Raw genomic sequence first — 288,358 nt, 5'->3', positions numbered from 1 at the left:
GTGCAGGCAACCGTGGCAGTGACTTGCCTGAGGTTATACACAGCAGCAGGGTGTAAACACAGCCTCCTCCCCAGCATTAGGACTGGTGTGCTTTTGGCTGCAGCCTGGTTTCAAGGCAGTTCATGGTGACTGTAGTTTCATGCTATGGAAGGAAGAAATGCTGGCTTTTCTTCCTCCAGGCCTGAGTAAATGTTTCTCCAGCCTCAAGATTTTTCTTGCAAGCAAACACACAACTGCTCTGAGGCTTGTGGGATCTGTGATTTCCTCAGAGAAGGGGGAGCCAAGTTCAGGGGTCTACCTTGTGCCCATTTCCAGGATGGTAACATTGCCAGTCAAATGCACAAAAATAAATGCCTTTTCCCTGGATCTAGTTCTAGGGCAGATCAGTCATCATGGGTGAGATTCCAGCTCAAAAGGGAGTCTTCTCCAAATAGACCTTCTCCAAGGACTTTCCTGGCATTGCATACTCTGCAAACCTTTCTCTGCAGATCGTGACACTGTCATGGAAATAGGCAGTTGAAGTGGCTGGACTGTTGGAGTGGAGCATAGATAACCCGTGTGCTGTAGCTCTCCTGCTGCATGGGGGTGGAGGAAGGCAGGTGGTTCAGGACAGCTGCCAGCAGGGAAGGGCAAAGCAGGTCGCCTGATGGACACATCACGTCCATGAGCTCCACGCTGCATGTGTAGCCCTGGGGAAGGTAGGCACAGCCCAGGCAGTGGCAAAGCAACGTTTCCCAATTGTGTGCTCCTTTGCAGGACAGGACCTATTTGGACCACTCACTCCTTGGCCATTCAACTGAGCCAACCAGAAGAGGGGCCACCAGCTGGCAAAGGTTGCATTTTTTTAGAAGATGTAGACTCCAACGACATTCAGCTTCTGCATAAAGATGGTTTAAGGTGGTGCCATGGGAGACAGGCACCCTCTGTATGGTTTGAGCTTTTGAGCAATGGGCTTGTTGATGCTTCACAAAGATGCTTGGCCCCTCCGAGCAGCCAGAAATTGCTCCCAGCCACACAGATGACAATAGCATTCCTGTTGCCTTCAATTGCTCTCATATTTGAGCCATTGTATCTGTTGACAATACACTGTGGGGAGAGCTGAGGAGCTTCCAAAAATGTCTCTTCAGAGCCAGCCTGTGAGCAATATAATTATTTGGTACCCTGCTGAGGCACCAGTGCAAACATCAGCTCAGAACCCCAAGTAGCAGCAGCAGTGGGATGCTGGAGAAAAAGCAATGAAAGAGAGAAGAGGGGGTGAGTTGAAGGATGGAGACTATTACCCAGTTCTTGTATTCCTCTCTCTAACAGTGCTTCCTGTAGTACTTACGGTGAGATAACCTGTTTCTATTTTGCTTCTGTTCCGTTTCTTTCTTGGGACTTGATAGGAAAAAAAAAAAACCAGTGGATGCAATGGAAAAATGAAGTGAGAACAGCAATGCTCCTAGGTCACCCTCTTTTTCCTTTCCATTGCGCTTGCCAAGCACAACCCATTTTGGTCTCTGCTAATAATGCTCCGTGCTGCACTACAGTGTGCTCCAGTCCCCCAGGGCATGGGCTGAAACAGAATCTTCTGGCAGCCCCCAGGGAAATGCAGCAGTGAGGAACTCACCACCAGGCTTTTACCCTGAGCCCAAAGATGTGGGGAGTCAGCACTGTGAGATATGCGTGGAAGGGTACTCTGTGAGCGTTGCAAATGGCCAAGGAAGACACCACATCCAGCATCTGAGTGTGTGAGAAATGGTGTAGCAATTATGATGAGGTTGTTGATGAGCCCCATGGGGTTGATAGACCAGTCTGTCCCTGTTAATCAAAAAAATATATATTTTTTTTCCCTCACTGCCTATCCACAGCCCTCTTGACTCCGACCTCTTTGCTTTTTGGTCTGCCCTGAAGAAGAGCTTCAAAATACAAACTGCTTCCTGGGAGCATAATCCAAGGCAGAGGCCCAGGCAATATCATGTTCGGATGCTTGATCCCTTCCACTCGGTTTTGAAGAGCTTAAATCTGAACTCTTTTCAACAAAGTGACCTTTGGCCTGTGGCCTGCAGACACCTTATTTCTGAAAGGTCCATGAAAGGTAATTAAGGAGAGCGAGCCTTTTGCTGGCCAGTTTAAATTCACTGTATGGGGCCTGCATCTTCAGAGGGAGGAAATCTTGTGAAGATCTATAGTCAGAAAGGTTGAAAGCCACCAGTCCAAGAAACTGGAGGCAATTATGGAAGAGATGGCTGTGCTGGCTCTGGTGTATCTTTTTGTTCCTGAAGGAGAAGTTTTGCCTGTTTTTAGAAAGCACTGCAGGACCTGGTTCCTCTCACAGTTCTCCCTTAAGCCTTGGCTATGGAGTAAATGGGGGATGTTTTCCTTCCCTGAATACCTATTTCCTTCCTAAATTAACCATGGGTGAGTCTGTTGTGGTTTTTGTTGTTGTTGTTGTTTTATGGAAGAAACACAAACCAGTAGGGATCTTACAAAGCTTTTAACAGCTGCATTTGGTCCCTGGGTACTATGAGGACTGGTGAAATCACTGAACACAGAACAGAAAAGGACCTTGGGATCAGCTAACCCATCCTCCTCTCCAAGGCAGGATTAACTAAACCTAGCCCATGCCTGAGAGATGGGGTTTTTTGGCATGCCTTTAACAGCCCTCCAATCCTCCAACCTACTCAGGAAGTGATTCACTCACCTTATTATTTAGAGATGGTTCATTTTATTGACTTGGATCTTCTCACTCCGTTTTAAGCATGTGAGTTTCACTTTTCCTCAGTGGGAAAAGAGAACAAGTTATTCCCTTCCCTTCTGCAGTGACCTTTCCTTCATTTGAAGCCTATTACTGTGGCTCCTCTCAGTCTCCCATAAATTGGATGAAACCACAAGCCATGCTTTCTAGACCTCTCATCACAGTTCAGGGCAGGGGGCAGGGGGAGCGGGCTGTGATGGGAAAGAAGCTGGGCAACCCTTTGTGCAATTCTTCCACTATCCATGACAGTGATGATACAGAGGGAGTAGATAAAACTAGGATAGGTTGGATACCACCCATTCTCTATACTCACAGAGCTCAGCTGAGAGCAATTCATGTGCACCAGCACCATGAGGGTTTGCCTTTTGGCAAACCATCCAAAGGCCTGAAACCATGATTCTGCAAAACTTCGCTTGCCCTCCTAAGTCACAGGATAAAGGAACTGCTGGATTTGGACTCTGTTTCCTGGTCTGTCGCCTTGACTGGTATGAACCCCGTGATCCCTTCTACTCTTACCTCTTACACCACTGAGCTTCCCGGAAGCTTTGGTCTGAGACTCAAACACCCACTCTGCGTGGGCAAGTTCAGACACAGGTTTTTGCAAGCAGGTCTTTGCTTCACCCATGGACAATTTTTATCAGGATGGTTTGCCTCCAGCCCCATCTGTTGTTGTGGTCTCACACACACAGCTCGTGGCTTGTACTTGCCTCCTACTTCTCGGCGTGCCAAAGTCCCATCCCTGTTGCAAATACCATAGCCCTGAAGCACACAGGTATGGTGTTGTGTATCATGTTACAGGAAAATTGATCTTTTTAATCCACAGAAAACTAAACTTGCATTTAACTGTTTTCTGACTCAGCACCACTCTGGAAGCTAATGAAATGTCAGGATTTCATCCATGGTTTCTGCAAGGCTGTGATACGGTAAACCTCCCTTCTGTGTAGGTGAGGCCAAACTTTGTTTATGACAGAACGTTGCTCCACATCTAACCTATTGCACAGACATGCTTTCTATCTCTAGTGTTATTGTCTAACGCTCCCACACTTGAAACCCGCTGTCATCCCATCAATATTGCAGTTGGGTGCAATATTGTCTCGCTGTATTTGGCAAAACTCAATCTTGTTTACAGGTAACATTTCAACAACTCTCCTTAGCCAGGCTGAAGCATGGGGCATGCTTACGGTGTTTGGCTGACTAAGTGCAGACAGCTTCATTTTGGCATGCTGAGAGGACCTTACACTGTGGCCCTGTCCTACTCCCTTAGCTGCAGTGCAGAATCACCGCATCCTTTCTGCAACCACCAGAGCAATTGCATGCTGCAGGTCAGGGTGTCCTTCATGTTGGTGGTTGGGTGCCCCCTCCCAATGGTGGTTTCTGGTTGGTCACACATGGGGACCACACCTTGTCCTCAGCAACTGGCACAGCAGTGCTTCTGACAGCTCAGCCTCTCTGTGTACTCGGTACTGAACAGCTTTTCCTCTGTCCCCACAGGTGCTGTTTCACTGACCTTGGAGCTTTGGTTGACCTCACAGGTCCGCACTCAGGTTGCATGCAAAAGAAGCATCCCTGAAGCCATAAATGATCACATATTACTTCTATTGAAGGCAAAACTGGGAGTCTCTGCACTGAGACAAGGGTTTTCCAGTGGATATCTGTGCAAACAGACATGTTCTGTGCAAACTCCAGTACCAGTCTGCTTTTCACCCAAGGTCTGAGTGAGTCTCGTCTCCACTGCAGAAATGCAGTTGCAAATACAAACCCTCCTGATGCATAGAGACCAAACACGGCCTGTGTTTTTGGGTTCCCAGCTCCAAATCATGACTTTTAAAGTTCCTGGCAAAATTTATTCTGAGTTCATATTCTAACACGGGAAAAACTGTTCATGCATTTCCTTGTTTCAGAAAAGGCGGAAAAGCTTTGATGACACCGTACCCTTTAGCTTGCCGCTTTTGTTCAAAGGGTTTCTTACACTGAAAGCCAGGTCTGATGCTTGCTTAATTGCTCTGAGCAGTGTGAAAATGTTGTATTATGTGGTTGTGAGAAAACCATGATGAGGCTTGTCCACTTGGGAAATTTTACTGACATAACTTCTTTGACTGTATGAATTATGCTGGCATAGCTAAACAGATGATAGATATGACCATATAATATATGTCATTCCTTAGCTAACAATACTGTGCAAATAACATGTTGTGGGCAATACCCTGTTTTGATGTCTCTGGCCTGCGTAGACAGTGGCTTCCTCAGACTGCAATTAGCTCCCAAGATTGCACAAAGGTGATGGACTGCCTCCAGGCTTCCAGTTGAGGACCACTGTTGTGTGTAGGGGTATAGTAACAGCTAAACTATATAATTACTTCTGATCACATTCACATCAGGGACTTCAGGACCAGGCCTTCCTCACATCTGCTACGAGTTAAGGATGCATGATCTTTTGCTTACTGAGCTGTCTCAGCAAGTCCCTGCTGTCTTGCACATGAAGAAGATAAAGCAAACTATAACTGGTAGTTAGCATAAAGCCCCACATGTTTTGCTGTGCAATAAAGCAGGGAACTACCTTGAGGAGTAACTTAAAACAGACCTTGCAAAAGAATGGCCAGCCAAGAGAGTTTTGCAGCTAGCAGCCTGCAATCAGCCTCACCACGCACCTGCATGAGGAAGGGAAAAGGGTTTTGTGATCTGAAGGGCAGCAGAGGCAGGCCCCAAAGCAACCGAGTCCTGCAAAGTCCAAGCAGGGCTCAGATTTGTGCAGCACGCTGTTTGATAGCAAAGCCTGCACCTAAAAACTCTACGTGTCCTGCCTGGTCTTCTCTGCCTGTGGACCTTTCACCAGCCAATGGGGGAAGCAGACTCCCAGCAAAGAGAAGTGAGATAGCCCTCTTCTGAACCCCTCTGCCCCACCGCTCAGTCCCAGGTCACTTAGCCTGACCAGCTCCGTTCAGACACCACCCAGAGATGGGCAAGACGCAAACACAACTAAAGCAGAAATGCGAGACTTTTTTTTTTTTTTCTTGGCTGCAAAGAACAAATAGCTTCCAGTCTTTTGTGTTTCCTTATGTGAGAGGGCTGATTAGGAAAGGGCAAAGCTGAGAGGCTGAGTGCCCCGGTGTAACCGAGATCCGTGTTATGCTAAACAGGAGCTTTGCTACACACGGCGCCGCTTGTTTTGCCGCTGTTTGTCCAGACTCCTGCTGCTCAGCCCGTCACGCTACAACTTCTCACTCTCATTAATGCTAGATTGGGTTCCCGCCGCCGTTCTCCCGCTGTTTTTAATCATGTGGCCACCAGCCAAGGACTGCTGGGGAAAACCCTACCCCTTTGCTGGGTGTCAGCTGATCCTAACTAAACCATAGAGCTCTTTGGATTGGGGGAAGGGAGGTGGGCATAAAGGAAAATAGCAGAAATGGGGACAATTCATGGGAGAAAAAGGATGAAGGTCAGAGGGCTAAAAGTGCAAGAACAAGGAGCTGGGAGAGGACACAGAGCAGAGCCCCACCATTCATGCCCACCTCTCCCTGGGAGCATCTGGAGTGCAGGGAGAGAAATAGTCACTGTGGTTCCCCCTCTTCATCCTCCTCCTCCTCCTGGGGCTGCAAGTGGTCAGCCTAACCAAGGCCAAGAGGAGGTGGCCAAGGTCTTGTGACATGGTGGGGCTGCAGGTAGAGAGGGTGTGAGTAGAAAGATGGGGAGAAAAACACTTAGGCTCTGGGAGCAGTGGGAGAGGGGTCCGGGCATGCCAAGCGCATGTGTGCCAGGGTCTCTCTCATGTTGCAGAAGGGATTTGTGTCCAGGGACCCCATAAACCATGCCATGACTATGCTTGTGCCTACAGTGTCTGAAAGATGTAGAGTTGGCTCGTGGAACTAGCAGTCCTGCTGGTGTCCTTCAGTATTTTCTGAGGGTAACATGGGTTGACTCCATTTAGGGGCCAGGAAAAGCAAGCAAGTGGAGTTCAATCACTTGTAGTCCAGAAAGGTTCTGATTTTGGTGACACCTGCCAGGATTTTCCTCTGGAGAACTAAGGCCTCTCTACCATCTGCACGCAAGAGGTGGAGGATACATAGTGGGGGCTCAACAAGGACACTCCTCCTCCGCCTGTTGCTGGTTGCAGGACACTTGGTTGCTCTGAGATGTTCACTCCAGGCTGGAGAGGAAACAGTGGCAGAGGCGGGCCTGAGCAGAGCATGGAGCTGGTGTCTCCAGGGATTGCACAGAGCACAGGCAAAGGAACCCATGTGGCCAACACTCTTGGCCCCACTGGTGTGGGCAGGGGAGGCTGCTGGTAGGTGACCAGTCAGTCTCCATGTGCACCAGGGCTGCTGGGTGAGGAGGAATGCTCTTTCAGAACATGCTGCAAGTAGCACCTGCAAGCCCAGCTCTCAGTATAAGTCCCCTTGCATCACTGTGCAGAGAGATAGAGGTCCCTGGTGATTCAGAAGGTCCAGCCTGGCAAGGCCAGCTCAGAGGCACTTGCTGTACTGGGGTACTGCTGTAGCACTGGTACTGCAGTGGTACTCTTAGGAGCAACGACACTTGTGTTCTCATGCGCGTAGACACAAGATCAGTCTGACCCTGGTACTCCTTCCTATTCCCCGGCCCCAGGCAGTTCCCCACACAGGCCCTCTGAGTTGCTCACCAGCCTTCTAAATGGCCCTAATAATTCTCACTGTCTGCACACGAGGGTTTGGGAGGGACACAGACCACCTGAATGAAAGGACAGTGTGATGGGTTGACCATGGCCAGCTGCCAGGCACCCACCCAGCTGCTCTCTTTCTCTTCCCACCTCAACAAGACAAGGGGAGAAAATAAGATGAAAAAAACCCATGGTCAAGACAGTGACAATTTAATAAGAAAAGGCAAAAGCTGCACATGAAACCAAAGCAGAAAAGAGGAATTAATTCTTTTCCCCACCAGCAAGCAGATGTCCAGCCATGTCCTGGGAAGGAGGACCTCAGTACACAGAGTGGATGCTTGTGAAGACAAACGTTATAACCACGAACACTCCTCCTTCCTCCTTTTCTGTATCTTTTATTACTGAGCATAATATATGGTATAGTAATACCGTATAGAATACCCTTTTGGTCAGTTTGGGTCAGCAGTTCCACTGTCCCGTTCCAACCTCTTGTCCACCCCCAGCCCACTTACTTGTGGGGTGCAGGAAGGAGAGAGACAAAGCCTTGACACTGTGCAAGCATTGTTCGGCAGCAGCCAAAACACTGGTGTGATATCGATGCTGTTTTGGCCAAAAATGCAAAGCAGAACACCATATGGGCTGCTGTGAAGAAAGTTAACTCCCAGACAGACCCAGTACAGACAGTAGGCATGTTTTGTCTCTTTTGTACACACTTGCAATGGCTCAGCTTTTTTTTGCATTCTCTTGCCATCTCACTTGGATCTGGGTTTGCCTCTGCAGTGATACCCATTTCTTAAATGCTGTTGTGTCAGCTCCATCACGTATACAATGAATACTCCTTAACAACCTCAGGGGTGCTTCCACTCAGAGATGCCCAGTTCCCTCAAACCATTAACACCTGCAAATAAGGCATACAGATATTTGTGCTCACACACACCCATTTTTGTTCCTACTACAAATACAGCTCAAACACAAATGTGAACTTCTGCACTGGCGAGCTACTTAGCAACATGAACTTTTAACACAGAGTAGACTGACTGCACTGGTGAGCAGCACTTACAATAAAAATCACGTTAGCTTCCCTTCTGGCTTCCCATCCAGACAATGTGGCAGCCTGGGAGTCGAGTTAGGTCAGGAGATGTAGAGGTCTGAACTAGCTGCAGCTGCCTCAAACAGCTCTGCAAGGATCTTCGTCTTTGTTCAGTTTTGATCCTGCTTTAATAGGCAAGAGTAACTGGTTTAAGACAGCAGGCAGAGTCCCTGGGAAAACCACTGCTAGAGCAGACGCTTGGCTTTGTCCAGTGCCTGGGCACCTCATGCAGAATGGGGACTTTGTGTTTCCTTTTAGAAGATAACTAATTCATATAACAGGTTCATGAATATTCAGCTTGTGTTTAGGGTTGGGGAGAACAATTCCTAAAACAAAGAGGCAAATTCTTTTACCCTTCATTTGGGAGAATGCAGTTCTCAGCCTACGGGCTGTGAGTAGCCTGCGGTCCCTGTTTGTCACAGTAGGATCCATTAATGACCTGTGTTTTTCCAAGCCTGAGCGTGCATTGCTTGTGAAAAAAGGGATGCAGCCAGAGAGGGCTTGGAGTTAATGTTTCTGGATGAAGGAGAGTTTAGAGGTGAGTCCAACAGCATGAGGAGCCAACCTGGAGTCAGTCAATCTAGCTGTTGTAGCCTGTCTGGCTTGGTCCCCTTTCTGTGGCTGTACCTGTCCTGCGAGGCTGCAGCAGAGAAGTCTCCCAGCAGTGCAGACATGGCTTTTTCTGCACAGCTACTGTAGCTGTTCATTTGTGCAACGAACAAAAAAATGGTAAAGACACTGTCTTCACCAAAGAAGTTTGTCAGCAGCATGCTATTCCCCAAGCATGCTATTTCCTTCCACAGTACACATTGTAGAGCTTAGACACACTGTCTAGGTATTGATGGTAACAAATTACTATGAAATAATGATTGTACCTTGTTTGTCTATGTTCAGTGACACTGCACGTGCTGTGAACACAGGTATTCCTTCACAGGCAATCTGCAGCTGATGAGCATGAGTTTGCTATGCTACAGTGACCTGGGCACATATCTAGGCTCTCGTATACATCTCCATACAAAGCAGTTGTTGACATTGTTTGCAGGAACTTCCAAGTGAAATAAGCTTTCCTTGTAAGATGAAATAAGCTTTCCTGGTAAAAGTGCTCTTTTGAAGCATGACTATACCTACACTTGGGTTGTTATTGCTCTGACAAAGTGCTGTCTTCTCTCCTCTTCCCAGCCCCCTCCCAAAGTGACTACATCAGTAACACTTTTAAGTACAGCCTTGTTTTCCTTGTCTTCACCCCCACAGGAACTCTCCAGGCTCCTGCAACAGTTCCGTGTTGTCCAACCAAAGCAGTAGAACAAGTTGGGTGACCACTGTGTGAGTGATCACCACCCTGCACTGGAGAAGGTAAACAGTCTGGGCTGGAGCTGAGTGAAGTGGACACTGCTTGCACCAAATGAAGGCGGTATTACTTTTGTGGATCTCTGGTCTGGTCCCAAAACTCTGCCCCAGCAGAGGCAGGTGAAGATGGTTGCAAAATGTGTACATCAGTGGTACCTCCTGGCTGTGCAAGGCACCTGCCCAGAGGTGCGTGTGCTGGGGAGAAGGCTCTGTGTGACCTCTCATCTCTGCTATGTTTTCCCACTTGTCAGGAAATGTATGCAACACCAGCACCCATCGCCAGGCCCTCCTCCATACTTCCATGCATTGCCTTTCTCTTATGAGGGTATCTGTGTGGTCCTTTCTCCCCTTCCCTCTTTTAACCCAAGATCTCCACTTTCTCCTTCTGCTCAGCTCCAGCTCTTCCCCCTGCCCCAAACTGCAACCCTCCTTCCCCCTTCATTGCCATTCCTCTTTTTGTTTTCCTAGGAGACCAGCCATCCAGGCTGTCCATCTGCTTACTAAGAAGGAGGAATGGGGATGAAAGAGAGACATGGTCAGCAGGACCTGGTGCAGCATAACCACATGTTGCTTTTTCCCTGAGCAGTGAAGGAGAGGACTGTCACACTGGTGCGGTTGTGTTGGCATGGCAAAGGTAGGAGGGAGGGCACTGGGGGAAGGGACTTGAAACTTCAGCTACCCCTTTGTGTTTTCACCTCCTCCAGTTTATCTGCTGCCCTGTGGAATTTACAATCCTGCCCCCTGCAAAGGGCTGTTGTTATTTCAAGTCACAGAGTGCCTTCCAGCTGGGTGATAGACCTCACATAGTTTTGCCAGCTAGCCTGACCTTTAACAACCTCGAAGGGCTTAATGAACAATAACAAACTTTCTCCCAGTAACAGATTTGGGAAGACTGATTATCTCTGGTTTACAAGTGGGGAAACAGTGTTGGTCCAGTCCAAGTCTCTGTGGTGGAGCTAAGCAATGGATACAGCCCACGATTCCTCATCTATTATTCTGAGGCTGCTAACAATTCCTTGTCCTTTCTCCCTCTCCATGCTCAGCTGGATATTTGCCTGACTGAGGGAGGATAAGGACATTAAATCTTGCCATTTTAAGAGGCAGAAAACAGGTAAAGCAAAGGAGAACGGGAGCGAGTCCAACAGAAGTGAGCCAGAAAAATCCCATCTCAGCAGCAGGAGCTGTCATCTAGGTATTGCTTTTCAGGTAAACCAGGTGAAGGACCTTAGGAGTGTCAACCTTATCTGTTTCTCATTTCATTGCTATAGTGTGTTGTGAAGGGGACAAGAGGCAGGGTTTGAGAGGCCTGTGACATACAATTGGAAAACCACAGCTTCCAGAGCAGTTCTGCCAATAATGCTTTTTACAGACAGAGTAGCCCCTCAGTGAAGTCCCAGTGCCAGCAAGCATGAGGGGCAGCCCCATGTTAGATCACTGATCAGAATCCACCTTTCCCTCTCCTCCTGGCAGGATCACATGCAGGATGGGTTCCAGCAGTGCCAGGGCAGCCCTGGTAGCAGCCTCTTTCCAAGCACTGTGCCTTTTTCTTATTAATGGGACACAGCTGAGAGCCTTTGGGAATTAGAGATAAGCCCCAGCACTGGGAGCATCTCTTCTGCTAGCCCTGTAGCATGGTGAGAAAGGCAGATGAATGCAGAGATGTGGATTTCACATGTCCTGTACAAGGTTTGAGGAATGCTCAGCTCCTGATGAAGGAGGTGAGCCCTGAGGATGTGCCAGGCTGACTAGAAGCCCTCTGAGGACATGGGTAGGTGCCATTGCAGCCACCTGCATGCTAGGTGAAGCATCAGGTGCCCCAGCTACTGGGACAGGTGCAGGGCTGCAAAGTATCATGTGTTGCTGGTGGCTCTGTGCCTCTTGCCAGTTCAGCTGAAGGGTGGAAGGACACATAGACCTTGGGCAAGCAGGGTGCCTGGCAGGTATGGCTTTCTCTGAGCATTACCAGTCCAGCCTGCTTTGCCTAGGGTCCTGGGGTGGCTGTGCTATGCTGGTACAAAAGCACCCCAAGAACACCTGGGCATCACCACACCCTGCAACCCTTCCCTTCCCTAAGCAGCCTGAGGGCACCATCAATCCTCTGCTCCTTCTCTTTGTCTATGCATGTACAGTGCCTTCAGCCTGTAGTAGGTAGCCAGAAGACTTTTAACTCCTTCCTCCCCATCCCAGGAGGGAAACACACAGATGCAGTCGCACCAGGCAGAGCTCCTGTGCAGCTGAGACTCAGACCTTCGGCTACATATCACCTGATGTTCCAGATGTGTCAGTGTTCCTCCTGGGTGCTAAGTTTCAGAGGTCAAGCTAATACCTGTAAAGATTCAGCTCTCTTGCCATTGCTTTCCTACATGTGGTCTCTCAGATTCTCAGAAACAGGGACACATAAGCTGCAAACCTGTTGGGTTTGCATTTATTTTGCTTTTTATATTCATAAAACAGAACAGGCCTGTTCTTCAGTAGTCTCCATTACTGCTTTACTGACATCCTCTCAGTGGGATTTGCAACAGGATAGCTGACGGACTGCATGTTTCTTGGATTGATTTCAGCTTGCCTTCCTTCTGGCTCTGCTACAGCTTCTCTGGTTACCACACGTAGATGTGCTGAAACCCAGATCAGTAACTCACACCGTGCCTTCTGCCATCTGCACTTGCAGGAGAGCAAGAAGGAAAATCACCTGCAAAGGCTCCTCCACCTCAGCTGCCACACAGGGGTTGTGCAGGCCTCGGTGCTCAGGCCTGCAACTCAATCCCTGGGCACAGCCCTTTTGGTAAATCAAGCTGAGTGTCCCAAGTTTCTAATTCTCCTGCATTATTAATGTTTTGCTCAGGAATTAATGTGGGCCAGGCTCTGCTTATGGGCCTATGTGCTCATTTCAAGTGTAAGCTTATCTGGAGTTCGGAGATAGATAACGGGAGGATTTTGGCTCAGTCTTTCTTTTTTAAAAAATACCCTATGAATTTGTGACCCAGGGACAAGTATCCTTATAGATGGGACCCATGTTTCAGTTTTGTTTCTATTCCCTCACCAGGGAAATTGGTCACTTAAGGCCAGAGGTAATTTTATGTTGTGGCCAGAATTCAGACTAAGTTTGCATTATATTGGGTTAAAGACTTGGAGAGGCGAGCAAAAACTTTAAGAGAAAGCAGCAAGCTGGGCAGAGGGCTCAGAAAACATGACCTCTGAGGAATGTATAATCTGGTGTGTTTTCCTCTGGACACAACAACTGGAGAGAGACCAGAAAACCTGCCCTTTTGTAAATGTTGCAATGCATTATTCTACATGTCCACAGAGGCAAGGCAGGCCTGGCTTGATTTAAAACAAGGATGGCTTATGCTAGGCACTGGGGAAATATTTTTCAAGTTTTTAAGGGTTGCTACTCCTCCAATAAGTACCCACAGCCTCTGCTGCTGGGCTAACACCCCTCAGTTCTTAAAAGTCTCTGCAGTTTCAGCAGGGTGGGGTAGGTATCCTTGGTGCGGTCTCAGCGCAATGGGTGGGTTAGATCAGCATGAGCTAATTGGTGAGGCAATCGGGTACGGCCCATGGCCTTTTTCCTTGGAAGAAGGTGGCTTTTGAGGCATGCATTCAGTCAGCATCCCCTTCATTCAGCTGTGTAGGGCTGGGTGATGAGAGACAGAGATCTCCCTGCTGTACCACTGTAGGAGAAAGCATGGGGGCACCTTGTATACAAGCGCATGGCGCAATGGGGAACTACAGTTTTCTACTAAGGATGTAGCTGGAGTTTCCTAGGCTCCATGGTGAATCCTCACCAATTAGTATACAGTGTTTTAGACGTAAATATGGCTAGAAATGGGACAATGCCTGTGCAGTGAAACTTACAGCTTGATCTTCTTCATGGTTTAACTCTAAACCCTACCCTTTGGATCAAACTTTTCTTTCTCTTAGAGGTTTAGGGTAGAAATCTAGTGTCACGGTCAGATTGGTGTAAAGGTCTAGTAAGAGTGAGTAACGTTTCAGCTACACAGTGCTAAGCACAGAATTAGGTGCAGTAGTTGAATTACCTTTTTTATGACGCTACAATCTTCCTTCAAGGCATTCTTTTTTATAGTGGCAATGACCCAGTTCAGACTCATTAACTTGGGTGGACTGACAGCAAAGAGCTTGGCTTTCCTGCCCCAACCACATCAAACAAACAAACAAAAAATCCTACATCAACAGAGGCACAAGTGCTACTTGCCAGCAGGAACCAGAGGTGTAACCTGCATCCACTTGCAGGGTTGTTTTGCACCTCAGCCTTCTCTGACCCTTACATTTGCTAATGCTGTTGCATCTATGAGAGACCTTTTGCAATTTACTGCACTGTTCTCAGGCACAACAGGAGAGTCAGATTTAAGAAGTTAACAGCATGAAGCGGAGTACCAGTTATGCCCAGGTCCCTCTGCAGTCCTGAAGACCTTTAGGTGAAGAAGAGGAACTGACTTGTCCCATTCTGCCCTCAGTTGCCACAGCTGCCTCAGGACACCCTCCCTGGAGTCCTCATCTCCGATCACACACTGGTCCTTGTTGTGCTGTGATTTTTTTTTTCCCACAATCTTCTAAGCTGATTTCAGAATTGCCAGAGGGCCACAGATCATGAAGGCACCTGTGTTTTGCTGTCAAGGACTCTGGAAGTGCTGCTAGAATCTACTGGACTCCTGAGACACTGCTGCCTGTGTTGGCAACATGGACAAAATGTATTTCCAAAACTCAAATGCAGAGCAGACTCCCTATTTGGAAGATCAATAAAGAAATCTCCCTCCTCTTTTACTCAATCAATTTTTCCCCCTCCTACTTCTCAGGGGGGTTATGACCTTTTATCACCCTGTCGTCTGTCGTGTGGGAGAGGCAGAAAACCCAACATGACAGATCCATCTTTCTTAGGATGAAAGCTTTCCCAAAAGCCTCAGCATGATCATGAATTCTAGTACCTCAGAGAACCACCCACCTCACTCATGCTAAAACCATTTCTTGAAAGATCATATGAAGCAGTTTGTTGCGCAACTCCCAGAACATGAAATAACCCCCTTATTTATAGTATATACACCTACAACAATAAACCTCTCTCTTTTACAGCATTGACCAATATAGATTTAAAAGGCTTTTTTCCTTTCAATCAACATCTCAATTTGTTGTTTAAGCATTCAGTGCTTTGGCTTGAGAGGAGCTGGTCTTGTGACTTCCCGCAGGACTAGCTGATTAGGTTTGCAAAACCTTCTGTTTCCTCTGCCATGGGAGAAGATGGTAGCGCTCCAATTTAGTAATGCCAGCTTCTTGTAAGAAGCTAAGCTTGTATCAGGAAGCCTGTGTTTTGAGTTTGGAAGTATACCTGAGAAATGTAGCCCCAAAAATGAATGAAAAGGAATAAAGGACATTTCTTCAAGCTGTTAAGCAAGATTAAAAAAATATCTGTAACATTCAAGAGGCCTTTTCTGCAATAGCTCCAGCCTGTAAAGGTCAGCAGCAGAGCATCAACCATTTGCAAGCAATCCCCTCCATGCCCACGGCAGCTCCTTTGGTCAGTCAGCTGAAATAACATGTTTCTGCCAGTGCCCTGGGCACCATGTCGGGTCCTAGAAGTCACATAGCTCCATGCTGGTGGCCTTGTCCAAGGGCAGCTGTCCCTTGACCAGATGAAGTCCCTCCATCATGACCAGGAGATCCACGCTGGCTCAGGCCGGGTGGCAGGTCCTGGACAGGTGCAGCACCTGAGCCACCCTGGTCCTGCTGGGTCAGCAGCACCTGGAGCCCACCCAAGGGCCACCGCAGCTGATCTGCTCAGGCTGCGCTGAGCCAGGAGGAGACCTCTCTGCCCCACTCCTCAGTCCTGTTGGCCAGCATGGTGGTTTTGGTCTCTCCATCACCCAGCTTGTTCGATCCCCCTGTCATTTCAGCTAGAGAAGCGCTGACACCCTCCAGTTCTTCCCCAGTGTTTTCCATCTCTTCATTGCCAGTGACTTCCTTAGGGCAAGGAAATATCTTCTTTTACCCGTTGGTACAATACTTAGGGAATGATTTGCATGCTTTTATGGGCAGAGCGTGCCCTTGCCTGGAGATGCAGGAAAAGAGGATTGCTTGGGCGTGACGTGCATTAGCTCTTCAGAACATACCTCGGGGAGGCTGTCTGGTGAGTTTGGCAATGCTCTTGGAGAGGCTTGCATGCACATTGTGAGGGTAATAAGCCACTAAGAATGAAGACAAGGCTGGTGGTGCTTGTTACTGGTGTCTTCCTACTCATCGGGGCATAAATAACAGAGAGAAGGCTCCCACTGTTTATGTAGGAACTGGAAGCAAGGCAAAGTTTTCTCATCTGTCCATTGGGATAGACTAGAGATGACTCAGGCTATTTTCCTCACTACCTCTTTGCAATATATATATATATATATATATATATATACACACATATATTTACTTCAGCAAGGTCTTGTTCTTAAAATTTCCAGGTGTAAGTATTCTAGAGGAGCTATCCCAGCAAACCTTCCTTGTGGGAGCACTGCTTTCACTATCATAAGAGAGCCCTGTTATTTAGCTGATTTTGATAAGGGAAACAAAAATTACTGTATACTGGCAAAAAGACTTATAAGTGGATTAAATAGCATTTGCACTAAGGTTTTTGCCATTATGGAAATGCCAACTTCTCTGCCAAAAAAAGAAAAAAAAAAAGCAGGGGAGGGGAAATATGTTCCTGAACAATATTGCTATTCCGGCACAAAAAAAAAGACTTTTACAGGCTTGCCTTAAAATGAATTTTCCCAGGTATTCACTCAACTCATGATTAGCCTCTCCCCACTAAATGCTTTGAATGTAACTAGAGACCAGTCTTGAAACAAGCTGGTGCATCCAGCAGTCCTCCCGAATGCACATATCTAGGAAAAGATCTGAACTCTGACACTGAGCCCTCAAACCAAAATAAAATCTTCAGGCTCTTTAAAACTAGGAAAATTCAAGTTGGGAAATGCTGGGTCTGGTGGTTTTTTGCCTTTACCTGCAACAGAGGAATCTGCTGGATTTAAGGATTAGATCAGAACATCTTGAGGCTTAAGGGTGGATCTCAGTTATGCAGCTCAGGTATATCACTAACCATAATGGGCTTTCTGCATTGTTCCCTGAGGACATGCCCGTGCAGACAATAGCTATGTGCTGGCAAGCCAAAGTCTAAACGTATCTAAACACTATATAGTCATTAAAAAACCACACTGGGGGATAAGGAGCTGGGCTGCTGTACAGCATGTACTTGGCAGACACCTGTGTACTCTACAGAGCAATGTCATTGCAGGAGCACAGCACATTCTCCTGGGATATGCCATTCTTCCAAGCTGCTCTCGGGTCTACAGTCTCCACTGTAATTATCTCTTAGAGTGCTAGATGTTAACACTATGGCCCCAGGGAACGCTGATTTTTCAGTAGCTTCTGGGAAAGAACTAAGAGGGTGACAGGAGAGCACGGGGAGCAAAACAGAGGTAGGCACCTTGCTCTCTGGGGAAGAACCCAAGCTGCACATCAGCAGACTTACCACAATCTCAAGCACTGCTAAAATTGTATTGCAGTCCTGGTACAATTACGTGTTGCATGAAAGTAGAGCTGCACTTGCCCAGAAGCAGGTGGTGCCAGAAAGACACTGAAAACAACCGTTAGTGTCCCAGTGAAGAGCTGGTATCCACCTAAGCAGAGGCTGGGCTTTTAGGTTACCCTGGAACTGGGATTCCAAGCAGAATATGGACAGATCTTAGCTCTGCTATGAACTTTCCAAGAAGCTCAGGGAAGACAAGTTTTGGTACAATTCACTGCCCCTAACTTTAGCTTATTCAAAAGTTTAGGTCTTAACCAGGGCCAAAGTTAATGGAGAAACGTGGGGACTACCAGAGTGACATACCTCACTCTAGGTTGGGTGGCAGATGTTGGCAGAACAAATTGCTCTCTGGAGACGTGCTCTCTAGTGAGTGTGGAAACAACATGAATCTTACCGGTGCCCCTCTGTGCTGTGTTTCTGTCTGCCTCTTGCACAATGCAGATAATGGCACGATGAGGCTTTTAGTGGGACTACACTTGGAGATTCAGTTTGCCAGCTCAGTAAATCCACAAGGGGCTGATGCAGTGCATCAAAGCAGCTATGAGCGAACAAGTGAGCTCTCAGAAGGGCATACCACACACACCTCTTGTTTCCCATGGCAAATGGAGAGCATTGTTCCCACAGCAGGGACAGCCTTGGGCAGCCAGGGGAACTGATGTGTTATAAATCCACATGATCTTCCCCAGTAACAGTGTTTTCCCATATGCATGGTCTGCACTGCTGTCGGCTGCCAGCTCATACTTCAGACTTGTTCTAATGTGATTAAACCCAGGACCACTTTTTCTTAATCTAGGTGTAATCCTTCAGACAGAGCCTATCACAGCCTCTGGCCGACGTGCAACTCTCTTATCTAGTGCAGCCAGAAGTGCTGCCGAAGAATATGAGGGCTGCATGATAGTTCATCTGGTACAATAGGGTGGAGATGGGCAGCCCCCATCAGGACCTGCCACCCTGTTCCTCTCAGCAGCACGGAGGTACCACTGAGGTGCCTTGCTCGTACAGATGAGTGCGTGGGCCAGCCCGAAAGCTATAACTCAGAGGCACATCTGGACAGGTAACTCAGAGCAGCCTTTTGGCCATCTTGAAGCAGGGCTGTAAATCCCCTCAGGCTGCAGAGCCCCAAGGTCAGAGAGGGTGGAGGAAGAAACGGAGTGGCATCCTCCCCAGAGCTTCTCCTCGGTGGCTGGCTCTGCCCTGCCAACAAGGACCGTGTGACTTGCATGCCCAGAGGAGACAACGCAGGTCCTCCCCTGGTTTGAGTGTAAGTCACCACTGCTCTGCATTAACTTTCAGAAAGATGATGAGCTCCCTGTTGCTCTGGTCTGCAGTCAGACCATGACTACACTCAGCATATGGTCACAGAGGGGTGCCAGGCTGATGCTGCTGTGGGTATATCATATGGCCATGCTCACGCAAACCCTTTCTTTGCAATGCATGCTGAAGCTGAAGCTGATTAAAGTACAAGAGCCTCCATGTCTTTACCCAGAGTAAGCAGCATTACAGACACCACTTGCTACAACTTCGCCCTGATTTTCCTGGGTCTAAAGAAATTCTTCCACAGTAAAGGTGAAACTGCAGGTTGTTGCAGGTTCTTTCTGAAACTGTAGGGGAACTACATCTTGTCCTTTCTGTTGCAGTGAGCAGGCACCCCTGGCTTATTTAACAGATGAAGCAAAGATATCTGCATGCATTTGTGTGAAACTGCTGGAAAAAATATCTGGGCTAGCACTTGACCTTGTGGACACCAACAATCCCAAGTAAGGCTGTTGAAGGGGAAGGGATTAGGCTGAGCTCTTGTGACAAAGGACAGAATGGATTTCTGAGTATTTGCTCTTTAAGAGATGCTATACCTCTCCACCATGCAGAGGAACCCACCTCAAGAGCTCAATTACTGCTAGTCAAGGCTGCTTTTTAGGCTCTCTTGTTTGGGTTCTGAACACATGCACACAACATTTTTAAAATTCCATTTTTGTAAAAGCCAGCAACCTTGTCAACTACACCTGTCATCTGAGTTCTCTCTCTCATCAGTTCTCTTCTTGTAGTTCATTTCCTTTTTCCATGGGGTAATATTACAGAGTGTTGATAAGCAACTCTTTTGCACCAGAAGAGTGATCGGTACAAACAGGTAGGTTTTAAAATCCTTGAAGAGAAAGATGTTCTGCAAACAGAAACTTGTTACAGATTTAAAATCATGTTGCAGATAAGGAGGACTCATAAACTTGAAGCAAAAATCTATAGTTGGTCAGCATTTTGCTTGCTCATGCCTATTTGAGTTGATCTGGGCAGTAAACATCCTGGGAATACAATATATTCTTGGGCTATAGCCCATCTGCATAGAACTATTTTGCTGCTGAATGCACATTTCCTACTAAGGCTAACTGCTCATCTCAAGGCTATAATGATACTGATGCACTCACGCCATGAACTGCAACCCACTGTTTTGGCAGTTCTCTTGTTTTATTTCCCCGCCGCAAGAGCTGGAATGAATTGTATTTGTTGGTGAAGCTTTTTTTTGCTGGCTTTCCATCTCAGATGGTGGAGGATTTTATGAAGCTATCTTGTCTGTTTCAAACCCATTTTTTTTTAATCATCCTTTTTCCCAGCAGTTTCATTGTCCTGAAATAGCCCCATATATAAACACCAATCATGCGTGTGTGCTTCATGTTTCCCAGGGTACAAAACTTGCTCTGCAAACACAGTTTAGAACTACTGCGAGCCTGCACCTTCTGGCCACCAGGCTGGCTGGCTGCACCTGGTATAGCTAGCATCCTTGCTCTTTCCTAGACTTCTTGTGCATCCCAGCTAAGGAAACAAGCAATTTTTCTGCCTGTAAATTGCAGAAATCAGGAGTACTTTCAAGCATCAGGGATTTGAACCATAATTTGAACCATAATTTGGCTGTCCCAAATCCAGACTGGGGTGTTCCACATCTCCTTCTTTGTCATTTCTGCAGGACACCAAGGGTGTCTTACTTGAGGCCCTACCTCTGTGGCTCAGGGAGAGAAGAGCATTTTCCTACTATTTCCAGGTGTGGAGAATGCTTTTCCAGCTGTGAAGTGCTTGGCCATTATAAGCTATGGGAACCATACAGGAACTATACTCCATTACAAGCAAATCTGGAGGCTCCTGGTACCTGCGCAGAGGTGGCAAAGCCAGTTCATGGCAATGCTGCCTTGTCCTGGCACTGCTGTTTGTGCAGACCTGATGTGAGAGCAGATCCCCAAATAAAAGGCTCCAAGGAAAAAAAGATGGAGGATGCTCTCTGCCTCTTTGTTTCAAGTGGGATGGGTTCTCCAACCTATTTGACGGAGTTTATCCACAGCACCTCGGCCCACACAGCTGCTAGGAGAGATGCGAAGTGCCAGGAGATTATGGGGTTGAGGCAAAGCTTTTGCCCTGCTAGTAGTGACAGATGTTTTGGGCCATCCAGGCACAGCCCCAGACTCCTGAATCATGAGATTAACCTCCCTCTTTCTTAGTGAGACATCTTTGATTGTACCTGGGGGATATGTCTTTTTTCATTTTGGTTTCCTCCTTCTGTGCTGCTTTTTAGACAATTATATGTCTGCTTTGTAGAACTTGCCTTACCACAATACCTGGTTTTGTAGCTTTTTGCAAAAATCTTCATGGGAGCCGCATTATCTTAAAAGTCAACCTGGACAATGACTGACTCCATTTCAGAGCCCAATACTTTCAACCTTTTCTCTATAAACCTGTGGCTGTGTAGAAGAATTTCCCTGGCTCAGGGAAAAACAAACCAAACCAAAACCAAAACCAAAACAACCAACAGTGCCACTTCCAACAAAAAACTAGCTCTTCCCCAAAGCTGAAGCACTCCCATGCCATTTTGGTAGCTACCAACTGAAAACTGCATCTGGTGGAAGACACAGAGGGAGTCTGGGCCTTGAGAACAGGGTCCTAATCCATAACCTATTACTGTGCGCAGCACTTGCCAAGAGCGCCCACACAGTGAGGTAAGGCTGCACCATGCTCTCTCCTTCCTTCAATAAAAAGTGCCTGCTCTAATGAGAAGCAAGTCCCTGATTCAGCAAAGCACTAAGTGTTTTGATGAACCAGGGCCAGACTGAACATCTTGTGCAGAACTCAGTTGTCTAGCGAACAATATCAAATATTTTATTGATGGATGCAGACTTAAATGAAAATTAAAGATGTGGCTATTTAAGACTGTAGGTGCCCAAACTCATATTGTTCATTTTTTATTTGTATGGGAACAGAAGCAGCCACCTCCTGAAAATCCATTCCTGTCATGCTGAGAAGAATATTCTCAGTCCTCCCTCAGCACACTGTCAACTCGATGGCTTATATAGCTTGCCTAGAAACTCAGAAGCACATTCGGACTATTTCAGACCAAAAGTTTCAGCCATATCCTCTCTTTTCCTACCAGGAACACCCAGCTTTAGTACCTTTATTGGCTGTGTAAGGTTTGGGGAAGCGAGGCATGGTCACCCTGTAGGCCAGATCAGATAGAAGGTATGACTGACATGGTGGAGAACCACTAGACAGGTCATCATCTTTACTTGGCCATCAGTCAACAGGCAGGATGCTGAGTTCCATGCTGACCTCGGTCTCTGAAGCTGCAGCTGTTGAGGGTCCCCATCAGCCTGCTCTCTTCTCTCTCATTACCTCCAGCTGTCCTGCTGAAAAGGGCTCTCCAACTCAGAGAACATTAATCTTGGAAAATAAAGCATTATGGCAGGTGAAGATGAACTCGGTCTATTAAAGCTGGCTCAACCTCATTTGTTGTGCAGAGTTTCACCTGAAATGCTGGACGCAGCAGTGTGTTGCAGCTGAAGGCTGTACCACTGTGCATGCAAGCAGGTGGACAGAGCAGAGGTTGGACTTCGGCACATCCTGACTTCAGGGTGTTTCTCTTTGCAAATGTATTTTTCTAACACACACATTTTTAATGGAGAGTTATCAATACCTTTTTTATGTTTCAAACCATATCTGTAGCATTGTAAAATGTCAAAAGAGCTGCTTTTAATATAGCAACATGTTATTTTCTCTCCTTCTCCAACCTAGAGCAACAATCTTCAATTCCCTTTTACTTACTAATAATACATCCATTTGCCCTCTCAGCTAGGTAAAAAACAGTGGAAATATGGATTAAAAAAAAGAAATCTCTCATTTTTCACTAGCTTGTATACACACTTAGATGCAATTGCCCCGTTGCCACGGAATACAACAGGTGAAAATGCAAGGAAAAAAAAAAGAGTACATACAGACATTTTTGGCTCAACCTTGTGCTCTTTTAAATATATTTCCATACAGCCACTAGCGCTAAAACAATTTGCAGAGAAGGCGTAAGTTACACAGCACTCAGTTTATCTGCTCAGGAATGGCAAAGTGCACACACAGATACACACTGTGGTTCCAGGGAGTCTAGAGATTTCAAAGCTGCTTTATCTCCCAGATAACTCACTGGCAAAGAGGGGCGAATTAAAAACAGCTTCAGTAACTAAAAATGGAACTATAGATTATGATTCTGGCCTTTAGAAAAGAAGTGTCACTCAAGTGTGTGTTACAGTTTTGTCCAGAGCAAGAGTTTAACTTTTTTCCTGAAGAAGTGCAAATCCTTGAATAGTGTATTTCAATGCATTGGCAATGGCTTTGTTTTTTGTGGTCTCACAGCATCCCCCCTCTAAGTAATCTTTGAGGATTTTTGAACCAGCTGTAAAAACCCGTCTCCTAGCAGTCAGACAGGAACCACACTTTCCTGAATCCCACACATTGATCTGATTCACTGCATGACTCTAGTAAGCCTCCACCTCCTCTCTGGTAAAACACAAAAAATCCATAGTTTTTAAGTTCTTGGGGCACTTTGAGCTTACTATTGAGAAAGGCTGAGGAGCCAAAGTTCCCACCTACGGAAGTGCCGAGCGCCCAGGAATTTTGTACAGGCATAGCACTGAGGCACTCGAAATGACGGGAATGCTACGTATTTCTGCCCTTCGCCTCTGCAGCCTGCAACGCCATTGCTCTGAAGAAAGGTAATGCCATTTATGTGTGGTGGTAAAGGCTGGAGCCTTAATTTTCACAGGGCCTTTGAGATGTCTGTTATGTTTTTGCAACAGTATTTGAATGACTGACTTTAAAGCTTCAGAAAAATGCAAAATACTGTCAAAAATGCAAAACGTTTGTATCCCTTAGCTAGGGGGAGGAAAAAAGTGCAGGAAGAAGCTTAGCCAAGCCTGACTGGGTGTAGTGGATCTTGATCTTTGCTCACCCCATAGTTAGATATTGTTCCCCCCCCCCCCATTTAATAGAGTCACAGCCTTATCTCTTAAAGTCATATCATTAAAGGCAGGGGACAAGCCAGGAGGGGGTGTGAGACGTGTAATTACAGCTGGAAGGTCAACAGAAATACAGTTACATACAATCATCGTCTTCTCTGTATCCCTTTTTAGGGGAATTACCCCTCAAAAAGCATGAATCCCTTTTGGCTGCTTTTCTGAACCACAATGATAGAGACCTCATGGCGGAGCATATCTCGCTTTACCTGCGCTGCTGCTGCTTTTGTTGCCTGCTTTATTCTGCCAGAGGTAACCCCAGCCTCTGGCGACTCTTGAGATAAGGTACAAACAAGTGCATGGGAGAAAATAGCTTATTTGGACCCAGCTCCATTCTTTTTTTTTTTTTTTTTTTCTGAATAAGTGGGAGCCCCTGCTGTGAAGGGCGCTGTACTGTCCACAGGCAAACTGCCCAATGTATACATATTAATTGCCACTGAAAAAGCGGCTGTGGTTTTCAAGGTGAAGGCCAAAGCATGGCTCTTGTTGCAACACATGCAAAACACTGGTGAACTCAGGACATGTCATGGAAAAGAAAAATGGGTGGGAGAAGACATTCTTTCCTACTCCGGGGAGTATCCACTGCTGGGATCCTATTTTTCCCAGCATATGCTGCCCTAGGCTGTGGCAGTTGCAAAGGGATGAAGATTTGCTTCTCTGTGTCAAGCTACACACAGTCTGCTACTGGAAACAGGAATATGCCCTAACAGAAGCTGTCATATCTAGCAGCAAGAGCAAAGGGCTTTCAGACCCTTGGACTCTTAACTAGAACCTGCTAAAGCTTTTCTGGATGCCTGCCTTCCTCTTGCTGTGACTCCGTATTCCCATCCCTAAAATTGCCATAAATATACTCCCTGCTGTAAAACAATCTCAGTTTCTCGAAGTAAAAAACACTGCAGAAGGGCTGTGTGATGTCCACAGCAGCTGGCTGTGGACATCACATAACGTCCCGCAATATAATGTTACCTACCCCTGGAATTCGACTGCTGTTCTGCAGCCCACAACCTCACAAAAACAGTGAGGAGTCCGAAGGGAAAATGATGTATTGCTGCAAATCTGCAAAATTCACGATTTCTCCTGGAATGGGGACATGCAAGCCAAAGAACAGGAATTTTCAGGTATTAAAACCTGATTTGGATCTGACCCACTGGCAGGCATGAAGTTCCCTGTATGTTATCTCTGCGTCTCTCAGTTGTCCTGCCAAGGTATCAAAAAGGGTTTGTAATTGCTTGTAGATACTGAAAACAGAGCTCTCCTGATTTTTCTTAAGCTAATCTCTCTGATACCTATTATGGGAGAACACAAGTACCCTACCCTCCCTGCCTGTTTTGAGATAATAAAATTTCCTTTGACCCATATGGATTTTCTCTCTGTTTTAAATCAGTGCCAGTAACAGAACTGAGACGCATTTTTCTTCTGAAAGAGACACTAGGTCTGAGTTTAAAGCACCACAGCTGCACACTACAGTTTCATGTCATGAAGAAATGGCAAGGTGTCCACTGTCCCAAGGCAAAAGATGGATCACATTGACAGTGTGCCAGATCAGCTACACTGATAGGTGGCACTTCAAGGGGAAATATGGCTCAGAAGTTGTCGGAAGATCTCTGTGTCCTATTGATAGTGCTTCACTGACACTTGGAACAAACCTAGGTTTGGTGCTGTGGATTGCTCTTAAGGAGTGAAATGCTGTTAAGGAGTCAACATGAAATGAATAGATGACTTCAGGCTCTGAAATTTCTACCCAGCTCCTAATGCCTACCCCCTTCTCCCTGCCCACTGGCAAAAGCCAGGCCTTTCATGGGAAGTCTTAAAAGAAAACCTCAAAGATGAGTAATGAGAGCTAAATGAGAGTGCTGCCTCAGGGTCAAGACAGTACAGCTTGGAAGGGAGACAGCTGCCCAGGTGCTGTGAATTTTCCAGGTAAACCGAAAGCTTCAGCCTCCAAGTCTGTCAATACAGTGCCAGATCAAATAAAGACCATCAAAGGCATAAAATGGAGCTTATACAGAAGACTTTAAAAGTGTCTCTGAAACGCTGACCTGCCATCTAAAATTGCATCTGATGGCTTTTACTTTAAAGTTCATTACATTCAGACCCAGTAGCACTTCAAGCCATTTTTAAGTCCAGCTGGAATCCCAAAGATGAAACATCCTGAATGTCCACAGGAGACAGATACATCCAAAGGTCTAAAAGCAGGTCTAGGGCACAGTGACAGGGCCATGGTCCACCAATGGTGTGGTGCCTTCACCCCCTTTTAAAAGACTGTGATGGTGGTTGTGGTATCCCTTCCCCTTACACAGGTCTGTGACAGTTTGATGAGCAAGCTCTTGTGCAGGATGTTTAAGGCCTGAATTCAGTTCTCTTCTCCAGCTGAGGGGAGTTTCAATCCCTGCTTATCAGGGGGTTCTTGCTCTTCTGGAGCAAGAACGTTCCTAGCACCCCTACTGCTAATTTTTAGGGCCCTCAGCAAGAGAAACGTGGTGGGGAAGAGGCTACAGAAACACTTCCTTATTTCCAAGCTCATACAGGTTCCAGGAGGTTCTTCTAAGGTGTCAAGTGGTAAAAGAGCAGGAGTTGATTTTCTTTGCCAGAGCATCTAGACAGAAATGAAAAGCAAAGTGATCAAACACAGAGTCACAACTTCTGCGTTTGACTTTCCCAGACTTTGATGTGTAAGGGAAGGACAATGGTCCCGACAACAAGACTCCCTGAGCAGCAGAGGGCACAGAAAGATCGCCCGTATGTTTTCATTGTGTCCTTGACCACCAAGTGCTGGGACTGCCATGCTTCCAGGCAGTTTCTGGCAAGTACATCCACATCTATCTCCCGGAGCACATAGTGAGCTTTAGACACGGAAGGTCTGAAGCATCGTGGGCACCATGCCACCCCCATCTGCCCCTCACAGCTCACCGATGCGGCCCACCACTCAGCGGCATGGGCTCAGGTTTGGGTGGAAGGGACACCCCGGAAGTCTTGTCCCCCTCGGTGAGGCTGGCAGTGCCGGCAAGACCGGCGGGAAACCCACAGGCCAACCCGTGAAACTTCAGGCGGCCGTGACGGCCGGCCGAGCTGCCGCCGTGACCGTCGGTCACGACTGATAAAACTACCAAACTCTCAGAGGGGCACCGTGGGGGGTGCGCGGTGCCCGGCGCGGCCCGTCCCGGCATGGCGGCGGTGCTACAGCCCCGCGTGGCGCCCTCCGGCGGCCTCGCCTCAGGGCGGGCGGGCGGAGCCTTCCCCGTCGCGGAAGGAGCCCCCGCGCCCCGACCCGCCTCCCCCCACCGCGGAGAGGCGCGGCTGGGGCAGCCGAGGTGAGCCCCAAGGTGCACCGGCGGCCGGGCTGGTCCCGTTGAGCACCGCTCCCGCTCCCGCCCCCCAGCCTCCCCCCGCCCCACCCCGCTGCGGCCCCGACCCCTCCCCGCCTGCCCGCCGCCTCGGAGGGGCGGGGCGGCGGGCCGAGCCGGGGCGGGGCGGTGTGGCGAGGGTTCTTTATGCGGCGGGAAGGCAGTGGCTCCCGGAGCTGCGGGCGGCTGCGGCGAGAGACAGGAGCGACTCGAGCCGGGGCAGAGGGGGGCGAGGCGAAGGAGAGGAGCCGCGGAGGAAGAAGGAGGAGGAAGGCGAGCGGCGGCCGGGGCGCTGCTATTGTTCCGCACCTGCCGCCGGCCGGGACACGTGGCGCCGCTGAGCCTCGCTCCTCGCTCCCAGCCGCCTGACCCGCACCGCAGCCGCCCGCCACCATGGGCAAGGGGGTGAGCGGCGGGACCCGGGCGGGCTGGGCCGGGCGGGGCGGAGCTCATGGCCGGGAGTGGGAAATTTCAAGGAGCCCCACCGTGGCCGGTGCCCCTTCCCCTCCGGGCTGGGGCGGGCGGGGGCGGCCACGTCGTGTGAGAGGGCGGCAGGGCCCGGGCGGGCGGTAACGGCCGTTGGAGGGCGGCGCCGCTGCCGCCTGCCCCCGAGCAACGTGCGCCGGCGGCCGCCGGCAGCAGAGGAAGTAACGGGCTGTCGGCAGGGCGGGTAGCGGCAGACGCGCCGGAGAGAGGCGGCGGCTTCTCCCGGCCTCAGACATGGCCGCGGAGGGGGCCCTGTGCCGGTGAGCCCCGGGCGGGGGTGTTGGACCCTGCCGCCTTCCCTTTGCCTTCGAGCCCTCCCGAAAAGGGGCCTCCAGGCCCCGGGGCGTGTGGGGCCCGCAGCCCCCGGGGCTGGTGTTATCTGATGCCCTTTTGGAGCTGAGCTGCGGAGCGTGGCTGCTCCCCTGTCTCACTCGCGAGAGTACTTTAGACTTCTTGAGGCACGAGGGGCCGAGGGAGGAAGGGGGGTTGTTAGGATTATTAGGGCTTATTAGGGTTAATTTGCCCGTTGGTAGCAGCGAGGGCGTGATGGCGGTGGCAGGAGGGAGATGGTCGCCCCGAGTTCATCTTTTGTATCCTGTTAATTGCGGTGATAAAAGGCTTACAGAAGGCTGTGCTGCGGTTTCTGCCCTGTTACCAGTGTTGTTTATACCTTGTAGTCCACAAGGAGAAGTCCTTAATTCAGATCGTATATTTTTAACTAAAGAAAAGTGAGTGAAGCCTCTTGAAAACGGGAGCAAAGGCTCTTTGAAGTTGGATTTTGTGGTCACGCGCCCGTCTGTGGAGCAGAAACACCTCTTGGGTTGCTCTGATTTTATTTTGTGCTGAAAAAGTAAAGACCAGTTTCTGAGTTTCATTGTTTGAATGTTTGTTTTTTATCCCCTTCAAATACTTCCCTGTATATCTTGCGTAGTTGGAGGTGTGTAGGCTTTTATTTACTTTTGCTTTAGACTCATTCCTGGAAAATTCCCAAATTTCTCCTCAAGAAGAGGGTGCCTGTGCAGGGCCTTGAGAGGCAGAGTTGTCCCAGCCTCCAAGTGTTCTGTGCTTCCCAAGCGCTGTTCAAACATGGACTTGACTTTGCATTGTCCTCATCAGTGTGGTACAACGGCAGCAGTGTTGACATAACTGCATAAATAGTAGGAGACCTGCAAGAACATGGCTCAATGGACAGTTACTTGGAAAAAGGGGGTTGAGGAGTGTGTGGAGTGCTTTTTTGGATTTTTTTTTTTGTGTGTGTGGGTTTTTTTCGTCAGTGAAGTCCTTTGGATGTTTGGCAGCCCAGTGTGATGTTTTCCAGTCTGGTGGGTAACAGGCAGCATGCACAATAAGAGGTCATCTAGGAGGTAAAACATCCAGGGGAGACTTGATCTTGTTGCAGTCATCTGGATGCTTTAAATCTTTAAAGAAGCCTTAGAGCTGTGTGTGTATGACTGCAGTGCAAAAGACTTTGGGGGGCTTAGGCTGCCTGGGCTGGACTAATGGGAGTTGCAAATGCTTTCTTATACAGAAAGCTATTAGTGGTCTTGCTGCTATTTCAGATTTCACAGGTTGCATAGGTAATAAAGCAATTGTCCTGAAACTGAGGTGCCCATGTGAGGGATAATTCAACAGTGTGTGGCTGCCTTAGGCTTTCTGATAACAGGTCACAAGATTTGTTTAGCGGTGAGAAGGCATGCGAGTAATTGGGTACCCCTGAGAATTGGGGGACTGTGAAAAAGGCAGTGTGTTGTTGCTTGCAACACTGAACAGTATGTGCCTGCCCTGTGTTAAGGTGCCCAAAAAGGAAACGTCTTTCCCCATGGGAGTGTGGAGTGGAAGAGAAAGTAAGAGCGTATGTGTGAGAGAACAAATTCCTTGTCCCTGTGGCTGTGGGGAGAAGCCAAGAGGCATGTCTGTTTTACTTTAAATGGTAACAGGACAAGGGGAGGGCTGTGAGCTGCCTGGGTATGTCGTTCAGTCCGAAAAGCAAATTATCCGAGGGGGTGTGCGTAGTGGAAGAAAGCAGACAGGATTTCATTTCTGTTCAGAGCTGCCTGGAAGCTGTCTGCAGATAGCAGTATGTTTTGCTCCATCTGCCTAGCTGCACAGACGTAGCACACAGTTGCTAGTGGGTACTCTGAGTTGTTTCTGGAGGTCAGTGCTAATGCCTGAACCTTAGTTAAGGGGTTTTCTCCTATCAGAAACTAGGAAGGCTTATTGTGTAATGGAACAACTGAGGGGAAATCATGCAAATCAAAACAGTCCTTATCTGGGACAATTAAGAAATATTAATATATTACTCTTCCTCATTATTCATCTTTTTCATTCCCACTTATTATTATGGCTAGGGGATACTACTTTTGCCGAAAGCACTAGGCATAGTCAAGGCACTCTTTTGCAAAAGTGATGTAACAGGTTGAAGGGTCTCTAGCAAGTGGTCTATGCCTGTGGATTGCAATCCCACAATGCAGTAGGATCCTGACCTGCTGAAAACTGTGTAAGGTCATGCTTTACCCAGGCCTTTTCAAGGGGTAGCTGACATCACCAGCTTCTCTAGGGGAGAACTGTGTCCAGTCCACTCTTCTTCATGTGCTGGATAACTACTAGAGAATTCTGGATTGATGGTAAAGGTGCACTTGATTGATGGTGCACTAATATTCCAGGCAAAGAAGTGTGGGAGATGACACTCAGTGATTGTCACAGCACTGGAAAAAACAGGAAGCTGCTCAGCTGTGCAGTGGTGGCATTTGGAAAGCCAGCTTTCTTCAAGCATCTCCTTGAGTAGTAGAGGTGTTTGTCCTATTATCCAGAGAAGACTCATGGTATGTGGGTGGCCCTGTTTTTACCCTCATGATGAAAACCCTTCCAAGGTCTAGATCCCCTGTTACGGGAGGAGGGCAGCTTGTCCTTCCATAATTTGGGAAGCAGTAGTCTTCTCACAATAAGCAATTACAAGCTGTTGAGTGAAAACTGCTTTGTACTGTCCTAAATGCTGCAAGTCTGTTCAATTGATGCAGTCAATTAGACTTTTCATTAAAGACAGGAGATTGAACACAGCTCTTGGAAGGGAGTAAGAAGGATCCAGAGAAGGCATTCGCGTCTCTTGCTGAGATTGCGTAGGGTCATGGAGCGGTGTTTCCAGCCCAATAGGCACAGTCCATATCATGACTCATCTGGTTAATATATTTACTGAAGACTGTCTCATGAGGCAGCAGGACAGTAACTTTTCTGTTTTCTCTGCGCAGTTGATTATAATGACATAAGTACTAGAACAGACCAGGCCTCCAGGGACTGTGTAATTTATTTTGGCTCTTACTTGACATTTCTTCTTGGATTAGGTGATGCTAGAATAAGATACTTCTGAACTTGTCTGCTGATTTGCACCCCTCCCGTTTCCTGGTCAATCATGGCTTGTGTTGAGAAAATCAGCTATGAATGGCTCAATTAGTCCAGAGCGGAAAAACATAAGCTGTATGTGAAAGACAATAGGATTTTCTGGGGGCTGTATAAAACTTCTTACACTGGTGTATACAAATATTTTGCTTAAGCCAATGGAAAAAAAAAGTTACATGGAAAAAAAGCTGTGTTGTTTTTTCTGTTGCAGTTTTGATGAGTCAGAGTTCCTAGGCTAAGTCAAGGAACAGGGGTGACATTTCTGATGAGACAGACCTTCCTTTGTGCTCAGGCCATGTGATAATTCTCATTAAGATGTGGATCTGGAATACCATAGGCCGCCTTCTTGTTGTACAGCAGGAAAAGGAGGGGAGAGCAGGGAAATCCTACAGTGCTGAGGGGTAGGATGAACCCCCAGTCCCCTTGCAGCCCAGCCAACACAATCATTTGTTGGCCAGAAGAGAGGCAATGGCCCTGAAGACAGGGAACCAGGGCAGGACTTAGATCTATGGGTCAAGTTCAAATTTGAATGATGGAGTGGGAAGTTCAAATTCTGTATGAACTGATCCTATAGCAAGAGCTGAAACTGTTGCTACCGACTTACCCTTTCTGTATGGATAGGATGTGGTACTAAAGCAACAGAAGGGAAGATATTGTGTTGTTTTGTTTTTTTTTTTAACTGAGAAACTCTGAACTCCTTGGTAAGATGGATTCAGTTAAGACCCAAATACTTAGCTGCTTAAAGAAGTGACTCTAGCTGCTTTTTGTACTGACTGCAACCAATGGCTGGGTTTTTTTTGTTCAGTTGTGGTTTTGTTTTTATTTTTTTAAGTAGATCATACTTGAACAAGGGCAGTGATCCTTCTCATGTTTGCCCACTTGTAGGTCATCTCTGCAGCTGAAAGAGCTAAGCACTTTTACAGTCACCACTGCCTCTGATAAGCAAATAACAGCACTTCTTGTGGAAGTTTGACAGAACCAGGAGGTTTTTTTGATCACCTGCAAGAGCTTGCTAGGCTTTTCTAGGTGGAAGGGGCGAAGGTGATAGATTGCTAGTCAAGGTACCAGCTCCTTCACCTTCATTAGAAAACATTTCACACTTCTTGACTACAGGTTAAGATGAGTGTTTTGTGCAGGACTGTGTTTGGACTTGTCTGCTAGAGTTCTAGCAGAAATCAAAGTTGTTCCGTTCAGAGACTGAAGGAGAAGACCCTTCATGCTGACTTTTTGTGAATTGCCCCGTGGCAAATTCTTGTGAGGCTGGAATGCAAGGCCTATGCTGGTTTAAGTTCTGCAACTTTTACTTTTTTAAGAAGTGAAATGGGAGTTCAGGTGCAGGGAAGAGAATGTCAGGAATGCTGACAGTCTGTAGTTGTGTGCCTTTTTCCTGGATGAGAGGAGGCAAAGAGCTCAAACAGCTTGGCTTTGCTCCACCTACAAAAAACCATTTCTACTGCACAGTTCTGTAGCTTCATGCAAGGATTTGGGGGATGCAAAGCCTGCATTTAGTAAATGGGGTAAGAGGGCTTCTGTGTATGTGCAATGTATGACTATGGCTGCAGAGTGGTGTGCATAGAGCTTTCTCAGAACAATAAAAATCCTTGTCTAGATGTTACTGATGGGTTCATTTCTAAAAATAGTGAATTTTCCCCCACCCCTTTTTTTTCTTTTTAATGTAGATTCACTTTTGGTTTTGGTTTCTACTTGAGGTAATCATAAAAATTTCCTGTGCTTGCTGCTCAACAGGGTGATTCTTGGTTCCTAATAATAGTTTCTGTATCCAGATTGCTCTCAGCTTGTCATTTGAGGTGTCCATGAAAAGATCAAACAAGGAGATGCCTTTGAAACTTTTTCTTAGTTTTGATAACGGTTCGACTCTGTCACTAACTGATGTTTCATCTCAAAATACTTCTCAGGGATCTTAGTGGGTGAAAATGTCATTGCATAAAGCTTGGCAGAGCTGTAATAGGTCTCACACAGAAGAGAAGGGAGAGAAAAGCTGCTATTGGAGGCTTGTGAGAGTCTGGAAGTATATTGAGTATTTAATGGAGGAACTGCACTGTGAGGCTGTACTGTTGCCTGATTTTGGTACCCTACAGGGTGCCCAAACATCTTGCAGTTTGGGATTATTTCTGCCTGTAATTTTTCTGTACTTTTTTTCTTTTGACTTTCAAGTGATGTTTACATGTGCTACATCATTATTTCTTTGTCTTTAGATGCTTGTTTTACCCCATCATGACAAGATTGAAGTCTCTGCGTGATTTTATGTAGCATTAAGCATAATGAAAGTGAATGAAAATCCATCTGAATAAAGAGGCTTTAAGCAAATCATCTGCTCTGTGAAGTGTAAAAAGGACTGAGCACAGATCAAATTTGCAGAAGTGTATTACTGCTTTGTATACCATTCTTGCTGGTCAGACTGCCATAAATTGAAAGCAGATTTCTGTTGCGTAACCAGCCAGCTAGAGTGCCAAATGGAGAATGAAAGTGTTGGAGCTTAGCCCCTAGATTTGAACAGTTAGAGATACCACCTCTTATTTATCTTCAGTTGATGGACTGCTCCTTGCCAGAGGATGTGAGAGACTAAAACGGGGGAGGAGGAGGAGGAGGAGTTAATGCCTTGAAGGGAACATACGTAGGCACTCAGGAATTGGTTTCTTCTGCTCTTCATCACTTTTTAGCTTGAGCTGGGTTTCATACATCAAGACTCACTGAATAGCATGTAGCTTACTTTCCTCGTAGCTAGACTTGCACAATGTCTGGCTGTAATCTTTGTATCAGGGATGCTGTTGAACAGACTTGTCTGCTTGCTAGCTCATTTTTTAATTTATTGAAGTAGTATAACTTTAATAAACCGTAATAATTTTGTCTGTCTGGCAGTCTTGTGTGTGTAGTTCATGTCTACTGCTGTAGGAGTTAACTGTAAGGTGTTTCTTATGGTAGTGTCTTCTCTTGCAGGCTGGAAGAGATAAATATGAGCCTACTGCTACATCAGAGCATGGCACCAACAAGAAAAAGGGGAAGAAGAAGAAGGAGAGGGACATGGATGAACTTAAAAAGGAAGTCTCAATGGTGAGAGCGTAGGGCATGGAAAGAGCAGCTTTAAGAATATTCACTGCCACAAAGCCTTGTGCTTCATGGAAAAGAGCTGGTGTGCTGACAGCATGGTGGGACTGAAGGCACTGATCTCCCTTTTGGTCCTCTCTGTCTCTAAGCCAGACATGCTGGAAGTGTTTCAGCATCAAGATGATCACACAGCAGCCCTGAAAACATCACTTCTCGAAAGGCACTTGAAACAGAACCCAAGTCTCTGCTTGCCTGTGTTACCTATAGCACAGTGTAGCTGCATTTCCTCACCCAGGCAAGCACTGTCTGGATAGCAGTGTTGCAGGCTTTATTGTACTGTAATGTGAGTGAGACTGCTGTTTTCATTCCAGCTGAGGAGTTGAGTCTGTACAGCTCCATTTACTGCTGGCCTCTGCTCAGACTGACCTCAGTATTATTATTCCTTATAATCATGCTTGAGGCTGTGGGGAGTGTCTCCCATTCCTTTCTGTGAATGCTGGATGATGCTGTATGTCTGTGTATGCACATCATCCAGCTTGGGTCTGCTCTCCTAGATGCTGATACAGGTTTTCTTTCTGTGCTGTGAATTTGAGGGTGGGCTCTCATGCTTTTGGCCCCCTCTGTTAGGGGTAAAGGGATATTAAAGCTTGGTCCAGGAAGATATTTTGTATTCAGTAGCAATGCTCACTCAAAACATCTGCTCCCTCCCCTGTTTGGGGGAAGGAACACTGCTTAAGCTGGCACCATTACTTAAAAATTAGTGAAATTACAGGGTTAATCTTCTGTACATTCTTGCCTTCCTTCCCAACTCATTTCCTTTCTCCTCCTTCCTCACCATACCTCCCCACAAAAAAACAAACAAACCCTACTGAAGCTTCACAAGATCTGTTGGGAGTATAGACACTGCATTGAGATACACTCAGAGTTTGTTTAAAAAGCTGTCATGTCATAACCAAGTAGTCACAAGAATGCTAAAGATGAGACTGCTTTGAGTTGAAGAATGAGATTGAGATTCTCTTTGCTGAACTGTTACAGATAGGAAACCTGGGGTGGGGGGTGGAATTGCCGAGTTGTTGCTGATCAGCCTGGAGGGACTGTGATCTCTTTCCCCCACCATCAACCATTTATTGTCTTTCAGGATGACCACAAGCTGAGCCTTGATGAACTTCATCGTAAATATGGAACAGACTTGAATCGGGTAGGTAAACTTTGTTTTCCCTCGCTCCTTGCCATGATCTGTAAAGAAACAGTCTCGGCTCAGAGCACTTCACAAAGGGAGATCTGGGTGGTTGGGATTTTTTTTTTCCCTTTTTTGTTTAATCTCCCCTCCTTCAGTCGAGTTTCCCAGGCTTTGGGAGAATTGTTGAGCTCATAAATACTTCTCTTTATCCTCCCACAGTACAGCCTCACTGCAATACTTCGGTGACTTTGTTTCTAACAAAGTCATTGTTATCTGCCTCTGAATTGTTCCAAGGTCAAGTTGATTCTTGGATTTATTTTTTTTCCCAAGGAGCTTGTAGTATTGCAGAACTAACACATGCCCAGAGACTTAATGATAACTAGCAGCAGTTAAAATTTTACCCTTTTATAGTAAGAGGTGTGCAAATGTCCCAGCTAACCTCAAAGTCCAGGGCAGAAGCACTGCAGTGGTTTTGCACCTTTGCTCTTCTTTGCTTTGCTTAATGCATTTTTTTGCATGATTGCGTATAACAAGTCTGCTCATACTCTATAACAGCACAGAGATTTGCATATTTCTGTCAAAGACCTTGGCTTCTGAAAGCTGAACTTCCTGGAAGGCCAGTCCAAAGTGTCATCATCTTTATGGCCTCCAACTTTCACTTGTTCCATAACTTGATAGGATGGATTGTACTGGGCTGTTCCTCAGAGCTCAAAGTCTGCTGTTGTAGCCTTCTTGTCATGCCCTTCTTGAGTGTTTGTAGCCCAATGACTTGCAGGCTCCTCAAGTACCATCCAGCATCCTGCAGTTCCTCTTTTGGTGTTCAGCTTTTGTGTCTTGCACTTTTGTTGCAGAGTCCTGGCAGCTGTGGAGATCTGTTACCTGTTGCCATCTCCTTATTTCTATGACAGGACTCTGTCTGCCTTTTTGAGTAGAACATGAACAAATTCAGAGCCACCTTCCACAGCTGGCCTTGCAACAATGCCTGTAATGTGAACCTCTCTTCTAGGGTTTGACTGCTGCACGTGCAGCTGAGATTCTGGCTCGTGATGGCCCAAATTCTCTCACGCCCCCACCCACAACTCCTGAATGGGTCAAATTCTGTCGGCAGCTCTTTGGAGGATTCTCACTTCTGTTGTGGATTGGTGCTATTCTATGTTTTCTGGCTTATGGGATACAAAGTGTGATGGATGAGGAGCCAAACAACGATAATGTAAGTAAAAATATCTGCTCTACCTCAAAGGCAGGCTGAGTGAGCAGCCTGTTTGACTTAAAGCAGATTAACTTCCTCTAAGCATTCAGTCCAGAAGCTTTTCTCATAAGCACGGGAAATTTGGTGGGTGAATGTAACACTTCTTGGAGTGTTTCCACACAATGAACAGCTGACTTCCTTCATGTTATGTTAACAATGCTAGCTTGTGGATGGCCTTTGTGTACAAAATCTACAGAGGCTGCAAGTACCTCCATGATTTGTAATGGGCACTTAAATACCAAGCAATTTATCTGGACAAACCAGAGACCTTTCAGGCAAATCGTCCTCTGACTCACTTCCTCTGCTCCTTGTAGCTGTACCTGGGTGTTGTGTTGGCAGCTGTGGTTATCATTACTGGCTGTTTCTCTTATTACCAAGAAGCAAAAAGTTCCAAGATCATGGAGTCCTTCAAGAACATGGTGCCTCAGGTATGGAATGCCTCATTTCCTTGATCTGCCAAGCTGCAGCGTGCTCAGGGTTATTAACTGTTTTAAACACTGGCTTCAATTGCAAAAGGCCTGTCTGTGAGTGGTATGTATTGGCCTTTAGCAGACAAGATGTCTCTTGTGCCAAGCTGTTTGTGTGGGTTACTGGCTCTTAATGTCGAGGGGTCTATGAGACTCCTTCCTCTTTATGTTCCAAGTAACTGTGCTAATAGTCCAGGGCAGTTCCTGGCAGCCTGTGAGTTCCACCAGCTTAACATTCATAGGATACTTTCTTGATAGTCTAGGAAGTTCAGTAACTGGTGTGATAAGCACTGAAACTCAGATTCCTACACAGACAGGGTTTGTATCATACCTAACCATCTTACTATCACCTTGGTAACAAAGAACTACAATACAAAGAAAACAGAAATAGCTATTTTTCTTAAATGTATGTATTAGAGATAAACATCTTGGTACAAGTAGAAATCTTGTAGAACCATAGCACAACTATTTGAAGATACTCAGGTGTCTTAAACGCCTTCTTAAGAGTTGCTTTTGATACAGATTGTTTTACTGTTTTTCAGCAAGCTCTTGTAGTCAGAAATGGTGAGAAGATCAGCATAAATGCTGAAGGTGTTGTAGTTGGAGATCTAGTGGAGGTGAAAGGAGGAGACAGAATTCCAGCTGACCTTCGGATCATATCTGCGCATGGTTGCAAGGTACAGCAGTGACAGTCTGTCTGAAAACTTCATTATGTAGGATGATGAATTAGTCGGGTTTCAAAGAATGTCTTCTATGGTGTGAATGGGTGGTGGAGTGGAAGAGAGGGGTGGGGGGCAGTGCCTAGTGCTTTTTCTGCTTTCCATGCTGAAGGCACCTGGTTGCTTGTGTATGACAAAATACTGTCTTCCATGTAGGTGGATAACTCCTCACTTACTGGTGAATCAGAGCCTCAGACCAGGTCTCCAGACTTCTCCCACGAGAACCCTCTGGAGACTAGGAACATTGCCTTCTTTTCCACCAACTGTGTGGAAGGTATGTGATTCTCCTACTTCCTTAAAACTTTAACAATGCTCAGGGTTGAACTGCAGAGGTAAACAATGCAAACACTGTGAGTTTAGTGTATTAGTTGGTAGCCTACTCCTACTGTGCAAGAGCAGGCTAGAAGTTCCCAGCAAAGGCTTTACCTGTTCCAACTGCAGTATTGTACAATAGGCAGCACTGGTTGAATTTTTTAATTTTTTTTTTTCTTGCTCCTCAGCAGCTCAGAGTATGGTGGTAGGTACTCTTTCTGCTGAAGCCCAGAGCATATTTTCCATACCCATAGGGTTTGTAGCTCTTCAGTGATGGTAGAGGATCCTGCCTGACTCCTGTTGTGTTCATTGCTGACAGATTCTGAGCAGCAAACTGCCCCCTGCTCTTTTGTGCCCCTTGCCTCCCCCCGCCAAAAAAACCAACCAAACAAACAAAAAAGCCAACGCTGCAGTACTGAGGGACATTCTTGATCTTTCTCGAGAACACTGGGGAGAGAAAATGGGCTTCCCCTTAAAGGAGTGAAGAGGACACTGTCTGCTTCTTGAAGATGGCTTCCTCTAATTCCCTATGCAATTGGCACTTGATTTCGTGAGGTAAAAGAAGAGGCCATACAGCTTGGCTAGTCACATGGGAGTCCGGTGCAGCATATATCTCCATTTATTTTGCATGCTGCTAGAGAGTAAAAAAAAAAAAGCTGCAGTGGGAGATGTTAGCCATTAGAATGCCTACCTGCGTTATCTTGGGCAAAGCTTGCCAAACTCTAGGACAGGCTGAAAAAACTCACTGTGTTCTAGGAGGAGTTTTTGTTTTCTAAAACCTGTCTCTCTCCTAGGCACTGCCCGTGGCATTGTCATTAGCACTGGGGATCGCACTGTGATGGGCCGTATTGCCAGTCTGGCTTCTGGACTGGAAGGGGGGAAAACTCCAATTGCCATGGAGATTGAGCACTTTATTCACCTCATCACTGGTGTGGCTGTCTTCCTGGGTGTCACCTTCTTCATCCTTTCACTCATCCTTGAGTACACGTGGCTGGAGGCTGTAATATTCCTTATTGGGATCATTGTTGCTAATGTCCCTGAGGGGCTGCTTGCAACGGTCACGGTGAGTGATGTTGGAAAAAAAGCTTGAGTTAAATATATGGTTCTTAAGGAAGTGGAGTGCTTCATGCTCAATGTACGTTCACAGAGGTTAACATTAAAGTAATGGAAGATACTCTGTGTAATGGAAGGTACTCTATGTGGTGAGCATGTAGTGCTAGATGTAATCAGTGTAATCAGACTAGTTTCCCATATCAGTGTCAAGTTCTGCAGCTGTTTTTCTGATGAAGATGGGTCCCTAAGCTAGACCTGCACAGAGGCTTGGCATTGTAGAAATGAAGTGAGCAAGACTAGGAATTCCAGACTTATTTTGCCTTTCCAATGGCAAGAAGGGGCCTTCCTGTTACAACTGTTTGGGTTTTCTACACCCACATGCACACCAGCCCTTCCAGGCCTGAAGGGCTGGCAGAACATCCAGCAAGCTTCACTGTAGTCCCAGCTTTTGATCTGGGACCTGGTAGAGATTCTTGTAAGTTTGGTTGCCTGAAGAGATGGTGGGAGCATCTAGTGTGCTCAGCTGTGTAAAGGGTGGTGGTGGACAGGGCTGGAGGTGTCCATGCAGCCTTAGGAAGGAACTGAACCCCAGGGAATGAATAGTTGGGACCTAGAACCAGATAAAAACCTCTGGCAAGAAAGGGTAGCTAGAGCTACTTGCTTCCTACACCAGTATGTTGCAGCCCTATCACCAGAGCTATTTTGAGCCTTCTCATATGTGCCCTGCCTCTGTCTATTTTGAGAGTTCCTATGATTAGGGAACTGCAACTTTAACTAAAATGTTAGTCTGGGGCATGTTATTTCCTTTCTAATGCACTGAGAAGCAGGATACTGCTTGCCAGTGCTTTTCTGGAGGTTTTGTGTTGATGAAAATGTGTTATTTAAACCTAGCAGCTGGGCCTAAATGCTGCTGTTTATTTTGCAGTGGTACGGTGAACATGAACTTAGGGAATTCCTGCACAGCATGTAAACTGCTTGTCATTCCATGTCCACAGTAAGTTGGGTAGCAATGTATTAGTGTACAAGCTCATCTAACCTGTCATCTTCCTTGTCTCCAGGTATGTCTGACACTAACAGCCAAGCGCATGGCTCGTAAGAACTGCTTGGTGAAGAACCTGGAAGCTGTGGAAACCCTGGGTTCCACATCTACTATTTGTTCTGACAAAACAGGCACTCTGACACAGAACCGCATGACAGTTGCACACATGTGGTTTGACAATCAGATTCATGAGGCTGATACTACAGAGAATCAGAGTGGTAAGACTATCTCTTTGTGCTTGAGGCATCTCATTAAAAAATGGCTTTTTCTGGGGCTTTCTGTACACCTGTGCTTCTAAGAACTTATGTTTCTAGCTCTCCAGTCCAAGTGAAGTTCACAGTGTAAGGACTTCTAACGTATGATCTACAGTGAGCATTGAAAGACTTGAGGTGGTGACACATAGAAAGCTTAGCACTGTACCACAGCTCTGTTTAATCCTTAAGCTCTGTATAGGCTGCTTTTGCTTGAAATTACTCCATAGGAATTTGAGCCTCTTGAATGTTGAGCCCATTGTGCTTGTCCTGTATGTAGAAATATTTGCTGTTATGTACTTCAGAGTACCTGGTTAGTTTTGGCAAAATTAATCTCATGAAATTACCCCATTATAAGTTGGCTGAAAGCATGGACACGAGAGTTGTTGACCTTGGTAATAAACTAAGACTGTACTTAGATGTGAATTTCCCAAGTTGAACTAGATGGGTGCCCTTGAACAACAGGGGTTTTCCCAGAACATCCCGGTTATGTTTGCAGAGTGGTAGTGATGAATGAAGTGACTGTAAGACTTCAGCAGGAAGTTTCTTCTAGATATTGATAAGAGTCTGAAATCTCAGTGTGTTTTGCAATTGAGAGAGGTCTTTATCTCTCCAGAACTGTTTAGTACAACCAAATTCAGGAGTTTACTAGCTGTCGTCTACCTTGTGAAATGTGCTTGCAACACATTATTAGTGTAAACTTTTTGCAGTGGTGCTGCTGTACCCTGCTACCAACTGCCACCAGCTGCTCCAAAACACTATGCTTGTCTGAATCACTTAAAGCTGCTTTGCTGTTCTCTCTCTTTAACAGTAGTGCAAAGTAGCAAGCTGTAAATAAGATTATATTTGAAAGCGTTTGGTTTTTACCTGACAACAGTTAGTGTGGCTGGAGTAGAAATAAATGTAGAACATTTCACTTCATGGAAAATACGTTAGCTTATCAGTTAACTGTTCAATTAATCTACCTTGAAGGCAACTTAAAAGCCATTGTGGTAGAAGCAGTATCTTTTCTTAAGCATTGTTCCTTTGGGAGCTATTTCATCCAGTTCCTGGGTGATGGATAAAGTGAGACCACCTGGAGGTGGAACCCAGCATCCCTTACTCAAGCATTTCTAAAAGAATGTTGTCTGTCCAGAATTCCTTGGCTTTGTCAGTGTGGCCTCTGCTGGCTGCTGGATGCAGCCATTACTGGAATCTTGAAAGCTGAGGTGTTCTCTTGCACTGTTGCTATTTCACCCTCTGGTCTTAAAATAATCAAGGGCTCGTCAGGTACCTGTGAAGGGAGGAGGATTGAAAGAGATGCAGTGTGTTAACAGGCTCTGGGTGCTTCCTGTTTTTGAGCTGAAGGCTTCTTGCTTCTCAACCTGTGGGATTAGGGGCTTATGTGATTATTTTTGGGGGGGCTTTTTGTCATTCGTCCTGTACTTTCAGGTGCTTCCTTCGACAAGACCTCAGCTACTTGGACTGCTTTGTCCAGGGTTGCAGGTCTCTGTAACCGTGCTGTGTTTCAGGCCAACCAGGAAAATGTACCAATTCTTAAGGTGAGTTCCTAAAAGAAACATGTCCTGTTCCCCACCACCACCCTTCTGTAATGGTAGTGAAATTGTGTCCTGTGGGTTACAGGAACTGTGGAGTAGTGAATTCACTACTGCTGTGAATTCAAAACTGAGCCAAACTGGGATGAAGGGTCATCATAGGGTTAAATGTTTGGAAAAGTCAAAACTCATTGTGATGATGATTGTGGAGTGGTTGAGGGGAGGCCTCAGGCAGGCAAGGATCTGGTGACATCCAGTTAATTCCCAAATAAGCCCCCACATTTCAGAGGGTTTTAAACTTCTGGGGCATAATGGCATGCTTAAGGGTGGAGCACAAAGTGAATATTTGACATAAATAAGCCTATGTTCCTCTGTGAGAGAGGGCAAGAGGGAGCCTGTGCATTAATGATCAGCTTTTAATTTGTCCTTTCATTGGAATCAATGAAAATGCCAGAATGATTGAGGTTTATGTGCTCATGGGAAAGATGTGAGCCCAAGAGAAAAGACTAGGCCTGTTTTTTTTAAATATTTTTTGGCTGAAGAAGATGCTTCCCTTCATCTCTAACACCAGAAAATGGACGTGAGAAAGTGAAAGGGAAGCCTGAGATTTACCCATTTATGAGAGCTGGTTTGACAGTGGTGATCTCTGAGAGAGATTTCAGTGACCTGGAGTCAAGTTATCCATCCTGGCAGATCCAGTTTGCTGTGACTGAATTTCTCAGGGAGCCTAGACAAGGCTCAGGTCCCAGCAGAGACCTCAAGCCCACTGTCCTCATGATGGTGGCTGTCTTTGGCACAGGATTCAGCCAGGCCACTGCCATTCTCAGTCTCTTCTGCAGTCTGATACTCTTATGAGAGATGTGCTATGCGACTGGGAAGACACATTTCCCACAGCAGGCTCCCTACCATCCACTAGCATCTACAGTCTGAGAGGTCACATACTTCAGACAGGGCTAGGAAAGACCAGAAAGCTTTCCTATACGTTTACCAATGTCTTGCTGTTCCAAGAATCACTATCTTTGGCATTTGTACACTTAAAAGCTACAAACATGTGGTTCTGGGGCTGGGAGAAGTAGACAGCAGAGCTGGGGGAGTAGCAGTTGTGGGAGACTGTCCAATCTGTTCTCACTGGCCAGTCTTGGCTTTTTAAGCTTTTGTTGGTTCAGTGCTAGTACAAATGCCAGGATAACATCAATTCAGATTCCTGCTTCTGAACTGTGACCCAGCCAGGGCTGCCATTAACTGTACAGTGCTTATAATCTGTCAAATATTAGTCATGTTGCTTAGTAAACTACCTCCCAAGGGTGTTCTGATCCTGTGGTAATAGAAATGATGGAACAAACTATTTTTCCCTAGCATTCCTCTGACTATAACTTCAGGCCATGTTTTTTAGATGTAAGATAAAGAGCTGGAATTCTTCCCATCTAAGGAAGACTTGGGAAGGGGGAGTTTATAAAAGTCTTTAGATACCAAAAAGCAGTATAAAAAAAAAAAAAATCTAACAGACAAAGAGATTAGAAGGACAAGAAATATTTGGTTTAAATTGCAGCAAAGGAAACTCAAGCAGGACATTGCATACACGCAGATCTCCAGGGCTGAGAAGACATGTCTACAGTCTCTACCAGTGCTAACCTTACAGTGGATGAGGCTTGGACAGATTAAATCTTCTCTGCCTCAGGCTTGATGAGCTAATCTTAAACTGTGGGAGGGAGACCACATGTGTGTGCTTATGTATGCATGTCATTGGTCTCAATCTCTTATTTGCTGTTCTTCATGGCAAGCAGCTTAGGGCAGTTCTTACCAAATTTGGCCCTCCAGCCTCTCTTTCTCTGCCTGTACCTGGTTATCTGGCTTTCTCTGCCTTCTTTTAAAAGGTCTTCTTGATTTTTGACAACAGAAGACTGCTACGCTCTCAGGCTGGGAGGCTGTGGCATTCTGAAATGCAATATTTGTCAGGACTAGATAATAGAATTATTTATTCTTTGCTCTCATATCATGTTATGTAGAAGCTGTGACTAGGCTGAAATGAATACATCTTTTTTTTGTTGTTCAAATATCTGAACTTCTGTGGTGAGTCCACTGGGATATATGCTTTGATCATTGTCTCTTTCCACAGAGAGCAGTAGCAGGAGATGCCTCTGAGTCTGCACTTCTGAAATGCATTGAATTGTGCTGTGGTTCTGTCAAGGAGATGAGAGAAAGGTATCCCAAAGTGGTGGAAATACCATTTAACTCTACCAACAAGTACCAGGTATGCATGTGTCCTCTTGAGGGAGAGACACTGTGTGAAGTAATTATGTAAATTTGCACACAGTGTGCCTCAGAACTTGTTTTGGCAGCAAAATCTGACCTAGTGCTAGTTGCTTGTAGAATGATCAAGACTACAAATTTAAGTTAATGGACCATACTTAGTTACACTGTAAGAGCTTCTGGAGTTGCCTTGGCACTAAGGTGTCAGCTGCTGAGAAGAGACGGGATGTGCTTCCTGCCCATGCATGAAAAGTGCATGGAGAATGGAAGAACTCAAATCTGGGAACAGGAATGCACAGCTGCGAAATTACCTTAACAGGTGGAACTTGGATATAAAAAAGGCCATTGCCACACTTGTGGTTATGTTTATGTTAAAGAATACATAGTAACTCCTTAGTTTGTGAACTACTTAAATTACAGATAGGTAAATGAAAAATAGAGCAAAATATCACAAACAGTCCTGAGCTACTGTAGTGTCACAAAACACTGAGTGATGTGATTACTTGTGACCTTCACAGTACATGTCTATAAAGTGGTTTCATTTCTTCCACCCTAGCTGTCTATCCACAAAAATGCAAATCCATCAGAATCTCGTTACTTGCTGGTGATGAAGGGAGCTCCAGAGAGGATCTTGGATCGCTGCAGCACCATTCTTATCCATGGCAAAGAGCAACCGCTGGATGAGGAAATGAAAGATGCTTTTCAAAATGCCTACCTTGAGTTGGGAGGCCTTGGGGAGAGAGTGTTAGGTAAGGAAAAGCAGCCATAATAAACTGGAAAAGATTTGTCCCTTGTGCTCCTGTTCAGAGTCCCCACAGATTAAGTGTTCCTCCAGTGTAACCATAGTGTTGAGTCAAGGTCACTTCAGCAATTCCATACAGGAACAGTCCTGCCTTTAGCCTTTAATCTAAAAGACAGCCTGCAGGGTCTTGTCTTGCCCAGCAGCTGGTCATCTAGATCAGAATAAAGCAAAGCATTTGGAACCTCAGTCTCTGTGGGGCCATGTGGTGTTAGATTTGCTCCACTGCATGTGAACCAAGCTGTGTCTGGGCACTTAGCAACAGCTGTTAGTTATCCAAATATGAGTGTGACTCCTGCCTCAATAGCCCTGGCTAAACCTCTGATGCTGCCCTGTTATTCTTGCATAGCTGTTTGCAGAAGCAAGCTGTTCCTGATATGTAGGAACAGAGTAAAGATGGGTTTGATGTGTTACAGGATTCTGTCACTTGGCTCTGCCTGATGATCAGTTCCCTGAAGGCTTCCAGTTTGATACAGACGAAGTGAACTTTCCTGTAGACAAACTCTGCTTTGTGGGACTGATGTCTATGATTGACCCTCCTCGTGCTGCTGTGCCAGATGCTGTTGGCAAATGCAGAAGTGCTGGGATCAAGGTAGTTTATTCCTGGCTTGAAAATGACCTTGCTGTATACCTGTGGATATAAAGGGCTTGCCATACTCTGTGTGTTTGCTATAATGTGAGTGAAGTACTGATCAGGATGTAACTAGTACTCATTCAGGCTTCATTTCTGAGTTAAATACAAATGATTGTATGTTAACGGACTGAAAAATGGTTTAGACTCCAAACTGCTAGGGCCCTGGCAGGTACTGATGGCATGGTGTCCCAGATTTGGCTCGCATGTGTTTGGCATGTCCCGTACCATTGACTGAGATGAGAGAGTGAATCACAGGCTGGAAGTGGAACTGGATTTGTTGATTTGGGATTAACAATTTTCTTAGTCTTCCATCCACCTCAGTCTCTTGTATACTGCTAACAAGTTCCTGCCTGTATCTCAGGCTTGTGCTGTGCCAGGGCTTGCTATTAAAACAAAAGACTCTCCAGTCTCAAGGGACCCTGCTTCTTGGGCAGTGTTGATCTGCAGTACCAGCAAGGCTTTCACAGTGGTTTGTTTGCATTTCAGGTTATCATGGTTACTGGAGATCATCCGATCACAGCCAAAGCCATTGCCAAGGGTGTTGGCATAATCTCGGAGGGTAATGAAACCGTAGAAGATATTGCTGCTCGACTCAACATTCCTGTCAGCCAGGTCAACCCTAGGTACTGACTGGTGGGGAAGGCTGGAACTGTTCAAAGAATTAAGCATTTACTTCTCTCCTTGCCTTGGATGATATCTCAGCATCTCTCCCTGGATGTGAAAAGCTTGCATTTGCTTAGCTCAGCATCTTGTAGCTTTTCAATGCATATCATGAGATACGTGAGGAATGCACAAGGCTGTCTTGAATGTGCATGTCTCTTATGCATGGGAAGCAGTTAGGAGTAAGCCCTATAGAGAAAACTCAGGCAGTTTCTTCCATCGTTTTTCTGCCCTGTAGCTGCCTGACCTGATGGTTTGCCCCTAAGTTGGGGAGAAAGAAACAGCTGGCTGGGCAGAGTCTTTAGGGGGCAACTTTTTCCCCCTGAGCTGAGCATTGACCTCTCCTGGCTCATGTCACTGCACAAGCACCATGTTCTGGGCAACATGGGGAGCAAGAAAAGGTATCTGAAGAGGCATGGAGGAGATGGGGATGGCTGTTTGGAGACTGTTTGAGCAATGCTGTTGCAGAGCTTGAAACCATGTACTCCATGTTTGCAGATCTTGAAATAAAGGCTAGATGTACTTTTGCCCCTGAACATATACTTAGCCACGCTTAGTTTGTAGCATAACTTACAGGTTCATGGGAAAACTCTGATAAAAAGAAAATGTCTAATTTGTTAGTCACAATCCAGGATGAATGGGCTACCAAAAGTAAATGCTGTGTAACTGTTTTATACTGTTTAGAGAGGAGCTGAAATGCCACCCTATAAACATGATCACTCAAAGCCCGGTTCTGCCCCTCTTAAACTCTCTTCTGGACCTGGTTGCAGGTGGGCAAAGGGAGCAGGACTTGGGCTGGGTAGGGCAATTGATGCTAGTCAGTAGCTACAAGCAGAATAAATGTGAAAATGTAATTCCTTCCTCTTAGGGGTTAATATTTGCATTCATAGCCTAGGGCAGAACTGAGGCATCCTCAGAAAATGTGCTTTGGCATAAGCAGGCTGTTTGCAGAATGGTGAGGCTGTCTGCATTGCTTAGCTTGACCCAGCCTGTGTTTGGGCTGGAGAATAGCCATGTAGCTTATCAGCTGTGAACAGAGACACCCTGTGGGATGAACTGCCTGGGGAAGGCAAGTATTGTGACTGAGTTATTTGCCTTTTGGGTTTTTTGCCCCCTTTCTTTTTGAGGGTAACTTCACAACCTAGCAATGCAGGCTCAGGATTGCTGGGCTGTGTGACCGAGCAGGTCAGCAGCTGGCTGCAAGGGTGGGGAAGGAATTTCACTGTCTAAAGTGGGTGATGTCATGAGCTGTGTGGATAGTCTCCTAGATCTATAAGGGATGGTATGCTGGGTTAGAGAGTGGTATTTTGCTGTAGTAGGCAGGGTACCAAACCAATCTAAATATAACATTGCATGCTTTTGTTGCTGAAGGGTGAAATAATTTGAAGTGGCATAGCGTGAGCTCTGTCTGTGAAGGGCTGTGTGTAGATCATAACTCTGTTGCAAAAAGGATTGCTTGCAGAAGACCACAGAATCTCTTCTGATGTTGGAAGCTAACCAACTCAGCCAGAAGTTCTTGTCTTTTAGAAGCTAAGAGCTGTGGAAACAACTAAGTCTTTGCCTTGATGCATTTTTAAAAAGCTGTAGAAAGAATTAGTCTGTGCATAGGGCTTTTTGTCTGTTGCTTGGTGCTGTCTTCTTGTCTTTTTCTTTGTGTTCCCCGTCTACCTTTAAACTTGGAGCATCAAACTTCTGTGCAGAGGCTGCCTAGATTAGTATTTAGTCGCAGCAGGAGTTGGTCTTTTCCTAGAGCATTGAAGAGCCATAGCTTTATGAGGCAAATAGAGCTAATGAGAAACTTAGTTTAACTTGTGAAGTAAAACATTACATTCTCTTGCAGGGATGCCAAAGCTTGTGTTGTTCATGGCACAGATTTGAAGGACATGACTAGTGAGCAGCTGGATGACATTCTGACTCATCATACAGAAATTGTCTTTGCCAGGACATCTCCTCAGCAGAAGCTTATAATTGTGGAAGGCTGTCAGCGACAGGTAAAGAGAGAGTCCAAGGATTTTATATCAGAGAAATCCCCAAACATATGAACTACCAACCAGTGCTGTCTTCTGAAGTAGCAGGGCTTAGTTTTCTCAGTGCCCTGAGGTAAAGGGCTCAGTCTGTCAGCAGCCCACAGCCACTGATGTCAGGCTGCTCTACACTACATAACTATAAGGGTCTTGCAGGAAAACATATTCAGTTTTCAGCTTTCTTCTGATCCCGGGATGGTTGTTAACACACTTAATTCCTAAATGCTCTGGATGTACTTGGGAGAGGAGGATTCAATTTATTTATATATTGTCCAACATCTTCTGAGAAAGCATCATGGTTCACTGATAAGCTTGATCATAACAGTGAAAGGGATGAGGGGGGTGATTTCAGTCTTTCTATCCTTCTCTTTGTGACTAGGGTGCCATCGTAGCAGTCACAGGTGACGGTGTGAATGATTCCCCAGCCCTGAAGAAGGCTGACATTGGTGTTGCTATGGGTATTGCTGGCTCAGATGTGTCCAAGCAGGCAGCTGACATGATTCTGCTGGATGATAACTTTGCCTCCATTGTCACTGGGGTTGAAGAAGGTGAGTTTATAACTTGTGTGCAGTGGTGGTGAAACGGCATGCTTCAGCAATGTTATTTACAGATTCCATCTGAAATAGAGGTATCTGGAGGGCTTCTCTTTATTCAAGTTTGTCTCCATGACAAGTGTTTTCAAGGAGAGCAGCACTTTCTTCCTCCCTTCAAAATCTTTTGGTTTTCCATGATGGGTAACAGTAGGAAGCAGCCAAGTAACAAAAGCTACTTTTTCTGTTTGCCTAACGCTGACCCTACAGTCATCTTTGCCAGCTGAGTCTGACACATTTTCCTCCCTGATGGAGCAATAGCTCTCAAACAGGAGCAGAAGTGAGGGTACCTCCAGGGGCTCTTGATGATCTTCAGAAACCAGGGCTTAGTATCCTACTGCAGTATGTGGAGAATCCTGATTGCTGTGACCAAAAATATTAATCTGTATAGGTGATGCTGTGGATGGAGCATGCAGTCTCACCCTTACTTAAAAGAGAACTCTTCGCTAGTGTTTTGCCTTTCGGTGTTAGCACCGAAGCTGCCTTTGAGCTACTTGGCTGCCTTCTGCTGATAACAGAGGGTGACTGTTCTCTCTCCCTTGCCCCAGGGCGTCTGATCTTTGATAACCTGAAGAAGTCTATTGCTTACACCTTGACCAGTAACATTCCTGAAATCACGCCGTTCCTGATCTTCATCATTGCGAACATACCCCTTCCACTGGGAACAGTCACCATCCTCTGCATTGACTTGGGCACTGACATGGTGAATGCCTTTTTATTTTTTTCTCTCCAGACAAAATGTGTGTGTTCTTAGGTACCCCAAAGAAAGGACAGGTGAAAGGAAAATGCTTAAATACTGTTTCCTCTAGTGTTCTTATTTAAAATAAGTGACCATTTGATACTCCCTTAATCCAAAATTCCTTGTCTCATGACTCTCTGAGTCTGAGGGTCCTTCTGTTCCATATAGGGACAGACTGGGGCTGGGGAGGGTGCAAGTCCTTCCCAAATACTGCAGCTAGGGTTTTTTGGCAGTGCTGTTTTTCAGGCTGAAAACATGGGGCAGGGAAGGCTATATACAGTGGAAAGCTGAAATGATTCTAACAGTAGTCTTACCACCTCAAAAGGTCCCTGCTATCTCCCTGGCATATGAGCAAGCGGAGAGTGACATCATGAAGAGGCAGCCCAGAAATCCCAAGACAGACAAGCTGGTGAATGAGCGGCTGATCAGCATGGCCTATGGGCAGATTGGTAAGCTGGTCTGTTTTTGCTGGCACTGATTTGAACTGGGTGGTAGTGGGGGTTATACACCATCCTGAGTCAGTGACTGTTCTGCTTATTTTGGTAGGGTTGAGGTTTGAGATGTGTAAACCAGAACCTCGGGCTGTGAAGAACTTACCGTTATTCAGCCCCCATGGCACATAGCGGTCGCTTGTGCTGCTTGATGCATTGAATCGCTTTCACAGTAATTTTGTTTAATTGCGTAGCACTGTAAAGGAACTGGCTGGCAACCAGCACTCCTCTGGTTCGAACTTGTTCAGCAAGAACATAGATCCCATTGTTAGTTTAATTAGAAGTAGAGGATTCTCTCCAGTGTATCCCTAAACGCACAGTATTAGGAGCCTTGATTAAAGGCAGCTATGGAGATGTGCGCAGTTCACAGGATGGGAGCTCATGCTTCATTGCAGCAGACTTTGGGAACCTTCTTGACTGCATTTTGCAAGGGTTAGGGGTGGGCAAGGCTTAATGAGAATACAAAGGGAGGTTTATCTTGTGTCCTTGAGTACCATGCCATCACAGCACAGGGCAGAACAGAAGTGACTCTGTACAAAGTTGGGAGCAGAAGCTGCTTAGCAAAAGGGTTGCAGCTGAGTGTGATGTTAGTGTGAACTATTTCTGTAGCTGTTGCATGGGAGACAAAGCCCCACAAGGAGTAATTTTTTAGGTGGTTGGGGTCTCCTGGAAACTTCTTTCTGTTACAATTGCACTGCACAGTGGCTTCTTTTATCATCCTTTTTATCTGTTCAGGTATGATCCAGGCCCTTGGAGGTTTCTTCACTTATTTTGTAATCATGGCAGAGAATGGGTTCTGGCCTTCTGGCTTGCTGGGGATCAGAGTTCAGTGGGATGACCGATGGGTTAATGATGTGGAAGACAGCTATGGACAGCAATGGGTGAGTTTTGAGGCACAGCTTACAGGCTGCCAGCCAGAACACTAATGTCTGTTGAACTTGGTGTGAGCACCAGAGACTAAAGGCAAGCGTGTCTCAACAAATGCTCTCTGCTTTCTTTACTTCCTAGACCTATGAACAGAGGAAAATAGTGGAGTTCACTTGCCATACAGCCTTCTTTGTCAGCATTGTGGTGGTGCAGTGGGCAGACTTGATCATTTGTAAGACCAGAAGAAACTCTGTCTTCCAGCAAGGGATGAAGTAAGTTGGGGTGTCCACGGAGGATTTAGAATTGGACTCTATATTCTCCAGCACACTGCATTCTAGTTCTTCATCCCAGCAGTGACTGGGCCTCTTGGCATAAGTCATGAACAGTGTGGTGCCTTGGTAATGGATAAAAAAGGGACTGGTTCTCTCTCGTAGTACCTGTTACAGTTGTCAGGCCGAGACAAAGTGAAATACTGACTTCTGCTGGCATTGTTTGTGGGAGCTAGCCCACCTCAGAGGACAGTGACATACTCCAGCACACTGCCTTCTGCAGCAGGGCAGCTGATATCTTAAGAGATTGGGTGGCATGAACCCCAGTCTCCTTCTGAATTTGTGATGAAAGCAATTGCTCATTGGCTTAGTTGTGAACTAGAATATGTCTAGAGACATAAAAGACCCTTTTGACAGTTGTGCCATCAGGTTGGATGGCCTGATAGTCCCCACCTGATGGACTGCTGGGCTAGATTGGAATGTCTTTTACCATTCACTACCATTTGGGAACTAAGTGGTTTTTCAGGTTGTCATCTGTGAAAGCACTTTGTCCCTGATTGCTTTCCTGTTTCTACTAGGAACAAGATCTTAATATTTGGTCTCTTTGAGGAGACTGCTTTGGCTGCCTTCCTCTCCTACTGCCCTGGAATGGATGTTGCTCTAAGAATGTACCCTCTCAAGTAAGTTATCATGCTTTTTGTGCAGCAGGCTCTACCATAGAACAATAGTGCTCAAGTGGGGACATAGATACAGTAGTGAGCTTGTGGAGCATGGTTTTAACCCAGAAGACCTCAGGCTAGTGGGGGCAAGTGATCCTTTGCTGTAGTGCAGCACACCAGGGGTTTGCTTTGCTTTACTGCATTGTGAGCATGGTTATAGGGAGACTGCAGTTCAGTGCACCACTAATAATTTGCAACACACCTTTAGTTGTGCTGATGTGTTGTGGTGCAGCTGCTCTTGTGTTTACGTGCATGGTGTATTTTTATGGGTAGGGTGCTGCACCTCCAAAGAAAGCCAGTTGAATTGTTCTAAAACACAGGCCAAATTACTCTTCTTTACTAGAGAACTGGTGATGACTTCTTGTGCCTTTTTCTGCCTTGCAAAGAAATAGCACAAGTAGTAGTCTTTTGAAAGCTCCTGCATGGGTGCAGATGACAAGTTGGTGCATAGTCATTTTCCTAATGGTTGGGAGGGTGCCAACATCTTAAGCATTGCCCAATAGCATTCCAACACTTCATGGCAGGATTTAATCTCAAACTTCACACAGTCTTCTGGCACAAGTGCCATGAAACTTTCATGGAGAAAAAAATCCTGATATATCTTGTATTCCATTCAGAAATGTTGTCTGTAGTTTGGTGCTGGAGTGTGAGTGTTTCCTAACAAGAAAGCTAGCATCTGCCTAATGCCTGCAGCAGCTAAATATTAGCACGTGTAAATCATAAGGGTAGTCGCTGCAGTTCAAGTGAGCAAGGCTATAGGCACAAAGGTCATGTGTGCATATCACTAGATTGATAGATGGGGAGGTGCTGGTACAGAGGTGAGCAAAGGTGCTATGACACACCTTGTGTTGGAATTAATATCCAAAAGTTGGATTAACCCATTGCAGCAGAAAACTTGGTGGTAATTCTTGGCTTGGAGGATTCTCGGCTGAACCACAGCCTTGTGGGAGCTGGCACACTGGCAAGCTGGGACGTGCCAGCCTTCCTGTGCTCTTCTGTGCTATCAAGTCAGAGCTCTGCTATGCAAAGAGCATCTCTGCTGCTTGTGTTCTCACTGTCTCCTCTCCCAACAGGCCAACCTGGTGGTTCTGTGCTTTCCCGTACTCCCTCCTCATATTCCTGTATGATGAAATCAGAAAGCTCATTATCAGACGCAACCCTGGTGGTAAGAATATGCTGCTAATTTGTCTGTTTCCTTCCTCGCCTCCTCAAGCTGCTGAGCTCTGTAGAAGCTCTGATAGTGCTTTGGGGCCTCCAGTGCTAAGCACTATGCAGGGGTGTATTTTGCTGTATTTTCCCTTCCTCAACATCATTAGTGCAGTTAGTTCAAATTAAGGACTTGTTCTGTCCCTCTCCCTGCATTCTCCCATAGTATATGGAAGTACCAATGCACTGAAGTAGATTGCAAAGGCTGATTAATGCTTGGGTTGTTCTAGAAAGCTGGAACAGGGCCTGAAAGCTGCAGCACATTAACAGTTTGGCAAGACTTTTCCATTGTGATGGATCACTTATTAGCTCAAGTGCTACAGTGCAAGTTTTTGGAGCCTAAAATGAGGTCTCACGAACCTCATACTTGGTCTGCCTTAAGGCTAACACTGCTTTTTCCCTCCTTTTCCTTTAGGTTGGGTGGAAAAAGAGACCTACTACTAAAAAGCACCTGTAAAACATTCCACGCACGGCCCATGCCACCTCTCCACCGTCTCCCCTGTGTGCGTACTTCATCTTTGCAAGCGCAAAAGTGTGCCTGGGCAAGAGTGAGCTGAAACTGAAGGAAACATGAAGAAACATGGACTGGAGGAGAAAGCAAGGGGGAGGTTGGGGAGGGAGTGTCCAACCATCAGTCCATGGGGATGAGAGTTTGAGTAGTTTTATGTGCCTTTTTGTTTTTGTAAAAGGAAACTAAAGATTTTATATGTGGATTTTTACAAATAAAGATGGATTATAAGAGGATGCCCCCACATGGTCTTAGGTGGATGTTTTTCTCAAGGCAAAAACTGGTCAGAGCAGCTTTACCTCCCTGTTTAGGGTGTGGTGGTGACAACATGGGTTAGCCCCTGGCTTCCCATTTTTGTAGCAGGGAAGGAGACCTTGTGCTTAACCCAGAGACAACAGCATATGCAGTTCTTAAAAGCCCTAATGCATCCCACTCTGTAGCTCAGTGCCTAATATGACAAACTGCTTGCAAGCACTTGCATTTCAAAGCCTAAAGCTCAGAGAGCTTGCTGATCTCTAACTATGCATCTTGGCTACTTTCTCCGAATGTAGCATTGAGTGGAGAGAAGGGCTGGTGGCTGGATGTCTACTCCGGCCTGCCTTAAGAGGCTGTGACTTGGGGGGTTCTAAATGAGATCAGGCTTCCACTGAATGTCACTTGGATCTAAGCATCCTTGTTCTCAAAGTTCTGATACTGATTTTTCCTGCGTGCTTTGCCAAGCAAGGGATAGTGTTTCCTGGTGTCCCCTGTGCATGCACTATACTTGTTCCACTGTGATATTTGCCCCATCCCGATACTGATTTGTGCATGCTGTGGAGTGAGGGCAGAGGCTGATCATGCGTACAGGATCCTTATACATCTTCTGCTTTTGAGAAGGGCATTGCTGTTGTCTGGGCTCCAAGTTGTTTCTGTGGGCTGAATATCTAGCCATTCACTGTATGTTTTCATTTACTGTTTGATGCTTGTATGGTTCACTTCTGAGAACTTGGTGAGAGAGCTGGAATTCTGCATGTGAACAGTTACCATGAAGTCCTAACGTCATGCTCCTAGTGCTGTTGTGCTAAAGCCATCTGGGGATGCTTCAGGCCCTTGGTCCTGTGCCTGAACTGGTGGTCTGTATCACTCTTAGATGTGTCTGCCTCTACAAAGTTTCACTCTAAACTACAGCACTGAAAGGATCTATCGTTAGAACTCCATGTTGTCATCCCTTCTTCCTTGTTACTATTTTTTTGAAGGTGTTATTTTACAGCCAAGTCACTTCTCTCATGTACTGAACAATATGAACTCAAATAGCAAAGAGAGCACTAGGGAGAGGAAAAAATGAGAGACTGAGAGTGGCAGCTGTTTTAACTTGTCTTGGACACTTTAATGTGGAACCCCCAGTTGGAGATCATTAAAAAAAATAATAAAAAAGTCTTCCAATTCTTGGAGTCTGCCCATGCTAACAGTTGAATTGTTCCAACTGGACTTGAGGTGATTCTGGCTGGGAAGGGGAGAAAAGGAGTTGCGTTAAGGGAGGAAGGAAGAAGGTGGGTTAAATTTTATGGAATCTGATGATGGAACAGTGATGCAGAAATGAAACTTGTTCCGCCTTAGATGTGACACTTGAACTTTCTGACTAGTGCCATGAAGTTACAAAATCACCCTTGCTTTGTCTGGTGCATGGAAAAAAAATAAAAGGAAGCTGTTCTTCCCCCTGGCATTTCAGCTTTAAGCAGCCTTAGCAGTGGGATGCTCACTAGAAGAAAAGATGTAGAAAGACCCCTGAAGGTCCAACTGCCTGCTCAAGGCACAGCCATTTTCAAAGCATGGTCAGGTTGCTGATGGCCTTGCTGAGCTGAGATCTGAATATCTGCAGGAAGGATGAGGGGGTCCCACAGCTCTGAGCATCTATGCCAGGGCTGAACCTGCACCCAGCAAGCCCACATGGTTCCTTGCTGGGTTGTCCTTGTGCTGTAGTGTAGCTGAGGCTTCTCTGCAGCTGGTTCCAAGCCATGTCCTGCAGGAACGCTTCTTGGCTATACTTGCTACCCTGGAGTGTCTCAGGATGTCCTCACCTGGATACACCAGTCCAGGAACATCTCTTGCATCTCATGCTGTCACTTGCCAATCTGGTTGCCATCTCCTGAAAGAAACCTGTTCTGAAGCCAAGCTTGGAGCAAGGAAAGCTTCACCATGCTATGGCTGCTTTAACATCCTTATCCAGATAAGGGACTGAGGGAGCTGTGACTGAGGCAAACTGGGCTCTGATGCTTGGGGAAGAGAGCGGATAGCCAGGGCTAGGGTGGTGGTGAAGGCAACATGGGATGTTTTATATTGGCTCTAGATGTTGGTTAATATTTACAAACTAAGCAGTACCCAGTAAAGACTGAAGTTATTAAGTGGTGCCAAAGGTGGAGTAGAAGATTTGGACTAAAAAGGTGCAGATTTTTGTAGTAAGTGACCTGTACACATTCTTCATACCACTTCAGAGAGCAGGTCCTGGGAGGTCATGAAACTGTGTGAACAAGGCCAGGCAAAACTAACTTCCCTCTTTCTTCCTGTCATGGTGCCGAAGTGGAACAACCATCTAAATGCAAGTTCATTTCAGCAGTTTTTCCAGTGCTGACACAGCCATAGTAACAGTGTTCGCTCTGTTCTTCTCGTGTCTATAGAGCCAGCATCACTTGCATGGGACTGTGTAGCTGCTGCCAAGCCACAGGCAGAGGTACAGCATGGCTCTGTGCTGAGCAGAGCAGCATTGGGGCTGCAACACTTGCACTCACCTGTCAGTCTACTCCAAGGGTTTCACGCCACCAGGATGTTCAAACTCCCAGTGCCAGCTTCTTCAAGCCTTTAGAAAGACTTCCTGACCAGCATCACTTTAGACAAAGAATGAATGAAGGGCATGACAGTGATTTCTTGTCATGGATGGTGGATCTTTGGGCTTTTGGCCATCTGATGCCTAAATGGTGGTTCTCCTGAAGAAGAGTGCTAACTTTGCTCACATGCTGAATCCATGCTGGTTCCCTTCAGCCTGGCTGTGGAGGAACAGAGGCTCAGACTTCCCTTTGTGGTGACCTTTGATTCCTGATGTTGAAGCTACTGTGGATGTGACAGGTTTGGCTAGAGCCCGGTGCCACCCAGAGTGGCAGGCACAGATCAGCTAGACGTATTGGTTATGAAGGTGACAAGCCCAGGCTGCACCACTGGGGACTGACCACAGCTTGGAGAGCACCTAGATACTGTGCTTGCAATTCAGATGCAGCGAGCAAGTGCAGCGAGTCAGCAAAGGTGTCCGGGACTCTTTGGCTCTTCAGGCTTGTAAAGATGGGAGCATGGTGCTGTAGCTGCACTGTGCCCATGCCCACCACTTGGCTCATGGTCATGGCTGAACCAAGCTGCTTTCCACCTCCATCACTGCTGCTGGACTTGGGAGGACACAATGTCATCTGGCCCCTGCCAGAGCACAGCACGGTCTCCCAGCTGGGGTATAGTTCCACTTGTTCTGTCACCCCACTCAGAGGTGGGTAGGTGGTGAAATGGGGCTTTGATTCAGCAGCCCATGATGGAAGGGCTCAGCACCCACCTCTGGACGTCTTCAACGGTGACAGTGGCAGCCAGTCACCACCCTCCCGTTTGCTCTAACAAAGCTGCTGCGTGACCATCACACTTGAAGGCTGAGGCACCACCTGCAAAGACCCAGCTCAAGCCTCACAGCCCTGCTGCTTTCTTTGGGAAGCCAGCTTAGCCACAGCAGGCAGAGGCAGGGGGCCAGCCGCATCTGTGGCGGCAGCACACTCCACCTTTGCCAGCAGACGGGAGGTGAAAAAAACCAACTGGTAACCACCTGAATTTGCTGCACTCGTGCCAGGCGTGGAAGTTTAATCACTGCCCCAGGGGCTTGGCAGCCAGGCCAAGCATGAGCAGCAGGCATCTTGTGCAAACAGTACAGGGGAAAAGCTAGAGCTGCTTCACTCCCCTGACCTTGGCTTTCGGAAGAGTAACTGACCCCTGGTAACATTCAAGGCCAGGCTGGACAGAGCTCTGAGCAACCTGATCTAGTTGAAGATGTCCCTGCTCATGGCAGGGGAGTTGGACTAGATGAGCTTTGAAGCTCCCTTTTAACCCAAACTATTCTGTGATTCTATGATTCTATAAGAGGTTCCTTCCCTAGCCTGGATGAGTTTGGCTTTGAGGGCAGCCCTTTTTGCAAGAGCTTATGTGTGACCTCCCTGGTGCACGGGCAGGTTGGAAAACCCATGAAGCATCCCTCCGGGTCCCTTGGCAGCCCCTGGCAAGGAGGGGAGGCAGAGCTGAGTCGTGGGCTGTGGGACAGCCGGAGTGACTGGGGTGGTTTTGAGTAACAGGAAGGTCACGTCTGCCGTGATTAAACAACACCAGACCTTGAGTGTCTGTCGCCAGTCAGCTGGGCTGTGGTTTTGTTGCCTTGTCGGGGTGAGAACATGAAGGCAGCCCAGGTTTTGAGCTGCCCCTTTTTGTGCAACTTATTGGCTCAGAATAAGGCTCTGGGCTCCCTTTTGTTTCCCACCCAGGACTTAACAGCTTTCTGAGACCCTCTATGTGCTGTCTGCTCAGAGAGACTTGTGGGATGAATGTTGTAGGGGTTTTCTAGAGGAATGAAGGCTTTTTTTATGGACCAGTTTGGAAATCGCCTCATGTAACATGCTGAAGAGGTCAGACCCATCCTCAATGTTGCCAGCAGAAAAGCATTAGAGCAAACATCTGCTTGCCAAGTTTTGAGCTCAGGAGGTCCAAAGTGGTAGAACAGCCACCGCTGACACATCCCATGGCTACGACACAGCCCCCATGAAAAGCATTTTATGCGCAGGTTTGGCAGGAGGGGCAGCATTTACAGCAGCTTCCCCTTAGCGCAATGGGCTCTTGCCACATGGCTGAACTCATCCTAATGACTCTTTTTCCACCCTCAGAGGTAGGATGTGCTTCTGGTGGCAACAGCCCCTGATTTAATCTAAAGCAGCAAGGAACAGTTTGCACTGAATGCCCCTGACTCACCCTCTCTCCACCAGCAAAGGGACCTGAAATAGCAGCAGCCACTGAGCAGATGGGTGCAGAAGGGCTCCCAGAAGAAAAAGTTCACAGAGGACAGAGGGACAGCACAGATGTGTGTATGACCTATGCATCTCCTTTGCTTGAAGTGGGGCCCTGAGACAGAAGGGTGAGAGCAGGGCATGAGGCCAGCCAGGGATGATGCCCACCAGGATTTAGAAGCCTCAGCAGACCCCTACAGAGCAGTTACCTCACGTAGTGCTAAGCTCTCACCAAGGTGGTTTTCTTCCCCACTAATCCTTTGTTTTCATGAGACCCATTAATTAGCAAGAAGAAAGGCACTAGTCCCTCCTGAGGACCTGCTTCCCAGCACTGTTCCTCAAGGGATAAAGCACTTCTCTGCCAGACCTGACAGCAGGCAGCTCTGAGCTCCTCCACAGCTGTCTCTCTCTCCTGACTCCATGGCCTGAAAACAGGAGGAGGGCAAAACAGCCCCCTCCAACCTACTAGACCTCTGACCAGCAGATTAGCCAAAACATGAAGCAGATTAACCCCAATTAGGTGGAAGTGTATAAACAAACATAATCAGTAAAGCCTCTTGGATAGGGTCCCCAGGAGCCTGGCTTTGAACATACCTCCCAGGGACCTCCGCTAGCTCCTGCTCACAGCTTCATGCTCCATCAGCTCCAAAACAGTACTGATGCTTGGGGCCCCTTCTGTGCACTACCATAGCTCCCTGCTGCAGGCTTGCCCAGAGCCTACCTGCATTTGCTTCAGATGTTGCTGTCTCTCCTCTTCCTCTCCTCTCTTCCTCTCCCTCTCTCCTCTCCTTTCTCTTTCTCATCACCTCAAGCCTCCAGAGCCACTTTCCTTTTCTTTCCCTCTTACTCTATGTGCCACGCCAAGAGCCTCTGGACTCTCGGGTTTTGCCGCTGAAGAGTATGGTGGAAGGTCAGTATCTATGGAAAGTTTTATTTCCCATAGGGAGAGAGGCAAATCCTTCTCATCCTACTTGTCTTTCCTCCCATGAGATCATCTGTCTCCCTGCTTCTTTCATCCGATTTCCGAAACATAGCAACATCTTCATTTGTGTGAACCTTTGAGCCCTCTGATTCTTCAGAAGGCAGGAAAGTCAATTCAGCCAGTGTGCCCAGCTCTGGTAACAGCAGCAATGGGATCTTGCATTTCTCGGCTTCCTTTCACTTTAAAAGGTCCCAAATTTCCTGCACCATACACAAAACATTCCCTCTGCCTCCAGGAGGCTTGTGCTGCTGTCAGGCAAACGGCCAACTCAAACAGCCCAGAGGGGAGATCTGATGAGGCGGGAGATACCAAAAACCTTCCAGTGAAATGCCACAAGATCTTTACTACCACAGCTGGAAAAAAAAAAAAATCAAAAAAAATATCTGTGGTTCCTAAGGAGCCTGGGACTCCAGTCCCCAGGCCTGGGAATGTTGTTATCTCTCCTCAGAGGTTTGCCCAGCCAGCACCTCTATGCCCAGTCCGCTTGCCAAACTGGATCCCCGATGAGCAGAAACAAGCCAGAAAGTGAGGGATGGTTTGAAAACGGTCAGCCATGAGGAATAGGAAACCTCTACACACGCAGAGCTGCTCAGCTCCTCCCCGTATTGCTTCAGCGAGGATGTTGAACAGCCAGCAGAAAAAATTCACAGTAACTTTTTAAATGTTAAAGGAAAAAAAAAAAAAAGGATTCCTGACAGAGTGTCACGTGCATTGACTGGGACCCACAGCTGACCGGAATCAGGGTTAAAAATAGACATCTACGCTAATGGGCTCAGAGCAGCCCTCGGTGAATGAGCCCCAAGGTGAATTGCGAAATCTAATATGCATTCTCTCCCTAACAAGTGTGGTTTCTATTGAGGGTTATTTACCTTGGTCTTCATACCTGCTGAACACAGGATACACTGCTCTCCGGTTTCACAGCTAAGCAGAGCTGGGCCTGATGCGGACATGGCCAAGAAGTTGAAAGAAGTGCTGTTACGGATGATGCAACTCCACACAACTTCTCCTCAGCAGCAGCAGTGGCCAAAGGAGCTTCTGGTTGTGGACCCTTGCCCAGATGAATTGACCCAGCTAAGTTGTGATACCATTCAGTGAACACAGCTTTCAAATAACCCCCTGAAACCCTTCATTCAGACAATGCCTTCCATGCTTGTATTTGGTAATATATATTAGGTGGTGAGGATCTGGTTGTTTATGTCCAATCAATGCCCACCTGCATTATCCATCCCTATAAATCCGATTTGGTTAGGGCTGGGTAGCAGGGCTGCGTTTCTGTCGAAAGAACCAGAGCACTGTATAGAGCTCATGATAGCTTTGTGCCATGTGCAGGAGGACAGACCGCACCTGATCCAGGAAAACAATAGAGCAGCACAGGCATGAAGCCTGGCTGTACAAGAACTACTGTCACAAAAATTCACAAAAGATTTTGAACCAACAAGTTTATACTCATCTGCCCTGTGTATGGCACAGCTAGGGTGTGTTTTATCTGGTGTCAGGAGCCCTACAGTCAGGTTCACCACATTGTCAAGCTACAACTTGGAATGGCTGGGAAGAGTCTCCCCTAAGTGCCCTAAGCTGGCCCCATGGGCAGATGAGAGGGGGAAGAGGCTTAGTAGGCAGTTAGATCTTTTTTTCCCTGGTTAGGCTATTTTCCCCTGTTGTTTTCAGTTGTAACTAGAGCTAATCATCCAGGAACCTCTTTTTCAGTTTCTTTTTTTAAGGTTAAAAAATAGTTGCCAAAAGCAAATCAGTGCGACAGCCAGTTTGAAATGTGGTTGGCCCCAGCCTCCTCTTTATCACACATGCTCACACACATGCTCTTACTTGTCTGCTTTCCCAGTTTTTTTAGGAGGCAATTCATCCCCAGAGAGATTAAAATAGAAACGAAGAGAGATTTTCCTTGGAGAGAAGAATGTATTTGAGTGACCTTCATTCTCCTTCTCAGTGAAAAATTACCACCTTGGATTAATTGCTCCCAAAGCAGCTGATACCACTCACAGCCTTCGAGCAGTGTCTTCTCATTATTGTAGACCAGGGGTCAGGAACGACTCAGCTGCACTCCTGGCATCCAGTGCAAGCTAGTGGAAACTGTGATCACCTGGAAATTTGAAGGCATGATAGGAAAGAAAACTTAATACTGAGATGAGCACCCTCAGGGTCTGCTGGGGAAGATCTATTTTAGTCACAGACAGAGCAGTCAAGGCAAGATCCATACTAACTCCCTGGAAGAAGCCAGACAGCTACAGTTTGTCTGAGCCTTCCTCTTTTTCGTTCTGGATTTTAACATATTTTTGTAATCTGCAGTCTGAATTCATCAGCATCTTTAAACCTCCACGTGTCATTACTGGCACCAAGGAACTTGCACTGGTGTCAGCAGGGTCCCTTTTCATGCCCTCATGACGTAGCTGGTTTCATTTTATCAATGAGGTTCTGTGAAATCCCCAATTTGCTACCAAATTTGGAAGAAGTGCTAAGCATCTCTTCCTCCTCTCTGTGCCTCATCCCTGAGTTAGCTCCTCATGTGAAGCTCTCTACCCACACTGCTGCATGTACCTGGTTGCTGGATTCTCAGCCAACACATATGAACCCACCTCCCCAAAACACACACATGTGGTATGTAACAACTATGCTATAAGAGGACTTCTCTGTTCATATTATACTTGAGGATTTCCCTGTCTTCACTCATGTCAGTGGAATATTAACACCCGAATGTTCAGGCAAGATCTAGTTGTTTAAATACATGACAACAGATGTCTTACAGCTGCAGCTGTATAAATACAGCTACGTAAACAGTCTTTTGCCTGACCACCTTTCAGGCTTGAATAGGCTTGTCCTGATGTCTAGGGAGAATTCAGCAGTTCTGTTGCTTGCAGGGGATCATTGGAACCTCACCTCCCCACCCAGCAGCTCAGCATCCTGACCGTGCCCTAAAGGAGAGCAGAGACCTGGCTGTGGAAACCCTCAACAGCAGTCTGGGGAGGGTGCAGCAGCCCCCAGGGGTGGGGTTTGCACCCTCTGCTCAGTGGGAAGAGGCAAGTATTTTGCCCAAGGTTTCACAGGAATTAACTGATCTGCCAGCAGCCCAGGGGAGCAGCTTAGGCAGCTTAGGATATGTCTTGTGGGGCCATGTGATGGCTCACAAGGGATGGGGGAAGGAAACGCTCTCAACACAGGTTTGAGAAAGGCAGCCTGATAGATGCAAGCTAAAGAAAGGAGTGCAGAAAAGCCTTTTCTTTCACAGTTTCACTCCTACCAAGCCTCAAGCAGGCAAAGGGATGTCAGTCCCTCTCTGAATTTCAGGCTGGATATAAACTGGAACACAGGAGGTTCCATTTAAATCTGAGAAGCTTCTTCACAGTGAGGGTGACAGAACACTGGACCAGGCTGCCCAGGGAGGTTTTGGAGTCTCCTTCCCTGGAGACATTCAAAACCCGCCTGGACACCTCCTTGTGTAACCTCATCTAGTTGTTCCTCCTCTGGCACGGGGATTGGACTAGATGATCTTTTGAGGACCCTTCCAATCCCTAACATTCTGTGATTCTGTGTGATTCTGAGATCTGGGATCCAACCCTAACAAAGCTTGTCCCACGTTGCTGAGGGACAAAAATGTCCCCAGAGGCCATGTGTCGTGTTACTGTTAGACAAACAGCTCCTCAGATGTCCGTGGGATGAGTTTCTGCACTCGCCAAGTATGGCTGGGACACAACACTCAGTCCCTCAGAGGTGAGGTGGGAGTCACATGGTCAGAGGGGTACATTTGATGGAAGGGGATGTGACATGGGCAAGAGAAGAAAAGCTCTTGAGCCCCTCAGCAGCCATGTAAATAAGCACACAGAGTGTCCCACCTCCGCCCTCTGGTTCCCCTTTAAGCTGTTCTTCTTCCTGCTGCCTGCTCCTGACAGCTGGTGGGACACCTCCAGTGTACCCTGGATAGTTGTGGCATAGGCTGAGGCTGTAGAGCATCCCCTTTCTCACAAAAAAAAAAAAAAAAAAAGAGAGGGAGAAAGATGTTTTTTGCTTTTCTTCATTGTAAAGCACTTGGGAGTGGACAGATTTTTCTATAAATGGCAACTTTCTGCCGCTCTGTGGGGAAAACTTTGTCACCCTTGGCCTAGAAGTACAGGGCTAGCCAAATTAGAGGTATTCCTCTGTACTCACATCATTTCCAGCTCCTTAAACTTCCCACCACCAGCCAGGGTTGTGTATTGAGGAACCCAGGACAGGGGGTGAGAGGTAGGAGCAGAACGGGTTCTTAGGAGTAGATCAAATCTCAAAACATCATATTTGCACTCATTAGGAGGCAGTAAAGAAACTAAGCAGGCAAGACAATTAGAGATAAGGGTGAGCAACACATTGTTCCCAGCCCGATGTCCTGCCTGCTGGTAAAAGTAGGGGTGCAGCCCAATGCATTCTTGACATTTTGTTCTCCCAACTGATGCCAGCTCAGTTCTTATCAGATATCTCCACGGCCAATGATTTTTCACAGTGGATAAGATGGCTGAACTGCACAAGAAAAAAACCATAAATTTCTGTCCTAGACAGCTAAGCAGAATGTTCCCTGGCTGGCCTTCATTTGGGGGTATGTATGACTACCTTTTCCACCCTTCTTCACTTAACCTCTTTCCTGCACTGCATATTTATGGCTCTGACCCACCCTGAGTTGCATGAAGATGAGGAACCTCAGACTGGATCCTTCCTCCACTCCCCCTGGTCCAGTCTGATGTCCTCTTCCACAAACAACCCAGACTCACTCCCCCTACTCCTTAAGACTGAACCCACTCCTTGATGGTTCCCTGCTGGTCAAGCCAATTTTAAATTGCAGGGCCAGTGCATCCAGCACACAGGCTCAGAGTTGGGGCAAGAGGCCACAGCCTGAGCAGGGCTGCCACCAGGCACTGCTGTGGCAGTGGGGAGAGGCCCATACTTGCTCCAGGCCCCCCAACCCTCAGTGGCAGGAGGATGCCCCCATCCACTCTCCCCACTGAGGAAAGCCATCTCTATGCTTGAGGGTGCTCCCAGCTCTATAGTTTCTGGACACAGCACCAGGTGCCCCCCACCGTTTCACATTTAGTGTAGGGATTGCCTTGCAGCCAACGGAGCCACCTCTGACAGGAATCTGACCTTGCACTCTCCAGCCTGACCTCCCAGCAGACGTGGCACATGGAGCTTCCTCCCAAGCGGATTTTGGCTGAATCTCAAGGATGCTTTTGGTGCTGTTCTTCCTTTACACTCAACTACGTGAAACTGGGCTTGGTGTCACCATGCCATGCAAGAGAGACACCCTCCTTGTTCTGCTCTGTGTCCAGCTCTCTGTTAAAGCAATATTTGGGAAGCTCGGTTATGTGCACTGAAGCCAGGGGAGCCAGGGATGTAATCCAATAGCTTCCCTTTAGATTCTGTTCTCTGGGATAATAAATCTTTCCAGTACGTGATCACACCCTGGTGATAACAGCGACAAAAGCACACCCTTGCCTTGGGTAACACGTGATGGTACTGTTAACGCAAGCAAAGTGCTGCTTTGCCTTCCACCCATGGCTATGACAGCTTGAGGCTTTTTCAGGACTCCCTGGAGTGGTTCCTCACAGCTTAGGCAAGAAGAAGCACACTGATTTTGGCCAGGTAGCACTGGCTTCAATCTACCCCAGGCTGCTGTGCCCTCAGGAGGGGGAAGAAGGCTGTAGGGGCTGGGCAGAGGAGGACAGTGGGCTACCATCCCCGTGGTGCTGAGCTCTGTGGGGCTATCTTGTAGTCCTGGGATTGCTGGGGGACCCAGGCATTTTGCAAGAAATCTGCAGATCTGCCTTTTTCTGTGCAGCACAACTTGCACTGCAGCCTGCCTGGACAGTCAGGGCTATGTCTGGCAGGTACCATGCCCAGTCCAACATCTTGCTTTCAGATCAATGTGGGAGAAGAACAGCAGAATTCTTTAGTGTCGGGCATCACTATAAACAGCCAGAACAACCCTCCTGGAGAGCAATGCCCGAGAGCTGCTGCAGCACCCACTGCAATTGTTCATATTTGCAATGTTCCTCCAGGACATCAGCAAGTTCCACCAGGAGCAGAAGTTTTCCTCCGCTGGGTATTTCATAGCACCTGCAGGGCTCAGGGATCTTATTCTGCTGTAGCCCTTTCCTGCTCCCTAACCTCAGATTCTGGGGGCTGTTAGTTGCTTTGTCTTCCTTGTCTCTTTGTGCTGCTTCAAAGTCCACGTGTCTTGGCCAGCAGGGTCTTTCTCTTCAGGTTTCTGTTGAAGGTGATGTCAGCAGGCAGAAACCTGCTCTTCATTAAGTGCTCTGTTGTAACATATGCAACATATATAACATATATAGGTGTACTACATGTACATTGCCTTTGAGTGTGTGTATATCCACGCATATACAAACATACACATGCATAAACAGACATACATATATCTGTCACCTGTGTCTATATTTACACATGCAATACTATAGTCTCACATTACTAGTCGCTCCACAGAGCTTTGCAATAGAAGTGTTTGTGAAACAGTGGTAGCAGGGTATGCAGGATACAAACTCCATACCAAGTTTCTGAGCCAGTTTAGGCCCTTCTCTGGGTCTTTTTCAAAATAAGCAGTATTATTTTCCATTTTGTCCATTCTTCCATTATGTTGGTAATGATTGGCATCAACAGCCACCAGTCTGAGTCTCTTCTGTGCAGGCTGCTCTACCACAGACCCACTGAAGTGCAGCCAGTCTCAGCATCAGATATCAGCTACATCCAGCCATGTTCATATTTTTGTGGCTTGTATGGCTTGCCTAGGGCCCTCAGGTCTGTGTGCAGTCATCCTTGACCCACACACCTTGCTCTGCAGGTCCTAACTCCCTTTCTTACGGTGCTGTGAATTCCCAGCTCTGCAAACAGTTTCAGGAACCTATTTTCCCAGCCGTAGCCATGCTTTAGGAGGGGATGCACTGTGTTGCTTGGCATAGCCAGGGTTAGTTCTGGCTCTCCAGCAGTCGTTCTTGGTTTTGGTTCCAGTCACGGGCTGGTCTCCTCTAAGGGAGTTGGCTACGCTCCTCTTTTCCTTTCTCCTCCCCTAAAACTACCAAACCTATCAAGCACATCAGAGCCAGCCAGTGTAAGAACTAGGCATATTTCTCAAGGCCTTTTTATTTCCCCACTCTTTGTACAGGCACAGAGTGAAACAATCTTTGACCTTGCTCTGCTGCTTTACACAGTTCCAGAGTTCCAGTGGAGTTTTAAATGCCCCTTCCTTCTGCTCTGATATATGTGACTCTGTGAGATCCTCAGAGGTTACTCAATAATTCTGATATTTACTTGCAGGACAGGGACCTGCCTGTGATCAATGAAGAAGTGCCTTTCTGTTTATTTCAGAGTGTATAACCGATGGAAACCCTTCAATACAAAAGCCTGGAAGCCACAGGACTGCCAGTTCCCAGCTTCTTGCAATAGCAGGACTAGATCTCCCAGGTGAAATCCCAGGGGAGTAGATCGTATCCCTGCAGTTCTTCCCTATCTGACCACGACAAAGATTTTTTCCTGGCTTAGATTGGATGCTGGGTTACCCTTGAATACATGAATCAGATGCACCAGGGAAGTCCTTAAGAGGTTTCCCAGCTCAACCTGAACACATACCAGCTGGTCTCTCTATCTGTGGCCAATCTCTAGCACTTCAGAGAGTCAGCCAGAACTGTTCTGATTTTACAGGAATATGTAGCAATGGGGAGCAGTTGAGCAAGTGGCTTGCAGACAGAGACCCAATCTAGGCAGACCGCATGCCCTCCTCCTGACCATGTAGACGGTCAGCACAGCTGTGATGGGGAAGGAAACTTTAGAGAGTGGTCTTTGCACCTGCGTCACAGCTCAAGATAAAAGGGAAGCTGTAGCTCAGTACCCTTTTGCTGAGGGCAGATGGATGGCAAGGGCAGGGACATCTCTCCCGGGCCAATTGCTGCACCCGGAACTCCTGGCTGGCTCTAGTTCCAGGGGTTATCTAACGACAACACAAGGTCATCAGCCAGCAGTCAAGCTACGCCACTCGAGACTCATTCAATGTCTGTACGTCCAGCATCCAACGTCACAGTCTTGTTTCCTCAGCGGTGTTTCCTGCCCAGAGCCAGCAGGGACTGGCTGTGGCCTTTCTCCCAGCTCCAGAGGAAACTCACTGGAAGACCCTGGTCCAGTGACTACCCAAGCCCCCAGCAAAGGCAGCCCGAAGGAGTACAACGCACTGTCCCACTCATTTGGGTGGACATGATGCCATCGGTGCACACTGTTGCTAATTTCAGTGGTTAACATTGTTTGCTTCTCTGAGGGCAATGTTGGCAAAAACATTTGATCTCCCCAGCGATATAAACACACAGCTGTTTCCTCCAAAACAGGAGGTAAATGGAAGCGAGAGGAGTGAAAGTGTGTGTGCGTTTGTGATGCTCATGCTACAGAGAAAGAGAGAGGAAATGAGTCTCTGTACAAAATAGAGGAAGTGGGAGAAAAACAACACAAAGTGAATGCTGCATCCATTGAACAGGATGTGAATTGATATCTTGGCTGCTGTTTGGCTAACTTATGGTATCACTAAATCCCATTCTCCTCACAGGGAAAGAAACCCTGCAACTGTGCATTGTCAGTGTGACAGAAGAAACAACGGCAGCTGATGCTGGTTGGGTCAGTATTACTCTCGGTCTCACAAACCGGCCTTTGTTCCTGGAGCGGTGACAAAGAGCTCCCTTCTTTCCTTTACCTCCCTCGAGTTGTTCATAGGCATGTTGCAACAGCGTGTGTTTTAGGACTATATTGGCTATGGGTGGCATGCCTTAGCTGGCTCCCATCAGGCCACCACCACCCCACCCCTTGGGACATGCTTCTCTCTTGCACAAGTGCCCTCCGTGGTGGCCACAGGCAGAGGCTCACCTCCTTATTGCTTGATGGAGCTGTGTGCTCCCTGGAGCCCACTGGTACTAAGCATGACTCCAAGTAGATCATGAACCCTGATCCAGTAGGTCCACAGATGACCAGGAGTCTGCACAGTGCTCGTATCACATTCTGGTTCATCTCTCTGGTTACACTCCACGCCTCCTAAACTTGTTCGCTTGGGCACTCTGCTCTCTCGCCTCTCCTGGTGGATGAATGCAGGGGAAAGGGAGGTGGTGTTGGTGAGTCTCAGCTGGCATTGATCAGGGTGACTTCTTTCTCTCCCCCTCATGGAAGAAAAGACTTCAGAAGCTTTTGCCAGTGCCTCATAAGGGCCAAATTACTGCTGCTGGTGTAATCTCAGCCTGTGGTGCATGCTTGTCCAGGAACAGGCAGCCTGTCAGCTAGTGATCTCTGGCAAGCGACTGTGCCCATCATCTGCCAGAGGGGAAGAGTCTGCAGGACTTTGTGACGGGTGGCAGAAGGGACCTGTTTGGAAGACCTATTTCCCATGTTCAGCTATCCTCTGACTGACAGTGAAGGTCTCCCCTCCTGGCATCATCTGTGTGTTGTACATGGAGAGCGCATGCAGGGGGATAATATCTGAAGACATGAGAGTACACCTGCAAGCCCATTTGATGTGATCTCGCTATTCCCAGTCTGCGCACTCTGCACTGTGGTCTGATCTGTCAGTCTGCCTGGATTATTCCAGCCACGTTTCTAGTGTTTTTTCACTTAACTGGCCAAAGGATTTCGCCTTCATTACTCTTCTCACATTCTTGGTATAGAGGGATGAACCTGTGCAGAGATACGAAGAGACATAAAACAGAACCCCTGTCCCAATGCACACAGGTCCTACCATACAAGAACACACATTTGGAGACAAATACACAGAGACCCACTTGCAAAATAAGGATCTTTCATGGACAAGCAGAACAGTACATGGAGATAATGACAGACAGACAGATGTCTTCTAGTGCTTTGCAAGAAATCCTAAGTTTCATTGTCCCCCAAGACAATCTGAGAAAAGCAGCATAGTATTTTAGAACTGAAGTTGATGTTTCAGTGTCTCCCTTTAGAAAACGGAGAAATAATTTTTTAACCTCTAAAAGCAGCAAACAGCAGTGTATGGATGAGCCAATATAGGGTGCCACAGCGTCCACTATAGTTTTGATGCATGAAAAGTCCTCAGCAGGAACATCACTTGCTGGCCACCATGTCTGCACACAGGTCACACCACTGGGAGATGCCTGCTGTCAGGCGATCCCAAATCTATCTTTGGAAGTTGTGTCTGCAGGTCACCTTTGTACAGGGTAGCACGACTGCAAGGAGTAGCCTTCCTTGAAGAAAAGATGAACATTTCTGAATGGAAGTTGAACAGGTGGAGCTGACCACATCAGTCAAAACAAGGGGCTCATGACTAATGTTCTCCTCCTCTCTCCTTACACTTCCTTGGGAGCTAATTTTGCCCCCTTGGGCTGTGCCTGAGGCCAGGCACATGACTCGCACGAAGCCAAGAAGACACCGGTGCATACATATGAGGACAGACCTGCCTCTGTCCTGAGGCCTCTACCGGCAGCCCAGAAGCACAGCTCAGACTCTCTGGGTTTGGGTCCTGGATCATTGTTTTTTTGGATTAGGATGGACCAGATGACCCCACATATATGTAGGGTAACATCAGGAGAAAAAACAAAAGGGAAGATAAAAGATGCTTTGTGATGCAAAACATCTTGCTTAACCCATGTGTCTTTATTTCTCTTACCTCATGGGCTACTGTCCAGAGCCCCCATGAGGAGCTGTGGTATCTTGTCCCCTTGTATCAGAGTGTGCACAATGGTAAAGGCTGTGCCAAATACATGCATTTTTGGGGCAGTCAGCAAAGAAGTTTCTTCTTTATGCTAACAGCAGCCACCCATGCATCCACTTCCCAGGAGCAATGAGACCAGGGACTGTGCTTCATAGCTCAAGTGAAGCTGGGCAAAACCACGTGCCCTTGAATCTATGACATTTGGGGTGACTGACCTCCTGCAGCAGGAATTACAAGTTACCTACAGCATGGCTTGGCTAATGTTTCCCACAACAGAGCAGGGGGAAAGGCTAAAACTTATTTGAAACTGGTCAAAAGAGAGATAGAATTTGTCTCCAGAGCTATTTCTATGGCACATATCTGTAAACAGTTTACACGTGGCTAGAAGGAAGCCTCTATGTCAGGGACTGTATAAATGTAGAAGTAGTTAAATTACATTAGTAAAATTACGTTAGTCCCTTTGAAGGCAACCACGAGGCTGCTGTGGCCCCCGGTGAAAATGAGTTTGACACCCCTGATCTGTGTTATTGTGGTTAAAATGACCTCTTAGTATCTAGTCTCTATTTTAAGTAGGTGATGCACACATGTTCTCATGCCAGTACTCTTCAATCTTTTAGCTGAAATAGTAGTTCTCTTTCACTGGGATTTTCCCATCTGTTGTATTAATAGGCAGCAATCATATGCCCTCTTAACATTCCTTTTGCTAGGCTAAAAAAAGAAAAGACTCCTACCATCACCTCTGTCTTTTTCCCCAGATCACACCCGTGTCATTCTTTGCACTTGTTACAATTTTCTCTCTCTTTTTCCAGCTCTTCTAGATGGTACTTTTCTCCTCCTTAGTACTGGCAATGCCTCCTTGTTTTGTCTCTTCAGCAAACACTTTTCCCCCAAGGTCAACAGTGAAGATATGAAATTAATTGGTGCCAAAACCAGTCCCTAAGGTATTTTAGCATTTAGCAATTTTAGCAATTTTAGCAATTTAGCAATTGCCTACTACTCTGTGTTTCAGGGTCTCTTCATCAAGCGATTTGTCACTCACTTTTCAGTTCAAGTGTGAATCCCTGTACTCCTCTGCTTTCATACCTTCCCAACCACCTTCTGTGAAACCAAGATACATTTCGTATACCACATAACCAACATTTAAAAAATGATCTATTCTCCCCCAAAGCATAAAAAAATTATATATATACCACCTTTCATACAACCATGTTGAATTTTGTCCCCTTGTCTGTGCACGTCAATATCTTTAATTATTCCTACTTTGTCCTAGGATAAAAAGAGAAGTTGTTCGAAGCCTTTGGGTCTATAAGTAACCACATCTCTTTTTTGTTCCTTAATTAAATTTAGGTGAAATTGTCAATACTATGCAACTGTGTGATCCCCATTCAGCCTTCAGTCGAACAGATTGATTAAACATCGATGCTATTGAATTGACTACTTGATGTGTCTCCAGTAACCTTCTGATCTGAACAAACCTTGCAAGTTTCACCTTGACCTCTGATGGGATTGTTTCTATTTCCAGAAACTTCTAGCCACTGACTTGTAATTCCCTTGTTCTACAGTGTCTTTCCTGCAAAATGAGGCACAACTTCTGGTTTCTGAGGCATACCTTGATCTTAGCTGCATCGTGCAGGAGTCTGATCTCTTGCCTTGTTCTTTTCACCTTTACAAATAAATTCTTTCAGCAACTCTGCCAGGCTTATCTCACCTTGATTTCCGCCAACTGACGTGTCTTTCTCCCTAAACTTTGTGACCTCTGCAACGTAGATTTCTTTGCTGACCACTCCCGTCTTTCACTGAGGAAATTTTTTCGCCAGATGGAGAGACAACTTTTGTATATGCTTTGCCTTCACTCTCTTGTTCAGAAAAGCAAGCTAGCTTTTGCCATGCTGAGTCTGAATGCCTTCCACATGCAGGTACTGGAGACCTTTAACTCAAACTGCTTCATCATTTCAGTCCCATAGCTTCTCTGATCACTTCTGCTTCGAGGCTGAAAAATCTTAGCTGGGGCCCCATGATATTTACTCTTCCATTTAATTTAAACGGAATCAGTCTTTGCCCAGCCAACGTTGAAAGTTATCTTCTGCAACATTGTTCTGTGATGTCTCACTGGTTACCAAGACCAGGTCAAACACAACAGCAGTCTGATTAGTTTTCTGCCTCTTTAGTGAAGAAATACGTCAGACAGTACATCCAGGAATACTTGGGCCCAGCCTACGCTAGTTGCAATTTTTCTCCACTTAAGAAGTTAACACCTGTAGTAATGACAAACCCTGCTATTGCATATCTTCCTAAAAAACATTAGAGACCTTTGTCAATATCCTGATGCAACCTTAGGCAACTGTAGCAGAACTACAGCTGTCTTTCTTCAAGGTGATTTGAACCCAAACAGACTCTGTTTTATCACCTCTGCTGCTTTTTGTTTCTTCACACTCAACAATATAATTCACAGGCAATACTACCACACACCCCACTTTTCTTTGCTCTCCTGAGCAGCGCACATCTTCCAGTCTCAGTGGTCCAGCTTTGACAGCTGTCGGTCCTGCCTCCAAAAGCTGTGGTATACATAGTTTATACCCTAGTGTATGTATGAGCTCCTTGTCTTAGCATTCAGGCACTTCCATTGTTTCTTCCAGTGTCCCACATATACTGGCTATATAATCTTGGATGGAGTGTCAGTTTTCTGCTCAAATTAGCATTACACTCCTGCTCTCATATGTTGCTCTAGTCATCACTGTATCTTAATATCTATGCTCTTCTTTCAACTATTCATCAAAAGTCAGCATGGAAACCACACAAACTCCAACTAAAGAGCCCACACAAAATTCCAAGTCTTCCTCCCTGTGTCTTAGTTTAAAACTTGTCTCAGCTGCCTCACTCCCAGCAGGCTGCCCGCCTCCACATGCACACTCAACCTGCCAAGGAGAGCCCTGTTTCTGTGAATGTCTTTGAAGAGACAACACATTGCTGGCAGCAGTTCCCAAGGTATCTGTAATGTCTGGGCCATGGATTTGCCCTTCTTCTCTTAGGACATGTTTTGTTCAGGTATATAAAGTGCCTTCAGCAGTGTCTGCAGTCATCCTTCCTTCATTTCAATGGGAATCTGGCTCCCTCATTTGTCTCAACGTGAAGGAAATCACTGAATTATTCTCTCTTCCTGTCAGGCTCCTTTTCAGCTGTAGATCCCCTTTTGTAACAGGGTGATGATTTGTCTTAAAGCATCCCCACTCACACAGACCTATCTTTCCTGGTGTTCCAGCTTCATTTTGTCCCTTCCCTTTGCCCTTTGCAGCTCCTCCTGCAGCCTCTCCTCCTCCGCAGGTTCCTGGACTCATGCTTCCCTGGTCCCTGACCTCGAGCCATCCACATCTCCTCTTTCCGTTCTCTGCTGGGTTTAGTTTTTCCTTTCTCCTTGTTGCTTTTCCTCACCATTCCCAGTCCACAAGCTTTTCCTTGAACTTCAAATAATGCAGTAGCAGGGAAGAACACGCTAACATGCCTGAAAAACTTCTGCTCTGATATTTGCTCAGAAGGTACGGTAGGAATGACCTAAGCACATTCCTCTCTATACTGAAAATCTGAACTCCTGAAAAGGGCTGTGAGATTTCATCAGCACAGAAGCTGTAATCCTAATTTAGCCTTATCCAGCCCCCAGCTCTGAAGTGACTTGCTGACTTAAAGCAACTAGGGCGGGCTGCAGCAGCACAAGGCCACAACATACAGCGGCCTTACCTCAAGACAGCAATTCCCATTACAAGTTTGAGTCAGCAACCTCATTTCCGCAGCAGGTAAGCAGCTACTACTACTTGTGTTGTACATCACAGTGACAGACAGAGTTTTAGTAACCAACTTGTTATTGACAGAAGGCAGCTATAAACACCTCTGCTGCCTGCCCCTCAGCACTGGGTGAGAGCTGCCAGGGGGTGGGAGACTCAGGTGGTGTGCCTTTGTTGAAGATTTCTTCACCTGACCATGTTGCCTAGACTCCCTGGTCCTAGACAATTAACTCAGGTGAAGGCAGAAATGATGGACACATCTTCAGCACCTCAGTCCAAGTGTCATACCTCTCAGTCCTCTTTACTAACACCTGAACCACAGTCCTCCCCAGAGCTCTCCTGTTTCCTTTGCTTGAGTATTGCACTGTTCTGCGTAACACTGCTGGGTAGCTTTACTCAGGTAGAGCACATGTGTGTTCTCTGTTAAGTTTCCATCCCAGATAGGGTGGTGTTGTCCTGAACGAGTGACACGACGCTCCCACTTACTGGGCTGAGAAGCAAACTGCCATGGCACAGCAAAGGACGGCATCCGCGTCACGGGACGGTCTCACCTCACCTCACCTCCTGTTGGCCTTGGTCAAGGTCACACTGTGTGGCAGCGACAAGAATAGTGCCCGTGAATGCCACCTCTTTATCCCACTTGTCCCAGGGCCAGGCCCTGCTGGGAAAAAGCAATATCCATCCAAGAGCGGCAGAAATGCCCATGTGCTGTTGCGGAGCTTAAGAACAGGTTAACTCTCGCACTGAAGCTCCTACTGCTGCATGCACAACAGGCAGCACAAAGTGCCAGCTCTGGAGACTCTGGGGACACACTGTGCTGAAAATGCTGGGGCCTCATCCAGCTGCACCAGCACTCCCTTGCCCGTGGGACTTTGAGTTCCTCCCCGGGAAAGCAGCAACGCCCGGTTGACTGCGCTCCAGCCCCGGCAGGAAAACACCGATTATACAGACAATGCCCAGATGGGGTGATTAAGCAGCCGGTCCAGCAATGCACTGGCCAACGCGTGAGCTGTGTGTGCGCCCTGGTGCACACCTACACGCTGGGCTGTATTTTGTGCTTTGTTTTTTGCAAAGGTCTGCACATTCAGGATTCTTTGCCTGAGAGACAAGTAGCAGAAGATTTTCCCCCCACTTGCCAGGCAGCTTCAGCTCTGCCCCAGAGGCATCCTGGAGGAATTTGGGAGGTCATTTACCCTCACTGAGACAGCTTAGCATGGGGCCTCCCAGGAGAGCTTGAGGGATTTGGGCACCTGAGCAAAATGTGGTTCTTTGGCTTCAGTGGAAAAGGTCATGCATCACAGGCTGCTGCCACCTATTGAGAAATGAATTTGGACAATTAATCAATACACAATCTCCTCTGCTAATCATATTGATGGAAGATGAGCTCCATCCCCAGGAAGGGCAAAGGCCATTGAGCTAAACCATTTAGCGGCATTTATTTATATCCTTGGTGGTTCAATAATTTGAGCCTTGACTGATAGCATCAGGCACCCGAGGGCTAGGCAATATTGTCCAGCTGGAAAAAAGAAAGCAAAACAGGTATTATTTAAGAGAAAAATAGCCTTTTAATATAAATGAACACTTTAAAAGGCAAATGCACTCGTTTTCTCTAAATTTTTAACCACACATGTCCACACAAAGAATTTCTGAAATGTTCTATGCAAATGATCCAAAAATGTCAAAAAAAAAATATTGGCAAGGTCTCAGGACATATATTACTCTCAGTTGCACTAGAATGCCCTGCTCTAGAAGTCTATCATGAAGTATTAAAAGATAATTTGTCCCTCACTCATTTCTCCCAAACCAATGCCTTTCCTCCAGCAGACACGAACTGCTTTGTAACCAACCCAGCCCTGTAGGCAAGGTAAGTTCACTCTTGTGTAATTAAAGCCTATGTTGAAACACATACACACCAAGGGACAAAGATGATGTCACGGCACAGCTGTTTCTGCAACACAGCTGGTTTCCTGGCTCCCTGACACAAATCTTGCTCTTGCCAAGCTGCAGAGAAGCGGCTGGTAAAACTGTCATTTGGTATTTGCAGATTGTCCCTGCCTGTTGTGTGTGGTGCTTAGGCCGTCCCTGCAAAATCTTGCAGAACCCTTACATTGCATCCTCTGCCAGACTAAGTAGCCTGCAGAGAAAGGCACTGGTGCTTGCAAAGAAGTTGTTTACTTACACAGTTGTCTGCTGGGTCTTATTTACAGAGCACTACTGGGAGCCACCAAAATCTGCTTGTATAGCTCTGGAGACAATTCAAATCCCCTGTTCCCAGACCAGTGATTAATGCTGTATGGAGAGAAGTTAGGACTGAGGATAAAACTGAGCTTTCAAAACAAGGGCCTCTGATCTCAAACTGAACAAACATTTCCCCTTGCCTGTGTCAGCTGGTTTGATTTCCAATAGAAGGGCAGATTACTTTGGAAACCACAGCCATGCCAGTGAATTACCTTCCTACTAGCCAGAGAGAACTGCCTCAAGTACCCTGTCCTGCTCTCTCAGTCAGGGCACAGGCAGAGCTACCTCTGTGAGCAGCTAGCACAAAACAGGCTCAGAGGTAGGTCTCCCAGCTCAGCTCTTGGCAGGAACAAGGCCACACTCTTTAGAGCCCCATCTCCTCATTAACCTTTACTGATAAACAGCCATAGGGCCAACACGTGCTCAGAAGATGGACCAGATCCTGCCAGCAGCAGATCCAAACACAAAGGCATCAACTCAACAGTTAAACCTGCCCTTTGAAAGGACTATAGAACCTAGAACAGGATTTTCTCACATTTGAAAGCATCTCTGGACAGGGAAGACTTAATTGAATTGGCAAATATGTGCTCCATGCAAACAGGGTCTGTAGCAGCAACACACAGATCACTGTGATAGCAACAGCTCAAAGCACCATGTCTGGACAGTGTGGTACTCCATAAGGAGGACTGGGCCTCCCACACTGCCCTGTCCCCCATACACAGAATATACGAAACGTGGTGGATGATTAACAGCTCTTAAAGTCTGTGGCTTTTAGTCGACATGCACAGAAAACACATGCAAGTATGGACATACACGTGCTTGCACACCCCATGGTTCATATACCGATGCAGTGGAAAGCCCATCCAGCTCACAGACCTCACCTCAGGTACTGCCAATAACTGATGAGACCTTGCTGAAAAGTGCTCTGAGCCTGCCTGTGCTCAAGTTTAACTTTGTGCTAGCCTTTCCCAGCTGAGCCCATAGAGAACGCCGCTATTGTGAGGGACAGAGCCTTCCTGCCATGCCAGCACACGCAAAGGCTGACGTTTCATAAGCTGCCTGCCATCAGGAGGACAAAGTCCCGTTGAGTGGGCATTGGCTCTGCGTTCCCTCACAGATAACGAGGGATCAGCTGAACGCAAGTTTGGCAGCCTCCCAGGGCATGGCACAAGGCTAGCCAAGCATGTGAGGTAGAGTCATTATCAGTGCCCTGTTTCTAACAAAGTGAAGACATTCACTTTCATCTCAAACTAATATTTGTCTCTGCTCTTTCCAAGCAGAGGAAGAAAGAGGCACACTGTGCCAGATCCCCTGCTGTGATACATATCTCCTGATCTGTAGCTTGTACGGTTACAAGGAGGCTGCAGGCACAGGAAAACACTTCAACATCTGAATTCAGGAATAACATCCAGTCCAGGTGTAAAGTAGAAACAATAAATAAAGTATCTTTGGAAAGGAGGGAAGAAAAAAAAATCACTTAGTTCCCTGTGTTTTCCCATCACAACAGCTAAGGAAACAGGTTTGTAAGGGGCAAGTGAAGAAGGTTTGTCCATTGCCCTTCAGGTGAAAGAAGATGCCAGCTACCCAGAGCATATGCCCTGGTGTCTCCTTAAGCACCTTTAACACCCAAGGAAGAAAAGATGAAGCTCTAGGACCTCTCTCAGCATTTTAGTCCTGGTTTAAGGGCACAGACCAGTCAGCCTCACAAGTTAGCCAAGATGCTGAGGCATGCAGAGGGACTTATTTTTGCTGAAAGTAACCGCAATTCTGCATGACGTTTGTGTATTTTATTTGGAACTTTTGTCTGTCTATGAACCAGACTCACTCACATTTCTAAGTAAATCAAATCCACCTGTAAACAGTGATTTATGGCTAAGCTGAGCCTAAGCAATACGACGTATCCTTGGGACACCCTGGTCCTGCTGGGATGCTGTATATTTTATAGAGAGCTGTCCTGAGAAACTGCCTGCATGTCTATTGCCCAGGAAGTAGAGGAGATGCTGAGAGTCCACAAAGCACTGAGTTGCAAGGCTCTGTTGCTCAGCAGATGAGACTGGTTGTCCAGTTATAGAGTGGTGTTTCTTCCTCTGCAAAGGTTAGACTGACACTCTGACAAGCAGGGAGGCAGGAGTAGAGGGGAGAGGCACAGCTCAGGGGGTCACTGTGAACCAGTCCAGAATGACCTGAGAGCAACCAGCTTGCCCCTATATCCTCAGTCAGCCAAACTTTCAAGAAAACCTGGTGGGGAAGGCACTAGAGGGGACTTTTCCATGTGTACTCAAAGCTTTCTGCATCAGCCAATTTTGGAAATAGAGAATCAACATTCATTTAACACATTTTGCAGTTAGCTGCTGTCCAGAGCCAGATCACAAACTGCCTCTGAGTTGCTCAGGGAAAGAAAGAGAGGAAAAAGAGAGGAAAAAGAGAGGAAAAAGAGAGGAAGGCTGCCTTATGGTTTATGTCGGCAGTATACATATGGAATTGGAAAGCATGCAGACTGCAGACACCAAGAGGCAGGGTACAATAACTCAGCCACAGGCCTTGAGCACCTGTATTTCCCCTGAACTGGAGCTATTTCACATCTAGTCAGCTCAGAAGACAGTCAAGGAGATGAGCTTTGTCCCTTCCACCCCATGGAGATGTGCCCTTGCTTGCTTCAGTGAGAAATGAAACAGTGCAGTGCTCCTGAAGCAGGTCAGCTTTTGAGATGTGCCTTTTTTTCACCTCCAGGCTTTCCCAGTCTTTGCAGACAGTGTCCCCTTTGCACCATCTCCCTGCAATGCTATCTAGAGAGGATGGGTGAGCAGAGTGAAGGAGAGTCAGTGATAAAACAGACAACAGAGCCCCGGAGTCCCAGGTGTCAACCCCTTTTCTCAACAGTTTTCTTTAACTTTAGCAGCCTGCTGAATATCCTCTGCAAGTTACTACAGACCTCTCATGCAGCACCTGTGTTCCTGAAGCAGAGGCGGTGCATGGCTGGGTGGCTCTGGTGGCATTGAAGCAGTCAGTGAACAGGTGCCTCATCAAAGGGGCTGCATTGGGCATGCAGTGATACCCAGCACCCTAGGACAGGGGAGAATGCCCAACATCACAGCCAAGAGGCTACAGTGCAGGCTGGCAGCCATGTGAAGACTGTGGCTAGACATGAGGAAAAAATTTTTTACAATGAGGGTGGTAAAACACTGGAACAAGTTGCCCAGATAGGTGGGAGATGCCCCATCCCTGGAGACATTCAAGACCAGGCTGGACTGGGCCCTGAACAACCCCATCTAGTTGCAGATGTCTCTGCTCATGGCAAGGGGGTTGGACTGGATGAGCTTTGAAGGTCCCTTCCAGCCCAAACTATTCTGTGATTCTACGAGTTCCAGGCGAGGAAGGTGGTCACAACACAGCACTGCAGAGGTGTGCAAGGAGTGGGGCAATACCCCTCTGCATGTAATATGTGCAAGGAGTGGGACAGAACCTCACCACATGCCTCATGTTCAGCCACAGCTAGGCATTAGCCAGCCCGCAAGCACAGCTAGCCAGCCTGTAGTCAGCCCTGGAGCATGCACATTTCTTGACTCCTCAGTCTACTCCTGACAGTCCGTCTGCATCCAGGGGGCAACCAGGGTCACTGCAGTCCTTTCACAGGGTGCCAATGAAGCAAGAGGGAAAGGGCCAAGGTAAACTCTTGAAGTAAAGCAAGAGCCACCACAGCCACACCTGAATGAACCCAGCAGGAGCAAGCGTGTGCCTGGTGTTGTCCCTTCAAACATTTGGGGAAGCAATATAGGCCACCAGCTGGCTCCCATGAGCCAGGAGCCCCAGCTCCCATGGCCAGTCTTGCCAGTCACCTTACTTTTTGGCTTTGCCTAGGCCACAGGACCTCTGTGTTACTGTTTCCCTGCTATTACAGCATGTGGCAGAGGTGGAGGATTCCTTCCACAAGAGGTCTGCCCTCTTCAAGAAGAGCAGCAAAGGACCAACTCAGCTTGTCACTGGCCAGCAAAGACAGGGAGAGCATAAAGCCTGTGTCATGTACAGAGGCTGCCTGCCAAAACGCTTGGAGCACAGATCCTCAGGAAGTAAATCCCTGGGGAAACAGACAATGTTGCCCATCTGTTTCCTCCCAGCCACGCTGCAGTGCCCTGGCTCCATGGGGCTGCTCTGCTGGGTGGTGAAAAGCGGAGGCTCAAGCGTCTATCTCTGCACAGTAGTTTAAGCACCTAAACACCACTTTATGGATGCGAACCGAACATCTAAACAATGCCTGAGTCCCTTGACCTGACCCACCCCACTACCACCATCTCAGCTGCCTACCCCTGAGCCAGGGCCCTCCTGCAGCCTAGGGGCATGCCAGAGCTCTGCAGAGGGGTTTCAGCCCATACACCCTTCCTGCCCCAGAACATGGACTTCCCGGACCTCCCACCCCTGCCACGTTTTGTAGCCACAGAGGAGAGAACCTTCCCCCTCTGTGTGAAAGAAGGAGCTTCAGAGAGGCTTCAGAGCAGAGAAACCAGACTGGCTCTGTGCTATCCCCTCCCTGAGCTAAGGTAACCAGCTCTTTCAGTGAAGAATACCTCTTCCTGGGTGGCTGGCATCTTTGGAGCTCACCTGTAAGCCTTTGTTTTCTCCTGTGTGTCTGTCAGGTGAAACTAGTCACACATGGATTTTAATGTACTGGATGCTACCTCACCATCTCTGTCCCAGAGTGTCTCCTCATTTGCACTGCTGCTTGACAGCCTGCTGGGGCCTCGGCATCTCATTCAGGAGTTAATATTTGATCTAGAGGTCCAAGGAAGCCTGGTGGAAATTGTGCTAGCCTTGAAATGCCAAAGGTAACTTTAAAATATTTCCTTTCAGACTCCGAAATGTTACTAGTAGTAATGTATTCTCTCATACGGGAATGGCTCTGTACCCAGGCTAACAGCTGGGGAGATTATTCATGGAAATCAGTGACATGAGTCTCTGTAGTCACTTTCATCTGTCTTTCCCAAACCCCACCTTTATGGAGACCAAGTGCATCACTCTTCTAGCTCCAGAGACGTGAAGTGGGAGCAGCTCTCCAGCACAGGAAAGTCTGCTCATCCCAGAAAGGTTTATTTGTTCTCATTGCACAGGATCCTATTTCTACCAAGCAGCAGATTTATGTGAGGAACAGTGGTGGCACAGGGAATAATGACTCCATTTTGTTTAATAATTAACTCACGCGGTCACCTGGTGCCACATATTCCAGCAGATGCTGCAAGGCAGTCAGGCTGTGCTGGCTGGAGGGCTAAGGGTGGGCAGCAAGGAAAAACTGATTTCTCCTTCTTCGGCTCACCAATGTTGCCCCCTGACCTGCCAGTGCTTGGCTCTTTCCTGCCTGCAGTGCACTGTCCCAACAGGACTTTGAACTCTGTATTGCTCTGAGTATTTTACAGACACAACCAATGCTGTGGTGTATTATTTTTATGGGGATGGAGGGGCGGGGTGTGTGTATATAACAACTATTTCAAAGAGCGAAGCCAAACTATGTAGCCAGAGTAAGAAAGGAAGCCAAGAGACATTCATCTCATCGAGTTCTCCAGCTGCCATCAAGTTCTGTCTTGCAACCCGTCACTACTTGGTTTGCCAAACGCCAGGAGCAGCTTTACAGCTCAAAGATACAGGTTTCAGGAGAATTTGCTGGAAACCTTTCACCAAACTTTTCTCAAATTTTAATGCTGATTTCTCACAACTAAACCATTTCTGGGGAAGAGCTGCTTTCAAAGAACTTGGCTTGAAACTTTGCTGAGGGGATCCCTTTTCCAGGTGTCATAACATTTAGGTATTTTTAAAGAAAGAAAAAAAAATCATCACAGAGTTACAACACTTAGTTGTTAAAAAACATAAGAAAACATTTTAAGGTTGCTGCAATAAAATATTTCAAAAAGAGCTTTTTTTTTTTCCCCTAGCAAAATATAAATTATTTGAAAAGCATTTTTAACTTTTTTCTCTCAATTCAAAGTACATATTTTTCCTCAATTCTTTGAACCTTTGGGAGAGCGGGAATCTATTTCCCCACTCAGCTTGGCTTGTGGAAAAGCAGAAAACAATAAAACAGAGAGGAATTTGGCTGGAAAAAAACATCTGAACCAGAATAATTTACGTGAGTGAAGATGGCCCTAGGGCTACCAGTAACACTTGCAACCAAGGCTGAGGCGGTTTTGGCTTCCGTTGCACTTGCTTTTGTGAACAAACGCCTGAGATGCCAACAAGTCCACGCTGCCTGGGACCTGAACTCTGTTCCTATATCTCTGTCTATTTTAAGGCATATCCCGTACCCGTTCCTTTCAGCTCCTCACGGTCAGGAATGTGGCTCCTCATGGAAACCATCTGCTCAGGGAGACAGCTGGGCTCTTACTGGGAGCTGAATCTGCACCCCACAATGCAGCCCCTTCTGGATGGGTTAGGATGCCCTGAGCAGGGCTGTAAGGGCGAGCACCTCACAGCAGGGTTTCACAGTTCTGGGGAAGACCAGTGAACATGGGAGGGACTTTGGGTTACACAATTCCCACTTATTCCCAGTCTTCAGGCATCAAACAATGCTTCAGATACACCTTGACAGCCACATCCTCCCTACCTGCCCCACACAAGCTCCCTTTCCAGGCCTCCTCTGCCCTCTGGGCTCGCCAGCCCACGAGTCCTGCTGACAGCTTGTGCCAGGTGATGGCTGCTCCACGTCCTGTGGAGGCTGCCAGCCAAGTCTTGCTGCCCTGCTAGTGCAATAGCTCAGAAACGACCTTCAAGAGACTGGCTGCAAGGTGAAAGTACACAAGTAGATTGAAGCTGGTTATTTGACACACAGGGATTAAAGTGAACGAGAGGAAACAAGGCTGGTTTGATTGTCTTCTGCAAGATGTCATTGTCTAAAAGTCAGACCTGCAAGCCTCAAAGCAGAAAATAAGAAGAGTCAAGGACCAAAGTTACCCAGACTTGGGGAAATGGAGGACTCCTGATTGGGCTCTCAGGAGAAAGAACAAGAGACAGTGAGAAATGGGAGAATGTTATTCCAGACCATATCTAACTGGGTACTGAAGTGTGGAACCCAGTCCATGCCCTATCTTCTCTGCTTCCTGCAGTCTGTCCAAGGGAAATGGTGTACGATGGATGTCATCTTCGATTCAAAGTTGGAGAGACAACAGTTCCAAACTAGGAACAACCTTTGGGAATGAGAAAGTTTCATAAGAGATTCTTGAAAATCCTCTCCCAACTAGTGCTAGTAATGTCCTAGTGGTTCCTGAGAGACCTAACACAGGTTTTATCTGCCCTGTGACTGCCGAAGCATACGATGTTCTTTTACTTAATCCAAGTGCTTCCAGAGCAGACTGGCTGAGAGGATGCAAAACAGCACAATTGCACCCCAAAATCATTAGGTTGTTGCTTAAGTTGTTCAGGAGGGGTGAGTGATCTGGGAAGGGGGAGGTGGGGGGGGATCTCAACAGCTCTTAATCCCCTGCATTTGCTTAGCACCACCACATGCCTTCTGCAGTGCCTAGTCTGTAAAGGTGGTGCCCGAGCTCAGAGGGTAATGAGGATTTATGGCTAAAATTCTCTTTTGAGTCCTTGAACAGTCAAAGGGTGGCTCCACATTTCCTCCCAGGCTCATCAAGCTCGGTGATGTGTGACTAACTCTTTCATTGACCAAAGCCCAACCACTTTCCTCACATGACCTTACATAACTGCTCATCTATTTCATTAATGAATGGAACTTGAGAAAATTTCCATTGCCCAAGGCCCTTGGGGGAAAACGCGTGAGTGCCTGTCCCCACCTTTTCTGTGCCGATGTGGGATTTTCCTATGGATTAACTGAGTACAGTGGTTATTGTTTTTTGGTTGCAAGTGAACAGGTGGGTACCACAGAAGGTGGGGTGGGGTGGGGTGAAGGGGGAAAGAAGAGCCCCTGCCCGAGCCAGAGGAAACAGGAGACACACGCTGCCAGGAGGAGCGGCAGGGACGTCACTGCCGCAACCAGGAACTGCACCTATTCCCAGAAAAATGCTGCTGTGTTTGCTCTGCCCTGAGCAGAGCCAAAACACCTCCCAGCCTCTCTTCTCTCCCTGCCACAGACCCAGCAGCTGCTGGTGACCCAGGGGCCAAGAGGCTCCCTGTCTTGCCACAGTCAGGACAGAACAGCCAGGAGGACAGTCCTCATGCATGGCGGGGGTGCTTCGTAAGCTAAATCACTTCCTTCATGAGCTCTTCAGCTTCTTCTCTGCTCACAGGGAAGGAGACAGTACCTCACAGCACCCACAGGAGCCCAGTTTGTTCTTCTTCCTCTGAATGCAGTGTAAATCCCCGACTCCAGGATCTGATGGTGGGCAGCAGCAGAGGGGGGTGCAAGGTGACTGTTGACTATATTGAAATGTCAAAGGCACACACACATTGGCATTTACAGCAGGTAGGAGCTGGAGGGAAGACAGGAATATCCCAGTCTTTCTAAAAGCCTGTACCAGTGCTTCAGATTTTCCCATTGCAACCATTTAGCTGTGGTGTTGCCTAAGACAGAAATTACTTTTGCCATAAAAGTCCTTCTGCTGATGGAAGCCTGAGGAGGGAGGGAAGCTCTGCCTCTGCCAAAGCAATGTCATGCAAATGCGTTTGTCAGTGCTAGAGACACGTGATTTTCAGAAACATGATTTGTGCTGTTCTCTGAGGATGTACTTTGGAACTGAGGTATTTGTTGGGTGTGCAATGTGGGCTCCCCATGGCATGAGCTGCAAATCTTATCAACATAGGATTTAGGAATGTTGCTGAAGCCAACAGGGTAACTAGGTTGAACTGGGCATGACTGAACTTCCATGAAGGATGGAATTGGCAGCACTGAAATACTGGAAAATGCTCTTTTCTTTTTCAGTTCATGGGGAGAAAATGCAAATGCAGCCCCAGCCTCTGTAATGCCTGGTCCACGTGCAATGATGAGTAAATATTTAACTGCAAGAAGAATGTTCCCTTCCAGAGATCAAAGCAGACGTGTTAATCAGTTCCAGACCATATTTAAGTCATGGGTGTCAAGAGGACAACACAAGTTCAAAACCTTGAGGATGTTCAAAGTCTTCTACTACACCTGGGCAGTTGCCATGTCTTCCCTGGGATGCTAAAAAGGAGGATCTTTTCACCTGCTGACAAAGCAGGGTGGTTAAGTCACGCAAGGACACCCTTCACAGTGAGAGGGAAGGGCTGGAGATGTGGCAAGCAGGGAGCTGAGGATCCACCCTATTGCATTTGGATGGTGTTTCAGAAGCTTGAGAGCAGAGGCTGCTGCAGCAGCTGGGCTGGGCTGTGAAAGCCCTCAGGAAGGTCTGGAGAAGTTTCCTGGCTTGGTAACACACTGGATGTTCACCTGGAGGGCTGATGACAGAAGCTGCCATTGGTAGTAGTTCTTAGGCTTTGGAAGGTGCTCAGTTTCTGCCAGACCCTCCTCTTACAAATTTTCAGTTTTTCTTTTACCCCAGTATAGTTAATTTGCCTTCAACTGTCTCTCCCTCACAAAGCCAATCTGTTCCCTTCAGAGATTATGCAGTGAAGAGAGAGTTATCAGTAGTCATGTCTATAATAAAACAAGCTCCTCCAGACGCAACATAGTTTATATTTTCTTATAATGTCTGTGGGGCTTGCACTATGCTCCTGGAGCCTTGGAAAGAAACTTAACTATCAGTGTCTTTTGTCCCACCCACAGCACTGGCTGACCAGCTTATGAGCTGGGGTCTTGGCTGCTCTTGACTGCTCATTCATCTCTGACTTTTGCTGGTGTTTCAGAGTAGAGATGTCTCTCTCTGGAGAAAAAAACTCTCCAAGAATATGTTTAGGCCAATTTCTTCTCTAGCATCTCTCTCACAGAACACCATGAGTCTAAAAGTAAGTGCTTCCAGTCCCCTGCACCAAACACTATTATTTTCCCTGGAGCCCATTTTGCTTGAAAGGACACCATTTAAAGTTGGGAGGAGAAAGGAGGGAAGTGATGTAGTGTCTAAGTCTATTCGGATGACTGAGCATCTCTTATGTGCTTCAGCCAAAGAACTCAACATTTACTGTGTGAGGTATTTTTCTTTTAACAGTCAAGGAGCTGTATATTTTAATATACAATTGAAACCTTTGTGTAATATTCAAAGCTCAAGTCCTCCTAGAGGAAGGAGAAATCGGAAACTGTAATGGTAAACTGAAGTCTGGCTACAAAATAAAAAAGCAAATATCTGCGTTGCTATTTTTCACTTTGGATTTAAATCCTCTGGACTGAACAGGCCTCTCCAGGCACTGTGTAAAGATTTTTTCTAAAATAAGATGACAGGGGCCAGGGGCCCAAGCTAAGATGATTAGCACAGCTAAAGCCGTATCACATTGCCACAGTGCAGTCATATGATTGATCACTGGGGGTAAATATTTAGGAAGCTTCCCAGGGAAGGGGAATAGATGGGGCAAACCACAGCAGCCAGGGACAATTGGCATGTGGGGTGTAGCTAAGGGAGGGTCTGATACCATTTGATGTTCCTGTAGACAGCATGGGACCCTTCATGAAGGGCAGGCAGGCCAGGAAGCTTTGCAGGGGTTGTGAACAGCCCCCAAACCCTGTTGGTATGGAAGCAGTATGGGGGAAAGCTGTACCAGCCATACTGCCTGACCCTTCCCTCCACCGCTGCACCTCCTCCTCCTCCTGGAGGAGTAAAGGTGGAGAGCAAACAAGCTGTGCTAAAGTAAACGCACATTTATATCTACATTGGGAACCTCCTGGTGTAATCTGGGGGAGTTTGCTTCCTCTCCTATCTCCAGTGTAGGTGCCTGAGGAGCTAAACTCCACTCTTGGAGGAGTACCCAGTTTGTCTCAGCCCCCGAGTACTCCTCTGGGACCAGGCTGTGCCCCTGGCTCTGCTGGGGCTCTTTTAAGGGGTGCTGACTAGCCTCAAGGGCTTTACTTCATCCACAGCCACAACATCACTCCCCATAGAGCCTTCCCCCACTGGTGGGGTCTCAATATGGCTGCCTTTCTTCACAAGTGGACCACAGAGCTCGTGGAGACCCTCTTCCCTGCTGGGGCTCAGGAACCATCCCAAGACCAAGGGGAGCACTGCCCAGATGGTGCCTGCCCAGATATGGTGCCCCTTAGCAGTCCCAGGATGAGGAAGCAGCACCTGATCCTCCCCTGCTGCCCCATGGTTTGACAGGGACCAGAGAAGCCTCTGGGCCCAGCTTTCTCCCACAAATGAGGGGCAACATCCTGAGCTTGAACCCAGCCCTTAGTAAGCACAGCCTGGGCCTGGCTCAGACACCAACCTGCACACCATGAGGCACCCAGAGCCGTGACATGAAGAGTTTCCTGAGCTCCCTCCATAATTACAGAATCATAGAATCATTTTGATTGGAAAAGACCCTCAAGAACATTGAGTCCAACCATAACTTAACACTGGCACTAGACCATGCCCCTAAGAACCTCATCTCCATGTCTTTTAAACCCTTCCAGGGATGGTGACTCCACTACTTCCCTGGGCAGCCTGTTCCAATGCCCAACAACCCTTTCTGGGAAGAATTTTTTCCTAATATCCAGTCTAAACCTCCCCTGGCACAACTTGAGGCCATTTCCTCTCGTCCTATCACTTGCTACCTGGCAGAAGAGACCAACACCCTCCATGCCACAACGATCAGGTCTCCTCTCAGTCTCCTTTTCTCCAGGCTAAACAGCTCCAGTTCCCTCAGCTGCTCCTAATCAGACTTGTGCTCCACAAGATTAATGGTGGCCAAACAAGTAGCTGGGAGGATCATGTGCTGAGAGTCAGGCAGGAGGGAGGCCCTGCCCTGGTGGCCACCTTGGCACCCCACTGCAGCACCCAGGGGCCTCCTTCGTCCTGGGGTGTCCTGGGTGCCTGAAAGGCACAGGAACAAAGGCAAGACGTGAGGATTTAAAAGGATAACAATGAAGGCAAGGAGGCTGTGAGTGATGGAAAGTGAGCATGCAGCTGTCCTGGAGAACCTTTATTATTAAACAGGTATAAGTGCCAGCTGACCAGGGAGGGGGCAGCTTTCCACTCATTCAGGGCTTTTACAAACCTTTCCTTGGTCAAACTCTCTTGTTAAAAAAAAAAAGCCAACAGAATTTAACCTTCTCCTTTAACCACAGTTTTACCAGCTCTCATTTCTTGGCTGTTTGTCTTTCCTGCCCTATTGCAGACTGAGGTCGTTTGCCAGAAAAAAAAAAAAAGGCTCGTTGCTGCCAGAATCTGCCTTCCAACAACAAGGAATAGCAGTGGGCAAGTAGGGACACACAGAGCTGCACAGAGAATGGAAGAGAATAGCTCCTATTATTTTGGTAAGTCACTGTTGACTTTGAGGCAGGACTCTCAGGGAAAGGTGACAGCTGGTGTTAGACAAATGATACAGCTAGGAAAAACAGAGGAGCTTTTAGACACACAAATCCTTTTTCCGAGCTGAAGCAAAGGCTGTAAATGTCAGCCTAAGCATGGACTGGAATAGTTTCCTTTGAGTTTCTCTCTTCTTTCTTTGGGGAAAACTGAAGTTCCATGGGGAAAGAATTTGCCCCTCATCATGCAGAGAAACAGAGGCATGACTGGATCCCTGATCCTGGCTCTTCTGTAACGAGATGGTGTTTCCCCACCTGTAGAAGCCATTGCTGTTGCGGGCTCCATCAAACAAAACCTGTTAGGGTACTGCAGTAACACCCTTAGTACTTGTGAAGCACTGGCAGATGCTTTGCCACACTGCATCGCTGCACACAAGTGGTCTGCAAGTGCAACTCAGAACCAGTCTTATGATGCTGAGCTGTGATTTACACTGACTCCAGAGATTTTGCCTCATGCAACTGCTTCAACTCAGTCTTCACTGCAAACATTCATGACATTTCACAAAAAAAGGAGCAGTTTGCAGGTCCTCGGGAGAGGTATCAGGGTTGAGCAGAGCTCAGGAACTGCATCAGCTCTAAAAGAAGCAGGTTAGTTAGAGGAGGCACAGCACAAAGACACTGTTGAGCTGTGACCTGATGATGGCCAGTGAAGCAAACTATGTTCTGCCATATTACAGGGTCGAGCAGCAGTAGTATTTTGATTGATGTATATTGATGTCAATTGATGTCAATTGTCAATTGATGTATATTGATGTCAAAGTCACCAGAGGACGTTTCGCAGATGCAGCAGACAGTTTACATTGCATTCTGGGATCCGTATGTCTGTTTTAGGCCAGCACTCTCAGTTTGAACTGCAGCATCATTTGTCCTTACACAGACGCCTTGGCTTCGATATTGCACAATGGCATTTGCACAGGACACCACCATTCGAGTATAGTCACACTGAGTGTCACAGGAGAAACCCAGCCTACAGGCGGTAAACTCTGTCCCTGTGACTGGTACTCAGCTATGCAATTTCTTATTGCATGGTGTGGACATATTCTGACTTGCTGTTTCAGGCCTGCCTCACCCTCTGCTGTCCCTCTGTTATGCTACCCCAGCAACAATGCTATTTTGCTCAGGAGGGAAAAACCTGGGTCTGATCAACCCTGCTATCAACAAGCAAGTGTCTCAGATGGCAATGAAAGAACCAGCATCAATAATGGAGAGGGTAGAGAGAGACAGAGATGCAGCGAAGTGGAGAGAAGAAGCCAATCAACTTAATGAAATAAGGCGCAAGGTTAGCGAAGGGCTATTTATAGACTCCAGCTGGTTCAGCCCTGTGCATTTAGAGGCTGGTTCAAACTGGCTCCTTAACAGCAGTAATAATCGTTACAGAAAAGAAAGAGAAAAAAAGTGAAAGCTTTGAAAATTCACTGCCGGAGGTAAAGCTTTAGAGCCGGGGCTGGCTGGAGTCAGAAGTAACTGCATTACTGAGAGATTGAAAGGTTAATAGGAAACCAGCTGACACTGAAAGGGAACAATTAGAGAGGTTAAGGGGCTTAATATTAGATTAATGGTTGCCTGGAGGAGCAAAAGCAGAGATTTCAGGACAATGGGAGAATGGTGTGCAGAAGGCTGTTTTTTCATGGACAGATAGCCCCAGGTCTGCTCCTGTGGCTCCCTGGGAAACTGGAAGTTGGCTCTGCCATTCCTTGCCAGTCTTGCTCAGTCTCCTGTTTCCAACTCTCTTCCTTCCCTGCCATCTGTTTGGCTCTTGAACTCCCTTTAGGCTTGTTGTCCCCACTTCAGCACTGTCTGTGTGGTCTTGTCTTAGTGTCTTGCTCCATCCATCCTCCCAATATCTCCTTGAAGGTCATAATAATAAAATGATACTTAGCATTCCCATGGCCCTTTCATTCCTCTTCAGCGTGCTGCTCTCCAGGGGCAGGGGTGGTGGGGATAAATACTTTGACTCTTGATAATGCAGGTAAAAGTTTCAAAGAGGAAAAAAAAATGAGTAAAAAAAAAAAAAGAGTTAACAAAGATCAGATGACAGGTCTGTCCCACAGCAAATTCTCCCTAACTAGATGGACAATAATGACACTGGTGAAGTCCCTGACTACCAGCAGTCATTTTAAAAGGCTTTTTAGCAGAAAGGTATTGGATATACTGTAGAGAGGACTGATTTAGCAAGATAGGAATTTATATCACGGATCGATGGCACCTCCAAACCCAAAAGAGGGGTTGAAGATACTGAGGAAGGGACATTCAGCACAAGGAACACAGTCCTACCAGATGAAGGGCCATACACATGGTGCTGCTGTGTGGTGGGCTGAGCGCTGAATGGACAGAAGGTTAAAATATGCCTCATACGGGAAGACAACAAAGAAAGGAGGATGTTCTGTAGCTTAGAGATGCTGGATATTCTCCTGAAACCTTATGTTGCAGAGGGAAGGACATAAGCTGTCCTCCTATCCCCCACAATATAGGATGAGTAGCAAAGGATTTGGGATGAACTCACTGCGTCCGTACAGCGCACACTCCCCAGCCGTAACCTGACCTGGCCTGTTTCCCCATTGTCACCGCAGTTGCTGACACACTCTGCCCGCTGAGAATCCCTGTACCCCAGTGCCAGGAAAGCCCTGTCACAGAGCACCACCAGCTGCTGCATAGGACGATGTTGGGAGCATTGGGCTGTTCCTGAGACCCAGGGAGAAAACCTCCCCTCCTGCACCACTCACTGCTGCTGCACTCAAGGATCTTTCCAAAGGCACTTGCTCCTGCCGTGGGACAGGGAGAACTTTCCCCGAGTGCCTGGCCCTTGGCAGCTGCTTGTGGACTCAAACAAGCACAAACTGGCTGGATCTATCCATATCTTACAGCACTTCCCAACAGCATGGTCTCTCCTCTGAGAATCTCCCCGGCAAGATTAGAAAGCAATGCACTCAGCACTTCCTTCTAGGGCTGTAAAATCCAGGCTGGGACTCTGACACTCTGCAGACACCTGACGGAAAAGTTTCCTCACTTGTGATAATAACAGTGAATGTCTCAGCCTAGATGAGTTGTGGTGGTTTGCAGCATATTAGCTCCAAAACGCTTGAAATGAAGCCTGTGGAGGTCACCCATGTGTTCCTGAGAGGAAAAAAAATAAGGAGGATCTGGCTAGCATCAGAAGGCAATTCAGGCTCTTTTCTTCTTATATCCTTGGTAGCTGAGCACTAACTTCTTACCAGCTGGGACACTGCTGGTTGATATAAAGATGGCTAGAGAAGCATTCACCTGATACATTGTTCCTCAGGTCTCTCTTCCATGAGACCACATCTGTTTAAAAGCCATGAGTGTGAAGGGACAGGCTCTCCCACCTTTCCACCCTACATAGGAGCATTTCCCAGGTCTAACATAAACCTCCCCTTGCGTCTGGCCAGCCACATCCCTGGAGCTGTGCCTCTGCTTCAAAAGATCTGATATCCTCCCAGTGCTGACCTGGGCCAGAGCCCGAGGACACCCATCACCTCCGGTCCCCAGCGCACCGGAGTTAAAAGCACATTTCAGCTAAGGATCTCCGCGTACTGTACAAAAGCCCATTAATCCTCAAGCCACCCCTAGGAGCCAGGCCTTTAATTATTTGGCTCGCCCTTTTTCTCTGGAACTCACTGTACCATTCCCCCAGCCTGGGGATGAAGGAAGGTAAAACAATACCTACCATTTCGTAACAAATTGCAAATTAAATCGACTGCAGCTCAGCCGTTAAGGGAAATGTTACCTTTTCCGTAATCACCCCCTGCAGGCAAGAGCCTGAGAAAATGTAGCCACAGCTATTCTTTAACAGTTAGGTAAACTTTGACACAAAATTTAAGTGACAAGCTCTGAGGGAAACTGCCAACAAGTGGCAGAAGATTTCCAAGAACAGAAATCAGAAATCTTACCTCTTGGTTTATTGTTTTATCAACTGAATTGGCTTTCCTCCACATGTCCTACCTTCTTAAAAATGACTGTCAAAGGAAAAGAAATGCCACTTATGCCCTTTATGTGCCTTTGTAATAGACTAAGGAGCCTGTAGGATTTCAGTCCAAGGCAAAAAGATTAAGTGTTTTTCCACTTGTTTTCTTACATTAGAAATGCAGGTCTTTGGGAGTCTAAATGTCTCCAGTCTGTCTAGCCTAAATCATTACAAAACCAGGAACAAATGAAAGACAAGAGAACAAGAACCGGGCAGAGGAGAGCAGAGGGGAAATGGAGTCAAACTCACAAAGTGCTGTTTGCAAGCAACAACTGTATAAGCACAGTAACGCAATGACGCACAAAATATCAGTAAGAAATTATGTGCTATGTAAGAGTTGACTCTCCTGCAGCTCCAGCCAGGGTGTGAGAACCCACAGACGTCAAACTCTGAGTACCCCAGGAGATCTACACAGGAAGAAGAAAAGGGAAAAAGCATCCTCATACCTTTTTCTTCTTGTCAAACAGAAGCCCTAAGTGACTTGAGATCTCAAATAAGATAGACCCAGCCTACAGGAACGGGAAGGACTGAGCAACAAAGCAGAGCAACAGCTTGTCCTTTCTATGCCTCCTGTGTTGGCCAGGTTCATGCAGAGGAATCCCTGGAGAGGAGATGCTGAAGGGAAGGAGTGTGGGGATGGGTGGGGTAAACCAGCAATGCAAAAAGTAATTACAAAGCAAAATAGAGGTGAAGAAAGCAGCAGAAAGACAGGGCTGGAGCAAATGTCAGCACACAGAGGAAATTGTCCCACTTCAGTCCAAAGCAGAAAGGTCACTCAATTGGTTTCTAGGTGACAAAGCTGTCCCTTTTACAGTCTTTCTCTGCCCCCTTCCTACAGCTCCCTCCCCTACCTGTTACAGGGAGGCAGCAGGGCACCTGCTCTGGTATAAGCCCAGAAAGCAGTAAAGAAAAATTGCCATCGGTTCCAGCTGTACATGTTTTAACTACTTCTGTGGCTGGGCCATTTAATTACAGTTAGTCTGCAATATGCAGGTTTTGCACTGCCTTAATAGTCTAGGATCAAAATCTGCATGACCAGAGGGTGGAGGGAAGGGCCGGGGGCTGGGGGGGGAAGATGCAGCTGTATTGAAAGAAGCGCATTAGAGCAGGTCATGTCTGGATGAGGCTGAGGGGTACACAAACTGTGTTTGCACAAGGGCATCTGGTTGCAAGTCACTGGACACCCCGAGGCCTAAAATCCAATTCAGTAAGAAAAAGCCTTTCCTCAGGAAATTTGTTTTCCCAGTTCTTTGAAAATCCAGTCAGGTAGCTCCTCCATAAACTTTCAAGTACAGAGTGTTAAATAATTTGTTAAAATTACGTCCCTTCTGACCAGCTACCTGCTGCTAACACTTCATTGCCATTGTACTGAAACCCAGGAAAAGCTCAACAACTGCCCTGCAGTAATCAAGCACAAATCTTGTGGCAACCTCTTCCCTGTTTCAGGAAGCAGCTAAATACACCCACTGCGCAGCTGATAGCCCTCTCGGCCACGCCTGAGCTTTTCAGGCCAAACTGGTACCTTGAGCTGTAGCCACACCACATCATTCCTCTGTCAAAGGCAGCTGGAAGGGACTGCGAGGAGAGCTTCCCAAACAGATGTCACAGCAGCCAAGCAATTGCTGATGCTAGAGCGGTACCTGCTGGCCAGTTATGTCAGAAGCACTTGGAAATATTTCCACAGAGGATGAACTTGCAGTCAGGTTTAGGAAAACATCTGTAGGAAAGGGCTGCATGCCCAGCCTCACCGTGTTCTGGAGGAGAGCTGGCACCCAAGTTCCCAAGCACTGGAAACAAGATGTCCTGCTTTTGTGCATCCGTCAGTTATTTATTTCTACTGGACCCCCAGCTCCACACTGTTTCTCCTATTTCTTTACTCTTTAAGGTTTTAAGATTTTTAAGCTGATCACAAGGTAATAGAAAACTTTACTACTTTGGTATAACTGATGTAGTTTTAATAATGCAACTCTCCGTGCAAGTTCAGATTCTGGGCAGTGCCATTCCAGCAGGCTCCATAACCTGTCTAATGTTTTATGCTAAGGACATAAAGCACTACAAATCACTAAGAGTTTCTGAAAGATCTGGCTTTTTACATACCTTTTACAGACAGAAACATGCTCAAAATGCCAGTAATGCCACTGTTATGCAAACTAGGTGGAAGGGCTGGCAAAACCGCTGTCCCTTTACTGTCCTTATGATGTGCTGGGAGAGAGAAATGATGCTGTAGGTGAAACAGCTCTCATGACAGAGTCAGTGTCTTGGATGCTCACAAAATGCTGAGTATAAAAAAGATTAAATCCCAAAGAAATAATCTTCAGACATATAATGTAGCACCCATGCCACCTCCACAGATGTATAACAATGTATTATACTGGCCTTTGGAGACAACTCACAAATGAACAAAAGAAAAAGGGGGTGTATCATGTAGTTCCTGAATTTATGGTATGAAAGAAAATAGAATTGTCAGAAGATTGGGATTATGTCCCCATGAACATACAGCTCTTCTAGGTAATAACACATACATATCCATACACACACACACACACACACACACACACACACACACGCCCCCTGCTCCTAAGGCAGGAGTTTAAAATGGATATGACTGGTAACAGCAAAGGATGCATCCATCTACATGGGTCTCCCAGGGTCTGGAACTGTACAGCAAACTCTCTCTTGGACACTCACAGACCCATGTTTTCTTGTTGATGGCAGGAGGTGCACCCTCAGCTAGAGACTTCCCATAATTCACATTTGTTTGTTATTTGGCCACACTTGAACTGTGAGGCTGACATTTTAGATCCTCAGCATAAATAGGGAAGATGTAGGTGGGAGGTGGGCAGGCAGACAAAACCAACCTAAGGCTGTTAAATGCCTCGCTGAAGATCTGGATGTTATCTGTACTGCTGTTTGAACTCCTCCATGCTTTACATAAGCCACAATATTCAGTTGAATACATATTTAAGGTACACACTGGCCAAATGTCTGTCTTGGGCCAGCAGCTGCACAGATTTTAAGCATCCTACTCTTTCAGCAGAAGAAATCTTCCCTCTCTCCACATCCACTCCAGCACAATTCAATAGACTGTTACATCTAGGCAAAACAGACACCAAACAGTTCACAGCCCCGCACAATCAAATACTACCAGCAAATATCGTAGTAACTTAAACCATTTTTACTCTAAAAGCTCCAGCATATTAAGACACTAATAATTACCTCTTCAGCATACTTCCCTCCCCTGTACAAACAATGAACAATACACAGATGCACACACATTCATGCACGTACACAGAACATAAACATTTGCATACACATGAAGCACAAGATTTCCAGACATCATAGGTCTTTGCTTAACAAGTCGAAGCACCAGCTTGTACAGCTCATTTATAAACAACTTTTCTCCTGAATGCACTGTTTCTCTTTCTAGCAGAAGCGGAGGACAAGAGCAGAGGGAACTCCGTATTCTCTGCTGCCTAAATACATGGGGTTTCACCCAAACAGAATTCATACATGGATTTCCAAGCTAAAGCTGTTTCAGCATTCCCTGTTTCCCCATGTGTGCAACAAAAGATCTTGCTAGTAGCTTGGAGCTGCACCTGAAGGTGAAAGAAGCTCTGCCTTAGCCATACAAACGCCCCAAGACTACACAAGTGTGCAGAAAAGCCAAGACTTGGTCAGGTGTGTGAACAAGTCATAATCTCACTGTCTGTCAGTTTGCCCATCTGTAGGAAGGGGACCGTACCACCATCTGTCCTAGAGGGCAGAAATTTTTTTTGTGAAATGGTCAGATGCTACGATGTGAACATTATAACTGAAACACATCTGAAAGAAAGTGAATTAATCTGAAGTGTATCTGGGATTATGCTTAAAAGAGAAAGCCAGTGGGCTACAAAAGGTTAATGCAAAACAATTAAACAAAGTGTTCAAGCAGGATCCATTCACTACCAGCCACAGATATCTGCTGAAAATACTAGTCTGTTTTCAGAATCTACTAAGTACAGGGGGAGTAAGGGAAGATCATGCAGAAAATCTTGAATTCAAGATACTCTAATCTTTCAGTGTTTGGTTTTGCCACTACATGAACTTCTGTCGTAATTTATTTAGCTCTGGAAATAGAGTACTGAAAAACAACCAGATAATAAATAATTATTAATATGGAGCACATTACTTATGATTACAAGGTTTCAATTCACCATATACTTGTTACAACTGTGATACCATAATGATTAGAAAAAGCATATTAAATAAGTCCTGGTTGATATACTGCAGAGTTGAACCAGACGACTTTCATATTTAACTGGTGCTGTTGAGCAAAACTCATGATTCAAAGCCATGATGAAGCCAAAGAACAGTAAAAAAGCCTGCCTGCATTCCATGCGCTGATACACTTAGGGATCATAAAACAGTGGTCCTAAATTCGGTATTATCTCCCATGACCTTTTTCCCTGCTGACTGTCCACGGGAACCAACCAGGTCCACATCCACTGGAAGCCAGCAAAATTTTTCTCAGGACACTAGCCGGCTTCAGAGCAGATGTATTTTAGCAACCGCGCAAGAACATTAAGCAATAAAACTCTGCATGGAACCCACTCCACTCTTCAGTGGTAAAACTCTGCTGCTCAGGTAAGATTTTTCTCCTCCTTCTGTTGAAGGGGAAAAGTGGTGGAGATGACAAGTAGAAATGTCCCCAGAGCCCAGCACACAAGCACAGCACACCAGCAGTCTACGTGTAATGGGAAACGTGATTCACAGCATCCCTGGGTCACAACATATTTTTACAAGAAAAACGTCACCCACCCCATGGGTGGCCCTCAGCCATAAAGGCCTTCAACCTCCAAGTCCCACAGCCAGTATCTTATAGTTTTCTTCTTCTCAAATCCAAACTTCGGCCCATCCTGGCTGCTGGCCTTGCAATACCCTAAATCATGAGGATGCTGCTGAGAGCATTCCCCACATGGGCCCAGACTCCTCTTTCCGATGTTCTATAAGATAATAAAAAATGTTGCATGTCTTTGCAATTTCTAATTCCTCTACTTTGCAATTTCTAATTCCTCTAGACAACAAAAAATTGTTGGCCCTTGAAAACATCTGCAACAAACCATCCCACAGGGTAAGCCACCCCTACACTCACTGGATGCCCTTTGCGTAAGTGGGCAGCAACCTGCCTCCTACAGCTTTCAATGCAAAACAGATAATGCGTAGGTGGTTCATCTTCAGGAACCCTTTTCTTTCGCCCTGATCAATGCCCTTCCCTAGGAACCCTTCCTCTCCACACAGCAGAGGAAAGCCAGGAAGAAACGCCGCACACTGCCACATCCTTCCCCAGGGCAAGTCCTGCCTCAGCAGAGTAACACCATGGGGACACAGAGAGCCTCAGGCTGCCACTCTGGCACCTCAAGCTTCTCTCTCTTTTCCAATGTTATCTCCCTGGGACAGCCCTCTGGCTTGAGTGGCAGACACTATCACCACCAAGGACTTTCCTGTATTAGTTTAGTTGAATTAGTTAGTTTGGTTCACTTAAAACTGAGAAGTTGCAAATGGAAGTGAAACCTCTTCAATATGTAATTCTCAACCAGAAGTAGCAGGGAAATGCTGATGTCAATGGCAAGTCATGACTCCTCTATTGCCAGGACTGCAAGACACAGTCTATTGCAGCATAAGGCAAGCATTTCAAGAGATTATGCTGGGATTAATTTACCCTTGGAGCCTTAAAACCCACTCTGTTTTGCAGTACTGTACACAGAATTTCTGGACCTTATATGCACTTACCTCCACTTACCATTCATCACCTAGTTCCCTTCTGTTTCATCTTCCTGGTACAAATCTCCACTCTCTTCCCCACCCCACCCCAGGAACCAAACAACGATCAAATATGCATACTCAAAGAGCACTGAATTTTCCAATGAAGAGTAATAGTAAACAAGCACAATTGGATATGATAGAAAAAGAAAACACAGTCTAAATGGGAAAGAAACCTGAGATCTGTAAGGCTAGGGATCATTTTTTTGAAGTTTGTCTCTCTAACTGCTAGAAAAAATTAACAAGTTCTGGGACTCACAGCCCCATCCTCAGATACCCACCAGGGATGAAGCAGAAGCTGCATTATACCCAAGTTTTATATTTGGGTCACATAAAACTTGACAAAGTAGAAACTTAGATACATCCTTGGGCACAGGATATGCTGATTTCTCCCATGACTGCACTAGTTAAGCCACAGCAGCCCACATGGTGGCCCACGGTAAACTCTATGCACCACCTTTGAAGAAGAAAAGTCCCCCTGAGGTCAATCATAATGCAAAGCTCCTCAGAATCTTGTTCACTTGCTCATTAGGGTCCATGGAGATGTTTCATGTCCTTGTACCTATGTCACAGTTCAAACCGCACCCAGAGACCATGGGAACACGCAAGCTGCTTTGGGTGTTAGTGTATTAACCTGCTACCCTTGTGTTCCAGCAGCAGTGTGCCACACAGGGTGTGCATCACCTCCCTGCAGTCTGCCAGGTGTTATCAGCCCCTGGTTTTAAGGCATAGATTCAAGTCTGCTCAAAGGACAACTGTGCCACCTGCTGGTGTTCCTGCTGTCCCTGGCTTTTGCTGCAATCCCGCTCCTGGAAGCCAGTCCTCACAACTCTCTGCCTGTGGAGTTCTATATGAAGTTAGCTCTTGGGCACCAACAAAGGTTCTTCCAAGTCACACAACGGCTTTCAAACCATAATCTATTAGAGACCGTTCCCAACAGCTGCGCAGCCAACGACAAAGTGAGGATGGTGTAACTTTTCAACCAGCACAGATAGATCCAGGACAGGGTGTTTTGCAAACAACTGAAAGCTAGCCTGTGCACAATGCAAAGCTACTTTGACAACTGTGGTTTGAGTTTGATGCCCCAAATGCATAAAATCAGGTCTATACCAGCACCCAATCTCTGATCTCATTTACTCTTGGATAAACGAGGAGCACTTCCTGCAGGCATTGCTTCTGAAGGTTAAAGAAAAGTAGAACTGGTACCAAGGTATCCATTGGGATGTGTCTTGTGAGCACAAGTACTTAGCAGCAGCTTCTGCTCACTCTGAGTTGCTGTTATTAGCAACACTCAGGTCTCAACATCAGCATGAGCTGGGTCTCTGGGGTGTCGGAGGGCAGTCTCGCTTCCTGGAATACAGTCAGCATTTCCTGGACTCAAGTTCTACACGAGCCAAAAAAACAACTGTTTGCATCTCGAGTGAGCTTCTGCTCTTTGCTCTTGGAAACTGCCTAGTTTTGTATTCACTGTAACATAAGACTGGACACAAATTTTTCACACAAAAATTTATTTAGTTATTGTGCAGGAGACATTGGGAGAGAGGGTCATGGGGACCGGCATGCCAAATGTAGTCACAGAAACTAGCAGGAAGTCAGGTCAACTTATTTTCCCAAGTGTCTGGCTTCTCATTCCTGCGGAAAAAGAAAATCAATCTACCCATCATAATAACCAAAATAAAAACATAACCGATAAAAAACAGCCCTGAGCTTCACTATTGCTTTGAGAACTGCAAAGTCTGTCATTCTGCCAGTGAGTAGAAGTTTCTCATGCACAGCAGACGCTGTGCAAAGTGAGTGGGTGAAAGCAGGCAGTGAGACACTGTAAAGCCTGCAGCTCTCGGCCTTAACATTAACCTGACATAAAAGTGGGGTTTTCTACTTCCAGTGAAGCTCCAAAATTCTGTGAATTATGCTGAAGTCTTCTGGCAACTGTGGTTAATTAACCACAACTGCTTACTATTTTCGAAGGCTGGTGCTTTTTGCTTTGGAAACAAAGTCAATGATATCAGGTGTCAAGGAATTCTCAAAACCACACCCTATGTGAGACTTTTGCATGCTGTTTAGTATTAAATTGTACAGGATGAATACAGTATGTTATATGAACAGGTATAGTTTCTGGGAGCAATTTCAGTCAGCTCCTCCAAACAATAATTTTTTTGATGATTATTTCTCAAATTAATAACAGAAAGCAAGTCTTTGTCCAAGCAGGAAAACAAGCTACAGGTTTACCCTTACCACAATACACATAACAAATGACATCTTTGTGTGGAAATTTATTAAAAAGTTACTAAGAAGTAGAGAGCATCACCCTGACAAACCTGTTGAAGGTACAGTAGAGATGGACACTCGGCTCAGGAGCTGTGACATATATATATGTGTATATATATACATAAAAGTATATCACTTATATCACTTTGGGTTAAAGATTAGTTTGATGATTAGTGACTGACTTTTAAGGTTAAATTAAAAGTGTGGGAATATATAACAAAAAGATATGGCAAAATATATATTTTTTTTAATAAATTATGAACAAGTATTTACAGACAGCAGTAGAGGTAGGATAGTCCCACTCTAACAAAAGGTCCTGTTGAACACTCCTGCAATGCAGCTGCAATTAGCAGAAGAAATTGTGCAAGTAAACATCTAAGTGGTGTGTGCATCAATAAGGAAGGATGTCAAGTTTTCTATAGGGTCTCTGCTTCCTACAACAGGACTGGGCATAGGCATAAGTCACCTGTGATCCTTCTCATATTGTTAGTAACTGTTAGGTTTCACTACCAGAAAAAGCACACAGGACTAGCTTAATTGTCCTAGAGAGCTGTCTAATGCAAAAATCTGTCGACAGGCTGGCCAAGTTCATAAGGTAAGCTCTGAAGTAGGAAAGATGGGGAGATCAGTATCCAGAGCTTAGTAATGGACAGGGGCACTGTCCCTGTAGTAGTAGTAAAGGGCACAGGTGACAGGTATAAAATAGACCTCAGAAGAAAAAAAAAAATGCAGAAGGAGACATGAAGGTACATGCACAAACACATGCAGCATGGAAAGCAAGCAGGAAGAATTATAGTTCTCCATGAGCTTGCAGAATGACAACATTGTTGGAATAGCTGAGACATGGTGAGCAAGCTTGCATGATTGGAGCCCTGCAGTGTATGTGTAGAAGCCCTCCAGGAAAGTCATGGAGGGAGGAGAAGAAAAGAGGCTGCCCCTTTGTGAAAGAGTGACTTGAATGTGTGGAGTCCTGATACAGGTGACAGGGTGGCTGAGAGCTCGTGGGTCATGGTCCCACAAAAGGCCAGTATGGATGACAACATGGTTGGACCATGCTACAGTCCACCAGATGAGGGTAAGGAAGGAGGTAAAGGTTTCTCTAAACAGCTTAAAGAAATCTCTGACTGGCAGACTGGCACACAGGGGAACTTCTGGCATCTCCTGGAAAGGCAATGCAGCAATTCAGGCAGTCAGGAAGATTTTTGGGCAGCATCAGGGACAATTTCTTCACACAGGCTGCCAGATGCTCCAGTAAGAGCTGATGTGCAGCTGCGTCTGCTGCTCGCTAACAGAGAAGGACTAGATGGGGATACGGTCACAAATGGCTGCCTTGGCTGTAGTGACCAAGAAACAGCTCCTGATCCTGAAAGGAGTGAGAAATGTGAACATCAGAGTACAGGCCCTATGCTTTTGGAGAGCAGATTTCCACTTATTCAGGTAGGCAGGATCCCATGGGAGACAGTTCTGAAGAGAAAGGAGCACAAGAGAACCATCAGGTCTTTAGGGAGGACTTTCTCCAAGCATAAGCACACACCATCTCCATAGTCAGGAAAATAGGCAGGCAAAGCAGATCAGCTTGGCGAAGCAGGGAGCTCCTGTCAGGGCTCCAGTGCAAAAATTGCTTATACTGGATATGGAGGCAGGGGCAGCCTGCAGTGGAGGAATTTAGGAACACTGTCCAGGCAGGTAAGGGTGGTGTTAAGAGAGCCAAGGTTCAGCTATATTTAGACTCGCGAAGAACATCAAGTGCAACAAGAGCTACATCTGCTCCTATGTTGACTGTAAAGGAATAAAGGAGGAAAACTTGAGCCTGTTCTTGAGTTGGTGGGGGTTGATTTCAGGATATCACACAAAGCTTAGTTACTTGATGTGTTTCTTGCCTCATTCTTCATTAACAAGGTCTCATGGGCTCCCTGCTTAGTCAAAGGGCTTAAGAGAAACTACCAGGATTACTTGGGAAAACTTGATCCATGCCAGTCTGTGGGACTTCAAAGGTGCTATGAGAGCTGGCTGATGATAATGTGAGTGCTATCACCTTTAAATGACCATAGAGATTGGGGAACTCCCTGACAACTGGGAAAAGGAAAAAGGCACACTCATTTTTTAAGAGTGCCAAAAGGTCAAACTGAGCATCTAGAGGCTGGTCAGCCTCACTTTCATCTCTGGGAGAATCACAGAGCTGGCCCTCTCAGGATGCATTTCTGGGCTCGTGGAAGAGAAAGTTGTTGAGAACAGTCAGCATACACTTAACTAAGGGTAAATCATGCCTAACCAACATAACTGCCTTCTATACTGACAAAATAACTAGATTTATGGATGAGGGGAAATTAGTATTTTTATACCCTGTCTTTAGCAAGTCCTTTGACACCATCTCCCAAAACATTTCTGTGTCCAAGTTAGAACATTATGGGTTGAAGGGGTGAACTAGACAGACTGTTGCATGGATAAGGAACAGGCTGGATGTCTGTGTCTAAAGAATTACAGTCAACAGCTCAGTGTACAAGTGGAAACAATTAATGAGTGGTGTCCTGCAAGGTTCTGCACTGGGACCAATATCTTCAGTCACATAGATAGTGGGGATTGAGTGCACCCTCAGCAAGTTTGCAGATGACAACAAGTGCATCTTGATGTGATCTGTGGTGCAGTTGATACACTCAAGGGAAGGGATGCCATCCAGAAGTACCTTGATAGGCTTGAAAAGTGACCCCATGTGCACCTTGCAAAGTTCAGCAAGGCCAAGTGCAAGGTCCTGCACCTGCAATTCCTAATATCAGTACAATGTGGGACATGAATTGAGAGTAGCCCTATGGAAAAGGACTTGGATATACTAGTGGACAGAAAATTAGATATGACCCAGCCAATTGCACCCTGGGCTGCATCAAAAGAAGCATGACCAGCAGGTCAAAGGGGGTGACTCTCTCCCTTGACTCCACACAATAAAGACAGGGACCTGTTAGACCAGGACCAGAGGTGAGCCATGAAGATGATCAGAGGGCTGAAATACCTCTCCTATGAAGGAAGGCTGAGAGAGTTGGGGCTGTTCAGCCTGGAGAAGACTTCAGGAAGCCCTTATTGTGGTCTTTCAATACATAAAGGGGGCTTATAAGAAAGACAGAGAAAATATTTTTACCAAGGCCTGTAGTGACAGGACAAGGGGCAACAGTTTGAAAGAGGGTAGCTTTAGTTTGGATATAAGGCATTTTTTACTATGCAGGTGGCAAGACAATGGAACAGGTTGCCCAGAGAAGTTGTGGATGCCCCATCACTGGGAGTGTTCAAGGTTAGGCTAGATGGGGCTTTGAGCAACCTGATCTAGTGCAAGATGTCCCTGCCCACATCAGAAGGGTTCGACTAGATGATCTTAAAAGGTCCCTTCCTACCCAAACTAGTCTATGACTGTATAGACAGGCAAAGAATTGATTGGATGATTTGGCTCAGATGGTAGTGGCTACAGGTCATACTCACCTGGGTGGCTAAAACAAGTGGAGCACTACAAGGACCTGTGCTGATACTGGTCCCATTTAACATCTCTATCAGTGGTCGGGAGGAGGGGATAAAGTGCAGTTTTGTCAAGTTTGCAGATGACACCAAATTGGGAAGAATCAGTCAACATGCTAAAGGGCTGGGCTGTCAGAGAGGTCTAGACAGGTTAAAATGCAAAGGAGGAACCACTTGCAATAATACAAGCTAGGGTCTGGCTGGCAAGGGAGCAGTTCTGCTGAAAAGAAGCAGGGGGATCCCAGTAAGCAGCAAGCAGAACATGAGCCAGCTGTATCCCCTGGAAGCAAAGGTGGCCAACAACACCCTGGGCTATATTAACAGGAGCTTAGTCAGTAGATTGAGGGTAGTGATTGTCCCCCTCTACTCAGCACATATTAGACTGCATTCAGAATGGAATGCTGCACTCTATTTTGAACACCTCCAGGAAGACAGATATCAAGTTCAAGCAAGTTCAGTGGAGGGCTAACAAGATGGTCACAGCACTTGTACTGTGAGAAGAAGCTGAAGGCACTGTGTTTGTTCAAGCCTGGAGAGCTTCTGATCTCTGGTTATCCTTGTCAAGCCTTCATGATTCTTTACACATAACAAGTTCAAAATCAACTGAAAGGACTTTCAGCTTTCATTAACAACCAGCACGCAGAAGTCAGGAAACATGTACCATAGCTTGATGCTTTTAAAACATTAATACATTACATTATCTTTGATTCTTTTGAGCTCCAGTGTATTTACAACCTCAGTTTTCAAGTTTTCTTCCCAGTCACAGCAACCTAAAAACATACTATTGGTCTTTAGAAATTGGTAGGTTGACCCTTTCTTAGAATAACGTGAAACAGAATCTAAAAAAAAAAAAAACAAAACAACACTAAAAGTGCAAAAATATCAAAAGTCCAAGGAAAAAAAAAAAAAGCGAAACTGCTGCTAGGAACGTCAGCTTTGTTCCAATGCAACAATAAACTAAACTGTGGCTTTATCACAAAGTCAACCACCATCAGGAGATGATCAATTTGCCAGTCTTCTGCCAACTCCAGGAGATAGTTATCTTGGAGAATATTTGTCTGGAGCATCAAGTTCCTGCTAAATAACTGAGACTAGCAAATGGGAACTTCCATCCACCCGGAACTGCTGAAGTATGAACCATCTTTCTTCTGACTGTAACAAGGTACTGATCCAAAACTGCACAAAAAGCTGATCAGTTATTGATCCACATTCATGCAAATGGATATGATTTTGTTGATCTCCAAATACCAATTATAAAAAAGGCCTTTGCTCTTACATTTTGTGTTAGTAGAAAAATGTTTCTTAAAACCATATACAAAACAATATAAAAGATTTTGTTCATGATTCAGCTTATTTGTCCTCATGCAGTGATGCTAGAAAATGAGGCTGCCCATCCTGGGAAAAGAAAAATAGGGACTGTAAACAGCTCAGTTAGTCTTAAAAGCACTTCTTTGTGGATTACTTCAGTGCTGGTGGAAAACCTCCAAGAGAAAAGATAGCAGCTCCTTCATCGTTGAATTCTATGGCTTCTCTTCCACCGTTGTTTGGTCCACAAAGCAATTATTTGCTTATGATTTAAGATCTGAAGCAAAAGAAAAAGCAAAGCACACAAGTAAATTATTATGTCTTCTCTTCTAGAAATTGAACTAGTCATGCAAGAATACTGCAGGCTTTAAATACTAATAAAGTGTGAAGATTAATTAAGACATTGTCAAGTGATCCAAAACAATCCAATTTCAGCAGCCATGTGACCCGTGGTATCCATTAGCCACTAGTCATTTTACCCAAATTATCTGCTTATGATTAGACATGTTCCTCTGCAACTGGAGCAGGTTAAGAGCATTTATCACTTACTGCCAGCCACCTGCTAAGCAGGTGGTTACTTCTGAGACTGTTCTGACTCCATGACTTTGGATCATATAACGAGGCACTTAAGACACCATTTTTATGCCAAGGTTCAGGTCTAAAAATCTTAGTATCAGCTATGAACCACATAAGCATGTGATGCTCCTGCTATTTCTTCCACACAGTAATGCCAGGTGCTTTTGGAGTTTTCTCTTTTAAAGATTGTGAACTAAGTTCATATTCGAAGGCAAAGGGAAGTTACAGTGCAGGAAGTCTGAATCCAGCAAGTTCAAGACTACATGTCCAACACAACTCACTGCATGCAGCATGCATCAACCTCTAACCAGGTCAGTTTCCAAAAAAAAACCATACCCATACACTTATATTGGTGTTCCTGTTTTGGTACACACAGGGCAACAGTATAAGGGGAACCAACTGGATGTGCAAGGCACCGTGTCATTCAGTCTTTGCTCCTATTTGATAGCACTATCCCATCCAATAGCCTCTAGCTCAGCATCCCTCCAACCTAGGATAAGATGCCAGGAGGCAACCAAGGAGAGCAGGATATGTTGACACATGGCACTCATCTCTGTAGACAATGAGAAAAAGAAAAGTGTCCCTAGTCTGGTTCTTACAAGGTTTCTGGATAGGTCTGAAGTCCTTTTATGATTTGTATCCTTAAAATCCAAGCAGGTTTACTGCTTTACCTATGGCTGACTTAGGCCAGCTTGATGACAGGACTAAAGAATGTGACTGAGAAGCCAAACTGGGGGTGTGGGGGCATGCTGCTATTTGCTTGTGTCTATACAGTGAGAGGGCCTGAATATGAAATTAGTGTTCTCCTTTCATTTTATAGCTGTGGTGATAAGCATCAGGTTTCACAGTCCCCACAGAACATCGAAAATATTCTGTCCCCACACAGCTCACAAACAGCAAAGAAAGCACACCTACATCTGATGTCTTGACATGACGTAACAACATAACTGTTCCAGATGCCAAACCTTTAAGCACGATGTAGAAGCACAGCTTAGCCAAATGAGTAGTAGCCCCTGCAAAGCCACACATCACACAGGCCAAGCGTAAAACACTAAATTACATCATTTGGTCTTTGGTATTGCTCCTTGGCAACTAACAGGATCTGACTCAGTTATTACAAGATACCACAGCTTCCTCTCCAGCTGCCCAGCCCTGTTTCAAGTCTGTTCCTTCTTTCTTGAACATTTCGTTGTCAGTTTCTTCTGCATCACAGAGTCAGGTGTCTTACACTCAGTCCTAACTCCCTCCCACTCATCCATGTTTTCTGACATTCGGAGATTTTTTTTCACATTTTCAACACTGTCTTCAGCAAATATCTGAATGTGATTGCTTGGCTGGCAATTTAACAAAAGAATCAAACCTGGAAGAACAGAAAACCCTGCAGCAGTGAGGTGCCGCTAGCATCCCCCATGCATGTTGAGAATCTTTAAATGGACTATCAGCATTGGACTCCAAAGTAGGGTGTGCGGGAAGCAATCCATCGTGGTGCAGGAAGAAAATATTTTTACACCATTAATAAAATTAAAATGCTGTTTACTTCGTCCTTATCTCATCCTGTTTTAATTTATATTTTTGTGGATGTTTTATAATTTACATAATACTTAAGTACAGTAGCACATGTATATAATTTATAAATAAATATACATAAATTGGGTGTGTATATTCAAAATATTTTACTAATGGAGTGCACAACCAAAATTGTTTGGAGACCGCCGATCCATGACAAAAAGCAGAAACCAGCACGAAACCCCCACAGCTACACAACTTAACTAAGGCCTATATGACGGACAAAACAACATCTTTCCTTTTCTTTTGAGGAAATGAAAATTGTTTTCAGTCAATCTGCAAACTTAATTTCCTGCCAAACAAAAATGCTTTGATACAGACTGCCTTATAGTGCAAGTCTCTCAAACCAAGATAAGTTGGTTGCCCTTATTAGATGGATTCAAAGTTCAGCAACAGTCCTCGGTATCATCTTAATCTATGTAAATTTTGCAGGCACACCAGCAATGAGAAAGTTCTATTACATATTTACCTACAGTTTTCTTTGGAAAAATCTAACACAACTCAGTCAATTTTTTTCTAAGCAGGCCAAACACTTCAACTTTATCCCGTGGGAATCAAGGAATTAATTATTATTGCTGGCAGCTGATTTCACTTCCCCATGCTGCTATTGAACCTGCTAGATTAGGGAAATTACTTCTACCTCCACCACCTTGCTGCCATGAAGACCAAAGACTCTGAGATAGAGCACTATGCTATGGCTTCAAATATTCCGCCTGGAGCCTTCCTGTTTCACAGATAGGACCTTTGGCTTTTCTACAGATAATCTGTGATTCTGTGTGACTTTCTGCAATACTACCAGGTGCTTTGGGAGCCAAACTTAGAGTGCAGTAACTGCTTTCTTGGCAAGGGCTTGACTTTCCTGTGCTCTTTGCCAGATTTAGAAGTCTCAGTAAGACCTTTCACTATAAACTAAAGGTCAATGTTCTCAGCTCCAAACCTATGATCTTTAATACTTCTTGTGAGTCAATGTGTAAAACTGATTAGTAACAAGAGTGAAAACATTCAGCATTCCATAGGCTTTTGCTACTCTAGAAAGAAAAAATCTACAGAAACAAGTATTCTGGTCTGGATGGATGACAGAATAATGTAAGCCCTTGCCTGTGCAGTTTATTGGGGGACAGTGCTTATATCCTTCTGTTATCAGATATGGGACAGGATTAATCTGAGTTTTTATATTCTCCATGCTGATGTACTCCAAGAAGCGGCTGTGTGACCTCACAGATGCTCTGGTCTGCACACACACCATAGAAAACAGATTGAGAGGGCAAAACAGCTTGGGAAATGAATATATGGATGTCTGTTATGCCTCCATGTTAAATGCAGCATACAGAACTGATGACTGAGTAAAGGTTCTATCTAATTCATGGAATATGAAACAACTGCTGTGAAACATTGTGTTCTTGCAGCCTGAATGTCACTAATATCCATAAGATGTAATATTGACCAACCATTCTCCCACACACAGTAATAATCACTTTTCTCATTTCATGTGTCAGCCCTCAGGCTTGCTGGTCTGTTTACTTAGAAGAGCTTTCACACCATGTCCATATGTAGGTTTAAAAAGCAAAAAAACACAAGTAAACTCTGCATTCTTTGCGACCAAAGAAGACTCATCTGCACACCTAAGCAATAAAAGTTCAGTGTTACACAGTATCTCTCTACTTCAATATGATGTTGAACAGCATTCATAATTAACAGGGTAGAACTGCAGTTCAGAAATCTGACACAAAAACATACTGCCTTACTGACACCTCAGCCACTTTATCACTTGTTAAGACACGAAATAAAGTAAAAGTGCAAGCATGAACAAGAGGTGTGTTATTAATGAAAGTTAATGTAGTAATATTTAATCCTACAGTTTTGAACTGGCTAAATTGACCAGTCTTCTGAACACTTCCATCAAAAACACCTGATTCCCTAGTGCACATCACATACACATGTACCCACAACTCATGTCCTCTTCCTTCCTAATAATTCTCACTCTGTTTTCTGCTTGAGCAAAAAAGGAGTCAGGATTATAACCAGCCTGGCCCAGCACTGCCTCTCCCAGCCTCTGTGACATTCTGCACGCTCTCCCACAACACAGGGAGCTTCATCCTCACAAACCTTCGCTGCAGCTGGGAGAGTTGCTCAGGTGCTCCCCATTTCCACCTTCTGCATCCCCGGTCACTTCTGCAAGGACAACAGGTAACACTCAGACAATCCTGAAGCTCACAACGCTCCCCCTCTCCATCCCAGATGGATCATGACTAATCTGTCTGAGAGGTGGGCCATTTGCTCAGCATCAATAATAGCCCTGACCAACACTGCCCACCCCAATGGGGCCACCATACAACACCTCCCCGCTGTCCTCCATACCCAGTTCCGCAGTGTCCTCATGGTCCCTTCCAGACCCCAGAAAGGCCAAGCACAGTTGGCACCCATAATGCCACCCATAACTTCACATCAAGAAGCGCTAGGCAGAAGTCACAACAAACAAAAACCACTCCATAGCACAGGCACTTACCTCCTTCATTTACATCACAGTCATCTGCATGTTTCGTCAGCAAGCTGCTGTTCTCCTTCTTGGAGATGTCTGCAGAGAGATAAAAAGACAACTATAGTTCAGTGCCTTGCTCAGCTTCAAGGTACTGGCATTAAGAGTGAGTTACTAGCTACAACTCAGCATGTTGCAAACATTATCAGCTAACACTAGAAAGTAAACACCTCTTCCCCAGGACAGTTGCCCTCCAAAGCACAGGCACAAGGCTTCCTCAGTCACACCACAGCCAACTGCACACTTGGATGTTTAGGGTGCTGTTCTGCAAGGCAGAGTGTTCTGAAAAGAGATCACGGTAGAGCTACCATCCTCCAGAGTGTACCTCACAGCTTAACTTCACAGTGGTATCAGTCATTGCTTAGACATGAGTCACCAGCTACAATTCATAATCCACACAGAATCACTCAGGTTCACTCAGGGAGGGAGCCCAGGAGGTCTCTAACCCAATACTCTCATCCATGAAAGCTCAATATTCAGTTCTAGACAGGTTGCTCAGGTCTGCCTCCAGTCAGTTCCTATAAACCTCCAACAAGAGAAACTTCATTATGACTTCATGCAGCCTGTCCTCATGATTAGTGATGATTAGAGGCAGAAATCTTTCTCCCTGTACCCACACAGAATCTCCATTGCCTCATTTTAGGACCATCACCTTGATAAAATACATCTCACTAAACAGCCCAGCTCAGCCTTCTTATCAATATCCTCATAGATATTGGCAGCTGCTGTTACGTACCCTGAAAGCCTGCTCTTTGGGATTGAATAAGCCCAGTTTCTTCAGCCTCTCCTCACTGGTGGCACTCTGCTGAACTTGCTCTGATTTATCAGCACTTTTCCAGCACTGAGTTGGCCACAAACTAGATGTAACACTCTACATTATCTAACAAGTGCCAAGTAATGGAAAATAACCACTTCCTTCAATCCACTGGCTTAAGCACTCCTTAAAACAGCCTGGAATGCTATTAGCCACCTTTGTTGCCATGGACTCCTAGTTGACTCCTAGTGTCCTGTCCTGTACCTTTCAGCAAAGTTGCTCTCCTGCCAGTCAGTCCCCAGCCTGCACAAGTGCAGGGTGTTGGTCCATACTGTTGCAGGACTCTGCGTTACCCTTGCAGAACTTCATGAGGTTTGCACAGATCTCTACCCCTCCAACTCCCTCTGAACAACAATCCTGCCCTCATCCTGACTGACTGTACTCCACATTTTGCTATCACCTGTAAACTCAATGACACTGTTTTCTCACCACTGTCCAAGTCACTGAAAAAAAAGAGACCTCTGTAGTACTCCACTTGGCACTACCTGCAGGCTTGACAATCTAGCAAGTTTTCCACCCATGTAGACAGACATTCATCCAGACAGGACATCGCAACTTAGGACTCTATAAAAAGCCTTGCTAAAGTCAAGGTGTATGACACCAATTGTTCTCCCCTCATCCACAGATCTAGTCATTTAATCCATAAAAGGTTGTCAACTTCGTCAACTACGATTTACATGTACTCTTAGTCACCATCTTCTGTAACCAAAAACATATTCCAAGAAGACTTGCCCCATGATTCTCCCACACATGGAAGTGATAACCTAGCAGTGGAAGCTGCTTTCATTGTCCTGGTCACACCATACTGGGCTTAAGCCTCCCTGAGACTCGGCTTTCCTGACACCATCCTGGGCAGTGTTCCTAAATTCCTCCACTGCAGGCTGCCCCTGCCTCCACATCCAGTATAAGCAATTTTTGCACTGGAGCCCTGACAGGAGCTTCCTGCTTAGCCAAGCTGATCTTCTGCTTTGCCTGCCTGTTTTCCTGGCTATGGAGATGGTGTGTGCTCATGGGAGAAAGTCTTTAGGGAGGAAGTCCTCCCTAAAGACCTGATGGTTCTCTTGAGCTTCTTTGCTCTTCAGAACTGTCTCCCATGGGATCCTGCCTACCTGAATAAGTGGAAATCTGCTCTCCAAAAGCATAGGGCCTGTACTCTGATGTTCACATTTCTCACTCCTTTCAGGATCAGGAGCTGTTTCTTGGTCACTACAGACAAAGCAGCCATTTGTGACCCCATGACCATCCAGTTTTCCTCTGTTAGTGAGCAGCAGGTACAGCTGCACACCAGCCCTTGCTGCAGCATCTGGCAGCCTGTGTGAAGAAGTTGTCCCTGATGCTCCCCAGAAATCTTCTTGACTGCTTGTATTGCTGCATTGCCTGTCCATCAGATGTCAGGGAGGTTAAAAGACATACACACACACACACAGTACTGTCTTCCACTAGAGACAAAGAAGTTGAGACTGACTCCATTTCACAGAGGAGCAATCTCTCCAAACCAGGCTTCCTATTGGCAAAGCTTTCTTTTTGTCACATCAACTCTTTCTTCCTACTTAAGTGCTTTGTGCGGACGTACTGGGCACTGGAGGCCCTCTTGCAGAGATCTCCCAACAGGCAGCATTAACCAGAAGATCAGAAGCCAGCACTTCAGCAGGGACTGCCACTTGACCAGTACTCTCACATCACTCTGACTGGAATTATGTATTTTTTTTAAACCCCAGTGATCTCCAAAACACAGATCCGTGTGCTCTGCTGGGGTTATTTCCAAGGGTGGTAAAAAAGCAAGACTCGTTCTGTCCTTAAGTACAGACTGAAACTGGTTAATTATGCTACTGAAACTCCTGCACAGAGGACAGGTAGTCAGCACTCATGGCACAATCCCATACAGCACCTCCGTTGAGAAGCGTTACACACAAGTTGCTCTCAGCCTTGAGCTCCAAGGGATCCCAACCAGTTTGCCCACTGGGTCACTACCACTGACTGCTCCACGGAACAGGCACTTACCTTCCTGATTTATACCATTGCTAACTGGTTCCTTGTCTTCTAGGGCACTGTCCTCCTCGTTCACTTCTTTGCCTGAAGAGAAATCAGAGAAGAGCTACAGTCCCCCGGGAGCATGCTCCGTTGCTTCTTTCCCACACCAGCCCAGGTCATTGTTTGTGCCAGCCAGAGCTCAGCAGCACACCTTCTCCTCTGCAGCTGTTACACACTGCTGTACCACCAGCAGAAGCCCTATTTAGAATTGCTTTGTACAGGCATTATAGAGAACATCATAGCCTTGCATGTGTGCTGCTTAGGTGCTGCAGGGTGTACTGCACAAAGGTGCACTGATTCCCTGATGTTCCCACTCTATACTGCAACAAAATAAAGCATTTTATTTGTTCCTCTAGTCTCCAGATAACCTTCACCTACAGAATTGATCCTCTTTTGCCTGAACTGTACATTTCCGTCCTTTCTTCCATAAGACGGACATAAAATAAACCTCCTTCTCCTATATCCATGTCCATGTATGTGGCAATAGCTTATCCATGTCTATGTATGTGCAAATGCTTACACAAGTCATAAGACAATCCCATAGTACATCACACCTTTGCCATCTGCTACACAACCCCTGTTTCTTCAGATAAGGAAAGCTGTTCTATGCCCATTACAATTCGCGCAGGAAGAATATGTGGCAAAACCCAGGGGTTCCTTGGTTTCCTTTTCCTTACTGTCATCATTAGCAATTTTTTCACCAAGGACCTCATCATGTTTTTGTTGTTTTTGGTTTTTTTTAACCTCCAACCCCATTAAAACATTAAGAAACTTAAGAAATTACATAAAAAGAGTGACTTCAGAATTAAACAAACAGATCAATCCAAGAAACATCATGCTCTGGCCTTGTGCTAACTTCAGCAGCTTGTGTAAGACACCAGACAGAGTATCCCACATGAAGCCACTGTTAGTTCAACAGCAGGACACTTCAACATGGCACTGAGCTTGTATCTGATGGCAGGAGCTTTGGCCATTTGGTCTGGTGACCTCCATAAAGTATTTTTGAGAGTCTTCTCCTGCTCTACCTAATCTGTTTGACTGCCTGATCAAGTTTATTTCATAAGAACAGACAACAGTGGTTCAGGAAGATACGTACATATTATAGCTGGAACACGTTAGCATCATTCACCTCTGTGAAAGGAGCGCAGCCAAAAGGACCTGCCCCCCTTCCCTAGCTGTTCGCCCAGTAGAGTGATTCCCACACCCCAACACATAGATGCACAAGCCAGAGAACTGAGTAAACTTGCTGCAGATTAAAGTGGTAAAAGAAAAAAGTGAGCAGGATTAGAATGAACAGCAGAAGCACAAGTGGAGATCTGGACAGGGAGACAGGAATGCAGACAGCTCTGAGAATCTGTACTGCTTGCAGAAGGGCATCTCGTAAAGAAACCATGGGTAGGCAGCAGACTGGTAACTAATGGAAAGAGGTGGGAAGTTCCTCCGCTGTCTCTTTCCCTCATCTTGACTGTTACAAGGAAAAGACAGGTCTGTAAAATGAAGAATGAATCAAAAGGTGTGGCCAACAGATTTTTTTTCTCAAACAACTGAAATGGGTATGAGAAAGAGAAGGAGACAATTGCACTTTACCCACAGGATGTAAACATGCACCAGAATCATGAAACAGCAAAGTTCAGAGTTCTGCAAGGACCAGACTAGCAACATGCCCATCTTCACCACTCTTATTTTTCAAAATATGACCAAGGTAAACTAACAACAAACTCCTGCCAGTCTGATGCGATAATACCTTCAAAGGTCATCATTAAATCTGTTGCTACATGCACAGCACCAACCCCAACCACTGGAATCACCAAGCTTTCCAAGTCAAATTCAATGCACAGAGGAGGAGGCTAGCTGCCCCATTTCCAACATAGGTCAACAAGAAATTGCCATGAGGCACACTGGGAATGAGCAATGTATTACATTCATGCCCATCCCTAGGCATTTCGTATGAACACTGCGTTTAGACAAATAATCAACCAAATTTATGAATGAAGTTTATATAAGTGGGACAGGCAGGAAAGATTAAAAGAGATGGAAGAAATATTAACCTCATTTCAGCATGCAAACCAGCCCTACCCAAACAAGTAAAGAGTACGTTCTCTAACAGACAGATTGCCCTGTAGTGTGTGCCTTTCCAGCCCTCATCCTGAGGTCAGCTCTCATTCTCCTTTGTCAGAAGCAGAATTCACCTCCAAAGAGAGCTGCTGACCAGGTAAAACTCAGGCCATTCACTGTCAGTAATTCCACCAGTCCCACTAAACATCCACTAAGTGCAGGTCCCTATAATTATCCAATATTGGACCTCAACTGAGGCTTTGAGGCCACATGTGCACAAACTGAAACTCAACTCGAAAAGCTTACATGCTGCAAAAAAGGAAAGAGCAGATCAAATACCTTGTTCCAACCAAAAGCAGTTTAAAAACATCTATACTCCAATACAGATTTCTTACCCCTGTGTGACTTAGGCTGTTCTTGGCTGTCCGCAGGGCAAAGCAGCTGATGTTCTCCTATAATGAAATTTGGTTTAAAAAGTACACATTAGCGACCTAGAAAAAAACCCTTATGCTCTGTAAAACAACTAAGGTCTGAAAGAAAACTTACTACTTTACCTCTCCAATTAAAGACTGTACTGTCATAGAGAAAAAATTTACAATCCTAGACCAACTTAAAGCAATAGTCTGATTTCCATTTGTGACACTGTAGCTCTCTTACCTGAGCCATGCACCGGACTGTTCTTCTGAGCAGCTCTTCCTGTTCCCAGTTTAGTTCTACCTGCACCAAAACAAATAGAATACCTGGAGAAATTACTCAGAAATAAAGTTTTGTGCCTTTGGAAACTAGCTGACAGACTCTGTCCCCCACCCCCCAAATTAAAAAAAATAGTTTAAAAAAATCACTGCGGACATATAACTGAGTACTTGACTTGAGGAAAGAAGAAGCAGTGAAATACTGCTTTGGGGCAAAGACAATTGGTGATCAACAGAATGGGCTTCCCGCAACAACAAGCTGGAACACACCAAAACAAATCTAAAGCAGAGTTTAGCACTTTGTGACTCTGAGTCTTGTTCTTAAATCAGCAAATCACATCTTCTGTTTGATTATACCTGTGAAGTGCTTGTCCTACTGAGATATAACAAGTTTATTTCCTAGCATGGTCAAACCTTTGCTGTTTCAAGGGAAGTAGTTGAATTGTTTCGAGTCTGACTGATGGCTAGTTATGAATGACATTCTTCATGCGTTGATACCAAGCACAGTGTTGTTCGACATCACCAACATAGACAAGGGCACAGAAGGCACCCTCAGAAAGTTTGGAGATGACATCAAACTGAAGCAAGTGGGGGATATGCTGGAGGGCAGGGCTGCCACTCAAAGGAACTTCAACAAGCTGGAAGAATGTGCTGGCAGAAAAGACGTGATGCTCAAAGGCAAATGTAAAGTCCTGCACCTCTTGAAATCACCCCAGGGAAGAGTACAGACTAAGCTCTACCTGGCTATAAAATGGCTCTGCAGAAAAGGACCTGGAAGCCTTGGTGGATGACGTGTTAAACACTGGTCAGAAATGTGACCTTGCAGTAGGAGCCTACTGGGCTGAGTTAGCCGAAGTGCAGTCAGCCCATCAACAGAAACAATTCTCCCTTTCTATTCAGTTTTTGTGACACCACGTGTAGAGTACCATGTCCTGTTTTAGGTTACAAATAAATGAAAAAAACTGACATTCTGAAGCTAGTCTAGCGAATGTCCACCAAGATGTTTAAGGGGCAGAAGCTGTGCAAGGAGGTACTGAGAAAATTTGGTTTGTTGAGGCTAAAGAGGGCTAAGAGGATGGCTGATTACAGTCTACAACTTCCACAGAAAACAAAGGAAACTCCTCTCAGAGGTATAAAGCAAAAAGACAGGAGACAACGGCTACAAGTTGTAAAAGGGAAATCCCTACAGAAATAAGAGAAATACCCTTCCCCACAAGGGTGATTCAGTGCTTGACCAGGTGCTAAAAGAGGTTGGGGGATTTCCATCCTTGAAATTATTCAAATTTTGATTAGACAAGGCCCTCAGCAACCTGATTTAGCTTTGAGGTTGTTCCTGCTTTGAGCAGCAATTTGGATTTGAAACCTCTAGAGATTCCTTCCCACCTAGTTTATTTTATGATTCCATGCCAAGAGAAACTAAATGTGAGAGTGATCAGAAAAGCATAAGGTTCCCATGCAATATACAACAATGTACGCTCTGATCAGAGCCTCCCTCGAGAATACCAATTTGCCCTTCCTAGATCACAGATGCATCCCATGCTTTTTACCCTGCAGCCACCCTTAAGTGGTGACCTCACCCACAAGCCAACAGGAATTCTCCATGCAGAACACTCTAAGGATGAAGACATGTATTCCTGTTTGGGACTCTCTCAAACACAAAGAGAAGAAATGGTGTGCACCTCTTTTTCAGGTCAGAAGAAAATCTGACATATTAACCTAAAAAGGTGGCAGCAAGAAACACACAGTGATATAGTTATCATTTCTGAATAAGCTGTCAGATTTACAAAAAAAATACCCAAATTCAGTGAAGGAATGGATCAAGAAACAAATCTAGTACTCCAAGATAATGGCAATATAGGCTGACAGGAGGCACAGAAGTCCCTATGTATCAGTTGAGCACGCTGAGTCATCAGATTAAACTTGGCATAAGGTTTTCAATGGGCCCTGGTATTGGCTTGTCCCAACAATAAGTCTAATCTTGAGAGCAGCTTTATGATACTCTCAAAACAGGCAGAGAAAGCACACTCAGGTAGGAATGTGAGAGGCCATAAATACTTGATAAGTAGAAACACACAGTAAATTAAACATCCAATTTGAAAGACAAATATACAAACTACAGTGCTTCCCCAGTACACAGATCCCAGTATCTGAGTACAAGGAAGTTCAGTATATTATTTCCTTCAAATCTATTAGCCTTTGTCTAAGTTGTACTTGTTTCTACTACTGTATTTACAGTACATCCCACAGTCAGAAACTTTCATACATTCTACAGAACCTTGGATGAGCATTATCTTGAAGCATGTTAAACTCAATTAGGAAATACTATACGTACCACTTTTGCGTCGGAGGACTAGTATTCCTACAACTGAAATTAAGAGAACAGGAACCAGAAGCCACGCAGTAAGACCAACTCTGCTTCTTTTGTGATAGCTGTATCCTTTAAAAAAATAAATAACAACTGGTTAGTTAAAAAGCAACTGTGTGATACACAACTTAGTAGAAATACCACCCTGAGTATGTTTCACAGAAATTTGCTTTTAAAAACATAACCTCAAGAATTTAATGCAGAGTCAGGTCTTAGCAAACCCTAAGTCAGTTCCTGGAAAGTTACATGGTAAGTACCTTAGTTCAGTGAAGGCACATCACTGCTTAAAAGGTAATGGCTATTGCATTTTTTGGCCTATGAAAGGCCAAGCCAGATCTCAGGTAAATGACATTTCAGTAATTATCTTGTATTGGGTTTGCATGGCAAGGTTTTGGTAGTAGGGAGGCTGCAGGAGTGGCTTCTGGGAGAAGATGCCAGAAGCTTCGCCCAGTCTCTGTCAGACAGAATTGGTGCCAGCCAGCTCCAAGACAGACCCACCACTGCCCAAAGCTGATCCCATCAGCAATGGTGGGAGTACCTCTCCAATAACATATTTAAGAAAGGGTAAAAACTGCTGCACAACAGCAGTAGGGAGTGAGAATATGTGTGAGAAACAACTCTGCAGACACCAAGGACAGTGAAGAGGGAGGACAGGAGCTGTTCCAGGCACCAGAGCAGAGATTCCCCTGCAGCCCATGGAGGACCCCACACCAGGGCACGTGGATGCCCAAAGGAAGCTGTGACCCTGTGAGAAGCCCATGCTGGAGCAGGTTTGCTGGCAGGACCTGTGGCCCCATGGGGGACCCACACTAGAACAGTCAATACCTGAAGGGCTGCACCCTGTGGAAGGTACCCATGCTGGAGCAGTTTGTGAAGAACTGCAGCCCATGGGAAGGACTCACCTTGGAGAAGTTCACGGAGGACTGTCTCCCGTGGGAATGACCCCACGCTGGAGCAGGGGGAGAGTCTAAAGAGGAAGGAGTGGCAGACACAACATGTAAGGAGCTGCCTGCAACCCCCATTCCCCATCCCCCTGTGCTGCTCAGGAGGAACAGGAGGTAGAGAAATCGGGAGTGAAGTTGAGGGTGGAGGAAGGTGTTTCAGATTTGTTCTTTTTTCCCATTATCCTACTCCTGTTTTGACTGCCAATAAATTAAATTAAAGTTTCCCTAAGTTGGGTCTGTTTTTCCCATTACAGTAAATAGCTGAGTCTTCATCTCAACCCACGAGGCTTTTGTTGTATTTTCTGCCCTGTTCCACTGAGGAGAGGGAGGGACAGAGCAGCCTGACAGGCACATGGCACCCAGCCAAGATCAAACCACCACATACATTTCTAACAAGTCTCTAACAAATGTTTCCAGTTAAGTAGGAAGAACACGATACTGATAAACCATGAACATGACATTTGCACAGAAGTGGGAAATTTTGACCATTAGGGACTGCCTTGTACACCCTACAAACCAAATAGTTCCAAACGTGATCTCATCCTACAGGTATTTTTGTTTGCCTGTTTGTTTACTTTTGTTGGTTTGTTTGATTGGTAGAGGGTTTTTTTTGTTTGTTTGTTTTGTTCAGGTTTTGGGTTTTTTTTTTGTTTTGTTTTTGTTTTGTCTTAAAAAAAAAGCAAGCCTCAAGCTGACCTGAAGCTCAACTGAGGCTGTCCGAAAGCAACAAGCAAGAGCAGGAACACTCTTTTCTCCTTTTTATATGTCTGTAAAGGAGGAAGAGAAACATGCTCATTGAGTGATGCTAGATGAGAAATTCTTTTAATCTAATGGCTACTAGATGACTCACTTGAAATGTTGGGCAGGGAAAAATTTAATGAAATATAACAAGGGAAAGTGTAGAGTCTTGCATCTGGGTAGGAACAACCCCAGGTTCCAGTATAAGTTGGGGAACGACCCATTAGAGAGCAGCGTAGGGGAAAGGGACCTGGGGTTCCTGATGGACAGCAGGATGACCATGAGCCAGCACTGTGCCCTTGCGGCCAGGAAGGCCAATGGCATCCTGGGGTGTATTAGAAGGGGGGTGGTTAGCAGGTCGAGAGAGGTTCTCCTCCCCCTCTGCCCTGGTGAGACCACATCTGGAATATTGTGTCCAGTTCTGGGCCCCTCAGTTCAAGGAGGACAGGGAACTGCAGGAGAGAGTCCAGTGCAATGCAACAAATATGATTAAGGGAGTGGAGCATCTCCCTTATGAGGAAAGGCTAAAGGAGTTGGGTCTCTTTAGTTTGGAGAAGAGGAGACTGAGGGTTGACCTCATTCATGTTTATAAATATGTAAAGGGTGAGCGTCACAAGGATGGAGCCAGGCTCTTCTCGGTGACAACCAATGGTAAGACAAGGGGTAATGGGTACAAACTGGAACACAAGAGGTTCCATTAAATATGAGAAGAAACTTCTTCACAGTGAGAGTGCCAGAGCACTGGAACAGGCTGCCCAGAGGGGCTGTGGAATCTCCTTCTCTGGAGACATTCAAAACCCACCTGGACACATTCCTGTGTAACCTCATCTAGGTGTTCCTGCCCCAGCAGGGGGATTGGACTAGATCTTTCGAGTTCTCTTGCAAACCCTAACATTCTGTGACTCAGTAGTTTCATTCCCATTCATGGAAGGCAGTACAAAGAGCACAACAGTCATTAGCATTAATTGCACAAGGCCAGAAGATTCAGAAGAGATCTTCTAAGTGTGCCTCCCTCTTTATCATTGCTCATTTCAAGTTACAGGTGAAAGTTTTATTCTGTTGAGATCCCTGCAAAAATTTTCTTTCCACAGGGGATCAGACTGTCAACCTTATACCTTTCCACCAACCTTAGGCACACTTTCAGCAGACAAACCACTTCTGATGCTTTTTACTCTTTAAAATCTACTTCCTGAGAAAACAGTAGAAATCTTACAGTCCAAGTCCATGCTGCTTCCCAACCTAGCCTCTCTGCCTTGTGTATAAAACCTGACCCATTCATTACCTTTTTCATCTGGATAGCATTGGGCCAAAGAGATTTCAGAGCTCTTTTCCGTTTGAGAGAATTTAATGAAACACGTCACTTTCTCAGAAGCATCAGCTTTCTCCTTAGGGATGAAAACTTCCTGGGTCTGATAAGTGCTTGGTATGCTACTGAACTTCCAAGAATAATTCAAAGGCTTCTGGAAATCTGCTGTACATTGTAACAGAAGGCCATCACCACTGATGTTGCAACTTATTTCAGGTTCTGAAGGGGGATCTAAAAGGAGAGAAAACATTCTGTATTACTTTAGTTATAAACTGTGCTGGCTTTTAGCACTGGACAAAGGCTGGAACAACAAGAGCAGCAGAAAAATACATAGATAAAAGTGTACATGTGAGGTGTGTGTTTGGTGCATGCGCGCAAGAGAGATGCATTTCTAAAAGTGGCCCAGTTTGTGGTTCTTCTGTGTCTAGTTTGAGACTCCTCACGGTTCATTGTCAATAGGACTAATATATAGGCTGGTAAAATATGTTTCCCAAAGACTAGCAGTAAAGCTGCATAGATCTGCACAGGATGATGCCACAGATATTCAAGCACATACAAAAAGCCTGCAGGAGCATCTTTAATAGATATGTATTGCCTGGGATAACTTGGTCAGCTTGCTCAGAGTGTTTGGTTATCTGCCTGAAAGTATACAATGTGCCATATATACACATTCTAGAAGTCATTCTGAGGCTAGTAATGATGGGCACACAAATTAGATGCCACCTTTGAAATTTTGTTTGAAGTGCCTAAGCAACTTGACAACAGAGCCAAAGAACAGTCTGCTCTGTTTTTGTTAGTTTCTATGACAAATTAACAATCCCCTTTCTAGCTTTCTTAAAGCGAATAAAGCAGAGCAAATTCTTTATGCAGTTCTTCCCCTACTTACCCAACACAGAAAGTACGAAGCGGAAGACATCATTTTTTTTCAGTGAATCCATGTAGTCTAACACATATGTGCCAGCATCACTCTTTTCCAAATTAAAAATCGTCAAGGACCCATTCTCCTTGCTAAGGAAGCCTCTATTCTTGAGGGGATCAAAATATGTTGTTTCATTTTGCCCATCCCATTCAGCCACTTTATCCTTGTTTTTTGTCCAAAGAATTTCCAGTATTTTTTGGTTTATTTTTAATGGAAAGGTAAAATTTTCTCCCGCGATGCCAAACACGTCCTCACAGTGAATGTGTGCTACAGGGGGAAAAAAAAAAGTTACTTTAACAATTGTTTTATAAGCTATAGCTTGACTAATGCTGTATGTGCTATCAGATACATTCAAATTTAGGTTAGAAGCATATCACAATGTCACAAAGTAAGACATGAGTCAGCTAAGAATTACCCAAACACATCCTGTCAGCACAATCACGTGACAAGCACTGCAAAGGGATCCAACTTCACATTCTGGTCCCAGGTAGAATCCTTGTCCTCATCTTCCCTAACCTAAGCTCCTCTATCCTCAGTACTTTCCCTCTGTTCACTCCAATTAGGCCTCCTGTGCATGGTCTGGTGAAAAAGATGAAATGAAGAATTGTTATCACAAAAGCAAAATCTATCTCAGCATCTTGTTGCAGAATGCAGAGGCTCCTGGTGAGCAAATGAACTGCAATTTTCCCAGCATGAATATTCACAGAGTTAGTAAAAAGCACACTTTTGACAGAAAATTGCTACTCAGTTCAAAGCACCTGCTCTGAAATCATGGAAATAATAGGGATTTCCTTTGGAAATGTCACTTAAGCAAGTTTATTTCACAGTCAATCTATGTGAATTAGCATCCCAGCCTCAGAGATCTAGCAGAGCTGCAAGCAAGAAATGGGACCTGTCCAGAAACCTTAACTGCTGTCAGTTTTGAATCAATCATATTCTGCTAAAAAAGGCCCAAACATTTAATGTAAATAAACAAAAAACAACAACGAAAAAGAAGATGGAAAACAGATTTTCCCTAGTTTTTATTAAAAAACGCTATATGTAAAAAAAAAAATAAAATCTACCATTCTAACAGATTAAAACAAATTCTGCTGAGGGGAAAGGATACTATAAACCACTAGCATCTCTGTGTTCCTGCTTCAGTCTTCACCAATCACCTCCTGCTTCCAAATAGCTCTGAATTGCTCTCAAAAAAAACAAAAATAAAAATCACAAGTCTACTGCCGTGGCAGACATGTATGTAGACATAGACAAAAACACATTGATACTCAGTTCAAGTTACACTTCCATTAAGGACTCAATTCCGCTTTATGGTACCTGGTAACTTTTTACTACTAAGTTGAAGGAAGAGCGTGATTAAGATATAAATGAGATCTCATGTTAAGGCAAGATTCCCAATATGCACTGCAGAAAACTTCTCTTTAAACAGTAACTGTGCATGCTGAAAGAGAAGTATTTCAGAAGCCTATTCCTCAAGCCAGCTGCTCCCAAGTGACAGGTACTATTTTGGATTTGTTTTGGGTTCAACTTTTTTTTGATTCCTAAATGGCATCAAGTCAAGAACCCACCAATCCATCTATCATTCTGTGCTTCCCTTGCTTCTCATGTCATCATCATATGAAAACTTACTGCTGTTCATAAATCAATGCAGATACTACAGCTTTATCATGTCAAGACAAGAAGTCACTTTGCTGTATACGAGTCCAGAAAACAAAGAGTAGTCCATCTTGCTCCACATTTTATCACCTTTCCACATACATTAAAGCAGTTGGGAGGTCATCCAGGCCAGTCGTTAAGAAGATCAGCTTCCCCATCGGCAAGGAACAAAGCTTACCAGCACACTAAGTGTCCTGCTCTTCTGCCTGGTGCCACCCCATAGAAACAAAGACTTTCTCAGAAGGCAAGCAATTGGAAACACACTTCTGTGTGCTTGGGTACAGAACTGCATGCACAGAAGGTCTTCTCTTTGCCTTACTTCTCATGGACTATCCAATTTGTTAGCAATTTACCCATGAAAGTTCTCATGCCATTACAGTTCGTATTTCCTGCTGTGTGCCCTTTGATCTCTTCCAGAAAAAGCAACTGGAAAAGTAAACAGGGTAAGGAGGGCTCAGTTATCAGTCACCCATTTTTTTTTCAACACAACGTACCTGCCTTTGTCTTCTATCCTGTTCAGACAGATTTAAACATATCATTTTCTCCCACTGCTCTAGTATGAGCGTCTCTTTCCACCCATCTCAGTTAACAATTTCCAGAAAACAGAAGAACCCAGGAGCTCCAACATTTGTGTTTGGAGATCACAAGAATGCAGGATGCTGGGCAAGGTGAAACACTGTTCTGATCTGATGAAGCCTGAAGTCTCTAACAAGACTTTTGTTTCATAAAGACAATTTCTAGGGGTGAGTTTTCTTCAAGAAGTCATCTCTTGCTGCCTAGGGACCTGTAGTATTCCCTGCATGGAGAAAAAAACCTCCCTGCTCTACCCACTGTGAAATTCTACCTCTCAGTAAATTTGGCTCACAGACTTACCAAGTTTTGGTGAGTCTTGTTTGGAGTTTTGGCTCACCAAGCTGTAGTGGCTTAACATAGCGCACATAACCCAAACTACAGTGGCTGTTGACAAGAGCAAGGTAACGCACTGTCGAGAGGTTTAGATTGCAGGGTGACAATAAAACCCTGGCAGATGTATTGTTAACCTCCTCTCTACCCTCTTCCCTCTTTTGTCCCTCCCTCTCCCCCCTAAGGACAGGTGATCGGGAGGAAAAGAAGGACAGAGAGAAGAGAGTTGGAAGAATTAAAAATGTTTTACTAATGCTACTAATAAGAATAGAGAAAATATACAAAATATACAAAACCAATCTTGAAAGTCTCAGCAACTGCAGAGCTGGCACCCAAAGTCCTGGACTGGCCTCCGCAGCCAACCGCAGCTGGATTCAGTCTGTCACTGGGCCTCAGTTTGCAGGGACGACTAGCAAGGTCCTCTCCTAATGTTGGCCATAAGCAGAAGGGATGAAGAAGGGCAAAGAGAACGAGATCCTCATGATCTCCCACTTTTATATGAAGTATTCACGTGAATGGAATGTTATACACAGTCGGTCAGTTTCTTGGTCACCTGTTTCTCATTGCCCCTCTCATGAGATGTGAATCTGTGCTTATCAATAAGTTTGCATTCCATTGCTATGTTTACCAAAACATGTATCTGGTTCTCCAGGAAAATGCAGCTAATATCAAGGCTTTAGCTGACAGGAAAATTCACTAAAAGAGAAACTTGTTTTTTAACAAGACCAGGACACGCACCTTTCTACTGTGATGTGCGGAATGAACTCTACAATTTGAGTTATAAAGCAGGTATGTTTTTTCAGGCAGCAGTATGCACGGGAATCTTTTCCGAAGCATGCATCCCTTTGTTTCAGAAGGTAGCCATTTTTACATTAACGCTTCATACATATTGAGAATAGGGGTTGGATACAATTAGTCCCAAGAATAGGTGTGGCTATTATAACCATTTCTCGGAACTCATTATCGTAGGGCTCCTCCTCTTGGTGCATGTGCATTGCCACCTGGTGGTCATGGGCTGGGGTCTTTTGGATGAGGGCTCGCAATCTCCCTCGCTGTGCACTTTTTACCTTTGGTCTGGTACACTGGGTTGGTCGAAGCCCAAACTGCTGAACTGGTTATAACTGGATTGTCCTCCTCCTGTGTGCTGGAGGTTCTCCTTATCTCATCCACCAAGGATGCAGCTGGGCCCTTATCTTTGTTAGTTAAGTTGTTACATCCTTAACTGTTATCGGGCTACACAATACATTGCTGGCTATACAGTAATTTGCTAACTATACAATATATCAATTCCTCCCTTTTCTTAGGTCATGTGTAAATGCCTTTACTAATTTTCTATAATACGCTGTTACTTTCTGTGCACTTCATAAAATATTTCCCTGATTCAACTTTTTGTTGAAGCTGCTGCTTTTTCCATTGAGTCCGTTTTCCCTTTGGTACAACATAAAAGGCATCTAAGCAAGATAAAGATTAAGAGGCTCAATACAATTAAAATAATTACCAGTACAAATAGTTTCTTGAGCCATCCAAGATCCGGTAGCCATGAAGTGAGCTGTGGGAAACTGCAGTGGGTCTGTGGAATCCTTGACAGAAAATATGGGAGTAGAGATCAGCCTTGAGATATTAAGATTGACCCTTGAGAAGGATGGGAGTAAAGGAGTATCCGGAGAGAGGAGAGATGTACCCGTGAGAGAGAAGGGGATAGAAGAATAACATGGATGATAGAAAAATTAACCAATGAGATGTTAGTGCTGTAACTTGTAACCAATAGTGAAAAGACACATGAACTGGTAGAATTGTATAAAAATGCACTTGTAGCAATAAATGGCACCTATTACTTTCATCTTGAAAGAATTTGGTCCATGTCGTTTGTCCGTCTCAACCGCGACAGTGAGCTTCTCCCAGACGTCTGTGAACCAGGAGGAAACTCTGCAGGGAGACCCTGTGTCCCCTTTTTACTTCTAATACTGTGGATACTGTGTGGGATATTAATACTCATAATTTTCTGGCCTAGAGTGAATTTACGTGCTTCTTGTATGTTTAGTACCAGTGCAGCTACTGCCCTTAGGCAGCCAGGCCATCTTTTATTCACTTCATCTAGTTGTTTAGATAAGTACACCACCACCCATTTGTATAGCCCCAAATTTTGGGCCAGAATTCCTAAAGCTGTCCCTTGCTTCTCATGAGAAGAGAGCCAAAATGGTTTAGTGGTATCTGGTAACCCCAAGGCAGGGTCCTCGATTAAAGTCTTCTTTAGTTGCTGGAATGCTTTCTCCACCTCTCCATTCCAGGTGAGGCCCTTTGGCTTAGCCTTTAATAGTTCATAGAGAGGTTGTACCAAGAGTCTGTAGTTGTATATCCCTAAGTGGCACCATCCTGCCATTCCTAAAAACGTACAGAGCTCTTTAGCCACCTGTGGTTGAGGAGTCTGACAAATGGCTTCTTTCCTTGCTGTTCCTAAGGTCCTTTGTCCAGCTGTTATCTTATATCCGAGGTAGGTCACCTACTGTTGGGCCACCCGGGCTTTCTGTGGAGAGACTCAATAGCCATTCAGTCCAAGAAAATTTAACAGACTGACTGTCCATATTATGCGTAAGTCTTCTGTTCCAGTGGCTATCAACAAGTCGCCTACATATTGTAACATTACTCCAATTCCCTGTGGTCGCTCCTGCTGTTCTATGTCTTTAGCTAGTTGGTTTCCAAAAAGAGTGGGACTATTTTTGAGTCCCTGTGGTAACATGGTCCATGTTAGCTACACCTTCCTTCCAGAGGTAGGATTTTCCCATTCAAATGCAAATAACAGTTGGTTTTCTGGGCTCAAAGGCAGACAAAAGAAGGTGTCTTTTAGGTCCAATACAGTAAACCAGGTCAATTCAGGGGTGATTTAGTTAGAAGGGTGTATGGATTTGCTACTACAGGATGCAAATCATCAACAAGCCGATTAATAGCTCTAAGATCTTGCACTATTCGATAAATTCCATCTGATTTCTTGACCAGTAGAATGGGAGTATTATATTCAGATTCACATTCTGTTAATAACTCATTTTTAATAAACTGGTCAAATTGGTCGAATTTCCCCTCCATCCTCTACTCTAAATGGGTATTGTTTTATTCTTACAGGCCATGCTCCTAGTCTGAAGTGGACTACTATTGGGGAGGTGTTTTTAGCTCTACCTGGTGTTTCTGAGGCCCATATTCCCAGATATACTTGGTTCTGAATCTCCTCTGGTACTTGCGAGGTGACTGGAAGATCTATAAGAGCCAGACTTAATCTTCATCCATAGGTGTCAGTGCTTGGTTTAAAACTGAGAATGTGGCTCCGGTATCAACTAGAAATTCCACCTTTTGTTGTTGTTTCCCTAGCTGCAATATAACCAGTGGATCCACTGGGGTAGATTCCACAGGTCCCCATCAATTACCTTTTACAGGGGCCTGTACCCTCTCTTGCCCTTTCTGCTTCTCCAGGCAATCTCTCTGCCAATGCCCTTTTCACTTACACCACACACATTGATCCCTTTCTAAAGGTTTTCAAGGTCTCCCGAATCCTTCAAGCCTTGGCTCTCTATTATCTTGTAGTGCTGCTACCAGCATGCGGCTATCTTTTCACCGATCTTCTTCTTCTCTATTACTAAATACTCTCCAAGCTTCATCTAGTAGAGTTTCTAAATTCCTACTCTCTGCTGTTATTAGTTTCTGCAACTTCTTCCAGATATCATTTGCTGACTGACCTATAAATAGCGGCACTAATTGTTGTATCCCCACTTCTGATCCCAGGCTAAGAGGTGTATATCTCCTCATGGTATCTCACAGCTTGTATAGAAATTCCAAAGGGGTTTCCTTTGGCTCTTGTCAGATAGCATACAAGCTCGACCAGTTAACTGTTCTCAGGATGGCCCGCTCCATCCCTTTTGTAACCCATCCTCTGTACTGGCTTAATAATTTCATATGGGCTCCTCTGGCTCCCACTGCGGGTCTTGTAACAGGAAGTGATCTTTTATATCTTCCTCAGTGTTACTAAGTGGGTCAGTGGCCAAATCCTGGGCCATTTTCAATACCAACTGCTTTTCAGTTTCTGTCATGTGATCCAATAATAGTTGAATATCATTCCAGTCAGAGTTACGTTGTTTTATCAGAAGCTGAAAGTGTTTAGTAATGCTTAGATAGCTTTTTGCTACCATTTTCCATGTTTCAAGATCAAATGAGGAGAAGGAAACCTTTATTAAAACCGGGCCCCCTTCCAGTCCTACTGCTTCTCTTAGGGAGGTTTACACTATTTCTTTACTTCTTGTACAGGAGGATACCAGGCTGCCCTGAGAAGTATCTGGGTTGGGCTCCTAGCTCTCGCTCTCCTTCCGCACCCCTACTGCGGGTTTGTAATACACTGGTAAGTACCCTGTTTCGGGATTTCTTATCTTTTCTGGATTTACACACCTTTCCCCTATTCTACACCCTGAGCAACATCTTTGGAGTTTATTTGCTTTCTACTTTTTTAAAATTTTCCTTTTCTAGGGCTAGCACCATGGGATCCTGTGAGGGCATTAATTCACAATCCCTCTGGTACTTGTGATGGTTTCAATGAGTGAAAATCATGGCTTCATATGAGAGTTTATACCATTTTATTTCTCTTCTTAAAAATAACATTAATTGTAAGAGGGTGTTATAATTTAAGGTCCCATTGAAAGGCCATTTCTCACCATCGTCCAATTTGTATAAGGGCCACCACTGACTGCAATATTTTATAAGCGTCTTCCTACTTGTACTCCCTCCTAAGGGTCTCCCTATTTCTTTCCAATGAGCTAATATACACCCTAAGGGGCTCTTTTTCACTATGCCGCCACTTTGTTGTCCTCCTATTACTTAGCTTATCTCCGCAATCTGATTATATTGGCAACAATAATACCTTTCCCATGGTAATGAATGTAAGGGAGTGTTTGCCTTGCAACGAATGCAGAAAAACTCAAGGCAATGATCCAGTCCAAATTCCTGCCTTTAACTAAACATAATAATGTATTTAAAACAATTAGCACATTTAGCATGGACAAACAAAAAACATCTATAACAGCAAGGGCAGGCGCTGGTCCGAGCCTTTTCTTGAATATTAATATTTGTATTCCATACCTCACCCCCTCATTCACCATAAAGCCCCTTTTACTGATTTTCTGTGCTCCCCGGTATTACACAAATTGCTTGCTGAAGTTCACCCAACCGTTTGATCTGATCCCAGTCCGACCAGAACCCACATTTACAATGAAAATAGTCTCCAAATCGAACCCAAACTTTTCTGTCACACTGGAAACCTTTGATTATAAATATCAGCTCACGCAAACAATCCCTGTGTATGGGACACTCATATTCCACAATTGTTTCAACAAAAACAGCTTCTATATCTGACATTCACTTTGTTCATCCCCGACCGGTCTCCTCACCGATGACACAGAACTGCAGATCAGGACTTCGCACTCGCTTTGCAGTCAGATTGCGTCTCACTCAGTCACTTTCATACAACAGACGGTACCGGGCACAAAAACTTCTTAATTATACAACTTGTAACTATCACCATAAATACCCCAATTATAGTTACAACAATATAAATCTCAATTCCCATGGGTCAAGGTGCCATAAAGGTTTTAATCGTAGCAGGACTCGAACCTGTGGTAAACACAATCGTAGCGGGACTGGAACCCACAGCAGAACTTGAACGTGCCGGGGGTGCGAGCAAAGCTCATTACCTCATGTAGGACATCTCCTCAAGGCTTACAGGTTCCCCCACTCTATCACATTCCTGATCCGCAGCTGGTCCTTGTCTACTCCCGCAGTGATTGGGTGCGGGAGGGAGTTCTTCTGAGAAGGTCTCAGGGTGGCGCAAAAGACATTCCTCTCTCAAGTGGTCCTATGCTCAAGCAGAGTGTTTCTCTGGCCTGGCTCGCCAAAGCTGATCAATGCTCGATACTTCCAGGGAAAGAAGTTGAGGAATGGGGAAAACAAAGGACCAAAACATCAGCTCTGCAGGATCACAGGTGCCACCAGAGTCAGACACCAGCTGAATTTGACACCAGAACTGAAAGCAAGGTGCAAATCTCTGACACCTTTTGCAAGCTTAGCTCCAAAGATTTTTTTCTTTTTTATAATAGCCAGAATTTTCAGTTCCTCTGCCCTGTTCCCACTTACATCTCTCTTCCATTTGCTGAACCTCACAGTTCTCTAGCTCTCTCTCTAGCTCCCTCCACGTTGCTTCCTGCTCAAGCCTTTTCCACTCCCCCTGTTCTCTGATTACTTGCCCATTCCTATTCTTCCTGCTACTTGCCATGGTCACTGCTACCATGCACTTGTGTACTTGGTCTGCTTGGGATGGAGTTAATTTTCTTCACAGCAGCCCATATGGTGTTGTCTTTTAGATCTGTGACCAAAACTGTGCTGGTAACACACCAATGTTTTAGCTATTACTGAATAGTGCTTGCACAGCATCAAGACCTCTCTCACTCTGCCCAAACCTAGGAGTAGGCTGGGGATGGGTAAGACATTGGGAAGGGACACAACCAAGACAGTTGACCCCAAATGATCCAAGAGATATTCCTTACCATATGTCATGCTCAGAAATAATAAAAAGGGGGAGGAGCATTTTTCCAAAGTAGCCATTGCTCAAATAAATCTGCTGGTGTGAAGGGGTGAGTGATGGCTTTTGCATCACCTGTTTCCCCCTCTCCCTTTGTTTTCCCCGCTTCACTTATTAAATTGTCTTTATCTTGACCCACGAGTCTTTTGTGCTTTTGCCCTCCTGATTCTCTACCCCCTTCCACTGAGGGGAAATGAGTAAGTCACTGGGTTGGACTTCACAACTTGTTTCCAGATCTCTACCCACCTCTAACTCTCCTGTGAACCAGGAGGATCTGGATCATAGCAACAGACTAGAAATCCTGGTGCCTTTGAATTCAAAATTTTGCAGCTCAGGCCTGTCTCTTCAAAGATCTAAAATGGAAGCTCCAAGGCAAGTGCAGTGCATGTCTCTATGTGGATACTGATTGTGCAGCTCTGGAAAATTTTACTAAGCTTTAAAACTTTTTATATAAAAGCAACTCTGAGGACATGCCTCTAAATGAACTTCATACCAGAAGCACTCACTGTGCTATATTTCCAAGTGAGAAAGGATACACCTCTCTCTGAATGCAAAAGTGCAGGCTCTTATTTTGGTGGTACCTTCTTCATTTGGGCGTTTTTGCCAAAGAGTTGCCTTAGGTGAGTTCTACATAAGTCCATTCATTTTGTAATAAACAAACATCAACAAAAATATTCCATCTCTACTAAGTCTGCCTGTCCACACACCAGGATAAAGGTATTTGTACAGTGTCACCAGGACCACAATAAAGGTAGCAGCAAGAGAAAAAGCTTCACAAAGTTAGTGTTATTTTAGCATCTCTGCCACTTAAGTATCATGGTACAGTAGCTAACACATTGGTCAACCTGCATTCTCACCTCTCTCATACTTGGTTATGTTGCACTCCATTAACAGCAAGGGGAAATTTCTGATGTAACTGTCTAGACACACACAACGTTATTAACAAACTTCACCTACTCACAGCTCTCATTATCACCATGGAGTTTTCACTTCTGCTAAGCAAACCACACACAGTTTGCCACTCTGCTTCTTACTCTGTTTCCCCAAAAATAAGACCTACCTCAAAAATAAGCCCTCAAAAATCCTGAAAAATCACGCTAGGGCTTATTTTGGGGATATTATCAGGGAAACGGGGTAAATCCAGTGAATGCCCAGCTCAAACACGGCAGCGTGAGGCAAGGGAGGGAGGGGGACAACTGGGAAGCCCCATTTTAGGCAATAGTGAATTATTAGGGAGGATCACTGTGTCCTGTAAGATACTGATTATTTTTGATCTCTAGGCTTTGCTTAGTGACAGACCTGACTTGCATTTAAGCCTATCCTGAACTGCCAGAAAAAAAAAGCAGTTCAAATCCTCTGGCCACTTGCGGCATGCAGTTTGTTCTTCTCTGCTGTACCAGCACAGTCTTTATGTAGCTATATGACTAATAGGACCACAAAAATAACCTGTCTCAATAACTTTTTTCTTTCAGCTGAGTTCATTTTCAGCCAGATCATCTTTGTAGTTGTTTGTAAAGAACGGCAAAAATGGATAACATAGAGAGGAACCGTTCATGCCCTGCAGCAACACCAGCTTAAATGTGCTCCAGACTACAACCCATGTCTCTTCCAAACCCTCTATCACCCAGGCAGCCTACAGACACACCATGCTGAACATGGCCAGTATAGTCTCACGAGACTGTACACTTGTAGGAGGACCATTAAAAAAAAAGACAAATGCATATACACGATCTTTTTTTTGACAAACACCTTTAACCACACTGTCAGCTCTCAGGATGATGGGAGCCTGTGCATGTAATCCAGAAATGATCCTGGCTTTCTAAGGTCTAACACCATTAACCACACTATCAGTAACATTTTTCATTCCATGTTCATCCTGTAGAGTTAAATACCAATAGCAAACGACGTTATAGCCACATCTCTGAAGGCAAAGACTTATCAATAATTTTTAAGCAAGAAGCAGACAGAGGATTTTTCCTTTATGAGAAATTCAGAACTTCCTCTGTTTATTCAGGAAGATTTGAGAGTAAGGTAACAGGACAACAAAATCAGGTGTTGGCTTCATACAGCTGATGACTAGAAAAGATTTTTCCATTGATACCATTTAAAACTGTGTTTAAATCTTCTATTAGCAACCCACCAAATTAAACACATTCCACAAGTGTTAGAAGTCCAGATTTTCACCCATTCATCCCAGTCCCTTGTAATGTAGCATCCATGACACCACTCATGGAGTGGAAAGACATACGAAAAAACACTGAGCAATCCTGGTATTTTTATGATCAACAATGAAAAAAAGAAAGGAGCACGTATTTGTGTGTGCACAGAAAGAAAGGGAGGAAATTTAAAAACAAAAACAAGCTCAAACCTGTGATTCTGCCTAATTGGAAAGAAACAAAAAGCCACATTTAAGGTAAGTCTGGTTTCTGTGTTTGTCACTTTCAGAAGAAGTCAGAAAGAAAACATGAGAGTAGCTGACAAATACCTTTCTGTCAGCCCATGCTCAATATGGTACACGGTAACTTCTGCTCTTAAGTGAATCAGGTTGCCTCCCTTTAACTCAATTTTTATAAAAGAAGCTGAACTGGGAAATGCAGCATTAAGGCACGCAGCAAAATATGCGAGAACTAGATAGTAGTAATACTGCTTAAAACTTAGTTGATGCCCAGACCACTGAAAGCACCTACAGTGCAGCAGAACATCTCCACCAGTGTGGCTGGCATCGCAATCCTTCTGCTAGTGTCATAGCCAACAGTTTATTCGCCTCATCCCAGAAGGGTGCAAAGTCATTCCTGGTTAAGTCCACAGCACCTGGATTCAGACACTCAGAGTAGCAGTGACACATCAACTTACGTAACATAAGGTAACAAAATGCCTTCACACACACACAAAGGTCCAAGAGGATACGCAATTAATCATGCATTACTAACGCTCATTTAGAACACTCTGCAAAAGCACTGCTGATGAAGAAACTGCTTCTAAGATGGAAGACAGGCAGACTGACCCATGCAGGTACGCAGAGCTTTCCCACCAGTCCTTTGCACACATCTGGTCCCAAAGCTCTCTTACAGTCTTCACTACAGAAGAGGATATCACAATCTTAATTAAACAAAACAAGCTCAAGGCTTCTGGAACAGTACAGGAGGAAATCTCAGGGAGTTGTCCTGAAGACTCTGTAGTGGGAACAGCTGCTTTAAAGCCTTCAGGAAGAACAAGAGGAGACTGCTATTTTTGAAAAGGGGATGGAATGGGTCCTGGTTTAGGTGCATCCAGGAAACTCCCAAAGCAACAAAAAAATGACACTGACAAATCCCTTAGACTAGAGAAATGATAAGAAAGTCTATATTCAGCAAGCCATGCTGCTTGGCCCGTCTAGCAATAGCAGCTACTTCTGATGACAAAGTTTGTACATCTGTGTTCAGTTTCAAAAATGAGCTAGTCTTGTTTGTACATCTTAAGTCCATAGCCCTATGCAAGGGCTATGGACACGAGAGCCATGCTCCTCAGGCACATAGGTGGAATTTAGATTAAGAAGGCCTTTGTTTAATATTGCACCAGAAGTGACTAACTTACTTCCACAAAAAAGCGCCTCACCCATTAAAAAAACCCAAAAAAACAAAACAACAAAAAAACACAACAAAAAATACACAACAAAACACACACACACACAAAACCAAATCATTGAGAACTTTGATGATTTTTTTCCTCTGGGAAAGATGTTAACACAGAATACAAAATAAACAGCATTTTCATATACAGGGATAACAAGAATATTTTACAACAAAAGCCAGTTTCCTGAACTCCTTAACACACCAGGAACGAGTACAAGGCACACCTCACCTGGAGCGCGGTGACTTGAATACAAATGACATCGGGTACCACAAAAATCACCCCCGTTCTCCACTGTAACACACCCCCTCCCCCCCGCCCCGTTTACACAGGTTTGAGACAATCAGGCCACAAGTATTACCCGCAGCAAAAACGGCGGCGGGCGTGATACTATGAAATTCTAGCGCTAAATGCGGGTGGAAAGGCAGCTGTTTGGTTCTGCTGGCTCCCAGTCAGAAGGACAGGACACAAGTGGCCAGGAAGCCCCAGCACCGCCACAGCCGCGGGGCCACGCCGGGCTCCCCTCAGCCAGCCGGGGGCGGCGAGTGGGGACAACTCCCCAGGCCAGGACCCACCGCAGCTGCCAAACCCCAGCGAAGCCACCGCCCTCGCTGCTCCCCCGCTCCGCAGCCCGGGACAGCCCAAGCCCGCCGGGCCGCCTCGGCAGGGCTGGTTAAGGATGCCCCGCTCCCCACTAGCGCCGCCACTAACACCCACTGCCCGCCTCCCCGCTGCAGCGCTCCCTCCGCCCCGGCCAGAGGAGCTGGAGGGCACGGGAAGGGTCGCCGCCGCCCCCCTCACGACTTACCCAGAAGGGACCTAAGGAACAGGAGCCCACCCAGAGAAGTCGGCAGCCGCATCGCTGCCCGCCACGACAGTCCGCGTTACGCGTGCTCAGATACGAAAGGGAAAATGGACGCCGCCCTTCGCCGCTTCCCTTCCAGCCCTTCAACGTCAATTCCTCGCCGTTCACGCCCCAGGAGGATCCGGCTGCTGGCGGGAGGCGCTGGGTAACGGGGGTTCCTCTGGAAACTCCGGCCTTCCGTTAGCAGAGGGGATTTCAGGCTTCGCGGTAGCGTCCAGTGTGTCTTGGTGGGTGGCGTCTGCCAGGGAGGAGCTGCGGTGCGAGGTGATGTGGCAAAGGGGGTTTCTGGTTCATGGGGTGCAACTCTAGCAACTGCTACCGGCAGAAATTGTCGAGTTGCTCTTGCAGTAGGGAAGTTTCAGCTCCACAAACTGAGAAGCTTAAGTTAAATCACAGAATGGTTGGGGTTGGAAAGGACCTCTGGAGATCATCTAGTCTAACCCACCTGCTAAAGCAGGTTCACCCAGAGCAGATTGCACAGGAATGTGTCCAGGTGGGTTTTGAATGTCTCCTGAGAAGGAGACCCCACAACCTCTCTGGGCAGCCTGTTCCAGTGCTCTGGCACCCTCAGAGTAAAGAAGTTTTGTGTCTGGATGGAACCTTCTGTGCCTCAGTCTGTGCCTGTTGCCCCTCATCCTATCATTGGGTAGCACTGAAAGGAGTTTGGTCACATCCTCTTGATACCCACTCTTAAGATATTTACAAGCATTGATGAGATCCCCTCTTAGCCTTCTCCTCTCCAGGCTGAACAGACCCAGCTCTCTCAGTCTCTCCTCATAACAAAAATGCTCTAGGCCCCTTAATCACCTTCATAGCCTGCCACTGGACTCTCTCCTTAATGTGCAGTGGGAGCCCCACAGGTTAGGGGGAGAACAAAGTTCTGCAGGTAACATACAGCTTGCCACCTCAGAAAATTGTGATCATCTGAACCTAGTACTCCCTGGAGCCTGGTGTTTGACACCAATGGGCCCAAAATGCCCACTGTTCTCATCAGGGCATAGCTGGCAATACCTTCGTTTGAGGGGTAGGCTCAAGCCTGGCTGTGCTTACCCTTGTCACACAAGGCTGGGTTGACCTCTGCGGGGGAGAGCCTTCTATCTGACTGAAGATAAAAAGAATGAAATAAAACAGAAACCGGCTCTGACTTCTAGGGGTCTCCTTCAACACCAGCTGCTCAGAAATCCATTCACAAAACTAAAACCTACATTCCCTTTCATGGATGATTGGCCTCTTGACACTACAGAGTGGTTTTGAGGAAGAAAGATAAAATACCACAACAGTTTGGGAAACATAAATACCCAGCACCTACTGGAGTACTGCTATTCTGCCAAATATTCCAGTGGCAGCCATAAGCCTGCCTTCCTCCCATGGCAGTGAACTGCTGCAAGTGGATACTTCAGCCTCTTTTGCCTGCATCCCACTCACAGTGCATTATCCTGGCTGAAAAGAATCCAGCTGCCAGCAGGTCCAGCTGCAGACCATACAGCTTCAAAGCATGTTCAGTTCCCAGGAGCTTGACTGCCTGTCTTGAGGAACACCAGCATAGCATTAGTGCTGTATGGGGAGGCTGTCATCACAGGTTCATCCTTGGTTGGCTCTCAGTGTGCTCAGTCCACACACTCACTGCCAACAAATATGTCAGGCTATTCACCACCACGTGGAGCGACCTCAGCTCCATTCTTCATACAACGATGCCTGTAGCAGTTCAGAAAAAGAATATATTGGCAACCATGGAGTTCTTTAACCAGAGGACTTTCCAAAGTCAACACTGAAGATGTTTCAGTGCTGAATTTTTTTTCCTCCTCCTTCTAGGAGTCTCTGTAAGCTCCCTTACTTCATCACTGCAGGCTGCAGCATGAGCTAGAATTACACTGCACTTTAGGCTAATCAGTGCTGTCTCATTCAGTTCTTACAAAATCAGAATAATACTGATCCATTCTCCATAGCTTTGTTGGAATAACATAGCATGTAACTGGCTTCCAAGTGGAGTCAGGCCCATCTCATCAGTTCCTTTTGCTCAGTGGCAGAAACCCACAACTAGCCTTTCTGTCCCTCTGTTCCCTTTTCCCTTCCATTCTCGATCTCTGTCAAGTGTCAAAGGGAGCTCCCTACCCTGCTGTCATGGTTTTACCTCAGCCAGCAACTAAGCCCCACAAAGCCACTCACTCCACCCTGGTGGGGTGGAGGAGAGAATAGAAGAGTAGAAGTGAGAAAACTCATAGATTGAGACAAAGACAGTTTAATAAGTAACGCAAAATCCGCACATGCTAGCAAAGCAAAATGAAGGATTCATTCAATGCTTCCCATGGGCAGGCAGGTGTTCAGCCATCTCCAGGAAAGCTGGGCTCCAGCACCTGTAATGGTTACTTGGGAAGATAAATGCCATCGCTCTGAATGTCCTCTCTTTCCTTCTTCTTCCCCCAAAATATATACTGAGCATGACGTCGTATGGTATCAAATATCACTTTGGTCAGCTAGCATCAGCTGTCCTGGCTGTGTCTCCTCCCAACCTTTTGTGTACTCCCCACCTTCTTGCTGGCAGGCCAGTATGAGAAGCTGAAGAGTCCCTGACTGCTCAGCAACAACTAAAACATCAGTATGTTATCAACACTTCTGTCATACCAAATCCAAAACCCAGCACTACATTAGCCACTAGGAATAAAATCAACTCCATCCCTGCTGAAACCAAGATACTTGTAAAGGCTCCAAGTCAGAGTGTTTACACCAGAAATGCAACGTGGCTATCTTCCTGCCATATCCTGATGGCAAGACCAGTTGTTTGCTGCTGCTGACTTGCCCTTTTGTCAATAAAATGTCCTCCCAAGATGTCAGAGATTTTGAATTGAACTTTGTTGCTGGGAGGGTGTTACCTCCCGCATTGCACACTACAACTTTCCTGTAGGTTCCTGTAGGTTATAAGCCCCATCCCTGAAACTGTTCAAGGCCAGGCTGGATGGGGCTTTGGTCTAGTGCAAGGTGTTGCTGTCCATGGCAGGGTGGTTGGAACTAGATGATCTTTAAGATCCCTTCAAACCCAAATCATTCTATGCTTGATTCCATGATTCTATGATCTTCAGGGTTAGCACAGAGAAATCTGAAGCAGTGGCTGAGACTTTCACTTAGAAATGGATTATTTTAGGGTGGGAGGAACCACAAGACATCACCCACAACCCATGTTGTAAAGGATGTTGTAAAGGCTTCATGAGACAGAGAAAGTGAGAGAGAAACATGAGCCTTGTGGCTGATGCCCTCATGTAGGCTCCTCTGTTTTGGGGAGAATACACGGATACGTGGAAAGGATGCATTCTCCCTTCTTATGTGTAGTTATACAGCCATACAAGGTAGAAGGGCTGTGAAGTACTCATGAAGTATTCGAGAAAATGATTGGTCTTCCTCCTTTTCTGACTGAGTACTTGCCTGTGTTTTCCCTTTCTAGTTTGCCAAGTCAATCCTTAATGTTTTCTTCCTGCTATCTCATAGTTAGGACACTCCTCTGAAAGTCAGGAGTTAGTTTGAATTGCTTTCTCTTAAGGTGAGAACTAAACCCAGTTCCTCTGTCAATCCTGGGAACAATACACAGGAGCCATATTTTCTGCTCCACAGGCAAAGGACAGAAAATACAGGAGCTGTGATAACAAGTATTCAAGCAATTGGTTTGATCTAGGTCTTAATGTACAGTGAGCTAAACTCTGCATGTATTTCATACCCTCCCTTGAATGCAAAGACCACAGGGAGTGGTTTTAAATAGCTGTCATTTGCTTGTCTCACACTTGGTCTCTCCCAAGGTCCCACACTGCTACCCCGACTGCGTTGTTTTCGGTATCTAGGAACAGTTTTCCAGTTTTGGTGAGTTTTTCTGTGCTCAGATTTCCACTTGACTATGGGCCATTTGCAGCTCTTATATGCCTCTGCCAACTGTTGTGTTGTGGGTGGGGAGATGACATTTTCAGCTGAGATGGGCACTTTCAGCATTTGCTTGAATGTGCAGACAGCACTATCTTTTCAATTTTATGATGTAAAGAATTTGTGCATAAAATCAAGTTTGTTTGCTTTCATTATTCCTGACTCATTCTCAAGGGAATCACACTGTGCTTTGTGATCAGATGCTGTAAGGAACTGTTAAAAGAAATCTAATGTGGTTTGAAAGCCTTTGCAACAGTGTTCGTGTTGTCATTATAATCACTCCTACTGGGGAATAAAATAATGGGCACCAACATGAATTTTCTGAACTAATGTAACTGTAGTTATTGAATAATTATGTTCACAAACAAAAAAAAAAAACACAAAAAACCCCTTTATACCAAAATAGTTTTACTGGTAAAAGCATTTTAAATACAGAGGAACTGTGTGGCTTTCACTGTTAGCATGAATCATCACCACAGTGTGCTGATGTAAGCACTAATTTCCTGGAATTACTAAATCTGAGATTTGAGAAAAAAACTGCTCAGGAAACAGAATATTCAATTTCATGAAGGTGTTCTCTTTTTTTAGCATACCAGGATGTTGTTTAACAACTCTACAAATACACATAGCTGTGCAAAACTAAATCAGATCTGCACTTCTTAGCTGCAAGTTTGTTTTACTCTAAGGCTGTAATACCAATGCCTGCCTTATACTACATGTCATTTCAAAATCTTCATAGAACTTTCTCCCCAGTTTTCAGAAGTAATCCATTGCTTTGCCTTCTTTTGGCAGTTACAGGAATATGACCAAAAGCAGAAATACGGGAAAGAGACAGCAGTGCAATAGGAAAACACACAGATGCAAGGCCAGTATGAATCTTCCTGGCATGGACTTACTGTGAAGCCTTGTGACACACCAGTGTACCTAGTCTGAATTTGGGAGACAGGTCTAGTTGGCAAGGATAAAGCACTGCTGGGACTGGTTAGACTAGCTGATTTCTGGAGTGAGAAGTTTACCTCAAGGAAAGGGAAGGAGGTAGGGAGGAAAGGGAAGGAGGTAGGGAGGAAAGGGGTGTTGGCATCTTTTTTAACCCTGAAGTCAGTGAAGTCCTCTGCTGACACAGACTTTGGCTAATGGTCAAATAAGAGCAGAGGTAATTGCCCCTTTTTTTTTTTTTTCCCCCAAAAGAGCATTGGCTGGTTGATCATTAACAGAGTCAAGCCGATTGAGCAACCCACCATGGCTGTTTTTCTCTCTACAATCCTTGTACTTGTAGTGGACTAACAGGAAGATGGTTGAGGATCTGAAAAGAAAGCTGCTCATTTTTCTTGCTGTCTTCTTGCTGCTCAGCTCAGCACAAGCAGGTAAGAAAAACATGAGCATCTGGCAAGGGGACTGAAGATTTTACATAGAAGGATCTGAATTCCATTCTCCCTAAACAACCTGTGTGTCAAAAGGTCCTTGCTATATTTTAGTTAGGTGCCTGGAGAAAGGTAGTGCAAGAATGGTCCTTTCTTTTCCTGTGCTTTGATTCAATCAGTCTCAGTGATTTAATTCCACTAACCTGATTTAAAAGAATGATCCGGGTTTGCTCTGAAGTGTAAGGAAGCGGAAAAGGGACCACTTGACCTCTGGCACTGGCATCTCAGCAGTAGCCGAGAAGAAGTAAACAGACAGCACATTTCCATTTCTTTCTTTAACTGAACTGTCAATTAAACTGCTTTTGTGACCATCGCTACAGCGCTGCCTCATCTGCAGCTTCACAGCAGTGCACATCCTGCCTTTACTCACAATCCACCTTGTCTTATGGTATTTCTGACATGCACGGTGCTTGCATTCAACCTGCCCTTGCTGGCTAGGCTGGCTTATGAGCTGCATTGTTTTCTGAATTGATCTCAGAGAACATATCTTTCTCCCTTGCCTTCAGCACACAGGAAGACCAAAATAAACAACAGTAAGGGATAATCACATCCAACAAGGGGGAATCTGCATGTTGAATCTCACTCCTTTGTGCTGACCGTTAAGCCATGTTCTGCCTAGCTAGTGTAAAGTATCTTCTATGGGAACGGCCAGCAGTTAGGACGCTGGTGGTTTGATTTTTTATTATTATTTTGAAATTTTAATTTTTTTGTATGTGCAGATTCAAGGCTGTTTTGCTTCCTCTAACCCAGAAAAGGGAAGGTACATGCATTGTCATAGCAGCAGAAAGCAACAATGCCAGTTCATAAAGTAACACTTCTTGGGTCAGAAGAGATCATTTAATCAATTATTTGACTTCCTGTTCATCGCAGGTTAATAGATTTCACTCCATTAGTCCTTCAGTAAATCCAACATCTTACCTTCAGCAAGCCTTCCAAAATAGCAGCCAGTCCTCTGAAATGACAAGAGATGGAGAATCCAGCTCTTCTGTGGGTAACCTACCTATGCATACTACTAGCCATACATAGTGCTAAACTTCTGTGCTTGCTTTCTAGACAAAGGTTGCTCAGTTCTTTTTACTAGCTACAGGTTTGAGATTTTTTTTCCTCTCTAGATCAAAATGCCTTCCGGTAGCTGCTTTTTCCTTCCCATAAAGCATTTTGATCCAGTAAATGAATCAATTAGGAAATTATCACAGACACATTTTGTCATCGGCATTCTTATATTTATTTCTGGAGTTTTGGTACTATTGTCAGTTATACTTGTACCTTCTACTAAGCCTACCAGAATCTGAATCGAAATATCCCCATTCAGTGGTGACTACCTGTTGGCAGCCATTATTTTTAAGATCTAATAGCCAGCTCATAAATGTACTTAGTAGCTGGCATGTGTGACTGATTTGGAAAAAAACCCAACGGAATGTCATTCATGTCTCAGTAAAACAAGTCTCAGAAGTCAAAGCTACCATGACATCCATGACATCCATGGTTATCTTCCTCAGACAGTGCTGGAATTCCATCCAAGGACAGAAACAACTTTATCAGACAAAGCTTCCAGAATAGGCTGATTTTATTTTATGTTCTATCCTTTTAATCTCTATCAGTAGAAGCAAGATTGATACCTTCATTTTCCTGATTAATGATAATGAGCTTTTTTTTTTTTTCTTTTTCCTTCCCCATTGCTCAGGCGCAGTCTAAATATGCCTTTCACTCCCCCTCTTTGCAGGGAACACAGACAGACTCTCAGGGCATCACTGCACAGACTTCCAGACAGCAAATTTCCTACGGGGCAGTAAACTTAAGGCCCAGTTTATCCTGTTCACCTCCGCAAGCCCCAGCTGCGGGGAGCTGATTTTAACTGATGATGGCATCCAGAACTCCACCTTCAACACCAGCCTAGAAACCAAGATCATAATCCATGGCTTCAGGTGAGAGAAAGAAGAGCACTGTGACTAAGTTTTTACTGGTTAACTAAACATACCTGGGGCATTCCCAAGCACTGGGTGGGGCTGGCAAGGAAAACTGTTGCTCGTGTGACCTTCTTAGTCTCCCCAGCAGAGTGGCTGCGTGCAAAACACCTGCTAAGAATAGTCTGGAGTCCTCATCCCCAAACAGGACCTGCAAGTTCTCTGGGAGGCTGTGGACCAGGGCCAGAGGTGTGGAAAATGCTGCTGACCACCCTTATTACAACACGACTTGAAGTCTTTTATATTTTGACCAGCTGCCTCTTCTTTCGTATGTGTTTCACAGGTTTTTTCGAACCTAAAAATAAAAAAAAAAGGTTAAGAAATTTTATCTTCCTTCCTTCCTTCCTTCCTTCCTTCCTTCCTTCCTTCCTTCCTTCCTTCCTTCCTTCCTTCCTTCCTTCCTTCCTTCCTTCCTTCCTTCCTTCCTTCCTTCCTTCCTTCCTTCCTTCCTTCCTTCCTTCCTTCCTTCCTTCCTTCCTTCCTTCCTTCCTTCCTTCCTCATCCTCTTGCTCTTTCCTCCTTTACCCCTTTCACTTTCTTTCCTTCTTTCAAACTTTTTATTTAAGAAGCTCCTTTAACTTATCTCATTGGAGCTCATGTCTGATCTATGAACAGCCTGGATTAGTCAGCCATTTAGAAGCCCTGCCAGATAGATTATACTTCTGTTCTTGAAATCGTAGGTATTTGAGCTGAGATTTTTTAAGCTGTCACCATTCTGCAAGCTTATTTTACTGTGCCATTTTTCAACCAGATGTGACCATATAACTTTATGAATTTTGATGTGCAAAAACCTGAGTGGAAAGTGCATAAAATACCAGGATGAAACCACAGAAGATGTTGCAGGGTCTTTTCAGAAAACCAACTGTTGCCCTCGTCTGGCATAGCACACCTCCCAACAGGAGGTATTAGGGAAAGTGGCTAGGACACAGCCTCCTCAGTTCTCCTTGAATTCTTGGGTATAGAATTTATTTTAAAATTTTTGACAGATGAGGAAATGTAGGAGTGGAAGACTAGGTGATTTGATCAAGGACTTCCCTCCATTTGTTAGCAGAGTGGGATCCAGGTGTTCCTGGTCAGCTCACTCCAGATGAGCTCAGTGGTGGCTAACTGAAGCACCACACCAAGAAGGAGATCTCAGCCTGAGCCCTGCAAATGTTATCTCATTCATTAAAACATCTGTTTCCCTTCTGAATCAGCCCATTCTGGAAAGTGTTATTACACCACTGCAAAGAAACGGCAGGTGTGTGTGTCTGACACCAGAAATAAACTTTTAGCAACTGTCTGGCAGCCTCCTCAGAGACGTGTGAAGTTCCAGAACCAGTGAACAACATATTGGCACATGCCCTACTTTGGAAGACAGCAAACATACTTGTTTCTGATGAATCCACAGGGCTTTGGGTACCAAACCTTCCTGGATTGAAGAGCTTGTCCATGCCATACTGCACACAAGCCAGGTGAATGTGATTGCCGTAGACTGGGTTTATGGGTCTACAGGAGCCTATGCCTCTGCAGTGGAAAACGTCCCAGAGCTGGCCCTCTCCATCTCACAGTTCATCAGCAAGCTACTGGTAAGCTACTGTGCACTTACAGTGAGAGATATGATGGCCAGTGAACTTCATTCATGCAAACAATCCAGAGAATTGCTCCCAACCTGCTGTCTCCAGGAGCTGGACAAGCAGGCTCTTTATTCCAGAATGAGCACGGTGTAGCACTAAAGAGATTTCCCTTTCTCTTAGTCCAGACTTGAGCATGACACTGTTTTTCTTCTTTCTCTTGAGTTTTGACATTTTCTGGAAAAACATTCCTGTTGTCAGCTGCCTCTCCAGCCTAGGATAAACCTGTAGGATGCCTTGGGTTTTCTTAGGTCTATGCTTCACTGGACAGTCTTTTTCTTCTGCCCAGAAATTTTGTCCGGGGAGCTGGAGGGGGTGAGATTTGAGGCTCTTTTATATTTGCTATGGGCTGCAGATATACTTTCCAGTAGCTGGAAATCCCCAGATGTGTCACAGTTCATTCATGCACAGCACAGCACAGCACAGCTGAGCAACACTTACACAATGAGGGTGATACATCTTTGTGTTGACCAGCCATGTGTAAACTCTATGTATAACGTTTGCACTGCAGATGTCAGGTCTAAGTGGCTGTGCTTTACCTGGCATTTCAGTCCATGGATAAATCCTTAATCTCTGAAAACATAAGCTTAAAATATTAATCAGGATATTGGTACAAAGATGGTATAAAGTGAAAAAAAATCCTCTGCTTTACTGAGAAAAATATTATTGACATGGTAATCACAGGTCACTGAGCTGAGAGAAGGAAATTCAGTCTGAAGCAAGCTGTGGAAGGAGAATCACAGAATCACAGAATGTTAGGGATTGGAAGGGACCTCGAAAGATCATCTAGTCCAATCCCCCTGCTGGAGCAGGAACACCTAGATGAAGTCACACAGGAACATGTCCAGGCGGGTTTTGAATGTCTCCAGAGAAGGAGACTCCACAACCTCCCTGGGCAGCCTGTTCCAGTGCTCTGTCACCCTCACTGAGAAGAAGCTTCTTCTCATATTTAAGTGGAACCTCCTGCGTTCCAGTTTGAACCCATTGCCCCTTGTCCTATCATTGGTTGTCACCGAGAAGAGCCTGGCTCCATCCTCCTGACACACCCTATACAGCTACAGACTGTGTAGTTATGAACAGGAGCATCTGACCAAACAACCTGGTTAGGGTTGGGTTTGCATCTGTGGACCTGAAGAATGACTCTGAAAAACAGAAAGGGCAATACCCATCATTCCCACATGTATTTGGTTCTCTACCACACACCTCAAAAGCAATCCCATATTAGAAGCGTTATAGAGCTGCTGCCTGGGCTGGGACAGGGTATTTCACCTTTCTGCTACAGAAACATTTATTTGTATTATAATCAATCTGCAGGCCTTGGGAGTCTCAGGGACATCCATCCACATCATCGGAGTAAGCCTCGGTGCACACGTTGGGGGCCTGGTAGGACACTTCCATGGTGGTCAGCTGGGACGGATAACAGGTATCATAAAACTGAGTCTTGGATCATCAACTGCTCTTCAAAGGAGAGGATGAAAGGGCTAGGAAGGGGAGTCATTCATGGTGGTCTTTTAATTGAATAAGGGCTCTCTAGATCCAAGCTTATGGGCTTCTTCCTAGCTTCAGAAGAGCCTGACGATGGCTTTCGAAACATCAGTCCCCTCCACACCACCTCTAAACAATGCATGTATTTTCAAAAGGGCCCTTCTGCCTCTGCACCACTCATCAAATTGGTGCCAGCTTAAAACATATGAGGCTTCTTGACTAATGAAAACCCACAGCACCCACATGCTTTACTTCACCTTTATACCATGTATATGTCTGTAGTTCTTAGAATTAAAGCCCACAATGAATGTTATTGAGGGAAAGCAGCAAGAGTGAGGTGCTCTGCAGGAAATGGTTAGCTGAGAACCAAGAGAACAGCAAGGCAGGGAGGGGCAGTGGCCTCACTGACAAGAGACACAGTCCTACTGTATCTGGGCAAGAAGAGCAGAGCAGGTTCAGTGACAGGAACCAGGGTCATCCACAGTGCAATGATCACCAGGCACGTCTGTAGTGCTGAGGGAAGTCCAAGACTGAGTCATAAAATCAAGTCAGCAAGATAAAAGCAGGACCAACAAGACACAGGGCTGGGCATGGCATCCCTACAATACAGCTCAGGCAAGGAGCAGAGGTAAGAGCCTGAACCTATGTTGGGAGGGCCCAGATAAGGCTGAAGTGTTTTCACATACCTTAAAAGAGCTGTGGAGCAAAACCAGAGTGAGTTTTGGATACCAGAGCATAGACTTTATTTTTATGAAGTGAATTTCTTTAACCCATGCCTGTTCTTGTGGGTATCTTGTGGGTATCTCCCTGTGCAGGAAAGCAAATGGTACAGGAACTGGACTGAACAGCCCATATTCAAAATTGCTGAAGAGCAATTTGTTTCAGTACTTGCAGAGGAGATGAAAAAGCCTGAAGGAATTCAGTTGCATATAGTACAGCTTCAGTGAACAGTTTTCTTAGCTGCTGAGGATGTACATCTCAAGGAAGTTTATGCAGCTTGTGTTTGGAGGAGGTAGGCATAGAGAACAGAGGAAAGAAATGTGCTTGCCTCAGAGCTGTGCTAGAATTGACTGTTTCTCATGTTGTTCCCTCCTCAGGAAGAACTTTAAGCTACACCAAATAACACTTTTCAATATGTCTTAAAGCCTTCAACTAAAACTTGAACCTCAGTCTGTAGAAGTGGGTGGGGAACCTCTCAGCTTTTTGTATATGTCAAGATTAAAGAACACAGTAGAAAAAATAAAGCAGTAAAATCTTCTGATCAGTTGTACCCCTTTCTTTATGGAAAGAATAGGAAAGATTTTTTCTCCTTTCTTGCCCTTTTCCTCCTTCCCTCACCTCTCACAAACGCAGACACATCAGTTTGTGTATTGTTGATATTTCCTTCCTTGTCCATTGAGAATTAATGGGACAGAGTCCAAGGCAGTCAAACTGGCCAGCTCTGAGTCTAAGTGGCATGTGGAACACAGCTGCTTCTTAAACTATTGTTATTGCCTGGGGAGGGAAAAAATCTTGTGCAATTACTTTTCTATGAAAATTGAACAGAATAAACCTCAGCTACAACAACAACAAAAAAATTATCTTTATCCCACTCCTTAGTATTTCTGAGGATAATTTCTGTATTCCTTTGACTCCCCAGAAGCTTCTGTAGGAGCCAGGTTTAGGCAAAATTGTTAATGGCTGCTTAAGGACTCAATTTAATTTGTGGAGAGGGGGCTCAGAATCCTCTTTGTTTTAAGAATGTTTGATAGTATCGAGCTTTTGTAATCCTTGGACTGTTTAATGCCTAGGATTGTGAATTCATCACCTACCTGATGATCTTCAGTGACATTTCTCAGACTGTAGCATTAATACAGATGACAGTACAATGAGGGAATGTGTTACAAGTTTGATTGTCTTTCACTGAAAATCCAAAAGACACTCTGCACCCACTCTGTCAGAGCTAATTGGGAGATCAATCATGGCTTTGCAGCCTAGAAACCTGAGGTACAAAACTGCTGAAGGGGCTTGGAACAGTGGAAGACAAGGTAAGGAAGCTGTAGTGGAAGTTAGCAGGGACAGAAACCATTCTGGAGCATCATCAGTGTGACCTGGGAATAACTTATCACTTCTGCCTAGCAACATTTTTAATATTTTAGATAAAATAACTGGTCCAGAAACAAGAAAGAGAGGGGCTGAACAGCACTTGTTGTTGTGGCATTTGCTTTTGTTACAGGCCTGGATCCTGCAGGCCCTAAATTCACCAGAGCCAGCCCTGAGGAGCGCCTGGACCCTGGGGATGCCCTCTTTGTGGAGGCCATTCATACCGATGCTGACAGTAAGCTGGCTTCCATCATCTTTGGCCCATGCTTCTGTTCCTCCTGCTATCATTATTACTAAGGAGTCTGTAGGTCATTGTCCATTTTTTGCCAGATTACAATGAATTTAGCTTCACTCAGAGGAAGTGTCTTGATTACATAGGCTTTAATGATGAATTCCCTACCCCAGGGTATTTCAAGCAACAGACAGGTGGAGATTAGACAAAGGCCAACCTTCTAGCGAATGTTTATTCCTTAACCCTGTTGCAGCAAAGTGAGTTTATGCAGAACCAGCTCAGCATGGCTTTTAGCCCCTGGAAGGAATTTACATGTTTAGTCTCACTTTGCTTTTTCCCACCTAAGAAACGTGCTACTGCGAGTGCTGGAAAGTAACAGAGTCAAACCAACAGCAGCAGGCAGCAGCAGAGTAACTTTTCCAAAGCACTTAGCGCCTATGTAAGCAGAACATGTGCTGAATAATAATGTGGTGCCTTTGAGTCACACCTCTTGCCTGAAGATCATGAAAATCTCTACCAACGTAACTCTCAATCATGCCTCATAATACCCCATAAAGTTTGTGGTCAGTTTTGTTCTCCTTTACAAGATGTCACCTAAGTCACGAAGGTGGTGGTTAAATCACGGCACTCAGTCATTTTGATGTCAGGGCCTGGAGCATGCTCTGTTCCATGCAGCAAAGCTACACAATGCAGCTGCAAGAACAAGAGATCTGTCCTCCTTGTCTCCAGTACTGGAGCTGGGTCCAGCACTACTAATGTTCAGCCAGTTATTGGGACCTGTCATACACCACATGGGGTAAAGCCTATAGAAGAGCTAAGTGAAAAACTGAAGTGGCATTTCACCTCCTTTCAGATTTTGGGATCCGGATTCCTGTAGGCCACATTGATTATTTCGTCAATGGAGGCAAAGATCAACCAGGATGTCCCCGATTCATCTCGGCAGGTGAGAACACTGTGGCCAAGCAAGGAGCTTTCATGGCCATTTAGCAGCCTGTGAAAATGCTGTTTGGCAACCAGCTCCTGCTATAGTCAGGGCAGACGTCTATACATGTATTCGTAAACACACATGGCAGATTCACAGCCCACACCTCCTCTCAGCAGTACAACAAGCAGCTGAAATTAAAATTGTGTACAGGTCAAGTGTCTTGGCAGCATCACTGTCAAGAGACATGGTTTTGGTGACACTTCTGTATGAGCCAAAACCCTAGCATCAGTAGAGTTTGCATCAATGAAGAAAACTTTTTTGCTATAAAGGCTCTTAGGTACTACTAGCAAAAGCTGCATTTTGTTTTCATGCTGCAAGCTATGCCTATTCCTAGAGAGACAGCTTGTAAAATTACTGCCCTTTCCTTCTAGAGAATAAGACTTTACACAGTAAATAGCGTGGATAAATATTCAAATATGCTCTGGATGAGCCAGCTGCATTGAAGGTCAGTTTACAGGGGACACTGACAGTACCTCACTTCCCATAGCTGTGAGCACAGTGCAGGTGGGAGTCAAATCTGTTGTACCCCCTTGCAGAGAGCTTGGGGCCTCATCAATGGTATACTGATGGCGTGGCAGCTGTGTGGTCCCACTCTTCCAAAGAACTCTGTTGGTCTGGGAGATACACTTCTAACTTCCTGCATAACTTCTCCTTCAGTGGGGCCTGGATTTGTAGTCACAGAGATGCTCTGCAAAATGTTATTAATGGGAAGGGGATTGCTGCAGGATCAGTAAGAATGTTTCTTGGAAAATGCAAAAAAGCTGAAGCCAACAGAAAGGCTCATGGCTGCTTTTCTACAGGTGATTGTTTTTCTTGCAGGCTATAAGTTTCTGATCTGTGATCACATGAGGGCAGTACATCTCTATGTCAGTGCCTTGAAACATTCCTGTCCAGTCGTGGCATTCCCCTGTGCAAGTCATCAAGATTTTTTAAATGGTCATTGCCTGGATTGTGCTGACCCCTTCCTGTTCTCCTGTCCCAGAATAGGTAAAGTACCAGTATACTTTGGATCTCTTTGGGGATAGTGAGAAGCTGTTTTGTTTTCAGGTTTCTATAGATAAACTCTAAAAGCTCATATATTGCGTGAGGTAGAACACTAAAATTCATGAACATTTCTCATGTTTAATCATTTCACATGGCCCAAAAATGAGTAGAAAGAGAGTCTCCAGAAACACCTGCCTAACAAGGGGGCAATTAGCTTAAAAAGTGTCTGGTTTTAAGAAGCAGCTGGAAATTTTAGCCCAAGCCTGAAATCCCATTCTTCTACAAACTACTCACTGTTGCTGTGTCACCTCCTTCTCGTAAATTCCTGCCATGACCACCTCAAAGATGAATTCCCTGGACTGGGAGAAGGTAATAGTTTCCTCTTTTAGGCTTCCGAAACTGGGTTGTGGCATTAGGAGAGGAAGTGTCCTCTGCTGCTACTTGCAGTCTGGTACCAGAGGAACGTAAGGAGAGCCCTCTTTTGGTATAGGTGCTCTCAGATCAGCTACCCACCTCACCAAGCCACACTGTCAGCAACTCAGTGATGCAGGCCTCAAGTTATGGTGGTCTTCTCACTCGACCAAGAAATTCAATTTCCCAGCACCTTGTGTTTGCATTGTCATTTACATCTACACTAAGTTTCCTGACTTTATAGTCTTTAGTCTTGCTCATTTTGCACAGGTGCAACTGATGACACAGTTTGTTAGCAGTGGAGTGAAACAAAGCCACCAAGAGGTACTCTGATGATGGTGACCTGGAGTAGTCAGAATAGTTTTTCTGAGGGAATGTTAACCTGTCAAACAGACACCACAAACCTGTACTTGCTCTAATTTGCACAGGTATAAAAAAGGGTCTGTCCTCTGAGACAGGCTAGTTGGGTGGGATGAATGGGGTTGAATTAGGACCAAATATATTTCTGTTCTGGGTCATTCATGACTTTTCCTGCACTGGCTTTATTTCCTCCTGCAGGCCTGCTGGAGCAGGCAGGTCTCAACATGAGAAAGCTGCCCAAGGAAGTGAAAGTTTATTTAAAGACCAGTCCCTCAGCCCCATTCTGTGGTAAGTAGCATGAGAAAAACCTGAGTCAGAAGGGCATTGACCAAATGAGACAGATCCTCTGAGGAGGACAGGTAGTATCAGAATCAGCTGCCGGGGCTTAGGCAGTCTGAGACACACAGCTAAAGAGCAATAACCCTGCACACATCTCCCCCCAAAAAGCCCTTTCTAATGGATTTCTTAGTGTGTGCAGAGCCCTGGATTAACACAACCACATGGGTTCAGAACTGAAGTAAAGGGTAGCAAAAATACCTGCCTGTTTACACTGAACTATGAAGACTTGCCCACTGTGCCTCTCACAGCACATAGACTAGTTTCTTAATTGTTTAATTTTCTTTGTGCTGGTGGGGCCAGGGAACGCATGCTAGAGGCCTTTTTTCGGCAGGGGTAGGTCCAAACAATAGTACGTGCCCTCACTCCCACATACTTTTCCTCTTGTTCAGTCCATCATAGCCTGGTTGAGTTCCACTTGCAGAAGAAAAGGAACATAGTCACCAGCATTGAGATAACTTTCTGCAGCAACAGCACCAGGGACACAGCGAAGATCACCATGTGAGTAAACGTGCATGCTTCTGGCTTTTTTTTCCCCAGCTCTCTGTGTAAGGATGTTTATTCTGCTCCAGGAAATGCACGACAATAGCGTTTCTTCCTGAGTGCAGTCACTGAGTGATGAACCACAACCTGTCTTCTTGAGTCTTTCCACATTTACCTTGAACGCCCTCAAGCATCAGGCATGTGCCACCATTACTTGGTAACCATGGCTAGGTCCACCTCTTCTCTGTGGGCATAAAGCAGTTGGTATACTCTGGAAACCCCAAATTTGTATACTGCTGTGTTGCTACACTGGCTCCTTTTCTACACCATACTCTTGCCTGGTGCCAGTTCAAACCACAATCACTCTCAGGTAGTTATTAGCCCTACTCTGACAGACAGAGACGGCTACAGCAAGAGTCCATCCACCAGAGGTTCCAGACAGATGGACTCAGACATTACTCTTGATGCCCAATAGGACAGCAATGGCAAAGAGAAGACAAGTGCATCTCTGTGCAGTCAGAAGTGTGTTCAGTAGCTTGTTGTCTCTGCAGTAATGCAGCAGAGCACCCAGGCTCCCATTGTGGGGAAGAGTCCAGGCGGCAGGGGACCAAGACCACGTGTATAGACAGATGGATCTCTCTTGAAAGCACCACCTTCATCCAAACCGTATCTGGATTAAAGAACGAGACTCAGACTTCTGTTCCACAACCCTTGCCTCAGGGGGATCTCCCCACCACAAAGAAGTTTCACAGAAGTCTTATTCTCTTCTTCTAACAACTTCCTGACTACTCCTGTGAGCTGGAAGCTGCGACAGAGAGACGCAGCTAGCACATGCTGCTGACCACTTCAGGAAGTCCGCTATGGATCTCCAACCAGCTTTCCTAGGCTCAGAGAGGTTCCAGTGCTGGGTCCCACATAGTCCTTACAACTAAGCCAAAACATTGTGACCTGAAGCTAACTGTATTGGTGCTTCAGTCCTGGGCACCAGGAGATAGGGGTGAGAGATAGAGAATGGGAAGCTATTCTCTAGGGTGGGCTCCAGCGTGACATAGCTGCTTGGTGACAGACACTGCAATTTGGAGTTCATACTCCTGCCTGGTGGAGCTCAATCTCTTCAACCACTCCACAGCTTGGAAGCCAAATCTGCCCCTTCCAAAGATGCAGGAAGAAGAAAATAGTAACACCCGGGTCAAATCAGGACCCTTTATCTGTTCAGAAAGGCAGGCAGCACTTCTTTTGGCAGTTGTCAGACACAGGAGTGTCCAGCAAGTGGCATGTGAGCAGTGGAGGGAAAGGATGTCTGCGGAAGAGAGACAGGCAGATAATCCTGAGGCTTTACTGTACCCTCAAGTTTTAATGAAACAGGGTAACCTAGCCAGAGATACCCTTACCCTGGCAGAACAGCAGCTGTGTTTCATTTAAGTGCCTTCCTAAGAAACACAAGGCTTACAGCGATAAATCTATAGATTTGAGAGTATAAAATTGAAGATATTCCTTTTAATTCACACTGTAGCAAAGAGTAAAGAATCTTCCCTACTCTAGGCAAAGTGAAACTCTCCAGTGCAGTCAAGTCCAGAGTGTCAAAGAGGCATCTAAACATAGTTTCTAACCCCACAGTTCAGATGCTGATTGATCACTGACTTATTTCACGTGATCTGCCGTGCATATGTGGCATCCTCTGGTTCCCTGGAAATGCACAGGGACCTGAAGTATTCAAACAGTCTCATACCTTCAGCAAGTGACTCACATGGTTATATGTTGCTTGGCACTGCCCTTCTCCTCTCCCAAATATCAACTCTGATCTCACTCCTTAGGATGCTGTTGCCCCACATATTGCTTAGAGTGCCCCAAGAGACATGTCCCCAAGGCCCACAGCTGCCATGGGGCTGACAGTGTAAGGACCTTGTTACACTGCACACTTCCCAGCTTACACATGGCATAACATCATCTTCCATATCCAAGAAAACATACTTGTGAAGCCAGCCAAGAGTCCTATATCCACCCAAAGGTTGTGCGGGGCTGGACCAAATGTCAGTCCCGGGAGTGCCTTTCTTTAACCTGCTTAACCTTACCGTGCTCCTCTGGCCTAGGATAGGGCTGGATCCTGCCCATGGACAATATGCAGTAGAGAGATGGCCTCCCCTCTGTTTGTCCATTTGCTATCCATTATTTACCTTTATAACCATAATTTAATGATGTTTCCTATTTTTGGCAGCTTCAAGTCAGACACACACAACATCCAACATCTACCACTCCAGTCTAAGGGAGAGACTGGATGTACTGGTTTATGTTGGCCTCTCTGGCCTAGGAGGATGCTGAGTGCAGCTGTCAGCCCGCTCCCAGGAGCAACTTTCATTAGCAGAATTATAGGCTCTTCCTGACACTTTTGTCACCTCTACCCTTTCCCTGCCATCATGTTTCTAATCAGGCAGTTGCCTGGGTCCTTCTGGGGTTGTGTTGAGTCAAGCTACATGCATATTCTTCATGAATACAAGGAAATCAATGATCTCCAGGCTCTTAAAGGTACCAGCTAGATCAAGTATAAGAAGGCCCATTGGATGGACTTCACAGAAGGGAGGTGACCTACCTATGTAAAATGGCTGAGCAGCACACCTTCCTGCCACATGACCAACTGGGCTCTGATCATTGGCTGTTTACCCATTTCTCATTCTGGCATTTCTCATTTCATGTTGCCTGGGTAAGAGCATAGGGACAGACAAACATTCCTCTATCCAAGCATTCCACCTCCAACATGGTCAAAAAGCAAATACCTAGAGAAGAGTATACAAAGAGGCAGTGTAAACGTGTAGCAATACTTACCCAAATAGCTTCCCAGTGTCTGACTAATTACACTTTGGGGACTTTCAGAGCTGAAGGTGAGATCTTTGTCCTTACTAGCTCCCAATGCTTTTGTCTTCCATGAACTTGTCCATTCCCCCTCCCATGACTTGTATAGTCATATAAACTTTCTAACATTCACAACATCCCACAGCAGGGACTTTAACAGCTTAAAATGAATGGTACTCTGTGCAGCGTGTAATCTTTTTGAGCCTCCCACCCGTTAACTTTCTTTGATGACCCCTAGTTCATGTACTAGAAGACATGGGGAACAACCAACCCCTAACCATGCCATTCATGATTTCATAGATGTTGACCTTACCTACCACTTCACTCTCTGTAGCAATCTAACTTTTAATCTGTATGTAATAGCAGGAAGTGTTGTAATATAGCAGTATGATGGAAGGAAGGCTATTTATACAGAAATACTCCTGACTACAGAGATGAAAGATAGAGAGACAGCCAATAAGACTCTCATGCAATGCCCCGTTTTGGTAGATGAGTCTTCTCACTCCATTTTATTATGTGAGGGTTTCAAAATAATAACCCGGGTGCACATCTGCATACAGCCTGCATCTGCAGATTGGTTGAATGTTCTCCCTCACATCTCTCACCCTGCCTTGCAGACCTAAGCACATGGAGATGGGAAAGCGGCTACTGGCCCATAGAGTTCCCCTCTGCCAGATAAACAGCGTGACACTGAAGTATCTCCCCAGGAATCAGTTCTGGAGGAAGGACGAATCATCCATTGTTGGCAAGTTCTGCGCAGCCCTGCTGCCCCTTGATAGCAAGTAAGTTGCAGAAATATCTTGCAGGGATTCGCTAAGCTTATGGGTGCAGCCTGTGGTTTGAAACAATGTGTTCTCTCTCCCATTTAGATAAACACGTATAGAGGTCTATCCCACCCCCTCTGTGTAGAAAAATAATCTTCTACGTGAGATAGAAAAATTTCCAAGGCAGTTTTCTAGTTTTCTATGATTCTTCTCCCAGGATAAAAGTGTGCCATGGAAGTAAAATGGCTGCAACTCACATCACCTTGAAGATGCTGAAGTCACAAGCAATGACAAAAGCTTGTACAAACTAGAGTGTTCTCCTTTTGTCATTGCTTGCTCTCTCCATCTTCCCTCTGTGTACAATGGGCCCCCATCTGAAACACAACAGACAGGATAAGACAACAGAAGACCAGTAATGCATTTCTGCTTCTTATACTGCACAGGTTTATAAAGCACTAAGGCTAAAGACAACAATTCTGCATTTTCTCGGACAAGCATTGTAGAGTATATGCCTTCAGCCATAATTATCTTATCGAGAGTAGAAGCAGTCAAGTCCTTCTCATCCCAAAAAAGACAATGGTCTTCTCCATAATACAGTATTCTTACCAGGACTTTTGCAGATCTAGAATTCTTGCAGGAAGGGAAAAATAGCTGTGTCTATACTCACAGATTAGACTCTGTCCACATTGCTTCTGAGTTGATGCTTATGCTGGCTCCAGGCTGAAGCAAGGTAGCGGGCTCTCCAAAGTGGGGAAACTCAGAAGCAGAAGGGAGACTTGTGTTCACATGCAAATTCTGTTCTTATGGGCAGCAAGGACACTCGAGCACAAGGCAGTAGAAATATATCCAGTAGGTCCAGATAGAGATAGGTATTCTTATGCAAACACCAGTCACTCCTTTTACTACTTTGCAGAAAAAAGCACTCCACAGTTGAGATGGGCTTTTTGTCCCTTACAAATGGGACAGCGTGGCACATTGCCTTAAAGGGGTGCTAACCTGCATGCGTGGAAGCACCAGACCTGGCTTTGATGCAGGTGGAAAGCTGTAGAGGTGCACAGGCTCACAAACACACTCTTACTGCAAAACTGGGAGCACTCAGAGCAATAAAAGGGCTGCTAAGAGGAGATGGTGGAAAGGTGAAGGGCACAGCCCCACACAAACCTCTCCAGCCAGTTAATCCCAGCCAGGACACATCACCCTGTTCGTCATACACTTACAAAGCAGCACAAAGTCCACCAGCAGCTTGCTTGCCTCTGTGTTAAGACAGCAACCTCAGCTGACTTCCCTGTGCTTTTCCCACAGCAGGACAATGTTATGCCTGCCTTGGAATGTCACCCTCCCTGGCAAGACAGAGATCTCCTATGAGCTGCCTGCTGTTTGTGCTTAGCACTGCATTGGGAGCATGCAAACTGAAAAGAAGTCCTAAGCCTATTGCTGCTCTCTGCTCACAGATGGTACTTTCACCATAAAACTGGATGAGTTTTTCACTTGCTGCATTAGGGACAGGATGTCAAGGAAGAGTGTAGCAGATCGGTGAGTATGAGGTTGACTGGTCACATCAAGACACCTCAATTAAAAGTCTGGATTAAGACTTCTACGGATTCTGTACTCAGCTCTGAAAGTGAGATGGGCAAGTCATTTAATTGCAAGGTTTGAATCTGTATGAAAGAAGAAGATAATATTGCTCTTCCTACAACAGGAGTATTGGGATGATTCATTTGTGGTTTATAATAAAGTGTCCTGAGATCTTCATATTAAAGGTGAGAAGTATTATTTTTCCTCCTTAAGGGGAAACTGTGTGGTTCAGGTTTGGCACAGGAAGGAGTCTTTCTTAGCCAATGCTCCCGTGGGAAACTCACTAGTTCAGTCTACAAGACACTTTCAGAGTGAGACCCTATGGATTTCATGTTACTGCTCCTGCTAAATAATCAGAATTAATCTCTTGCCTGTGACATTCACCAACTTCCAGTCAACTGGGACCTCCCTGATTAGCCAGGACTGATGAGAAATAATGGAAAGTGTCTTGGTGAGCACCTCTGCCAGCTCCCTCAGTACCCACTTTCCCATCTGGCCGCATAGACTTATGTGTGTCTAAGCAGTGTAGCAGGTGGCTAACCACTTCCCCTTATATTATTGGGGCTTCACTGTGCTCCCCATCCCTGTCTTCTGGCTCATGGGGGTGTGTACCTGGAGCATGCATGGTCTTACTTTTAAAGACTGAGGCAAAGAAGCCATTTAGGACCTCAGCCTTTCCCTCATCCTCCATTACTATGTTCCTCCCCCCAGCATCCACCAGAGGGTGGACATTCTCCTTAGCCCTCCTTTTGTTGCTGATGTATTTCTAGGAGCATTTTTGGCTCCCTTTTACAACAGTACCCAGGCTCAGCCCTAGTTGAGCTTTGGCCTTTCTACTTTTCTCCCTGCATAACTTCACACCATCCTTGTAATCCTCCTGAGTAGCCTGCCTCTTCTTCCAAAGATTATAAATTCTCCTTTTATCACCAAGTTCCAGACGAAGCTCTCTATTCAGCCAGGCTGGTCTTCTTCCTTGCCAGCTCATCTTTCAGTACACAGGAACAGCCTGCTCCTGTGCCTCTAAGATTTCTTTCTTAAGGGGCAACCAGCCTTCGTGGACTCCTTTGTCCTTCAGGACTGCCTCCCAAGGGACTCTGCTAACCAGGCTCCTAAACAGATCAGTGTCTGCCGTTTGGAAGTCCAAAGCAGCAGTTCTGCTGACTGCGCTCCTTACTTCTCCAAGAACAGAAAACTTGATCATTTCATAATTGCTATGTCCAAAGTGACCTTCAACCGACATGTTACCCATGTGTCCTTGTCTATTCACAAGCAACAGGTTCAGTGGAGTGCCTTCCCTAGTTGGCTCACTGACCAGTTGTGTCAGGAAGTTGTCTTCCATGCACCCCATAAGTCTCCTGCTCTGTTTCCTCTCTGCTGTGCTGTATTTCCAGCAGACATCTGGTAAGCTGAAGTCCCCCACTGTTGTCCCAAAACCGGGGTTCCTTAGCCAGTGTGCATACAAATAAGCCAAGGTTAGCACACAGAGACAAGATACTGTTTATTACAGAGCTGGTCAAGTCTGTGTGCTAGAAGAAAGCCAACATACCAGAAAGAAAAGTAGCAGGTATTATATACAAAATCTTATCACTACTCAGGGCAGTCCTAAAGAGCTAATTGGCTACAGATTTGCATATTGCATTACATAAACCTTTAAGTGTATAAAGAGCAATGTTCAGCTAAAGCACACTTTATCCAACAGTCTCGAGATATGTATTAAAGCAGGTCTCAACTAATTGTGCAGACTTCAAAACGTCCAAAGCTGCAAGGTCGGTAGTGTCTGTAGTTTGTGACTAGGTATTTTGCAAGTTGCTCTTATCCTGGTCAGACTGACCTGAAACTGAAAAGATTTGCATATCCTTAGGTTAGCATTTGTCAGGATTCATTCTTTTAAGTGCTAATAACAACAATTCCCCCCCTATGGGGACTTATTTGTATACATCTATATATCAAATAAGTCTCACCTTTTCTAAAGTCTTTTAGTGAATGCAACACAACACTTCATCACACATTGCAACAGAGCATACAAATTTAACAATTGCTAATACAATAATGACAATCAATTTCTTAATACACGTCCGTAAATCAGGAATCCAGGATATCAATTATGTCCAAAATTCTTGAAATCCATAAGATGTGTTGTTTTTCTGTAGCTCATGTAAAATGGTAGCATGCTTCTAGATCTCCAACTCAGTAGTTTTTATTTTAGATTGATCAACATTCAAATGAAGTGTTTTCCCAAAAACGGTCCCAAGATATGTTAATAGGAAGGGGTATTCCTAACATAAGAACCCCTTTATTTGAATTTTCCAGGAAATGTGTGCCTACTCAGCAACTAGTCTTGGCAGCTATCTCCATGGTCTTCTGGATCATCATAAAATGTACATTTTGGGTCTACGGATTCTCATGATTTGTCTGTGAACTTACTATACCATATAACAGGCAAAGATTTATGTAACTGTAAAATGTTTGAACAAATATCTACAAAGAAACCAGGCTAATATTAATCACAGAATCACAGAATCACAGAACTGACTGGGTTGGAAAAGACCTCAGAGATCATCGAGTCCAACCCTTGGTCCAACTCTAGTCCGTTTGCTAGATCATGGCACTAAGTGCCATGTCCAATCTCAGTTTAAAAACCTTCAGGGACGGCGAGTCCACCACCTCCCTGGGCAGGCCATTCCAATGCCTGACCACTCTCTCTGTAAAGAATTTCTTTCTAATATCCAGCCTAAATTTCCCCTGGCAGAGTTTAAGCCCATGCCCCCTTGTCCTATTGCTGACTGCCTGGGAGAAGAGACCAATCCCCACCTGGCTATAACTTCCCTTCAGGTAGTTATAGAGAGTGATGAGGTCACCTCTAAGCCTCCTCTTCTCCAGACTAAACAACCCCAGCTCCCTCAGCCTCTCCCCATAGGTCTTATGTTCAAGTCCCTTCACCAGTCGTGTTGCTCTTCTCTGGACCCGCTCCAGCACTTCAATGTCTTTCCTGAACTGAGGGGCCCAGAACTGAACACAATACTCCAGGTGTGGCCTCACCAGTGCAGAGTACAGGGGAAGGATCACTTCCCTTGTCCTGCTGACCACGCTATTTTTGATACAGGACAGGATACCATTGGCCTTCTTGGCCACCTGGGCACACTGATGACTCATGTTGAGCTTCCTGTCAATTAGTACCCCCAGGTCCCTTTCTGTCTGACTGCTCTCCAGCCACTCTGCGCCCAGCCTGTAGCGCTGCAGGGGGTTGTTGTGACCAAAGTGCAGCACCCGGCACTTGGCCTTGTTGAACTTCATCCCATTGGAATCAGCCCATTTTTCCAGTCTGTCCAGATCCCTCTGCAGAGCCCTCCTGCCTTCCAGCAGGTCGACACTCCCTCCCAACTTGGTGTCATCAGCAAATTTGCTGATGATGGTCTCAATCCCCTCATCTAAATCGTCAATAAAGATGTTAAATGCTACAATCAATACTAATAAACATGTGGTTGGTTGTGTTTTGGTGTCATTCGGCCCTGTGTGGGCAGTTCTGCTCTCTAGCCATCCAGTTTAATGAACTGGCACTTCTTCCCAGCATCCCAAAGTTCTTAGGCCTTGAAGCCAGCTTCTCACACATGCATCATCTCTGTTTAGACAGTAACGTCTTGTAAGGGGCCGTTACGTTTGACTCCTTTTTCTTTTGGGGTTGCAGTAGAGGCTTCTCACCTCACTGCAGTGTCCCTGTAGGTTCTTTTGCTCAACAGCGTCTCTGGTCCAGGGGTCATTCTTGTTGTTGAGCATTTTTGGTGCTGTTGGAGTCACATTTTCCATAGTGTTCTGTGGAGTGTCGGTCTGTGCATGTGCACGTGTAGCTTGGAGCTTCTCTACCCAGAGGTGTAGAGTCAGGGACAGGTGGATTAGCACTAGGAGTCCATGACTAATCTGTTGATATGCCTAAATTGTGTAGGGAAAGGTTGCACAGTCATCTGGGATGCAGTAGCCATGGGCAGGGGAAATGGACGGTCCCTTCACTAGTGTTTTATGGACTCAATTGGAGCCTTTTGGGAGTGGCTGTTCAGCGGGAGCGAAGTAGGTTTAATCTCCAAGGATTTCAGGCTTGTATGTGTGGGGCTTAAAGTTTGATCTATTTTTTTGAGTGGCAGGCTGTAAGTTTGACTCTAGGTGATATTTCTGAATGGAAAGCAGACCTGTGGAATGGTTAATTTGTTCATCACTATCTAGGACATGGGGGCACCCTGGGGACACGCTGGGGCTCCGGGCCACAGTGGGCTTGACACAGGTGTCAGAACAGCTCATCAGTCTCTTCGGGGAGGACAGGGATGACATGCTGATCGACCGCAACTTATGGGTACAACATTGGGGGGGACCCAGGCATCCAGGAGGGAGTTAGGCTTCAGGGAGCGGGAGGGGGTAACCAATGTGTTGGAACTGACGTTCAGGGTCACAGGGGTGGGGTGAAGGTAAAAGAGGGGACATGGGATGGGGAGGGTTTTGATGTGACACCAGGAGGAAACAAAGTTGGACAGAACCAAAGTTCAGGGTCATGGGCTTGGGGCTGGGGAGGAGGTAAAAAGAGGCAACACAGGGGTGGGGAAAGGGTTTTGATGTGACACTGGGTGGAACCAAAGTTCAGGGTCACGGGTGTGGGGGGAAGGTAAAAGACAGGACACAGGGTTGAGGGTAGGGTTTTGATATGACACTGGGCAGAACCAAAGTTGGGTGGAACCAAAGTTCAGAGTCACGGGGGTGGGGGAAGGTAAAAGAGGCGACACAGGGGAAGGATTTTGATGTGACACCGAGCGGAACCAAACTTGGTCGAAACAAAACTTCAGGGTCACGGGGTCATGTGGGGAAGAGAAAGGGGAGGGCACCGAGGCAAGTTGGGGACTGGATCGAGGGGACACCAAGGCCCCTTAGAGCGGGGTACGTGGGGGTTCTGGGTTGACGTGGTGTCCCTTGGGGACCCAGGTGTCCTAGGGGAAGGTAGAGGAGGGGACATAGGGGTACGTGAAGCAGGTGAGTGTAACCGGTTTGTGAGTGTGGGATTGAAAATTCCTGTGAGGGGTTTCCCTGTTTTTCAAGGGCTCTTTTCTTTTCTTCTTTTTTGTTTTCTTTTTTTTTCTTCTTTTTTGTTTTCTTTTATTCTTCTTCTTTTTTCCTTTTTTTTTCCTTCTTCTTTTTCTCTTTTTCTTTTTCCTCTTTTTTGCTTCATGTTTTTAATTTTATTTTTTCTTTTTTTTTCCTTCTTCTTTTTCTCTTTTTCTTTTTCCTCTTTTTTGCTTCATTTTTTTTTAATTTATTTTTTCTTTTTTTTTCCCTGTTTTTTCCTTCCTTCCCTACTTTTTCATTCCTTTCCTCCCTGCAGTTTTTCAGAGCCTTCCCAGTTTCTGCTGTCATCTGATGGCTGAAGTGTTATTGTGTGCATGTTTGGCAGGTGAGGGTCCAATGCAACGTACAGAGCTCCTTCATTTTCCCCCAGAACACCAAATCACAGGGACGATGTTGCTGTGCAGCTGGTAATGACAGCCCGGCGCCTCATGCAGAATAAAGTTCTTCGTGCCGTGTGTGTGTGTTCTGTGTTCCAGCATTATGTATTGTACCTGCAGTGATAAGTTCGTGCTCCATCGTGTCACGGCAGCTTCGGCAGCATCCCGGGTTTCGTTGAACAGGTTGTCGGTGGAGCCGGCAGTCGACAACCTCCAGTCACATCAAGGTGCTCCAGTGTTTTTTCCTGAAAATTCCAATGGCCTTGGTTTTTATTATTTTAATTTTAACCACTTATTTACTGTAAAACATTTAGAATAAAAACATTTAGAATAAAAACTTTATAAGAGTAACTAGAAGAGTCTTTGGGAGTAAATAATGCCTACTCTAGCTATTACTTAAAACTCTGCAGACAGTAATTACCCACAATTTACATAATAAAATCAAAAATAGCAGAATACTGGAACACTAATTGGAAGTAATACATGTAGAGAAAAAACCCTAGTTCATATTAAAAAAAAAAATAAAATCGTGTGCTTGTTAATCTACTTAGTAGTAAAGTAACGATTAAAATGTTAGAGTGTAAATAAATGAAAGGAATATTTTGTAGGGGGGTTCTAGAGCAGGTTCCAGGTCAGCACATGGTTCTGGAGCAGGGTTGGGTTCTGACTTGGGGGGAAGTCCTAGAATCTAGTTCAGGGGATGCTCCTATTTTGTCATCTCTTAGAGGATTTGTGGTACTTGTTGATGGTGGTGGGTGATCCCTGGGCAGGAGTAGGGAGCCCTGGGGAGGACTGTGGAGTCAGGAGGAACTGAGTGGAGCCCTTGGGAGGACTGGGAAGCTCTGGGGAGATGAGACAAGTCCAGAGGAAGTCTGGGGAGTCCTGAGGAGATGAGGTTCACCCTGGAGAGCTGTGGAGAACTGAGGAGAGCCCTGGGCAGAAACAGGGAGCCTTCAGGAGCCAAGGAGAGACCTGAGGAGGACTGGGAAGATGCAAAACACTGGTGAGCAGAGGTAAGGCCTGGGGAGGAATGGGGGCCTCTAGGGAGGAATTGGGAGCCCCGGGGAGAAGCTTTGGGGAACTGTAGTGAGCCCTGGGGAGAGACGGGAAACCCTGGGGAAGACTGGGGAGCCTGGGGGAGCTGAGGCAAGCCTTGGGGAAGACTGGGGAGTCTCAGAGAAATGAGCCAAGTCCTGGGGAGAAGTGGGGATTCCTGGGGAGCTGAGGCAAGCCTTGGGAAGATAAGGTGAGCTTTGGGGAGCCATGGAGAGCCTTGTGGAGATCTGGGGAGCCCAAGAGAGATGAGGAGAGGCCTCGGGAGCCCTGGGGAACTGAGACGAGCCCTGGGGAGAACTTGGGGAGCCTTGGGGAATCGAGGTGAGCCTGCGGAGGACTGTGGATCTCTAGGGAGCCCTAGGAAAATGAGGCAAGGCCTGGGGGAAATCTGGGGAGCCCTGGGAAGGTGAAGGGAGTCCTTGGGAGACCTTTGGAGTCCTGGGGAGGCAAAGTAAGCCCCGGTCTCTTTTTTTATAAGAGATTCTTACAGAATCTAATTCTGCTTTCTCATTTAGTCCTACCCAGAATGTAGTTCTGGTAGAAGTTATGTAGTCTGTGTGGCCTTGCTAGAGTGTAATGCAATAGCATTTTAATTTTTTATAGGAAATTACAGCAGACAGTTTTAATAATAATATAGTTACTGCATTTAATGAGTTACATTTTTACACAGGTTAGTATGACATCTATCTTTTTCTCCCTGTGCTCTGGAATAATTAAGTTTAAATCCCTACTCAGTCACATTGCAGATGCAATCGATGCAGTAGGAGAGCAGGTATTGTCATTTTCAGTAAGGGTCCAGATAACTGTGGTCAGGGCGGTGGGTGGGGCCTGGGGTGTATGAGCCACAGCCCCTCATCAGGGAGCTCATTCTGCTCCTGGGCTGCTTTGGTGTTGGTGTTTTGCTGCTCCTTCGTCCCTGCAGTAGTTTGCAGCTTTTAAGCCATCTGAGCTAGAGAACTGAAGGCATATATTTGAGGTAAGATGTTCAGGGCCATTCGAGGTTCAGCAGTGTGTATAATAGAAAGTATGTTTGTAAGTGTGTTTGGTTTGGTTTTTGCTTTGCTTAGTTGTGTGTTTTGTTGTGGTGGATTTTTTTAATTTTTTTATTTTTTTTTAATTGCAGAAGTTGAAAAGGAACCTGGCAATTACAAGAAGATGCTCATTAGCTGATGTGGTATTTTCTTCTGCTGAGGATCGTTTCAGACCCCTGGCCCTCTGAAAGCTAAGTGGAAGGACTGGGGCTGAGGAGGCTCTGGACATTGTAGGGAGGGGTTTTAAAGCTGATGTAGGGGAGAAGACTGTCCAGGAACAGTTGCTTTTGGGAAGGTAAAGGGTGCAGGTAACTTTTCAGCACAATGCTAGCTTGGGCAGGGCAGCTCCAGCCTGTGTCTGTGTTGTTGTGTAGTTTGGGAAGTCTGCCTTGTGCCTGTTAGACGTTCCTTGGGTCTTCACAGAATCATAGAATAGAATGGAAGGGACTCACAAGGACCATTGAGTCCAACTCCTGTCATTGCATATGACAACTCCATAGCTCACACCATGTGTCTGAGGTTGTCGCCTGCCTAGTCTCTTCTAGCTTTCTGGGAGGGGCCCTCAGTTCAAGAAGGACAGGGAACTGCTGGAGAGAGTCTAGCGCAGGGCACCGAAGATGATTAAGGTAGTGGAGCATCTCCCTTATGAGGAAAGGCTGAGCGAGCTGGGTCTCTTTAGTTTGGAGAAGAGGAGACTGAGGGGTGGCCTCATTCATGTTTACAGATATATAAAGGGTGAGTGTCACGAGGAAGGAGCCAGGCTCTTCTCGGTGACAACCAATGATAGGACAAGGGGCAATGGGTACAAACTGAAACACAAGAGGTTCCACTTAAATCTGAGGAGAAACTTCTTCTCAGTGAGGATGACAGAACATTGGAACAGGCTGCCCAGGGGAGTTGTGGAGTCTCCTTCTCTGGAGACATTCAAAACCCACCTGGACACCTTCCTGTGTAACCTCATCTAGGTGTTCCTGCTCCAGCAGGGGGATTGGACTAGATGATCTTTCAAGGTCCCTTTCAATCCCTAACATTCTGTGATTCTGTGAGGGGCTGTTCAGCAGGAGAGAATGAGGTGTGATCTCAAAGTTGTAACCATAATCAGACATTTTTGGAATGAGATGAGCATTTCCAGTGAGCTGGGGTAGTGGCGAGGAGAATGGAGGAGAGTGGCAAGGGGAACTTATCCTAAGCACTTCAGTAATTTTGTTTCTTGCTATCTTAGGTGCCACAAGTGACGAGGGCTTTGACATCTGCCACTGGAATGAGCAGGTGAATGGAATGCACTGACACTTTTGAGGAGGTGGGTGTTGTGGAAGTGGTTAGCATTGTCCGATGTGATACTTAGTGCTGGCACTGTCTGGTTTTGGTTATTTTTGTTTGTTCTATATTGCACATGTCGAAGAGGAACTGCAGGAACGTCCCTGTTAACCAATGAGTGTTTTCTTTTCTTGAGGATGGATTCGGATTCCCAACATTACTTTTATTTTACATCTAAGTCTTCTAAAGTTAAACTAGAAAATGAACAGTGAGTCATGACTGTCTTAATTTAAATGTAGCCTTTTTTTTCTGTGTGAGGGGGAATGGAGGAAATAATCATGGATATTAATTCTGGATTAAAATAAAAGTAGTGCAAAGTACATGTGATTAACAGACCGGTGAATCCGTTCCATGTGAAAAGGATGTTCAGCAAATTAACCGAAAACTGCACCGCCTGCAGCCAGCATTGTTCAACAGAAAGGACTCGGTTCTTCTTCACGACAATGCCTGACCACATGTTACACAAGTGACACTTCAAAGGTTGAATGAATTGGGCTATGAAGATTTGCCTTATCTGACATCTCATTTTTGCATTACAGGAATAAATAAACTTATTTCTGGTTGGCAAAACTGTGTCAATTTTTTAATGGTTCCTTTGTTGATAAAGATGTGTTTGAGCCTAGTTCTAATTATTTAAAATTCGTGGTCCAAAACTGCAGTTACTTTTGCACCAACTACTATTTCTCTGTCCTTTTGACCATCTGTTCCCTGCACATACAATTGATGGATCAAGTTGATGGAGTCATCAGCTCTACTTGTTACATCACTGTAATCTCTATTTTGAGATAGTTGGAAGGAACATAATAGAGTTATTGATGACTTCTGAACTTGAAGTCTGTCCTCGAAGAGAACTTCAAAAAAGATATTGATATAGCAGAATACAGATGGATGCAGCAAACATGGCAGTTAACCAGTTGATGGCTCTGAATGTTGACACTGAAGTGATTTGAAGTTAGTTTTCCTTTGAAGCTCCAGTCAGCAGGTTCTTCGGGTCCTACAGAAGAGATGTTCTGGTTGCCTCAGTTGTATTTTCTGCCAGGAATGTGAAATCCCAATGGCACAGATATGTGGACTAGAATAGGCATGTAAGCTGGGATGCAGCTGTTCCAACTGGAATATCTTCTGCCCCTTTGGAACATCTGGGATGACTGTGCCATTCCAAAAAGGGCTGGCAAATGTGCTGCACAATCCACAGGAGCCCTATTTCCTTCTGGAAGAGTAGTTGGAAGCCAGGCAAGAGGTCTGTCTGTTGAGGCATCAGAATTGTTCACCTGAGGCTAGCAGCTTGAAAAAAGAGGGCCCAGAGGAGAGTTTCCCAAGTGCTAAGAGGTGGGACTCCAGTTCTGGAGCAGTGATCATCTGGAGAATGGGAGGAGACTTGGGAAAGAAGAGATGGTAAGGGTGCACTTGAGCAATGGAAGAAAAAAGGGAAGAAACTGATCTGGCCCAAGGCCTTGAATGGCAAGAGTGTTCCTGTTTTGTATGGCATTTCTCCTGAAATACTCTGACTAAAGCCTGTTACCCCCGTTATTGTCTCACTTCTGCTTCCACCAGGATTCCATGAATGTGGTCCAGAATCCCTGACATTATTTTTTGGGGCTTTCTTTATCTTCCTCTCTGCTCTGTCTTGATGGGAACATGATGGTGTCTGGGGCTAAAGGGAGGAAGTGGGTGAAAGGGTGCAGAGTCTCCCATGTTGGAGTCTAGTTTTCATCTTTGCAATGAAGGTTCAGAAGCACCAACTCCTTTAGTGTCTTCCAGAAAAGCTTGGAATGTTCTGTGGCCTTGTCCTATGGTGGGCCACCCCCTGCCCTGTGGCCTTGAGCTGTGCCCTCACCCATAGCCCAGCCCCATTTCTTAGCCTATGCCCTATGGCCATGACCCTGCCATGCCCTGTGGCCCTGCCCCTGTAATGCCCTATGCACTGTTGCCCCACCTCCATGTCATGGCTCTGCCTCTGTGCTGTGGACCTGCTCTGTGGTTCCACCCCGATGATGCCCCACTCCTGTCACACCCACCACCCTGTGGCCCTGTCACTGGGCTTGGTACCTTGGCCTCCCGATTCAGCCCCTGTGCCATTCTGGGACTTGGATATTGCATTGCACTGCATTGCATTTTTTTATTGTTTTAGGTTTGGAAGCTGATCTGAAAGGGTATCTGCAGTTAGGAAGGTTTTTAGCCACTGGATGTATATAAAAAATGCTCACTTCTGTTTGCCATCCTTTTAAAAATATGTTTATAAAATAGGTTGATCTATCTTACATTTTCTAAAAATATGTTTCTCTCTCTTACATTTACTTTGCTTTCAGGCTGCTTTGAGTGGGGTGGGGGGAGGTGGGGGATGGTGTCACTAAGCAGAGCCAGACAACGTTAAGTGCTATAAAACATGTTGCAAAAAGCTGGAGTATTTACCAAAGGCTTATAACCTCAATATGTCTGGAAGACCACAGCAAGAGTAATAGAATCATAGAATCATTTTGGTCGGAAGAGACGCTTAAGATCATCAAGTCCAACCATAACATAGATCTAGCACTAAACCGTGTCCCTAAGAGCCTCATCTACATGTCTTTTAAATCCTTCCAGGGATGGTGACTCCACCACTTCCCTGGGCAGCCTGTTCCGATAATTCACAATCCTTTCTGTGAAGAAATGTTTCCTAATATCCAATCTGAACCTTCCATGGTGCAACTTGAGGCCATTTCCTCTCATCCTATCACTTCCTACTTAGGAGAAGAGACCAACACCCTCCATGCTACAACCTCCTTTCAGGTAGTTGTAGACAGCAATAAGGTCTCCCCTCAGCCTCCTTTTCTCCAGGCTAAACAGCCTCAGTTGCCTCAGCCGCTCCAGACTCGTGCTCCAGGCCCCTCACCAGCCTCGTCACCCTCCCCTGAACTCTCTCCAGCACTTCAGTGTCTTTTTTGTTGTGAGGGGCCCAAAACTGAACACAGGATTCAAGGTGGGGCTTCACCAGTGCTGAGTACAGCAGCACCATCACTTCTCTAGTCCTGCTGGCCACAGTATTCCTGATACAAGCCAGGATGCTGTTGGCCTTTTTGGTCATCTGGGCACACTGCTGACTCATGTTGAGATGGCTGTTGATCAACATCCCCAGGTCCTTTTCTGCCAGGCAGCTCTCTAGCCACTCTTCCCCGAGCCTGTAGCGCTGCCTGGGGTTGTCTATTCTCTCATCCTGATTAAAAGCTAAGGAAGACAGAGGAGAACAATTCCCCTGCCATTTTAATTTTCTTTTTAGTGCTTCAATATTGGCCTATAAGGCACAAGTCTATATGCACAGTACTTTTGCTGTAATTACTTTTTTTCACAGAAAGCATTACGTTGTGTAAATTTACTGCAGTTTTCAGCTGCTGCTCCATACTAGCTTTCACACTAATTCAGTCAGAACAGCAATAATATTGCTAATGTGTCTTGACCTTTGTCTTTTACCTGCCTATTTTGCCATTCAGTGTTATCAGTTGAGTTAAGACTTGAACTCTTTCTCATGCATGCCATATCTGTTCCTGCCTCATCTTATTTACTTGTCACAGAGAACTTTGCATTGGCATGAACTTTTTATTACTCGTATGGTTCATGGTATTATCTGTTTTCTTCTGCTATCAGCCTCCAGTAACTAGTGTTTGATTTATTGATTGCTATTATTTTCACGTTGTTCCCATCATCCACACTTTTTTTTTTCTCCTAATAATAAGAGAGAATTTAAGGAAGCACATGCATTTAGGGGCGCAAAAACAGCTAACTAATTCATTATGACTAAGTAACATTTTCTGAATGGAAAGCATAATGTTATACTCAGCTCACCTCATTTTATCTACCTAAAAGTTAGATATTTATGCCAAAATATTTATTTATTATGTTTCTTTCAGTCAATGAAGAAGGATTAACTGTCTCCAGAAAAAAATTCTTCCCCTTTCCATTAGACCTCTAATGTTAGGTGAAAGCATTCCTTTAATCTCAGTGCTAGCTGTTAGCTCTGATAGTTTCTGCTGAAGTAAACTGGATTCAACACAGATTTCCTTTATGGATATGCTTAATCTGCCCCACTTTTTATTATAATCTACTAAGAAAAACATCTCTCTGATTCTGACTAAAAATAAGATCCTCTGATTCTGTGTTGGGAACTGCTGGATTCACTTGCTGAATATTGAGCTGCAGCTACCCAAAGTCAGACAAGGCATAGACTGGTCTGGAAAGGAACCTCAGTGTTGTCATGAGGAATCTTTCTGGATGTGCTTGAACAAGGAAAGTTATGATTTTGTTAGTGCCAGGCTGTGGTGGTTGTGGTTTTATTGGTGTTTTTTGCTTGTTTTTGTTTCCCCCCCCTCCTGGTGTGTTGTTGTTGTTGTTGGTTGTTTCATTTTTATTTACTTTTTTGATATAGATTGATTAACATGGAATCATGGAATCATAAAATGGTTTAGGTTGGAAGTGGCTTTATGGGAAGGGATAGCTTCCACTAGACCAGGTTGCTCAAAAGCCCATCCAACCTGGCCTTGGACATTTCCAGGGATGGGGCAGCCACAGCTTCTCTCAGCAGCCTGTTCCAGTGCCTCACCACCCTCATTGTGGAAAACATGGAGGCAGATAAGTTCCCAGTAATCCATTTGGATTATTTCATTGAACAGTTAATTTCAATGCTTATTTCTTAATCCTCTTTAAGGGCTGTATAAAAACTGTGGAGCTTTTATGCTTTTTTATTTCCTTTCTGTTATATGCTTATTGGAAGTCAGAATTTAATTAAATTGTGAGTGCATAAAACAGAGTAGATGTTAGCTTGTGACAGGAATCTAAAACTCCTCAGGACCCTTTGTCAGAACTTCAATACGGTCTTCCATATAAAGTAAATGTATCAGTTATTTAACTGCATTCAGTTACCCATTAGTGTTTTATTTTGCACATTACATATCCCATCTGTTTAGTGATCACACCTAAGAAACTCTTGTTTCTTGTCAGATGTGCATGTGAAAGTTCCTGGGTAATGTCATAGAGCAAACATCCTTCTTAGATGACTCCATGAGCAGATCTTCCCACTACCAGTAATCTTCTGATGTGATGAGACCTACCAGATATAAACTCAGTTTTCAACAATTGTTATTTCAATATATACTCAGAGCTCCAATTTGGGGCATGCTTAAAGACTAAAGGCAGGTATCAGTGTCCAACTGCCTTCTCTATCTTCCTACTTTTGACATACCTTAGCCTAATGGAGACCTACAGTACCTGGTCCTCTGAGCAGTTATACTAGTTAAATGCCCCTGAAAACAGATTGGTTTCTTGGTTTGGTTTTGGAAGGGCTTGGTTTGTTGGTTGGTTGTTTTTAAATAGTTCAAACTGTAGGACTTCAGGGGGAAAATGGAGACATTGTTCCCTCATACCTTTCACTTGCCCAAAATACAGGTATTTCCAAATTTGTTGAACATTTTTGTGTTCTACAGCATAGTTTTTTCATCATCTCTAGTCCAACCTAAAGAAAGTTACTCATTGCTTACATTTTTAATACTGTATGTACTTCTAAAATTTTCTGATCCTGTCTAAGAACCTCAGGACAGGAAATGCCATCCTAGAAAACTGAAGATTCAGCAAGTTCTCCAAGTTGGATTAGCCTGGAAATGGGTAAAAATGGGAAGTATAAAAGAATGTAGTTCTCTTCTAAGTCATGACTCCTCTGCCCAGTTATGTCTTGTTGGGTCAAATATGCATGAGAAGATGTTTGAATAGCACATGATTGATTTATATTATGCCACTCTTAGTCAAGCAATATTAAATAACGGATTACACAAGGAATCACATATTTTTAGCTACTAAAACATCTGCTAACTTGCTTACTAAATGAGGTCCATGTTTTTAATTGTGGGTTGGACTAGGTGATCTCCAGAGGTCCCTTCCAATGCCAGCCATTCTGTGATTCTGTGATTCTGTGATTTAGAGGTATTCTGAATGGATGTTCAGAAAAAGATAAAAACTTAAATCCCTTGCAATGAGGGAAGTTATTGCTAAATAATCACAAGTAGTTAGAGATACTACAATGCCATAGTTCAGCAAGGTGTTCAGCAGTACAAATTTTATTTCCTCTTACACACACGTAACTGTACATATACATACACACCCACGTATTTGTATTCATATATCTGTATGTGTGTCATATACAATATATATGAAAGCAGTTCCTAGTCTGTCTAATATGATGACTCAAAGATCTTACCTGTTTGCAGGATACAGGCTGAGTTTACTCTTGCTCTGTCAGGGCAATATGATTAATCTGCCCTGAATTTTGCCAGTGTGAGTCAGTTCAGCTGGACACTGAATCTTAAGATAAAATGCACAGTCCTGGTGTATCTTTATAGCTTTCATTTTAAATAAATAACTATTTACTCTTATTAATGTGAATTATCACTGGATTACTTTCATCGTGTTAATAATACACTAACTCAAAGATACTTTTGTCAGGCCAAGATTTTGATCATGGTTTAGAATGCTTTAAGTCTGGCTGGTTGTGTTGGAGATGCTTTCAAGGATCTCCATCCTCAAAGACTGGGCAGGCAACTGTAATGTCATCCAAGAGTCTTATTTTGGGCCTTTCTGATTTATTTCTAATATTTGTTATCTCAATTTCTGTCAATTTACAGTTACCTAGAACCTCCCTCTTCCAAAGATTGACTCAGACAAGTTTCTCTTTCCTTTTGTGGGTGGGAACATGGCTGGTTTACTTGAATTCATACCATAAATATGGATTTAGGACCTATGGTCCAGGGTCAAAGGTGGTATCTTACAGAACACAAAACATACAGTCAGTATGACTTTACTCTTCTGGAGCCGATTTATTCAAAAGTTTTCTCAGATTATATTTGTAGCAAGAACTTTTGGACTGGATAGTGCATTAATTGTTCAATTTACCCTTGCTTTATTAAGAATGCATCACTGGCCATCCACAATTCTTTAACTTTATCAAAGGCTTGCTTCCCATATCACATTTATGCCTGGCAATAAAGTATAAAACAAACATACATTTCATAATTCTTATCTAGTTAGTTCTCTCAATACATGGACCTTACACAGATTAAATTTGTATTGCTGAATTACTGTTCAATGTTGAATTCTTGTTGCTGAACTAGAGCATAGCTCTGAACTCATTTGCCAGCATTACTTATACATGTAAAATTACTTTTAAAGAAACTTTTAAAGTAGAATAATAAAATGTATGGATTTCACTGTTGTCTTCATAACTGCACTTGTGAAGAATTACCAAAAAACCTGTATAAGCAGTAAATCTGACACCAATATGTTATATTCAATTTCACTTAAAAATATCAAATGAAAAAGTAGTGCAAATGCAGTGACCAGCCTTACACTTCTGTGTTTTTGCTTGTTCTTTGTCTGAGATATAATCATGTTTCCTTTCTGAAGAGATTTCTTTTCTTCATATTGTGTATCTTGTGCATGAATATGGTTGTTCAGGAATGTTGTAAAAACTGATGTCAATGAAGTTTTATGGTGTAATTAATTTACAGGCTTCTCCTATAAATATCTGTTCAGGTGGATTATTACCCTCCTATTCAGGTTATTTGTGTCTTTTGTCAGTCCTTAATTTATACAAGCTTTTAAGACAGAAATGAAGCTGAGAAAATCATCTGATAAGAAATATGTTCCTCTTAGTTACTATGAAATTTTGTTTGTTTCTCTGCTTGCAATTTTTGTACTTGTTTGTGTTGCGTTGGTTGTACTTTCATGGCTAGCAATCCAGGAGTTAGAACAAGGTAAGTAGCCAGCCTTTAACTTTTTCAGAAGTTCTTCAGTAGATGTTCAGACTTCAAAGGCAGTGATGGTGTCATTGTAATTAAGTTTAATATTTCATGCTATGCTTTTAATGCTGGGGGAGATGGGGGTGGTGTTATGGTTTTCTCCTCTCCTTCCTGGCAACTGATGAAAGCAAAACAGGCAAAAATACAAGCACTTGAAGCATGTTCTGTAGCCATAGAAAAGAATTTTCATGGTTTAGACTTTGCAATATGTTATTGGAATACAACTCAAACTGTAAAGATTTGGTTATTCAATTATATTTATCAACTAGGGAAGATAATACGGCAAATTGCAAATATTTGTTTTTTTTTCTTGGTGTATGAGGTCTGACTCAGAAAGATATTGATAATCCACTGAAGTCTGTGGGAAGCTGCTACATCTCTTAGAATATTTTCATTAAAAAACAAAACAAAACAAAACAATTATTTTAGATAATTTCTTGCTATGAGAGAGATCCTGTGTTAGACAGTCAGCTCCCAGCCCTATGTACAGTTAAAGTACTTAGCCAATGCTCAGAGTGTGACAGAATCAAGCTACTGATACTCAAAGTAAACTAAACAAACAAAAAAAAATCAATATAGGATGATTTTCAAATGGAAGTGAAATTTTGGTTTTAAGATTTTGTGGATATATGCTGTTTCATGGTAAGGCTACACCTGGAGTATGGGTCCAGTTCTGGGCTGCCCAGTACCTAAGACATATGGAGCTACTGCAGAGAGTCCAGTGAATGACTGATGAGACTGTGGAGTCTCCCTCCTCAGAGACAGTCTGGGCATGATACTGGGCAACTGGCTGCAGGTGGCCCTGCTTGAACAAAGAGGTTGAACCACAGGACCTCCAGAGCTCTCTTCCAACATCAGCCCTTTTGTGATCTAGATTTTTGTTTGAAAGGAAATGTATCTAGGTCTACACAGCTAATAGCAAAAAGACGTTTTGAAATGAGGTAAAGGAAACAGGTTAAGCAAAAGGTTCAAGAACTATGTTTTAAAATTATAATGATTTTCATAGGTGAAAAAATAACTCTAATACACTGAAGTTTTTGGTGCCTTCATTAACCAAATGTCTACACTGTTTCATATTGAATCACATGAAGATTAAAACAACAGTAAGCCATACTTTTTCAAAAAATGTTTTATCAGAATATTCATGTTTATGCCTTTAGTTGGTATTGTTTTTCATTCCTAATTTTAAACCTTGTTCTCCCTACTGACTTCCTTCCCCTCTTACAGAATACTATCACATTCCAGGGAAATAAAATGAGCTTAAAGGTAATGATAGTCTACTGTTGCATATAGTTAGAGACAGGCTTTAATGGCTTAGGTATTAGAAGATGAATAGGCAAGAATTTAGTTATGTGCAAAGGACAATTGTAAAACACTTAAAATATATATTTGACATATATAACAAAAGAAACATTTGTTTAAATAGATTTGCAATTGTCTTAAGGATAAATGACCTTCAAAGAACTCAAAGTGGTCTGCTACTAGTTGACAGTGGGAAGTCAGTGTCACTAGGCTATGTATTCTATCACAAGCAGTTTATTATAGCATTTATTAGTTATTTGCTTTTGTGTTAAAACTGATTTTGGATGTTAATGCCTTCAAACACAAAGCAAAAATACCACTGGGTCTGTAACTGGTAAGCAAAAGGCATTTTCTATCAACTACATTAACTGAGGTCTTGTCTGAAAATTTCCAGCGTGTTACACAGTGAGGAAATATGTTTGTGTATAATGAATTGCTTTATGCATACCTCATATGCTGTAACATATTAAAAATCAAGATAAAATTTTAAGTAAGGACCTGTTTCTAATTTTCTCATAAATGCTCCCAGAATTTCATGCATGTATTGGTAAAAAAGGTCAGGTCAAAAATAATTTAACTGGTCTGACACTAGTGTTTCCAGCACTGTTATCAAAAACAGTGCACATTTATATTAAGAGTATACAGCAGTTAATACAGAGAGTGTGAAGTAGTAATTATTAGTATTTTCAATCCAGAACACACAAAAACTCATCATACACTAACTATCATTCTTCCCACATATATTTGTCCGCTGTGTTAGACATAACTGGGCATACCATTGTCTCCTTTATCCATTCGCAGTGCAGCTGGGAAATTCAGCATTTAAAACAGAATTGGAGTAATGAGAGCAAACTACAAACAGTATTCATAAAAATATGTTTACAGTTGTAGATATTGTAAACATTTTAAAATGTCTATCAGTTTTTTAAAATCAGGAAAAACATCTCTGATTACAAAGAAAAACAGAAAACTAAAAGTTACTGTATTGATGATCTCTGTGGAATAAAATCTAATGTAATGTTTTTCATTTATTTCTATAAAATTCAGAACATTGAATTTTATTTTTAATTATCTAGCTGAAGCAGATGGGAGTATTCATGCCTACATGGGAACATTTAAAATACTCTCTGGGACATCGTTCAATCCTGATTTGCAAAACAGATCATCAGTTTCTTTCAAAGTCCTTGCTTTTGATGTTGAACAACTGGTAAGAACACATTGGTCTCTTGTTAATTCAAGACTATGTAGTAGGTACATTAATTCCCTAACACAATCTTCTGTTGATGGCCTTTTCTCTCTCCAAAATGAAATATTTCAGGTCCTAAGCCTGGTCAGAATTTAATATATTCTTTACGTGTGAAAATCAGTGAAGTATCAAAGAAAAAGTTTGCTTCCGTAGTCTAGATTTGGGAAGGAAATATTTAGTATTACAACCATGAATGCGGTGTGCAACTGGCTATACTTTTAATAACTTTTAGTAACTGTATTGGTTCAAGATTTCTCTTTTCCGCCTAGATACAAAATGTCTTTCAAGCAAGTGATCTGAAGAATGAATTTGAGAGGTGTGAAATTTCCCAGTTCATGTAGGTACAGTTTAATTAAACTTTACAATAACTTACCAATAACTTGTTTTTCAAGACATCATTGAAAACGCACTATATTATTCCTTTCAGTTCTTATGTCTCCCAAGTGCTGCTGTGGGAAATTTGGCACCACTGGGTTTCCTTGGGAAAACTTCCTTCTTGGGCTCCTGTATGTCCATGCCTGGGCCAAATCAGTAAGGCTGAGTCCTAAGACCAACCCGCAGAACTTTTTTTTTTTTTTTTTTTTTTTTTTTTTTTTTTTTTTTGTCAAGCTGTATTAGTCATGCTATGTTTGCAGGGTTGTTGACTCTTGCTGTCTAGAAGAAAGTTCATGTTAGAGATCTGCAGGCATCAGCTGAGATGAATGGAAATACACTCATATGTCCCTGTGGACACGGCTCCACTTAAATCATATTCCTTAAGGTGTTAGCAAGTAAAGCTGTCTTTTGACACCAGGAAAAGCTAGACCCTGTGAGTCCTAAAGAGTCAATAAAATAGGCACAGTAAGACCTGCTTCCTTTATTAAATCTTCTTTTACCTCATTGTTGGTCATCTTACTGAAGGTCAGCTGGCAGCATATACAGTAAAATCCATAGTGTTAATTCCATCTATACTGTTCTTTATGAGGTCTTAATTCAGTGAAACACATGTAATACTGTCTCCCATTATTAAACTTTCAGAACCTGCTTCCATCCTGTTCACAAGATCGTAAACTCAAGGGGAATTATCTGCTTTTGTGTTGTGCTTTAGTTTATTGTTGGTTTTGTTTTGTTTTGTTTTGTTTTTTCTGTAGGAAATCTGATGATGGTCGTGAAAGACTCGAGATGTCAGAGAATAGGTAATTGTATATGACAAAGCTTATTTAAAATATGAGCAAGAGACAATGATATTATTAATTTGGAAAGTTCTTTTGAGGACAGTGACTGGATGAGAAAATACATCTTTAGAGATTGGATAAGGCCCTCTAAAGAGTATATGAAGCTTCAAGACATATCTTCCCTCCAACAACATCCTTTAGGATTAGAAGAAAAAAGATCTAATAGTTGCTAAGACTGTTAATTTAGAAAGAAAAATGGGAAACCTAAGGACAGTGAATTAGCTAGGAAACTAGCTAGCAAGGAAAGGCTATCAGTTTGTGGAGAGCTTGCTTGTGGAAACCTACTTAAACTGGGTGGCTGATATCACTTCTTATCATTGGCAATGAGTTTTTGACAAAGAAAGGTCTGACGACACACTATGATAGGTGAGAACAGAGCAGAGGACAAAAGATTAGGAGTCCAGAAGACCTGGAAAACCTTGAGAAATGAATTATTAAATTAGTTGCCTTGCAGGTGAGACCACAAAATTAAAACACACATTACGTGACAATGGATGATGCAATTCTGTGATTCTGTGATACCAGCCGTTTATATAATAGGAATGTTTTCTGTAAATACATAAAGTGGATAAATACTCAGTGGAGAGCGTTCAGTTTGCTTGCAAAAGAAAAACAGGTATTAGCCAGCTGTGAATACATGTATGTTAACAGTGAGCAGCAGATTTGAATTAGATTTTTTTTTTGACTGGAATAGTCAGGGCATAAACCTAATTGGTTAGAAAGGGGGAGTATGATCACTTTATGAAGGATTTTATAATGTTAAGGGAATAGAATACAGAGTGGTAGGTCATTTCCATTTTTTGGAAATTTTGGAAATTGTGCACAACACAATTTGATTTCTGCACATAGAATGGGACTATTCTCTTACAAAATTTGGGCATAAAAGATGGAGACATCTCTGAGCTAGCTGCTCAAGACTGTAAGTGGTGGGTTTCCAGAGTTTTCACATCTAGTCTATTTTGATGGGGTTTTTTTTAGGAGATCAGTCATGCAAAAGGATAGCTTATTTCTTCCCATCAATTACAATGGGAATCTAGGTATCTGCACCGCAAACATCTATATAGATACTCCTGTATCTTGACAAAAAAGACCACTGAAGTCACAGAAAATTTGATGTCAGTGGATGTTTCGTCTGGTTTTTAATAGATCAAAAAGGAGCTGTCTGCATTTCTGCTTTGAAATAATACTTGAAATATTACTTTGTCTCAAAAATTATTTTCTAGTTGACTATGCTAATTTAAAAGCTTTTACCCCTTTGGGCAATCTCCTCATTATTTCACCCTTGAAACTGCTGTGTCACAAGGATAGCAATAAAAGCTTTTGTTTTGTCAGTGTGGCCTAAAGATTATCAGAAACATGTAAGAAATTAAAGAGGAGAGTTTTTCCCTATATTGCAAACTGCAAACTGTGCTAAGCAAAATAGCAGGATTGATCACCCCTTATCAAAAACAACTGATGAGTCAGTTGCAATCAGGTAGTATAAATGCTTAAAAATAAAAAATTTTGCAATTAAATTTAAGTTAACAGAGAAAAGCTTTAGCTAACATATTTTGACACTAGCTTAATCTTGCTACAAATATATAACTTGAAAATAATATGTAGAAAGGATGTGAAAATGAGTAGATTTAAAAAAAAGAGTAGATAAAGAAAGAAAAACTGTTTCTCCATGATTCAAACCTACCTGATCATTAAGAGGCTTTTCTTTATGTTTCATCTTAGCCAGCCAAGATGTAAAGATACTCTGACTTTGTAAATGGAAGCTGTGTTGGAATTAAATATTGTCTATGTGATATGTCATATATTGGATTTTCTTCACTATCTTGCATATCTAATCACCTTTTCTGTCTTATGTTGCTAGTGTTATTGTGACCTTCGACCTTTATTTTACCCAGAAGGTAACAGTTGAGAAAGTAAAAAATGAACTGGTTTTGGGTATCAACACAGATAAAACTCAGACTTTGAAAATTGATGTGAACAGCATACAAGTCACAGGTAATGCTAGCAAACATTTTTTGTCTGTACAAATCCTTAAGAACCACAGTTCACACAGATGAAAACTTTGACTCCCAATCAGCAAAAGAGCTCTCATGGGCATTCTCCTTCCCTGTTACAGAACTTTCAGCAGCAGCTGAAAGAAATGTTTACAATCTTGTCAATGAGAAAGTGTGAGTCAGCATTGGGTGTGTTCACTAAGAAGGCAGTAAAGGACGAAGTAGTGATTTCCCAGTTAAAACCCCTCAGTTTCATCTCTTTTATGTAGCAAAACCTTCGTAATTTAATTTTCCCTCAAGTTAATGCAATTAAGCCCCAACCGTGTTGTTTCATCAGTAAATGCAATTATCATTGTGTTTTGCTAAAGAATAAGGACAAGGGCTCAGCCTCACAGAGAATGAGGACTCATTTATTGAAAAGATGTCAGTAAGAACAACAACCTGAATACAGAGTATGGCTTCTGGAGAAGTATGCCCAGGGAACAGAATTCATAATCCTTTAATGCTTAGGTAAAGTGTAAATGAAAAAAAAAATGAATGAGGCTTTAAAGACTAGGTAGTTTTAAATTCGGCAAATATACAAATATAATGATTTTATTTAAGTACTGGAAAATTTATCAAAGCCTAAGTGGAAATCCAGCAAAATCAATGTGAATCATGGTTTTTACCTTTATTGAGGTAACAGGTCTTCACTGAGGATAAGGGTAAAAAAGTGATTTGCATCCTTTGAAGTGGAAGTTGATTAGCTGATATTTGAAGACCTACGGGAGATACTATTAAGTAGCAACTGATTGCTTTAGGAGGAGTGGGACATCTGGTGCACAGTGTCTCTTACTCTATTCTAAAAGGTTCATTTTTTGCCAAGTACTTCAGATATTCAAAGGCTAAATTCAGAGTCTTGACATCTTTATTTCTCTTTACTGCTTGCACCACATGTAAGAAGTTGTTTTAAATAACTGCACATCACTGTGGAAAGTGATTGCTCATTGTACTTCAAAAATGCCACCAAAGAAAAGTACGAAGAGCTTTTTGAAAGGTTGTATATCTGTTGATGAACTTTGAAGTTGCCAAGCTTTTCTTGTTGTGTATCATTAAAATGCTGCTTTTCACATGATATGTCCATTGCATTAGGAGTGCTTCGGTAACATAACCTGAAACAACTGTAACTAATTAACAATTACAATCATATATGGCACTTCTGCATGCCACATCTCTAGTATGTTGTGCAAGATGAGTATTATTTCTGTTTCAGAGGGGGAGGAACTATGACACAGGTGTGACTTGCTTATTAAAAGTAACTTGTAAATTATCCCAGGTTAATTTTAACTCGTATATCTGATCCAAATACTTTTCTATAAGACAGAGGTGCTCTGTAAAGCTCCATAGTATAGAAAATGTCAAGATGGAGATTTCCCAGATGAAGATATATTATATGAAAGACAATAAGTAAGGACTGAGGATTGAAAGGGATTATTATAGACCTTTCCTCCTGAGGAAGATCATAGAGTTTGAGAAAAGGCTGGGAACAAGGTGAGATGGTCAAAAGGAGGGAAGTGGGACACTGCTAGTGATTCAAAGTGAAACAGTCACAGCTAATTTATTTTATTTTTTAGCCTTTATTTCTGAGTTATATAAAACTAGATACTGTGCTATAAAAAGTGTTCATGACAAACAATATGCTTTTTTCCAGTGGCTGCTGAAAATCCTACTACAATGATGCCTGTAACTTCATCAGGTCAGCATCTTTTATAAAACAGAAACTATTTTTTATTATCAATACAAGATGAAGACACTTGCTATTCAGATGGTATAACTTAGTAAAGCTTCCTTGGCTGTAGTTATGGCTTGATTGTTTGGGTCAATTCAGTGACAGTTAGCTGCCCTTCATCATTTCTGACCATTTGAGAAACCTGTGATCTGAAGTCTGTAGGAAAGCTCCAAGAGCTTAATTAGAGGATCAAAACAAAACCTGAGTCTCTGTCAACCAGCTGAAACACAAGCTGTAGTTTTTGCAGCTTTAAACAGCTAGATGAGGCTGGAGTCCTACTCTCATGCTGTGGTTACTGATGCACTGAGAAATGTTGACAGACTTTCATTCCACTGTTACTAGAAATCTTACAATGAGAGCGTATGGAGCAGACACAAATCCTTGGTCTTGCATTTTCACTGAGTACAAATGTGCCAAAAGTCAATCAGACAGCCGAATAACACAGTAGGTTCTTTGTAGCACTAAGTGCAGGTATTGTTATCACATTTGTTCATGGGTAAATATGTATAAGCATAAGTATGTACCTATGCGTGTGTGTAAACATACAAATACTAGACAGGTTTGAGGGTCTTCTATTCACACTGCAATAACTGATTTGCTGAGCAACATTATTTATAAGAAGATGCACATACACATTTTAGTACTAATATTAAAGTTGTCACAACTTGTTTTGTTTCAACAGATCCCGTGAGTCTAACTACAAGCCCCTTGACACCAACTCCAGGTCAGAACTTCTACATACCTGGGAAGACAAGAAAGCATTGTCATGACGTATTTTGATGGGAAAGAAACACACAAAGATCTTTTGGAGTTATTTAAAAGCATGTGACTAGATCTAAAAGAAACACATTTCAAATTAACTTGGGTTCCACATTAATTTTCTTACACTTATGATGACATTTGACCTTCAGGATCAAACCACTCAAGCAGGCATTAACGTATCATTACCTAAGGTGGGGTTTGGGAATACAGCAAATACTGCCCATCTCATAAGGGCCGATTGGTTGCTGCTTAGTTCTGCCCAAGCAACTGCAAAGACACTCCCAGAGAGCAAGAAGTAATGTTCTAATGTTGCATTGTGTTTGCCCAGGTTCAGGACAACTCACCACAAGCAGGTCCTCAACAACTGCAGGTAGGTAACTATGTATGGGGAGGAGCAGGAAAGTTGTATGAAACAGTCCTCGCATAATTCAGTTCTTGCATCCCATTGCTACAAGTATGCAACATGAGGGTTTACCTTTGATTTGACTAAGGAGATCTCTTCAAAGTGAAGGGACTTGTAAGATTCTACATTCTACAGAAATGGTATACGTGTTCTTATGTTGATGTATATATTGACACTTGTACTGACTGCTTGTTTTTACTTCCTATCATTTCTTTGGGTTTTTGAACAAAAAAAAACCTGTTAGCAGACTCTCACATGACCTCCAATGGAAAGAAAGCCAAAGCTGATGGATCTTTGAAAACCTCTACTAGCCTTATCAATTGATAAAATACATATGACAGATAGATCTTTGCTCCACTACAAGCATTATGGTAATACATCTCCAAAGTGTTAGTCAGTAGTTTGTTTCTGCTATCATTCTGTTGTTTTGAGACATGGTTTTTGTTTGAGGTATTGTATATTATATCATATTATATTTTAGATATCACTAAATAAAAAAGTGCAGATCCTTACAGTTAAAAAGTAGTATTACACATCTCATCAAAATGAATGTTTTTTGGTTACTATGAATTATTAGGTTGGAGTTTACAAGTTTTGCTCACATTTTATTAAAGATATTACAGTCAGACCTGTTCTATAGGACAGAATTTAATTGATATTCTTATACTGGTAGATACAGACAAAAAAAAGCTCACCCACTTGCAGTCAAAGCTATGTACACAAGATTTAGCTGGGCCCTGGAGGCTACACAGTAGTTTAAGTTGTGAATTGTGCTTGAGTAGAACTTTGTAGCTAAAGTGTAGCCTCTTATGTCCACAGCTTTTGGATATGATTTGCATCTCTCCCTGAATCACTACCAAATATAAGTTGTGAATGCCCTCTTCCTTTGTAACTAAGGATGTTATTTCTTAAGCAGTTTTAACAGTCACTGAAGAATACGCGCAACTGAGCTGAAAATGTCAGTGATGTGCATAGACGTAAAAATAGACAGAATGTCCACTTCATGGAGCTGGTTGATTTTCCCCTTTTCATCTTCACTGATGCCTGGTATTTCCAAGCAATTGATTCAGTTACCATTGCTTTAGCAGTTTCAGCTCATAACCTCACAGAAACACAATTCTGGCTGGAGGACAAATTGTTGCTCCATGACTCTTATGTTACATTTTCAGTCTTAACATTTTCCATTCAAAAGCTCAAAGCTTTTCTAAATTTATATATCTAGGTTTCTTAGCAGACTTTGCAAAAACAGTGGAATGAGTGGCAACAAGCCATATGTGCGTTTGGGATACCTGCCAATTTTTCCACCTTTTTGATTTTTCACTTATGTGAAAGTAAAGTACAGTTACTAGGGTCACTTAATACAGTCATATAGAAGCTCAAATTGTCTAGATTTTCAGGAGTGCTTCAGTGTTTCACAGTATGATTTACAGTCAATTCATAATTCGTGCTACAAGTGCTCTTGCACACAATGGCACTATTGTCCTTTAGACAACTTGGTTTGTTTTTTTCATCATGATTACTATTCCCTTTAGTACTTCTGATTTTAGAATCTGTTAGTAGTTTTAAAATATGGTAGGTGCTTTGTAGCACTAGATGCAGGTATTGCTATCGCATACTACATACAAATTAACACATACAAATTCTCCAGGGCAGGTTACCAGACCAGAAGCTTCGTGCAATTTATGTGAGTTAAAGAAATGCACCTATGAATATAGGAGCCAGGTATCTATTGACAGTCTGATTATAGCCATAACAATGAAAGAGTTATTATTATTAGTCCGGTTACAGGCCTAGTAATACGCATAGTCCAAAGTGCATAGTTACTAGAGATTATTCCCAATGATATAGCTAAAACTGCTAACATAAAATTTTTCTCCTATCTATACCTTCCTCTGCTATCTTGATGCTCTCCTGATTCATAAGTTCAATGTTGCTAATCTTCCTGAAGAAGAAATGGGGAGGTGAGGGGGATGTGCCAGAGGAAGGGGTAGGAGAACTGGGAGTTGTCAGCATCCCAGGATGGAAAGGGCATAATGTTCCTGGTGTGGATTCCTTCCCTCTTGCTCTTGGGTCTGCTTGGGGTCATTTTTTTATGTTTGGTAACACTGTCTGCTTCCTTGTTCTTTCTATTTCAGTCTGAAGCCTACGTTATACACAAGTTTTAACACATGTAGTATGTTTACATCTGTTCAATGCTTGGGGTTTGGCTCTGTTGACCCTAAAAACAGCTTTATCCACCTCATGTGTTACTTCAGTGAGATTGCCCAGTGACTGACCATTTGTGAGTTGTGCTTATACCACTGATGCCTCTGTCACTGTCTTGTGCTTTTACTTTCATGGCTTTTGCTGTCAACTTGTGCATGTACTTTTGGGAATGTCTGTAACAATCCCAGTTTTTTCAACAACCTCCAAGATACAGATTCCTAATCACTTTTGTAAGGACTTCCTGCTCTTGCATGCATCCATGTCTTAGGTCTTTGAATGTTTCATTCCTTCTGAAATAATGATCCTTTAGAAAATGTACAGACAAATATATAGGTAGATATATGTATATAAGACTTTCAAAACTACTGTGAAGCTATGAATGAGGCTTCCTTCTCTGAAAGCAGCTGTGTGAGAACAGTCTGTCCATCTGCACCTTCCCTTCATCTTCTCCTGGGCTCTCCTGTCTCTCTGCTGGTAGAACTTCATCCTTAAATTTGCCGACATAGGATGCTTTGTAACCTGTTTAATACAAAATGGCCTAGCTTAGTTTAATAGCATCTGCTAAATCAACATGTTTTGATAGATAATTAGCAGGAAGTCCTCATGCAACTTTGTGCACTGGTAGGTCTGGGAGAGCAGGAATATCTAACAACAGCAAGCCCGTGATGGCCAATGATCAGCAACTTCTGCCAGCAAAACTGGTAGATGACAAACTATAGGGTAGGCCTTACTACACCTCTCACTTTATTCCTTCTAGCCTTTCATTTTATAAACTAAGGGATGGATCCACTAACTGTAGTGACATGCAGATCTTTTCTTCTGGGGACATTGTCATCCTGCTCACATATTTGAGTCTTAATGTAGTAAGTTAAAACAGTAAATAGGAAACCTAATGCAAATTCAAAGAGGAAAAAAAAGACTATTTGGGAGCTGAAAATGCCAGAGGCATCCTCAGTACGAAGATAATTATTAAAAGCACCACTAAGTAGGAAGCTGTGTTGGAGCAATCACAAATAAGCATTCATTTTTTCCACAGTGTTTGGAGGTTTACTATCACTAATTCAAATCTCCTTATGTACTTATGCATTCTTTCATGTGTAAATATGTATATACATAGGTTGTACGTATACCTGTATGTAAATATACAAATACTAGACAGGTTTGAGGGTCTTCTATTCATACTACAACAACCGATTTGTTAAGCAACATTATTTATAAGAAAATGCACATACACATTTTAGTACTAATACTAAAGGTGTCACAACTTGTTTTATTTCAACAGATCCCGTGAGTCTAACTACAAGCCCCTTGACACCAACTTCAGGTCAGAACTTCTACATACCAGGGAAGACAAGAAAGCATTGTCATATTTTGATGGGAAAGAAACACAAAAAGTTCTTTCAGAGTTATTGAAAAGCATGTGACTAGATCTAAAAGAAACACATTTCAAATTAACTTGAGTTCCACATTAATTTTCTTACACTTATGATGACATTTGACCTTCAGGATCAAACCACTCAAGCAGGCATTAACGTATCATTACCTAAGGTGGGGTTTGGGAATACAGCAAATACTGCCCATCTCATAAGGGCCGATTGGTTGCTGCTTAGTTCTGCCCAAGCAACTGCAAAGACACTCCCAGAGAGCAAGAAGTAATGTTCTGTGCTGGTTTGACTGAAAATGGGTTAATTTTCTTTGTGCAGTTAGAAGCCTTTATTTTTCATAGCTAGTAAGCTCATTATTCGGACTTATTTTGAGAACAAGCAGATAACACCCCAGCACAGAGCTAATGTTTTTAATTGCTCTGGTCTGAGCACCAAGGACACTGAATGCTCTGCCCACAGGTGTGAAGCAATGAGGCACAGCTTGACTGACACCCACACTGATCAATGAAAGTATTCCATTCCGTTAGCGTCATGCTGATTATTTAAGAAGTCAGGGCCTTCTGATTGCCCCTTCTTCCACTTTTTCTTGCTTACTCTTGTTATCAAAGCTGGGGCAGTTTTTGGTGTGGGACATTTAGTCTGGGTTTTGCCATTTTGCAGAGACCTCTGAGCCTTTCTGCCTTTTTCCTCTCTTTTCTCTATCCGGGATTGGCTGCGGGACCAGGTGCAGCTTGCTGGGACTGGCTGCTCAGTTGTGGACAGAGTTAGTGAGGAATTGCCTTGAGTATCTTTTATTTCTAATTTTTATATATATATTTACTAGAGGTGTATTAGTATTTTTTCATTTTATTAAACTGTGTTTATCTCAATGCAAGTTTCTCCCTTCCCTTTCAATTCTCTCCCTTATTGGGGGGGCTGGGGAGAGGGTGAGTGAGCAGCTATCGTGGTGGTATTGTTAGCTCGGTTTAAACCACGACATGTTCTAACCTTGTGTTGTGTTTCCCCAGGTTCAGGACAACTCACCACAAGCAAGACCTCAACAGCTGCAGGTAGGTAACTATGTGTGGGGAGGAGCAGGAAGGTTGTATGAAACAGTCCTCACATCCCATTGCTAGAAATACACAATATGAGAGTTTACCTTTGATTTGACTAAGGAGATCTCTTCAAAGTGAAGGGACTTGTAAGATTCTACATTCTACAGAAATGATATATGTGTTCTGTATGTTGATGTATATATCAACACTTGTACTGACTGCTCTTGTTTGCTTCCTATTATTTCTTTGGGTTTTTTGAACAAAAAAAACTGTTATCAAACTCACACATGATTTACAATGGAGAGAAAGTCAAAGCTGTTTGAATTTTTGAAAACCTCCGCTAGCCTTATTAAATTGTAAAATACATATGACATTTATATGCATTTTTGAATGGGTCTAATGTATTTACTGCCATTTTTGAGTATAGCAATCATATTGCAATTTAGGGAAATCTGCTTTTTTAAAAATAAGTCAAAATGTTTTCTAGAAAATGTTAATTTCTTTACATCCAGTAGGTGGCAATGCTGTTTAGTTTTCTGAGTTGAATAAAACTAGAATTGATCATGTCCTATATAAACAACGTTTTATTGCATATTTGGCTTATGACAAACATATTCCTAGATTATAGGCTGGGTTTTTGTTCTGGATCTGGAATGCACAGTTTCAACCCTGCTCATCTGTGGCAGTTAATTCATTGGCACTGTATCACCTCCAACACTTGACTAAATATGTTAATTTGTTTCAGTTACCAACTGGATGCAAAATGGCAGCTCTTTTGCATTACACTGTCTGTATTGCTAATACTAAAAGTGTTTTGTAAAGCACTTTGAAAAGCTATATTACATTCAAACCAATTCCAGTTTTTGTCATTTATACTGATATCATAAAACACAATATCATACAAGTATTTACTTAATCTAATTACAGAACTAACAGTTTTGTGCAAAAATAAATCAATCAATAATGGATAGAGGCTGCAAGACCTATTTTACAAATTAATATTTTACCTTTTTGTGTAAGAAATTTTGACCTTTTCCAGTAAGCATTTACTGAAGTAAATAAAAGGAATCAACTGAATAGTTTTAGGTGAATAGTTTCCATAGCGTTTAATGAATTTTCAAGAATTTTAAAATGTGTAATTATTTGAAGCTTATTTTAGCTGCATGTTTGTGTTCACTTTAATAAGACCCACTTGAACTCTACAGAAGTCTGAGACCAAAGCCATTTAAAGACTAAAAGAGCATGTTTTCAGTGGATGAGCATTTATGCTGTAGGAAAATACTATTAGTGTGATTCCACAATTTTAGTGATCTGCTCGTGTATTTTTTTTGCAGAAATTTGCTCTTAACTTGTAAATTTAATTTATAAATCTGAAAAGAATAGGGTTTCTGGTATTCCTTGCATTTTGAAATCCATTCTTAAAGGCTTTTGTTTTCAAGATACGCTGGTTAAAATATGAGATTCTTTAGTATGATGAAATGCAACATTTTTTTGACGTTGAAGAAATTATATTAAATTGTATTTAAACTGGAGATTTTCAGTCTTATTTAAACCAAAGTCCACTTTTCTCATTTTATTCAAGCATAAGAAACTGGAAAATGTCATTTATTATATTGCACAAAGTAGTTTATTCAGGTAGAAGAGGGAAATGGGAGTTCATGGAAATATTCTTCCAGCCCTACTTCAAGCTTAGATTAAAATAATATGTCACTTTCAATAACTTCCTCTATTCTGCTTCAAAATTATCTTTTCAGTATGTGATATTTCATTCCAGGTTTCTAAACATGCAGATTTGTAAAACACAATAGAATGGTTTATTTGATTTGTGCTAGAGTAACCAGAAGTAAGTCAGTTTTCCTTTGTAGTGAAACTGCATTACTGCTGTGCTGTTATTGCTGTTGTCCTTATTATTTCAGTTGAGTGTTCGCCACCTGCTGAACTTTGTAATGATGGTGTAACTTGCATTAGAAGGTATTTATTTTGTGATGGAGTCTCGGACTGCCCAGATGGTTCAGATGAATCTGAAGAAAGATGTGGTAAGAACATAAACCCCTGTAAATCAGTCTTTTTAAACATACTTATACCTGTCAATAGTTGGTAAATAGTTTATAGGTAATAAACTCCACAGTGAAGTTCAAATCAATTATACTACTACTACTAGGAATGACTTATAATCTTTTGCTTGTAAATGGAAACAATTTTCTTTAAAATTCTCTTTAATGAAGAATATGCTCAGTAAATAATGAAGAAATATTACAATCTGACTATATTAATATAAAATAATATAGAAATTATTGTTTAAAATCTAAATATTATTAATATAAACAAATATAATGTAAATTATTAAAAATGTAGACATTTCATATGAAGTTGTGCACCGGTAATATGAAAGAATGTTCTTTCCAAATAAATTATAATTATGATGCTATACAGATATAAAGTCAGATTACCTCATATTAGAAACCACCTAATGACATATTTGGAGTCACAAGAGAGGCATAAAGAATGTCATAATACAAAACACTACAAAACTGAGATGGGGTGGGCAGGGGGCCGGCTGGGCAGTGGCAGCATTTTGCAACCAGGGCAGTTGAGCACGGCTGCTGCCACTGCAGGATGGAGCCCTGGCAGGACCTCCAGCTCTGCTTGTTGGCTGCTCATCTGCATCTCACTACACTGAGCACTGGGAAACAGGAGTGTCTGTGTCACTCCGACGCAAATGTTCAAGTTGCTGCCACCACAGTGAGAGATGCAAGGTGGTGATGTGAAAATCTGGGCAACCAGCTCCAGGTGGCCCTGCTTGAGCAGGGGATTGGACCAGGTGACCTCCAGAGGTCCAACATCAACCCTTCTGTGATTCTGTGAAAATCTTACAAACCTGAAACTTGACTGGCTTTTAACTGAAAAAGTTCATATCCTTCAGTGCCAATGAGTTTGTTTGCCATTATCTGACTGTGTGGATACCTTTTTGTACAGAGCAGCCACTGCTCTGTGGAACAGTGAACACAGTGGAATTGTACCAGTCATACAAAAGCTAAAACTGTCTAGATTTTCAGAAGTGCTTCAGAGTTTCACAATGAGATTCACAGCCAATTCATGGTTTGTGCTACAAGTGCTCTTGCACGCAATGGACTGTTGCCCTTTGGACAAGTTGGTTTGTTTTTTCATCTTGATTACTATTCCCTCTAGTACTCCTGATTTTAGAATACGTCAATAGTTTTAAAATATAGGATACAAGGGTGAATTTTAATAGTATCTTCCTGCATTACACTGAATTCAGTAAAATCTCAGATTCTCAGAAGAGACTCAGGCAACTGAACATATTTTTGGTTGTCTTGTTTTATTGATCAAAATGATTTTGAAGCGTTTCTCTCCAGCTCTGCAATGCAGTGTAGTAACAAAAGGCATTACAAAAGTGCAGTTAGCAATTTCAATTAAAGGGTCTCTAGAGAAACATGAAAAACTGAACAGCATCTATTAATAATGGTTGGCATTGCTGAAAAGCAGCCTTAAGTGTACACAGAAGTGTAAGGAAAGGGAGACTGGAGGCTGATCCCAGGAGCTGTTTGCAGTTATTGTATGTCTAGGATAACATTTTGTGATTACCTACCTCACAGCATCACCACAGTGTTGAGAGACATTAATCATATGGAAGCCAGGAAGTAACATACCGCCTTTGGCACAGAAAGGTCCTGTCAAGTGAATTATGTGGGCTTGATCTGACCAGTTTGGGAGCTTCTCCCTGCAATTCAAGGATAACAGGATCAAGCCCTCCTAATGTGACCTGTATGCAACAGAAGTAAATAGAAATAGACAGCAAGATGCATGTTGGGGAAGCAGTGTAAGTGGTTCCTACAAAAGATGTCTCCTGTCTCATTAGGTGAACAACTGAGGCCTTTCTGAGGGCTCCAGGAGGAGGCAGAAATGTAATGACTTCTGTAACCCTGCCCACCTTTAACCACAGCTGCCTCCTCCCTGCAATGAGGAAACACTGTGAGGATCTTAAAGCTGGCTGAGGTGACTGCTGGACCACTTTCCATCATCTTTACCAAGTCTTGGGAAATGGGAGAGGTGCCTGAGGACTGGAGGAAAGCAAATGTTACTCCAGTCTTCAAAAAGGGCAAGAAGAAGGATGTGGGTAACTATAGACCAGTCAGCCTCACCTCCATCCCTGGGAAACTGATGGAACACATTATCCTTGGTGCCATCTCAAGGCATATTAGGGATAAGAGGGTCATTAGGGGCAGTCAACATGGCTTCACCAAAGGGAAGTAATGCTTGACCAACCTCATCAACTTTTATGAGGACATAACAAGATGGATGGATGATGGCAGAGCAGTGGATGTGGTCTACCTTGACTTGAGTAAGGCAGTTGACACAGTCTCCCACAGCATCTCACAGCTAAACTGAAGGAGTATGATCTGGATGAACGGGTAGTGAGGTGGACTGTGAACTGGCTGAAGGGAAGAAGACAGAGAGTTGTGGTCAATAGGGCAGAGTCTAGTTGGAGGCCTGTATCTAGTGGAGTGCCTCAAGGGTCAGCACTGGGGCCTGTATTATTCAATATATTCATCAATGATTTGGATGAGGGAATAGAGTGTACTATCAGCAAGTTTGCTGATGACACCAAGCTGGGAAGAATGGCTGATATGCCAGAAGGCTGTGCTGCCATCCAGTGAGACCTGAACAGGCTGGAGAGTTGGGCAGGGAAAAAATTTAATGAAATATAGCAAGGGAAAGTGTAGAGTCTTGTGTCTGGCTAGGAACAACCCCAGGTTCCAGTATAAGTTGGGGAATGACTTATTAGAGAGCAGTGTAGGGGAAAGGGACCTGGGGGTCCTGGTGGACAGCAGGATGACCATGAGCCAGCACTGTGCCCTTGTGGCCAGGAAGGCCAATGGCATCCTGGGGTGTATCAGAAGGGGGGTGGTTAGTAGGTCAAGAGAGGTTCTCCTTCCCCTCTACTCTGCACTGGTGAGACTGCATCTGGAATATTGTGTCCAGTTCTGGGCCCCTCAGTTCAAGAAGGAGAGGGAGCTGCTGGAGAGAGTCCAGCATAGGGCAACAAAGATGATTAAGGGAGTGGAGCGTCTCCCTTATGAGGAAAGGCTGAGGGAGCTGGGTCTCTTTAGTTTGGAGGAGACTGAGGGGTGACCTCATTAATGTTTACAGATATATAAAGGGTGAGTGTCATGAGGATGGAGCCAGGCTCTTCTTGGTGACAACCAATGATAGGACAAGGGGTAATGGGTACAAACTGGAACACAAAAGGTTCCACTTGAATTTGAGAAGAAACTTCTTCTCAGTGAGGGTGACAGAGCACTGGAACAGGCTGCCCAGGGAGGTTGTGGAGTCTCCTACTCTGGAGGCATTCAAGACCTGCCTGGACACATTCCTGTGTAACCTCATTTAGGTGTTCTTGCTCCGGCAGGGGGATTGGACTAGATGATCTTTTGAGGTCCCTTCCAATCCCAAACATTCTGTGATTCTGTGATGTTCAGGGAAATAGGACCAGTGCCAACTATTTTCCTGCTCATTCATGAGACACTAAACCGTGACTATCGCTGTGGATGAGCAGCCTAAGGACTTTTGCCTGAGTCTTTCTGTCTTGTTTCAAGTTACTCACTGTCTCTTAAGAGAAAAAAAAAAAACACAAATAAAAGGAAACAAGAACAGAAATGAATTGTTGAAAACAGTAAACCTTTGCATTAATTTTATGAGAACAGTTTGTTCTCATTTTCTTACTGTCAGTGCTATTAACTCCGTTTTCAATCAGGGTGTGTCTTGTTAACCATTTGTTAACAGTACCACTTTTTTGCAATCTTCATTAATAACAAGCTGGGCCCTTTTTTTTCTCACACTGATTTTATTATTCTCAATGGGAAATGGTTGTAAATATTAGCCTGTTGGTAATGAGAGGAAACACACTAATCAAAATGGACAGAAAAAGTGCTTCTACACCACTATCCAGCTCTAGAGCTATAGCCTATTCTGATAAAAAGATTATATAAAATAGTAACTATCGCTTTCATGTACCTTTTTTCTCTGTGTATTTGAAATCTTATGTGTTCTGTTTTCTGCTCAAAAGCCATGAAGATTATAAAAGGGAATATGTTTCTATTCCATCTCACGAATTAGACATATAATCCTTGGTGAAGTTCATTCTGCACAGTCTTTATCAACAGTGCACGTCTGAACCTTACTGAAACAAAGCTTAATTTTTATGTTGTGTTTGCTACAGCGGCAGTCAGAAAGAATTTTACACTTATAAAATGAATAGACAAGGAGCCCAAATTTATCATTTCATGTAGCATTTCCCAGGGGAGGAGTAAGTTCCGTGAAATTTCCATTTAATTTTCAGTATGATTGATTATTCATAATTTGGACAGTCATTATAGGTATGGTTTCATTTCTGATGTTAATGAAAAGCACCATCTAATTTCTGATTATGTCTCACATTGATGATCTTGTCCTTACCTCTACAGATAATCATGTATGGTACTGATTTTGTCCTTATTTGAAAGCTCTGTGATGCTTTCTGAAAAACTGAAGAAAACCATATTCAGACAGATTCCTAAAGTACTGTTCATGAAATGCAGAAAAAGCTTCAATAGTGCTTCAGTGTCTTCTGAAATAAAATAACTCTACATTAATTAGCATTTTAAATCTTGCTGAGGCTTAAAAATACATTTTTTTAGGTAACTGATTTTTAAACTGAAGAACATGCGTTGAATGGAATAGTACCACCAAGGAAAGAAAACTAATAAAAGCTTTTGGAAAAGCTATATGATGATGGATGACATTCAACTGAGATGAATGAATTTGATAGCTGGCAGGAAACTTGGGATATCCACTTATCTCTTTGAGTACTTAGTAACATACAAGACAAAGGTCTAGGAAGCTCATAAAAGTAGAGGCAGTGATATTTAACCATATCCCTTCTTGCTCTTATTCGTATGATATATAGTTCTTTCTGGTAGTGCACACACAGTTTCCTGATTTAAAGTAGCAGTAGGTAAGAACTGTTAAGGCAAGATCTTGTTTCCTTACAAATGTATAAAATAAAATGAAATTAAAGAAGATGAGTTGCATCAGTTGAATCCAACGGTTGGATTTTAATTGTTTGGATTGGTTTGGACTAGTTTAGTTGTATTGTCTCTATTTTAAAAGTGAGTTTTCTGTACTGCTTTTCTTCTCATATAGTGCTTTGAGTTCAAATAGTCATAGGAATTAGAAGTGGGAGTAAGTTGGTAGTGTGTTTTACTTTGTCTTCCCATTGTTTACAAAACACTTCCAAGGTAATCCATGTAAACCGATATCTAAGGTCGCCCTCATGTTGGTTCTGATTCTGTTTTTCAAATGGTATTTTGACAAATGTTCTTCATTATATCTTTACAGCTTCAGTTTGTGATGGAAAATTTATGTTGACTGATTCCTCTGGTTTTTTTCACTCTATGAATTATCCAAAACCATATAATGAAAATATCATTTGCCAGTGGATTATACTGTAAGCCATTTTCCAATTATTTTCTATCTAAACTTTTTGATTATGAGGTCATATTGTTTCCTGCACACTGACCTTATGCCATTTGTTTGGATTCCCAAATACCCCAGTGTGGAAAATATGTAATAGCATTTTCTCCTTATGCAACTTCTATTTTAAAAAATTAAATGCCTAAACCCCATAACTATATCAATAATTTTCCCACTTACTAAGATTCTTAGGTATAATTTGAGAAATCTTGTGTATTATATACATGCACAGAACATATTTGTAAGTTCAGAATAAATTACTTAATTCAAAATAATAGCAAGATATATGTTTCAAAGTATTACAATAAATACTTCTCTTTAGATAATGGTTTTATATTATATAACTGTTACAAAGAGATAGAGTCTTCAAGAACTCCCTTGTCATTTACAGGTACATATTTCATTTGAGAGTTAACAGTATCTGGGCTCCTCTATCATTTAGGAATATGTTTAAAAAAGTGCATGAGTATCATTTGACATAATAGCACCAAATGACCAAATGCCTTTTGAACCCTAGGCACAAGAAGTGGAATTTGTTTAATCAGGGATACATACCTACAGGGAGGGACAGCTATTTGACTTTGGCACTCTAGGTGCACTTCAGAGGACAGCGAGAAGAAAAGGTTAGCCATAGTATGTGATAAATCTCATACTAAAGCACACATCTAAAATGTTAGATGATTGCAATCTGGAAGCTCCTAAAAATCCTTACTATCACAGTATCACACTATGTTTGGGATTGGAAGTGACCTCAGAAGATCATCTAGTCCAATGCCCCTGCCAGAGCAGGAACACCTAGATAAGGTCACACAGGAACATGTCCAGGTGGGCTTTGAATGTCTCTAGGGAAGGAGACTCCACAGCCTCCCTGGGTAGCCTGTTCCAGTGCTCTGTCACCCTCACTGAGAAGAAGTTTCTTCTCAAATTTAAGTGGAACCTCTTGTGTTCCAATCTTGATCCCATTACCCCTTGTCCTATCATTGTTTGCCACCAAGAAGAGCCTGGCTCCATCCTCATGGCACTCACCTTTTATATACTTATAGACATTAATAAGGTCCCCCCTTAGTCTTCTCCAAACTGAAGAGACCCAGCTCCCTCAGCCTTTCTTCATAAGGGAGATGCTCCACTTCAGTAATTACTGCTTTGAAAGGCAGTAATTCAGATTATGGCTTTGTAATAATGGCCACTCTGATTCTGAGAAATATTAATTTGGTAGAAGGGTTTCAAAGGAGACTAAGGAAATGCCTTTAAAATTGGATAAGATTTGGAGTTCTCATTCCCAAGGCTCCTTTGGAAGTGCTAGCCTTCGTGTTTGTTCAGAACTTTCATCTTTCCCCTTGACACTTCAGGAGAAAGTAATGGTTTTCCTTCTGTTTAGTACATTTGTTCCTTTTCATCTTCAGCAATGCTATCCACCAATAATTACTGGCTGCACCTGGTTTTAAGATATAGGTGTGTCATATGAAAAGCACAAAATTGTATCCTTCAGAATATAAGCCTGACTTATTCCTGAGTTCATGGCGTCACAGAATTTAAGCAGGATGAATAAATCAGATCTCAAGTGCACTGCTTCCTTCTGAGCAGTTAATTTTGCTTCAAATGCTGCTATAGCTGCAAGAAGCATTGATTAGGTTGATATCTATACCAGGTATGCAGCTAACAAAAGCTCAGTTTTGGAAAGTATCATGAGTAATTGTAATTAATATAGTACAGGTGCCACAGATCTGTGTAGCTACAGATTGATTGATGAAAAAAGAAACCATCTGATTTTATTTGCCAGTTATTTGCTTTAAAAAAATATGGCAACACTTGACAGTAAAGGCCTGAAAAATTCAAAATGATACTCAAATTTTGTCTTAGTTTCAAACAGAGTTATTTCTATGTGGGAGCCTTTTGGGTTTTTCAGTAACCAATGAGAGACATTTTGTCCTATTATTTTTATTAAGCCTATAAAAGCTGTTAAAAGTCACCCTATAATACATACTAAAGATAATTTCTCTCTACCTTTTTTGTCTAGAAAGATTCCCTCATTATATTTAGGAAAATTTAACTCCTCCTCAAATGAAGATATAATTTCCTCTCCTTTTAAGAGTAAGAACAATATGCCTAATATTTTCCTGAAAGATTAGCTTCCTGAAAGATTACCTTTCAACTATATATAACTAACACACACACATAAAAAACAAATGCAAATATTCAAATGTTTTCATCACACTTCCCTACAAATTAGTACTGACAAGCACCAGCAGATTGCTGTGTAAAAGCTGTCTTCACTGGGTCTCTCAATTCCAGAAAGCAACAGGAATAGGTTCAGGAAGCTAACTGATTGTGATAGTAGAGTTTTAGAATGTGGACTACTGTGTATGTTTAGTGCAAAGGCAATGAGACAGCTAGTTAAAGACAGATTACTGAAAGACCAAAACTGCAGCAAAATAAAATGCAACATTTTTTACATTTAGTTAAAATTACTTCTTTTATTAAACTTGCTAGCTGAGGGTTAGGTTTGATAACATGTTCCCAGAGATCATCAAATCTTCATGTAAATCCTGTTTTTATCATAAGAGACATTATTTTGGACCTTCAGGAGAGAGATTCTGATTTCTCACTATTCATATTGATGCTATGATACTATTCCTTTGACTTCAGGAATTCAACTTGAGTAGTGAGATGTAATTTATTAGTAACATGTCTGTAAAAATAATTTTAAATTAATGAGATTACAGAAAAAACAAACAAACAAACAAATGAAAAAACCCACAAAACTCTGTTCACCTGAATATCACATTCTAGAGTTTAAAAGAGTCAGTTCCTAAAATATATGTAACACCAGTGAGAAAAGGAGTACTTTTACTGTTACAAAAGGTTTATGCCCTATTCCTTTGCTAATGTTACAAACTAGAAGTTAGATGAAGAGGTCATCTTGATTAAAAAATTTCACGTTGTTTCTGAACTTGGCATCATTCAAGCATGCAATGAATTTACTACAGTCAAAAAAAGATTACTAGAATATGAATTTAAGTTTTAAGGTTTATTTTTTTCTTGCTTTCTTAGAGTGCCTCAAGGGTTGTCCATTAAACTGAACTTCACCTCTTTCAATACACAACAATATGCAGACATTTTAGATATTTTTGAAGGTATAGGACAAAACAAAATTTTAAGAGGTAAGTTTATTTTTTATTTAATATTACTTTTCCATTATTAAAATGTAAGTGGCAAAATAAGGATCTGAGGTGAAAAAAATTGCATACATATGTTTAAGTGGAGAATTAATATGTGTTAAATTACTGTGTTAGACAATTGATCTTGATATATATATCTACTCTTACAAAGTGGCCAGATAAATGCTTCCCTAACATATTAAGAAATGTCTACCTGTTTTTTAAAAAACTTATATGAACGATCTTGATAACTTGACCAGAACTATGGTCTTGTGGGGTCCATGTTTCATTGGAAATATTTTGTCAGAAGATCCTGTAACATCACACATGGTAACATAAAATTAAAACATCTAAACTTAAACTGTTGGGAGAAGTACTATGATACTCCTTGAAACTCACTGAAAGCATGACATTGCTTTCCTCAGACCTGGAAATGTAGATGGTATCTCTGTCTCTATATTCTATCATGGGAAACTGAGATTTTTCACAAGACTCAGTCTATCCAACTGAATTCCATCAGAGGTGGTATGCATGTACTTGAAGACAAATATATAGAGATTATTTATCCTTACTTTTGGAAACAGGGAGAGAGTGGGAATGTCAAATAGCAAAAGACTCAGAAAATAAAGAATGGAGAAATTCTACCCTTTCAGTACTGTTTTGAACTTGACCTCCCTTTGGCATTTAAATTTATTTGTGAGAGTTTCCATCGATAACATTCTCTGCAGCAATGATTATCTTGCATGGTTTTAAGGAGTGCTGTGGGGATGATGAGTGATACCACAAATACATAAAGACAACGTTAGAGACTGTAGATTACCTAAAATTTTGCAGTTTGAGTGGCAGATTTCCATGTATTGGAAATACCAAATGTAGAGGGAAGGAGGACTACAAGGCATTTACAGATTAAGACGCTCCTTGTAAGTAAGTAAAAGAATATGAGAAGGAGGAAGGAAAGTAATGCACATATAATTAAAAGCGTGAAAGATTATGCCCATTGTCGTTCCCTAATAATTTGATGTTGTTTCAAATATCTAGTAATACGACTAGGTAAACAGCTCCTCCTCAGGAAAGCCAAAAGTCCCTCTGTCTGTGCAAAACTGGGTGAGGACTTCAGAAGAGAGAGAGCAGAGGTAAAAACTTTCAGAAAAGAGTGAGAAATTCAGGATTTTCTTTATCCTGAATACAGTCACTAGTCTAACTGTTGTTGCCTGGCATCATATCCGCTTTAAATGGAGAAGCAACTATTTTACAGTATGATGATTTGTATTGGTCCTTTCATTTCACGCATATGGAATTTATACGAGTGAATTTAAATTAACTTAGAATTTGAAGTCAAAATTTAGATACATTATACCTTAGAATCATAGAAGTGCCTAGTTTGGAAGGGACCTTGAAAGATATCTGATCCAAGATCTCATGGGAAAGGGAACTTAGATGAGATTATCTAGCACCCTGTCCAGTTGCTTGTCAGAACATTGTGATTGTTCCTGTGCCTTCATGCATACATCACAAAATTAAATTCCTATGCAGTTTCGGAGTTTCCTTATTCTTTGAATATCAGTAAGTGTATGTGTTAATTATTAAACTGTAAGTATACATAACAAAACCATGTAATCAATACTATGATTCTAGAGTTTCAGAGTGCATATCTGTAAATTTTACGAACATTTACAGCATAATTACCAAGGATATGAAGATTATAGTGTTGAATATGTGTACTATAAGCTGATATCCATACTTAAGGATATGGGAGATGGGATATGCAAAATACTTACATGGCAGCCAGACAGCTAAATATCTTTAGGATTTTGAAGCTATTGTAGGCAGGATCACAGTACAAGAGGGAAAACATTCTTTAAGACTCAGAAAGCTAATCCACTGTGTTTTTGTGACAACAGTGGGAATTTCAATACACATGGAATTGTATTTTCTCTGACTATATTATTCTTTATTTGTTCTCAGCTTCTCTGTCAGGGATTAATCCTGAAACAATTTACATTTTTTCTCATGAAGCTACAGCACAATTCGTATCTGATTATTCTGAAAATCACGATGGCTTTAATGCAATGTACACAGCATTTAATGCAAGTGAACTAAACAGTAAGTGTTCTTTTTTGTATGTGTGTTTGTTCGTTATCCCGAAAGTTTGCTGAAACTATATTTTCAATTTGACAAACGGGAGATGAAAAGGGAAGCAGTATTTTATGGCCACAGTCCACTAACTAGATCCACTTTGAGAAATTTCCTACTATTTTAAAGATCAATTTGTTGATTTCACTAAGATCGTCCACTGGTTTACAGGCCTGTATCTAACAGCAGGGTGATATCTTACAATTTAATCTGTTTAAATAAGAGTAAGACTGTGGTCATACCTCCATCAGATGCCTCTCAGCCAGTTTGTTCGCTAATGAACACTCTAAAATCACTGATGCTAATCATTATTCTGTGATCACACTACAGGATCTGTTCTCCAGAGTTTCTCATGTCCTAACTTGTGCTCCCAAATGGTAAAATTAATATCCAGGAAGATACCTACTTCAGCAAATAGGCATTGGAAAAAGTTCAGATGCAGTAAATCTACAGTGACAATAATACACAGTAATATGACTCATGCATTTGCATTCTTTAGTAGTCAGAAAAAAATGTTTAGATGCAGATTGGACAAGTGAAGGCTTCTTCAGCTGCTAAATTTTGAGCAGGATGTGAATAAGGGATGTGACTGGGAAGGGCTATGCTTCAGGAGGCACGCAGGCTGCCAGCCAACTCTTGTCATGTGGAAGCCTTTGCTGGGGGCTGACCAGGCTTCAAGGCACCATAAAAAGACATTGAGCAAAATATCATGGGAAGATGAGGATTTTGCAGTGAATATATGCGAGCAAAGAAGGAGGACAAGGAAAGGGGCATCCCTGGTGCATAGAGCACAGCATCTATATTGGGAGTATTCACTTCTGGTGGTGGGCCCTGTCAGCTGGGACAAACCAGACCCTGTCAAAGAAAAGAATCAAAAAGCATGGTTAGTCCTTGGTGTTAGCTATGCAAGGGGTCCTCTCTCATTCACCCACCACTTTACTTGTGAAGGAACAAAAAAGAAGGTTGATGAACAACTGCAAGAGCATGAAGGCCCACTTTCAGCAATTGTGTTTTGTTAACAGGTACAAATGACACATTTATTTGAGCAACTATGTTGCATTGCACAGAAGAGGAAGTTGAGTCACCATGGGCTCCAGTTTTCAAACACAGAAAAAATTTACGTTGCTTGGCACTCATTCTTCTGTATTTCTGAGAAAATACTTAACATCTCTGTCATTTTTATTTACTAGAGGTTCTTATTCACAGATTATGAGAAAATCAATTGCACTTTTGAAGATGGCCTTTGCTACTGGATACAAGATTTAGATGATGATTCAGACTGGGAGAGAGTTCAGGGACCCACCTTCCCTTTTATGAGTGGTCCTGATTTTGATCATACACTTGGCAACGAGTCAGGTAAGTTCAAATACAAGTTGCTTGTAGATTAAAGGAGAAGCTTGATTAAGCTTATGCTATACCACTGCACAATGGATTCTTCATAGTGGTAGTGCTGTGACATACTTTTATTCAGCCATAAAAATGAGTCAGGGCTACCAGACAAAATATTTTATGCTACTCATTGCCATCTTGTGGAAATACACCAAAACTTAAAGAAGTAGTAAAGGAACACATGAAGTGATTAAAATGTGAAGTATTGTCAAGTTTCAATGTAAATAATATACCAAAGTGCCTTATCTGAGAAAGGAATTTCTATTGTGCAACAGTTTTATAGGTCGAATAGCTACATGTGTACCTTAAAGAAAAACAAGTGTAGTTATATAGGGAAATCACTTCTATTTCATCCCTATCTACTAGTGACATCCTCATGGTTGCCACAGAATAATTTTGATTTAACATAAAGTTGACTTGCAGGGTACATAGGGCACCTGTGTCCCCAGTTAGTGTAGCACACCAAACACAATAATTTTCAGCACATGCAAAAGAAGCAAATGCTCCAGCAACTGATATAGCAAAACAACTTAATTGGAAGAGTGATCATATCAAATGTGGGTTTTAATGAAAGAGATAATACTGATAGGAATCAGATTTTGAATGTGTATCATGAATGTATATACCAGAATTAGACTCCAAAACTTTTTTTCTGCTTCAACAGGAAAACCAAACAATCTCTTTCTCAGATGGTCAGTCCAGTGAAAACTAATTAACATAATTTGTATTTTGCAATGTTTATTTGTATTCTATGCAAGACTTACACAGAACATATTCAGTGACAAATAACTGGAAAAAAAAGCAAATTATTCTAGAAAAAGTTACTCCCAGGGAAAAAAAAATATTATTCAGTACATTACTAGACACAAATTATTGACCTGTCTCTGAGTAAATGCACGTTTTCTAAACAATCTTCAGAACACTGTTTTATCTTCCCACTTAAATCACAGAATACAAATAAAATGAAATAATATAAAGTTTGCTTAATAAAGCACTTGACAATGATTTCTAGCTCTCTTGCAAATAATAATTTATTTTAGGTGCTCTCTGTTTCACTGAGTTACATCTAAGCTGACATATGCAATGTTCCTATATTTAGTGTTGCTATTATATTGAATATTCAAATTTCTATGGCCTGTATTTGAAATAAGAATGTGAGCTGCATCATCAGTATCTAGCTATTACATACTTTCAGAAAGACAGTGTATTTTTGCCTTGCTGCTCTTGAAAAGCAAAGGACTTAATACACACTCAACAATTGATTATGAATGCTCAGGAAACTGATGAGACAAAGGCAGAGAACTTTCATTTTGTCTGTGTGAAGACCTCTTCTGAAAAAGAAAGCTATGCCCATTTTCTTCAAGCTAGACACCATGTATATTTTAATGCATGATTTCTAAGTCAATAAAGGAAATGAAAGACCTAATTCAGATTTCAAACTAATTTTCAGGTACTTCAACCTCCCACAAGAAAAAGCTAGCTATTCTAGAAGTATAAATAAGATTATATATGTAATTTAAGATATTAGATGTAATTTAAATTATATATTTATTTGTATATTCTATTAATATAGTATTTAAATATAATATTAGATAGGTAGATAAGTTAAATCCAATACAGCCATGATTTCAAAACAGCAATAACTTTATTTTAGGACTTTTAACTCTGCCTAATTTTGCTTTTCTTGTGACAAATCACAATGTTTCTGTAGCCTGACCTCACATTATCTTTCCATATGACAGCAAGAAGTCCAAAATCCCATCTACAGGTAATGAACTCACGAAAATCTAAAAACCCAGTTTTCCCATGTAATATATATATTTTTTTTTATCATGCTTCACCTTGCTTAAAATACTAATGTAGTCATTTTCTCACCCCCTCAACATGCAACCCATATTTCCCATCATTATATGGATAAAAATTACAAAAATATTGGGAAATTTATTTGCAAAATTACAAGAAATATTGAACAGGAAAACATTTTTACAAACTAAGTAGAAACCGCTCAGGTGAATTGTTGCTTTCACTAAATAAAAGATAGATTTCCCACTGATTTTGAAAGGACTAGTTTCCTATATCATGTTTAGTTCTGAGGAGTGTCCAAAAAGCTTAAAAGCTGATTTAAATGTCATTGACTGATGAATGTAACTTGGGAAAATCATTCACATCTGTTGTGTAAGGAATCTTCCAAGTCATGCAACACTATCTGTGCTATTATTTTTAATATAAAAATTCTCATTCAAAACAAAACAAAACAAACAAACAAACAGTAATTCTGTGCTGACTAACACGTGGTCATTATCTTGCAGGATTTTATATTTCAACACCCATAGGTATTGGATTCATAGAAGAGAGAGTCCGGATTCGGAGTTTGCCTTTGGTGTCTTCAGATCCATCTTGTCTAAGCTTTTGGTATCCTTACAGAATTCCTAAACATATACTTTGTTCAAGAATGAAACCAAATAACTTTCTTTTATATAAAATATTAATCCAAGTCAGTGTGCCAGCAACACAAGCCTGCTTCTGTTTGGATTTCCATGATCAGTCTCAGTTCCAGGCCTGAAACATTGTCTCCTTTAAAGGCTTGATGCTTGCAGCTAGCTTCAATGTATTTTCTTTTTCACGCAGCATCCAATATTAATTTCTATACAGAAATGATATTAAGAATCCTTGACATGTTTTTTTTTTGCTATAAAGCTTAGCTAGGCCACTGCAGAAAATACAGCAAAGTACCAAGTAAAACATCCAGTTAAACATATGATCCATTTTGTTTTCATGCTTATTGCAAGTTTGTCTTAATTCCATAAAACTGTTTATAAAATAAAAGTCTTGATACTTTTTTGTGAAATTTCACTTTGTTCTAATAATACTAAAATTGCTCTTCCCTCTCTAGGTATTTCATGTACAGTCCTAATGTTTACCGTTTAAGAGTTATCATAAGTAATGAGCATGGCTCGGAAAAGATCATTTTCCAGAAAGAAGGAAACTATGGAAACAACTGGAATTATGGACAAGTAACTTTAAATGAAACATATGATTTTAAGGTTTGTTAAACTGCTAGTTCTTTAAAAATATATTTTAACTAAAGTAATGTCAGAATTTTCTGTTGAATGAACTCAATGATCCACAGCTCCAAAGATAATATCTAGCACTGTTTACTAATGCATGTCATCAAATAAAAGTTAGCATGCAGAAGACTGGAGTCCCCATTTCAATTGTCATCCACTCCTTCACTATTCTGAAATTTAAATTATTATTATTTTAGAAAATAGAAAACCTTAACATTGCCACAGGAAAATCAATGCTATAATGAAAGAGAGCTTTCTACAAGAGTGTTCAAAGTCTATCAAAATCCGATGTGGAGTTTAAAATCTTGACAATGAGTGTGATATGAGGCACTTAGCCACGAAAAGATTTAAATTGAGTAACTTCAGATTCTGAAGCAGTATTTTCACTAATTAATTACAGAAAAATTCACTGGAAATGTGTTCTGTACAGAAATGTATTTGGTATTACGTGGTTAACAACCAACCTGACTTATCTGTAAACAAAAGGAAACTTATACTAGACAATTCTTTCAGCAACTCTCTACTGAAAACATTTTTAATAAGCATTTGGGATGGCTGGTTCTGCTGTAAAAGCTTTGATTGATGCAAAAGCACTGCCAGAAAGATGCATTTACCGTCTGAGGAAGAAAATGCATCTGCAACCTGACTGCATCAGATTTCCAGGAAATGTGTGCTTTATGATACAGGATGAATGATACACCTAGCAGCATTTCACCAGCGCAAATTCCTTGGTAGTAAGATGACTTTAAATATGTGGAAATAATACACAATAACAAACAAATTATACTAATGCCAGTTTTTCATGGGGATATGCCAGTAGGTCCGGAGAAGTTTGGACTGATGAGTGATATAAAAATTCTATTTCAAAAATTACATGTATTTATATATAAAAAGTAAAATTATTGAATAGTTTTAAATCATGTTCATGCTTTATACAAAGAAGTTACTGCATTCCTGAGAATGATCCACTCCATTTCCACAGTGTTTTGAAAGGAATCCTGTCTCATCCCTGATGCCATTGTCTGAGTGTAGCACCAGTGTAGATTTCAGTAGAAGTAACGGCATTCAAGAAAGAAGACAGAATGGTTCATCATAGGAAGCTGTTTCATTAAGTTAAAAAATTCTAATTCTTTTTTCATGAACTTCAGGTTATATTTGATGCCTTTAAAAAGCGTGGTCAAAGTGAAATTGCATTGGATGACATTGGCCTGACAAAGGGCAAGTGTGATGAAAGTAATTATGTAGACCCAACTGCGATTCCAACTGTTACTACTCTCCCTTCAGTTCCTAGTAAGTAAACACTAAATTACAGTTGATTGCCATTTCCTATTACTGTATGCATGTGTTATTCAGAATCAACCTTCAGTTTTCTAAAAATGTCTCTTCAGCATTATGAAGTTGTCTTCAGGATAACATACTAGGGATCAGGTTCTCTGCCCATGTCTCTGTTGATAGCAACAGAACTGCTTCACAGCTTAAGTTATCAGTACAGTATCTTCCAAAACTTGAATAGTGGAGGATAACTGAAGAATTTAGATTCCTCTCTAAACTTTTTAATTGGTAAAGCTTCTAGGAAGCTGCTGAAGGGGAAGGAAGCTGAAATATTTGAAATTATAAACAATGTAGCAGTGGGATAAGAGATTTAGCAAAGTCACATAATAATATCACTAGAGGTCTCAATATTAAAAATTCACCAAGCTCTGAAAACACATGCACACTGAAAACTACCATATTTAGGGAAATGAATCTACAAGAGTGCCGGAGTGACTTAAGAATGGAGCACAAACTATGTGGGTGTCTAAAACCTCAAACAATGGTATTATCTGGAACAAGGCTCACAATGAGGGACTTCTTTCCATTATACATTTGGCCATATTGACTTTCCTACTATATATGATTGCACTAAAAAGGAAAAAGAAAGCAATATTTGCTTTGAAAAAATATAAATAGGGAAACAGAAAGGACAGAAGGACATTTAGCAGTTGTTCTGGTTTTGGAGGAAATGAGTGGACAAAAAAAAAAAAAACAATCAAAGGACTCTTTCCACTGCCTGATCTAATAAGAGGTTTCAATATTTGTGTAAATGATGGAATGAGTCAAAACCTAAGCCTGATTTCTTCATTTTTACCTTTGTTAACTCTACTCCTCATGGTACAGTAGGAGTGATGAATAGGCACTTGGTCTAGTAATGATGGATGGGACTTTTTTCCTGCTTGAGAAGTCCTCATCTTGTTTTATCTCACTAAATTCTTGGCACTTGTTCTGAAGCCCAGATTCAGTGGGAAACTGGAGGAGGGTTGGCTTGATTTGCACATTATTGCTATCTTCTTCAAGTCATGTAGAAGTTAATGAAACACAAAATGTCTCTACCTATAGCACATATGCACTTCTCCAGACAGGTTGTACAGGCTGATCCAGATCCATCACATTGCAGAGCCTTTTAGAGGAAAACACAGTGATTTAAGCTTCCTCAAAACATTCCAGTTTCACAGAGCTAGTTAGAAGAATCTCACTGAGAAAAATATGAAAAAAACACCCACAATCATCATTATAAACACAGAAAAAGTATATAAAACAATGAAAAAAAGATTTCATATTATGTTAACCAGGTCCACGCACATTCAAAGCAGAATCTGGTACAAATATGAATAGAACATGTGGGAAAAATAATTAAAGTATCTGATAAGGCTTTGTAATTTTTAGTGAAAGAAGGTTGAACTTTTCAGAAAAAAAGAGATTTCTACAAAAGACCCATCCACAGATGGCTTCAAGTCATTAAAACAGGGAGTATGTTCCAGGACTGGTTCCTGTTTGATTTACTGTCATTTACAAAGCACAGCTAGTTGCTTTCTTGATGGCATATAGGAAATAAATATGGTCTATAATTAAAATAATAGAAAGACTGTTTGCATTGTGCTCATGTTTAAGCACTGTGTACTAATATTGTCTTTCTGTCAAATCTATCACCTCTAAATCTACTACATCATGAAAGGTAAGAAGGAAAAACCTTCCAAATGTAGGAGCAAAATTCAGTTTTAGTCCTGAGACACAGGGAAGTAAAGTTCAACAAGATGTCTCTGTCAGCAAAATTAAATTTAAATAACACTAGTAAATTCAATCATAATTTACCAAGTGAGTTTTGGAATTTGATTGTTGTTTTCATTAAAGTAATATTGTGAAGAGGTGCTGATGTCTGCCACCTCCAGCCATCTTTCAGTTGTTATAGGTAAATGCACTTTGCAAGTTAGCATCATTCTAAATACCAGCTGAATGCCACTGTCAAAACCGCAAAGAAATGTCATTCAAACTATAGTTGTCTGCTCGAAATATGGTGATAAACTTTTAATATTTTAAAAAGGAAGTGGTCATGTGGCACATAACTCTCTATGAAACAGACTATAAAGGATCCGTATTGTCCTTCAATATGATGCAAAAGCACAGCCTAAGCTGTTGTTGGGGAAAAACTAACTTGTTTAATTTTATGCATGCTATGTACACATTTATCTGTAACCGGCAATTAAAAAAAAAAAAAAAAAAAAAAAAAAAAATTAACAATCATCTTCAAAGAAGTAAGAAATCACTTTGATGGATGTCATGCAAGCTTACTAACACTAATGTTTTCACTACAAATGTCATGTCTATAAACAAGAGATGAAAGATTTTGAGCTCAGTTAATTTATTTTGTGAGGATTAGAGCTTTAGTAAGCAGCACTGGCATCATTCACAGTGTCACAAAAGCTCATTGAAAAGTCAAAAAGTTTTTGGTGGTTGCTTTCATCTTCATATTAATTTATAACATGTCTTTTAAAATAAACATCAGTGTGGAAATTATGGTGTAGATTCCACACTTAAGATGTGTTATGTGAATATAAATTAAAGTTTTGTATGGCAATATAAAGTTTTGGCCATAGAATGGAGGAAGTTTTTTATGAATAGGCCATATGTAATTTTCTACAGTGTTGAGAAAATAATCTATTGTGCTCAATGAAAGGACCAAGATGAGTAAAATCAATTACTTCTATGCCTTTTCCATGTAAGAGAAAGATCACTACTAATGTGCCTTATGTGTAGTCAACACCAGATCTCATTTCACAATAAGTTGCCCTTGTTCTGCTATTAAGAAAGCTGATTTTGCTCTGGTCATATCGTCAGATGATACTGGCTAATAATCATATATTTTTCATGCGGCTTTACAATACTTGTGTGTCTGTACATGCAGTAATGTTCATTAAAAAAAAAAAAAAAAGCCACTGCAATCTTTGTTTGTTGTTAACGGCATTTACAGAAAGTAGTCTTCATTGTGAGCTGTACAGATGAGACATAATATCCCTGTTGGTCAGCGCGTGTTTGTTAACAGTTCCTTTTCCTTTCAGAGAGTTCAACTTTTCTTGCCAGGAGAGATTTGGTGAAATGGAGAATTCTATAAAATGGCTGTCATGAGAAAGTTCAAACCTTTCTTGTATTTAGTAGAGCTTCCTTCCAGTGGGATTCAATGGGTAAACTCAGTAGGACTTATAGATTTTGCAGTCCCCAACTAAGTGGCTTAGAGTATGCAATACTGACAGACATAATGAAACACAAAATGTGAGCCATAAGGGGGGAGCCAGGAGTGTTGAAGTTTTGCCAAAGTCTGAAAGTTAAAAAAAAAAATAAAATTAAAGACAACAACAAAATGAAATAAAAAATATAGATTTATTCTGCTTTAACTTCTATTTCATGAAGCAGGTGGAGGGACACTGTTTCTTTTTGAATAAAGTAATCGCAAACAACAGAAGTGGAAAAACACCGAAGTTCATTCTGATGGTACAGCTAAAATGAAAATAAACAATATTTCTCACCATGAAATGAAGTTTTGGAATATGAAGCTGACGTATTTCAGATGTAAATCACAGTCTAAACTAAATATTGAAAGATGATATTTAACACTTAAAATACAGTTAGCTATGTCTATGTGTGTGAATAAATGTATGTGTATATATACATAGCTGCAATATTTGCTTTTAAATACATTTTATTCATTTTTATATATAAGTGCATAGACTCTATGTTAAAGACTTTTCTGAGTGGAGCAGTTGTTTCAAGGAAAAAGCAAATGGTTACTTTTACAATATAAAAGGTTTAACAGCAAAAGTTTTACAGTCCTGATGAAATCAAAGTGACAGTATAAGGTCTTTTTTGCTATGAATTTTATTTGCTAGATGACAAAATGGGCATTATGCTTGAGTATCTCTGCTAATGCTACAAGAAGATCAATCAGATAATAAGGAAGGCATACCAGCTAAGTGTATAAAAAGATTATATTTGCAGGAGGCAGGGCTTTCCTCTTTCTTTGACATTTTCTAGCTTTTGTATTAATGTACTAGTAAGTCATGCAGTTAACTGTATCACACTCCTTTCTTCATATATTCTGTCATCTGCACAGCTTGGCAGACCAATAATCATCAAATCAAGGGCAGACTGTGTCCTTTCCCTAACTACATGGGGAAGACTTCTCATAGCACCGCCGTGAACACAGTTGTGCACCTGGGCACTAGCACTTCACAAACAGCAAGATATGAACTCTAACTGTAATTAACACTATGGCATCAATTGTATGTGTCAACAGGTCTGACTTAAGGCACTGTAACTAATAAGGACAGTGAATTTCTTACACACCTTGTTTCCTCAATGCTCTATGTCCTTATCTTGTTGGCTTCTCACAACTCATTGTTTAAGCTTTGTACCAATGACACTATAACTGAACCATTACAGTGATTAAGTTAGCTCTTCATGAAATTACTTTTTCCAAATTATCTTTGTTACGATGAATTTCAAAAGTAAGACAATAGTTTAATAATGTATTTGAAATATTTTCTTTTTCAGCTGACTGTGGAGGGCCAGTCGAACTCTGGGAGCCAAACAGTACATTCAGTTCTGAGAACTTTCCAAATAATTACCCTAATCAAGCTTCTTGTAAGTCATTCTTCTCCAAGTCTTCAGGAAAAGTTTAGCCATATAAAAATACAGTTATACTAAATCTGCTTTCCCAAGTCAGGTCCTGTGAGGCAAAAAAGATCTAAACTATTTACAGAAGGATCTTTTAACTGAAGCCTGTATGGCACTTAGCAAAAGCTAAGGAATCATATGCCAATTGATTAAATGGATGAAAACAAGCATTAACCCTTGGAATGGGTTCAGACAAGCCAATTCCATCATGCCTATTATGTCAAATATCTGTATGTCAAGAAAACAACAACAGACAAGGTGCTGAAAGTCCTCATTTTACCATTACACCTCAATGTATTTGCCAAGTTAATATAATAATCTCTTCTGTTAAATAGCAAACCTTTTGTAGGGGCGAAGAATATGTGTATGCATTTTGCAAGGGATCCTCTATTGAATATTTCTTAACATACTAGTGAAAAGACATCCTCATTCTACTGCTCTTACATGATTTAGATTAAGCTACAGCTGGCAAAAGTGAAAATGTTTCAAGGTGGTCCATTATCTGTTGTTGATGGCTGAAGCAAGGAAGAACACTTTGTCATGGCTTCTTAATGAAATTTTAAGTATCTACTGCTTCACTTTTAACTAGAGAATTGTGTTGGGATGCTAATCACAAGAGTTGTAATTTTGTGTTTCTGTCTCAGGTGAGGTATGGCTCCCATTCCCAGGTATTAACTTCACAAGTTCCCAAATTAGATTCCTACTAGTGAGAAAATATTTTTCATTCTATGAACAGCTCAAAAAAAGTGGCTTTTTGTGTGTGCTTGCTTTTGTTTTTGTTTTGTTGACTTTCATTACAAGGTTTCCATAGTATCTACACTTCCATAGATTGAATATGACAAAGTATAGGCTAATCAGAAGCAAATACTTTTTCTCTAGAAAGACATCTAACTTGAAAGACAGGCTCCTGTGACTCAGAACAGAAATCATCTTACTGTCAAATAAGACTTAAGTGACAAGACTATTTGTCACATTTATACAGTTAAAAAAGAATGAGCTTTGCTACTTTAGAGAAACTCACAGTTATGATGAATAGTAAAAAATGCATGTGTGTATATCTTGGGAGCCTAAATCCAGTTTTCAAAAGTGTTTTAGACAATGAGAGTCAACTGGATTGTGACAGCATAAGTCATTTTTAAAGGTAAGATTTAGACTTCTAAGTGTCTTGACTGATTCTTAATAGTTTAGCAGATATGCTTTTTCTCCAAAATCCTTGAACACAAAAATGATATAGTGAATTTTTTGTGTGTTATTATTTTCTAGGTGTGTGGTATTTAAATGCTGAAAAGGGAAAAAACATTCAACTTCATTTTCAGGTTTTTGATCTGGAAAATATTTATGATGTAGTTGAAATCAGAGACGGCAGAGGATCAAATTCCTTACTTTTGGGCAAGTAACAGCATTGGGGACTAAAATGATTGTAATCAAACAACTGGAGCAAACTGATGGATATAGTATGAAGGAAACTAATTATCTCTAATTTCATTCTATAATTCTTCACATATCTGGGTCTCAGAAATTAGGAGAAAAACTTGAAAAAGCATACTGTGACATCACATTTCCCAAATTTTTACACACACTCAGCTTTCTATGCAATCCAAATGAAATTAACTTCTCAATAAATAAGACTGCTCATGTGTGTGGACAAACAGAAGCACAACCTCTTAGACAAACCTTTTATTTCTATACTGATGTGTCAAATTTAGGGTTACGCTTTGGTCAATGCAGTCTGATGGTTAGGAGAATAATTGTATGTAGTAACAGTGTTTGCTTTTGAACCCAAATTTTTGAAACACGTAAGAACAAAAAAGCTTAAATGTATTTATGTTCTCTTGGAGAATAGCTGTTTATACAGGACAAGACCCGTTGCCAGATGTCTTCTCTACAACAAACCAGATGACAGTAATCTTCCTTACAGACAAGTCCACAACAAAAAAGGGATTTCTTGCAAACTTCACTACTGGCTACAATCTAGGTAAGAATATGAACCCACCTATTTAAGAGGTTATAACACTAGTCAAATACATTTGAGAAAAAAGTGGAGATTGGAAGGTGACTCTCAGTTCTTGATCAACAGAAATATGAAATGTTAATGAGAAAAAGCCTAGTAGTTACCCATCTATACTTTATGTTTTCTAGCATGAAAAGTTATGTTTTTGTTGCTTTAGTGTAACTGGACCGATGTCGGTATAAACTGCAACTCTGTGTGATACTATTTGAAAAATTGACTCAATTAAAGATGGACTATTCCCCCCCATGTGAAGGATCTGGGAAGAGATAGTCTTTTAAATATTTGGACAGCAGTGTTTCTGGTCCCAGCCTGTCCACTTCTGAAAGGTTCCTGTTTTTGTTGGGAACTTTAATTAGACTTGTCACTCATGTAATTAATTCAGCAATCAGGTCTCCAAAAAGATTAAAAATGGAGCCAAATGCTGAAGTATGTGGACGGACCAGCAATATGCTTACCAGGACAAATATTTACACCAACTCCAGGCCAAATTTTGATGTAATTAATTAAAGACTTTGTATTACTTCTGTGAAAGTCTGACAGCAGAAGAAAAAAAAAAAGAGAAATAAAAAGCGAGATGTATTCAGAGATGTGTGAAGTACCATTTATTTGCATGAACAGAAAGTCAACAAGTATCTAATACATTATTTTCCCAACTTCAAATATCATAAAGGGAAGTGTCTCCCAGCATGTTTAGCTAGCTGCAGCTTTTTTATAGGTTACTCTTATTATCGTTAGCAATAACAATAATAATAATTTTCTCAGTCTTTAAAAAAATCTTAACCATTGATTTATCTTTGTAAAATCAACTCCATTTAGTCCCATTTTGCAAGACTGAGACGTAGGTTTATACAGACGCAACCATTTTGCCGCTTCTTGTTCTGCCTTCTCTATATCATCTGCTCAGTCCAAGAACACTATGCATTTGGGTTTTTTTTAAGCCGGTTCAGCATCTTTGCTGAGCCAGCTTTGCACATATTTTGTTGCAAAATAAAAATTAAGCTTAGCAAAGCAGAGTTCTTAAAGTGGTCATTGCCAGTTCTCGTTAAATATATTAAAAAGGTTTCATTTGCAAAAGAATTATGCTTATTCATGATCTTTGCAGCCAAAGGGCAGAGACTAATAGCATTAGCATGCAGGCCCAAGGAGAAAAGGATAGATAGTAAATCAATTAATTTTACAAGAAAAGAAGATTTTTCTTTCTATTTTATTTTTCCATGAAATACTGAGTTTTTTTAAAAGAAAGTATAATTTGAAAAGATTTTTTTTTTTTCTTTTTGCAGTATGCAATAGAATAAAAAACCCATCTACATGAGAAATAGGTCCTATGTAAAATCTGGCATTAGTTATGGCTACTGTGTGCATGAAAATCTGGTTCAGGCCTTTTCATAAACCAGATTCTTTTGCTTCCATATTGGACAATAAGCCATACTGACGGATGAATGAATCATTTTGTATGAATATTAAAAATTCAGAAGCAAAGGAACTAGCTTGACTTAAATAAGACTTCTAGAAAATTAAATGTTTCAGCCAGTAAGTCCAGGAAACTAAAATAAAGTAAGTAAAGAATTTTCAATAGAATTTAAGTTTATGACTGTATATTTCCTGCGAATATAAAGAATGATACCATTAAAAATACACTTTGTCCATAGAAATCATTACATTTTTATATTTTCTCTCTATCTGATTTGTTACATAACTGATACTGAAGTAGCTTAATCCTACTGTGGTGAATGCTTTCCTCATTTATTTCTGTTGCTCTTGCCTCTTCCACCTTTCCTCCCAGACAGGTTTTAAAAGGAGACTCCTGGCTTCCAGTGTCTCTAGACTTTTATGTTTGACTTGACATAGTTATGGTCTTTAAACTTTTGTGAAAATGCTGGATATCTGGCACTCAAAATCATTAGTCACTTTTTGACAGCATTTGATTAGGATTTGACTTTTCTCATCCTTCCAAGGTTTAATATGTGTAACAGAAGAATGCTAGTAACGGAGCAATGCTAACTTTAGCAGAAACTACAATGTATAATACCATAGATTTTATTCTCATTTAGCTTCTATTTATCTGAAAATAATATTTGTTTGGAAAAGGGGAGGGGAGGGGAGAAAAGAGGGGGAAGGGAAGGGAAGGGAAGGGAAGGGAAGGGAAGGGAAGGGAAGGGAAGGGAAGGGAAGGGAAGGGAAGGGAAGGGAAGGGAAGGGAAGGGAAGGGAAGGGAAGGGAAGGGAAGGGAAGGGAAGGGAAGGGAAGGGAAAGTGAGAGGGAAGGGAAGGGAAAGTGAGAGGGAAGGGAAAAGGAAAAAGGGTTCCGCATACTGTGCATTCAATTTATCTTTCAGGTGAACTGTGTGATCTCTGGTAAACATCTACCTTCCTCATAATTATGGATTAATTTCATTTCCTGTTTTCTTTCAGGAGCTTGTGCAGCTGATGAACATCAGTGTGGTAGTGGGGAGTGTATACCCTTGCACAACCTTTGTGACAACATACCTCAGTGTGAAGATGGGTCTGATGAAGCAAAGTGCAGTAAGGTTTCCTTCATACAAAGAGAAGGAATGCATGAATATTTGGTGGGAATCACCTAGGAAAACAGCCACAAAACCACCGCTAGCATAAACTACTGCAGCCTTAGGCAGGCCATGCCAATTTACACAGCAGTATCTTGTTCAGTTTGTCAGGACCAAAAAAACAAAATCACTTTTCTAAGATAGTATATGTATGCTGGTGAAGATCTCTAGAAAAGGTAGGAAGCTCCTCTGTGTTTAAAACTGTGACTCCTTATAGTGGTCTTAAAATTAAATGAAAACTCATTACATGCTTTCCTTCTGTATCTATTTCGTATTCCCAAATTCTACCATTTTTTTTCTGTAATAATTTGAGTTTCACAGTAGTACTAATTCTGCAGTGCAGGGTAGAGAATAATGAGCGTGCTAACTATGGAAAAGAAAGGTTTCGTGGAGGCATTGCCACAGAGTGAAGGGATGGCACAGCTGCAAAAGCAGCGTTCATTGCTCATAGTTGATGTGCATGTTCCTACAACAAGGAGATCAACAGCTGCTCTTGCTTAGTCATCTAGTAAAATGGTTCTTTCCAAAAGGTAGGTGTCCAGTGTATGACTTCATTTCACAAAACATGGAAATAGCATTCTCTAAACAATAATTTAAATGTAAAATTGATGTTAAAATCATGTTGGGCCTAACACAGAAATTAAATTGCTGCTTCAAAACAACTGCTGTTCTGGCAATTTATTAGGGAGCACTAATGGAAGATTTGAAAGCGGACTTTTAAGCTCAGTACAATATCAACTTCCTTCGTTTTAAAGGGAACTGCTAGGGATTAGATATGTCCTTCTATGTGTGCTGACAGCTCCCATTGATTTCAATGTCTGTAACATGCATTTATATATAAATTAGTGTATATTAAAGTGTGTAGACATGTATATATGTCCAAAAGCACAGATTCACTCTTCGCATTAAGTATTTTGTTGCAAACATGTTCTTGTCTTAAAATGTGTAGAATAAAATTTACTTCAGCTTCTTCTTAAGCAAAGAGGACTTGAATGTTTTGTTTTGTTTTTTTTTCCAGCCATTGCTAAAGAAGATCTGAACAAGTTAGCCATCACCTACATTAACATGATGTACATTTTTGCCAAAGATTTATTTTGTTATAGATTGTCTATTACTTCATAACAAATTACCTCACATTAAAGAACTGGCAGAAATGTTTCCAAAAACCCATTTAATCCAAACATTGGCTGAATCTGTCTAAGCCTTAAAATAAAATGAAAATTCAATTATGCATCCTCACATGAGTCTTTTCAGTTTCCAAAAGTCTTGCTCATTTTCCTGAAACCAATTTCAATTTCTGATCAAAAGTGGCAATTTTAACTAGACAAACTGTCATTTTCAAATACTCCAAATTCTGAAACTTCCCAAGGACTGCAAAGAAAAGGCATAGGATATCTCTTCCTTTGCAGAATTCTAGAAATATATGACATTTGAATTAAGCAGTTGTTAAGTGCTCAATGACTCTCTTATTCCCTACCAACAATGTATTTGGAGAAGAACCTGGATCTGATGAGGAGAAAGGAAAAGGAAGTAGAAGAGAGAGGAGATGTCAAAAGTAGTTAGGAGAAATCTTGCAGTGCAAATAATTCTGAGATTTTTCAAGACTGCTTGAAAATTTCTCATGATCGAGGTTTACCATTAATTAATCACTGTATATCACTTCTTTCATTCACATGCTCCGGGTGCCAAAGAGGTATTCCTAAAATTCTAATACTTTTTCTACTATAGTGGGTATGTTTTACTTTTTTTGTGGAAATATTTTGGTGGAAAATGATTTTCTGAACAACTAAGATTAAAAAAAAATATAAAAAATTGGCAAACAGTAAGTTTCAAACACATCATGTGTTTTTTCCTACTTCATGCTGGCAACAACTGTCATCTGTCTGCAATGCAGCTGTAGGTCCTGAAACATATGTGGGATTCTGTTGACCTTCTTGTACCTTATGGTCCAACTTCCTTAGTCATTACATCAATAGCATAAGATTTTTCACCAAATACCTAATCAGTTTCTGAATTTTTGTTCTGAATATTTCAGTTTGGGAAACATTTTAACAGAAAGATTGGTTTTCAGGGAGCTTTTATTTTTTATATGTGTATGTTTTAACTAAAGCTGCAAACAGTGGAAATTCTTGTAGCAATTGGAAATGGAGAATCCAATTTTTTTGTCATCTCTTGTTTTAACCTTATTTCCAATCAGTGTTACTGAGCATCAGATAGCTAAAGCTTCACACAGCATCTGGAAATTACATAATCCTGGCTAAGAAAAAAGACTGGTTAGAGTCAATGGAAAATGTTGTTTTTATTGTCTATTCATGAGACATTTGCAAAATACAGTGTATGAAATTCTCCTGTGACAAAAATATAGAAGGAGATAACAATAATATTTCCTTCCTGTGGGAACACAACATCTGGAGTTACTGGGCTTATTACCACTGTAATGTATTTTAACTTTTTGTTTGGTTTGGTTTTGTCATTCTTTTTTGACAATAATAAATCTGTTTATGTTACATTTCTGATTGTTTGGAGTGGTGGGGAGGATGGTTTACCACCTATCTAAAGTGCTTCTGTCCATTTTAATCTACAGTGAGATTGCTTAATGGTTCTCTATACACTGAAGGGCTGGTACAGGCCAGGATTGGGAAGACATGGTACCTGGCATGTGCAGATGATTGGAATGAAAATATTTCAGACAGTGTTTGCCAGATGCTGGGTTTAGGGTGAGTGAAAAATATTTATTGTCCTTGTAACTTGTTTGCAGGTTTGTTGAGTCTATTTATTGATGTTTTCCTCATCATTTTACTGCTGTCTTTACCATCCAAAAAAGGCAAAAGTATTATTCTGTGGCAAGTGAAGTGCTTGATATGCCAACAAATTTGTAAGTGTTGCAAGCCCTGTTTTAATGGCACCCATTGCAGGACTGATGACTCTGAATAAAGTGGCCCAAGTGTAAAGCTGGAGCAAACAGCTGCCTTGGATGCTCTGCTATCATACTAATGTTCATTTCAAGTCAATTCAAGACGATCACTCAGGTATTCTGCTGTTGGGCTTCCGATGCATTTCATACCTATCATTAGACCTGAGCTGTTGGGAAGGGAAACTGTTTCTCTTGAGGAATACTTAGAAGGGGAGAGGGGAGGGAAGCATATGACTTATAAAATAGATTTGGCTTCAGTCACTGTTCAGCAGAATTTCCAGGGAAAAGGTGGGGACGGCTGAGTGATGAAGTGTGGTTTTCAATCTATGGTAAAATTTGTGGCTGAAATTCTGGCATTACTTACACTGTGTGCAACTTCATTGCCATCAACTGGATAATAAATGGCTTTCCTACAGTGCTGAGGTTTTAAGGGAATGCCCCTCATTCAATTAATAATCAAATTAAATTCCAAGCTTGCAATTCATTATGTTTGTCTCTGACCAAAGCAGGATATCTGCAAATGCCCTTCTGATAAATTAATTCTAGAATAACAGAGTTAGTAGGACTTAGAAGAATATCCAAATGTTATTTGAAAATACTTTTAACTGTTGGATGAATGTGTGGTGGTTTGTTTTTTTACTTTTCTCCCTTTGGGTAGGTACTGTATTTACATAAGTATCAGATAGCTGCATGCACAAATCCTGATTGTAATTTATGTATGTAGTTATCTCATTTACTCATGCATATAAGAACATATAAACTATGACTAAATGTTTTTCTAGTCCAACACCTTATCCTTTACAGTGGCAAATAGACTTCTTCCTCTTTCTCCTGCTCCCCCTTCTCTTTTGTCTTTATAACTTTTGGACACTAGTCATTTTGTGGTCTGTTGATTTAATTTACATTTTATATTTTATAGACTTCAGTGAACTTTGTCTACCATGGTACTTTCTGTTACCTTTTAAAAATAACTTACAGTTTTGTCTCCATAACTTTCTGTGGCAATATGTTTCACTTTTTTTCTATAAACTAGTCGGATAATACTTACTAAATGAATTTCTATTAAATTCCCCAATTAGTTCTTTTTAATTCCATTTCTCAGTTTATTACATATTTTTAAACATAAATTTCATCACATTCTTGTATCCGGGGTGTTACTGTTATTACTGATCCTACAGAATAGGATAAAGTTCTCATACATACATATATATATAACTCCTGTAAGCATCATGCTATTTCTGTCTTTCATGAATCCCCCTGTAGTAGCATTTTTGTTAATAAGTGGCACCATATTTGTTACTAAATGGATGTTTGTAATAACAGGTCTTGAGTCAGATATAGCTCATGCTTCTATACTGAATCATGCTTTGCCAAATAAGAAATGTATTTAAAATAAAAAAATAACAGGGAAAAGAATTGTAGCTATCAGACAATTGCACTTCTATCCTTACTCTGAATATTTTTTTGAGCATGGTATAACATTATCTGAATCTTCCCCAACATTTGCTACTGCTTATTGTTACTGAGCACATCTGAGATAGGCTTAGAGACTGAAATCATAGTGATCCACAGAGTATTTAGGTACATGAGGACCAATAATATCTGAGGAACTTACTGCACAGGTATCTCTGTACTTCTGTGTGTAAGAAACTTCTAAGAAAATTCTCTAATTTTCTGTAAGTTTTGCCTAGTGGCCACGCTGAATTGAATGAGGGTTACTTTATACCTAGGTTAGCCTCTTAAAGGCCATTTTTGTCACAATCTGCAAGATCTCTAAAAGACCATTTTCATTAACAGAAGTAAAATAGCTGTGATGCTGCATTTTTGGACCTGCAAAACAAATTATATTCTTGTTGCTAAACTGAATATCTCCAAAAAAGTGTATTATTTCTTATGCTTACAGAAATGCTTAACCCACATCTTTTGCCATTAAGGTAATTAAAAGAGTAGCAGATTGATTTTTGTGCTCGCTTATAAAGCTTAGATATTTCCAGTTGCACTCCAGAGCACTAAAAAACCAAACAAAATTATCAAAGGTTTTTCTCAAGAAAAGGCTTAGATTTTATTTCAAAAAGCTGGGGAAGATTAATAAAGCCCCTGTGGTTACAGAGATGCTCGGAGAAGTTCCAAACTGTAATCCAGAAATTTCAATGTTCATAAAAAAAATATGGATGCAGAAAAGTGGGAAATAACTTGCTGAGTCTTTGCTGAAAAAGACCAAGAAAGATGATGAGGTGAGATGAGAGACCTTCACAAGTATGGAAGCTTTCACTTGCAAGGTTGATAGTGTTTACGCTTTACAGAGGCTGTTACAGTAATCTAGTGAAAGACACATGAACTGAATTGAAGTTTCCTGGCATAACATGCCATGGAAATTGTAAGCCAGTAATATTCATAAATGTATATACTCTCAGCTTTTTCTGGTAGCACATTTATTTTTTACATTGGTAAAAGCTCCTGCTCACTAACTTTCTCAAGAAACAACTTCACAACTTATTGTAGCTGAGTGATTATACTGGTCTCAGTGAAGTTCCTCACAGAATTTGACTCTGCGTACCTGGATTGGCACTTCACTATTCTCCTGGACCATCAAGAAGGCTAAATCAGGGTTCTGGGGGAATCTCTGAAGTTCATATTAGTATTCGGGTGGTTTATATTGCAAAAAGGCTGTACACATGGCTGTACATATATCTAGAGAGAGGATTAAGTGGGCTTTGTCATTTCCAGATTGAGAAATGATGCAGTAATGACTTTTTCAGTAGGATGCATCATACAGCTCTCCCAGGGGCACAGCAGGGCTATCGAACAACTTCTTTATCTCATGCCTACCCTTACTTCCCATACACAGTAGATTTGCAGGCAGATTCTAGTCTTCATACTTCCCAGGAAAATTAGATTTAACGTACTTGCAGAGATGGTACTTCCTTGATACACAGGTACTCCCTGTGTATTAAACCTGCACAAATGGTTCTCTTCTTTCTCCTGAGATATGTATGTCTAAAGGGTCAGATGGAAGTAGGCTGTCACACGCCCCCAAAATGAGTTACTCTGACCACAGCTATCCTTTTTGCCCGTGCTTCCTCAAGTGAAAGAAAACATGTTTCCTGGGTGTCTGTTCCAAGCTGATCATATGCAGTATCACAAAGTATATAATACAGAAGGCATTATAAAGTAAATCTGGATAGGGGTTGTAAACATCAAAACAACTTATCTCACTAGTAATACACGGAATTCTGGGTGTACAAAAGCCCATTGTTACCAAAAAAAACCCAAAAGCAAAACAAAAACCAACAAAACAAAACCCAACAAAACAAAAAACAAACAAACAACAAACAAAAAACCCAAAACAAAACAAAAAACCCCCCAAAAATGTGAGTTGAACCATCCTGTACAATAGCAGACAACCTTGACTTATTCCACAAACAGTTACTTTGATTTCAACAGATTTATTAGGTGAAACTTATCTTCCCATCAGATTCTTCATGACATAAAATATAGCTTCATTTATTCTCTAGACTCAGAGGTATAGTATCAATGTAATTACCCCCCTCAAAAAAGCAAAACTGTGTTCTTCCAAGGTTCGGCTCTTATAATAATGTTCCAGTTTGCATGCTGTTTTACTTCCATATATGTAAGAACTAGTACTGCAAACCCTTCATTGTGACACCAAAAATCAGAAATTGATAATTTACCACTATTAATGTAATTAATTTATTTCTCTTTCAATATCATTGTAGCATTGGAAGTCTTAGAATCAGATGTAAGAGTGAAATTTGCATTTTAATCTGTGTGATTTTCAAGCTTCAAAAATATCCTGATAGATAGTAATTATTTTAGGAAAAAATATTATGCAGTTTATTCCACCAGCATAATCATGTCCCAAACATTCCTCCACTGGTGGAACAGGATAAATAGATAAAAATACACATGTGTATCTTTTCCTTCCAGGAATGCAAATATGTCATCAACTGTATTATTCACTGGAGATGGCCCATTTGTCCACATCAGCAAAGCAGCTAACGACAGCCTAATATTTCTAAAAAGGTGGGCAGACTGAATTTTCTTCCTCATACAAAGTGTAACTTAAAGTTTGGTGGTGATCATCTTCACATTAATTTCTAACTCAAGTTTATCTGATGGGTAACATGATTCAGTATGAGTTCTGGACTATTATTGCTTCTAGGTTTTATTCTCTGTCTATAGTTGATTTCTGTGTTACATTGGGAAACTCATCCCTCTTCCATTCTTGTCCATCTATTGTAAATTTAAAAGGATGAAGATGCTTGCTACATTTTTAGCTAGCATTCAGTACAATCATAAGTGAAGTCTTTATACATTTAGTTTGGCAATGATAAATGCTGCTATTTTTACAAAATATTTTTTATCTAGACATCTCTACAGTACGAATATACAACATAGCAGAAGAAATAAAATGGAGTGCCATTCATCCATGGTTATATAGTAGTTATCACACTAGGTACTCTCTGTAATCAACAGAGAAAAATAAGCACTCCAAATTGGATCTATCAAGGCATCTCTTGAAATACCATGAGTCACACTTTGTAATCCACTGATACTATTGATTGTGAAAGTAAGCAATCCACAGACAGGTATGCTTATACAAATTAGTTCCACTCAAAAATGACCTCTGGATTTGTCTTCACATTTCAAACGGAATAATTGGATTAGACGATTCTCAGAATATTTTTTATTATATTCCGACATTTCTCAGTCCAAATAACGGCTGGAGTGATTCTAAAGGGTCCTACAAACTGGTATAATTTCTTGTAGATTAAATTAAAACATACTATTAACACAGGATTATATTCTCAGGAAATGCTGGGATTTACAGTACACCTCCAAAAGGAGAAAGGCTTGACATCTTCAATTACTGTCTTTTTGCTTGTAAGAGAGCTTATTATACACATTTTCCTGGAATTCTACCAAAGCACTGAGGCAGAAAATTACTGTCTAACTGCTAAAATGCTGAAACCATGTTGAGAATGGCAAGAGCCCATGGTCTTTTAGGTTTCCTTTAGAAACATACCACATAGTAACAAAGCAGGAGAGAATTCTTAATTTGCTATGCTGTATTTTATTTCCAGCAAAAAAAGAAATTAAAAAAGATACATTTTCTGTTCTAAGTATACTCTGTTAATCCCAAACATTTATCCCTCTCACTTGTGGTTAAAGTACCTTTAACTAATGGAATATCATTGCAAGCAATTTTTCTTTCTTTCTTGACTGGATGTCTAAACCAGCACTGTCACAAGAGATCTTAAAGAGCAGTAATGAATTAAAGATGTCTTCTCTTAATATCTATTAAACACTAAAAAGTGATTAATGTATGGGGAAATGGAATAAGTTCATTCATCTTAGTTGTATTTCTGTTGCAGAAATAGGTATCTTCTACCATGTTTCATCTTGACAGCTGATACAAATCATTTTACAGGATGACACCATTACAGATTCACACAGTTTTTTTGTACATATAATCGATGATAAAAAGGTGACACAGATTTGATAATTTAAAAAAAAAAAAATCTTTAACTGGTAATCAAATTATAAAATGTATTTCTCACACTCTCTTGTATCTTTATTCAAGTGTAACTACCATTGAAGCAAAGAGGGCACATATAATACTACTTGAAAGCTGTGGTGGTGGAGGTAGTAAAACTGTTCTCTGATGCCTTTAGGTAATGTATTTCTTGGCAGGATAGCTTTGTGACAGGGCAAAATCCCGCCTTGAAGATATATGTCAGCAGATTCCACAGGTATAATTGCTTTTGCCAGTATTAAGTGAAAATCATACTCACAAATGTCCCAGCTACTCCAGATTTCTGCCCAGCATGCTGCTTTGCAGATGACACTCAGAGAGGCACATAGATGGGTACATGCAATGCCTCTGTTGCGTTTTGGATTCTCCTGTGCTGACCAAGAGGCAGCTGAGGACTGGTGGCTTAAAGTGCAGGCAAGGAAGTGGTTTTCATACTGTGAGGTAGCTTCAGAAAGCAGAAGAAGCAGAGGCCCATTAAATAATTTTTACTGAAGTGATCAGTAGGTACGAGTGGTGGGACAAAGACCTTCATTTCATGTGACTGCCTGCTTCAACATAAAAAACAGGGAAAAAACTGACATGTTGAATGTTAGTTTGGCTAGTTTAGGCATCTACCTAAGAGAAAAGCACAGGATCGGCTACCATGCAGTACCACTGACTACCATTTTAAAGCCTATGGAGGGAGCTTGGTCTATGGTAGTTGCTACGAAGTTTTTGCAGAAGATGGTATTGATTTCCTGTGGGTTTATGCTTTTCTAATTGTCCTACTTAACATTTGTCTCACTACCAAGGGACTCCCTTATGAAGTCAATACAGATTTAAACACAAATTACAGAATTTGTTTTCCATTTTTAAAATACAGCTTTAAAATTATGCATCTATCTTGAAGTGGAAAATGGCTATATGAGACTTCAGGACTAGAGGCGTATCTCTTTATTACACCCTCTGTGGTGAAGATTTAACTTGGGAGATGGGGGATGGTTACACTTCCCACTTGCCCTTCTTGTACCACTATGCCAAAATGCTGGGTCACGTCATGCGTTATTATATCAAATTTTAGAGCAAATATAGTGAGGGATACGTAATACCAGATCATGTTTAAAGTATCCTTCATTTTTCTATTCAAAAATGATGTGGGAAAACACTGTAAATAAGCTGTTGGCAGACTTTTTCTTTCTCTATTTCTGTATGTATCAGCTTTAAAATACAAGCACACACACTGTCCCAAGTGTTCAGATTCATTACAGGCTATGACGACAATCTTAAACATTCTGGGTATCAGAAATGCTTGTGTAGTTTTGATCTCTGGGCTTGGGCTTTTCATGCTCTTGCTTTATATCTCTGCTAAGTGATTTCTAAGCCTGTACCTGCAACTATATATTTTACAGTGCATTATAATATTAGTAAAAAGATAGAGTGGTAACAAACTAACCTCTTAAATTCTTTGGTCACACTGATCTCTAGTGGTAAAGTATTGAAAACATCTCAAAAGGTATAAAAAATACAATATGCAGGTACAATTTTATTTGGAATCTGTCACAGACAGATGACTTGTTTCCCTGAAACATGAGGGGAGTCTACTTGTAGTTTCATAACATACACCAATTAAGTGTCCACTGAAAAGAAATATGTACATTTAATATCATGTATAATATCATGTGCTATATTTGTAATTAAAATATAGTTAAAACACAGACAAAATATTATATTTAACAGTGATACTAATAAACTAATGTACTTATGTATGTAAGTATATATATGCTTATATACATGTATGCATATGTATGTATGTGTATTTGACAGTCATTTTGTGTTACTCGGTGTGCAGACACGTGATTTAATTGCAATTTCATTCTAGAGAACACTGTTTGAACAACCTGGTGGTTCATTTGCAATGTAACATTAAACGTAAGTACACATACCCTGGGAATATGTCACACAGAAATCAAAATGTTTACTCCATAAAGCCTAATGTTTAAAGTTTGAAGTGGAAGGTTAGGGAATGGACTATAAGAGCTATTCTTGTAATGATATAAACACAAGAAAATTTGCAGTCTTCACTTGTTTTCAGAAAGAACACAAGTTGTAAAGTTGCATCTTGATTTTGGCTATAAAACACCAAACTTGTTTCACAGTAGTGGTATTTTCAAATAACAGTTCCAATACTACAAAGCCTATTTTTCCAAGACTATTAGCTAGAGTAACAAACAATGCTATATGCCCCTAAAATATAGATATTTGTTTTTTAATTTTTAAAAGGTTGTTTGTGTGGTGGAGTTTGTTTTATTATTATTAGTAGTAGTCATTCATCTATTTATTTATTTATTTATTTATTTATTTATTTATTTATTTAAGCTTGTGGAAAACATCTGATAACACAGAACAATCAAACAAGGATTGTAGGTGGAAGTGATGCCAGAAGAGAGGCTTGGCCTTGGATAGTTTCACTTCACTTTAATTCCAGACCTGTTTGTGGAGCTTCCCTTGTCAGTGATGGATGGCTGGTGACGGCAGCACACTGTGTATATGGGTAATGTTCTCTGCACTCAGAGCCTAATGCATCCTGATACCCCCACAACATGCAAGTACCCAAATGGTGGATAGTTATCAGGAAAGCTGGGTTGAAGTGTGACCTGAGCCATCGATCAGTCCTGTGTAGAGCAAAACACACTTTCAAAGGACTTTACTGAAATCACTAGGGAGCATCACTTTATAGAGTATTTCTAGATGTTTGCTTTAGAATATAAAATTAATATAAATCGACAAGTGCTTCTTCTGACTCCAGGGCATCATTCCAGCTAGCTGAGATGGCCATATGACATCCATGTCATGTCTTGTGGTTTTGATTTTAATGATGATGAAACTTGGTTTTTTTGCACTTGGTTTATGTGCAGGTTCACTAAGGAACCATCAGATTATAAATAATTTGTGAGACTGATATAAAAACATTAACAACTAGCTTACTGTTTAATTACTGTGTTTTGAATCACTTAGTGGGCGCAGTTAAAGGCTCTTCTGGTAAACTCTCAGTCTTTACTCTAAAGCAGAGAATCATGGAAACTAAGCAGCATTTTCTGAACAACAAAGAATTGCTCTTTAAATATATGGTATTAACAGTGAACATTTACACTTAATCCATAAGTAATGTGGGCCTCCAGTAATTAGCTGAATCTCTGCCTGTTGTATACAGGATGACATCATACCTCATGAAGGTAAACCCAGTGTTGCATGTTCCTCCTGTATATTATCATAGATTGATCAAGATTTACTGCGCATCAGTGGAATGAATCTCGATTTATGTGCATTCATTAGGCAATATTGAATATTCTCTACATGGTGTTATTTGTGCCATTCAAAGAAGTGATGCATATTTAAATATTTTCTAAGGTTTGATTCCATAACACCTGTAATAAAAACTAGTGCTGTAGAAGACACCTAGACACTGGAATGGCAAAAAAAAGAGACAAACATTAATATTCAGATTTACAGTAGAGCTTTCATTATAAATAGCTAAGTAGTAAGGCAGTGGAGACTCTGCCAATACATTAATGCTGCCTCATTGCATGATAGAAGCTATATTCTACACAAAGACATTGAAATGAGAAGGATCAAGCCCTCTTAGTTTTTGTACAGTAAATCCACACCTGTCCTCGGTACTTTTCACTTAAATCACTTTTCTATTTTTACTTAAATCTCATTTTATCATCTTGACTTTGCTGTAATTTTCCTAAGCAGGAACTTTCCATTTCACACCTTAATTCTGAACATTTAACTTCAATGCTCCAGGTTTAGAACATGATAACTTCTTGATGTCAAACCAAAAGATCAGCAGAAACCAATTCAATACTGCAATTAGGCTGAATTCATATTTTTGAAATTACAGTCTGGTTGATTAAAAAATAGCAAATAATTGAGTTTTTTAACTTAAATACAGCCTGAAACCAGCACACATAGCTCAGCAAAAAATGCAGATTATGTCATATTTTGGCTTAGCATCTATTTTTCAATTTAGATTTAAAAATTAAGAGACCAGTGTTCTGAATCTATGAGCTGCAGCATCTTCAACAACATTTTGGACCAATTATTCTTTGGATATTCCATAATAATTTTCTAACTGTGACTGATATTAATCACCAGCAGTATTCTTCACAGTGTTTAAAAAGCTCTAGTAATTTAATTAATGTATTTTCGTCCTCTGCACTACTGTCTGATTAATTCTTTATAAATAATGCATTGTAAGCATAACCTAAAAAAAAATCAACCACATAGTTCTACAGTGTGGATGTTTAAGATAGTATTACTATGATGAAATTGGAAGCATATCTGCTACATTCTGTTTATTTTGACAAAATGTGCAAATGCTATGAATTACCATGAAGTTAAAGATTTGTATTTTGCCTAATATATTTTTTTAAAACCTTAATTAATCATTCATAATTTTGAATATTCCTTGCAACTTCCAGGAGGCAAATAAAACCATCTCAATGGAAAGCAGTTCTTGGCTTGTATGACCAATTAGATATGACACAAGCTTCAACAGTAGTTCGAAACATTGATCAAATAGTTATAAATCCTCATTACATGAAGCATACAAAAGATAGTGATATTGCTCTCATGCACCTTCAAGATAAAGTGCAATATACAGGTGAGTTGTTATTTTCTCAAGAACAGGTTTGTTCTATTATGCAAGACTCTAACTGTGCTAAGCACATCAGAGTGATGGGGTGGTTGTACATTTTTTACAACCTAATCATTCTGGAGTCAGTCCAGTACTTCTTGGATATCTTGCCCCAAAAATGGGTTTGCATTAATTAACATTTTCTTACATAGCTTCATAAAAACCTGAATACAGGGAAGAGGTTGAAATTGATTCCTTGTTTCTCATTCACAGATTACATACAACCTATTTGTTTACCAGAAAAAAATCAACAGTTTTTACCAGGAATTAATTGCTCCATTGCTGGCTGGGGTACTCTTACCCAAGGAGGTGGGTTGTCTGCTTAGAAAATTAGGACCGTCATAACACTGTGAGGCAAAGCTTGCTCCTGATGCCGCAGGGGTTGCTGAGGTGAAATAGTTTAGAGACATAGTGCTCCATATGAAAATTTGGGAAGTATCCCCCTCCACTGTTGCTTCTCTAAAACAAAGTAATAGACTTATATTTATTAGGAAAAGTATATATCTAAGATCATTGAACTGTGAAAAAAATCTCATTACATCCTCTTAGAAGTTATGATGACTAATTTTCTCAATATGAATATGTGCATCTTATTTGTAGATATTGTGTGGGGGAAGAGGCAGGTTAGTCTTTCTGACAATGTGCAAATGATTTTCCCCAGAAATCAGGAATACTGACTGTAACATGAAATGTATGTTCTGTTTGCATATCCCATGCTACAAATTTGGAGTCGCTGTGAAATAATAAACATGACATTTCACTTTCACAGTTGCTTGTAAGCATTTGCTTCTACATTTTCAGAATAAAACTGTGTTTAAAATTTTGGGTAGGAATTAGTAACAGAATTTTTAATAAAAATTTGAACTAATAAAAGCTACACAATCAATAGTGAGGAAACATTGAACAATCCAAACTCCTAAGCCCTTAATTATCCCTTCTATCTGCCCGCAGTGAGTTCATAGTCATGGATTTTAGTAATCTGGAATTAATTATAGCCAAATTCAGTGCCATTACACAAATGAAAGACAGGACTCAGTTAACGAGCACTGTTTAATCAGTGATTGTGTTACAGGGCCTGAATGATGCAGCAGCAAGGCCAGGCTTCCTGCTGCTCATTCCAGCGTGCTGGAATGGGAACAAAACCATCCATAATCTGAGTGGGATGTACATACTTATTACAGTGGGTAGACATGCTTTGTATTTTCATCAGGTCCCACTTCAAATGTATTGCAAGAAGCAGAAGTCTCTCTCATTTCAAATGAAAAATGCCAACAATTGATGCCAGAATATAATATCACTGAGAATATGATATGTGCGGGACACGACGCAGGAGGAGTAGATTCCTGTCAGGTAAAAAAATACAAGTGACTCATTTCTACTGCTAGCATACACTACATCTAATTACTGAATAAAATGCTCCCTGATTATCCAGTCATTAAAAACAGGAAAATCACTGTCCATTAATGTAATTTCTACTCACAGTATTTTGCCCATTTAATACTTTTTCAGGATACAAGTTGAAAAGATAAAAATCTACTTTGTATTATCTTGACATGAACAGCCATGGAGGAAGATAAATATGAGGACTGACAATTAATTTTGTGTACTAAAGTTTGAATAATTATGGCTGAGTAATTCCACGAAGGAAAGAGGGACATGCTTAGGGAAAAACAGAGTACAGAGAAATAAATATCAAATAGACTGAAGTCTCAGAAATGCTTCATGCAGGGAAAGTGAGAGAGCAATGATGCTTTTCCCCAGAATCCATAGACTCTGGAGACCTTTTGTAAGTGAATGCTACAGTATTTTGGAGAGTCTGCCTTTATGCACTGATCTCATATGCTGCTTACTCAGGATCTAGTTTTTATCCATTCCAGCTCTGCTTATAACATGATACTTCTCTTTGAGAATGTAGTCAGAGTTGGCTGTCACATAGTATTTCTTCCAGCAATATGGAGTCTATGGCACAGAGGCTGGCTGGTTGTCCTCAAGTCTGGCGAGGAGCACCCTTAACATAATTGCTCTTGCTTTGCCCTCACAACCTAAACCTTCATCAGGTGCAATGACATTGGCTAGTTTAGTCTAGAAGGAGGAGTGTATGCAAGCCTAATTTCACTTGCCATTCCTTCTGCCTCTGTGGCTTTCCTTTTTCCTTTTTGTCTTCTGGACCTCATACTGAAAAAAAGCAGTGTACCACCATAGGCTGATATAGAGTACAAGTGACCAGCGTTGTGATCAATGACCATTCAACCATGAGCAAAGATGAACAAGTGAGTCCTGACTGTGCTTCAGCCTTTAGGCTGCTGTCACAGCCTTTGAACTTTTGCCAATGCCCTAGAGTTATGGGCAGAAGTATTTTAATAGCCCAGTCCTTGCAGAACTCCCATGTAAAGCTCCATTCACAAGACCAGGAGAATATAAAAATACTACGGGTTCAACTAACTTAAGAGACAACGAAAATAGTCATTGTCTTTTTTCTCATCAAAACAAGACACTCATGGCTGACTCATGCCACACTCAGGCTGTGGGCCGAATCAAATTTAGTCTCCCACACTATTGCAATGCTACATCTGCTGAACTATTGAGAAGGAGGTGTGAGAAAAGGACACCTCTTCTGACAATCTTGCCATTTTTTTCTCTAAATTTGAAATTGCAGAAACTCTAGGGTGACTGAAAATAGAACTGCATTTTGGTTGAATAGATTTGACTAAAATGTAATTCCTACATATTTACCCAGGCTTTGTGAAAGATGAAGGGCTAAATGTAAAGTTAATATGCAAAAAAAAATTTTTAAACCCAATCCTGTATTGAAAGACTGATAAGAGCTTAAGATCACATCCTTTAAAACAAACAAACAAAACCCCCAAACCAAACAAACAACTAAAAAAATGGAAATGGACTATCTCAAGATTTTTTCCACATGTAAGAATTCATATTGATCTCACTTCAGTGCCCAAGACATACAGGGATACAATTTCTGCAATAAAAGATAAACATAAACAAAACATCATAAACAGGCTCTGCTTCAGAGTTGACACTGTTCACTTTTAACTTTTGAATTTCATGTTGCAGGGAGATTCAGGTGGCCCTCTAACATTTGAAGATGGTAACAAGTGGGTTTTGATTGGTGTAACATCATTTGGCTATGGGTGTGCCCTTCCCAAACGACCAGGAGTATATGTTCGAGTCACCATGTTTGTGGACTGGATCGGAAAAATAATCTATTAGTTTGATATTTTTTAAATGATAGAAATAAAATTTAAAGGTGGAAAGTAAGCTATTGTATAATGATGTAAACCAGACTGGCTCACAGTTAGATAAATTGAATCAATATTTAAATTTGGGGGAGCAAACTCCATTACCAATTGAGAGCAATATTTCAAAACAGATGCTGTGGTTTTCTTAATAAATGGTTTTATCATTTTACTTTTTTCTTTTATATGAGACCATGGTGAAACAGTTTCTTTGAATACCACTGTATTAAATGAATAGCTTTACAAAGCATAGGCAATAAAAAAACATTGCAAACTGCAAATGCTTTGTTGAAAAATGGTCTAAATTATTAATTTCAGGCCAAATGTTAAATGTTTTTATGTTTTTACATTGTATTTTTCAATGTGCATTTTCATTTCAATGCATAATCAACTCTTCTCAGTAATCTCACCACATATCAAAATGAAGGTATGGGTTGTCTGTTTAAACTGGGCTCATGGGAGTTCTGTCTTGTCTATTACAAAAAGCTCTAGAATAAGGTTTATGGATTGTGCATAAAGGCTGATCATGTATTATGCTGCTTTCTAATGAATAAACTGAATGTAAGCCAAAAGTTCTCTTGTGTGTAATTCATTGGAAATTAATACAGTTAAGTAAAGATTGAATATAGCTTTTTAGTTTTCTTTTTAGGGTAGTATTTTGGCAATTATTCAAACAATTATAGGTATGTGCTTGTCTACACCCAAACACAGACTCGCAAAACTGCAACTTCCTTTCATAAAAAGTAATGTTTTTAAAAAACCTCTGACAATAATGAGTATCAGCTGTTCCTAGTGAATAAAGAGTAATAGGGTTCTATTTGATATAATACATACTTTTTCTGCACTGGTGACTTTTAATACTGATTTTGTGCTTTGTATAAAACTATGATGACAGCCAGTTACAGCATTCTAAAAGGGAAATAATATGAAGAAAAAAATGCGTGTGTGGGGTTTTTTTGTTTGTTTGTTTTCAAATTTTCTTGAGCTCTTTTCTAAATAAGTTTCTCTTAAAATATAATTATCTGCTTTTTGAAATGCCTTAAATTCAATGGTGTCTTCTCAGTAGTGTAACATGATGCATTTCTTTGATTTCTGTTTTCAGCCTAGTGTAGGAATTTAATATATTTTTAATTCCAATGTACTACATGAAAATACAAAATGCATTCTAGTTTATTTTGTATGTGTATCTACACATATACACATAGATCTATGTTTTTTGTAAGGACCTCCCACACTATGTGCTTACAATGCTGAATGCAGATATAAAGTGCTCAGAGTAGAAGGCAAGCTTACAAACACAGGCTGGCAGTCACTGATGAAAAATATCAAGTCCCAAACTGCTTTCAGGTCTTTATAAAGCATTAGAGTACCAGGTCCAGGTCAAAATATTTAGCTTTATCACCAGATCTGTGACCACAAGGACTACAGACAGATGTAACTGAGCCAGAGAGAAGATAAAAGATGGTTTAGACACCTTTCATACAAACCACACAGCTTTTAACATTAGAATATTAGTTGCAAACCCTATAGTTTGTAGTACTCTAATGTTTCTGCTGTTACTCTCCTTCACTTGAAAACAGCCACTGAAAATAAAGTGCATTCTGCTAGCCGTGTAAATTGATTTGGATGAAGCAATTATGTTAAAATGCTTAATTAAAATGTGACATGATTTCAGCAGTATTTACCATACCTCGCTGTTGTAAATGGTGTTTCAGTCTGTTAATGAGGTACAAGAGCCAACTCAAAGCAGATCCAGTTACTAGAAAATATGCTTCCCAGAAATACAGTAATACACTTCTATTTATGTGTACTTTTTCCTTCAAAAATGCAAAGCACAGATGTATTTGTGAGGTATACATGAATAAACCATCCCCTCAGACTAAAAAAAATCATGTTATAAATGCTGATATAAAAACATATTAATACAGACTAGTATAACTAAAAAGAAATATTTTATTTCAACTAATTTATATCTAGATAAAGCTAACATAACCTTAGTCGACTACATTCTAGACTTCATTCAGAATCCATTACTTCATTTGCCTGCATATTAACCTTTGGAGAAACCAGTTGTCGCTATATTAAAGTGTGTGGGCAGAATAGATTATTTTCAACAGAATCACAGGCCCAAGATGCTTTGAAATAGGTGGTGGAAGCTTGAGCTGACTTACACTTGTTTGCACCCAAAAAAGTATAAAAGATTAAAGAAGGATGCTTCTTCCTTGCAAAAGGCCAAGTTCACTATGGGAAAAAAAAAGAAAAATTATGTTCCCCAGGGAAAATTTGGGCAGTGGAAGCATAATGTTTCCACAATGCCAAACTGAAGCCATGCCAAGGACCAGCTAAGGTTTACTGTTCATCCTTCAGTCCTTGCCTTGCCTGCTGCTGCCATTTGGAAGAGATTTAGAGGCAGTGAGCAGAAGGGAACATGGTCATCATGAGGGGACCCCATAGCTGTAGATAAAAGCCAATGAGCTTACCCAGAGTATCTCTAGTTGATGAAATCTGTCACCTGAAACTGGAAATCATTTTGCTTTCTCCATTCTGTACAGTTTAATGTGAATATGAAGGAAAGAGTTTTTTGTTTTTGTTCCTTTTCTTTTTAAATTGGAATTCTGTTGCCAGTAATGAACTATATCACATAAATACCTCTTGTTGTTTTCTTGGTGGCCCCAACAAAATCCAAGGGAAATAGCAGCATGAATTCTAATTTCTAGGTATTTTCTCTACAAGTGTTAAACACACCTATGTTTCTACCTTTCCTCTTTTACCCATGCTCCTATCTCCCTTTTTTTTGTGGAAGTAAGGGAAATAAAGATGAAAGAATTTGTTTATATATGGGATTTGTATGTTTTGCACAGAGTAGAATCACCTGCTTAAAGTTGGAAGTCATCAGACCATAAGTTTGATCTGGGCTCTGTTTGCAGTCTTCGAAACAGATTCTTAAGATTGTTTAGCTTTTACCTTGTACCTAGGAATTACATCCTCCTACGTGAAGGAAATACATGGAAGGAAACTATTTCCTTCCCCTAAGCAGGTGATATGATATGGAAATATTTTGTTCCAATAATCAATATTTCTTTTTACATACAGAATTTGAGTTCGTTATAATAAAAACATTGGATGACACTTTCCATTCTTCCTTCACATAGAGTTTAAGCCTGGTCCATGCTGATAAATGCCCAGCAATCACCTTCTCCCTGTAAGAAAGACATCTGAAGGTATTTGCATTCTCCTAATTGCTACGTGGAAATTACTTCTATCACTTCTGCTACATTAATCAAAATATCAATTGCTACACCTTTACGTGTCCTTCGGAAGCACAATGTACTAAGAAATAGTTTTATGTAAATCTTTACTCTCCTGTCTTCCCTATTTTATTTGAAGAATTAAGCCTTCAAGACCACTAATAAAAAATAATAATAATAAAAAAAAATAAAAAAAAAAAATAAAAAGAAAGCTAAAACCCACCACGTTTAGCAACTGTTCCCAAGAAAGAGGATTCTCTTGCCTCCAATTGAGTTAAGCAATACTTAAGTCAGGAGAAAAACAATTCTGGTCTTGGTGATCATACAGGATCATAGTATTTTCTCTCTATTTACAACTCCTACAAGGGAAATTGAAGTTAGTAACCGAACAAAGAAAGAAGTTGTGACTGACTGGGAAAACTATAGAATATTGTACGTATGAACAGCACTACTTACCATACAGAACTACAGAAGAAGGCTTCTTCAAAGAGTAAGTAAAAACATGGCATAACAGCAACATCAAGATGCTTCCAGAAGTGCTTCAGCAATAGCATTGCACAATTAGTACTAGAGGTATTGAACTTTAAATACCCTTTTAATTTTTTTCCCTATACTTAAAAAAAAAAAAATGATACACATTTGTCTTTAAAATTCAAAGCTGTGGCCAACGTCAGCTAGCACAGTGTAAGCAACCCAAAGAGTAACATGCTTTTGCTTCTGTCCAGCTCTCCCCAACTTTCGCCAGCAATAGTTTTGCATCTGTGTTAATGGAACGCCAATTAGCTTGAATTTGTGCTCTTGAACTCCTGCTGCAACTGCAGCAAAACCCCTTAATGATCTGCTACAGCACCAGTGTCACCAACAAATCAGCCAAAGTGCTATTGCTACCACCTCAAGATCTACTCCTGATGACTAGTAAAACCGTTCTTATGGCACAGAAAGCTCTTAAGGAACCAAAGGGAATGGACATTAATGATGTTAATAATAACTCTAAAAGAAGACTTTAAATGTATCAAGGTTACCTCTAAATCTGTCTATCAATTAACATAATTAATGCTTTTCTAGCTAATAGTCTGAATAATGTTGGAATCTATTAGTTTCACTTCCAAGAAAAGCCATTTTTCTTCTCTTTGATCCAACTTTACATTAGTCCTAACAATCTATTAGCTATATTTAAATGATCTTTAATGGTTTTTTCACATAGATTTACTGAAACAAGTAATCTTAAACTCTTACCATTGTGATATTATTTTTCTTCCCCAGAAAATGTAAAAATATTTTACTTAAATAACAACTAATGGCTGCCTTCAAAAGACACCCATTAATGAGGTATCACTTGCCAAGTGATTTATGCTGACCTTGGACCAATATGTCAAAAAGTTATGGTCCTTCCCTGGCAAAGTGGATTCATTATATGACATCAAATGACTTTTATGCATCCTTGAATTTTGCCACATCAGATTGATGTCACAACACGGTGGCTATCTCTGCTAGTGACCATGTTAGTCAGTAATACAACAATTTGTGTGCTTGAGGATCAAAAACTGTTAGGTGTACAAATAAATACTAAACAAATATTTTGTATCAAACATTTATGCAAAGATAAATAATTGTTACATTGTAAAATTGTAAGTTCCATTTACAGTACATCAACTACATTACAATGCATGAGAGACTGAAGGAAACAAAGAGGGTTTGTTTAACTACAAACAATCGTAAAACTGATATACATTGTAGATATTTTTCCATAAAAACTTCAAATGCTCTGTTCATTTCATTGCTCACAACCAGCTAACTTACATCTCTTAGCAAAATAAACACATACCCTTTATTTAGCATGGCATATTTTGTTACTGAATTAATAATCAAACACTATATAAAAATGATCTGAACATTTGCCTCAAGGGGGAGCTTACAGTTCATTCTTGTAGATCCTTTGCATTTTCAAGCCATTCCAAGCTAATGTTCTTTGATGACATTATAATACATCCTGACTGCAAAATGTTATTTTTGCTTTGTTTTCAGTCAGTAAACTGTTATACCTCCATGCTACTGTCCTTCCTAGGCGTCTTTGAAATCCATAATGTGGACTGGTTTGGACTGGTTTTTGTTCTTCCTTTACTGAAAAATAAAAATATAAACTATTTTCAGTGCATGTGTGCCTTTGCAATCCTGATTTAAGTTTGTGATCAGACCAGGTATTTCATCCCCTATTTGAAGGCCATCTTTGTTGCTTTCATAGCATTGGTTCCCCCTCCACAAAAGGGTCATGCCCACTCTGCATCAAGCATAGCACTGCAGTGGCAGGTCGAGGTAAGCAACTGTTACCAAAATTACCAGACCACCCTGCTTAACAGCGCTCCTCCCAAGAATTAAAATTACTTGGCCTGATTTTTGGTTTTGTTTTTTGTTTTCAGTTCACATTTATCTAATCCACACCTGCTCATACAAAGTGGCCTTTTCAGAGATGGGTACAGACCCCATTTGACCAGGGTGGTGGGAGGCTGGGTGCTTCCCTTGTCTGAGGGGACATATGGGGGACAGGAGTGCACACGCCCCTGAACCCACGTCCAAGGTACTCAGGGTGCAGCCCGCCCACCCCGGGGGGCTACTGCAACCCTGCCCACGTGCACCCCAGAACTGCACCCCTGCGACCACGGTACACCAACAGGTGCCAGCACGTACTGGTATGCCAGAAAGTCTCTCCCCTTCAAGGCTTGACCTAACTTCAAATGAAATAATGGCACATGAATCAGACTCCTAGCAATGAATGACTGGTAGAAAGCTTCCTTAGGCCTAGTGTTCATTCAAAACTGTCAATAGTAGTTTTTGTGTCTGTTTTTATTTTTTTTAAATTAAAAAGAGAAAACTGGTTCCAAAAGCACTTGCTCTGCAACACTGCAAAAATTTTCACTCTGATCTTCACAGGGAGCCCTGAGGTATCCAGCAAGTTGACACCAGTCCTTCCACATAAGTAGCACCTCTGCCATGACTGCCACAACACACCACCTTCCCTCCCTTAGTTGGTAGATGACAGTGCACTCAAGTCTAGTGAAAAGGCACTTAATGAGCCACTGCAGCTGCGTTTCAATCAAAATGTTTTATTCTCTGGCTAGGATTTTTCCACTGCTTTGTTTTGTTTTGTTTTTCCGATTAAGTAAAAACCAAAGGAGAATAAGTGGCTGTACAAAATTCTGCAAGGTGGAAACCTGAGAGCCAAGATCCCAACAGCCCTATGCATTCAGTTTTATTCCTTCCCTGGTGTGTAAATGCGAGCCTGAGTTGATTTAAAATGTACTTTGAGGGAGCTGGACGGTACAGTAGTTTTTAGTTCCTCCAGACTTACCTCCGAAGTCCTACCAAGTAATGCATTATGTACCTGAGCCCATTGGAGTAATTTAAGAGACTCCCAGTGGTTTCAGTGGACTTTAGATCAGGCCACAATGCTATAAACAAAGCAATTGCAATTAATCAAGTAGTTTCAGCACTTCTTTCTTTAAGAAATTGTTTCACTACTTACTTCCAGATTAATACAGCAAAATTAGGTATATTTTATAAATTAATGATGAAATGCTTTGAATGGAGACTGCTTGCCACACAGCAGGAACAGTTTCTAAATACCTTGGATCAGAACTATAGCTGTATAAAATGAGCTTATCTCCAGCGAACCCATGCTGATTTTCAACAGCTATACATTCAGTTCAGGAAACAGGGTTTAGTAAGAGGGGTAAGGAAGATACAGGAAATAGCTTGAGCATATCACTGTTTTGACCATCAAATGCAATCATAGAAACTGAGACATATACCAGGTTGGAATTTAAACTTTCTGCAAGGCATTCAGATGATAATGGAGATGGGTCTTTGAAGCAGTTTCTCCTTGCTTCCCTGGAAGAAATGAAAGGGAGAGCATCTAAGCATGAATGAGCTGACCATTTCTGCTAGCTACAGGGAAGATGTTTTGCTTTGCCTTATTACTACCCTTTAAGAGCCCAACGCCAGGCAAAATTAGTCATGACCTTTCAAGCTAGGCATGTCCTGGTTGGCCATGGATTGTGGCTTTCAGAGGAAAGGTCACCATGCTGTGGAAGCCTAAAAAAGAATGAGAAGTCAGGTTCATTTGGAAAGCTGGGGATCCCTCCTTCCCCAGAAGGACATAATACCTTTCCTAAAGCTCTACAATGTCCAGATGATCAGTTCAAGTAATTGCCTTTGTTGTTTGTTTTTTTTTTCTAATTTGCTTTTTACCCAAGAAGTGTGAATTTGAGATGGACCAAAATGATTTGCAAGGTAGGTCATATGTGGAAATATAACTGAAACATATGGAGCAACATTTTTTTAAAAACAAAGTTCTGTTTCAACAGATAAAAAATAAAATACTTCATTTTTGGTGATACCAGAATGAATTTGAGAAAATTTGTTTTATTTTCTTTAAATAAAAGCTTTGGTGCAACCCAAAATGAAGGTTCTGGAAAAAAAAGAAAAAAAAAAAAAAAGCTTTGATTCAAATCCATTTCTTCCTAATTTTTGTATCATTTAATCTACCAAACTAATCAGTTAACAGAAAAATACAATCTTCCAAGCTGAATTTCCAGTATCTGTGTCATACAATTTTTAAGTCTTGGAAGTTCAGATGAATTACTTCTGGATGAATTGCTATAGCATCAAAGGCCTGATCAAAGCCCACTGAAGTCAACAAGGCTATTTCTATTGATTTCAGTGGGCCATGATTCCCTCATTTTTTCCCCAGGAGATTTTGAGAGCTAAACCTTTTCTGGGGGGCGAAAGAGCTGCCAGAAAAAGTATGAGCATGTATATCATACTTACCAAGAAATCCAGGTCCATTGTAGTGAGGGTTCCAGAGTCAGATTACCTTTATAATTGCTATATGGTTCCTTTATTACTCTTTTTGCTTTGTTTCCAACATTCTACAGCCCCAGCACTTAGGTTTGGATACAACCTTTCACAACAATGAATTTGCCTGCCATAAGACAGGTTGGAAAGTGCACATTTTCCTTTTCTTTATAGGAAAATGCATAACATAATGACACAATCTAGTTTATGATGCAGAGCTAAAAAGATCTTCTCCTTATGTTCACTTGTTTCAATGAGACATCACTAAAGAGTGCTGCAAACATCAGTGTACACTCACTCGTAGAGCCATATGTAGACTTGACACTTGGAGTGTTTCCTCGCTTGAAATAAGTTATTTCAGCTATTTTCAGAAAGTGATAAATAAAACCCAGAAAGAAAAAATAAAGACTAAAAGTAAGGAGGAATTTTTTTTTTCTAATTTCCTAAAATAGTGCTGTCATATTCCTTACTAGTATTCCTGCTCTTCAAGAGGGTTAACAGCTTGTGAGTCTGTTTATTACTCTTGTTGTTTTACCAAAATAGTGTTTATCTATAAAACACATTTTGGTTTAAACTTTTCTGGATTACATTAACTTGAGAATACTTCCCAAAAAAAAAACTGCAGTATGAAAAGCATCCTTGAAATTTTCAGAAAGATTAGTTCAGAAAAAAAAAAAAAAAAAACAAACATGTTGTCATGTCTTGGTAAATCACATTTTGAGAAAGATAAAAAGTTCAAAGAATTTTAAAACATGAATCAAAACATATCCTGTATCACAGACTGAAATGTTTCCTATTTGCATAATAATATGTTTTATGCTACATCTGTGTGCACATGTGTATTTACTTTATGCATCTTCTTTGACAAATACATGATGTACAAAGGATTTGCACTGGTGTGTGGCTAAAAAACATGTTTTTGCTTCTTTGTTTTCAGTTCGTCTGCTCCAGTGGCCCATCTGTTGCTCATATGGGACATGCACTGAAACAGCATAAAACAGCTGCTGGCCCCTTAGATTTGTCCTGGGAAAAAACTACACTTTTGGTAAGAAATTTGGGGACTCCTTGAGTTCACACTGTATCAGTGAGAACCCCACTATTATGCCCCAAAGCCCACATGCTGTATAGGTGGTAATCATGATGGAAGAGGTAAAATGCTGACAGGACCTCAGTATAAAAAATGGTCAGCAAAGATATCTTCTTCAGAAACAGGTGAAGTCCTAATGGCAATGTACTTTGGGAGACCTGGAACTATTTCATTGTATTGTGGAAAAACCTAATGGTGAATGTTCAGCTGTAAGCTACTTGGATTTTAATAGATGAAGAGATGCTTATTTGCATATTTAGAGACAGATGTAAGCAGTCTTTCAATATGAATAGCTTGCCAATGGAAACATGAATTCTGCCTTATAAAACCATTCTGGATTAGAATATTTTACCTTTTATGAAGCATCTGGAAACAGCAAGTCCCAAAAGCCACCAGTATCAACAACAGTAGTGGTATAGTAGGTATTACGACGTAAATTAGGTTTGGAATTATACCTATAAGACAGAAAGTTCTCATTATTGTCTTCCATGTTGAAATACTCTTAACCACATGAGTAAACATCTGGAGTAAAATATCGAAAATACATTAAATTACAAAAAAGAACATTTACACATTCCTTCTATAAGAAGAGCTCCAAAAAGATGACACAGCAATATCAAGAATAAAATAGTACATCTTCAGCAGTGTGCAAAACATATCTTAAGGACTTTAAGTCTGATATTTTCTATGTGTGTCAATGAAAGCTTTCCACTTTTATAATAGAAAATTCAAATATTTAAAGACAGTATATTTCACAGCCTATTATTTTTACGGTCCATATAACCCGTCTAGTCAGTGGCCCTTGCATCTGGGATTCCCAGCCATGCAGGACCACAAGAGGAACAAACCTTGCTCTTGTCTCCCTGTTCCCCTTAAAATACAAATTTACACTGTCCTTGGCTAATGTAGAGAGAGCTAAAGGTGCTCCCCTCCAAGTCCTTAGGCAAAAGGAGTGGGAAATGATAGAAGATGGCACTATTATCTGCCCAGACTAGAGGGCAGGGTCTACAACTTCCAGAAAGTGACTCTTTTTCAGTAACCACGTGCCCGTTTTATAAAAATATACCTTTATATGTACAAATTGTAGAGACTTTCTTAACTGTTGTCCTCTTTTGAACAAATTTTCACTAGCAAGAATAAATGTGAATGTTTGAGTTTGGTTTGTTTATGAGTTTCAGGTAGAGAGTCTTTGCATTGTTTGTCAAAACAGTATTATCTGTTTTAAAATACAGTTCATCAGTATATCCATTTCTCTCGAGTTACAACAACGGGAACATCAGTTAGGAAAATGGCTCAAATCCAGCCAAACATGGAACACTAGCTTTTCATAGTCCCATGCAGTAATCCCATAAAATCCTGAGTTCCTCCTCAGAGATGTTCGAAAGAGTTGTGGTGAATGGAGCCAAATCCAGTTGGCAGTCAGTCATGAGTGGTGTTCCCCAGGGCTCAGTGTTGGGGCCAGTTCTGTTTAACCTCTTTATCAGTGATCTGGATGAGGCGATTGAGTGCACCCTTAGTAGTTTGCAGATGACACCAAGTTGGGTGGGATTGTTGATCTGCTGGAGGGTAGGAAGGCCATACAGAGGGATCTGGACTGGCAGGATCGTTGGGCTAAGCCCAATTGTATGAGGTTTAACAAGGCCATTTGGGTCACAACAACCCCGGCAGTGCTACAGGCTCAGGAAAGAGTGGCTGGAAAGCTGCCTGGCAGAAAGGGATCTGGGGGTGTTGCTTGACAGCCAGCTGAACATGAGCCAGCAGTGTGCCCAGGTGGCCAAAAAGGCCAACAGCATCCTGGCTTGTATCAGGAATAGTGTGGCCAGCAGGACTAGAGAAGTTATCATCACCCTGTACTCAGCACTGGTGAGGCCCCACCTGGAATCCTGTTTTGGGCCCCTCATCATAAGAAGGACATTGAGGTGCTGGAGAGAGTGCAGAGAAAGGCAATGAAGCTGGTGAGGTGCCTGGAGCACAAGTCTGATGAGGAGCAGCTGAGGGAACTGGGGCTGTTCAGCCTGGAGAAAAGGAGGTTGAGGGGAGACCTTATTGCTGTCTACAACTACCTGACAGGAAGTTGTAGCATGGAGGATGTTGGTCTCTTCTCCTGAGTAGCATGTTATAGGGCAAGAAGAAATGGCCTCAAGTTGTGCCAAGAGAGGTTTAGATTGAATATTAGAAAAAAATTCTTCACAGAAAGGGTTGTCAGGCATTGGAACAGGCTGCCCAGGGAAGTGGTGGAGTCACCATCCCTGAAGGTACTTAAAAGGCATTTAGACAAGATTTGTAGGGACTTAATTTAGTGCTTGAGTTTGTTTATGGTTGGACTCGATGATCCTGAGGGTTTCTTCCAAACAAAATGTTTCTATGATTCTATGAATCCTTTGAATTAAGGCTATGCTACAACTCTTCTTGAACCACAGGACTCTGTTCAGGACATGAGTTGCTCAATTAAGGAGCTGGGAGAACAACAGCAGGCTCATAGGATGTAGGTATCTGTTTTCAAAATATCAAGTGCCACCTCTGCTAGAAATCTCAGCAAAGCATTTGACTCCTCCTAACATGTGATACTCCTTGAAACACAGGGTACGTATGGGAGGTATGGCACAGTGCTTATTCTGCAGAGAACTGAAAACTTCACTCTCTGTCTGTTTTAGGAGTTATTTGTGCCATTTTTTGTGGGCCCCAGGTATCTGATATAGTATAGTGTATACACCACGTGTTTGTTACATCGGTTGGGGAAGAGGTAGGTAGGAGATATGGAGAGGCAAGGCATGCTGTATAACAGCACAGGAGACCCTCCACAGATGGGTGAACACGAGTGAAATCCTGACAGACTCACTGGGGTCGGAGACATGGTGCAGATTGCAATGACTGCTAAACTGTAGGTTTGGATTGAAGTTTGAGAGACATGCAAATAATGTGTTCCCACAGTTACAAAGAGGACTGACTAAAACATGTGAAATGTTACTCAAAGCTATACTTTTTCAGGGCACTTCCCGGGGAAATAGACTGACAATAATGGAAACTGTTAAAGATTAATTTAACTGAGTCTACTGCTGATATTTTTTACTAGAACTGCTAATACTTTTACCAGAACACTTGATTCATATGAAGACATTACCTGTTTCAGTAGCAATAACGTGATACTGATCTTCTGGTTTGCTTGTGTCATAAGGATTTCCTGCTGGGACTGTTGGAAAAACACCTGTAAAGGAAACAGTGCATACAAAGTATGGCTGTTATGTTGTTAAATAAATCAATAGTAATTACATCTTAATTTAGATTGGAAAAGTGAACTTTTTCAGGGTTGATTAAACTGCTAGATATAAGCATTTAAACAGGATTTTATTGCAAAATTAGGATTACATCTGGAACAAGAATTATGAGGAGTGCTATCATGATCTACAGCCATCTATTCGTACCCATTGCCCTCTAAAGGATGCATTTTTCCTATGTCCCAGTTTTAAACTATGGCTGTTAAACTTGAGTGATTTTGGACATTCTTGTATGCTATCCTTAGAGTTATGTATTCACCATTAAAACCCAATTTAATATTTTGAAATCTCTTACCATAATCTGGCTCTGCTCTGTCTCCTAATTCTTTTTCAAAGACGTTATCTGTTAAATCAATATTTGAAATCAATTGTTGAAGAATGAAAAGTGTATGTAGTAAAACAGATGTTTTCATTATTTTTCATGCAGTATACATTCTCCAAAGCAATAATTGTTTAATTCTTCAGCATTTAATGTTTTTACTAGACTATTTGCAAACTAGTGTCAAGTCGCTTCTAGATTGTACTTTTTTTCTCCTTAGGAAAGGGCTATAGTTTATTCTAGTTCCAATGCTTGGTGGCTTCTGCTAGGTTACTGGCTAAATCACTGAATCCCTTAATTTCCTGTGCTGAATAAAACTCCTAACATATTCAAAGATTCATTAGGGCAGATGACCCTAAGACAATAGAAAAGAAGAAGTGTTCTTGATTAATACTTGAATCTTATTCACATTTTCAAAATAATGCTTACGGAATTTTGGCTATGAAGCAAAACAAAGCAGCACAAGTTTGTGAGGCTGGATGTCAGCTTCATATAGTTCAGTTTTCCAACCGGCAAATCATGGACAATGGGTTCTAACACAGCACATCAGGAAGTGAAGTTACCAACAGAGGAATGATAGTTTCATATTTCTTGTAATGCATCAGAAACTGGAGAACCACTTCATGGCTTTGAGCTGTATTGCAGAGGCTTGCAAGCTTACTTATGGCTATTGTTACAACTAAGTGTTTGCAAAGATTATAGAAATAATTACCTCATATTGAAAGGATGGGCACAGAAGTGGAATCTGCATGACTGACAGAATACCATGCCTTTATCATAAGATTATATTAATATAGTGCTATTAGCCTGCAGTTCTGAGTCTCCTGATAAACACAAACTGCTGTAAGAAATCAAAGGAGCAATAAAGCCTACTAGAACAAAGGCAATTATTTCATTTGCTCTGGTTAAAAGTGGCTACATTTGGCCATATATAAAGAAAGATATTAAAATACCAAAAAGAACTGAGTTCTGGCTCTAGACAGCAGAAGAGGAGATGAGTTTTTAATTTCATTGTACAATCAAACCTCCAGGAGTTGGACAGGAACTAAATGTGGTTGCAATTACCAACCTATAATTAAATTTAAGATCATTGAATGATCAATATCACGTAAAGCCAGACTGAACATTGCAACAGTAAATGCTGTCAAGGGAGGTACTATAAAAAGGGGTTACAAAAATGAAAGTGACTACCAGAACTGTAAATCCTGCTTGAGTAAGACCACCTAATAAACACTGATACAATTTTATGCAACTTCAGCATGGTCACCTACAACCTCTGTGTTTCGGTCTATGACTGGTATCACATACCCTGTATTCAAAACATCCAGGAGAGTTGTGAAAAACCATATACTCAAATAACAACGTGAAATTCAATATGCATGTGGCACTTTAATACTCTTGGTAAAATGGATGGTTTTTGTATTGTAAATGGCTGATGTTGAAGTGATTACAGTGATTTGGTGAGGGGGGAAGGTCATTTGCAAGTCTCACTAGGTTTTAGATAATAAATATAATTTTCTTACAAACACTGTGGTACTTTCTTCAGGCAGTGAAAGAAATGTCATATACCTCTTTATATACATTTATGCATCTACTTTTCTCCATGTGATAGAAAAATGTATTTCTTGAAGAATAGCCTCTTTTCCTAAAGAGCACAATTCCAACAGCTTGAAAAGTAAATATCTACAATTCAACAGCACTGCATTTAGCTGCATAACAATGTCAGTCCCAATAATAATCTACCTACATATTGTTTGCCTTATTATATGCCTTATTATACACTAGTAATCTATTTCTACATAGTGAAAGAAATATAAATTAATTTTCATTGTTACTGCTATCATTTTGTTTTCTGCCCATCCAAAATACTCAGCATTTTTTCAGTGTGCGAAATAAATAGAAAAAAAACGGTTATCACATCACATCTAGAATGGTAAGTCATTCACTATTACAGAATAATTATTTCACTTACATTTGTTTGCTTTTAAAGATATGAAATATACTTCAAACAAAGTCTTCTTAATCAAACCTGCATTTTCTGACATAAAAATGTTTTTAACAACTTAAAATATTTTTATTATGTTCTCTTATTTCAAAATATTTGTGATCAATTGGAAGAGTAACAAAATTTTATACATCACAGTTCCTTTAATGGCTTGTGTGACCAAGATGATAACAGATCACCAAAAGACAATGATAGTCACTAATAATTTTAGAAGGAAGAACAGATTTGAAGGGAGGGATTAAATGTGTGAGTATAGCATGTGTGGGTATATCAAGGCTTCCAAGTATTTAATACCTGCTTGAAATATTAATTGCCATTAATATCTCCATTAAGATATTAAACAGTGAGAAAGCTGTCTACCCACCAAAACAGGAGGGAGAAAATAGCCTGGATCTGTACAGACAAATAGATCCCTACAAAGAGAGTCATTATTGCTAGATCATGAGCATAGGGAAAGCAGGTAGGAAACTGCAGAATTAGGTAGGTCAAATAGCTGCTAAGAGTAGGATTTCATATTCATTCTTTCAATTTATTTTTTTGAAAAGCAGACACATCATTAATTATTTGAAAACATTTGCATGATAGTGCCGAAAAACATGTTTGCATCTAATGTAAGTACCAGCAGAGGTAGAAACTGTTACAGGCTCAGCTTGAAGGTTTACTTTTCACATTCTTTTTCTGTTTGCACCAAGTTCTAGTTTACAGTTCATGTTTCCTCTACTGACATATGCAGAACCTATGTCATGTCTGGAAGTACAGCCAAATTGCTTAAGATCTGGATTTTTCTGTCAGCATATGAACTAGCGTGCATCTGCTTTTCACATCTATAAATCCACATGCATTAATGCAGGATTTTCTTCCTGCTGTTCCGGACTTCTCTTTTTTTTCTTCAAGTCAAAACCTTTAGAAACAGACATCACACAGAAGTTGGTATGAAATGTCAGAGGTTTGAAAGTGCAATGACATAGTAATTTTTTTTTTTTTTTATAACAGGGCCAAGAGATGTCTTGGTCATTCACTTGATAGCAAGAAGGGAAGTAGTAAATAGCCACTTGAAACACATTGCGGAGAATAAAGTAACTAGTGAATGAGTAAAAACATAGTAAACCTGGGAATGCATGACAGTAACATTAACCTTGAAAACATTCTTATTGGATACAAATAGGTTTACTTAAATAACCACTATATTTGATATATTACAACCCCTGTTAAGGTCAGCTCAGAGACTCACACATCAAAGGAATGAGTATCACGGGCCACAAGACATTTGCTGATTCCGTCACAAAACAAAAGGCAATTATTCTTCTAAGAAAGTGTCCCACCTGTGAAATATAACTTTAGTTTCACATACCTGGGCCATACTTGCAGATAAAATTGTGCTTCATGTTGCATCTATCATCATTCCATTGATAAAGGTATGGCCCTCCCAGACCAGGGTTTGCAGTTGGCTGATGATACATCACAACACAGGCTTCACTTCCACAGGAAGGCTCATCTGTATACCAATTTCTAGTGGCACACATAAAGACAAACTTTAAGATTTTGAAGGTAAGGTTCATAAGGATGCCAAGGAAAGCAGTTTATATGAGAAAACATGTCAACCCCAATGGTCCCAATTCCCATTCTCTTCAGAGATATGCTGCATTTCCCACAACTCCTCTGTGAAAGGAGTTCAGAGCCTGTGCTCCATATCTCCGGATCTTAAACAAAATTCTGACTAAAGTACCTCTGCAGAAATAACACGCTACTGCTCTGCTACCTGTTTTCCTTCTTATCTGACTGTTACTTGTTCTGTTCTTCTCAGAAGAGTTGTGTGAGCTGTTGCTACTTTGGTCTTTTGCATAATCAGGAAATTAAAGGCTTTTCAAAAGACAAGGCAGAAACAGAGCAATTTACACTAAGTAACATGGATTAAATTACTTGATATCTGTCTCCCTGATTCAAGATGGCCAGAATCTTGCAGAATTTGTCTGCCTGATTTCAGACCACATCCAAAATCCTCTGTGTGGGGCAGAAATCCTCCAAAAGCCATACAGAGACAAACTCACGAGACATGAGCAAAGATAATTGTAGGTTGAAGTCACACTATGCCATCCTTTCACAGCTTCAAATTCAAACCCCTGGTTGCCATCTTCCCGTTATCTGGGGAATTTAAGGAAGGGTGCTACTAACTTAGTGTGGCCGCAAGCCTTCAAGCTTCTTTCTAGAAGACTTGCTGTGCATTTCGCTCTCAATTTTTTTGCATGAAACCTTCTCAATAAGCAGTCTCATAGACTTACCTGAATGATGAAATACTTCCATCAGCCCATTGATAGAGGTCAGGACAGGCACTTGAGGTGGCTAGTCCATCACCACTTCTCCACAAGCCAATCCAGAAATCACCATCCGAAATCCCAGAGCCTGATTTAGTGAGGTTTTGCAACATGTTTTCTATTAGTTGCTGCTCAGCTTCACTTTCCAGGCTCAGTAAAGCCCCACCATCAATTTCACAAGCTTGGCGGGCCTCCTGAAAGCCCACACGTCTAGACAAGTCCTGGAAATACGCTAACTTGTAACAGGAACGCTTCAGCTCACCGTAGCACACCTTTTGACCTGAAAAACATATATATGAGAGTATTTACCATATACTAATGAAGATCACAACTGAAACAAAAATACAGCACAGTATGCTTACAGTGACGGAGGACAGTACCTTTTTTCTTGTGCCTCTCTATGAAAGGACTCACAGTAATACAGTGACACTGTTGAATACTTTAGCTGTAATTTAAATTGAAAATATCATACAGTTCATAGGAATCTATGGCTTTCTTCCCAAGGCCTGTGAAACTCTCACTAACTTGTTCCCTAATGTTCCCTACTTTAATGACTGTACCATCAGGCCCGTCTCTTAAAGCCAGAATCTATTTGGAGAGTATTTTCTTAACTGTTTCATACTAATGGACCAACTTCACTTTATTTGCTAATCAAAGTTATCCGATCAGGAAAAAAAAAAAAAAAAAAAAGTGAAAAAGTGTCTAAAATTCTTAATTTTAGTGGCAAGAAGAAGCTAGCATTTTCTTGATTCTGCTATCTAACCTCGGGAAAGTTTATTCACAAGGACCTTGTAGCTACTCTTTGCTGTAATGTGTTTGAATACAACCTGTAAGGGTGTGGGGAAGGAGAGTGTCTGCTTCTTTAAGGGTATCCGGTCAATGACTTTTTCAGTACAAAAAGGGATAATAAGAAAAGGAGAAAGCCATAAACAAAACATAGAGACACAACAGAAAAACTTAATGGAGAAAAAGACAAGAAATAAACCTCATCAGACACGCTAATTGGTGGGATATCAAGAAACTGCAGGTGAACCTGACTTCACAACTTCATAAGGATGTACATCTGGGGAGCCAGGATGTTGGGGGTTGGTGAGACTATGCCATCTGATGAGGGACCATGCAGGGTTCGGGAATGGTGAGAAACAAAGAGGGAACAGACAGAAAAAGGCATTAAAGGGGCCAGTCATGTAAAACAAGGGGAGTGTGTGTGGGTCTGGATGTGTGCCTTCCCTAGAGACCTATTATCTCTACCAGTTGATGATGAGGGTCTTGGTTTTCTATGTTTATGTTTTATGTGGGTCCTGTTGAAAGCAGTGCCTTGTCCATGCTAATCTGTGTGATGGATGTGTCATTGTCCTGTCTGTGTGATGCTGGGAAACCTGTTCAGCTTTGCTGCTGGTTGAACCAGCAAAGGAGAAAGTGGCAGCTACATCCCTCAGCTCAAAGAGAGAGGCCTTGCGTACCGGGGTGGGCAACAGTGTCCAGGAAAGGGGACACCTGGGACTGGAGGTGCTGGAGGAGGCAGGCACATCTTAACATCTCTTAACACAGCCAACAGAAACTAGAGATATGAGCAGATATCACAGTGCTATCCAGATACCAAAAAGAAGCCCTGTGAATCTTTCAGAAAGCTCTAGATCTACTGCAGTCAAACTTTTTTTTACTTGCTCTTCAGAGTTATGTCTGTGGAAAGAATCAAAAGCTAAATGACAAAATAATGCTTTTTTCCTTCCAGTTCTTTGGCTAAGACACATGCCTTTTTCCTAAAAAGGAAAAATAATTATCATGTCCTTCAACTAGTGAAATTCTCTAGAGTTTACTCAACATATGCAAGATGTGGAATGAAAAAACTCACTTATCAGATACAAGTGAACTCCAGTGTTTATTGGGGGAATGGAGAAGTGTTGTAAGTATATATACATACATATGAGAAAATAAGATTGCCATCTCTTAAAAGATCAAGGTTTTTTTTCCCTATGTAATGTCATCATTGGAGATGAAAAACAGGATGGTTTCTTTTGCTATGTAAGAATTACCAAAGGATACCAAAATAATAAGAATTTCTAGGCATTATCTAGAATGTTTAGAAATCAACAGGTTTTATGATTTTGCTGGAAAATTTTGCAAGGAGAGTATTTTGTTGTACCATGTTAGTTTTGCATTTGAAAAACTTGGTTTTACTCCCAGTCTTAAGCAAATTTGGATACATGACTCACATAAATAACCCTTTGGCTTTACCTTTGAACAGGTTTTATCCTATTTTACCTTATAAAAACCTTGTCACTTGGAAACAGCAACATCATCTTATATCTTAAGCTGTACTTAAGTTTTTTGAGGCAGTGTTTTTCTATACACAAAGAATAAACATAAAAGTGAACAAAGAAGCCTATAAGATACAAGAAAATTAATCCTTTTCACTTTAGGGTTGCTCATTTTCGTATTTAATGACAGAGTAACACACTTCCTATAGCAGATTGCATACAGCACAAGATCTGACTGACGACTTCTCTCTCTTTGTACAGAGCATAGTTCCAAGGTTTTCCAGAGAATAAGCAGACTGTATCAAAGCTGCATGAATACAGGAACATAAAAGCAGGATCATCTCATACTTTTTGCTAAATCTGAAAATACCACTTATTTTGGGGATTTTTTTTATTGTGAAGAGCTATCTAAATTATAGGGTCAGTTAGGATAAATGGTGTCTAGCTTTCTAGTGTTTCCTATGGTTCTTATAACCTTCCTAAAACAACAAAAAAAATCTGAGACCTTTTCTTTATGACACCCAATTAAAGTTCACCTGGGAGAAATGCAGTCAGTAAAAGAAGTGTCTTTGTGGTCTCATTCTGATTTTGGCTTGGCAAACAGACTTCTGAAAAGCCACTTGTTTCAGTAATTAATCTGCCAAAATAATACAGGAATGAGAACAACCGAACATAAGGACAAGTTTGCACCACAAATATCTGTGGAAAAAGCCAGGCTCTGAGATCAAGAAGAGACCACCTATTTGGACTTTCTCCAATAATGTCCTGATGACACTCTGTATGTCTCAACTCTTTTCCTGCCATTTCCTTTTATTCATACGGGCTAAGAGCTTTGCTATCAATAAACATAGTAAGAGCCATAGTCCTAGCTGGCAAATGATCCTGAAGAATCAATAAGCAGACACTTTGCTACAGATGCGTATAAAAAAATGGGTTTCTTCATAAGACTTCTTCGGTCAAAAAGAATAACTACCCCTATTATCAAAGTAACAAAGTTGTAACTCTAAATGCTCAAGAGCAGGGAGTGTAAGAATAAAAGTTGCATGCGAAATCGCAGCTTGTTTCCTTCAGCTATAATGTTGCGACTCAGATTTTGCAAATGTGATTGCAACCTTTTTATTTTCCCCAGGAGCTCTGTCTCATTGACAGGGTAGAGTGCACAGTGAAGGAGAAGCTGTTCAACATTTTAATCCTCACCATTAGGTGAGTGACTTTGGCTTATTGCCAGAGTACACATATGTACATAGCAGTACAAACACCCAAAGGCTAGCACTGAATTATGTAGGACACTAATCACTTGCAAGGAAAAGGGACAGCACCTCTCCCTGTAACTAAAGGCTGGATTCAAAGCATTAATTCAGGATTAATCTGCAGATTTATGGAGAGGCCTTTGTCCACTGTCTTGTTCTTTTTATTTCCTGGACAATTTTTAGAGATAAACTTTTCTGTGATTCCTTTCATTCTGTGCACATACTCCTTCTTGACACCAAGTAGTAAGTTATGAGCAAATTCAGGTATCAAAATATCCCTGTCATTGTTTCAGTCATGCAGGAACACTGAAGCCACTGAGATGAGCTGGCTGGTCACTACCAATCTCAGTTCCTGTTCTGCAACTCCGTTTCATGGGAAAATAACTCACTTTCCATCCATAACCCACGCATCTGCTCCCTGACCCTGTGTGTCTCTCAGGTGGCTGAAGTGACCCTGTCATTCTGTTCTCATTCACAGTCTCTGCTCTTCTGTGATTCTCCCAAAATCTCAATCAAATAACTTCTCCAATAGGACAAATTGGTTCTTGCTGGCTGACCAAGCTTCTTCAGTGTACTTATCTTCCAGTCAGCTCCTGCATGGAGACTCACTTCGAAAAATGGCACATGCTGTCTCCAAGCTGCTATAAGGCTCGTGGCCATAAGTTGTGCTTTATACTTGTCCAATGCAGAGATTTCATCAATGTCAAGGCTTGGCTTGATCCCCCACACCAAGCTGAGGAAACCAGGTAGAACTGTATGGAGCTGGGAGGGGAAGAACAGGCACCTGTGATGTACACCAGCAGCAGAGCTGCTAAATAGGTGCCACTGGAGCCCCTAATATGTGCTCATTTTGTGGAGTCCAGTAACAGCTTGTCCCTGTTATGTACCCAGAGCAGGAAGCCTCCTTGGAGTTATCCAGAATACAGGTGTGAAGGCCTAATCTGTACCCAAGGGTTTATCTGAAAGGGTAAGTAAGTTAAAATGTTGAAACTTTGGGTGAAGGCTTTTTTTTTTTCTTCCCTTAAACTGATCTGAATCATTTATGACACTATTATTGTTATTGCAGGTGTTTGTGCAGGATTAAATAACTCTAAAACCAAGTATTATAAAGTGAAATAATAGAACAAGTGAAAATTTGCATACAATCCAACTCCTAGATTACTTCTTCATCTTTTGCTTGATACACCTGCAGCAAAAGAAATAACTTCCTTCTTACAGGCTGATCACTTTTGCAAGAATATACCTCTAGAAAACAACAGACAAAAAAGCAAGAAATTGATAAATATTTGGTGATAAGACCCGTGTGAATGAAGTATGCATTGCAGAGTAGTAAGCTTTCTGAAAGAAGCTGTGAATTTTTTTTGTTCTAGTTAATTTAGGTAATGACCTATTCCAAATCTTTTCTTTCTTCTTTTGAAGGGGACTTTTATCTGTTATAGCAGAGCTAGTTCAATGTGTTAATGGAAAACCGTAGTTGTGCCTGAAGACCTGGCAAATCAGTTGATGTTTTAGTGCTCTTCTTGGAGCACGCTGAGATGTCAAGTTTGAGCTTCATTTTTTTACAGCTTTCTCTCACTACTAATTTCTGAACTACAAAGCAAAAATTTACCAGTGATAAAATGACAGAATAGACAACATTGTACAGCAGATGAGATAAGTATAGAAACTTCGACTACGGGCTATTTTACTGTCTCCTAACGTCTTTGCAGCAGACAAGACTCCATTGTTAATTCTAAAGAAACATTTGCAATTTCAACTCTGTAAAATGAATTCTGAGTTTTCTATCACAATTGAATAGAAACTTGATTTGTAAGCAAGTCTATTGGAATGAATCAGGCTAAGATACTATGCAATGTGAATAAATATAGGTAAGTTAGACCTTCACAACCTTTCCACAAAATCTGCCCTGTGCTGCCTGAGATATGAAAGAAAACATTGTTTCATTACAGGGTATCCAGAAAGGTAAAAAGAAAAGCATGTTATTGTATTTAGTCCTCCCTTCAGCATGAGACCAAAGCTAATTAATTTAATAAGATCTAAGAACTCATTGTTTTCCCTTACAAATGCTCACACAAGTTCAGGTTTCTATCAACCCTTTCTGACTTCACATCTGAAGATGTGAAGGTGTCCTGATTGAAGCTGGGATAGAGTTAATTTTCTCCCTAGTAGCTGGTATAGCTCTGTGTTTTGGATTTAGTATGAGAAGGTTGATAACACACTAATGTTTTGTTTGTTGCCAGGCAACGTTTATACCAAGTCAAGAACTTTTCAGTGAGAACGCTGCAGGTGCTCAAGGAGCTGGGAGGGAGCAAAGCCAGGACAACAGACCCAAGCTGGTCAAAGGGGTGTTCCTTACCATATGATGTCATGCTCAGTATATAAACTGGAGTTGGCCTAGGAGCAAATATCATTGCTCAGGAACTGACAGGCGGTGTCATGGGCCACAAGCAATTGTATTGTTCACTGCTTGTTTTGCATATTCTATTATTATTATTATTATTATTATTATTATTATTTTCTCTTCCTCTTTGTTGTCCTATTATACTGTTCTTATCTTAACCGATGAGTTTTTTTTCCTTCCCCACTTTTCAATTCTCTCCCACATCCCACTTATGGACAGTATGCAAGCAGCTGCATGGTACTAGTTGCCGGCTGGGATTAAACCATGATATCTTCCTTTCACGGAGTGTTTCAGCTCCTTAATACTTAACCCACCTTCCCTCATCCAATCAGAACAGTCCAGGCCCTTGTCAGAAGTAGGCACGGAAATAAAACATGCACTTGGCTTGGTGTCATGAACTCACACCTTACCTTTTCATGAACAATTGCTTTATTGCCTGTTGAGGGAGGAGTGCTGTGTTGAAGCAACAACTAACTGACAGACAAAGACTCCTCTCTTTTTTGCCCCACTTGCAAAACTGAAATATTAGGTTTCCCCAGATTCCTTAATGGAAAGGTCTCCAGGTCTTTTCTTTCTGCTTCTCCTGTGTACACCAGTCATACAACATTGCTCTGACCCTGTTCCCTCAGCCTTAGCAGCCCTAGCTGCCTGCTGAAGAGAACCTGAACTGGCTGAAACTCCCTTGCACTCACTTTGTCTCACCATCCTGCTAGATGAAGAAAACAGGTGTACAGTACTTGTTATAAGAAGTGCTAGCTACCATTTCCATCTGTATGGATCAGTTTTTATCCTTGGGTATCACATAGTATCTCCATAGTAGAATGTTTTGATATCAACATTAAAAAAAAGATAGGTTTTAGTTGAAATACTTGATACTTGGTTAAAAGTTTTCTGCAGATAATTCTGTAGGATAAAAAGAATCTCATTCAGGAAAAGGAGAAACAAGCAAATTCTCTGCTGGTATTACAATCAATTATATCTCCATTATGTTTTCATTAAACAGAAATAATAGGTTCCTTTAGGTCTGTCATGACAGAAGTTGCAGCAAAATGTCATTTAGAAGCAAAATTACTGAGTACCCAACTCAAAGACTCATCTCCCCAAGAGCATCAGGCTCAGCCCTAACTACACCCCCATGGGCCAAGAGGGGCACAAAAGTTGTCCTGAGTAACAAATGTGACAGAGCTGGAGGTTTTGAAGATGTCAGGTAGAAGATAACCTCCCTGATGGTAAATCCCATCCCTCTTGTTCTTGAACCTCATAAACTGACCTACAATCCAACGCCATTAGTAACCACCTAAATTAGTGGGGAAGAGCAGCTGCATGTACATAGTGTGTGCAAGGAGAGGACAAAAGAAAGCACAAGGCATGCCGTAGAAAAGTCTATTATGTTTACATACTGTGACTTTTTTACTTCCCAAAATAATGGGTTCAGCAGAAAACACAGAGGAGCATTTGGTAAAAAGGAATGTGAAATATTTAATGCTAACCAGAGTCCCAGAGGTCAGCATGAGGCTGATGGAGGTTTCTGAAAAAATAAAGTTACAAAATAGAGACACAAGAACTTAAATGACAGTGATCACAAAAGAATAGCAAGACAGAAATCTATGTAATTTAACCAAAATATTCCACTGGCTAGGTAATATTTCCTTGCTTATGTTATAAACACTAGTCTGGTTGTGAGCTTATGTGAGCACATTGACTGCAGGGGCTATGTAACCAGCACGTGAGACACTAGGCACAGTTTGTTTTCACCCATCCCTGTGTCATAGGATGCTCCATGCCAAGTCTCAGTAATGCATTTCAGAATGTGGCCAGTAAGAGGCTAAATGGTATTGAATTAAAATGTAATGAGAAAATTTAAAGCTGATGCATCTTGTCAACTGACTTTTGTATAATCCAGTCAAATTTTGATTGGGTTCAGCTGCTGGTCATGTTTTGATATATTATTGCTGTTGATGTTTTACTGCATCATATTTGTGTCCATCTACTGAATTTAATTTGTTCTTTTGATGATTCATATTACTTTTTAAAAAAATACTGCTGTGATAAGATTTTGTAATTATATTCTGTCTTTTTTATGATAAAAGCAAATTGCCATATTTTCTCTCAAAGTTTGTAATACTGAAGACAAATCGTTCTCTAGTTGAGTCATTATTCAAATCACAGATGTTGCTCAGCTCACACGCCTGAGCAGCTTAAGCAATTCCATGTGCTAACAAACTTGCCATTCAAATACAAACTGCTATGCAGATCATATGCCAGTCTGTATCTGTATTAATATCCTCATAGCTAACTCTTCCACACCTTAATAGGTACTTTTTCCTCCCACCCTCCTAATAACCAAGTCTGCAGAGAGAAGAAACATTCATTTCTAATTTATACTTTTTTTCTGGATTAGGGGTTATGCCTAATTGCCATAACACAGACTTTCTAAAGTGATTTGTTCTTTTGTGAAAAACTTTCAAAGGTTCCAAGTTCATTTTAAGGGCTTATATAAAATATACATTTGCCTATTAAGTAGATGTACTTCAGATAGACAGATGTACAGGCAAGCAGTTTGTATACATCATAACAAATAGTTATTACCATGTAGAAAATGTGTAAGATGGCTTAATAGAGGCTGGCCTCAACCTCTCTTAAGCAAAACTCATCTATTAGTCAGACTCCTTACAATACCTGTTGTAACGGAGTCCCTTTCTTCCTAAATTCTTATGTATTAGCATGTGAAAATTATAGATAGCATGAAGAAAATGGTAGGTAAAAGGCAAATTTTTTCCTGTTCTCTCTCAAATACAGGTCAGATACCCTATCTTTAGCCATTAACTGTCCCATATCTTGTGAATTAGCAAATATGATGATAGAGGTCCTCAGACACTAGCCAAACAGCCATCTGTAGGATTAATGCAAATTTTGCAGAGAGAGAAAACAGGTGACTATGGAAGTTGTAAGTAAAAAGAAAATGGTGTAATATAGCATTCACACAGAGATTTAGTACAGGTACACAGAATATGAAGCTACATGAGAAGCATTTGTCCCAGTCCAGTCTCTGTTTTTATTTTCTCTCTCACCATGTGAAGTGTTCTTCAGTTCATTTATCTCTGAAATTGATTTTTCACCCGATATCAGCCTTTACTAGTTATGCTATTGTGTTTCCAAGTGCTTTTGAGGACAAGAAGTTGACTTGGTTATTTCTAAACAACAGTTGTTCTCAGTAGACCCATAATAGCTACACTTTTAAAAACAGAGCAATCAGAACGGAGACTGTTTGTAAAGGAGCATAGGGCAGTGCTGATTTGAATATTAAAGAACATTACTTATCACTAACATCTGGATTTTGCCATCTGTCTAAATACAAATGCCATTAATATGAAATCTGATAGCTTCTCTGCATATTGCAGCAAGATAGCTGGTTAGTAAAAAAGGTGGTTTAAAAGACATGTGAACACTGATGACAAGCACTCATCTAAATAGATTATTTGGGGGGAGTTTTGTTAAAGCCTCAATGTGCTCAGAGCCTACACTGTTCCAGGTCTTGGGAAGACACAAGCAAAGATTGCTTGCTCTGCAAAACACAGATAAATTCATTATTTTGTTGAATAAGGCACTGGGAGGATTTATCTTGCACACAGCAGACTACAAATTTGTTTGGATTTTCAAAATCAGAGATGTGGTATTTCAGAAACTGGTTTGTTCTTGATGTACAGAGAACTAGAGTACTTGCCCTCATGAAGACTGCCATCTTCACCAAGCAACAATAGGTTTATTCACTCATTTCACAAAGAAAATAATGGAATCATAGAATCATTTCAGTTGGAAGAGATCACTTAATCCAACAATTAACCTAACTCTGATACTAAACCATGTCCCTAAGAGCCTCGTGTATGCATCTTTTAAACACCTCCAGGGATGGTGACTCCACCGCTTCCCTGGGCAGCCTGTTCCAGTGTTTTACAACCCTTTCCACAGAGAAAATTTTCCTAATATCGAACCTAACCTCCCCTGGCATAATTTGAGAGGAATTCCTCTTGTCCTATTGCTTGCTACATGGGAGAAGAGACCAACACCCTCCATGCTACAACCTCCTTTCAGGTATTTGTAGACAGCAACAAGGTCTCCCCTCAGCCTCCTTTTCTCCAGGCTAAACAGCCTCAGTTCCCTCAGTCGTTCCTCATCAGACTTGTGCTCCAGGCACCTCACCAGCCTCATCACCCTCCTCTGCACCCTCTCCAGCACCTCAGTGTGTTTCCTGTAGTGAGGGGCCCAAAAGTGAACACAGGATTCAAGGTGGGGCTTCTCCAGTGCTGAGTACAGGGGGACAATCACTTCTCTAGTCCTGCTGGCTACACTATTTCTGATACAAGCCAGAATGCTGTTGGCCTTTTTGGCCACCTGGACACACTGCTGGCTCATGTTCAGCTAGCTGTTGATCAACACCCCCAGGTCCTTTTCTGCCAGGCACCTTTCCAACCACTTTTCCCCAAGCCTGTAGCACTGCCTGGGGTTGTTGTGATCCAAGGGCAGGTCCCAGCACTTGGCCTTGTTGAACCTCATACAATTGACCTCAGCCCAACAATTCAAACATCCCAGATCCCTCTATATGGCCTTCCTACCCTTCATCAGATCAATACTCCTGGCCAATAATGTACACATTTGTTTTGTATAGTTAGCTTCTCAACCCTGGCACACATGGCAGGGATCTCAGGCCACTGATAACAGAGTTGTAAAGAAATAGCTTGATGTCTAAATCTCATTAGAAGCCAATCAACACTTCCCCATCCATAATTACCCTTGCAGGAAAACATACAATTACAATTATGTAAATCAATACAGGGTGTCTTCAACTGGAAAATAATAATCCATTTTTATGAAACAGTTTTAGTTACTGATTCAAGTAATGTGTCAGTGTCAAACAAAACAAAACAAAAAAACAAAAACAAAAACAAAAACAAAAACTATACAGTATTTCCCAAGTACTTCTTTTCCTCCCCAGTTCAAAACATTAAAGCCTTGAGAGTTTTGCTCTCTAAGTGAAACATACCTACTTTTTGGCATTGGCTCTGTTTCAGATATCCAGCACATCATAAATGTAAAGCCTGAGATCTATGTAGCTTTTCCTGTAATAACGGTTTTTCTGTCTTCTGACCATGTGAACTTTATGGGTATATATCACAGGGCTGATCATGGCAGACAGCCACTTGCTTCTGTAAGGGGCCCGCACAAAACTGCACTGCCTCAGGCTCATGCAAAGTGACAACATAGTTGCCAAGACAATCCTCTAATAATTTCAAGTTGCCTTCCCTTTTCCCATGTTAAGAAGAAACTGAGACTGGTTTGGGATCTATATTTTTCCCCATTTGTCTTTCAGAGGTCTAGTGACATCACTGAGCATGGTGAGGACAACGCACTTAGATACTTAGCGCTGGCATCCACAGAGAGGACACACTTGCATTTCAACATGGCACAATATGCACCTTCTCAATTAGCAGTAAGAAAAAAACTCATCATGAGCATAAGACATGGAGCACAAACATTTTCTTTTGCAATGTATGCTTAGGACTTCAGTTTCTCTAACAGTGAACTATGTTTGTTGAGAAAAAACGCAAAATTACACAAAAGATAACACTCTTCATAGGTATAAATAACCCTACTCATTTCCACAGGCACAAGCAGGGAGGTCAATAACAGCCAAATGTCAATGGAATCTATTAGAACCTATTCAAAAAAAGAGGAAACATGATGTATTACAAAGATCTACACAAGTCTCCTCCAGGATGTGGATTATTTAGCCAGGACTTTAAAACAAAACAAACAACCAAACAAACAAAAACCCAAACAAACACAACAAAAATTAAACACACCTACTGCTGAAGCTGCTACCAGTGTAAATACTGCCAAAGTAGTTAGCAGAATTTTTGCTTGATTGTTTTCGTTTTTCTGAAGTCTTATTTATTATATTGGGGGGGGGTGTGTGTATTTTTTATATATCACAGTGTAAAGACACACCAAGTGTGTTCCATCATTTCAGCTGCTTAACAAAAAAAAAGCATAAAGGCTGACACAAACACTGACAAGACTGGCAAATTAAGTCTTCTCATCAATAGTTTTCTGGGTAGCTGTGGAGACCAGAACAGATTTCCCAGATATTTTTAAGACAGACATAATATGGCAGCTAGTAAGTTGTTAGCATGTTTGGGAATAGGCTTGACAAAAACTGTAGAGTCTGAATGGCTTAAGTATAATGTGTGCTGGCCTAGGGGAGCAGGGAGTATGCTCATTGTCCTGTCCCAAATCAGAAAACATTTTCACACATACCTAATTTTATGTACATTAGTAGACTACAGGATTTCTCACAGACATAAATTCAAGTAATTCAGAGAGTTTCTGCTGACTGCTCATTTCTTATTTTTGTCTCTAGAAGGAAATAGTTCATAACTCTTTAGTCATTAAAATATACCTTTGATCAATCATTATCCAGAGTAACATATTTTCTCTTGTTATTTTTCAATGAAATTTGAATGCCTTTTTCCAAGTTTATTTTTAAGCATTTGTTACCAAAATACCTGTATTTGCTAAAGATGTAAGCAAATATTTTATATATATATATATATGTACATACATATGAGTGTATATATATATATATGTGTACATATATATGGATGAGGAGTTATATTAATTTCCTTGATTTATGGACTTTCCTATGGAAGTTTCCTGGGGTGGAACACCCTATATGCATCTCAGTGAAGAGTGCAATGGACTGCTCATGTTTTTGCAGTCGTTCCACAATTAAAAGAGAAAGCAACAGGCAAGTCCCTATACATTCATCTTCTACTAAAAAAGGGGGAAAAGTCAATCCACATGGGATCTTAGAACTCATGACAGCTCATTTAAGGCAAAAATAGAAAGGACCTTTGAGGGAAGGAGAAATAAAATAAAATGTTTTTCTCTTAGGGTGAATTATCCTTTCAAATGGAGTTAAAGCATGACTGGTTAATTCATATGACATACATACAACCCCGCATGGGAAGAAACCATTGAGATATACAGAGTGGGATTAATCTCATCAAAATTTAGCCTTTCACAATGTACCTGTCCATATCTGAGCTGGCTCACTGACCTTGCTGTGTAGACAACTGAAAGAATCAAGCATTTTAGGGTGTATCTGCAGTATTTTCAAGATCTATGTTAAAATGCAAAGAAACACACTTTAAGACTACTGGTTTTTTTTTTTTCCTTCATTGCTTATAAAGCGAGTCTGGAATGAAGTACACTACAGCTACATTTAGATTTACTTATTTTACTTATTTCACATTAGTACTATACATTCTTTTCTGATCCAAGAGAGATTTGCAGAGAGAAGGTTATTATGAGAATTAGTATTAAAAAAATGGTGCTGTATGGAGCACTTTTTGAACCAAAGCAAAGAAGAAGTGCCATCTACACAGAATCAGACCTGAACTATGGAGAAGTCAAGTCAAGGTACAGAACATGACCTCAACAAGGCAAGAGGCTTTTTTTGCACCTACCTGCTGCACTGGGACAGTGCATCAGCCTTGTCTCACTGGGAGCAAGAAAAACCATGTGAAAGATACGCAGACTATCCATACTGTCCCGCATACTATGTATCATAGCTCCCTCCATGGTAGGTATTTTCTGTTGGGCCCATTAGCCAAGTGGGGTACCAAGGCCTGGCAATCATGAGTTTGATAATTTCAATGCCTTTTTCTATCTTTGAAAAATATACTGAGAAGGAGAAGTTGTGTTTCTGGAAAAGTAGCATGCTCCTCCGAGACAAAATTTTAGAACTTTTCATCACTTTTTCCTTAGCCCCCGAGTAGAGCTGCAGTCTGGCCAACCAGCACAGGTCTCCCCCACAGGCAAGGAAAGCTTTACAGGGTTGATAAAGGGGGACTGCCTCTAATCTAGATGTCTGATTCCTGAAACTGATTTAAGTACTTTCATATTTCAACTCTGTTGTAGAAGGACTCATCCACCATCACACATCTGGGTCCTTGTCTATGAGCCATAGCAATTTACCTAATATAAAGTGTCTTCCCACAGGTGTAATGGAATTTCTTGGTTAGGAGCAAGAAATGTGTAGTAGAAACATGCATTATATCCAAGTCATCAGCTCATTTCACATTAAGAACCCAGATCATTGACTGTTCCCCAACAAGACATTGCTAAGACCAGGTGTACAAGAAGAGGAATTAATAAAGGAGTCTAGGGGAGTTAAGTTCCCAACTTCCCTTGCAGTTCTCAGTGTCTCAATTTTAGTGATTACCAAGACCTACAAGTGAATGAAAAGATCTTGTACCATGTTGGGCATGTATATCCATTAACAGTATGAAACCAAACGTTGGGCATTCACAACAAAATTTTGTGTTCAGTAAACAGCTGTTGCATGTGTATCCTCTAGACAAGACTGTCAGTGATTTTTCAAATTATAGTTTCTCAAATTCTCACTACAAATGCAGCATAAAATTAACAGTCCATACCCCCAAGTAAAAAACAGAAAAAAGAAAAACCAAAAAAAACCCAAACAAAACACAACAAAAAAACAAACCACCACACCACAACAACAAAAACCCCAAAACCACCAAACAAACCCCAAACCAATTAAAAAAAAAAAAAACAAACCACCAAAAGCCAACTAAACAAAAACCACACACAATATAAGTTTCCTGTAGACAAAACCTTCAAGTCTGGCAGACAAAACTCAGGTGTAATAAGCAGGCCAAGCCAATTGAACTAAATTAAATTGTGCCATTTGAGAAAGAGTTTGTTATCTCTATTCAATTCATTACCCCTGAAGATACTACTTTAATTATCTTACTTTACAATATTTTATGACCAACTCAAATCCGGTCATAAGCTGTGTGAATGAATATATCCATATCCTTCAAGGCATCTGAAGAAATAAGCCTACAGTTTAGGGGCAACCCTTATTGTTTCAGAACCCACCAAATGTTTTTCTTCATTTAGTGTTTCATATATCCTAATACTTTTATACCAAAAGAGATACACATTGCTTTAAAATACTGTATCAATATTTAATCTGCACTTGATGCATAGTAATAGCAAAAAACCCACAAAATTTTAAAAGCCATAGAAATACAAAAAGACGGCAAACAGCAGCCATTAAACTATAACATCTATGATTAATACATAGGCTGTTAAATGATTAGTAATAAGATTAGCTTGCATCTTTCCTGCCCAATAGATACTTAAAGTAATTGCATCTTTGCAAACTGCATTATCATCACTTCATGTTCTTTGTGATGTCATGGGACATCAAGGCAGACTCAGCAGTTTCTCCTGAGCCTGCTTTGATTTTTTTTCTTTAAGAATCAATTCTCTGGCAACACTAAATATTCTGATATGGAGGCTGTGAGCACTGCTCACAGAACATCCCTCTGACTACATTAAAAATTACAAAGCATTTTTATTACTTCTCTTTAACAATTTCCAAACTAAAGATGACAAAGAACACCTCAATAAGAATTGTTTAATACAGATAATAGTTTTTATTATATTCTAGGAAAATTAACATACTTAGAAAAAGAAAGAGAAAACCTTTACCTAAGGAAGTGGCATTTTGGAAAGATAGGCCCTTCCTTCTCTTCTTGACACTGTGGTGAAAATGGTTGCAATTTTGCTATTACCGCCAGGTCTGCTGCAAATTTGCTGCAGTAAATGAGAATCTTTCCACAAGTTCCAATCAGCACTAAAGTCAATTTCAGGAACATTTTCTACTTGAGGAATAGGGAATATATATTTAACTTATTTGGAATAAGAGCAGTGAGATTTCCATTTATTCTAGATTATGATGACTGAGGCATAAACTAGCAATTTTTCAGAAACAGGTCTGTTTAAGATGTAGACTTATGATTTTAAATGAAAGCCTGTTTCAGCCTATAGAAGTGTTTGTTCTTACATGCATTTAAGCTAAATGGAAGCCAGGTGGACAGCACACATGGATCAGTAATTCCATAGTACTATTTTTTGTTTCAAGAGTGCAAAGTACTACTAGTACTAGACCTACCCATGTGCATGTGGCAAGATAGGAGTGTGGTCCTCATGAGAAGAGTTCACCTGACAGTATTTCAGAATATTCTGACACAAACATGCTATGTATCTTTGGCTGTTATTGCCTAGTATGGATTCCCTTTACCTAATGAATACAACTTCAGCTTATAAACCTGATAGTACATAGATGGTTCCTTCTGTGAGCCACTTCAAACCCTTTCCTGTATTCTACCAGTCAAGTATTAGCCACATAATACAGTGGCATGAGACTCATCACATGCTTTGAAATGCCTCAGTGAAATATGGGGTAGAGCCTGTATTGTTTCAAAGCCCCAAAGCCCTACTTGCATCTAGGAACAGTCTGAGTAAGCATTATCCACATATTACACATTACACATTGTTTTAAAAGCTGGACCTTTAGTCAGTTTGTTACATATGCCACTTAAATGCAAAAGCTTGAGCTAGAAGATGAAGGGACAGGGTTTCCTCAGCCACACATGGACTCCTGCACTGAGAATACTAATGTAAAATGCATCTCATGGATGAGCAATCTTCACTATTCCTTTAAATGAAAGTGTTACATAGTTCTCATATAAATTGTTAAGCTAAGAGCTTTGCTGCATTGTGTATTACTGTACAATTTACATTATAACAGAGGCAGATGAGGCATTTCAGGGTACAGTTCAGGCAGGCAAGCTTCATCACAATGCTGGAGTGCTGCTGCTTCAGTATTGTTTCCTGGAAGATACAGCTTCACCAGAAGCCCAACAACACATCTCTGTTCTGCACATGAAGTTGCTTCAAATAAGACATCACTGAAATGGTTTAGTGATTGTATTCTGTCAGCAACTATGAAAATTACCTGAATTCAGCAACTCAATGTTCGCTACAAAAAAAACTACAGGAAAGTTTTCTTGACATGCTACAGCCTCTGAAACAATTGACTAAAAATAATTTGCGTTGCTCTGAAATCATTTTGTAAAGACACGTTCTTACATATGTATACAGAGATTTACACATAATTGGTCAACAAGTGCAGTCAAGTGTGTAAATCTTTGTTTCAAGACAAATGTATCAGTGTGCTTGCACACCCAACACGTCTCTGAGAGCCTGTTAGCTTTAGCTTAGAGGGTTTGATCCAAACTGCAATTTAATATAGCCTTTGTTTAGCCTTAAATTTAGCAGCTTCTGAGCATATGTACCTGTGTGCTGGAAATAAAATGTGATCCTACAGCTCTTAAATTAAGTCTAAGCTCAGCTGTTAGATACAGATTTCTGAAGCATTGTCTTCCTCTTGTGTTAGCAATTTGTAGATATATCCACACATAACAAAACTATTTATGCTGTATGTTCTTAAAAGTTTGCTTTTTTTTCTCCTAACTGTATTACAAATAGGAACATTCCTGTATAGATGCAAACAAATCTTAATGTTCATGTATGTTCCTTAAGAAGACATTGTAGCAAGTACATGCACTACCTTTTTAAACAATTAAAACAGAACTACATTATGCAGGCAGTCGATCAAATCTAAAAATTTATCTGTACAAGACAACTCCGTATTGGCAGGAACTGATTTAGGACCGTTGCAGAAGTCTGCCCACCTGGCTTTCTCCCTCTCAAGACCGAAACCTATAGCTGCCTCCAACTCTGACGGATGCGCTAATCCCAGGTTAGCCTCATCGGCCAGGACAGGTTTATCAAAGCCAAGGCTGCAGCAAGAGCTTCTCGAAATCCGCCGGGGCAGGGATGCTCCGGGTGAGCTCTGGCGGCGCGCTCAGAAGTAGGTTTCACAGCTCGCCTCTAACACGTGGGTCATTTGACGAGTGGGTTTGGTCCCTGTTCTTCCCCTCGGGGGTTCCCTGCTCCTGTTAGCGCTGAAGTCCCACAACGGCCCCCGCACCGACGCCGGACACGATCCGCCCCCCCGCCTCTCCCTTCTCCGCGCACTCACCGCTGAGGACGCGTCCGGCGAGCCCCCCTGTTCCGCACAGCACAGCGGCCGCCAGCACCGCCGCCAGCCCCAGCCCGTCTCCGATCCCCATGGCGGCGGACCCGCTGCCGGCTCCCCTCCGAGACGCGTCCCGGGCGCTCAGGGCAGGCCGATGCCCGCCAGCAGGGAAGGGGCACCCGGCAGGCTCCGCGCCGCTGCCCACCACTGTCTCTCCTCTGCGCTGCGGTCCTGCCTATATCTGCTCCCCCCGCCGAGGGCCGGCCCAGGCGGGCGGCCGCGACCGCCCCCGCACCGCCCCCCGCCGCCCCCCGGCAGGCCCCGACGGCAGACGGACCCTGCCCGTGTTCCTGCCCCGCCAGGGGAGCGGGGTGGCTGCGGGGGTAGCGCCTGGCGGTCGCTCGGCTGAGCGGAGGGCGCGAAGGGTCCCGCTCGTGGCAGGGGGCGCGGGGATGGCCACTCGTGGGTGTGTGGCGTAGGTCCCCCCTCGCAGCAACCCGATTTCGGGCGGGCGGGGGACCGGTGCCCGACGAGCAAAGGTACCGGGTGTGCGGCCTCAAGCTCGCTGCCTTCGGGGCTGTCACCTCTGCTCCCGGCCTGGGGTCGGGGAGGGGCGGCTGCAGCCAAGCCCCACGGTGACGGGTCATCCGGGGTCAGTAACTGTCTTACCGGCTGGTGAATGTGATGAAGACCCCAGTCCGTGTGGATTTCATGTCTGTTAAAGGCTTTATAGGTTTTCCTTGTCTGTGTTTTCCCTAGCAAGAATAGAAATGTACTATTGCCAATTTAAAAATGTACAAATATTTATGCATATACACAGGTGTACATTCTGGCAAGTCCCCTTTTCTCACTGTCCTAGAAGATAGTATAGTTAAATTCACATTATTGTCAGTCTGAAAATATGCTGCGGTAATTCTTTTGGATCTCTTCAAAGGACCACTTTCAAGAGTTTCTTCTCCAGAGTCATATTTCTCAGATTTTTCTTGCAAACAGAGTTTGCAGATTTCTTTTATTACTTGTGTACTTGTTAATTATTTGTTTTTAAATGAGATAGATCATTATAGTTAGGTTTAAAGGACATCTTGTATTTAAGTTATTTCATGCTTTGCCAGTCAACTTCATCTTTCCCAGAACCGAGTTAGACATGACATATATATGGCACGTTGGTAAGTCATTTTCCCTTTGGTTGTTTATAGCCAGGTTTTGAGTCAATACATCTCAGATTACTATGGATTTTAAAACACTTGATGGATTTCCTAGCTGCCTTAAAGCTACTTGAGATCAGTTTCTTACTAAAAAAAAAATGATTGAAGTTTATAAGTACCAATGGAAAATTATTTCAAGCATTGCTGTGTTTTGCTACCAACTTTTGTGATTTAGTAGCAGAGTTTTTTATGTGTTTGACTGATACAGATTTTTTTTCCATGTGGCTTCAAAACCATTACATATTTTTTTCTAACTCCATAGGTAAGTTGCTCTTACTGAAGAATACTTTCTGAAAAGGAGAAGTTACCTGAAAACTTTACAGCATCTCAGGTTCCACCTTCTCTTCATGTAAAGCTGATAATATGCAGAAATAAAAGAGCATGAACAAAAACTGTAATGAATACAATGACAATTTTAAAACATGTTTGGTAGTCGAACTCTTTCATCCCTCTGTGTTTTTAACCTGCTTTTATGTGGCAAATATGAGGGAATTCAAGTTGTTCTGAATTATCCTGAATCTCAAATGATGCTCAACCAAAGGATGTGGGGAAAATTAGAAAGATCTCACAAGTTTTCCAGAATATAAAGTCTCCTGCTGTCTCAGAAATGACACCCTCCAAATTGGTGGGGATCTTATGTTGAATACCAGCCACAGCCACTGAAAAGGTCTTCTTTCTTTTTCTTACTCCTTTGTGAAGCTTTGTTAGCTTACCAGTTTCTAAAGCCACATTGAAATTAAATTGTTGTGTACTCGCACAGCTAAAGAACTCTCTAGACATCCACACCACCATCTCTTTTCCAGTGGAATGAAGAGTGTGCAGAATGAAACAAAACAAATTCTGTCTTGATTAAATTATGCAGCACTTTTTTGACATGCTTTATGCTGGTTTATTAGCCAAAATTGTATATACAGTGACTGTTCCTGGAATCCTGCTGATCCTTGCTGCACTTCTCATCACACAAGGCTCTTGGTGGGGAAAAAAAAAAAAAAAAAAAAAAAAAAAAAAAAAAAAAAAAAGGGAAAAAAAAGAATAAGTGCAGTTGTGTTGAGACCAAACTGCATTTTCATAATGATCTGCAGAAACTTTCCAGGCTTGTCTTCATCTTCCTTGCAGCCACCTGCGGCTTTCTTTCCCGCAGAAAGAAAACACAGAGCCCTGTGACACTGCATCAGAGGAGATTTCCTTACCAGTGCCAATTCACACCAGCTGAGAAGGTTCCTATTGATCTGCCTACTTCTCCCTGTCCCTTTCATAGCTGAAGTATATTTCTTTTTTTCAAGAAACGGTGATTTCACTTTCAGTTAAAAATAATCGCTTCCCAGACCTGGCAACTGCATAATTTGCGGTAGTTCATCTGGGCCTTATAAACAATGGAATCACGGTTTCCTGCTGGGACCAGATTTATGGTCTTTATAATATATTCGCTCTGCTGATACTGTAGTTTCACCTGCAATATGTGTCCTATCTCAGAACTGCACATAAGGTACAGTAGCATTGTGAAGTGACTGTGCAACCTAGAATTTTAACAAGCTACAATAATTGCATTGCAACTCAAAAAACTAGCAATGCATATTTCAAAGTTTTGGTATCCAGAATACAAAAAATTTTGGGTTAATTAAAAGTTTGTAATAATTATTTCAAAATCCTAATATCTTGTATGCTTCCAAAGCAACTCTTTGAAAGGTGGACTATCTTTTGTCTGACATCAGAGAAAAAAGAAGGAAGGAAAGAAGGAAGGAAAGAGAGAGAAAGACAGAAAGAAAGAGGGAAAGAAAGAGAGGAAGAGAGGAAGAGAGGAAGAGAGGAAGGAAGGGAGGAAGGAAGGGAGGAAGGAAGGGAGGAAGGGAGGAAGGGAGGAAGGGAGGAAGGGAGGAAGGGAGGAAGGGAGGAAGGGAGGAAGGAAGGAAGGAAGGAAGGAAGGAAGGAAGGGGAAGAAAGAAAGAGGAAGAAAGGAAAAGGAAGGAAGGAAAAGGAAGGAAGGAAGGAAGGAAGGAAGGAAGGAAGGAAGGAAGGAAGGAAGGAAGGAAGGAAGGAAGGAAGGAAGGGGAAGAAAGGAAAAGGAAGGAAGGAAAAGGAAGGAAGGAAGGAAGGAAGGAAGGAAGGAAGGAAGGAAGGAAGGAAGGAAGGAAGGAAGGAAGAAAGAAAGAAAGAAAGAAAGAAAGAAAGAAAGAAAGAAAGAAAGAAAGAAAGAAAGAAAGAAAGAAAGAAAGAAAGAAAGAAAGAAAGAAAGAAAGAAGAGGATAGTTTAGCTGAACAAAAGCTTCCAAAATATTGCTGTCTTCAAATTGGTGCTAGGTACTTTTCTAAGGTAATTTTTAGTCTGAGTCAAATTGTTTGCCATATCACAGAAGAAAATGGGTAAACTTGAGTGCTTTCATTCCATAAGGTTGTCAAATCATTGGAAAACTTAATGGTATTTATCCTATGAATTTGCGAACTAGTATAATCTCTAAATGCTAATGTGTTTCTCCTTACGGCTTTTTAAACACTTTAAAGACCAGGTTTGGCCAATCTTAAAATAAGATCACTACTTAAAATAAGATCCTATTTAGTATCTCTAATAAATTCTCAAACAAGCCTAGAAGGCGAAAAAAAAATTAATTTAGAATAGCTGCCTTTTGGTGTGACTTAAGAGTACGTCTGTTTTACCATTCACCAAAGTGGTAGCACTATATGCTTCACATTCATGAAGTACTGCTTAAAATCTAAGTTACAGCTGTTTGCTCAGTTCATTTCTCAGCAATGAGTATTTTTATTTTCTTTTTAGTTTTCTCACTCATATTTCAAATCCTTCTTTCATTTGCCCATGAGCATACATGATGCAGTCTCTAAAGCTGGCCCAGTTTATAACTGAAAGTAAGAGGAGAAAATAATTTTGTACTTTTACCATGTGCAATGGCTTGCCTGGGATAATTTATTAAATAGCTTTGCTAGAGCTCTATCAATTTGATATCTCATTTGCTTCCAAAAATGGGCTTGAGCTACTTAGCTTCCAGTGCCAATTTTCTTGGGACGATAATAACATTATATTTTTAATGCAGGTTTTTTGTTATTATTATTATTATTCTGTAGTTATGGAAAAGAATTCAGTAGATGCTGAAAACATTTGAGAAGATGTAAGATGTACTGGAGAAGGGAAAGGATTAGAGATCTTTTAAGCTTTCTTCATCCCCTTTAGCAGCATCAGAGGTACCATCCACCCATAAAGTTAGTACCGGTCCAAAGAAAAAGAGGAGCAGGAGAGAGGAGAAAAGAAAGGAAACATACTATCATTCCTGAAGTGCCTAAAAATGTATTCCTAGCCTGCACAATACAGTGCTGCTTAGAAATTCCCAAACTGCTTGTGAATTAGTGGTTTGCATAGCTGGGGCCAGCAAGGCGCACTGGCTTGGATTGTGATACCCCAGTCAGAATGGCTCTGTTCCCACTTTAATTTGTCCCAGCTCTGAAGCCAGCTAATTCAGTGCTAACTCAGGTATTTCTGCACAGTGCTGCATTGCACAGCGCAAAATGCTGTTGTGGCTGTACGTGCAATGCAGTGTGACTGACAGTTACACCAAGTTCTGCCAAGGAGGACCAAAGTAATTTAATTTCCTTCGATTATAATCCATTTAGATGTAACATATAGCAGAAGTAGCTTTAAAAAAAATGAACAAAACCTTTTAGATAAACAGGGTTTCTTAAAGGCCAGAGGATATTTTTTTTAAATATTAGCACAAAATCTGTAAGTTCACAGATTTTTTAAGCATTCTTAAACCATGATATCTTATATCTACTAAATAAATCTCTTCCCCACTCCCTTCCCCCTGCCACCCCTCTTGAAATCCCATTAAAAGTAGTTCTTCAGCAAAATCTTCATGACTGCAGAGCCAATTCATTAATATTTCTTGGGTTTGGATCAGACTAATCAGTAGAATGAAACTCTGTGCATGTTAATTAAGCCTGAGCCTAAAAGCAGATGCAAAATACTAACTTTCTGGACAGTAAGCTTGTTCAGAAATTTCATGAGAGTCACTCAGCAAATTTTTCAGATCTTGTTTTCACTGCTTACTCTCAATTACTATTGTAAGAACAGTCAAGCAGGACAGGTTTGCTGGGAGGGTCAACCAAGCACATTTGTGAATCAGTAGCCACGTGAGAGGGAGTACAGATTTTATCTTGTACTTCTTTAGTTGCAGTGTTATTTTCTCCTAAAAACTGTGTCTGGTTTTTAAAGCATGATGACCAGGCCAACACACCTATTCTTCCCTTCTCAGCTACTTTCAGGCATTTGAAAAGAAAATGGGATTCAAAGATGTGGTCACCAATCAAGGTTGATGACCATTTGGCCTGCTTAGCAGTAGACATTGCCTGACTGTCCCGGGATCCTTCCTTTCCCTGTGGAACATGAGATGTGAGTTGTGTTTTGCGCTTTCCTCTTACCATTGAAGGTATTTGTACCTAGCAACAGAAGGTGTTCCTCCAGGCTGCTGGAGATGAAGTGGATGTAGTGATGTTCCCTTTTAAGCACTTTATTGCAATGCATTTCTCAGTTTTTCTCATCTCTACCAATGCTTGTTTTGTTCCTCTACTTCTTAACCCATTATCTTAATTTGATAATTCTGTGAGTGTTTCTGCAAGTACCCTGCAATGTTACCCTGTCTCGACCCTGTTCGTGGAGAACTAGGATTCCCTACTTGCAGATACTGAGGCCTGCAGCTCATTCTTGCACCTCCTAATCAATCTGAATCACCTTTGGTAAGCCCTGTAATACTGTGAAAGCAGCTTGGTCCTGATCTCTTCCTAACAGCACTGATATGGACATATGCAGAACCTTCTTTTTTCCCTGTCATACCTTTCTTTTTCATCCCAGTTCACCAATAAGCCTATTTTCCTTTTCAGGTTCTGCTGTCTCCTAATGCTGAGACATGAGATCTGTATGTCAGCTGAAGAGGTGATTGTACTCAGCCATCTGTGCGTGTTAGGGTTGTCTTCTCTCTGCTTCTCTGGGAAGGACCTAGTGTTGCTTAAGTAGGAGTCCTGCCTGTCGCTCAGTGTTTGCTTTTGTCAATGTCTCAACTTTTTAATTACCTAAATAACTCTAATGTAAATCAGTGTTTGAGTAGAAGAAAAACAAAACAAAACAAAACAAACAAAACAACAAAACAAAACCACAAAAAAAACCCCAAACCCTACCAACCCACTTTTATTTCACAGTCTTGTTCTGTTTCCTAATGTGTTCTGATCAAATCCTGCAATTTGTTAACAAGAGCTAATAAAGACTTAACCAAGCTTACAGCTTTATGTATGAAGTTTGTAGAGCATCTGCTTCTGTCTCTTCCAAGAAGAAGAAGAAAGAAGAGGCAATATTGATCCTGGCAATTTGTTATTCAAATTCTTCCTCATATAGGTAACTGTTTGAGCCTGTTCCTCATGGCCTGGATAGGCAGATCACATCCCTTAGCCAGCCCACCTGATGTGTTTGCCTACAATACAGAGGGAGTGAAAGAAGATATCTTGCATTTTTTTGTCGAAGCAGACCGAACTATGCTTAATGTCAGGCTGGATACACTCACAGTGGGAGACACGAGTGTTTCCTGCACCTCTGCTGGCTGAACTGTGTGGACTGTAAGTTATTGGAGTCATGATCAACTGAATTAGAAATGCAAGAGCAAAGGGAAAGGGACATCAGAAATACACAGGAGCAAGATTAGGGACATCAGAAATACACAGGAGCAAGATTGTCTTGTGTTGCTCCAGAGGCTGTCGCACTTCTTTGTCAGCAGCTGACATTTCAAGATTTTCCCACTGCCCTTCTGACCCTTTCTTGCCAGCAATAAAAATATTACTTAGAAAACCTCAAAATAGAAATACACTCCCTGGGAGTTTATCCTTCTTTAAGAGCCACAGTTCCTTAGAAGAGGTCTAACACAAGGAGGTTATCTTACTCTAGTACTATGTAGTCAGTGTTTCTCAATCTTGCTTGAACTTTCAAGTTGGCAAGGCCTGTCTCCCTGGGACAGAAACTGAAGTGAGACATCCCTGCATCTCTGCATCCCTGCATCTCTGACCTGCATTTCCCTGTTGGCCTTGCAAAGGCCCATGGCTTGACATTTTTACATTGTCTCCCAGCTCTTGAAGTCCTCATGATCTGATGGAACTAGATCTGATCAACCTCTGTCACTTAAAACCAAGTTTCTTCTAATAAAGCATTCCATTTAGTCCTCAGAAAGGACAACCTAGATGATATTCTGGAGTATGAATTCTCTGGCCTGGCTGTGAGGAGAAAGAGGCCAAGGTTTCGGACCCTGCAGGCTGTAGTCTAACAGTGGGCTAGAGCTGCAGAAAACTGAAGGATAATGACTAAAGACTTCCTTCACATTCAGTGCTTTAGATCTTTAATTCCTCTGTATGAGAAATGTCTCTTCATCCTAATTCTCAGGCTTCAATACTGAGTGTTAAATGTTAGGTGCTGCTGCCCTTGCTACCTCTGTCTTCCCTTTTATTCCATCCCCACCTTCCAGCCCCCCGCCTCCCAATTCCTGTACAAAATAGTCCTTCACAGGCCTGTCTCTGTTCCAACCAGAAGTCCTGCAAATCCCAAAATCTGCCCCTTGCTGGAAGCAGAAGGGGTGGGTAAACAGTGGTGTTCCTGCAAAATTCCAGATTTCTGACCTACTGGTTCAACCTACTGGTTCAACTGGTGGCAACTAGAACCCAGTGAAGGTGGATCTCAGCCTTTCTGCCTGGGCATTGAGTGTTTCAGATGTGTGTACATTTGTGCTTTTTATGTATAGATACAGTATAAAATTGAAAGGTTTCTGTGATGAAGGTGGGTTGCTTGTATAAATACAGCTTGAGAAACAGGTATAGGCTGAGATGGAGAAAAAACTGCAGTCCAGCTGGTAGCTACCTGCAAATCAGGCAAATACAGCTAGCCTTTGGTGTTTCAGTTAAGGAAAATGCTCAGTATTTGCACAGGAAGGTAATCACCTTTCATTCTTATCCTACTTTGCTATACCTATGGTGTCCCCTGCCTTGTTTACTGGGCTTTTAGCATTTCATTTGAAAGAGTAGACAGCATGGCTTGTTATCATGATCTAGTTCTCTGCCTGGATCAAATGAGCTGTGATGCTAAAGCTCTGAAGGAAGCTAAAGCAAATGTCATACTGTTATTCTAACCTAATGTGTAGCACTAAAACAGTGATCCTCATGGAGCTGTTCTCTTGAACTATAGGTGGTAGTGTTTTCCAGATGCAAAGTCTATTAAGGCTACCTACACCTTGAGGGGGTGCTTCTCTAATACAGGGTAGCTTTGTCATAAATCTCTCTTCAATAAAGAGAACTACCGTGGTCTCATAACTTTCACTAATTCAGATGGCGGTAACAGGTTGTCAGTGACTCCTTGCTGTTTCATGATTCTAATTCCTGGAGAGCTGGGATTAATTTACTTGCAGTTGTTGATTGGTGCTAATTCAGCTCTACAGCGAGAAGGTCGCTGATTCAGCAGAAAACAAAGCTCATTTTCTTCTAGACACGTTGTGGTATCTCTTTTCATAAGCTATTTGTGATCCTCCCTCCCTTGCAGAAGCAGGAATGCCAGTTTTAAATACTGTTCATGCATTCCCAATGAGGACTGATTAATGCTGGGGACACCAGGAACTCTGAAGGCTTGGCTCTCATACTTCTGTCCAAAACTGAGCTTTGGCAACTGATACTGTCTAAACATGCTACTAATCCTAAATTATTCTGTTTTCCTCCTTTCCTTTTGTCCTCTTTTCCCTGCAACTTTCTGAAGTGAACCATTTGCCGGGGGGCAGGATGGAAGAGTCAATCCACACACAGAACACCCTGCAGGAGTGAGTTTAATGGATAGCATGCATGAAATACAAAATCATCCTCTCTACAAAGTCTAATCAGTAGATCTTACTTGATCTTTACAGAGAAGACTGAATAATCTCGTGAGACTCTCACTGAATTAAAGCTTCAGTTGTTTCAAGGGTAGAAGGTTTTACTCAGGGAGGAAGGAAGGAGAGCTGCTGACATCTGCAGCACAAAAAGAAATCTAGGAATTTAAGAAATAAGAATTCCTATATGAAAAGTTTGATTAGTAAAAGCTTGAAAATTAGTGTATAACTTTATAGAAGGAGAAAAGAGATTATTCTGTTCCTGGAGAACATTTGGCAAAGGTTATTTTTGTTGCAAGAGTGTGTACTATCCAGGATACTACTTCAAAAACAAACATCTGGGGGATTTTGTCTTAGCTAAACCTAAGGAAAAACAAATACCAGCATGCCAAGAATGCTGGTCATACTTGCTACAATGAAAGTTCTATGTAATAAGCTTATGCAATACATACTGTGATTTAAAATATGTGGAATACCTTAAGGATATCTGCTCGTTAAAATGATTCTTGTCAAATGTTATATTGCACAAGTTGACCTATGGCTTCATGAGTTTCCAAACTTGGAATGCCTTCAGCTATCTAGAATTGAACATCAAATGACAGGCTGTATTTATGAGGGGATGGGATGGAAAATGCTTCATGTCCTCTTGGAGGAAATTCACTGCAGAAAACTCATTTGAATGTTTAATGTTCGTTTTGAAGTCACCTGTCCATTCTTCTGTATGTAGTGTAAACTTATATGTTTAGTTTTGTAAACAGGCTTTAAAACAACTCAGGTATTAGGGAATGTATGCAGTGAAAATGGTGGAGTTAGTCTGACTGGCAAAGCTTCCACCATGTTGCTAATGTTGTCATGGTGAACTAATTAAGGATTGTTCTTTACCTTTAAGGATTATCTTCCTAAGGCTACTTAACTAGTCTCTGAGTGTGTTTGGATTCTCTTCTTTCACACAATCCTGCCAACAGGAAGTTTGGTGAGGTAAATATGCTACTTACCCAACAATAAAAGCTAGTTACTTTCCATAGTTCAATGAAAGAAAATTAAATGTACAATTATATTAAAACAGAACAAAAATGGCTAAAAGTTGCAATCAAATCAGTCTTTGGTGTCCATTAGCTTTGTACAGATTAACAATTTGCAAAACGTCACGCTAGTAGAACTGGTCATGCAAACTGAAGTTATAACTCAAAGTAGCAAGAGAAAACCTTATAATTCATTTTTGAAAGATCACATTATGGGCAAAATCTCTGTTCTCTTGGAGTTGTGTTTAATTGTGATTGATTCAATAGGAAAAAAAACCCCTTTTTGTTTACTCCTTAGTTTCAGGGAGACTTAAGCTGCATCAAGAGTTAGAGAAAATATATTATGTACACATATATATATTCTACATTTATATATATATTACATATTAGAGTATAATATTCCTTGCTATCTAAGTACAGTGATGATAGCTATAAAATAATCAAGTGCTGCAAGCATGAGTTATCTCCCTCAAAACAATGTAAAACCTACTAATTCATATGTTCTCTATAAGCTGCTGCAGTCATAAAACTGAAAAAAAGAATGATAATTTCATTTGGTGCACGTATCGTTCTTTTTGCTGGAATTCAAAGAGTTTTAGTGATATATCTGATACAATCAGGCACGTTAGATTGACATATCTTCCTAACTTGACTTTAGCCAAGTGATTAATGCTAGGTAGCTGTGCCTTTTAAAAGTGTTTGAAATTTTTTGTTTGGGTTGGATTGGGGTTTCCTTGGGAAGATAAAACGTTATCACACATATGACTAATCAAATTACTAAAGGATCAGAGGGGTGGCTGTTTGGGAGCAGAATATGGTGATAGGAAAGTACCTTCATACTTGTAAATGCATAATTGCTTTCTTATTACTATCTCTTATTATTTCCCCCCAAATATGAATATCTGGCTATTTTCCTCTCCTTACTTTGTGGATTCTTGTTTTCCTTCTTCAAAGACTTTTACATGAGATCAGTCTGTTCTCCTGTCTTGCACTGAAGTTGAGCAATCCCACCCCCAAAAGAATCATTCCGTTTTATCCAGGGATTTGTTAATCTTTCTCTCTTTCTCCCATTCTTTCTCCTGTCCTTTCTCCCTTTCTTTCTCCCTTTCTCATCTCTCCCTTTCTTCCTCTCTCTCTTTCCTTCTTTCTTCCTTTCCTTCATCTTGTCTAAGCATTTGGTGGTTTTCAGGTTAGAACTAAATTTCCCACTCGTGAAGCCAAGTCGCCTTCAATACATCATAACCTATCACTAGTTGAATCTTTTGCTTTGGATACTGCTTTATCTTCATTTAACCTTTCTTCACTGTCACAACTTCTACTCCACTAATATTTGTTGCATACAGTTCTCTACACATGGTCCCCTTTCTTCTCTGTAGAGGGAGAATACTAATAACATAACTGTCCTTTAGAAAAGTACTTGAATATTTATATATATGTATATATATTTTTTTTTCTTTTTTTTTCTGTAGATGAAATAATGTAATTCCACATAAACAAGGTGATTGTTTCTGTTCTCTGAGCAGGGAGTAAAATTGATTAAATCATTAAATGCAAAACATCTTAGTGTTTCTGGCCATTCCAGCTGCCTAATATGGAAAATCTGAGAGTGTTTCTTAGTAAGATGGAATAAGAAACTGCAGCCAAGTGACTGCATAGGATAGGTCCTAGAAACAGTGGTCCTAGTCAGCAGAAATTGGTATTGGTATGTTGTGGTGCTGAATTAGATCAGCAAAATATTAGTTCTGTCCAATTGTTAAAAGCATAAGAAAAACATATATAGTAAGGTACTGTATATCAAACTATTTCCTAAGCATGTTAATGAAAATAAAATAGTGGCAAGTTAAATTTATAATCACAAAGAAATTGCAAATAGTGCTGTAGCAATATCTGAGTAGAAATGGATTTTTAATTTAAAGTTTGTCCTTATTGTCTCTCCTTTAGTATTCTTCCCCAATTGTTTATTCTCATCAAGACTGTCTCCTTCTTGAAATCACAAAGTCTAGGAATAAGTGATTCTGCTATCTCTTATAGGATAATCTGTATTTGGAAATTTTTCAGTATATTAATATCTTAAAGATAATTTTGTTTATCTAGATGTCATAAAAAACCCTTGAAAAAATCACAAAGCATCCTGTTCTGATCCCACGTGTTGCAGATCTTGCCTTAATTGCCTTGAGACGCATGAGACACTTGCTGCCATCTTGAATAACCCAGGACTTGGAAATCATATTTCTACAAACAATAAAAACTCAGAATCTTTTCAGGGGCTTTATTGGTCTTGAATTGACGCTTTTCCCAAATATCTAAGATACTTTCCCAGGCTACCATGACCTCATACAGCCACAACCTCATGTAGCCATGACCTCACGTAGCCATATCTAAGATTGTCCTAAGCCACATGATCTCTCCAAAATTGTTATTGATCTTGCAGGGAAACCAGGACTGCTTTAATTTGGGGTGAGTATCTGGGAGATGTGAAGTACTGAAAGTCATATTCCACAAATAACTTCACTGATGCTCCCACAATGTGCATGCACATTGCTTGTTAGGGTAGCTGAAACGTCCAAGATTTTGGGCAATGGAAGGAAGCTTTCTGGAAAGGGATGAATTCCTCTGTAGTGAATGTGAATAAATTCATGGCACAAATTTTATTTAAAAAAAAAAAAATGCTGATGGAAATTGGACAAAAATGTTACCCTTCTACTGAATATTCCGTAGAGAGTCCTACACTGCCATCTTCTGGGGCCAGGAAGTGAAGAGAACTGAGAGAGTGACAAATGAGGAATGCAGAGCTTAAGGAGAGCATACTTTGTTTTCAAAGGCTGAAAAAGCTTCTTATTGACTTCTCAAATCAGTTCAGGAAATAAGGAGACTGTTGAACTCCATTTTTGCATCTTCTTGACCTTTGAATAACCTATTCACTTACATTTCTGATGGTTGAATACTCTGCCCTGTTTAAGTTTTTTGATCTGTGTGGCATATGGCCAAATAACAAAGAGGATTTGCTTGCATCTTCAGACTTCTATTAATACATCCTCATAGGAGTTATGATAGAAGTTGACCAAAGTAACTTTGGAAAAGTTGTTAATTTTCAGTTAAGAAAATTATTTGAGTTAGAAGTTTGAAAGGTTTCACTTTTGCTTTATAAAAAGAAAATTGATTTTATAGAAACAAATTTTTATTAGAAACATCAGCCTGTGGAGGCATCTTGGTTGAACCCCCCCCCCCAAAGTAAACTCAAAGGAAATAATTATGCAGTAAATATATTTTGGTAAAATTGGTTTTCACCTAATGATTGTAATTGCAATGAATCTGGAAGCTGATTGTCAAGTTAGAAATTGACAGTGCTAGTTTAACGGTTGGTCTTGATGATCTTAAAGGTCTTTTCCAACCAAAATGATTCTATGATTCTAAGTGCTCCTTTGAAAACAAATAGTTTTTCTCTTATATTTCTTCATTCTGTGGCACTGACTGAAGTTGCCCCTTTCATATTTGTGCTTCCACACTGATGCTTTTCACTTTATGACAAATTTGATATTCACCATTAGAGCTTTCTGTGGTTAGAGACACAGCTTCAGAGAATCCTAATGGCACAAGAAGAAGTTCACCAACTGATATTTAACTGAAAAAAATCCTTCTTGTGATAGTGTGTTAAAATAAACTTTTGCAGTTTACAATACCTTCTCCAAGTAATGGACTTTTCACCCTGTTATGAGATCGTCACACATGGTCCATATTCCGCAATTTATATTTCATCGAATTTTCAGATTTCAGAGCTGCTTGCTTGTCCATGAAAATCAATATAATTTCTGTGTCCATTTATTAAGTTGTGATGGAAAGGACATGAGTCATCACTAGATAACTTTACTTTGTTCAATATGATACAACATCAACTTAATAGCCTCTGAACGTCTTGTCACATTCAGCTATGCACCACTATTGTGGCAACCACTTCTCCTTTAATAGTGATTTGTATGCCCTACCCCTTCCAATGGCATTAATGTGTTTCAGTCTTTAATATTACTAGATGCAAGATAGGACACAAAAGTGGTAAAGGAATAGAAATGTTGATTTACTTCAGTGCTTGCTTTATCTGTATTTGTAACCAAGAAGACTATGAGACTGCTTTCTCCAAAAGTCACCCTGATGTCATCTTCAGATATTTGTTCAGTGAAACAAAAGAAAATATTGCAATGACAGTTACAAGGTCTGTGAAAGGATAAGTATGATCACCTGTCTGTTTAAGAAATGGTGAAGTAAGCAATTGTTTTAATTTTGGAAGAAGATCTATGAAAAGGTTTCCAAAGCTTTTAGCTTAAGCTCTAGATACGTTTACCTCTGCAACTGCAGGACTGAAGTGGTTCTCTGAATTCATTAAGTTCGTCTTTTGACAGATCATCCTGACAAATCATCCTTAGCAATGCCTTGGATGCCACATTTGGAATTTTTGTACTTCTTATATACCTTAGATACCATTTTGACCCACTGATAAACTTGAGAGGCTTAGTGAAGCTGTTATAGTAAAAAGGACTTGGATCATCACTGGGGAACTTTCAGGGCTTGGAGTGATGAATTTAATCATCACAAAGACATTTTGGGTGTGCTATTAATTTCTTTATGGAACCTGTTTTGTGTCTGTACATTAACAAGATCTGAGGTTTTCCTCTTCCTTACTTGAGGGACAGACCAGACAAAAGTGCAGTATTAAAAGTAAGCTGAACAAGACGATCAGGAAACCCCAGTTTTGCAGTCTGTAAGTGCAACTATAAAGTTTCTTCAGTTGTGGATGCTGAGAACTTCTTAGTAAACAGCAAATGAGCTGCCAAAGAGGTCTCCAGAAAGATACATTTTCATGTGCTGTTTTATGAACTTTGGATTATTTGAGGCAAGAGAATCAGATCAAAACTGTTTTAGGTCTTCTGCAAAGGATCATGTTGAAAGCCAGACACAAGGTGTTATGAAGCCAGTGGAAATGCTGTTCTTTCAGTGGGCTGAGATCCATTCTGTAGCTATTTAACCTCATCTGCACTCATTAGCATAACACTGACACTTGCAGCCAGGGCCAGTGGAATCTGATCCAATGGGGCAGAAAAATTATGATGTGACAATCTCATACAGAACCACACATTCCACCAACTGGCATTACTGGTTAACTCTTCACCTGCTAACTATCTTGCCCTTTTGCAATACGCAAGCATCCGTCCCCATAACTATTGGGAATTATACTATGTGGATGGCATCCTTGAAAATTATCACATAATGAGTATTCTGCTTTTTAAAACATACTTCCTGAATAGTATTATGTGAACAGTAATTAATTCTGGTAGGCTCAGAACAGGATTATGAAACTACTGTCTAGTCTATCTAATCAATTTATTACATCAAAACACCAAATAAAGAAACAGAAATTGGAGAAAATATTCTGTCCACAAACTAGGTTTTCTTGTGCTGTGAATAAAAATATAAACTCCCTAAGGAGGAAGAGAATTATGCTGTGAGTCTGCTGTAGCGTTCATGGTACCAGAGCTAATGTAATAAACATTACTCACGTCATCTTTGTGAAATAGAGGAAGAGAACAAAGGTGAACTAAATGGCCATAAAAAGTACTTGAGTTAGGGAAGGTGCTTTTCTGGAATACAGACTTCTCTGCCTGCTGTGGTTTTAATTTTGATGATTTGAAATAGACTTGATCAGAAAGCAGAATTTTCCCTCTGGAGGAATAGGCTAATTTTTCCACATGGAGGTCCTAAAATGAAATGTGAATTAGAAGATTCAAGACCAGAAATTACAATAACAACATTGTAAATGTGTAAATACAGAGGTTTGTTTCATTTCAGATCTGATCAATAATACCTTACTTCTAGTTCATAATGAAAGTGAAGTATTTAATCTGAAAATAAACACTGCATTGGAGTCACCTACTAAGAAAATCAAAAGAAGTGAACCTTTTCCTCCCAGGAGTGAATGACCAGTTTTGATTCTCTGCTCTTGCCATTGACCAAATTCAGAGACAGCATTATTACAAAGATTAAATTCAAAGACAACAATTGTAGGATGGTGGGAAGGGACAGATCCTATAAGAAAATAAAATTGCCTTGGGATTGATATTTATTGTATATAGCCATTTCTGGAAAACTTTTAGTCTAAGGGAACACAGTCTGGAATATGAGGGTTGAAACGTGGATTAGGAATGTGCTCTCTTTAGCCTGCCTCTCTCCTTATCAGAAACTGGTGCCCCAGCACTTCAAATGCATCCCAGCCTGCAGGGCAGAATGTCCTGTTGCTGATGTTGGGTTGGACTACCCTACACATTTCCTTTCCAAGTACATCCTGCACACTGCTGAGGTCCTGAAGGTCTGTTGCACATCTGTGTTGTGCTCAGCAGAGACATTTGATTTTTGCTTTTCTTTCTTGTTTTAAATTTGCCTAGAGATAATGTCGAAAGTGTGTATTTCATTTCAGGCCACCATAATTACTGAAAACCTGACCCTAATTAGTTCCTGTTTTGGTTATCCCCTTCTGTCTTTCTCTCTGTTATCTTTCATCTTCCTTGCTTGCTTATCTCTGCATATTGACTTCTCTGAAGTTCATTCACACAGTGTCAGCTCACAAAGCTGAGTGTTACTACTTGCATTTAAGGTCAGAATCCAGGAACAGTTGTCAAGATGGGTGTCAAATTTTGCAAATAATCATGTGCCTATTTCAAAGCTTGAACATCTTATATGCACTAAGGAAGGCTATTTCCCCAAGTCAGGAGGGCTGCTGTTTGTCTGTAAGCTGGTGTCATCAGATGGAAGTTTTAAGGCAGTATGTGCAATCAGTAGGAACTCAGTAGCACTGAGTAAACTCTATTCTGTTCTGATTGCTCATCAAAGTAATACCTTAGTAATACCAGAAACTCCCCTTTACTGCTCTGAAGGCTTATAAAGTGAGCTCATATGGGATCAAATAACTTGAAATGTGTAACCAGCCAACTAGATACCCAGTTCCCAAGGGTGTAATAGCAGTATGTTACATTCAGAAGAAGATCAGATACAGCTTTCAGATCAGTTTCAGTTGTCAGTCTCTTTCTAACAATAGTTAACTGAAAAGCTAAGAAAGGGTAGTTTTGTTACCAAGGACAAGATTTGAGAGGGGCTTCATTTCTAGTTCTTCCAACATACTGGAATCTATCTAGCAGTACTTCAGATCCCAGTCAGCAAAGTAAGGTTAACAGTACTTATACTGGTTACCTATGTTTTCTTTTTGAAGTACTCTGCTATTTAAGAAAAGCATGATTTTCTTTAGATCATACAATAATCATCAGAGCTTCTGGGCAACTGAGCAGCACAAGTAATAATAATGTTGAGCACAAATCATTCCAGCAAAGAGCTGAAGAGTATCTGCTTGTATAGAGATTCTGAGGATCTACTAGCTTCTCTTTTATCACTTGCAATTTGTGTCTATTCTCTTTCCTAGTGCGTTGTGCTTCACTGTCATAGTTGAAGCAGAACATTAGAGCAGAATACTGTCTTTTGATAAATTTTATCTGCAAATTAATCAGCCTCCTTCCTCCTGAAAGAGGAAAATGTATATTTTCTTCTGCCATTTGAGTTTGCTCGTCTTCTGGCCTGTTTGTCACTGGGACATCAGCAGGCAATTGAAAGTCTTGCAACCTATTCAGCTGATAGATAAGGCAGTAAAAGCAGTTTTGTTTTTCTATTGTTTTTAATGTTGAAAAATCTCAATATTTACAATATTTGTAAGTTAGATGCTCAGGATTCACATATCCCTACCTCAGTTCTTACCATAATGCTAACCAGTGAAAAAATATATATTTTTTTAAGAATCATGTTCCGTACTTATCAGCCTTGGGCAGCATGTCATTTGCACAAATAAGCTCAATATAAAAACCCTGAAGATTTCAGAAAGACTAAAAATCGTAACAGCGTACAGTATGTCCTTTCTGTAATAAAAGTGGCACTATGTTAAACAACCTAGAGAAAAAAAAAAAAAAAAGACCTGATTAAGTTGCACAGATCACTATCAAACTACACAAAGCATTACTATGAACTTACCTGAAAAGTGTTTGGGGAAAAAAGCTTCTGATTTTGCTTTAACTGGCCCTGTTGCATATCTAAAGAAAGCAAGTAAGTGTTACAACGTGTGGTTTCTTTTTTTCTGATCTTCCTAACAATCCAAAAGGAGGGTGGTTCCCATCTAGTTGTCAGTTGTTACTTTCTCATGTGCTGCTTCCAGAATGTTGAAGTTCATTTTGATTTTGTCACACTGTTGCAGCTGTGGAAATCCCGTGCCATAAAGTATTTGGCCTAGTGTCTGTAATCTCCTCATTTGTCTCACCTTCTGTAGAATTGCACAGGTTGAAGCCATTATCAGGGATAAGACTGATACCAATTGAAGCAGGGATGAAATTAGGTCATCAAAAACTTCATTTTTAATGGAAAATACATGAGCTGGGGAAAAAAGAAAAATAAAAAAAAAAAAAGTAGCTTGGCTTTCAGATTTAAGGATGGTCTGACAGAACTGGTAGTAATAAAATCCAAATGAAACACCACTTTGCATGTGAACTGAGCAAGTTTGATTTGAAAGTTACTGGTTCACAGTGTTCACAGAAGCCTGAAATCAGTGTGGTGTGGCATAGACATACAGCCTTGTCTGACGGAAGATATTTGAAATACCCAAGTCTTGCATAATATTCCTTATGTACTATTTTAAAGAAAACTCTCAGAGGTTCTGTATGAAAAATGAACAGAAAATGCCTGCCTGACAAAAGAAACAAATTGAGATGAATCTGCCCAATCATAATAATACTTCATAAATATATATGTATACCTAATCATCTGCCTGTTTTTTAATACACTTGTAATGCCTGCTACAGATGGTATTGTGTTCTCATGTACAACTTGATGGTTCCATCAAAATTTTTGACAAGCCAGCCTGAAGGTTGTCTAGCAAACTGCTCAGCCTACACACTGAGAGCTAAGTCCACCAAATGGATCCCTTTGCTGTTTGGGCTTTTTAATTTACGAGCAAAATGTTTGAAAAAAACCCCACAATACTGTAAACCTTCCTGCCAACTGCATTAGGTAGGAGGATTGCTCTGATAAGGTAAGGTTCTGTCCTGAATGCAGATCATTCTGGCTTATGGCAGGCCATCCAGATAAGTAGGAAAGGATATGCTGCATAATTAACTGTGGGTATCTATTTTACTTCTACATCTGCCTTTCAGACAGTTGTTTTATATAACCATACAGTTTCAGTAAGTCTGAGACTGTCAGGAGCTAGAGGTCTTCAACACAGATCTCCTGCAGAAGCTCTACTAACCATACAGGCTTTTTTTTTTTTTTCCTTTATTTTTTAAGGAAAAATAGATTAAACGTATTTCCCACTGAATTCAAAGGAGCAATGCCATAGGGATGAGGTTAAAAAAGGCTAAGGCATCTCAGGGTATTTAAAAACTGACCTTTATTAGAGCATAAAAGTATGCTTTTACTGGCTCACTGCAGAATTTACAGTTACAGTTAAGAACATTACCTTACAGTATATTTCAAAGAATTCTATTTTCTGTACCATACTACCTTAGCTGGTAAAAATTTTGCTTGATGTATGTACATTACTTTATTGACTTGCACTTTACTCCATGATAGATTTATTCTTTAAAGTGACACTGAAAGCAATAAATATAAGACTTCAAATGAAAAACATTTTTATTGGCACAGTGGAGAGAGAAAGAAAAAGCAGAGCATAAAATCTTGGCATGAGACATCTACGCTTGTGAAATGAAGCCAAATTAGTCAGGAAAAACAGTTAGAACAGAGCTTCAGCAGGCTGTTCATTTTCCAATAGTTTAAAAAAAAAAAAAAAAAAAAAAGAAAGACTGAAGGCCTGGTTGTGAATTTTTCACCAAAGTGCAAGCAGTGGTATATTTTATTGCATTATGGAAAATGGTGGATTTTTCCTGTTTCCAAAAATATTGCACTCCAGTATTTGCCACAGTTCAGTATTACTGTGTGTGCTGCTCAGAAGTATATCAGGGATGTGCAATTCATTGTAAGAGTTCATTATACTGTGTAGGAGGGTTGAAAAAAATGCCACGGCAGTAGGTTTTAGTCATAACTTTGACACAGCATATACCCTGAATGGTTTGCAGTTAAGTTTGTTTGGCTTGCTAACCCAGAGACAGAGGTCAGGCCTTCCTTGTATGCATAATGAGAAGCTCAAGAGCTATTTTGCACTGAGAAGGTGCCAGGTCTTCCCACATCCCATAAGAAATGCACAAGCACTTGCAAAGCAGATAACGATTAATTAGTAACCCAGAAAAGGTGACAGCCAGTTACAAAATCCTATTTCTGATGCCGGAGCCCCAAGATGATATGGTATTGGTTGGACCTATGCTCAAGGCACAGCACACTGCACAAGTCCCATCTATTGAGAGGTTCATCAACTCTAAGATCACCAGTATTCTTATAGAGTCTTGGTAAAAACACAGATTTCTCAAACAATGGTAACAGCAGTCAGGACTGAAATATGGGCTTAGCTTTGAAGAGTCCCTTGGACAATGCACTCTAATATTTTTATCTTATTAAAAAAGCCTCCGTTCCTGAATAGGTGCATGTAATATTTCAATTGAACAAGATAATGCAGTATACATATACTCAAGATTAATACCCTTTGACTACATGTACATCTACTAACTATACATTGGCTGCATATAAGTTGACTAAATAGCAATCATACGATATCCATGATACAGAGACATACACCTAGATTAACTGTTATACGGATCACAGACTCCTTGTAAAATATTTTTCCAGGCTAACCACTGCAAGGGCACTTCGATCTTTGTTGTTGAGAAATAAAGGCAAGCTACTGTGTATGGACAGGAAGATTGACAGGTTTTGGGGAACTAGGATTTCCAGTGAAAGTTAATATGAGCTAACATTACAGTTTTTAATTTCTAACCATTAGTGATTTAGTATAATGAACATCAAATTCAGTTTTACCTGGGAATATCTATATTAATGATACCTATATCATTCAGAAAAACCATGAAGTGTCTTGAATTTTCTGCTTTGAACTTGATTGCTATCTCCATTTCTTACGCACTGTCCTTATTTAACTCCTACCCTTCATTGTTGTGTTAGAAGTCTACCGTGCAGACCCCCTGAAATCAGTAGAAATTAGTCAATAGTAATTAGTGAAGAGAGGTCCATGTCAAATGACGGTGAGATGATGTCTGAAATACTGACTTTGAACATTTACCTCTCTTCCATTCTTTTTTTTCCACTCATGGCTTCCTCCCGTTGCTTTGTCACCACCTTACACTCGAGTACTGGCAGTGTGGTGTCATTCTACTTCCTTCTTATCACTTCTAGCTCCGTTCTCATCCTCAAGTCCATTCTTTTATTCCTACTGTTCTAGGGATATCCTATTAAACATTTCTAGTTCGACATTATATGAATCAGCCAATGAAAGGCTTCAGATGAACAAACAGCTATTAACAAGACAATGTATTTTGGCCCAAACACATAGATAGGCATCTTCTAGAGAACAATCATGATTCAACGTTCCTGATGTAACACTCTGCACTTCCACTTCTCTTCCAATGGTCATTTGTCTTTCATTAACCAGGCATGTGACACTGGGGGGATGGTCAAGAAGGAAGTGTAGATCTTCTCTGTCTAATGATCATCTGTTGGAATCTAATACAAATGGCCTTTATGTTTAGAGGGATAATAAAAAAAAGTATATTCAAAAAAATATATCCTTTCCTCAAGCAGATCAAACCAAATCCATTTAGTAACAACACATAGATCTATCATCCCTTTGAATATTTGTTAGCAAAGTAATTAGTACAGTTCTTTGTTATCC

The 288,358-nt window shown here is 42.0% G+C and overlaps 5 protein-coding genes and 1 long non-coding RNA gene across 11 annotated transcripts; 3 read left to right on the top strand and 3 right to left on the bottom strand.

The window, feature by feature from the left end:
* The first annotated feature begins 27,205 nt into the window (after positions 1-27,205).
* Positions 27,206-53,794, top strand: ATP1A1 (ATPase Na+/K+ transporting subunit alpha 1). The gene is made up of 23 exons (XM_082049767.1): positions 27,206-27,449; positions 33,882-33,995; positions 35,128-35,187; positions 36,176-36,379; positions 36,733-36,846; positions 37,428-37,562; positions 37,761-37,878; positions 38,711-38,979; positions 40,028-40,226; positions 41,691-41,800; positions 43,911-44,045; positions 44,601-44,793; positions 45,260-45,435; positions 45,964-46,100; positions 47,978-48,128; positions 48,541-48,709; positions 49,300-49,454; positions 49,816-49,939; positions 50,717-50,862; positions 50,990-51,120; positions 51,696-51,797; positions 52,910-53,001; positions 53,458-53,794. Exons 1-23 carry the CDS (start codon positions 27,438-27,440, stop codon positions 53,484-53,486), a joined length of 3,075 nt encoding a protein of 1,024 aa, XP_081905893.1. The 5' UTR covers positions 27,206-27,437; the 3' UTR covers positions 53,487-53,794.
* Positions 53,795-75,486: 21,692 nt separating this feature from the next.
* Positions 75,487-77,325, bottom strand: LOC309446679. Its single transcript, XR_014185486.1, has 3 exons — positions 77,178-77,325; positions 76,238-76,347; positions 75,487-75,574 (listed from the first exon to the last, which is right to left on the bottom strand). It is a non-coding gene; the product is annotated as an uncharacterized lncRNA (long non-coding RNA).
* A 22,610-nt stretch (positions 77,326-99,935) lies between these two features.
* On the bottom strand, positions 99,936-135,878 carry CD58 (CD58 molecule). Of its 5 annotated transcripts, none has more exons than XM_082056921.1 (11): positions 135,629-135,718; positions 122,458-122,621; positions 122,010-122,309; positions 121,100-121,354; positions 118,103-118,207; positions 115,736-115,795; positions 115,474-115,530; positions 112,994-113,065; positions 110,149-110,217; positions 109,749-109,814; positions 99,936-105,777 (listed from the first exon to the last, which is right to left on the bottom strand). In XM_082056921.1, the coding sequence occupies exons 2-11, from the start codon at positions 122,465-122,467 to the stop codon at positions 105,764-105,766; spliced, it is 1,008 nt and encodes a 335-aa protein (XP_081913047.1). In that variant the 5' UTR covers positions 122,468-122,621; positions 135,629-135,718; the 3' UTR covers positions 99,936-105,763. The 5 variants fall into 5 exon arrangements, 3 of the variants coding, with proteins under 3 accessions (XP_081913047.1, XP_081913048.1, XP_081913046.1); XM_082056922.1 differs by lacking the exon at positions 135,629-135,718 and adding an exon at positions 126,100-126,151; XR_014184476.1 differs by lacking the exon at positions 122,458-122,621 and having other exon boundaries at positions 99,937-100,061; positions 105,658-105,777; positions 135,629-135,870.
* A 4,998-nt stretch (positions 135,879-140,876) lies between these two features.
* On the top strand, positions 140,877-157,203 carry PLA1A (phospholipase A1 member A). Its single transcript, XM_082060655.1, has 11 exons — positions 140,877-140,952; positions 142,733-142,934; positions 144,364-144,541; positions 145,901-146,009; positions 148,287-148,388; positions 149,239-149,328; positions 150,190-150,357; positions 151,324-151,413; positions 151,854-151,962; positions 155,409-155,573; positions 156,858-157,203. The coding sequence occupies exons 1-11, from the start codon at positions 140,880-140,882 to the stop codon at positions 156,940-156,942; spliced, it is 1,371 nt and encodes a 456-aa protein (XP_081916781.1). The 5' UTR covers positions 140,877-140,879; the 3' UTR covers positions 156,943-157,203.
* Positions 157,204-173,641: 16,438 nt separating this feature from the next.
* TMPRSS15 (transmembrane serine protease 15) lies at positions 173,642-231,358 on the top strand (the record flags this gene model as incomplete). The annotated part of the gene is made up of 28 exons (XM_082042952.1): positions 173,642-173,786; positions 176,210-176,340; positions 176,649-176,716; positions 177,510-177,554; positions 179,452-179,585; positions 181,275-181,319; positions 186,005-186,046; positions 187,115-187,156; positions 189,058-189,177; positions 194,540-194,648; positions 197,726-197,835; positions 199,798-199,935; positions 201,172-201,321; positions 203,664-203,766; positions 204,248-204,398; positions 205,571-205,712; positions 210,285-210,374; positions 211,671-211,796; positions 212,251-212,382; positions 214,830-214,940; positions 217,566-217,698; positions 221,844-221,939; positions 225,311-225,360; positions 225,808-225,982; positions 227,916-228,097; positions 228,344-228,439; positions 229,341-229,480; positions 231,203-231,358. 28 exons carry the CDS (start codon positions 173,642-173,644, stop codon positions 231,356-231,358), a joined length of 3,162 nt encoding a protein of 1,053 aa, XP_081899078.1.
* A 4,911-nt stretch (positions 231,359-236,269) lies between these two features.
* On the bottom strand, positions 236,270-266,464 carry CHODL (chondrolectin; the record flags this gene model as incomplete). Of its 2 annotated transcripts, XM_082067125.1 has the most annotated exons (8): positions 236,270-236,753; positions 238,439-238,517; positions 240,923-241,025; positions 243,692-243,775; positions 244,141-244,188; positions 247,521-247,678; positions 248,449-248,761; positions 266,374-266,464. In XM_082067125.1, the coding sequence occupies 8 exons, from the start codon at positions 266,462-266,464 to the stop codon at positions 236,751-236,753; spliced, it is 879 nt and encodes a 292-aa protein (XP_081923251.1). In that variant the 3' UTR covers positions 236,270-236,750. The 2 variants fall into 2 exon arrangements, with proteins under 2 accessions (XP_081923251.1, XP_081923250.1); XM_082067124.1 differs by lacking the exon at positions 238,439-238,517.
* Positions 266,465-288,358: the final 21,894 nt, after the last annotated feature.

Source organism: Streptopelia decaocto (genome assembly GCF_964273445.1).
Source record: "Streptopelia decaocto genome assembly, chromosome: 1".
NCBI classification, from domain to species: Eukaryota; Metazoa; Chordata; class Aves; order Columbiformes; family Columbidae; genus Streptopelia; species Streptopelia decaocto.
This window is presented reverse-complemented; position numbering and strand designations above follow the sequence as displayed.

What these genes read in the sequence shown, in the direction of transcription:
- PLA1A (XM_082060655.1), top strand. Translation starts at nt 140,880, where the DNA reads ATGGTTGAGGATCTGAAAAGAAAGCTGCTCATTTTTCTTGCTGTCTTC. An exon ending in TCCCTCAGCCCCATTCTGTG is followed by an intron (nt 151,414 to 151,853) that starts GTAAGTAGCATG and finishes CCTCTTGTTCAG; the next exon opens with TCCATCATAGCCTGGTTGAG. An exon ending in GACACAGCGAAGATCACCAT is followed by an intron (nt 151,963 to 155,408) that starts GTGAGTAAACGT and finishes CCTGCCTTGCAG; the next exon opens with ACCTAAGCACATGGAGATGG.
- ATP1A1 (XM_082049767.1), top strand. An exon ending in ATGGAACAGACTTGAATCGG is followed by an intron (nt 35,188 to 36,175) that starts GTAGGTAAACTT and finishes CCTCTCTTCTAG; the next exon opens with GGTTTGACTGCTGCACGTGC. An exon ending in TATCAGACGCAACCCTGGTG is followed by an intron (nt 53,002 to 53,457) that starts GTAAGAATATGC and finishes CTTTTCCTTTAG; the next exon opens with GTTGGGTGGAAAAAGAGACC.
- CD58 (XM_082056920.1), bottom strand. Translation starts at nt 135,680, where the DNA reads ATGCGGCTGCCGACTTCTCTGGGTGGGCTCCTGTTCCTTAGGTCCCTT. An exon ending in CAATGGTATAAATCAGGAAG is followed by an intron (nt 110,218 to 112,993) that starts GTAAGTGCCTGT and finishes ATCTCTCTGCAG; the next exon opens with ACATCTCCAAGAAGGAGAAC. An exon ending in CTGTGATGTAAATGAAGGAG is followed by an intron (nt 109,815 to 110,148) that starts GTAAGTGCCTGT and finishes TTGTCCTTGCAG; the next exon opens with AAGTGACCGGGGATGCAGAA.